A 288,358-nucleotide genomic window follows, 5' to 3' on the forward strand; every position below is an offset into this window, starting at 1 on the left:
AGTCCTGCAAAGATGTCATAAAAGCAGTATCATTTTCTCTGTCTCAGCCTATGAATTTAGGCATGGTCTTTATTGTCTTTAGCTGATAAATGACCTCTTCCATAAATATTGCTTTCATATACAACAAGAATCTAAGTCTTTCCTATAACATTGACATTGTCACAGAGAGGAGAGATATTTCACTTTTAGCAAGCAACAAAGTTAGTGATTTTGTTGGTGTGACTAATTAAATATTTGCCACATTTATGCTGCAACTGAAGTATCATGATTTGGAGATAATTGCTGGAGTCAGTAACTTTTATTTAATATTCTTCAAACACAGTCAAGGGCATCCAGAGTTTGAGACTGGCATTTCTTTTGTTTTGTGTAGGTAAAAATCTAGGCAAAGTAAATTCTCATATCAGTGTAAATCTGGAGGAATTCCACTGAAAGCAAAGTGAGTCAGATTTGTGCAACAATAGTAAAGATAAATTCAGACCTCCTGACTTCTTCACTGCTATACCCAATACCATGCTATGAACTTGAAAAAGATGGGTCTCTGTTTTTCTTAGCAGCAACTGACAACACTTTCAACAAACATGCACCTCCATAAATATTTTTATATTTCAGGTAAGAAGATGTCCATATTAGTACTGGAACCTGAAATTGCCAAAGTATACTGAGTTTTTGTTCTAAAAGATTTCACCATTGCAATAGCCACAGAGGGTTTGCAATTTTTTTTTTTTTATAGTTCCTCAAAAATTTTGCTAGTGTTTTTAAGCTTTTTTAATCTATATTTTGGCAGATACAAGGCCTTTTTTTCCAGGTAGAAATTTTGCTCAAGTAGAATTTAAGGACTGTGCATATGAACATATTAGAAATGAGATTTCCCATGATCATATTAGACCATATTAGATCATGTTAGATCATATCATGTGCACATTATCATATTAGAAATAAGATTTGCCCAACAATCAAATCAGAGCAGTACAGGAATCATGGCTATGTCCCCAGCATGGATGAGGATCAAGAGGAGAGCAAATGCTTAGAAATAATCCAGACAACACTGCACCTCTCACAAACATACTGAATGGTTGTGGGAGCACATGAGTGTAAACCACACAGATCATATACTGCCAGGACCTGCTGGGCTTGTGAACTTCATCCTGTCTGAGAAAACATAGAAAACAATAAGCCAGCGAGTTCTCACCTGCATTCCCCTCATTAATGAAGCAAAGCAATGGCCTCTCATTGGGAACTGATCCTGTTATCCTCTCTAATACAAAGCACAGGCAGTTCCCACCAGAATCTTTTGCATCAAAATTGTTAGAGACTGGAGCGTGTGATGTGGGAGACTTTGTTCAGTGTCTTTCTCAGATGGAGATTATCCAGACTCCTGTTTTGCACCTCCCAGACGAGTGTCCTAACCATAGAAATAGAAATGAGGAACCTCTGAGCTCCTTAATGCATCTCCCAGCTATGCTGGGCTGCATTAAAGCAAGCCCACATCTGTCTCCATGAACAGCAACCACTGCCATGAGACTATGCAGCACAGCTTGACAAGATGCCCAGATTTTAAGATTTAGATTTACAAATGCCTTCTCAGGTTTTCTATGCTTCCAAGGGACCTAGGGGACTGATTCCCACAGGTCCTTGGGTATCAATAAGTATCCAGTTCCCTGCTCCAGCTGATGTGGTGCTTATGTGCATGCGTCAGTCTTGTATGTCTGCACAACTTACCCTGTTCTGGAGAGTGAGATGGGGTCTGGTATTGAATATGCATCAGGGACACATGGATCTGAGCCCATGGCAACCTTCACAGGAGTCCTGTGGAGCAGACAGAAAGGCTGTCAGGCTGACACAGCCGAGTGCCTTGCATATTATTATCTGTTTCTTCCAGTCTCCAGCTGACTCTTACTGACTTTGCCACTGGGGTTTAAATTTGTGACCACCTTACACTTCAAATCTTATTTATGCAGTCAGTTTAGTAAAATGGTATTAAAACAGCACCATTGCACCTCACATTTTCACCATTTCTTTGTGTCTGTAGTAGTTTAACCAGGGTCAGTAGTATTTTTAAATGACTTGCAGCAAATGTACTCAAACAATAGGCTCCATCAGTTCCAGAAAAGCTGTTTTATTCTACTAAGTCAATTATCACTAGTTTCAAAAGTCCCTAAATAAGTAGTTGTCTGACAGATCGTAATAGCTCCTTCTGTTACTCTATGCCAATTCATATACTGCTGCAGAATAATTTGCCTTATTCTTTTGTTTTGGATTTGAAAAACAATCATGTTGAAAGGAAGCAGAAGAAATATTATAATAATGGAATAACAAAACAAAAGCAATTTGGGGAAAAATAAACTTCCCGCTCAAAATATTTCTGGGCTCTTTTAGCAATGCATTTAGCAATCCATGTGAGCAATGGATTTACTAAAAATCTCAGTTCTCTGGCAATAACATTAACATGCCATGGTTGCATTGGCTGAAATCATCTGCCCCTTATCCCCATCAGATTGGTATTCATCGCCAGCCCTTTTCACAACTGATGCTGAGCCTTGGGGAAACCACTTGGTTGCCTGTGCTGTAAGGGAAAACCTCACTTCTTGAATATCTTTTATGCCAAAAGCATCCAGGCTGGAGGTAACACTGCCAAAAAGAAGGAAAAAAGGAAAAAAAAAAGGCTGCAACCTTATTAATGGGCTCCCATCAGGTGTGCTGTATCCTTTTACTTTCCATAATTGCTTTGGAGACTGAGCTTTTCTGAGTGTTCACAGAGGCTGGTCTTCAACTGCAATGTGCAAATGGTCAGAGTGCTTGGTTGTGGCTTGGTTGCCCAGGATTAGCTTGTAGGCTCTCTACTCAAAGGGAGAAAGCAATACTACAAGACCACTTGTGATCTGCTGTGGCTCTCCAAACCAGTCAGCACACACATGAAGAAAACCCTTTGAGATCTCTTGCCAGACACACCTTGGATAATGTCTGCAAAGCTATAGGTTCCCCATGGATACCATGGGCAGGCAGACAGTCTGAGATAGCAGCAACTGGAGTTGGCAGCAGCTTCAGGACCAAGGCCAAGGGAGGGCAATGCTGAACAGTGCTGAGGCTGCAGCAATGTGCTCTTTGTAGCTTATAGCAGCAATAATCTGAATATAGCCTCTGAAGCATTTTCATGCAGTGTCCCAGACACAGGAAATTTCATCAATAATGAATGGAGGTACTCATTACATCCTTAGCCAAGGCCAAATTTTAGGTTGGGAAGAAGCCACTGATTCCTACCTATAGCAAGAAGGCACAGAAGAGTGGGATGGTTTGCCTTCCATTGAGCACATGGTACAAATGTGTAACAGGAACTCAGTCATTTAATGAACAGAGGTACATACTCTGGTTTGTCTCCTTATCCAAATCATCCATCCTTTTCAGCCAGCATTATTCTACTCTTGCATGTCTGCTATTGGAGCCACTGCACATACAGTTGGCATTGTGTGGAGACTCACACTATGAAAAGCTAAGGTCCATGAAGAAAACAAAGGAGTCCACAACTTTATTTAAATAATGGGAGAGTCTACTGGGCCATACCCCCGTGGGGTTTCTCTCTTGAGGTTTCAGAGGACATAGCCTACTTTAATCCTAAACTCTGGGTCACACATGGCCCTCTTCCTTTCCCCATTGGCTGAGGAATTAGGAAGGTACAGCCTTCCTGAACCTCCTACCACATATTTCCCCCTAGAATATACCATTTTACCCCAGTGTTCAGAAGTTCCAACTGTCTGGGCTCTGGAAATGCATGGAAGTTCAGGAGTTTAAACTGTGATCAAACTGTCTTGAGTTCTGTAACAAACTTGTGTGGCTTGAGGTTGGCAGAGACATTAAGACACCTTTCAAAGACATTAACACCCATTTGTCCTAAAGACCCTCACCCACTGAGTTGTTTGTAAAGACCTCAACACTCATTTTTCCTATCAGTATCTGCAGGCAGGGTGAAAATGTTGAGTTAGAGCAATATCCATTTGGACGTGGATCAGCATGCTTCCAAATCCTGTTTTTCTGAACTTCCACCACCCAGTTTTAGTCTACAAGCACCTGCTAACCTCATAAATTTAGAAGAGGTGTAGAAACTACTATAAAGGAAATTATAAAATAAACTGGCATGGACTTGTGGAAACCCCTTTCCCAAGCAGAAATCCATTTCCAGTGGAATAATAAAAGAAAATAAAACAAACCAGTAACCACAAATCTTCAAAGAATAGTTTAAGCTTTCTTTATCTGTGCTTGTTGCTGAGCAGAGAAAAGCAGCCAAAAATTTGACCTGGTGTCTTTTTTTAGCTTATGCTTCATACGCAGTTCACTATTGGCCTTCATTGCTTGCATTATCAGATGAGTCTTTCCCTCCCTGAGCATGACATGTGTTCCTACTGTCCAGTGTTTGGTTAAGATCTACATAAATCCAAACATCTGTAGCAACTCTTGGGTCAATTTCTGGAGACATTCTTGAAAATCTGTAAGTTGTTCTTACGGGTTTGCATTCTTTGCCCCTCTTTCTGTGTGTATTGTGATAGGGGAAAACTGAAGGAAATAATGTCTTCTTCAAAAACAAAGTTTCTTTGATGCTTTGTTCATTATTTTTATAAATAGCCATAAAATAGTGCATTCTTTATCCATAATTTAACAGATCATTATGTTTACTTCCCTGTACATTTTTCCCCCCTGCAAACTGCAGATAAGGAGTCACTCATATGTGGCACAAAGCTCTTTTTTAAAAAATTAGTCATGGTGACTAACAGTCGGAATCTTTCAAACTTCTGGCTATTTAGCTACTACATGATTGAGATGCAGAATCAAAATTCTTAAGAAATATCAAAAACCTTTTGTCAGACCCAGAAAACCAAAGGAGTATGAAGTTGTATTATGTCAGGGACAGTGAGATGAGAAACAGTGGCATACTCAAATGAGAAATTTTAAAAGGTTTAGCCAACAGTACTCAATTAACATTGCTTTTTCCTGAGGCAAAATTATCTGAAATATTTCAGAACATTTCCTAAGGTTACCTATCAGGGCAAAAAAAAGAGGATATTATATATTATTAGTGTTGTTTTTTTAAATACATTTTACCACAGGCCATTGAAGCAGAAGATAATGTGGTTTTTTAGCATGAACATGTTTTCCATGCATAATAAGCAATGATCAAAAATGCATAAAAAAGGAGTAGCCCAATGATAGGAGACTATTTGTGGGTTTTCTTACTGTAATGGAAAATGGACTTTTATTACTTCTCAGAATTTGTATCAAAGAAGACTATTTTTACCTACTGGCTGTTGTAGTCCAAGTAACCTCAATGTGAGAGTCTGTGCTAATGATCTCCACATACATCTCAAAGCATTGCTCTTTGGATGAACAAATAAAATTTGAAGATATCTGAGATATTTTTAATTTTTTTGTTTTGAGTGGACTTTCCAGCCACACATAATTGTATGCAGTCCATGAGAGCTGTTTCTCACTGGCAACGAAACAGGTGAACTAAATAGGTGATCAGGTTACATGCTCACTTATTTTTCAGACAAAACCGAAAGCATATCTTTTTTTTCTAAGAAAAAATATGCTCCCTGGAAGAATATTTGAACCACTAGCAGGACACCTGAAGACTTTCTACATTTTCTGAAAGCTTTACCTTTCAATCATTTGGATGCTTTTCACAGAAAGGTGTTGAAATTCTCAGTTATGTCTCATGAAACTACTCTTGTGTCAGAGGAAATAATAAAACAAAAAATCAAACACGCACACAAAAAGCACCAACAACATTAAACGAAATCACAGATTTATATCTTAGATGCCCTCCAGGAAGCCCATGATCCTTAGTGGTGACTCCTGGATTTCCCTGCCTGGAGCCTGTTTGTACTTCCCACAGCAGCTCCTCTCTGCCCTGTGCACAGCCCTTCTCGGTCCACATCACTTTTAAACTTTTGCTCACTGCTTCTCCTATTGGTCCCTCACTAACATCACTATTTCTAAATCTGCTCCCGGGATTTAATCTCTCCATCACATTTTACCAGCCACGCCCCCTCTTTCTTTTTTTCAGGGCACTTGTATGACTCCTATTTTCCAGGGCTCTCACCTTCCCAAATCTGCCCTACTGTTTGCATGGCCCTTCCTTCTTAGGCCTACAGACATCTTCCAGCTCCTCATTTGATCCACTGTTTTAAAAGCATAAACCCTCTACTCCCTGTATCATCATTTGCTTCTTGTACTTGTCTCTCCCTCCTCATGCTGCTCTGCATGTGTTGTCTGGGCAGCTGCAGAAAACGCAAAATGGCCATTCACTTCCTTGCCTAGGGGCAGGATTTATTAGAAGCTGAACCTTAGAAAGCTTGAGTCTCAAGATAGCTCAAGACACGGGGCAGATTCTCAAAAAATGGATTTTATGGGCCAGACTACAGGAGAGCAGTGCTCAGGCAGGCAGTGGGGGAGGAATGCAGGAGCAGCATCTCTCCCCTCCTGTGCTGGGGGCTGGCAGTGCCAAACAGGGATTGCCCTCTCCTGCTTCCCATCTCAATGGGCCTCAGAGCAGAGGTGGTGTAGATTTCTCTGCTTTAGTCATCAGCACAGTTTATGAAGCTGTATTGCAGCCCTCCAGAAAGTGTAACACCCTGGCTTTTTTTCCTAGGTCAGTACAACTTCCTGTTGTAAATACCCCTGACTGACCAAGCCAAAGCACGATATTTCTGTATGCAAACCAATGCTTTAGAGCTTCTGTGCAGGAAAGTCTCTTATCTGAAGTCTATTTTCTGCATGGCCATATCATCTGCATGCAAGTATACCGGGCAGGACAGAGAAAAATATGACCCTAAACTAATGTTCAAATTTAGATTAATACTTCCCCAAGCACTATTTCCATTAGTGCTAATACAGGAATGCATAGATCGTAAATTGTCCTTTCAGGCTCTGACAATTCTAAATTTAGTGCCAATGTTAATTAAGCAAAAGAAAATTAGGCAATGCAACAGATTTGGGGAGCAGGCAGTGGAAGGGGAGAGAGGTCAGCAGTTTGACAGCTTCGGGAGGTAATAATTTAGTGAAAAAACAATCATGAAGATAAACCTGAATATTTCAGTGCTTTTAATAATGTGTAGCATTTAAGGACAGCAGATTATTTTTTAATTATTTAGATTCCACATAACTAGAGAATAATCTTTATTTATCCTTCTCCTGGCCTTTTCTGTATTGACAGAAAGAGTTCATTTGTTACTCTGACATACGTGCTAATTACTGTGCCCATATGTACACCCAGCACATTTTACTGACTACTGTATGAGAGAAATTTTGAGGGGTTAATAAATGTCAAAAAATCTTATGTAAACATTTTCTTCTCTTTTCTTTCATACAATATAGGAGTCTGTTTAATAACCCCCAAATCAGTATAAGGTCACAATGTGTTTGGCTTTAAAAGTGAAGTTAGGGTAAGTAATTACAAAGGGTCCACTGTGTTCCTTATTTAGTTGCATATTACACAGAACTGAATGGGATGATTAATAATCATGTTCTACACTGAAAGAATGTAATTTATAAAAGTTTATGTAAATACAGCACCAGAATTAGTTGTTCATTTACCATTGCCCTGTTAGCACGTATGAAAATTCTAGCATTTTTAGAAAGCAACAAAGCCAAGATCCTCACAGGAGTTCTGTGCTTAAATACCTTGGAGACTGTGGGCCCAAGGTACTAAAATAGCTTAGCATTATTGAATGTTTAGTTAAAACTAGACAGAATACTGGCATGTGTAGTAATGTTTGCTAAGAAGTCTGGATTATACTGAGCTGTGTTGGCAGTGGAAGAAGACTGGAGAGAATGAAAAGCTTTTACAAGATCATTGAACTAAAAAAGAGCAAAATAAATAAAAATTAATCATCAGTATAGAGTAAATTGCATTTTTTAAATGAACATAACTTAGAATCCAGGACAGGATGTTCTTTTAATTAATTCATTAATGTCAAAATTTTGATTTAAATCATGTTGATTTTTTTTTTAATCAGCATGATGTGCGAGAAGCCTGGGGAAAAATGAGTTCTCTGCAGCATTGTCCATAGCCCATGGTGCACTGCCGTGACAATAGTGAGTTGGTATTTACCTGCAGTAAGCCCCAGGAGGCACGTACTAACCATCACCTCAATCAACAATAACTCTGCTCCATCATGTCACTAATAGTAATCTAGGTCATCAATTTAGAGCACAACAAATACATCTCTCTCACCTTCTGAATGGATGTTGTTATCACGCACAGATTTACTGAGGCTAGAAAGATTTTGGTTCCTAAATACCTCAGTGGATCCAGCAGTAAGCAGTATGGTAAGGTAGCTATTAGCTCTTGAGAGAGGAGTAAAACTTGTTTCACCCTGTCCTCATGAAGACTGAGTGCTAAGCAGAAAGTATTCTATAATTTTCACTTTGGAATACAGCATGGTTAGTCTTTTATGAAGATGACCAGATCCTGTGTTATATTACACTTTTAATTCATTATACTTTTTACTGCTATTCATAGAGATTAATGTTCAGGAAAAATACCAGGTTTATATCTATTTATACTTCAGATCATATTAAAGTCCCAAATGTGGTTCATAAATGGGGTAGTAAATTCGGTTGCTTTTTTGAATGAAAAGTCCTTGGTAACTTATGGACCAGGCAATAAATGGAAAGTGCTTGTATTATGTACTGAAAGGGCCGGATCATGCACTGCCATGGCCAGTGGGAGTTCTGCCTCTGACTTCACTAGGAGTGCATAGCCAGGCTGTTTTGTTCCTCATTCAGTTTGGTTAACAAGATTTGTGCTCCAGTCTCTTTTCACCAAAATGCTGGCAGGCTTCTTACAACATTACTGGAAACTAGACCCTATACAAATTACTAAGGCCTTTTGTATTTTAATGTCTTTTTTGTAATGATATTCAGTCCTTTGGGGCAGCTGCCTGAGAGAGACATTTGTCAACTTCACTTTGTTTTTAGGACAGATGAGCCAGAGCCAAAACCATAGACCTGAATAACTTGAAAATCCAGAGGAGTTTGGATCCAGATTTGAGCCCCACAATTTGAGGCCCTTGCTGATTAGTGGGCCAAAGTTTCAACCTCTCATCATGTGCCGTGCTTTAACAAGCTGTACCCATGCTTAGAGAGGGGCTCAATATTTGCTGCCAGCATCGTCAGAATCGAAACACAGGGCTCCCTAGCAGTGTCCTGGCTCTCACACTGTCCTACAGCCACTGCCTACAAAAGAATACAGAAACAGGGCAAACACAGCAATATTCCCCAGGCACAGCTCCCCATCTCCAGCAGCACACTGGGGTGGAGTCTTTGCATTGCCAGAGAATTTTCTTTGTTAACATCAGCCATTTCTTTCTGGATTACCTATTGCTGTTCCTGGTCCTCTTGCTCCCGAGGCAAACATTTGGAAGGGAGAGCTTGTAAAATCCCAGAGCTGCTGTAGATGTATGTGAGAGAGCTGTGAAGGGCAGGTCTGAAACAGGGATCATGAGAAAGAACAAAGAGAGAAAGAGGAATGGCTGCAGAAAGTCTGTGCTTGGAAAGATGAAAATCCCAGGCTCTAGGATGATAGATTTATACAAAAGTGTAACAATGGCCAGTTAGAAAATGGTTGGACTTAAATTAGTACTGCATTCTTGCTTAGATAAAGTTGTCACTTATAAATGCAGTTCTGCCTTTTTAGGATAAATTGCATGCACACAGACCAAGAAGCAGTGAAAGTAAGGGCAAAGTATTTGAAATTATGTTTCTAAAATGCATATGCAAAACAAATTAACTTATAGACAGTATTTGTCCATATCCCCCATGTGATAAGAAGAGAGAATCTCTCTGGTATTTTAGAATTCAAACCCTTTGAAAAGAAGTTGCCCGAGGGATTGAATGTCTTTCCTTTACATTGTTTTTAAAAGGAAGAGTTTCTCACACTGTGTTTATTTGCTGCTAAGATACTGTTACACTAGCACCATCACAGCCTGTTTCTCACTGCAGTATCCCATAAATTAGGTTGTTGCAGGGAGTATCAAGAATGTGCATACACTGCCTGACTAGAGCAATTTTATCTGAATAATGTTTTGTGACCTTTCTTGCAAAAAGGTCCTGACTAAAAAAGCATAGATTTACCAGGCATCCTGGCTGTACTGAAAGATTGCAATTACCATTCTATTTTATCAGTATTAGTAGAGAGAGTTCCTGCCCTGACATCTCCTCTCCAAACACAAATGAAAAGTTGGGAAGCTGTATGACTCAAGTAATGAAGTACATTAAATCCAGGTACCTGTTTCAAATTCAACAATTGTGGAAATGATGGAAGAGCCATCGCCATCAAGATGACTTTCCAACAGGCTCAATGAGATGGTTTTGTGGACTCAGGCCAATTCTTAATGGACATAAGTCCACATTACAAAAAGCAACACACAACTGGCAGTAATTGATACTCTTTTGGCACTCAGCAGAGAAGTGAAGTATTGAATGAGCATGAAGAATGGACTAACCTTTCACCTCGCCTGCTGCATTCCAGGTCAGGGATGAAACATCTGATAGAGCTACATAGGAAGCTTGGGCTGCTGCTCTCCGTGCCGCCCCGTGCTGTACCCAAACAAAGAACTTCCTTCTTAACAAGCACTGGGCTGACACTTTCCATGAACTTTAAATTCATGTTAAAAATTTGGAAGCCTTGGAAGTTAGTATGTAACCTCAGGATTCTGCCTGAGTATCAGGATTCTCAGAACACAAGCCACTGCTCAACATAAAGCTGTCTCTCCCTGACTGCCAGCTGCCTTAAGAACTATTACACTAATTCCCTGTTATACATATGCATATATAATGTATATGTACATGCATAGCAGGAATAAATGTATTAGTTATTCATGTATGTTTATACATAATAGGAGAAGTAATGCCTTTAGCTAAGATTGCCTAATGCTCATTTATAAGAACTTACTTTCAATTACTTATACAGTGTGCCAAAATTAAACTGTTACTGCTTGAATTTTCCATGGTGGGTATCTGTCTCTACTGAATTGGGTGTGGAAAGTCTTGAATAAAATAGTTCAGATAATTCCAAGAACACAGTTAGTAAAAATACATCCTTTTAGTCATGTTAAGAACTCTTGCAACCATCATATTTTGAGACTCTATCATGTCTAAGTTTTGGAGCTGAAGTTTGAAACTCGTAAGAAAATTACTTTGATGTTGAGACTTATTTTCTGTCACTCCTGTGGAAATCTGATCCATCTGTAATCTCCTAAAAAACTAAATTCTCACGCTCATATTCTGTTAAAATGTAAATTCTCCAAATACTCTCTTTGCAGTAAGCATGCTGTCTTTTCATACAGCTGTGACATCTGAAGCACAGTGTATATTTGCATTCTCTGTGGAGAATATCCACACATATATGTATATAAAAATATGTGCAAGGGCTCTCCCTGTCGTTTGTACACATTGCATATACCAGGAATGGTAGCCCTGTAGACCCATCTATCCACTGTGTTAGAGTTCAGCTCATCTCAGGGACTATGCAGATAATTTTAGTTACAGCCATGAGGACAGCAGCACTTACAACAAGGACCAGGGAACACCTGCATCATGAATCAGGATGCTTAAGCCTACTCTTAAGACTTCATCTCACAGTGAACATGCTAGGTGTCTAATGCCTGTGACTCAGAGCTATGCCCAAAAACACTGAGGGCTGCCCTGATCAGTCTCTGCGACCACAGCAGCCAACTGCTGTGACCTGAGCTTTGCTCAACCCTCTGAAGGGACTGGATATTGCTCACACGGTGCTTTACAAACAAGTTTAAGGAACCCGTAGGAAAAAGGGTGAGCAGTTAACATGCAGAAGGGTCATTAACTTCTGAAGGTTTCAGAAGTGACAAAGTGCTTGAATTAGCATTGTCTTTTCAAGAGCTCCATAGTTAGTAGGCGAGGTAGAAATCTACACTTCTGTGAGCACTGAAAATGAGGACTAGAGGCCAAAATACCCTAATGAGCTCCCATCCTCTGATCATGATACAACAAGAGGAAATATTAGGATTTTTGTTAGTGATGAAGGTTTAAATAGTGTATATTCAAAGCAAAGGCTTAGACACATCACAAAGTGAACGGAATCAGCCTAAAAAAATATTAGCATATAATTCCTCTTTTGAGACCTCTCTGAATCCTGTGCATTAAATAATATAAGGGCAAAATGGAAAAAATAAGCTTAACACACATAATCAAATTCTGTTTAAATGCATACTCAGGGGAAAGACAATTTAAGGTTATACAGACCAATTAACAACTAGTATTTCCTCACTTTTCAATTATTGTCTCTGTTAAGAGGGTTGGATAAAACAACCTACAGAAGTCCCTTCCAACCTCAACCATTCTGTAATCCTAACAATCTCTTAATATAGTATTTGGTATGATAGACATACACGTTTAATTTCTAGATTCCACCTCTCCACCTATAAAGATATTATATACCAAATCTAATGTTTTCTTCCTTTTCTGTAACCTATTTTGAATTTTGTTTGTTTTGCAGGCTAACCCTCGGGTTGCAAGCACTTTTCCACTTCCCCAGCCAAATGAATATGATGAAAGGACACCTGTAGGCATACACAGAAGCCAAGAACATTCTGTACATCCATTATTTATTTAGTTTTCTTCTTTAGGTCTTTTATATAAAGAAAAAAACACAGGTAGAAAGAGGAAAAAAGTTAATCTGCTATATAGTTGCAGTAAGAAAAAGCATAGAAAACTCTACTTTTGTTACCTTGGCAAATAAAATTAAAATGTTCTCCACTGTGCAGTCTGTGCAAAATAAGTCCCACAGGAATTATGCAAGCACATTCTCATTATAGTAGTTATGATTTAGATTGCATTTCAAAAGTAAAAACAATCATTCAAAGAGGCTTGGGTGCAGTGATCTGGAGTGAAGCTGCCACTCTGCCAAATAGAAAAAGAGCAGAAAGGAGTGGGGCAATGAAAGAAATAAATCCTGCCAAAATGAACTCATGCAAAGGTGAAGCCAAAATGCCAAGAGGTACAGATTAAATGCTCTTATGAATGTCCCAAATGTGTGTGTCAGCAAACTGCCCAAATAAGGTTTTAAACTGAAAGCTCAGGCTTCTGCTGGAAACACCCAGAAACACAGAGATTAGGTATTGTTTGGAAAAAGGGATTCTGGCTTGGTTGTCTAGAATGAGCATTGAAAATCACACATCTCACCAGAGCATATGTTAATGCAATACAAATGTTGTTTTTTTTTTAAACTGAAAAACTGCCCTTTAGTAATTTCATAACACAAGAAGTAAAGGACCACAGAAATTGCTTCATTTTAGTTCCAGTTGTTCTACATTTCTTTGGGTTATTTTTAGTTTAAAGTCTGTAATGGCCATTTAAAAGAAAACTTGAATCATTCAGATAATTCTTTATTTGCCCCTGACTTTAATAAAAAAATTCACAGGCAAAAAACTTCTTATCTTAAACATAGCTACTGACTTCCAATATCTCATTTTTCTCACACAATAATCCCAGTGTTCAAAGTAGGTATTGTATTTATCATCTCTGTATGGAGCAGAATTTCACTTCACTTTTCTTTATGGTCTTATCACATCGTTTACAAACACTTTATCTCTGTAACTGAAAATAAATGAAATCCTGGGCTTTCGATGAAATGCCATGATGAAATGAATGGTCCAAAAATCTATATTGAGATGACTGACTCCTGTTTGTAGAAGACATGATAAATGTTTCATGCATATAAACTGAAGGATGATGGATTTAATGATCATAGTTTAACAGGGAAATGTTATTTTGGAATAATTAAGTTCTGTTATTTGCAAGTCTAAATAGTCCATTGTTAGATGGTGCTTTTGTCTGTCAACAAGTCTTTCCATTTTGCGAGGGTTATTTATCACTAAAACAATTGATGCAATGGAAATACACTACCAGTATGTTTGGTTAACAACACGTTTTGTAAGACCTTGATTTGGTTCTATATTTCAGGGGTAGTTAACTGACGTATGTTTCTGTCTTACAGAAGAAATATATGACAAGAACCTTTGAAGGGTTGGAGGCATCTTTCTCACATGAAGTGTTGCACGTGAACTGTATTTATTATCCTTCCTATAAAGATTTTCAGAGTCAGAAATACCTGAGTTTTAAGGCACACATGTGAAAGGAGTTTACACTGGGGTGTACTACCCAGCTTCCAGTTGTCAATCCAAGAGGATGGAAGTATCTGCAGATTGTGGGTTGTGTCTGCTGGCTCTTACAACTGTCCTGGACACCTCAGATGGTGTCTCAAATGGATAACTTTGTTTAGACAGGTTAATCTCTCCATAAGGAGTACCTCAATGGGAAGTACACTGTGATTATGCTATTTTTTTTTTAATATCTGTATCAAAACAACTGCTGTCAAGACAGTTACAATATTCTGATTTCCCCTGTTGTGCATACACAATTTTTTATTGACTCTGTATGAAGAACTGAATGAGTGCTTTTTTTTTCCTGGCATTCAATAGCAAAGAAAATAATAAGAAACAAGCCCTGGAAAGTAATATTAAAAAGGTAATTATTTTGATAAAAAATAGTGGTTATACATTTGGTTGTGTGAGAATAGTGTATGATATTTAATATCTGAATGTTCCTCACAGCATAGGAAAGTATAAAGAAAATATTAATTTATATTTTAATCGCAAACACTATTTTCTGAGTTGCATGATATTTATAAATATTAGAATACTTCATATATCTTCTTCTCTCCTGATACATCTATTTTTTACCATTCAGTCCCAGACCAGGTTTAAAACTATTTTGTGTCTTTTCTTCCTTTCATAGTTTAAGGACTAAAAAATATGAAGCTGAAGATCAATGATAAAATTTAACCAAAGGCCTCAATCTCCTGACTCCCCACTCTGCTCTGGTGAGCAGTGACTCTGTGAAACGTCTTGTCACACCAGTTTCTATACTTTGCCAGATATAGAAGCCTTTTATCACAGCTCTGAGAAGCAGTAGTCTCCCTTTTACTGTCCAGTTCATTACCCTGCCATGAGTTTCTGCTCTCTGAATTAGTATAGCCACACACAAGGCTAGTGAGACCTACTAGTCAAAACAGAAATCCAAGCACACACAACTGTGGAAGCTGTGAAATGGATATATCTGATCATCAATGATTTTGCCCTGGGCTGTGGGCAGAAGTACTGTAAGTATTCCCACGTGCCTAGAGCTGGGATCCATGGTTCAGATCTTGACCAAACTGGCCGATACATTGTGACATGTATATTTAAGTCTCAAAACTCTTTAGAGATTCCTTTCACACTTTTTCCCATGAGAGAGTCTTCTGTGTCTCTGCTTTCCAGGTCATTTTCCTTATCCCTGGTGTAGACAGGAAGGAATGTCTTCAGCAGCCCCTTGAGAAGAGGAAAAGGAGCAGCAAGGGGAAAGCATGTCTGTTCCAAGAGAACTTTGAATAAGAGAGTATTGACAGGGTTGGGGGACTTTTTTCCTCTTTTAAGAGAAAATATTTTTGGAGTATTTGTACTGAAAGGCCTTTTCCTAGTCCTAAAGTATACTAAACTCTGATATTAATCAAAGGTCTTGATTTAATGAATGGATGGAATTTTCAGACCTAGGGTATATTGTTTTTCTTGAAAAACATTTTGTCCCAATTTTTTTTTCAATAGTTCCACAAACATATGTAAGGTTAGCAACTATTTAGATGCATTGTACTAATGAGACAAATACCCTGGAGCTTCAACACTGCTTTCAGCATGCAATTTTGCTACAATATATTTCTCCATTTATCTTTTTGCCATAATATCCGTTTCTTGTTAAAATCAATTCTTTATTTATGGGAATAATCTATTCAATTCTATGCTCCATAGTCTAATTACCTAACAAAGATAAACTTTGTTCCTTTTGGAGCAGACTTCCCTGAGGGCCTGGATTTCAAGTCCATAAAGCCAGATTTCTACAGAAATCAGACATGCTTTGGGGGACACTACCCTGAACTTGGAGTCATTGTCTTGAAACTGAAGCCAGTAAGGGAGGCTAATTCAGCTGGCCCCAAACACAGTTCCTTAATGACTGTAGGGTAGGACAGAGAACCAGTGGGGTAGTGTCTCATCCTGTTTATGATGAGGATGCACAGAGGCCTGAGCAGAAGCTGATTGCTGCCAGGGCGTTGCTCCATTCCTCAGTTGTCTCAGAAGAGAAGCCTTTGTGTGCATCTTCCAGTTAATGGCAGATATTGCCACTTGCAAGGGAAAAATAGTTTGTAGTCTCTCAAGCAAAAAGTAGTGAAATATTATTATTTCACTGATTGCTTACACTCAGATACAATTACAACTTAGTTAAAGCAGAAGAAGCCCAGAATAGTCCTGATGACCTTGATCTGAATAGACATAAGACCATAAACATCCAGCCAAACAAATAACCTTTGAGTTCCATTAGTCACAGAAATTAGGATGCTGAAATGCCCAAGCACTTGCAGAATCAGACATTTTGCTTGTAGTCACCTCTAAATATAGCATAAACAGTGGGTCTGAAAGAGTGATTTCAATATTAAGTCCATTTTTCATTCCTAAAACAGTGAAAGTCTTAATGGCAAACCCATTAAAATTATTTTCATGACACACAGTGAATATTTTGAATATATCAAGTCAAGGTTTCAGTTAAGTATGTTCATATCATGTCAAGCTTAGCAATTTATTGGAGAATCTTTACCTAATTTAGTGTAATTGATGTTAAAGCCTTTTTTCCTAATACGCTGTTTGTGCATTCCTTTCAAATGGGGATAAGAAGAAATGGATTTGTAGATGTTGTTTTTAATTGATTCCAAAGGGAATAGCTACAGTAGAATCTGCTGATGAGTTCTGTGGGGGTCTAGGCTCCAATCATTCCACATCTATATTTTTAATGACAAGATGCTGCAGTGTTTAAAAAATGAATTTGAATTATGAACACAGATAATTAATGTCTGCTCTCTCCTAACATCTTATCAATAACCACCAAGCCTCCAGTTAAGGCAAGGACCTCGGTGTTGGCTTAGAGACACAAATTGCATAAAAACCCAATGGCAGTAAAGCTGCACACAAGGTCTTTGAAAGCTTCAGTCAGACACTGCATGTTAAATCCCTGATTTTCAGTTACAGAGGAGAGATATCAGCACATAATATAGAAAATACTGTGTAATTTGCCACCACTGGTTATTTTGGCATTTTTTCTTCCTCAGTTTTTGGGTAGGTCAATATCTATTCAAAACTAAATAGTGTTAATCCTTTGGTCATCTCCATGGTAGTCATCCTCTCTGTGTGAAGAATCTCACTGACTGCAGAAGAACAAGCTGTACCACTGAAGGTTGCTCAGAATTAATAACGACCAGGCTTGTCGTTTGTAGTGTGATTTAAGTCTACCTTTGGGTAATAAGAAGCAAAACTCTTGGGATGCTGCTGGTATTGATTCACTGGGTAACAACTGGACAAGATATTTAACAACATAACTTGAAAACAAAAACCTCAGTGTTTTTATGTGTCACACAGCTGCAGCTTGATTTAGTGAATGCTCCACATTACATTCTGTAGAGTCATCTGTCCAAACTGTATGCATTTTGCTAGTATATGAATTTGTTAGCAGGAATGTGGCCTATAGGATAGACTAAGTAATCTGTCACTTCTCTTCAACAATGACAGGGACTTAGAAGAAATATTTCTATTAGTTTTGGCTACTACACACCAAAAACCAGATGTGGACTTTGTGTGGAAGCCCTGAGGAGAGGAACAAAAACAATCAGAGGAATAAAAAACATGAGCTATCAGGAAAGATTGACAGAAGAGGGAATGTACAGCCTAAAGCAGAGAAGTGGCGCCACATGACAACAACCTCCAGGTGAAAGAGAAAAGGAGACTGAAGCTAAATGTGCATAAACAATGTTCTAGTGATACACAAACAGGGAAATGCAACAGATTTCTTGAGGATAATGTTTTTCAGTGGAGTGTTTAAAGGATAAGACATCTGCCAAAAGTGGCAAGTGTAATCAATGTGGTCTTTGGACAGGGACAGAGTAAATGAAAACTTCACACTGCTTTGCTATGTTACAATTCTACAGCCCTGTGATTGAAAGACATTATATAAATGTAAGTGGCTTTTGCATTACTGCATTTTCACTGCCACTTACCAGATAGATAAAATTACTGGAGATACAGGCATCACCTGTACGTGGAATTTGTAAAAAAAGTCGTATGCACCAGGATCCCACCTATCACTATAAAGATTTACTGTAGCTAAAGAGTATCCAAAAAATCATTGCTTAGAAAGTAGGGCAAAAGAGTGTGCTACTTCCAGCTTGGCAAGGACAGATGGAGATGCACTCTATCCATGCAGGCATGAGCAAAATAAAAGTGACCTGAAGCAGAAGGCCTGTTCAGTCTGCGAGGTCCCAGTGAAAAAACAGTCCACTTCTTATTTAACTCCTTATCTCCAAAATGTTTCCAAAGCCTCAAGTATTTGTCAGGTAAAGATCAGACAGAGTATGCCTTTAAAGGTTGAACAGATGGACACATCTCTTTGTCTGACAGGAAAATGTATGTGTTGCTTGACCCAGCAAACACTTCTTGGTGCAGTGGGAGCATTGCACAAAATATCTCAGACAGTATCTGCAAAGGATCCCCCAGAAACAGATCAGTAATTGGGATATGATGGTACAAAGCCAACAACAAAATGAGTTTGATAGTTCAAGCTTAGTTAAAGAGACTTTGTTCAGTTTGATGACTCTGAAATTAGCTATGCTAAGCTGTGCTGTATGACTCTGTCTTGCTGTGTTACTCATGAGAGCTGTTCCTTTATTCTTTCTTTCCAGTGGAGCAAGTTGTACAAGGATACATTCATGACAAAAAAAAAAAAAAAAGCAAAACAGAGCTAGTATTTTCAGAAAGGTATTCTACCCACCAGGGATTTATTCCCTCCCTCTGTCTCTGATGATGATTTTAACAGATATTCAGGTACTCTTCTTGCACAGGTAATAGTGCAAAGTTAGTTCTTACTGACCCAGGCCTAGCAATATGCCTCCAGTCTCACCTTTCAGAATCACATAATGGAATTGGTTTCAATCTAATCCTATTTTTTTTAATTAAAAAAAGAGATTTCTGTCCCATGTTTAACACTTGCAGTGAGATCTGCTGATAGCCTCAATATCAGTAACATAATTGCTTAGCACCAGGTGTTGGCACAAACAAGAAAGATATCCCTGTATCCATCAGAAAATACTTTATCCTCTCTCACAAAGAGATCCTTGGGTTAGTACTGGCCAATCTGGTATAAACACAGCTCTGATTTCTGTTGGAAATATTAGCTCTAGTCCTAAAAGCTGCATAATTACATTAGTGCTGTTCCATGCCTGAGGGAACAAGCTCTGCTTCTCTGCTGTGTGACCAGCCGGAGCTCAGCACCGCCCCAAATGCACCCAAAGTGGGACCTGGCACTGGCTCAGCAATAACAGCCTCACCCAGAAGAATTTTTACTCTGGTAAAAATGCTGCCACATTTTGATCCACAGAAGAAGCAGACTGACTTTCTCAAAGTCCAGATTCTCCAGGTTTCCAAATCTCTCTGTAAATTCAGTAAAAACTTTAATACTGTTGAAAATCAGATGCAGTGCCCTATCATGAGGGCATCTGGAATGCTAGTCACACAAGTCTTACTCACAGCACTGTGTCCGGATATTTTTATAAAATCTACATTCTCAGCAATAAAATATGTGTTGCTATGGGGCATCTGTTTATGTTTTTATGTGAACTGATAATTACCCTGGAGTTCCTTCTGTCTACAAAAATGGTAGAGTTTTACAGTGAGCCTATAAACAATTATTAGTTAAATGTAAGGATAGTCCTGAATTTTTATGAGGAAAAACATACATGGGATAAATAAGTAGAAGCATTTATCCACGTAATTGGTATTGGTATGAATCATATGTTTTACACATGTGACAAAACACAGTTTAGTCCCTTTACAGTCTTGTAAAGAGCTTAGCTCTTCTCTGAGCTCAGGACACAGTGCATTCACCTGTCAGCTCCCAGACCTCACATCAAAGCATCTTAGGCTGGGTAGATCTCATTCTATATTTCTCTGAGCAACCAGTGCCAGGGAAGTTATAGAAACACATCATTCAAAATACATAGGTAGATAGAAAGATTTTATATGTTTGAGACAATTCTATTATGGCATTTACAATTCCCAGATATTGCAGAAATACAATATTTACTATGAGTAAGACAGGAAAAGGAAAAAATAAAATAAACTGTGGTTGTACCTAACTCACACAGTGCAAACATTAACCCTGTGAGGGAAAATCTGCAAGAACAGAGAGTCTCTTATGGTCCAGCTTCTTAATTTATGTTCGATCTTTTTGCCACAAAGACATCCCAGCACTACCATAACCACTGGTACGGATGCTATTGGTTAACTGCCCCCTCACATTCTTTTGGTAAGTCCAGTCATTCTGCCTCCATTATCTCACCCCTCAAATGCAGTTACATAAAAGGTCTCTGAAAATGCTACCAACAGTCTCACAGTTACATGGGGAATTTTTGATCCTGGATCAAAATTTTTGATCCTGGATTTTTTCTCCTGTGTCACAGGACTCTGAGTGAGGATAAAGCCTTTTTTTAGAGCTGGCTTCCACATCTGCATCAGGATTCTCCCTTTAAAAAAAATCAGAATTTACAGCCTACTTATTCTAATTAGAGGTTTCAGTCTCTGTCCAGTTTATTTTTCCTTTAAATAAGATAGGGTTCATGTTTTCTTACAGCTTCCCAACTTTGTTCTGTTCTGTGTCCGATGTAATTGATGACAGATTAATGCCCATCTGTCACAGTTCCACACTGTTCATTTTTAGTGTAAATATTCTGTGCTTACTCTTCTGGGTGTTACAACCTGAAAAGAACCAAATCCAAATCTGTAATAATAACATTACCAGAATTAGATATCAATGACAAGTCAAGGAAGCATTGCATATGCACATACATATGTGCTTTGCAACACCATGGTCAGACAGAGAAAAATACCAGTGGCTCTAGAATAAGGGTGTTTGCAACAGAAAGAACCACAAAGCTGAGGAACAAGGACATTGGAACTACAGGAAGAAAAACGGGCCAGAGATCAAGCAGACAGACACAGGGATGACGATTAAAACAGATGTGTAGATGCCCCTAAGGATAGCACAGGTAGAGTATCTTTATCTATACAACAGCAAGAAAAGCAATTTTTTGTGTTTATGCTGTACTCCAGAATCAGGTGTGCAGAACTTAAGGCTCAGATCCTATCCTGAACTCCTGTCTTAATGCTGTGGTAGTAACATGATAGTGTTTAGTACTAGGGTATTACTGTCTTACTACCATAAACAAAACTGTGTTTTGGTGCCTGATTATGCATGACCGATCTGTTCAACTCCTCTTGGGGCCTGACTTAACTCTGCTTGCAGCAACTGATGGAGGATGTAGACAATCTAGGAAACCAAGCAATACTGAACATATGACGTGAGGACGGAAACATCCTCTATCTTGCTTGCATGATCCAGCTGCAATTCAGTCCCACAGCCAAAGTGGGAAACAGTTGTCTTTTCACCTTCCCTATCAGGTACTAACAATTTTAGGGACCCAAATATCCTATGAAATCAGGAATCAGTACCAGATTCTGTAACATACCCATAACAGCAAAAATTGAAATGGATTGAAATGATTACAAGCTTTGTCTTGTCATCAGTAGGAATTCAGAAAATGAATTCTCATAGAATAGAGAATTTTCATAGAATTCCATAAAATCGTGAACCTCACAATGAGGTCCCAATACACCAACAGAGGAGGTTTTCCACGGGTCATTAGAAAATGCACAATGAGTTCTTGATGTCTAAGTGTTACTATGAAATGAGAAATTCAGTTACAATGTGTTCAAAAGAGAAGACATTTGGGTTATCACACTGTACAGGAAAAAGAACCCGAGGTAGAAGACGCTGAAAATAAAACCACGGGCAACAAGGCAAAAACAAAGAAGGATAAAAGAGCCCCAACAATGTAGAACAAAGAAGGCAAATATTAAACAAAGTAAGATTAAAAAATAATTAGAATCAAAGACCAGAAGATGAACTATGGGAATTGAAACAGAAGGTAGAAAAAGATGAATGCAGGCAACGTAGCAGAAAAGGACCCTGAGAAGCAGTAATGCTGAGGTTTCTAGAAAAAGGAGCATAACATCATAAAAATGAATAACCAACTCTTGTAGGAGGAAGCAAGAGCTAAAGTAAAACTAAGTGACTCCGAGGCACTTTCAAGTTGTGCTGGAAGATAAAAAGCAGAATCAGAGGAGAAATGTGATCACATGCTGTGTTACCAGGAAATATGACAGTCTGAAAACATTTTTTAAAATACCAACTTAAAAGAGTAAGCATAAAAAATAGATATTGCAACAGCTGTACAAGTGAGGAATAACAACTTGAATTCAGATATCTAGTATGACCCAAATTTCATAGAACTTAGGGTGAATCCACAAGAATATCATACACTCTATTCATTAACAAGAATATGCAAATTAGTAGCATTAAAATACAATAAAAAGAAATGGCAAAACTAGTGATCACCAAATTAATTTCCAACTCAAGGACAAATTAACAAGACACTATTGCAGCAGAATTGGATACTGATCATGTTAGAACAACCAAAAAAGACATAGGATTCTTAAACAGAAAAGCTGTACAAGTTGAGTAGTAGCACTGGAGGAGTATCCAGGGCTAAACAGTGAAGATCAATCTTGAATTGATCAACCAGTCCCAACAAATTTTAGCTGGGCTTTACTCACTCAAAAATGAAAAGTAACCCAAAAGGTAAAAGTGTCTTAAGGAAGGAAATTTGACAGGTTTGACAGTTTGTTTAAGGTGCTGGTAAATTGTTGGTACGTTTTTTCACCCTGCAGAATAAAGAGCAAATTAAAATCACCAATGGATACACATAAGAAAATAGTTTTTTGGGTACCAGAGCCAGGGTTTAGTTACTGAGGACATTGGTGAATATTTATAAAGAGGGTTTCACACTAGCCATACATGAAGCACTGAAGCAGGCTGAAGAGACAACTAAGCTCAGTAAATCCAGTGACCATGAAATTGGAGAATTCCATAGATATTATGTGAAGAGCTGAAGAAATTTTACAAGAACAATGTGAGAGTTAAAATCCTACCAAGTTAATAAGTGGGGGAGGGGTGCAAAATTATTCAAGTGGTAGCCTTCTCTACTAATGTCTAAAGGGGTCAAAAAGATTTCACAAGGTGAATAGACTCAAGGATAAGACTGTAATGGATGCAGCTGTGTATCCAGCAAACAGGTCCTGGTCCTAAAAGATACTGCAGACAAAAGCATGCAATGGCAAAAGAAATAGGAAGGGAATAAAGAGAGGAATTAAGTGGTTTTTTGTTATTCCTAGACATACGTGAAATCCATGGAGAGAAGCTTACATATTTGAAGGCACCATGGAAAACAAAGGTTTTTCAAATTTAAAAATTTGCATATTGCACGAATCAACTTAATATTCCTTTGAACAAAATTTTTTTGAGTTATCAGCTGAAACATATTTTTGGGTTAAGTACATGCAGACAATGGATTAAAAAATATATGAGTATGATGGAAATGTAGATATCTATGTACTTTATTGAGAAGTGTGTGGGTAGTGAGCGGGACATTAAATATTATAGGTTTCATATGCTTATCTAATGTATTTGCATTTATCTTTGATGGGCAATTTTGAAACATTACGAAAGCACCTACATAGGAAAACGGAAGTTTACACATTCTAGGACATTACAAAGTAGGCCCATATTCTTTCCTACATCTACTTTTCATTAGTTTCAAGTGTTATATACACAGCATGAGAATCTATCTGGATTGTTACCTGGACTGTGTGATGATCTGGTATGCAAGCCTTGTTACAAAAGAAAATTTTCCAAAACTTCAAAAGAGAAAAATGAAAATGTTGGCTTCAGTAAGTTCTATTTCAGAAGGTTACACACCATTACATGAAGCTTTACGTTATATTTGTGATTGAGGACAGTTTCTGTAGCGCTGAATATTTTTAAATATTTAAAAATACATTTTAAAATATTTTAGAAATATTTAGATTTAGAAGTTTAGAAACATTTCAGAATATTTTAAAATAGATATGTGTAAGTTAAAGGCCTTGCATTTGTCTTAAGAAATATTAAGAAATGGTAGAGGCCATACATTCTTTAACTGTGGAGATACACTGATAATGAAAATACTAAAAATGTATATGTGCAAGCATGCACTAATTTTGTAGAAAGATTCTTTCGTTTTCAAGGAACTAATCAAGTAGCTTTAGAAATGTCCAACAATTGTTCTCTTGCTTTGGGAGAATAACAGCAAATATCCATCACCATGAAGAATCACTCAATGCAAAAGTTATCTTTTTCAGTCTGGAAAAAACACTCACTTTATGTACTTTGTCATGTGGTATCTTGGCAGTTAGATCACACTTTGTAATTGAAAACCAAACTTTATCCAAAGATGTTTGGTGCTCTGTGCTCTCAGTCAGATGACTTCAAGTGCATAATAAAACTTACACATCTGACATTGTTGTAATTGAAAATAACACACTGGCTTTAAGCTCATTTAAAACTACTCCAACTAAGCCAATGGACAGAAGAAATTATGGAAAAAAACCTTATACCTACATCTATAATGAGTTATTCAGTAATAGAATTCCAGAAAAATTAAGGGAAGTTTCAATAAATCCAGGAAAATGTTAAAACACGGCATTACAATTTGAAACAATAGGGAAGTTTTCATAGGATTATACATTTTGCAGTTGCACAGCATCTAAACTACTATATGTCTTATTTCACCCACTTATTGCATTTTTAGTAATAGAGGTCGGGGATCTTCTAGGTATCATTATAATATTAAAATGTTTATCGAGAACTTTTGCATATTGCAGCAATGTTATTTGCAAATAATGATCAGAAGGTCAGTATCTGGTGAGGCAAGACCAAAGCATTCACAATGCTGTCCAAGCAGCAGGCACACAGCAATAACCAGCCAATGCAGGCTAGAGGGTGCATGGTTTAGACAACTGAACCAAAAAATCACAGTTACCTGAATACATCTCTGTAATGAAGAGGTGTTTGAAACATGAACAGGACCAATGCAGGAGAAATCAATCTAACAGTGCAGCAGGGACCCCCTCCAGAAAACCAGGTACAACAGACCCTGGAATGCAGGAATGCAGGAAGAGGAGGGGACCAGAGACCAGATAGACATTACAGCTACCCACTGACACAAACGTGTAACTGTGTCATGAAGCTGTATCGATAACAAGGACCACACATGGGCTGGTTTTAAGGTGTGTTTATTACAAGACTGCCACGAGAGCAACTGTTTGCCCTTACCCTGTATTTCAGAATCACATATGCCCACTACATGGTAAATACTGTCTGAGCCAAACCTTTAAAGGGATCTGTGTTTGGGTGTTTGGGTTAGCATTTTGTTAACTGAATTGGGCTGGTTTGGCTGGATGCTTTTGAGGAGTAACTGTTAAATTTAGATGCATGGGAGTTGGCTGGCTGGGAAAATAGATTAAAACTCTGCTTTTTTGTCCTTCGTCTTTGAAGTCTGCAGTTTTTGTGTCTGTGTAGGTCAAGAATTTCAGAGTCCTAAGTAAGAATGTTAACCTCAGAAGACTGGTTGCCTCAAGACAAGGACAGATTTGACAGGTTCAGAGGGCATTACAAATGAAAACAGTGATGGTGAGGCCATCAGCTTTGATACTATTCATTTAAGAGTAATTTGTCATCAGTGTTAGGAACTCTGTGTTGATGCTTGAGCATTTAATGTGATTGCAGAGATGTTTTAAAACAACTTCCAATACAAAATGAAATTGAAGCTTGTGGAGCTCTTCAGCAGAGAAAAATCCCTACTGAGCTGTATAGAAGTATGCTATAAATGAACATAGAGTGCTGGAGCTGAGACCAAGTGTCCATTGCTAGCCAACTTCATTTTGTGGTGGATTGATCTTTCTTCTTTCAAAGCTCAGCATTCATAAATTGTTCTGGAAAACCTCAAAGTTATTTGAAAAGGTCTATAGCAATATAAATTTCTCTATGCAAAATGGCTGTTTAACAAGATTGTCTCCTTGAACTTTTCACATGATTGTGGCAGCCACTTTCATTAACTAATGGAAGTTTTATAGCGGATTTTCCCACTACTCCCACATCACTGTTTACTATTATTTTATGGAGAATACTTTACCAATTGGGTCTTTGAAACAAAGGAAAAGACATTTGGTGACATTCCCAGACTGCTATGTGGCTTGTTAGCAGGACTGCCCAAGAGACAGCTTGCAGGAGAACCCCAGATCACATAGGCTGCAAAGTTGTGCTGCAACTAATTGGCCCGTGGGGATTAATTCAAGAGTCATTATGGTCACTGCTGAAAGACTCCTTTTGTGTTAGCAGATTAAAATTAGGAAGAACAGAAGCTTCATGAGGAATGGCTCCTCATTAGTCATGATGCAGACAGCAGAAGAATGGTGTATGTGTGTAGTCAGATTTTACAATAATAATATCACAGAATCACAAAATCACTGGGTTGGAAGAGACCTTCAAGATCATCGAGTCCAAGCCATGCCCTAACACCTCAACTAAACCATGGCACTGAGTGCTATATCCAGTTTAAACACATCCAAGGATGGTGACTCCACCACCTCCCCAGGCAGACCATTCCAGTACTTTATTATTCTTTCTGTGAAAAACTTTTTCCTAATATCCAACCTATATTTCCCTTGGCACAGCTTAGTGATCATTTAGGAGAAAAAGGAAGAGAGAAGTTTAAGGAGAAGTGGTTTGGAAGGCATCTGAGGCTTCATGAACCCAATATCCATCATATGTAGCTGGATGAGTTTTGGAACTGATCAGGAACTGACTCTTTTCTCAGCTCACCAGCAGAGAAAGTGTTCACTTGGTATTTTAGGAAATGTCCCTTGCATTCCATCTGGAGAATCCCTGGGTAATTTTATGTTAAATGGTTGCATTCCCTCAGGGCAACAAGTAAAAATGTTTTCAGTTGCCTGATGAGAAAGAAGAGACTAGAAAAGAAGAAAAAAATATCTGGAGAAAGAAGACAAATGTAGACTAGCATTTAGGGAAGCAGAAAAGTGTGAGCAACAGAAGTGAAGGGACTTTTTTATCTTTTATTGTTCCAAGTTATATGTCTTTGTGAAGTCTCTACTGCAAAAGACAAATCTCAACTTTTCCAGATTTGCCGTTTTTCATTTGTTGAAGGAAAGACAGTAACATTTCTCCTAGCAACTAAAGATTTTTTTTCTCCAAGTTACAAATGTGGAATAAAAATAAATAATAAATGTTCTGACTTTGAACTTCAGTGGAAAAATCTCATTTTTACGGTCAAGCTTCATCTTTCAGAGCAACAAAAAAAAAAAGAAAGATATTTACAAATGTCTTTTTTTAATCAAAAAAGTAGCTTTCAATTTCAGTGAAGTTTCAAAACTTCACAGAACCTTGAATATTTTTTCTCAGTCCAAAATAATATTTTGTACATTCCTAAATGTGACACAATGAACACTTTTCAGCTTTTGAAGATGGGCCATCCTTCTGAACCAGGGTCATCCAAGGTCAATGCACTATCCTCAGCACTAACCGTGTGAAGCCTATGATTAATCATTTCCATACATGGGATAAAGGCATGAGACTGCATTTTTCTTCCAGATACATTCATTACATTGCACAAAAATTGGTGGGAAAAAATTAGCCTTGAGACAGGCAGAATGTCATTTCTCTAATTGAGATGGCTTGTGCTTATTTCAAGATTAAATTTGATACAGTGGTTGTACATTGTTGACCAAGTACTGTTTTGATTCTGGCTGTGTGGTTTCATAGCAGCAACATTCACTTTAATGCATACTGGCATCACTGTAATTAAATTGAATTCATAAAAGAAAGCTAATTTAAAAAAAAACTTTTAATTTACTTTTATTTCTATATAAATGTTAAAATTGAAAAATTTAAGCACACAGAGTCACAGCAGGATCCAAGGAACTAAATATGCAGTCCTACCTCCAGACCCCTTAAATTGGCTACTGTTGAGGCACATCATTTACATCAAAAGGACAGAATTCCAGCAGAGTATGTCCTCATTCATTACTGTGGCAAGTGAGGAGATGCACAATCAGATTACCATTACACTATGTAGATGCAAAGGATCAGAATAGGACCTCAAAGACATATACTCTGGGCTTCTCAAGTAAAAGATTTCCTAAATGTTATGCAAAATATTATGTGGCATTTAATCTTCTAAGAGATTTAAAGAGAATGTCTTCTACTTTATACATTTAAGGGAGAAAGTCTTTTGTTCATCACATTGGACAGAACTTTTATCCTTAAACTGTCAAGATGATAAAGGCATCAGCATACATTTAAATTTCTTACCTTGAAAGATGGTAAATGATGTATGCAAAAGAAAACCAGATTGCACAAGAAATTTCTTTACACAGGGATTGTACCATGGAATGAAGTCTATGTAAAAAACACGTAGGTGTGGGTTTTTTAAGTTAATGTTAATGCATGATGAGGTCAAGTGCCAAACAAATCCAGCCAACTAGAAGCTCTTTTTTTAATAAGAAAAAGGCACACTTTTTTGCAGATAGAATACTTTTTTTGCTTTGCTTTTGCTTATATTGATGAACTGTGAAGGTCAAGAAGAGATTGATCCACAGAGGCCAGTAAAAGTTAGAAGTAATTTAATTAGAGTTGTCCAAATCTGAAATATCTTCTAATCCGATTATATACTTATTTCTTGAGGGACAGTGTGTGGGCATCTATATTTGCTATAAAAGATCCTTTTTTGTAATCTAAAAGGATTCAGTTATCAACTCCTTTTTAAGAAGCAGAATGAGTCAAGAAAATAAAAACCTGAAGAATTTTTCCATAGTTAAAAAATAGAGTGTGCTTATATTAGTTTGTATTTCAAATTAACTGCATGTATGTGTACATGTATTTTGTACATTATATCCATATAACGTATATAATTAAATAGTTTTTTGGATTCCAAGTAAGTGGAGGCACAGTTGCCTAGATGTGTTGTGAGGATCTGTTTTCGTGCTGTGCTGCCTGCCTTATGTAGCTGGTGTGATTCATGGTAACAAAGGGCATAGTCTGGGACATTTAGAGAGGTAATTTTGTCTAACTCTCTTAATATAAAATAGACAAAACGCTTTCTGTGAAGAGGAAGGGTGTCATCCATCAAACATTTTTAATCCCTGCTTTGCCATGGTCATCCTTTGAGGTTTTTAAGGGTACAAAATGTACAGGAACTGTGCGTACGAAACCTGAGGTGACTCTTAACAACTGTGAAAGCAAATGAGTCATCATGTGAAGGTGAATATGCTGTAAATGAGAGCAGAGAGGCTGGGAAGCAAACTGGAGTATCGACTAAGGGCAGTGCAGTCTGCATCACAGAGCCCTGAGCTGTGGAGAAAGGTCTTCTTCCACTGCCCCAAAACAGTAGTGCTACAGAGAGTTTCTAAGAATGCATCCCACCCTTAGATAAGCAGGAACTGCAGCGCAGGAGAAGAGATTTGCCTGAAAACTGTTCACTAGAAATCTTGAGGGTAAAGTAGGCATGGGTGTATAGAAAGCACAGGAGAGTGAGTACCTTCCCCCCCGTGCCTATTTGTAGACCAAACAGAAACAAAGGGGATGTTTTTAAGAGTGAATTACATTTTTAAAAATTCCCCTCCCTTTCTGTTCTTAAATCCAGAGCCAGAAATAGCAGTGCCAAATTCTGTGAGAAAGACCACTCTTGCTCTTCTGGGCAATACCATCGTTATCTGTATAAAGTCTGTTGCTACAAGATTTGGAGATGTTTTGCTGACTGCAGAGATCTGGATGTTCTTCAGATAAGGAATTGAAAGTTTGTCTCATTACCAGATGCAAATCTCCACTCTAAGGTCCATCCATTAACAGGTTAGACTGTTGAAGTACATTGAAGTATAACTATCGTACAAATCTGGTCGGATGTCCTTGACATGAGAGTTTGCAGCACTGCTTTCAAGAGATTTATAAATATGAATGGACTGGTGATGCCAGCCAACATGATTAAGATGCTCCCTAAATCAATGCTACTACTGAGTTGCCCAAAAATGGCACAGAAATAATTTTATTTTGATAAATAAAATGTCAGCAATAAAAAGGCCTGTGAACTGAGTGCTGTGCCTCCTGAGCTTTCACTTTTTTACCTTAGATGAGCAACTGATACAAATAGCAATTAAGGGCTTACTTTAAGCAAGGACTTAAGTTCCATATGCTCAAGTGTTTTGCCAAGAAGGAATAAGGTTACTCATATACTTAAATATTTGTCTTGCTATTAAACAAAGAATGCAAATTTCTATCCATGTAAATTTATCCACATATAACAGTTTTGCAAATCAAGGAATGTGTTGCATTTTTTTGAGCTCCCTGCATCCTGGGAAATGGAGAAATATTCTTCTGTCTCACTTTTTCTTCACTGCACAACTGAATTTCTTGAGGAGTATTGGGCAGACCATGAATTCCTAATGATAAATATGCCAGCATGATGACAACTGGTTTTACCTTGAACATTTCCCTGGATAGTGAATTTTTTCTAAGCTGATAATAATACAGCTCAGCCTCCCAGAGGGGAAAAAAATACTTTCCTAGGAGCCATGTTAGTTGTTAGTACATGTTGAATGAGGGCTCTAAAAGCAAGAAGTCACATGAATGGTTTCTTAGACAAAAAAAAAAAAAAAAAAAAAAAAAACAAAAACCAAGGGAAAAAAAAAAAAAAAAAGAAAAAAGAAAAAAGAAAAATGCTGGCCTAAAAGAGTTTACACAGCTGTGAGTGATAAAATATAGCAGCCATGGCAACCCACTCTCCAGTATTCTGATAATGCATCAGAAATGAGGCTATTAGAATTATTAATTCACATTAGCGGCTATTAAAATTACTACCTGCAGATTCACAGCCTGAAAATCCTTTTCTATTTCTAAGAGAAGGTTCAATTGCAGAAGGAACCTTTTTGCTAAATAGGTACACTGTATTGTATGCTAGACATTATGGGAAGTCCAACAGATAATAAAGCTCACATTGAGCTTTATGAAGCTGCTTTGTAATGCAAGCCTAGCAGATGTAATACTTCATTCTTTTAATGATGGCAAAGAACCAATACACCCCTAATAGCAGTAACAATAACTGGACTCTTACTGGTTCCCTGGAAGCTAATACTAGAAATCCAAGTTACTGCAGGGTATTTCATTAAATAGCAAGTGACATACAAAACGCTCTACACTGGTTGGTAATAAACAAAGCCAACAGAAACCAGCAGAAAAACTGAGCCAGGCCCATAGAAAGGTTTTGTAGAGATGCTGTGGTGAGGCTCAGGGAGTCCTGCAGAGATTTGGCTACATCCTTTCCATCCCCCATTAACTTAACTCAAAATGCAATTGCATGCTGTTTTAAGTAAAAGAAGAAACACTATTACACCAAGGCCACAGCAGGAAATAATCAGGGGGAACAGCAACATGGCAGAGAAAGAACATTTTATTTATGGAAATGAGCAGAAAAAGTAACACACCAGCTAGAAGCCAAATAGGTACCAGTAAAAATGAAAAACAAGCAAAGAACATGAACTTGGATCACAACCAGTTTTCAGGAGTTCACATCACAGTCTATCTCCTTTAAGATCCCATGTACCAAAAATGGTTATGACATCCAGTGTTCTTTTTTAAAATTATCATTCTCAGAAAGAGAAGTGGAAAACAAATGTGACTGTAAAATGAAATTTAGCACATCCCCACAGGCTAGATACAGCAAATGATGTAGGTGTACACAATGGGGCTTGAGTATCCTTAACACTAAATGCTATTCTAAATTCTTTTTCCCTGGTCTCTACCTAACTCAAGAGCAGCCAGAATTTCTTTGGGATTTATTTTTTACAAAGTTCCCTCTGTGCCTACAGACGTTTGTTTCTACATATTCAAATTTTACTTCCTGCAAAACTTTTTCAATATTATCTCTATATGTAGAAGTAGATATTTAGCCATTGAAGCTTCCTTTGGAGCATGGAATGAGGCTCTCAGCAAACAAAGACACTTATTTTCAGAAATAGTGGCAAATAATCTTCTAACAAATAAAAAGTGGTAATACTTAAGGTTAGTAATTAGATGACCTAGGGTTTATTTCTTGCTGGAGATATCCAGACTGACAAACACTGGATGCCTGTAACACAGTCTCCTAAATGCTCTTGGGGCTGCACCTAGAAAAGTTTAGTGTCACCAAAGAACAGCTACTCTGGGTGTACTTACAAATACTAAGAAAGTGGAAGTAGAAATTTGGCTTAGTCCAGTTTGGAATGCAAAGTCAAATAAATTAGGCATGCCAGAAAACGTTATTGATGGTCCTTACAAGAGATGACCAAGTAAAAAAATACCTGTCAATGACCTTAACTATAAAACTTCCAAGAACTACGATTCTGTGGTATCAGTACCCTGCCCTTTTCCCATTTCTCCTCAGGCATTCAGACAAACATTGCTGGATATGGTATTACTCACACAGATAACAGCATCCCTGCACAACCAAAGGGCTTCACGCATGAAAAAAGTATTTGCTATTTCTTTTCCCCTACTTGCTGCTCATCAGCTCAAATTCATGTCAGCAGGATGACTCATGTGCTTCTGTTCAGCACGTGCTTAATGCTCAGCTGAGTGGAGCACAGCCCACAGTGGCTGTAGATCCCAGTTTGCCAGTGGGATGGGAGAGCAGAGCAGAGCAGCTCGGCCCCAGGGACCAGAACACTCGTGCCACCACACCAGCAATTACTGAGCACTGCTTCATGCCATAGGGAGTGCTCACCCAGGACTCCACAGATACAGCCACCCTTCCTAAGGTCACTGAAGTGTCAGGGAAGTATTTTTGCCTAAGAACTTGCTGACTTGTATAAAACGAAAGTTTCAGCAGAAGCGGATTGGTTTTGACATCAAGTTTTGTTTTGTTTTCTAAATTAATGCTGGGGAAAAAAACTTAACTTATTAAAATCTTAAAATCTTCTAAAAGGTGAAATAACCTTTTTCTATACAGTTTCTGTACAAAGGACTTATGAGCAGTTACTTTTCTTCGGATCAAAAAGAGATTTTTAGGAAACATTTGAAGTGAGAGACAAACAAAACTGGAGGGAATAGCTGGAGAGATCACATGAATCAGAACAGACGCTAGAAAACAATACACTGGAGTAAGCAAAAATCACAAAATGTTTTCTCAGCTTTTCCACCTTTTTTCAGCTTTTCACCTCACAAGGTGGAGACTCAAAAAGTTGGCTGAAGGGGACAGAGGAACTAGTGAATGTAATAAAGTTCTTCCTTTTTTTCTTCTCACACACTGTGAGTACATTTGCAGAGATTTTCAGTATGACATGATAAGCCCCTAAAAATACACCAGACTACATACCCCAGAAAGCCCAGTACTGGAAGAAGAGGAAAAGTTGAAGTATCCAAGTACATTATTATTCCTTACAAAAGTGTCCACAGTTTAAAGAAAGAGTCAGGTTTATAATAAAATTTAGTTGGATGATTGCTGAAGGATGAAATTCTCTGGTGAGTCAAGGGAGATGGACTCCAGGAATGCACAGGTCATTGCAGGCATGACTCCTGGGAGGTGCTCCCCATGCCCCACACATCACTGCTTCAGAGTGGCTCTGCAGAGGGAGCAGACACTTGCACAGCAAAATGGGCTTTCCCCATTAAACTATTTCTGCTAATAAAATCATCTGACAAAAGCAGTTTAAAACCATTTGCTTCTTTCTACTTTAACATTTTCTGTGTGTTTTCCTTCAGATAATCATCTTTTACATCACCACAAAGCAGTAGCTTCCATACATTGCCCATTGACTAAATGGCTGCTGCTACTTTTAGTCAATTTGATTTTAAATTAATGTCACATTAAAATCTAAATAAGGGAAGATTTCTCTTTTTACTTCAAAGATGGAAGGAAGAGCAATGTGGGACTGTACCAGCTGCAGCTTTAGAGCTTTATTTGGAAGGCTACAAGGACATACTTTATTTCCTTAAGGATCTTAAAGGCCTGAACTAATTAGTACTTATTAGAAAACAAATTAGAAATGCATTTTATTTCTCCATATGGTGAAAGATGGAGCTACAGCAAAGGGGTGGGATATCATAAGAGCTGAGATGTTGATTTGCAATGCATAATTTATTTGACTAATTTTGCCTTTTCTTTTATGTCTATGCATTGTCTATGAAGAGGTAACAACTTCCTTCAATGTAACCATTGTTCTGAATTATTTGTCAAATAATTTTTGCTATGTAACTCAACTGTGAACAGTTCATTGCATATATTTAATCATTACAATACAAAATTATAGTGGCAAAAATAACTGAGATGCAGGTTACCTTAATTTTTTTTTATTTGATAACATGGGTGCCACTATGATTTATTTCATGTGAGTGTGCTTGATTCTACTTTTTCATTTTAATCATCATAAACTCTTCAAAATTAACTTAAAACTGCTTGAACTAGAATTGCTATGGAAGAGAAAACAGGCACTACCAGAATTAAGTAGAATTCACAGAAATTCAGGCCTTATTCTCAGTGATTTGTGAATGTTTCTCCCAAGATGTACTTCATGTATGTAGAAGATAATTTTTTTAAAAGTTAACAAATACTCAAAGTAGAACTGATCTCAGTAACTGCTGTCAGAGACACCCTGTCAGAGTCACCAGAGTCACCTTGTCATAACCTCATAACCAATTCATTATTTCTGTTTGTTAAAAGACAGGGTTTTCCAGTATTCTGAGGCTGGAAGGAAGAACTTGCTGTTTATTATGCCTTGAGTACATTAGAAATGGGAACCCTGATCACTTTGCTGATCACTTTATTGATCTCCTGACACTGTTCAGCACCAGGGGAGACCAGCACTAGCACCTGCAGAATGCCACCATGGAGATGGCTCCTATCCTGTGCTGCTGGAGGTCAGAGCATCTCAAATTCACAGCTCTTACCTCTCTTTCCTGAGCAGGACATCAACATAAAGCCACGGTTTTCAGCCCAAATCCTCACCTCTAGCTCTGGGACTAGTTTAAATATGGAAAGATGGTGTTTTCCCCATGCCCAGAGTTCAGGTCTTTAATTTCTGAGTAGACTGCTATTCAACAGGCTTTTATAGGAACTGTTTCTAGTAACCTCCCAACCACATTTGTTGTGAACATCATGTGGTATGGATGTCAGTATTGCCAGTGTGCTAGGTGTGCTTTCAACTCACCTACAAAACAGGGCTCTTTAGGGAAGAACGGGCAGAAATGCCAGATTTGTTCATCCCAACCAATTTCTCATATTTGTCTGCTCTAGGCAATTTCAAGAGAGAAAATTATGCACAAGATAGAAGTAATTATGTCTATATGCATGCTGACCATGTAATTGCAAGAACAACAATTCCAAATATTCCTTTTAATTCCCCCTACACCTGCCTCACTCTAAATTGTCTTCTCTAGATCCCAGTATATGGAGGGCACCTGCAGCCTAATCCCATCAGTAAGACATCTAAATCCTTTGGAAACAACCACATACCCTTCACACTACTAAATGTTCCAAGAAAAGGTATTTTATATACCTACTACTAGAAAGAAATATAAAAAGCATCTGTGTAAGCACAAAAATTTGGAGGAATTGATTTCATCCCTGGATTAAATGTTTTCGTTCACTATTTGTAGATTCCAGCCAGACATAATTTATTTTACTCCAGTGAGAGGAAAAGGATAGGAGATCTCTTATCTTCCTTAAAATGATTTTTGGCTAGAAAATGCTTCTAATTTGTATGATGTGTTTCTCCATCAATGTTATAGAACTACATGCTCAATTTATACAAACTTTAAGTATGGCTGGATCATACACAGTTGTTCAAATTATGAAAGACTTGGTTTTCTCTGTTTATTTCCTTTCTTGACAGGACTGAGCTCACCTTTCAACCACCTCCTTTAACAGCACTTTACTAATCCATATGTAGTTTATAAACTCTTTTCTCTCTTCAAAAATGTTTTCTTCATTATGTTCCACACTCAGAACTATATTTCAAAGTGCCACTTTAATCCTTTTTATCTTTCTGATAACTTAGGGGGTTGGTCATTACTTGGTTATTCTGGTCACATTTCACTGTTCTTCACTGAAATCTCAATAGAGAAAGAATGCTTTAGGCAAAATGAACTCTCAACTTTTGTGTCATCAAAATCTTAATGTAAGTATATTGAATACAGCCTGCACAGCTAAGCCTAAAATCATAAGAAACATATCACATTATAAAAATTGCACAAAAGTGGATGATTTTGTGAGAAACAAATCTCATTTCTTGGTGTTATTTCTTACAATTCCAGGTATTTACTGAATTAAAAAAAAAAAATAAAGAGTTTTGAAAATATTTGTATAAAATACAAGAATGGCAATGCAAGGAAGATAACACCCGGAACCTTCTGCTACTTCCTATAAAAAACATAATGCTTTTTACTCTCTACAAGCTATTAAATGATTTTGCTTTCTTGTACAATTTTTTTTACAATTTTTTACAGTTACAAAACTAGGATGTTTTCTTCATTTGAATACTTACAGGTCATGATGACACCATAAAAGCTAATATCCATATTCTTTTTTTAAAATACCATTACAGCTCCAAGGAAGTAGTGCTTATCATAAAATTGTGTTTAAATTAAAAAGATATATTAGTATGAATTGAAGTGTCCTTTTCTTTTAATTCTTTTAATACTTTATCTCTCAGAGATCAGAAGAAAACTAGTTGTTTTCTAAAACAGCCATTTCTGACATAGGTGTTTCAGTACATGCTTTTCATGTATGTCCCCACATCATTATTACATTAAATCACTTCTGAAGAGGATTTTGTCTTCTTCGCTTCATGTTCTGCATTAGTTATCAAACCTGCTGCTTCCTTCTTGGTACAGACCAATTTTTCACAGTTTAATACTCAAATTATTATCTTAAAATTCCTAAAATGCAGTTCCACTGTGGCTTAGCCACTTCTGCAGCTTTTAAAATCACTACTTATTAATGTTAATCATGTTAGAATGCTGGGTTTTCTTAACTAGTATAAGAGCTTAAGTTTTTAATCTGAGTCTTTTTTTCCCCTCACAAATTTCCAGAAAATTGCTAGGATTAAAATACCACAAAGATTTCCTTTCAACCCATGTGAGCCTGAAAGCCAGGTTGCTGAGAAGCAATCCTTTTATCCCATCCAAAGGACATACGTGCAGACTTGATGTAAAGCATGATCTGTAGTACATGTGTGTTCACTCCAGCAGGACATTTGCCCACCTTGCATGCTGTGGTTAACAAACATAATTGAGGAAATCTGGTTACAAGCAGCTCTTTCTTCCCTTCACCTTCATCCTGTGTGTATCTCTCACTCATTTTTTATACACATTTTGAGTGTCAGTCTAGGTTAAATACATAAGGCTTTTAAGCTGTGCAGACACTGAAGGATAGTGAAAGCTGGGTTTCCATTCAGAGGAATAAAGGTGACCCTACAGAGGAAGCCAAGCCAATCTACTTCATTGTAATTGATTGCCTGGGAGAAAGGAGATGGACAAATGAACCCTTCACCCTCAGTGCTCTCCACGACAGGCAGTGTATCCACCTGTGGTCACACTGGGACTGCAAGAGATAAATGTGACTTCTTCTCTGGCAATATGTCAGCAAGTGTAAGCAGCAGCTTGGAAGTTTGAGAAACGACTCAATTTTGCAACCTAGATTTTGGAACTGAGCTGAGCACAAATGCATTAGACCAGACATTTCTGATTCATCATAAGAACTAAAGATAGCATTTTTGCAAAACTATATTATCATTAGTTGTCTTAAACAATGCATGTCTCAGTCCTTGCAATTCTGTTGCTATTATATCCACAATCTCCTTTCTGAGGATCTTCAAGAAGGAAGATGAGGTTGGAACCTTACTGTGTCCTTCACCTTTTTTTTCAGGTCCATTTGTGTTAGGAGAATAGTACATAGACTGTTCTGGTCTCACTGATTGTTGGTTTCTCCTTAGCAGTGGACAAAATCTCAGATGTCTGTTGTAATTTCTTCAGTGGTGTTTGATACCCATGGTTCTTGGTTGTGATAAACAGCACAGCTTTTATGCTATCACTCACTCGAGTGATTTCGTTCTTTCCTCTCCAAATGTCAACTCCAGTTCCCACTGAACTCAACTGCAAAACTGCTTTAGGCTTCAACTAAAACAGGTTTGGGCCCCAGGAGATGAAAGAAAGTGATTTTGATCAATTGCTCATCTGCCCAAAAAACACTTTCACACAGGTTCTGCCAGGCTATATTTTAGTGCACCTCCTCTATGTGATGCTGAGAGAGATAATAACACAGTTTGGGCTGTTGTGCTTTCAAGATGCAGGTGACACGCTGCTCTATGCCTCATTTTCATCAAACCCAGATGGTGCGGCATCTTTGCTTTGCCTGTGCCTGGCAGAGATTAATACTTAGATAAGGGCAAGCCGACAGAAGCTTCATTTGGACAAGATGGAGGAGGGGCTATTGTACAAGGGAAAATAGGCGTGATCTTACTTCTTTTCCACTTCCCATTTGAGAGGATTTTGACCTGGAGCGCATTTGGATTCCAATCGCTATTTGAAATCACAGGTGGCTTTGAGGGCCCAAGACAGATTTTCATATCTGCTTCAGTTAGACATCTATCACATTTCTTCTTGGCTTTGGACGCTGCCACCTCTAATCCATGCCTTTTTAAATTCTAGACTTAATTATTGTGATGTGCTCTATATGGGGCTACAGATGAGGACCAACTGGAAACAATAGTGCGTGCTGAAACCAGCTGCTTGCCTGGCTGGCAACGGGAGCCACTGGGCACATACTAGATAGCTTCTCTGGCAAAAGTTCTGTTTTCCTCCCCATCAAAGGAATGGTTCCCTCCCTATTGAAACTGGCTTTTACACTGAATTAGTGTTAAATGACCTGGGTCCTATCTTCTTGAAAAAACATCTCCTGCCAAGTGAAGTCTCAAAGCAATTTCTGACAGTATAATGTTAGAGCTCTAGATTTAAACAAATAGGAGGCAGTAGCAAGGCTTTTAAAACAAACAGCTCTCAGCTTCAAAATTGGCTTTCCCAACTATTCCAACAGAGCCCAAATGTGTTAAGCTTGGCACAGTAAATGACCCTTCACTTCTCCCTAGCTTTGGATTATCACCACACTTATCACAGTGGACTGGTTTGAGAATCCCATAGTAATTGCCTCCGCATTCATGAGCTTTTTAACAACATCATTAATACTGCACCGGAGTTATGGGCTCCTCATGAAATTATACTGAACTGACACCAAGAGCTTGAACTTTGGATTCTTATTTTAGAGATTCCATCCGTGACCCATTGCCCCTCAAAATGTGTGGTTCAGATAAGCACTCTCAGGATTCAATATTTTTCTGACCTGCCTCTTGGGTCAGCAAAGTGGTTTGGAAAGCTCAAGAGAGTAGCCTTATTTATTACATTTCAACACTTATTTTTTCTAATTCTTGCTAAAACCAGGACCTACAGAAAAAATTCTTAGGACATTAAAAAAACTCCTCTCAAATTCCAGAAGGCCTTTTTGTTTAGTCTTAAGATAGGAAAATCCTGTCACTTCTTATTGCAGCCAAATCATCCATTACAGGAGACAGTTTAAGCAGAATACCCCTGTCAGAAGTTTTACTACAATGTGTCTAATGCAGAATACTGAAACATTTTCTATTAGACAAATATTGTTATCTGCATCCACGTCAGATAATGCTATTCTCCATCAGCAGTGAAACTGCCAGAATGGTGTAAGATACTCAGGACTGAGCTTTTACTTTATGAGAGTAACAGTGGCAGAATATGTTTTTTATGATAATAGTCCCAAGAATTTAATTCCTTCCTCCATTACTCCAGCTGACCAGTTCAGACGTTGTTATCTGAATACAACGTCGCTGTCTCAAATATTCTGAGTAAATGGGATTTAGATATAATTTATAATTCTTGGAAGGGAAAATATTTCATTACTTCCTATATAGACTACATATGCCAGTAATAATTTAAATTCCTAAAGATGTGCAGGTGCTTGGATGGAAAAAGTAGACATTTCGATTCCTTAGTCTCTGCTTTACTTAATTGGATTTTACTGAGCATTTTAAATCGGCTGAGACTTTTGATCAACTGCACATTTGCCATCACTTCCAAGAGCTTTCACAACACTACAGACCTGAATATCTATCTGACAGACATATTTTTGAATCTACTAACAGTTCCTTACTAAGATATTTTCATCAAAAATGTAAAACCTTATAAAAAATTCAAATGTTTTGGTTCAGTTGAGGCCCTCAGTTAGAATAATGTCATCTCATGTCTACATGGCATGGTGTTGTTTTTATTTGGGGGCTTTTAATGCTACAGTGATAGTGATTTCAAAGGTTCTAGCTCCTTTTTACGAGATAACTGCACTATTCTTGAATTTGATCTGTCACCACCTTGCCACAGTATGATATTCCAGGTTTCTTGTTTTGAGTAAATGTATTTTTTTTTATCATTGCAGCTTCATAAAACAGAAGCCCATTTTGAACAATAAAGCATAAGTAATGTATTTCTATTTTTATATGTTTTCTTGGACATGATTGCAATTTATGAGAAAAACCACTATAATTATGAATGCAAATGATTTCACAGTTACTGCAACAGATTTTGTTTATATATGTTAAACTATGCTGAGAAAGAGCCGGCTTTGATCTGGGAAACTCATTAATGTCTTTGCAAAACAGCAATCAGAACATGGTATACAGCAGCGATAGTGACTGTGGTTCACCAGGATGTGAGTCAAACAACGCCAGCTTTGAAATTCAGACACCCTCTTGTGTCAGTACACAGAGGTGGATCATAGGCAACATAGTAAGACTTTTTAAATTAAATTGTTTTAAGATTGTGTTTCTAGCCTGATAGAAATAATACTGTAATTTATTAAATCAATAGAATTATGCTTCCTACCACGGCAAGGGCAGAAGTTCCAGGGCGGACTGGCAGTACATATCCATATCCTGTGAAATCAAAGAGGCTGAGGGTGCAAGCTTGAGCATTCAGCCCTTGATGTCTGCTCTGCATCCTCTTTCATAGTGGTTTGGGCTATTCCTCTTACATCTCTTCAACATGAAGCTTGGGTTCATCCTGAGGTTAGCTTCCACCAAGGAGCAGCATGGATGAGGCCATACTGTGTTTAGCTGTCTCCATCTGTCACCATCCTCCAACATTAACCCAGAAGACCTCGTACTCTCACATGCAACCCAAAATATTCACACAACACTCCAGGGCATGTGTATACTCTCCACATCACACTTATTAAAATCCCACTCTTGAGGCTGTGAGGCGGTTTCCTCATTAGCAGCCTGGCCTGTGGACCCAGGCCTGACGACAAGTGCTGTTAACACCATGTCAACAGATGTCTGAGGAGCACTGTGGAGCCAGCCTGGGCCTCACAGAGACAGCAACCCTCCTTCCAGCGTGCAAAAGGGAAGCTCTGGAGGGGAGAGCCAGCCAGATCCCCCGAAGGAATCATCAGGGTATTGCACCATCCACAGGCTGTACTGGTAGCACCACAAGAGCTCAAAACACAGTAGTTATCTCAAGAGTATCCCAACAGCAATAGCTAAAAGTCACTCCTTGCCTTTTCCTCACACAGTTTTCTAATACCTGTTTGCACTTCAGTGCTTAACTCATTCACAGCTGGCCCAGGTGAGCTTAGAGGGATGTAGGTGGGCCTTACACAAATCATTGGGAATATCTGTGAATCATCCAGCAAATGGGCACAAGATGGGCACCGTGCTAGACAGGCTTGAGACCTGGAAGAGGTAGCCAGGAGGTGTGGCATGAGAAGGGTCATTTACCACTGACTTCAGTCTTTTCTCAGAACTCACCACCACACAGATGGCCTTCTACAGGGTGGTGGAAACATACGCAGGCTCCTCTTGTAGAAAATGTGAGATTCTCTCCTGGATGTGGTGGGGAGCAGATCAGCACAGCAATATGGGGTGGTGGCCCTCTGTCCATCTCAAAGACATCGTCCTCCCTCCAGTAGGGCATTTGTAGCAAACACTGAACCCACTCCCCCTTGCCAAAGAGTAAGATCTCACATTGTGGAATACTGAAATGCTTCCTAGACCTGTCAGCCAGAGCAGCTGGTTTTTACACAGAAATCTGAGCTATCACCTAATAGATGAGTCATAGGAACTTGGGAAGGGGAAGGAGGATGAATCTTTTGTATGTTGCCATGCTCAGAACCCTGCTAGAAACCCTGCCTGGAGGATGTGCAGGGCCTGATCCTGAGGTATCAGCAGAGGGGCTGCTCTCCACAGTGGGCAGCTCAGCAACAAGTGGTGGTATGTAGGGTCACCCTTCACTTTGATTCACCCTTCTCTATGGTTCCACTCCACACCAAAAACATGTTCATCAAAAGTAGCCCTTCATTTTGGTTAACTCTCACATGGATAGTTTTCTATTTGCTGGACAGTACCACTTTTTACAAAGATGTAGTAATTGTCTGTGCAGCTACTAAAGCTGTCTCTATACTTGTTGACCAAATGGGTTAGAGATTGTGCTCTGGCCTGATGGCAACTAACTCAGTCTCATTTATGATGTACAGCTTCATCCAGACTTCCTCTGGGGAATGGTTACTGACCCATGTTGATTCCCCTAGGTGCTGCCTGCATGTGCTAGCTCGCAGTGAATAAAACCACACTGAAATCATGATGGCAATTATCAGTAGTGCTCAGGTCCACACCACACCCTCATCAGTATATCAGTTTAACTATGACATGCTTAAATCACTGAAATTTGAAACTATTTCAAGTTGATATAAGTAGGGATTCAAATGAATGTAAGTTATAGAGCAACACTCTGTCCTTGATTTATCCTTTGGACAAAGAAACTTATCTTTGGACTGGAAAATAGGTTGGCAACTGAACAAAATTAACCTAATCTGTTTTAGTACATATGAAGTTGAGTTTGATGAAGATAATTTTCCATGGGGCATAGACAAGCAGCAGAGTCTCAGAAACCTTGACTTAGTTCTGTGAGTGTTTCTTAGGTAAATCTTCTGATTAGTTGCCACGGAATTGTTTCTTTTCAATGTTTGCAATACCCTACCCTTCAATGAGAGCCGACTGTGACTGGCAGCATTCTCATCCTGAGGCAGTGGGTCAATAAGTTAATGTCTTGGCTAAAGACCCTGAGTGTGTCTTGGCAGAGCTGCAGCATGGGCCAGAATGCAGCCACAGCCCATAATAGTGAGCTTCACTGCCCAACACTCCCCTTTCACCAAGGGAGACATTACACTCAATATCCCCCACCTCTCTCAATACCTGTTGCCTCTTTCTGCTGGGTTTCACCATCTACATGCAGTCTTGTCCCTGTGTCTAGGGATATTAAACTTTTAAGGTACCTTTTTTTTTTTTTTTTTAATGGTCAATGCAGGAAATCTAATTTCATCAGCAAAAGTTTGGGTCTTTGGAAAAATGAGCTACAGAACACCATGGTCTTCTTTAGCCATATGAAAGGTTACATTTAAAAGAAGAACTGTTTATTACCACTATCTCATCACAAACTTAATATTTTTTTTCTTCAGGTACCACATTCGCATAATTAAGAACTATTTATAAACTTTAGTTATAAATTTTAATTCTCCTTAAACTCTTCAAAATTGTGTGTCTATACTTCAATGGAGACTTGGAGAGATTCTGAATATACAAATGAATGCAAAATGTATTATTTATTTATATACTGACTGCAACAGGATCATATGTGTATGCCATAAAATTTAAATCAAGGACAGCAAATAAAAAAGAAGCCCTTTCAATAAATCCAGTAAGTGCTGGTCGTTCTCAAAAAATGTTATTTCAATTAGATTCAGGGACTGATACTGCACATGTCAAAAAATCAATTTCATTAATTTTCTCATGTTTCATCCAGATACTGTATCACAAAGGTCTGGAAGCCCTTTTTTAATTATGGGTAATTGGGTAAAAGAACATTTGAATTTATATTAACATGCGAATTTTCTGCATGAAGGATGCAGAGCTCCCCAGCAACGTGCTCGGTATTTTACTAAGAAGCTGAAAAAACATCAGCTCCTATTCAGTGCTGTATGGCAGCTCAGGTTACTCACTCTTTTATAAGATTGCTCAGTATCTTGCAGGATTAATTTGAAGTGGGGTTCTTGGCCATTGGTCACAGCATGTTATTTTCTGCCTAGCTGAAATCATCTTCATTCCAGTCAATAAAACCCAAGCACCTTTTGGATTCACTACATGCAATTGCCAAGCTGTTAAAGTGGGCTTTGACCTTTTTCTAGTCTATATGTGGTACCTGGTTTTTGTCTGTTTATTACTCATTAAGATCTTTGTGATGGAAGAATTTGCCCCAAAGGAGGAGAAAATAATTGAAGGTTTTATGATATGCTATGGCATGATGAACAAGCCATGAAGGAAATCTCAAAAACAACATAACATATAAATGTCAGAGAGTTTGCATCCAAACACAAATCTCACTAGAATAAATCAAGGACTGTTACTAATCAGTCTGAAATAATTTTAAAGAACAAAGGTGTGTGTAAGACTTTAACTACAGGGATGAAAAAAGAGACTGTGTCATGATTATAAATTCTGCAATGATGACAAAGAAGTTTCAACACGGTAAAACCAACAGAGCAGTTGAGAACAAAAAAAGCCATGTCTCTGGATAGATTTAGAATAACATTGAATTTAATTTTTTTTTTACAGCAAACAAGATGTTCTCTGGCAAATGATATGAATCCTTTGTCAAGGCTGTCCAGATGGCCTTTGTGAATAAAATACCGCACACAGCAGTGACATACTTGTTGGACAGATAACTTACGGATTTGGAAACAGCCTTTTGGAGAGCTTCTTCATTAAACTAATAATGTTTCTGGTGATTTGGTTACAAGAAGGCAAAGGCCTGGTGACAATCTCACAAAAAAGAAAGTTTTAGCTGCTATGACAGCCTGAACAACTGTGTTTCTCCTCATGACAACCTGTCTGAATTATATAAAGTCATGAACCCACGATGAAAAATAGATTGCAGAAAGGTCTGTAAGAAATGTTAAACTATAGCTGGGAAATGACAAAGAAAAACCTAATACAATGATTCTGTTACCCTTTTCATAAAATAAGATTGAGAAGATTATGAGAATGTTAAAAACTGCTTTGGTTATTGCTTTGATGCTTCTTTTACAAACTTTTTTCCCCCAGCAAAATAGTTCTTCGGCTGACTTTATTGGCAACAGTGGTCTCAACACAGTTAAAAATAAAGTAGAAAAGACAGGATGAAGACAAAAGATAACAAAATAAAATTTTAAGAAAAGCGAGGCTTGAAAAAAAAGCACAAACAAAAAAATCAAAACAAATTTCTATAATTGTGAGGCCTTTTAAAATATAATTTCCTATTCCTTGTTCAGACTTTCTTTTAATTTCTTTTTCTAGTTCTATACCAGGGAGTTTGCCAATCCAATTTTCTAACACTCCCATTGGGTTTCTCTGATATCTCTCTACTGCCCCCTGTAAATTCAGTTTTAAAAAATTTTCCATTTGTATTCCATACCAAAAATATCTTTCTGTTTTGATTGTGTCTTTCTGATAAAGTAACAAAACAAAATTCCACTCGGTGTTGGTGGTTTTTTTCAAATATATTTTATGAAACATGACATTTAAGAGCAATATTCCTATAAACATAGCAACAAGGAGAAAATACTGAAAGAAACCAACATTCTGGAAATGAACCCAGTAGATCAGACCAGTATATTTCTTGCTTTACACTTTCAGTCACTGATATGAAATAAGATTTACGACGCAGAGCCTAAGAGCTCTTCCCAGAACTCAATCCAAATTCTTGTGCTGCAAGAACTAGAGCAGCAGATGTATAAACTAATTATATTCTATTTGTTTGAATAATACTCCTATCATTATATGTAATCACCTGAATAAAGATCTGTTTGCTAGTGGTTACTTCCATCTCCTCCAATGAAGCTAACTGACTGGAGGTAATCCACTGCCTAAGAGTTAATCCCTCTGAATACGAGTCCCTGAATTTCTAGTTAATCCAGTATAGCCTACAAATGGGTTCTCCATTGCATGTTTAACATCAAAGTATGCCAATGTAAATGTTCCCTAGTTAATAAATAACCCAAACAAGCATTTAGCTGAAAAGCAATTTAACATCAGCTGTAATAAGTGACAAAGAAAATTATGATAGAGAACATCTCTTGAAGAAGATGAGAGAGGGCAGAGAAAGGGAATCTGATCTGTAATGAATGCAGTTCTACTGCTTATTTACTATGACTGCTGCACTGTAGCTAAAGGGGGTGCATGACAACCATGCAGTGTTGCTGTGACAGCTTCCATTTCCCTAATAACATTGCACCCTTCCTAGTATTATTCTATCAGATGTAGCATGTATAAAGTAGTGCACATAATTCCCAATAATATGATATAATCACACGGACGTTTATGGATGAATAGATTATATGAGCAGGGCACTAATTTTCCAGCCAAAAATGGAGCAAGACAAGAAATACAAAGGTACATCTAAGCCTGTTTTTTACCTACTTCTTAATGGTTATAGACCTTCAGTCTGGCAAAACCTTACTTTGAAAGAACTGCTATTTTTGTTTTTTTGCAGCAGTTATCTTAGTGTAAACACAGACACTGATATACCCATTATGCAAGCAAATGGAAACAACTGAAGCTGATAAAAACAAGTTTATAATCTAAGGGTCCATTATCATCATACAGGGTCTGCTTTTCTCCTTTGAAGTCAGTGGGATTTTGTCATTGCCACCAATGGAAATATAGTCAGATATTTAGTCCATATGGGAAATTTGCTATGTATTACTTCTTTAATCACAGAAACAGCTACTTCAGAACCCCTTGAGTTTATCAGGCATTATTATTGAAAACAGTGCTTTAAATCATATGTTGTATACGTTGTCTACTTCCTATTTCAGATAAAAGCAGATTACTCTGAGAATATACAAATATTACTGAAGAAAGAAAAAAAATAAAAGGGGAAAAAAAGTGGAGTGGGACAATTTGGAGGGAACATGGTGACCATGTTTAGATTTTGGCAGCTATAGCAATGCAGGCAATAGAGGAATTAGGCTGTAGAGAGACCTGATGAGCTTGTTGTCAAATTGAAAATGGGAATATAATGATATGTGAGATAATTTGCCTTTGACACAAATGAAAACATTGGACTTCTGATGATCAGATAATCAGCTAATAAAGCCTGGGGCTGTGCTAATTTTTTGGAGTGGAATGTGTTTAGACAGGATGATGGACATTGATAAGGCATTTATGTCATGGCACAGTTGTGATTCCAAAGAGTTTGGTAAGATATTTGTAGAATGAATCTGACCCTAACAATGTAGTCAGTGTAGAGATGATGTAAAAGCAAATGAATCTGATTGCTAACCAATGGAGTCTAGGATATGAATGTATATTGCAACACATGGCCATATGTAAATTAAAATAATGTATAAATCAGATGGCACGTTTTATGAAAATAAATGTATTTGCAGTGGTTCTTTGGAGAAGGGTAAGATGTGCAGTAAAAGAAGAAGGATCATTTAGATGTATGTGGCTGTGTGTGGAAAAGAGGTGTAACGTGAGAGGACAGGGTAAAAAAGCATTGGGTGTGAGAGACTGAGTAGGAGGATAAAAGATGTAGGAGATAAAAGGGTTGAGAGAGGAGAGATATAGACAAGGTAAAATGTATGTCTGATCTTAAAGATAAGGGTAAATAGCTTTGGTTCAGTACAGTAAGCAACGGGAAGCCAAGTAGTGATTCATATGGCCAAAACAACAGAAGAGGAGATGACACACAAGCCTAGTTTTGGAGAGATTATTGAGGAAGATAAGTGCAAAAAAAAAAAGGAAAACATTAGAGAAAAGGATATAAATGAGCACCAGACTGTATATAAAGATATTAGTAGACACTAGTCATAAAGCAAATATATTTATATTCTGCACTAAATACTCATAGGAAGTCTCCATTCTCAGGCTTTTAATATTATGGATGAGTTTAATTTGTTGTGTTTCTTTTTCAAAATAATACCAAATAAACGTGTCTTCAGCCATTGATTAATCATTTGCCAAACTTAGTTTTTAATTAAATGTGCTATGTGAGTACATAAAGGAATAAACATCAAAGTTGCTCTGTTCTGCTATTGTTAAAATGGGGAAAATGTTTTTTTCCTTTGGAATTTTAAATTTTATATTACATTATTTAGCCCAAGGCAAATATTTTTTATGGTTGAATTATAAACTTCTTGAGAAACAGGTTTATAACAGAAGTGCAGACAATCTTCAAAAAAGCATTATAAACACCAAGTCAAATTACGAAGCAAAGATGGGCCTGAACCCAAACCCCAAAGCTAGCCACTCCATTAACTTTTACATACACTGGATTCAGATTCAGTCTTTGTAACACTAACTCATCCTTGCCATAAAATCCCATTACTGATGTGAAAATGGAGAGCTGAACAAATGTGTAAGCAGTTGCAGGATCAGGACCTAAAATTCTGTGACTAAAATGTGAGAAGTGGATTATAAAAAGAGACTTCTGAATGTTTCATTTGATGCCAGTTTATATTCAAGATTATTATAGATTGAACATTTTCAGGTAAATACATGTAAACCAAGGATAGAATGTCTTCACTCATTCCAGGGCAATTCATATAGAAAAGAAAACTGTGTTTATATCCATGAACTAGAGGGAAAAATATGGGTGGAAAAATTAGACTAGTATATTCATATTATGATAGGAAAGGACATTAACATACCAGACTCTGGTATATTTGCTATAGGCCTTGAGACTTCAACAAGAAAAAAAAAATAAAGTCCCATTGTGGAATCCAAAATACCCACACAGTGTCAAGGAAGGGCAGAAATCCTCTTCCATGGGTCATGTTAGCCCCAACAGAGGCCATTCCTGTTCAGCTGTCTTTGCAGCCTCTCTCTCTGCAAGAAGAGGAAGCACTGATATTTGAGACATAAGCATGTTGAAATAAACCTTGGTATATGGATTAGGCTAGGCTCAGGTGATAAAAGCAACTTTCATCATGATTCTACAATTTATTGCATTGTACCATCTTCCCTACTGTACATGTTCTATCTGTATTTAAGTGTTTTCTTCCAGAGAAAGGAATTTCTTTAAAATACACTAGCTACTATGTCTCCATCTGCAAAAAGCAACTTATTAATCAGATAGAAAAAAATGGATGAGACCAGTTGGTTGGTTGGTTGGTTGGTTTGAAACATCTTTCCAGCATAGAGTTGGCAATGATTATTTCCTTCCTGCAGATTCCTAGAAATCACCTGACAGACAATGCTAATCCCAAAGCAAGAGGGCTATCACTGTCATGCACTAAGTGTATTTTTTTATGTACATGCTTTCTTTTATCTGTCACTTAGAGAATTCATCTTGGTTTCTGAAACAGGTTTTAAAACAAACACGTATGCATATATTTCTGCAACCCTTAGTAAGCAACCATCAACAGGTAATTTCTGTTTTCAAAAATAGATTTACTTTATTTTAAAAGCTATATTGTTGCTCAAACAAACTATGATCGGGTCAGAACCCATTTATCTCAAGGTCTGTCCAGCAGAATGACTTTTAATAATCAGAAAGCACTGTTAACTCTCCCCTTCCCCCATGTTCTGGGAATGTCTCTAAAAGAAAAAAAAATAAAGGGGGCTTAATGTGCTACCCATAAAATATACATCCCAATCAATCAAGAAAATGCATAAGTATTGCAAATGATGATCCAGAGACTGCCTAAAGACGGGGAAATGAGACTGAACCCAATAACTCAATCTGACTAGTTCCAGCCTGCCTAGTTTCTAGCCTGCCTGCAGACACAGGCATGGGCAGGAGCAGGGGCACGGGCAGGGGCAGAAGCAGAAGCTGACAAAGGAAAGAATTAAGTGTACAGAGAGTATAACAGGATCAAACTACATTTTAGTGCACAGTATTAGAGAATTGTAATCACAGAAGAGAAGGGGAATATCTGGAAAATACTCAGAAAGTAGTGGTGTGAGAGTGTGCAGTATGAAACCAGCAGACAGATTTCCTACAGACTTAATCTCCAGACTTCAGCTGACCTTAAACTCAGGGCTTCAAAAGGGCAGTGAGGGAGAGTGAGAGTAGAAATCTCAGACTCAGGGCTAGAGACAAAGGGATAGAGGAAGCTGGATTTGTGTATGGTTTCTGTGCACAGATGTAACACGTTTGTAGTTAATCTGTGTGGCTGCAGACTGACAACTATGTTTGAAAACTATTTCAAACATGGCTATATCTTCTGATTGGACAGGGGTTTACTGCCGTGGCTACACTTGGAGGATGATCCTATCCTCAGCAAAGCCCAACTCTTTTCCCACTGCATCCTTCAAAAAAACTCCTTATGGAGTAGGTCTTCTATCAGGCCTTTTTCCTGATGAAGCGTTAACAGAGTTTGCCTTGACTGTGCACCAGTAACAAATTGTTTTCAAACTACCCTGGGAGATGAGAGTGGCTGACATCCACCACTGGCTGCAGGTCATTTTCCTAGCACAGACCTGTCTTTGGGGACCATTTAACACTGTGTTTCAGCTTTCAGCCTTGGAGCTCTTCCTGTAACCCCTACCACCAGCAACTGGATTGCCTTCACATAGAGGATGTGCAAAGTACTCTGCATAAAAGAAGCAGTCGGGTTCAGCAAGGTGATCACTCTCCAGGTGCAGGGACAGCCTTTAAGGCAGGGCAATAGGGCAAGGAAGAGACAGGGCCCATAGCTGGTGAGCACCAGACCGTGCAGCCAAAGCAGCAGGATTCAGAGCACGATATGTCCCCACTTTGTTCCAGTCCTCTGGTGCCAGTGGTGGTGGTGGGCAGAATGCTCAGGAGGAGACACACACTCCCCAGTGGGGATTTCACGCTGCACAGCCTTCTTCGGGAGCAGAGCCGGCCCTGGGGGACCCCCAGCTCCTCAGCCCCTCAAGAGGCTTCATGAGAGACAGACTGAGGGGGGCAAAGCTGCAGCAGGAGCTGAGAGAGACGGGAATGACAGCAAGAGTGAGTGAGAAGGGAGGTGGGAAGAGGATGGGAAGAGGGGATACAGGGAAGCCTCCCCCCGAGATGCAAATATGCAGTGGCTAGATGAGCCTGACACCTGGGGATACTCTTATGGGGATCCTGGCAGCTCACCCCACATCAGCACAGCCAGCCTCCTCCGGAACAACGGTGTGTCCCGAAGGACCCGCACTCTCGCAGGAAAAAAAAGTGTTGGGAGGGGGGGAAGGTGGCGAAGGAGGGAAAGGCGGCAGAGGGGATGTCCCAGGAAGAGACGGGCAGGGTTCCCACGGGGTACCCGAGGCGGGCGAGCCGGGAGGTGGGCAAGGGTGCGTGTATGTGCGTGTCTGCGTGTGGGGCTGGGGCAACGGGGGAGGCCGGGCAGGGCACGGCAGGGCACGGCAGGACACGGCAGGGCAGGGCTGGCGGGGCCGCGCAGGAGCCCGCGGGGCGGCGGGCGCAGGTGCTGCCGCCCGCATCGGCTCTACCTGCCGGGGCGGGGACCGCCGCCTCTCGCCCCCCCCTATGCCCCTCGCGCTCCCACTCGCCAGTCCCCGCCTCGGCTGAGTGCCAGAGCTGAGGCTTGCCGTGTTTGTTTGTTCGTTCTTCCGCGCTGCCGATGTCTTGGGGGGCTGAGGAGTAGGAGGAGGAGGCGGAGGAGGAGGAGAAGGAGGAGGGCGGGGAGGGGGAGGGGACTGGGGCTTGGGAGACGGCGGCTCCTCGGCCTCTCTTATTGCCGCTGAGTTGCGCTCCTCTTCCTCAGGCTGCGAGCAGGAGCCGCCCGGGCGCTTCTCACTTCCCCGGCCGGCCGGGAGTCCCTGCGGCCGCAGCGCGCTCGCTCGCTCGCCTCCCGCCGGGGCAGGTGAGTGCGGGCACGGCCGGGCACCGCCGCCCCGAGGCTCCAGAGCTCTGGAGCTCCCGCGGAGCCGCGGCCGCTGGAGAGCGGGGCAGGCAGGGGGAACGCAGTTTGCCAAACTCCAGCGCCCGACTGGTCCCCGCTCACGGCCGCTTTCCCTTCCTTATCTCCCCTCCGCAGAGCACCCACGTCCAGCAGAGCGCTCCCGAGGTGCCGACAGCCGCCAGTATTTTTGTCTGTCTTGTCTGTGTGTTTGTTGGGTTTTGTTTTTGTTATTTTTTCCCCCTCGTTTTCATTTGGCTTTCTAGTCTCGCTGGGAATGGCAGGGGCAGCGGCGCCTGGAGAAGGAACAAGTGTGGGGAAAGCGAGAGGGAGCCGGAGCTAAATGACAGGATGCGGGCGGCTTGAGGCACAGAGAGAAGCCAGCCTCCTTCTGCCCCCGAGACTGCCCCTGCGGACCGTGCTTTCTGCTCCTCATTCCGGCTGGACAATTTAAAGAAGAGTTGTGCGTGGAGGGCATTTTTATTTTTTTCCTCCTTTCCCTGCTGTCGGAAGGGAAAATGGATTGGGGACTTCTCCTGCACTGTGCAGCCCTCACCTTCACCCTCGCCAGGGCTCTGCGGAGCGGTGAGTGTCACGGGGGACGCCGGGTCTCAGCTTGGGCAGCTGCGGGGCTGCCGGAGCGGGGGGCGGGCGGTGGGGCCCGGCGGGCCGTGGGACCGGCACCGACATCAACCCGGCTGGGCGAACTTTCTTCCGGAGGAGGGATGCGGTGCAGTCCTCGCCTGAGGATCGCCCGCCCTGACATTGCCTTCCGACTTTATTTTCTGCTCTTTTGGGTTATTGTATAAAGCAGGCTTCTCATTCTCACTAGATCAGGACAGCCAATTATCTTAATAATGCCCCGTCCCATAGGCAATTAAATGTCTCTCCTTCGATATCTGAAAGCTAATGAACACTTTAAAGGGAAGGCTCTCTTTCCTGCCCGCCCTTTTTGTTTTCCAAACCGTAAAATTTTAGATCATGCCTCCTACTAGCTGTGTGTGTACCTGCGAATAGTCTTCACACGGGGAACTCTCTGGAGTACCCCTTTTCCCAAGTCTGCAGTTTACGTGCAACTCACACTGTGCCAAGAGGGGAGCTGAGCTTCTCTATGAAGGCTCGAGACTGCCTTCCAAGAGGAGAAATCCCATAACAAATGAGTGGTGTGGCTAGTTTACTGTCAGGCAGCCCTTGAAAACACAACTAATTAAAAGCAGCGTGCTCCTCCTTCCCCGAACAATGCCAGGGCACTGTGAATATTTCACTGCACGATGCATTTTTAAAGATAGTCTAATTGTGGGACTGCTTGACGTTTAGCTCTTGCACATGAAACAGCTCTTGTGAGTCTTCCTTTCCTGACAAATCCTGAGCAATTATTATTAACTAATTATCAAATATTTACTTTTGCCTGACTGGGTTTTCAATCAAAGTAATTAAAAGAAGAGAGAACTCTCCACTTACACTGGTATATTGTTTTAATAAGGGACCACAAGTGGAGTGTCAAGCAAGAGTATTAAAATCGCATGTTTTATGATGGAAGTTAATCTCTTTCCCAGTATATTTTGAGGAGGCTGCTTAGTTTAATCAGGATGAGCTTCCTCCTTCAGTGCTATGGCACAGGAGCAAAGGTGTTCGAGGGGTGCACCAAGCTTGGTGTGAGGATGCTCTGAGAGGTGCACTTTGCTCATCCCCCCAGCCCAGCTCGGGGTGTGGGCAGCTGCCTCCCACACAGACCCATACTGCCACCCTGTACCTCTGAGAGACAGAGGGGGGCCGCCCCCATGCTCCTGTTGATCATTTCTCCCTGTGAAAAGAAGGGGAGGAGAGCGAGTTGCTGGGCAGAAGCCTCCACCACGAGTGGTTAATGTGGTGGTCCTGCTGGAGTCACCAAGGCCATTAACCTCCTCTATAACCTACCAGACCTACTAATGCCACCTTCACCTACATGCAGTATTAGCGTCCACTAAATTAATTCATTAACCTTATTTGGAACTAATGGTCCAAAGTCATTAGAAACTGCTCTTCTTAATCAAGTGTGCGAGAGATTGCACAGAGCCAAGGAGTCTAGCAGACTGCATTATCTTATTACACTGTCACTTTCCCAGAAGTCGCAGATTAAGGAGTGCTGGTGGTAGTGAGTCCACCTCAGCGTCCTCTGAAGTGACTCTGTCAAGTGACTAGAAGCAGCACTGCTTTATTTCAGGCATTTAACAGATGCCAGACCCTGCCATGTTGTTTGCTGGGCTGGAGTGGGCTTAATGAGACAAGATCACTTTCCGAGTATGCTTACACAGGGAGGAAAAGGCAAGATTCCCTGAGAGCCCCAGACAGCGGATTAGCAAGATCACCAGTGACAGCTTTTGAGCTTTGAGCAGCAATGCCTTTTGTTCTGGTCAGAGGAAAACAGCCTGTTTGCAAAGGCACAGTGGAAATACAATAAGACAGCCTTTCCCAGCAATGTGCTTGGCAGTATCTGGGTTTTGACCATACATCTGAGTACCTATCAACCCTTTCCCTGCTAATTTATGGCAAATAATTTCTATAAAGAGTGTTGCTTTATGCATTTTTGATGTATGCTTCCTCATTCGTTTCCATTTGACCTGTTTTTTCCTACAATAAAATCCTGTATATTTATAAATTCATCCTGAGAGCAAGGATTGCCATTTTGCTTTCACAGGGAATGTATTAGATAGAGCACTGCAGCCCGTATATACCATTATTGAGATGTAGTGATATATAGTCTTGCTTTAGTGGGGACATTCTTCCTGTCCATACTTTACTGTTATGTTTTATTGCTCAAAATGAAACAGCCAACACTTGGAGAAAGTTATTCCTACCTGAAGGTCCACAGAAGGAAATCCATAGTAATAAAAAACTGGTAACACAAACCTGCACTGGACAGTGAAGTGAGTGACTGTGTAGGTTGGATTTTTTTTTGTCCCTTATTATTTTTCCTATAAACCTTAAAATGCAACCCTGACATAGCTGACCAAAGGAGCAAGATGCAGCGTACCACATTTCACAGTCACACTTTGTGATTCTAGAAACTTTTGCAACTATTTTGCTCTTAGAAATGAATCTTTTTTGTTGTTCAGGGGAGGAAGGAATGAAGGGAAGAGGAAGGGAGGTTGTTCTGCTCCATTACTTTGATGCAGTCTCCAAGCATGAACAAACTTCCTTGAAAGAGTAAATAGCGGATGGTTTCTGCTTCACTAGAGCTACTTTGTTCTCTTCTGCCCTGGGTTTGAAGAGCACAGATAGTTTCAACCTGCCTAGATTTATGGACTGATAAAACAAAGGGAGAGTCTCCTGCAAATGAGCTTGGATCCACCAATACAATCCCAGTGGTCGGTGACACAGACCAGGCTTATCCCATAGCTGGGCAGGGGGTCAAATGGCATCCCTTAACATCTCCTCCCAGCTTTTCTTAAGACTTCATACTTAAGAGGATTATAGTTTTTTGAGTTAATTGTGTCCCAGGAACCCTTCTTAGCCAATATTGACGCTGTTTTGTGGATGCAACGTTTTGACACTGTAAGGGGCACTGTTGGAGTGGAGGGCTTTTTAAAAGGATACTGTTTAGAAATGGGGTGCCTTCTGCTACCTGCTGCCTATTCAGCCAGCGGATTTAAGGACTGGGGGATGGTCAGGGAGTCCTCTTCCCTCCTGTAGAAAGTAGCACAGATGCCTTTAAAAGCAGAAGGATGCTGATTTAGCCTGAAGACGACTGCGGTCCCGCAGCATTCCCACGGCAGTCTTCCGGCTCCGCTGCTGCGGGCTGCGCTCTAATTCTTGCCGGGGACACTGAGACCAGCCCTTGTGTTTGCTTGCCCCGCAGACAAGTGTGGCGACACGATCAAAATTTTAAGCCCCGGGTACCTGACGTCTCCCGGCTACCCGCAGTCCTACCACCCGAGCCAGAAGTGCGAGTGGCTGATCCAGGCGCCCGAGCCCTACCAGCGCATCATGATCAACTTCAACCCGCACTTCGACCTGGAGGACCGCGACTGCAAGTGAGTGCGGGCGAGCGGAGCGCTGCGGCGACACCTGCCGGCCGCCGCGGGCAGCGCCGCGGGCCGGGCCGAGCGGGGCGGGGAGGGACGGACGGACGGATGGACGGACGGACGGACGGAGGGGTGTGTGAGCGTGTTAAAAATGTCCTTACAGCCTTCTGAGGCTTGTAAGCCGCGCCTGAGCTGCGCCCGCCCGGCGCGCTGCGAGCGGCTGGCGGTGGCGATGCGCGGAGTGCGGGCGCGGTTGTGGTGCTGCGCCGTTTGCTCGCCCGCTTCCTTTTGTGAGCCTCTTGTTTGAGTTTGAAAAAGGAGCTCCCTTTGTACCTTTTGCTCCTTTTGTACCTCCACGACTACAAATAGTCCATGGCAGAGACAGGCCATTTATAAATTGCCAAGTCTTCCTAACGCAGATAGTCTGGCATTTACCCTCACCCTTCAAGGGGTGGTGGACTGCAGAACTAGTAGTTGTATCTCCTTCTTTCTCCCTTTGCTGCTGATTTATAGCCAGTAGCTTTTCTTTCCCCTCCTCCTAATCTCCTGTAGTGCCCTGAGAGGAGGAAGGAGGGAGCTGAGTCTCCCTTTGTCCCCTGTCCTCGCATTCCCTTTGACCACCCGTTCCAAAAGTGAGAAGGACAATCGGAACCTCCCAGAAGCTGTTCTCCACTTTTCCCCAAATCTGTAAACCTCACAGCTTGTGCAAGGCAACATATGGTCAGATCATTTCATCATTTCCCTCTTCAATATGCCCTCTGAATTCAGCTTGCTTGTTGCATGAAGAAAATATTTTAGTGATTCATTATTTAAATATTTCTGGAGTATCATAGTTACTTAAATATTTCTTGTGTATCATAAATTTTTATCCCCTGCTGATAACTGCAAGAGAGTTGCTGTTCATTAATGTTACCAGTCAAAATTTTCTCTGCGTGACAGAAAGATTAAACTCAATAGCCAGTGGTGTTTGGTTTTTCATGGGAATATACAGGATTTGGTCCCATAAAATGATGCTCAGTTCATCAGGAGTGGTTGTGATAGACGATGAGATGAGTGTTTGACTTCAGGAAAGAGAGCAACTGTATTCAAGGACTTAATTTTTATGATGCATGTCTTTGTCCTATTATTTAATAAATTGATTACTTAGATCAAAAATATTGTTTTATCTTAAAATGAAGTTTTTTATGGTGCATTGTGGTGCTTAGTTGCTTTTTTGTGGTAGTTTATTACCACTTATAGATCAGCATTTCAGTGCCATATTTGAGTGATAATGCAGGAAAACCCTGTGCTCATAAAACCAAACTTTGCGAAAATGAGTTTTTACTGTGGTGTTGGAGCTGCAGCTCATATTCACACCATATGTTCACACACTGACTTCCCATTCTTTAATTTTTAATGTCTTGTACTCAGGCAATGGTTCACTTCTGTGTCTTCTTGATCCAGGTTTTGCTTTCATTCTGTGGAACGCTGCTAATGCTTTAAAATATTTGTCAATCTTTGCCTCTTAGAGAGAAATTAGGAAATTAAATCAAGCACATTTCAGTGTCAAATCCTTTTTCTCCCTTGCTAGAATGCATGTTTTTCCAACTCTGTAAAACCAACATGGTCTTTGGCAGCAGTAAAATGGTGTACAGCATACAATTATTTGAAGAACAAGTAATCTTTGTGGCACAGTGTTGTGCTAAACAGTGCTAGACTGAGCTGAACTGGGTCCAGGGAAGGGATTGACTCCCTCCCTCTGTTGCTTCCTTCTCAGTGTTCATTGTCCACTCCCCCTGCTGCATTATTTCTGCCCCTGAAATGGAGCCCAAAGCAGTAATGAGATGGTAGTGGGTGGAAGGAAGTCTCTCAACAGGGTTGTTTGCATTGTCTTTGCAGTGTATGATGGTGATGACTTTACCATTATTTTGTCTGTGCTGAAACACTAATTTTCTAGGCTATGCTAAATTACTCAGCTGCTACTTCATTTGTATTGAAAATTGCTCTTTTTAACTTGAGCGGGATTGTATTTGAGGAAAAAAAAAAAAACAAAACAAAAGAAAAAAACCTTAGGACCAGAACAATTATTTCTGCAACAGGAATTTGTCAACAATCTCCATGATCTGAAATTTCAGCATCTACTTACAAAATTTGCATTCCTTGTACTGAATATTGACTACAACAGGAGATTAACGCAATAAATGTATCGCAAGATTTTTCTGTTTTCCAACTAAGTATATTTTTGTTTTTCTAATATGCTTAGCTTATTAGAAACTCAGTCTGCAATCTAGAAATGTGTAATTTAGGTTACACTCTAGTTTATTGAAAGGTTTAGCACTGGAAATTAATAACCACTTAAATACGAAATGCAGATAGAAAATGAGAGATAAGGGAATTCATGTCTGGGAACAAAAAATGTCCCATACAATTAGAGTAGACTAGAGAAGATTAGCTTGCTGGCCTAGCTCCCAAAATCCTCTTTATAATGCTGTTCATTGCAACTTGGACCTTAGTTAGCATTGAAAACAACTTTAATAACAGGGACCCCCAGAGCACAGGAAGGGAAACATTTTGGAAAGGTTACCTTCTTGTTCCATAGTGCCAACAAGAAAATCAAGAGGCTTTACCTAACTTTAAAAAATATTGCTCTATATAGAGGGCTAGATGTATTGAAATGTAAAACTGGTGAAAGGTTGATTCTCTGAGGAGAATCAAAAGCAGCATATTTAAGCATTGGCTGTTACTGAAGCTGTTCCCTGTTAGTTTCTTTATATGTTAGGGCTTGGAATTAATTTAAGGATATGCCCTTGATTTACCTACTTATTATGCTATGCTTTAATGAATAAGTATTTCTCAAATGACTGCTAATAAAATTCATATATGTATGTTTTTCTGACAATCAGAACCATTTGAGTTGTTTTAAATTTCAAGTAAACATGGTGAAAATTCCATATTCTCTGGAAGCATTCCAAAGGACTCAACTTTCACAGTTTTGAAGAATAAAGATACGCGAATAATTAAAAATGTGTTCACACAAGCTAGGTTCATCTAATAAACAGTCTTCTAGACAGGACTACTGCACCAGCATTACTTAAATTCTGAATTTCGACAGGAAGTACACAAACACGTCGACCACAGATCGTTATCAAATACACCTATAATGAAAAAACTCAGAGTCTCTTTTTAACATTTAATTGTGATGAGTGTTATGCCTCCTCTTCAGGAAGCCAAGAAAAAGAAATTTTTGTACTTTAGGAGAAAAGTAGTTTTTGTTTGCTATTTTGCCTTTTCTCAAGCAAGTCCCAATAATAAGCATGCATTCTTGGAGTCAGGAACACAGTTAAAATGAATAGAAGAGACAAAACATATGGCCACATATTAGTTAAAATGCTCCAGTGTTTGCTGCATGTGGTAAATGCTTTTCAGCACTTAGTGCAAGCTGTACAAATCTCGTGTTGCTGAAGTATCCTACTGTGTAAATGTAGCCATCTTGGATCTAGTAAAACTTTATACCTAGATAATAAACAAGAATGTCACTGATACAGTACTTTGAATTTATGGAACTTTTCCGGTTTCCCAGCAATGCACACTATCAGCATGATAATTTATAATGGTTTGTGACAAATGTTGCTGAGCAAAGAGGTGTGTGGTTACATTCAGATCAGATGTCATTATCTAGGGAGCAATAAAAATTTCACAGACACTAGGTTAAAAACATTAAGAAAATGAATGTGAAGCTTCAGAAGAAAAGGGCTTAAGAAAGGTGGAGGGTTGGGTAGAGAAAGCCCAACAGTGGTTTCCTTACTGACAAATTATTAACTTTGTTGCCAGACTTGACTGTATGATTTTACAAGGTTTTCATAGATATGCCACACAGCACTATTGTTTTAAAGGCCATCATTTATAGATGTAGAAAATAAATATCATTCTTGCTTAACGCTTGTGGATTATATACAACAGTTCTGTCAAATCTCTCCAAATGGAAAAATTGCCCATTTTGGAAACATTCAAGTTATAGGAGAGATGTCATAGATAATTACTCTTCATGTTGCATTTACTAGGGATTAGTTACATGGATGAGAGTAGAGCTGTATAGAAATTGTGGTCAGTTATAGAATACAGAGCAAAAAATATGTGTTTGTTTACATGGAAGAAAATGGCTCATCCAGATCCTTGGGTAAGGAAGAAAGCATAGGTATTCAGACCTACAGAGTCCAAGTATAGCTCCACATAACTCCCATAGACCTTAATGATGTTAGAAATTCATCCATCCATTTTATTTCTAAATAATGTCAATGGATTTATGCTACAAATCTGTAGGTATAACAAACTCAGGCTGGTAAAGTAAACAGGAGAAAGCGAAGGCATGGCTCAGCCTTTCTTTAGTTTCTGCATAGTTTAAGCTTTCATTTGCTTTTGTCTAAATCCTGGTTCCTGTTCGTCCATGCAGCGAGGTCTGCTTTGTGCTGGGCTCGTGCCTCGTGTCTGTTCCTTTTGTTCAAGGGCAGCTGAAGCCCTTTGGGTTAGGCTGATGGGAGTGCCCATGTTCTTGCTGCTTACTGCAGAACCACCCATGAACGATCCTGCTGGGCTGCCCACTGAGCCTGTCAGAAGGGTTCTGCCATCAGCTGCACAAAACAGCTGCTTCCTGACTGCCCCAGGTGCACCTGGAGCCTGGACAGCCCTGAGCTGCTCCCACAAACTGCCCCAAGGACATCACAGGGGTGAGGGTGTTCTGGTGCAGCCCCACTGCCCATGGAAATGGGGGAACTTTGCCCTCCACTCCCACAGAGCTGTCTCCCATCATTCTCGATGGCTGTGGAGAAGTGTTCAGCACTGGCCCTGTAGGATGGTAAATGACTGTATCAGTTGTTTGGATAGCAAATGTCAGCCAGAGCTTCCTAATTCCCTCTGCCCAGCCACCATGGGGCTCGGCAGGCAGAGAGTGCCTGGAGCTGACAAGGCAGGGTGAGCAGCAGAGCAGCACAGGAACAGAGTTGTTCAGGGCTGTGGAAGGCAGGGGCTGTGTTTGCACACTGCTGAGCAGAGAGGTCTGAAGGAGCCAAGGCCTCTGAGCTTTCCAACAGAAATATGGCTTGACAGGCTTGGCCCCATCAGCTAAGCATCAGCATCGGCCTTTTAGTGGATTTCAGCAGGACGAGGTATCCAGGAGACATGGGAATTCCTCCTCTTCACTGCTGAAGGCAGCTAGAAGGATGCCCACCCTCCCCTGCTTGCTCTGAACTGAATTCACTAATCCACACGTGTGGAGCCACCCCACGATGGGCTGCACTGCCCCAGGCAGTGACTTGGACCTCTCTCTGTCAAAGCCAGAGTGGGATGTGAGCACCAGCACACTGGGAAGGCCATACCTGGGCTGAAGAGGCAGCATCTGATCCTTTTTGTCTCCCTCAAAAATCCATCCCTCAAGAGCTGTTTGGGGTTACCATGAGATTAATTGGAAGTACTAAAGGGATGAAGGGGACCATCCTTCATTCTATTCCTAAAACAAAAAACAAGTGGTTTTGGCTTAGTTTGAGATGAGTTGTTGCAGTAGGTTTGGGGGTCGTGTGGTATCTCACGTTTCTGGGTGCACTTTGAGGGCATTTCTCTGCTCTATTTAAAGCACCTGAAAGGCTTTCTCAGGGAGCACTCAGCTAGACCCAGACAGCCCTTTGGGAGACCACTGCTGTTTGGTACCCTCCATAAGGCTGCAGGAAAGGTTTCTGTCAAGGAAAGGATTCAGCCCATTCCCTGTGCAGGATCAGGGAAGCAGAAAACACTTGTACCCCCAAAATTTTTCCTTAACTTAAACGTTTTGCATTATGAAAATGTGTATAATATTCTCTTTGCCACAAGATTCCTCATGTATTTGCACACACAGATGCAAATATCTAAAGATAAAAATCCTGTTATTTTATTGTAGGGACTAAATGAGAGTTAAAAGAAGTTGGAAATTATATGATTTTTCTGATTATACAGTGTAATGAAACAATTTCTTTGTTTTTTATGCAAGTAGTTAACTCTTGTGAAAGTCTCTATTGTCAAATTGTTTAACAATTTGTTCTTTTAGAGTAGTGGTTTGAGTTTGAGTTTTCTCCAGAAAAGGTATTAGGAAATCCATGACCAAACTGCCTGGTCACAGCTAGAGAGTCTGTGTTGGCCTGTGTTCAGGGCTGAGGGGTGGGATGCCGAGCCCAGTGTTGCACTCTGTATGGGTGCATCCCTGTCACAGGAAAGTCTTGACTTGGGTGTCTGTACAGTAGCACATTAAAACTAAAAAACCAGTCATATATGGATGTTTCTATTACTCTGAACACTTAACTGTGAGGAGAATTCTCTCTAGATGTGCTACAACCAGATGCCCTTCAGACAGGAAAAATTTGAGGGTCAAATATGGATTCCCTTAAGCCTAATCCTTCATCCTTTCTGCGGACAGAGATAAACAAAATCAGAACAAAGGTCTAAGTCCTTTCTAAATTGAAACCCAGAGTTGTTGGAATTAGCTCCATGAAACTCTCAATATGTTTTCAGTCAACCCCACACTGTCTTCCCTGCTCCCTCCTCTCCTGTGCTAATCTAATTGAAACAAAAACCTCTGTGTTTCTGTTAGTTTCTTAGTTTCTTAATTATAGTTTATTGCAAGGTATAATATTGGATTGTAATTTGATAATTACGATGTAGAGATCTTTTTACAGCTAATGCAAAACCAAATTAAATTATTTTCTTTAGTAGTATTTCCAAAGAATAAAATTGTGTCTGAAACCTGGATATACATGCACTCATATGTATATGTCTAGGCTTATATATCACCCAAACTGCTTGGATATAGGCATATGCTATGTGCACCTCTTTAGGGCTGTGTATATGTACATGTATTTATGTCTATGTTATAGATTTCTTAGTTTATGTAGAAGTTCCTAAACTAAATCTACTAATTAAAGTGCTAATACCCATCTTAAGGCTGATAATTAGGTATGAAGAGAAAAAGAGATGGGATTAGTTCAGATCATGTTCCAAATGCCTCTTAATTGGGTGTTTGTAATCAATCCTGATTGCAAGAGGCAGTGGTTTGGCAGAATAAAGAATGAAAAAGGCTTAGCCCTACTATTTCCCTGTTAGTTGACTTGGCTGTAGTATCTTAGGACAGGTTCCAGTGTCAAATAAGGTAATTTTGTCAGCCTAAGCAATCCTTATAAAACATTTAGAAAATCTTTTCTAATGATATTTTTTTCAAGCTAGTAACTCTCTCAAGCTGGAGAGCTATTTTTATCCATGATCTTAAAAATTGTTTTCAAGTGAACCACAGGAAAGACTTTTTGTTCTCCTGGCCTCTATCCACCACTGACTTCGGAAATCATGTCTGAGTTCACTGTGGGTTTTTCATTGCATTGACCTTGGTACTTTTCTCACCAAGCCACAGTTTTCCATCATAAAACCACACAGCTTGGTATAATGATTATTTCTTTATCCTGAGTAACCAAACAATTTTTTAAACAGGGTGACAGATTTCCCTCTTGCACTGTGGGAAGCAAGCACCTGGCCATTTCCAAATAGACTTTTAATGAACTTCCTGAAGGAGATTTGAGAGAAGTTTAATAAGTCACCTGCCAACTTTTTGGGAGCATAGGTCATTTGCTTTTCTGTAGGAATTCACAAAAATGTGAGAATAACCCCCTTCCCAAGTCCTAAACTTCCATGGAGGAAATTGATTTTCATGGGTAATATCAAAGGTTTTTTTAAAGTGTAACCTCAAAAATCAAATTTCTGATTGTTTCTCACACATAAGGTACTGTGAAACACTGTGATCCACAGAGCTGGTTATGAACTGTGTGAACTTTGTAATAATTTATTTAAACATGATCAGATTGTGCATATTTAGACTCATCTTGCAGGTTAATCTCATTACAAGTATTTTATGTAATGCTATAAAATGAAGAATTTAGATGCCTCAAAAGGTCCTTTGAGAAAATATCTCCATATTTGGAAGAGACACCCATTTAATGTGATGATTTCTTCCAGAAGAAACTATGCACATCCCAGAAGCACAACAACCAGCTGTTGTTCAGGAGAAACTGGGCAGTGGTGTGCTGCCTTCCACGCTGACGTGGAGTTGCATGTCCCATGCCTCCCTTAAATACAGAATTCTGAGCCTCACTCCGAGTGAGAGCCTGGGGTAATCCCTCCCCTACACTCTCAGCACTGGGGCCCTGTTGCACTTTTGTGCTCTGGGCTACTGTGTCCCCACCAGGAGACAGAGCCCATCAGAGCTGAGGTGTGGGAGTGGGATTGGAGCAGCCCACTGCAGGAGGGGCAGGACTGAGCTCACATCTCAGCCCTGTGCTGCAGCCATTTTTTGAAAAAAATTCACTGGTAGTCCTTTTTATCTTTTTTTTTTTTCTTACAACACTCCTTATTAAATTGAAAGTCGGTAACCTAAAGAAAACTAGAGGTCTGTTCACACCAGAGTGATTATTCTGCCTCAAGCTTTGAGAAATGCTCCCTCAAAGCCAAAGTTTTACTCATTCACATAAACAGTCACACTGAAGTCAATTAAAACAACAGACTCACTTGAGCAGGGCTAATGAGTAGGACATACATTTCTGGCACTATACAAATTAATAATTACTTTTTTATAACAGTGGTTTTCAGATGTTTGCAGAGTAATTTACAGTACAGTAGAAGATTCAGCCTCATACTTAATAGATCACCATAAATAGGTTATTAGTTCTTCTCCAGCTCTTAGCTCTTGCTAGTGAATATTTGGGACAAGTTACTAAGTGCATGAGTAAGAATCAAAGTTTGCCTTCTTGTGCCAGTCTGTCATTAAGGCAGACAACTTCTACTGACTTTCTTCTGATGTATTCATCTGTAACAAGGAAAGCAGATCAGCAGTCTAGAAAAGGTTTAGCTTGATCACTCTGTAAAAACACAGGCTACACTGCCTATTTCCATAGTGATCACACCGCTTTGCCAGATGCAAAATGAGAGGCTTACATCCCTCATGCTAAAAGCCCTTCTTAGAGGAAATCCTAGGCTGTTGCTTCATTTGAGTAGCTTTAGCTAAGTCTAGAAAAATATGCAAAGGTAGCTCTTAAATAAAAACTCTCTTTATTTTCATGTTTCAAAGTCATCTCCATAATCTGTTTTGGAGACAGAGGCATAAGATATATTAACATGGAAGGCATATGTTCTGATTGCTGAGTATTTTTTGACATTCCCAGAAAACCCCTGGGACTTTGTGTCACAGTTCTGTAAACTTTATCTATTTGTATATTCATATCTGGGCCTAAATCCAAAACTTCTTTACATGCATTACAGCAGACAGTTTAGGTTCATCTCCTTGTGTTCCAGATGGCAAGCAGTTAAATCAGGTACACATTTTAACCACTGCACATAGTCTAATGCTCTAATGCATTTCAAAAGTTTTCCAATGTGTTCTTATAGCACATAGACTATAAAATGTATGTATATAAAATAGATACAGGACTACATTGAACTGTGAAGCAAGTGAAGATAGCTCCACTGATGTCAGTAGAGCTGCACCTGCAATAGCTCAAACACAAAATACCAGAAGTATATCGTATTATGTTCCTTACTGGTTTCCATTTTCATTTATTCTCCACAGCTACACTAGATGATGGCCTTCCAACAGTATAATAGTCATCTTTATCTCATTTCTCTGACATAATTTTCAAGCTCCTTATTACTCTTGAACAGTGTAGCTAATAGTGCCCAAATTGCTTCTCATTCTTTTCATTATAGTAAGTCATTATTCAAGAAACTAGTGCTGTTCAGCCTTTCCCACACAAGTAACTCCCCCCCAAACTAAACTTAGAACTTACCTCCAAGCTCCACTCTGACATTTACTAATTAGACTCCTTCTACTGGCTATTACATTTATACTTTGCACATTTTTACACTCTATTTAATAACTGTACCTGTGTACTCCTTGGAATTTTAATCTTTGTCCTCTAAGTCAAGTCTGCATGTACTGATTTTTGCACCAATTAAATTATTTCAATTAAGGTTTTGTTTTTGTATAGTTAAAACAATTCAGCATGCACTAGGGAATACATATATTCTAGTATAAAGATGTCAGTACTTTTGCAGAATAAACCTTGCTAATGTCAGCAGTTTGCAGCAAAGACTGTACTGGTTTATCCATAAAGATTTCTAAACTAGTGAAGCTTAGTGCCTGTAAAAAACAATGTATAGACCTACTTCTGTGTGACATAACTAGTCACCAAGGCTAGTAGAGGATTTGGGATCCTGTATTAGCTAAATTTGTCAGCAAAAGTTAATTGGATTGCCTTTCTGTTTGCAAGCTGCAAATTGCAATATAGACAAAGATATGCATATTGGGGGCCTTCCTGACACATCCATTTTCTCACAGCTTTTAGTCCTCAAACAAAAGCTTAGCCAAAGTGTATAAGCTAAGCAGCTCCTCTGCCTGCTGTAACTTATGCTTTCCAGGAAGATTTTTTTTGAGCTTGTGTTACTAGGCAGCTACATAAATTACTCTGGAGTGACCTTCAAGCACCTCACTTACTCCATGGAAATTATCCATATGCACACTTTCACCCTGTGATCTTCTATATGACATGCAAGTTTCTTACTTATTCCTCCCCCATACCTGAAATTACAAAGTAAAAACATGCTCATAGGTGTAACCACAACTCATCTGATGCTCTGAAATCAAACTCTCAGTACTCTGAAAATAAATATCTGATTACCAGGTAACTTTTGCATGTCCCCATATACTCACATAGAAAAGAAAATAAATCCTTCCTTTCAACATCCCAGCTTCAGCTCTTTCTCGTCTGAGAGATACCAGATAATTTTGGTTTAAATATGTAAAGAAAGCAAGCTGTTTTTCAAGGACTATATTCCTAATTTATTTAAAGATCATTCTACTGAACTTAGTAGAACCCCAGTGATTTATATCAGCTGACTGAGGAGCTGACTCCACACTTCCACAGCTCCCTAGAAATTCTCAGAAGAAAGGTCAGTATTGTAGCTGAACAAATGTTAACTCAGAGTGAAGTCAGTTAAAGTTTTGCCATTCTTCAGGATTACACTTTAATACTTAGGCAGAATTGGTAGGAGCTTCTCAAAAGTAGATTAAATAAAGACCAAAGTAATTCTGTATGTGTACAAAACTCACTTTTCACTAACATCTTTAAAGAAATGCACAGGATCGGGTGCTGTGACTCTTTACAGTGTGAACTCTCTCCTATTGCTTGATCTTGGGACAGTCAATCATCATCTTTGTGCCTCTGTTTCCTTAGAGAGCATAATATTTCTCTGGTTTTCAAATATCTGAGGATGTGCTTATTAGTGTTTGCAAAACCCTTGAGACTGCTGGTGAAAATGTAGAGCAGTATAATAGTAATTTGCCATTGTTTTGTGCTGTTCATCTTCTAGCTGTTAATTTTTTTTTAACAATATACTGCTATGTAAAAATGCATGTGGCAATCTTCTGATGTTAGAGAGAAGTGTTATCCAAACAAAAATAAAGAATAGGGCTCATGCTCACAAGAGACACATTATCCGTGATGAGGAGAATCTGTAACAGACATGGCACTAAGTCAAAACTGTGCAGCAAACAGCATCCAAACGCAAGCAATTTCAGATGTGTGCATATTGCCAGTACAAAACCAGGCCATTCTGCAAATGCAGAGCCCCCCAAGGAGCAGTGAACCTCGCAGCAGCAGCACTAATGGCTGTCTTCTCATGTGCAGCGGGGAAAAGCAGCACTTTAGAGCTGCCTTGGGCAGCTGTTAAGTTATTCATTCTTAACTTACTTCTATAAAGCTGTTATTGGGTGGAAGCAGAGGACACAAAATATTTTGGACCTCTTCTGTCTACTATGGGGGGAGCATTCCCCATTCTTGCACATAAGGTGAAATTCTGACTTCCTCCAAGTCAATGACAAAATTTCTCCCCAGTCTTGCTTGGACTGAAAAAAATTATTTTAGGCCCCAGAAAACCCTTTTTCCTTTTTTGAAGAGCACTTTAGTGATGCCAGTGTCTCTGGTAGGATTTTTCTCTGTTTGGACTTTATTTTCCTTTCAATTAGCACTACTCAAAGGCATTTGTACTGCCAGAACAATAATGAAATAAAATAAAAAAATAACCAACAACAAACAAAGCCAAAAAACACCCCACAACCATTTTCTGTTGGTAGAGTACACATAATGCAGAGAGGTACTGTGCTGGGTCATCTGTCTTGTTTCTTAACCTCCTTTCAGAATATTTTAGGCTGGTTTATGGTTTGCTTGTTGCACCTGATGCCTTGTCTTTCCTGATCTCCTCTCTACAGGTGATGTGAAAACTCAGACTCTCCTCAGTAAAACACGGCAGTTTCCTTTATCAATTTTGTATGCTCCAAATTTTTAGACATCATAAGTCAGGCCCCAAAAATTGTGAAACTTTATAAAAATCCTCAAAATATCTCAAAAACTACTGCTGGTTTCTGTTTCATTTTTTATCAAGTATATTTTGGGTGCTTTCCTCTGCCATAAATGAGAAGTTTGGCAATACCATGATATCAATAGCTGATGCTTTAAAATATGCAACCAAATTTCATGCTACTCATGCTAAAAGTAATGAGAGTTGGTAATGTTAGATTCTTGCTAAAGTCACAACTTTCTGATGCTGTTTCTGTTCTCAGTCATAGCCCTGAAACTCCCACTGAAGGGAAGATTTATAGAAGAAAAATAGAACCAAAAGGAAATGGAAGTGTTAATTTATATTGATTTCACTGCATGACTATGTTTCTTCACCCCTCACAATATGATCAAAATTTGCAGAAATCAAAATTCATCCCAGAAAAAAATACATCTGAGTTGACCATCCTTTTCTCTGAGAACACATGAAATAGCATTAGAGGTTGAATCATTATGGTGGCTACATATTTGCTTGGCTTCGAAGTCAAGATTACACCAATGAGAAGAAATTTGATCGAAAGCCATTAAATACCATGACTTTTGGCTCAGGAGGAACCTGATCTGCAAATTGCTGGCATGGTTGGTACAAAGATCACGCTGGCTGCTTCAGGATCCTATCCCTGTGCCACAGCTGTCTTCTGCCAGTCCTGCTTTAGATAAATGAGGTGGACTGACACAGAAGAAACTTGCTTATGCCACGTTCTTTTATGTGTTGTGCACACTTATATTTGCAGGGGATTGTTCTCATTCAGATATTACACAAAAATATGGTGCAAAGTAGCTAACACACATTAAGGGGCCCATCCTGCACTTAACTATACCATTTTTTGTCAGCATGTTTCTAGTGAAGTAAATGAAGTTGTGGCCAACCACTTTGTATTTCCTTAATGGTTTGGATCCTCCCCTGCTGCAGTTACAATAACTGCAGTGGGTCTAATCTGATGTGCACATGCTGAGAAATGGATGCAGCTCTAAACTCAGGGGCTGTGCTGAAGACAAAACTAATTTTTGAAACGTTTTTATAAACTCAAGGAAATTTTAATGTCTTTATTCTGTTACTGCTTTACAATAATAATCCCAAACTGGCCTGGGAGCTATTACTCAGTGAGCACTGGCCCCTTGGAAGGCTTCAACTTGTCAAGTTTAGCCATTTTTTGAATGCACAGAGGAAGTCATTAAGGCACATCAGGCTGCTGATTGCTATTAAACTCTGCAGAGACTTCTGTGCAAAAATCAATGCCATAACAGGGCTACAAGAATCTAAGAGGTGGGAAAAGCACTTCTTTACCCGCTAGTAACTCAAAAAATGGATTAATAGACTTTGTGAAACCTCAAAAAAAATATCACCTATAAGCTAGGGGCCAAATGTAAACCTCTGTGACAAAATAATACAGCTCAGAAAGCTCCAAACATGTGAAAATGGGTTTTTAATGGAACTGTCACTGCTGTAACCTCAATTGTATGTTTCTGTGCTGGGGAAATCTCACACATCTGCACATCTACGTATACACGTGCTTATTTATTGCATCTCAAGGAACACCTTTTTTGCTGTATTGCCACTAAAGAACCTGGAGGGAAAATGCTTTTTTAGTAAGTTATTGTCTTTTGGCAGGAAAGTACTACAAGAATTTTCCAGATGAGCTCCATCTCAGCATCAGAAAAAGTGTTACATAGATAACTGGCTGGTCTTGACTGGGGCAGGGGGGGAACTGCACTGAAAAATGCAATACGATTGCAACAATTGCTAACAGTTAAAGACTTTTGTAGAAAATATCTTGATCATGGGAAAAAGCAGTTTAAATCCATTAGGAAGTTTTATTGTAAACATGTACTACTGTAAAAGCCTGGCAAAGTCCATTGTCTGACTCTGGAATGTCATAAATTCCAACTGTCCAATTCTCTTCCCCCACAAAGCAAAGGGAAAGCATTCAATTCAATTTTTGTCATGAATTTCATTTGAATTTTGATGCTAAAATTATGAAATGCCTTTTCAATTGGATTTTTTTTTTAATTCTTATATTAAAAAAAAAAATTCCTGAGTTGTATTACATTTATTTCACCCTATCCTAGGAACATTTGGATTGGAAGGGACTAGGAGGCCACCTCATACAACTTACTAATCAAAGAAATTGCATTTTATTTAATGCAAAAGATAAAATGAAGCAATCCACGTAAACCAAATATTTGTTTCCATAAAAACAAAGATCTAGTTACAGAATTTCAGGATCTTTATTTCACTGACTATCCCAGCCTTTCTGCTTAAGTCAATACTAGTTTGCCGCTAGCTCTGCTTATTAATTTTAAAATTGTACACCATATGTTTTTATTAAAAAGAAGGTTGCCTTCTGTTTTTCTTTTTTGAAATAACATGGAAGTATCACGTAGGGTTGGCCTTCCCCAGTGGGAGGGCTGAGGGGTAGGGCCACAAGCACGTCCCTACACAGCGGCTGCAGGGCCCTGCTGGGTCATGGTCTGTTCCCCCAGCTAAGCTCAGAAAAGACTTTTCTTAAGAAAGAGCATGAAGATGGGCTACCTCAGTGTTAAGGTTCAGGGCAGGCAGGACTTAAGACCAAAATAGCCAGCTTTGGTCCAGGTGGAAGCAAGTTTTTCCCAAAGCTCCTCAGGGATGTCTGACAATTTCCACCCTGTGCTGAGGAATCACTGCTGTACCTCCACCCATGGCAAGAGCATGAAGTCGTGGCTGCAGCCAGCATGGCAAACCCTCCCAAAGTATCTGGAACCAAGACTGAGATCTAGAGAAAAGGATCAAAAATAAGCTTTCTCTTAAGGACTGTATCAAGCACAGTAAATGGAAAAGCTTTTAGCAAATGAGTTGTTAAAGCCTGTTGCAGTGTGTATGGTCTGGACCAGCTGCAGTGAGGGGGCAGATTGTGGACCATTGCCCCAGCATGATGCTGAGGAAGGAGGCTCCTATATTCTCATTATAGCAGGGGAAAATCCACTTTTCTCGCATGGATAATTTAGAAGTTATGAATCAGCCTGTTGTTTTTATTTCAGCAGAGTACAGACAAGAGTTGTGCAAAATGAGGCTGCTGCCTGTCTGTCAGGCAGCTGTAGTTTTTTACCCTGCAGCTTCTTTTAATGTGCATTCTTGGCAAATTCTGAAGAGAAGCAGTCACAACTGTGCACTCAGACGTTAGAGCAGATCTCATTCCCTCGCCATTGAGCTGGGATTTCACTCATGCATCGTCCCTCTGACGCAGCCATTAAGCACCCTGACCCAATAACCAGAAAACAGAATTGGTGTCTAAGTTAAAAGGCACTCTAAAAATATGCTCTTGAATCATCTGTTTTTGAAAAGAGATTAATATTTTCTTGCAGTGTATCTGCTTTTCCCAGGTGTTGAATAGACCATTTGCTCTCTGCTGGTCTTTAGGATTTTTTAGAGTAGATGTTAAAGGCTATTCCAGACTAGCTCTACAGGGTTTTAAGGCATGAGAGACAGTTACCCGCAGAAAAATGCCCATCTCTCTCAAATAATTAGCAATTATCTGTCAAAAAAGCTTCTGGGCTGACTACAGTTAGAAAAATACTTTTCATCTTTGGCTTTTTTGACTCTCTCCTTCCCTCTCCTCTTCGCCCCCCCTTCCACCTTTCCCCTAGCATTTTTTTGAGCAGCCTTTTCGAAAGGAAACACTGATGAAAGTATCTTTCAGTACCTGAGCAGTTCCCTCGGACACCTCCTCCCTGTCCACCCCCGAGATTGCAAGAGACATCTGCCTTTGTACACACCATGTCAGCTTCCTGCAGAGACATTTTATGTTCATTGTTTCTCCAAAATAAATAAGAGCAGCACAGACGATGCAAACTGGCTGTAGACATCCCATTCTAATAACGCAGCTACGTTGGTAATTGCTAATAATGATGCAGTGTTTCAGCATGGGAACACTCTTCTAGTTGCAGTGTGGATAGGGCGACACAGATGGTAACATTATTGCATATTTCTTTGTAGAAGAAGTTGAAATTTTGCTGTGGGAAATAAAAAGGCAACATTCCTACATTTTGCCCCAATTATTTCTTTAATATTAGCAGCACTGGCATGCTTGATCTGTGAACTGTGTCAGTGCCACCTAAGGAAATACCAAGGAGAGTCTGCAAAGTAAAGAGAAGCGATTGTTTCCACTTAGCAAAGGAAGCACTTAGATGCTATTTGACAGAATTGCATTTGCCTTTTTTGGCAAGGATGACCCATTTTGATCACACGCAACAGCCAAACAACAGCCAATTCGCGGTAAATCAGACTTTAAACATTTCTGTAGCTCCTAGACTGATTCTGGAGTCTTGTCTCATGTACCAGAGTTCCCACATCTGTACCTCGGTTGTCCGGGAGTGCTTCACTGCATTTTGCAGGCCACAAAGAGCAGGAACACATGCCTTGTGAGCCAACTCCTGGGTTTCAGCTTCCTTTGATGCCTGCAAAGTACGTGCTCCTCTGGGAATGCCTGACATCCTCCCTGCTTACGTGCACAACCACTTCAGCACCCTAGTGAGTCCAAGCCAGTGGAAGCACACGGTGCTACTTTGGCCTGACTGCAGCACGTTTCCTTTGAAAGGTGTTTGGAGAGCCGTGGCAGCATGTCAAAGATAAGAGAGGCAGGAATTGGTTGTATTTGCCAAGCGCCTGCCTTTGTTGGCTCTGTCCACGAGAGCAGTTCCCCTCACTTTTGAACTCTCCGATCTTGCTGCACGTTCATCCACAAAAACTGCTAGCTCACCCAGACCTGGAGTGTCAGGATCAGAGTTGTCCTTCCTGCAAGATTAGGTCATATCATTAGATCAAAGCCCTATTATGCCATTTTGCACCACGTGGATGCAACACCAGCCAAGTTTCAAGTCCCAAGCACAGGTGTCTAGTAACTGTATGATGCACACATGAAAATTAGAGCCATAAGCCAAACTTAGAAGCTAAATTTCCTGTCTTCCCCAATGTTACACCTTTCTCATCCACACTTATAACTGTATTTCCAGTTTAAATTTCAGAAGAGCGCCAATAATGTCTGAAACTATCCTATCTGTTGTTCCTTTGCAACTCTTTCTCTTCATCTGGCAGTTCAAAACTGCTCTTAATGAGGCCCTTTTAAACAGCTGAGAAACAGTGATATGCCAAAGAGTCTTTTTCCTGGCAAAAGGAGTGCTGCCCACTATTAATTTCGTTGTAGAGGGAACATGTAGCAGAAAACAGTGTTGGCACATGGGTAGGAAATAAACACAGGGTCTTTTGCTGCAGAGTTGCAGGGTAGATGGAAGTGCAAGGCATAAGCAGGAATGATAAGCAAGTGTCATTTTAAAAAAATAATGAGAAAAATGGTGGAAAAGCATCATAAAACAAATTATTTCACCTAATTCATCTTCCAAAAAATGTGTGTGTCCTCTAATCTAGGTATGTGGTTTTTTTCTGTGGCTTACAGAACAAAAATAAATCCCACCTTAAGACTGATCACCAGGATAAATCATTCTTTCCAGGTGCCTTTATCTCTCTCCCCAGACTACCAAGGGATAACTAGCTCAGAGTATCTCCCTGGATTTTAGACAACTATTATAAGGTGAAATAAATTTCACCCAAAATCCTCAGAAATGGCTGCCCTAAGTGGACAGGAAAGCTGGCAGACTTAGATAGCTGCTGGAACTCATTTCTGTCATGGCAGACACAGAGCTGGTTGCCAAGGCTGATACAGTATTGCTCATGTCAATGAGGTAAAAAAATCTTGCTACTATTTTGAAATTTTTTGTTGAGTCACAGGCTTAATGCACAAAAAGTGGCATAATGGGTTTGCAAGTGAAAATTAAAGCAGAAAATGAGCACGAGACCTTTATGTTCTGCTCTTATAGGTAAACTTTTCTCCAAGAACCAGAGCAGTTGTGTTGCAGTGTATCACATGTTGATGTACTCGTAGTGTCAGGCTGTGTTTGCTCAGGCAGTGTTACCTGCAGCAGCCGTGGCTTGGCTCAGAGCCTGTGGCAGTCCGGGTGGGACAGACTGACAGACCTGTGCTCGCTGCTCTGTGGCATTCCAAGGCTCTCCTGCAGAGCACAGGCACTGCAGGAGCACAGCAGCTGGAGACCTTCTGGAGAAAAGACACTTGGTAGGACACAGTGATATGAGCAACATCCCTGAAGTGGAAGGGAATGGAAAGAAAAATACTGGAGTCTAAGTGCACACAGTACAGGCTGCCTAATTCAACAAATGTCATTAATTCACTTAGACTTCCTCATTCTTCTCTCAGCACACACTCAGTCCTGTTTAACATATGCTTGAATCCTGCTTAATATAACGTAGCCAACTTACAATTAAGCACATGCTTAGTAATGTTCCTGAATTAAGGCCCAAAATACTCCTGCTTTAACACATGAACAAGACTGCTTCCATTAAGATGGAGCACTGCACGCTAGGATTTGTAATCACTACAGACCCCACCACAGGGACGATGAAGCACTATGAAATGCTTCTGTTCAGAAGACTGTTCATGTGCATCCATTTGGGTCTGAGCTCAAAACTCTTTTTTAATCAGGGCCTAAGCAATGACTGTCTTAGACCAATTTATGAAGCCAAATCCTGAAGTTCCTGTTGCTTCAAAAATCCCACAGATTTGCAAACTAGATGCAGTTCATGGGATCCTGGCATATTGTCAGGGCAGAGTCCTTAAGTTTGTGATGTTTTGCTATATTGTAGTAAGTGGTTCTGTTTAAAATTCAGGAAAAATAGAGGACACTGCATTTTCACGTACGGTCTGATATGTTGTCTCTACCTTATGTAACTAAAATAGGGTGGACTTGAACACCAATAGGTTAAGCAGTAATGATGCCAGCAATTTCTTTTGCTGAGGCTTTAGTCTGGCTAGGGACACAATGTTAATCTGGGGTTGTTTCTCTTTTTCCTTAAATAATATTTTTATTGAGCAAGAAGCGGATGTCAGAATGGCCTTTTGATCAGCTAAAAACAACTGTGCCTCTAAGGGAATCTTTCCTGTTTATTGTATGCTGCTGCATTTGAAAAATGCTAGCCTATAGTAGAGCAAGACTCCTTAACATACAAGAAGCAGGGCAAAACAGGATGAGGCCAAAATGGGAACTGTATATCACAGGAACTTGGAAAGACAGGAAGTTACAAAATAAGTACAAATTCTTGATTAAAAGTATAATTGTACCAGCTTGTGCAAGAGGATAATGACTTTCAAATGTCAGCCTTTGTGCCTGTTCATAATGATAAAGCTATTAAACCATATGTACTGTTCTTAATTCCATTTCTCATGGCAAGTCATTTAGGATCTATAACTATTCTATGCACTAAAATCCAGAGTATTTCTTCATTCAAATAGTAGATTAAAAGGAGTGCTACCTAAAGCAGAGCCAGCCAGGACTGCTGTACAGTAGTTTAAACCACACTGGAGATTCTGTTATAAGACCCTACTTTCAAGGATTTAAGTATCAACCATACAAATTCACTCCGAGGATAAAAGTCAACCAATGAGTGAATATTTAAACTCAAATTATTAAAATAAAGAGGCAAAATTTTTGCACTTAAAAAGTTTCATGTGTAAAAAAGAATAAGCCCTTCAAACATTTTTCGTAGATCTGTGACTGAAAAGTAAATCTACTTCAAAAATTGCCTCAATAAGAAATTAGCTCTTAAAGCAGTCAGTGGTTTTAATATTTCAGAAAATCAGTCCTAGTAGAGATAGTCACAAAAGGTTGCACTATTGAGCTTGGTCCAGCTCTGGCTTGCAAATGGAAAAACGTCATTTGTTTCAGTGAGAATTAGATCAATGCTGACTTCCTCCTCAGGAAGTTGAAGTCTGAAAGAAAAACTAAGAGCTTAGTTTTACAATCATTTTGCTTGTTAAAATTGTCATCTATAATATCAGCAAAGTTACCTCCAAAGGGAGGAAGACAAACACTGCCTCAGCCTTACCAGCACTTCAGTGAAGTGTCAGTGCTCCTGATCCCAGGCTGTGGGATGGTGCTGCTTCCAGACCAAAGCTGCTAATAACATATTTTAATAATTATAGGCACATGAAAACAGGAAAGCTATAGAATAAATTGCCATAATGAGATGGTTCAGTGTTTTTGGTGAGGAGATATTATTGGCGAATTCTGCAGCAGCTTCTGCAAATCTTACCCAGCAGGTGATATTTATGGACTGTTTACAAGATTTTCACATATGGCATTTTAAAGAGGTTTGTAACTTTTATGCTCATCCATCCAGTTTATTTATTTTGCAAAAATCCCACTCCAAAGGTCAGCTATGTTCTGTCTGTCTCAGCAGCTCCAGGCCTAGGGAAAAATGCTGAATGTAATCTCAGCATGAAGTAGTTATCAAATGTGCTTTTAAACATGGTAGAGATGGTTTCGTGTCTTGTTCTCATATATCTTAGACTGTGTGTCTCTTGGCTTTACACATCATTTAAATGAGAACACTGTTTAGCACCTCTTTCACATTCAAATGATGTATTTGTGCTCTTTTGTGTGGAAATGTCTGTATATTTTCAACACTTCTCAGTTCATGTGAAAGCAGACAGGAATAAACCAAGGAGACAAAGATTATGTCGAAGTGGCTGAATAATACTGAAATTATCATGATGCATCTATTCTTCTTTTCAAAATCTTCAGAATAAACCCTTCTTTATATTTCCATCTTTCAAGCAGTGGAAGGAAATTTATTTCCAGCCCCTTCCAGCCTGACACTCTGCTCTTGATATTGGGTTCCCAGGTCTGACTCTTCTCCTCTGCTCCAGCTGATTCATGCTTAGAGGCCAAACCCTAATACTGCCTTTTCCTACTTACCTGAGAGCAGAACAGGATTCCTTCTCCTTTTTTTACTGCATCTTATCCATATAGCTGAATAGATGCCACACTTAGTAATAAATTGCAGGTGAAATTATGCAAACGCAGCTACTCTCATCTGATTAATTAATTTTGCAGGTAAAAAGCATGTTTGCACACAGGGAAGTCACAGATCAGCTTTTTCATGTTTATCCTAAAAGGCACTGTAGCTGGGAGGTATTAAGTACCTCAAAGTTATATTTCCTGTATGTCTTGGTTTAAGCTGGCAGGTAGCTAAACACCACACAGCTGCTCGTTTTGTCCTCCCCACACACACTGGTATGGGGAGGAGAATGTGGAACAAAAAAAATACAATTTATGAGTGGAGCTAAAGAGAGTTTAATAGGAAAGAAGTGAAAGGAAAATAATAACAATAACAGTAATAATAATATATAAAACAAGTTATGCACAATGCAGTTGCTCACCATCCACTGACCAGTGCCTAGCCAAATGCATGCATCCACTGGACAGCTTTCACTCTAGTTTATAAACTGAGATGACACTGTATGGTCTAGAATATCTTTTGGCCAGCTGGGATCAGCTGCCTCAGTTGTGTCTCTTCCCAGTTCTTGTACCCCAACCTACTCCCTTGTCAGATGATGTGTGAAGCTGTAAAGTCTTTGACTTACTGTAAACACTGCTCAGCAACAACTGAAAGATCACTATTATCAACATAATTTTAATCTAAAATTCAAAATATAGCACTGTACAACCCGCTAGGAAGAACATTAACTCCATTACAGTCAAAGCTAGGACACTGTAGAAGACCAGTTATAAAAATTCAGCCAATACTTGAATAGTTGAATCTCTCATTCACAAAAGCAATATGATTACAGAGAAACTATTGTTTGTATGTTTGATTTGTGATATATGTGTATAATCAATTGCAAATTATGTGCTTTTCAAACATCTGCTGTAGTTTATTGTGAGTCTATTAGAAGATATCAAATATCCAGTAAGAAATGATGTGTAAGAAATCCATTACCTCTTTTCTGTCAGGAGAGCCCTGTAATTCAAACAGAGGCTGTCTACCTTCTTTTTTATATCAACCTTCTGGATTTGAGGATTTGAGGCTTTCTGCTGAACTATCATGAAAATACATTCATGGTGTTTTCATGTCTGCCATAATAAGCCTGTTTTTTGACCAAGAGGGCAAAACAACTGTACAGCATGTGAAAACTGGCACAGCTTTAAGAAAGGCATTAGTTCAAAGTCGTGAAAGAATGTTCTTAGAAAAATAAAATCAGGGTCTTCAAGTCAAAATCACAAAATTCTTATTTTCATCAGCTACCTGGTAATATCACAAGCCTTATTTCTTTTAGGAATACAGCCCGGGAGTATAGGTTTTTTTGCTCTTAGGAGTCTGGCATTCCTGTTTCAGAAGCAAGATATCTGGTTGCTCATAGGATACACAGGGAGGTTTGCAGTCTCTGGTCTATTGTGAGTTTTGTCAAACCGCCACAGTTTATGAATTCCACATTCTTCAATCAAGGAATTCCACAATTCAGCTGCAAGGTATAAAAGCAGCTATTAAATATACCTACTGTTACATCTTTATAGGTGCACTAAGAGGACTTGCCTTGAGCTAGACCTGAGCGGGTTAAATTGCCTCCACTTAAACTAATGGAGCTGTGTCAGTTTCCAACTTTGGTGGAGCTGGAGTGGGGCAGGACGGGATGCACATCCTATAAGCAGGACCAGAAAAGCTCTGTGAGAAAGACTTAAACATATTTTCCAATTGTAGATTTCAAATTGCTCTTTAAGAGCTGAGATTCTCCACTCAGTAACATCTTTTCCCCTCCTGACAGCAACACCTTTGTGCTGCCATACCCTCTGCTATCACAGTCTGAAGAGTTTGGCTAGATGCCAGAGAGGAGAGTGTGGTTGCAGAGTGCAGATTTTTTGGGTTCCCTGTTGTCATGGTCTTCTGCCCCAGGACAGTTGTTGTATGTCTCCCTTGGGACTCCTGGTCTCAGACACAGGGCAGAGTGTCGGCAGAGTGTTTTTCCTTTTTATTTTCTCCTTAGCCTGGAAAAAGTTCTGTTCTCTCTGTGGGAATTTAACTTACATAGAGACTGTGGGATCAGGACTGCGCTTACTCTGTTATACCTAATTAACCCTGGGAATTCATTTCCACAACACAGAACTAGGCCAAGTATATAGGTAGCTTTACAAAAGAAAATTAGGGATTTGCAATGAAGACATGGAATATCCACAATTACATTTCATATGATACAAAATAATTAAGGGATATAAGCCATAATGGTTCATGGCACAATCCAAGTTCTAACAGATGGGGATACGATGAAATTTACCCATGGGAAAGTGATTTTGTAATTGTAGAGGTGGGTGTATTACATTTACTTCTGTATTTATTTTAGATGAATGTTTATATTTGTATAAACATTAAGGAAAAGCATCATTCTATAACCTCTGGGTATTTTTACCATTTCTTTAAAATACAGAAGTAATTGCTGCATACTTCTTAAAGAATAAAAGGAAAAAAATTAAAACTCTTGGTTTTCCCCACCCACACATTTCTCTTCACTTCATATATCCCAGCCCTCAGATTGCCCCTCCCTCTGCAAAAGCCTGGGAAAAGATTCACAAACACATGTGAAAAATGATAGTTTCACATGGCTGTAGTAGGTTCACATCCTCATTATGTAAATGAGTGGTTTTGGTTTGGGCGTCTCTTTTGTGGTTTTTGTGCAGATGGTTAAATGCTTAAAGACAGTGGGCCAAATTGTTCCTACTGGAATTTCACTGGCTTTGGCTAAACTACACCAGCAATCGAAATAGGCCATGGAACCAAAATCTATTTTTGCATATAATGAAATAGTCAAATGGGTAATGGGATTGCTGCACGGTAGCAGAAAGAAAGAAGCAGCCATGAGGAGATTTCCCTTTGTCTGTTCGGTAATTAAACAAGTACCTGGACAACAACACATCTGAGAAACTTCACTTTGCTCCTGTGATCTTCACTTCCTCCAGCCAGGTAAGCACAGAGCTGTGTGTGCTGGAGACGGATTAATTAGCACAAGCCAGTTGTAAAATCGTTAGGAAACAAGTGGTGTCTGTTTTCTTCTGCACAGGATGCCAAGAGATGTATTTAAAGTGTGAGAGTCAAAGGTCAGTTTGACATCATGTACTCTAAGAAAGAGCCCTTGCTTAGATCCCTGTTTCATGTTAGAAATGCTGTCTGCAAGCCGTGAAGTTATTGTACTTGATAAGAGAAGGAGTAGGATTAATCTGCAGCAAGGAAAATTTAGGTTAAATATTATGAAAAATGTTGTAACTGTGAGATCACTTAAATAAAGTAGCAGGCTGTCAGGGGAGACAGTCAAGGCTGGAAGTGACACTTTTCTATCAGTGCTGGTTGGGAGAATAATTAATAAGCATTTCCCTGTGAAGGGGGAGTGGCACCCGGCTCCCCCAGAGGCTTCTGCCAAACCAAAGGAGCCGACGGATCTCACAGACATGCTCGGAGCTAATGCTTATGTACAGATAAAATGGAGCTTTCTGAAAGGACTTTTATAACCTCTTCTCAGCTTGTTTTACATATTCTAAATGTAAATTGAATGCAAATGCTTTGAGCTGTTTGCCACAATGCAATTTACAATCTCCAACACTAAATCTGACCCACTGGAAATATAAGGGTCCATAGTAATTCTTCATATAATTCTTTAGAAACTAATTGGGTTACAACAGGAAAAAGGTCTGCTCCCAGTCTTTACGATTTTTCATGCCTATTTCTTTTTTTTTTTTTTTCACAAAATTCTCTTCATAATTTAGTATCTCTTAAGTTTCTAAGCAATGTCTTCCTCTATCAAACTTAATGATTGTGTTGACATTGCATTCAGTGAGAAAATGTGTAAGTTAGATGCGTGGCTCAAGTTCTAAACATTCTGCAAAGTTCTTTATCTTCAAATTGTTCAGGCTTATCTGCTCTCACTGAACCAGTGATAATAAGGTATCTTTCTTTCTGTCTTTGTTCTGGAAAGATAAAATTTGTCATTTCCTAGCATTATATCCAAGTGCAGCAAATTGCAAAAGAGATGCCTCTACATGATTTTGGGGGTCCAATGACTATTAAATTGATTTTCAAAATCAGATTAATCTCACTCCCTAATTCGTGCCAACAAAATTATCAAATCTTCTTTAAAAAGGGCCTAAGAATTATTGCCTTGATAATAACAGAAAATTTGAATTTGGCACTTTTATAGATTGGTCCGTGTCTAAAAACCTTTAGTAAAGGCTGTTCTCCACCATTTCCAGTGGAGTAGTGTTTCATAAAAGCAAACATTCATTTTGTCCACTAACAGGGGTTTTGGCAAAGTGAAGGGGGGCATAGGCAACATGGTGTTTAATCCATAGTTTTCTGTCTACTGCACCCTACAGAGCCACAACCCAGGGAACCAGAAGAAAGAGATCAAAAGGCTTTAAAAATGTCAGGCAACAGGATCTCATTTAAATTATTAGGTGAGATGCCCTCTTGGGCTTGACAATAGCAAAACATATCACATAGCCTGTTTTCTTCTCTCCCTTTATGCTGATTTTGACAGGCTGGTGCAATTGCATGTAGAAATTGTATTTCTGCTCTCCAGCATCACTTTGGACACAGTTTGAAAATGTATTTTTGTATAACAGTGTAATATTCAAAGGTATTTGAATCATGCAGAAACTGGAGGATTTGTAACAGGTTCTTAACCAGTATTGACGAAAAGAAAATTTATTTGATGAAAAATAACCCAGAAACCTGCCTTAGGTGAAGCTGATAAGCACTTGGGGAACACAGAAGGGCTTATCTCTAATTCTGTTAAGTGATTCAGCTTTAAGAATTATGCATTTCTAATTCACATACATATGCTAAAAGGCTTTTTTGAGTTTTCAACAATTGAAATGGTTAAAACCGTATAAGCAGGAGATTTTTTTTTCTTGTTATTTGGATTGGCTTTATTGCAGACAGATAGGTACACTGCCAACCTGATGTCATACTGCGGAACATTAAAACCTTTTTCCCAAACTCTGTGTGTAACCTCTATGCTGCTAAATCCTTGTGCATGAATAGTCTCACTGACGTCAGCAAAAGCAGGGCTGCACAGTCTAATTCTTAAAATAAGTCATGTTCATATAAATTCTTGCTGCTGTCATTTTTATCTCAGATTTTGTATGGTAGAGCATATGGCCTGAATATAAGACTGGCTGAATATAAAAATTCTCAAGCTTAGTGAGTAATTCATGTTTCTAAATTGTACAAGTGGTGGATAGTACTGATTTTTAAAAGTACCAATCAGTCAAGATGTATGTCCTTAAAATGAAATAAATACAAATAGAAGGTCATCAATATACACGATTAATGATCACACTTAAATGCAGTTTTAACCATGCTTCCTAATTATGGCTTTGCATATCTGTATGTCTGTCTGTATGAAGGATGGGTTGAAAGAAGAGGAAAAAAGATCTCAGAGCTGTTCTGTGTTCCGTACTTATGTTAATGCCTTTGGGATTCTTTACAGAATAACACAGATATTGCAGATTTAGGAAAACAGAACAGGCTATTTTTAGGATTCAATTCATATGAAACCATGTTCACTTACCTTACAGCAACTCCCTGATTTTCTTTTCACAATTACGTTGGCTAAAAGCAGATGGGCAGGAGACTGCAAAATTGAACTGAGCAGGACTTGCATCCCTAAGAATTAAAAGCATCAGGTGACAAAATGCAAAGAGGAGCAAGCTTCTGGATGTAAAGGGTGCAGGTCATACTGGGTGAAAGGCATTTCACATTCAGAATGCCTCACCATAGCAAAGTGCTTGCTAATGTGTTCTCATCCTCTCGTGTTGCCCCAGGTATCTAAGACAATTCCTACATGCCAAATGAAGGGAGAGTCATTTATAACGTGACAGACTCATGCTAAGGCTGGCAGGGAATATCGTTAACCTCATGAGTCTTCATGTGACTGAAGAGGCTCAAGATCTGTATGGGAGACAAGTCTGAAAATTAACAGCCTCATTAATCAAATCACAATGTTTTGACAACTTCATGGTGTGTATGCAATCTATCCTGTATACAATTTAGCTAAGGCTTTCACGCAACAAGGGTTTTTTTGCAATAACTTTATGTGAAAAGACCCCACCTCACAGAAAATTACTGGATTGTATGCTGATTATCAAAGAGTAAAAAAGCATAATAAGATGAGATTCAAATAGAAAATCCTCCCATGATTATGAAGGAGGTAGCACACCTCATTTTTTCCTACTGTATTTTACTGACAGCAGTATAATCACCATCATCACTTATTTAGATAGTCTGGGGGAAAGCTGGCCAACCTCTCACACCTGAGCTCAGGTACTGAAAATACTCCTCTTCAAAGGAGAAATCCTGTGAATCCCTTTGTCCAATGTGTTTAGTCAAGAGTGAAACAAGAGTGGGTAACCTGCTGGGGCACCATTCCATGACACGGCAGAGCATGTCCCTCAGATAACCAGTTCTCCAAAGCAACAGGTCACTCAAAGTAACTCTGGGTCCCTCATATGTCAAACAATCATTTTCTGCTTAAATACAGACTGTGCCCCAAATCCTTTGTTTTTCAGGCTCCTTGTAAGTACCTTCCTAAGGAGCTTAGGGATACACAGTTGCCTCTTCCACACTTAGGGATTTATGCAGAGGGCTTATTAATACTTGTGAGTATTAATTGTCTAAATCCCTGCACATCTAGGCAAGGCTACATCAGTGATTATTTCTGGGTTATAAAGAAATGTTGTTGTTTGTTATGATGCGCTTAATAGTAGAACGTTTGATGTAGTGGCAAGAGTAGCAAAATACTGTGCTTCACTATGAATGTTTTGGAATGGAGACTCACAAAAAATACACAGTATTTTAGGTCTTTTTGTTCTCTGTTGTCCATCTTCAAGGGTAAAGATTTGAAATCACAGCTAAAAAGGGTTGGAAGCAAGAATGAAGAGCTGTCAACTAAATATATCTATTTACAAGAGATGTATCAAATCACAAAATTAATGACAGTGTGACTAGTACTGTGGCCATTTCAGTTCATTCTGTGCCTTCAAACTCTTTCAGGGAAATATCAATATCTGATTTTCCAATCCAGAAAGCTGTGGCACAGGGAAGTTAGCTGACGCTTGGCTTCACTGAATAGCCATGGCACATGTAGAGCTTGCTTTCAGCCTTCCAGTCCAGTGTCTGCCCACTTTCTCCCATGGCTCCTATCTCCCTAAATGACCTGACTAAGCCCCATCATACTGAGGGTCATCTAGGCTCACATTTGCATCTTAAAATCTCAATTCTCTCTCTAATCTCACAGCTTTATGGCCCTGCTAACTACTGTGTGAGCATAACAGGGCTGTAACAAACCAGAAAGCATACAGCTGACTGAACAGGCAACCCCTGGGCAGCCCAATTCATTTCCAATGCTCCTGCCTTCCCAGACAGTGGCTCTGATGAAAGCAGAATGACTCCCAGCTTCCAACCTGCCGCAGGTTGGGTATTTGCATCTGCACTGCAGTCCAAGACGTGACTGCAGCATCCATAGCAGTGCCAGATTCTCACCCAGTTAGTGGCAAAGCTGTGGTGGCACAGGATTTATTGTTCCTGGTGGGAACATTCAGCACTGAGCAGAGTCTATGACATTATAAGTACCTCAGCCAGTTAAATAAAAACAGTTCAGACATGTGTTGTAATCACATCTCCAAATGCAAGGATTGCAATTTTTGGTAGAGTTTATCACTGCTCTGAGCAGCACCATTAACAAGCAATATTGTGATTTTCCCAGAGCACAGTGCTGTGTAGAAACCTTACTCAGGTTCTTTCCAGCTGATATATCCTTTTGTTGCTGGCATGAGACATGTTTCCATGATCCTTATCCCTGTGGGGAAAAAAGAAGTAATCCTTCATCAGTTCTTCTATTGTCCGTCTGCTAGTTCTGATTTTTGTGAATTCCCATGTGGAATTTTTACAGGGGGAAGGGACTAAGGTTTGAAATTGTTCTCAAAGTTGTCTGACTGGACTGGTTCCTATAGTAGCCATGCAGCAATCATGTAAGGACAGAGGACACTTTGTGATATCTGTTTGAGGAGAAATGTGCAGTAATTGAGGAAAAGCTGATAAACGGGAAGTTATATGCCAAATATGTGAAAATTCAATTCAGTGGAGCCGTTTCAGGAATCTGTTCATCATAACTTGTTGGTACTGTGAGTCAGGCAGGCTTGTGCCTCTCCAGCTCTGTAAGTCTCCTAACATCCCTTTGTTCAGAGAGGCTGGCTTTACAGAGCCCGCGAGACCAAATCCAGGTTAAAGCTAATGAGGAATGCATACGTCTAATTTGTTGAAGGGGTTTTCTGCATGTTTCAGGAAAGAGGGGGGGTATTACCGTTTCCCCCCCGTAATAAAAAACAGGATCCTGTATCTTGGAAATGTTTACAGTGTAACAAAACAAGGTTATGTTACACTGTAAAATTTTAAAGGGGGACTAGCATGGACACCTAGGCTCAGCATCATGAAACCCGTGAGCTATTTGAACAGGAAGGGTTTGTATTTAAAAATTATGAAAATAATGTCTCAGTCTGAGATAAAAATAAGTGATTTTGACACAAAGGTTGAGACTTTTCCAGCTACAGACCCTCCCCAGCCAGGTACAAACAGTTTTATTCAAGATGCATTTCCCACCTGGCTCAAAGCTGGGTGTGCTGTTGGTTATTTGGGTATTGAGAGAGCAAACCTACAGGTTTCTCTTTCATTGCTACACTGCAAGGTGACCGTGTCTGGCAGTACTGCTGGCCAGGGAGGACAGCTCCAGAGGGGCACCATGTGCCCTGCACCTCAGACACAGCACCCTGGGGTCTGCAGCACCTCAGACACAGCACCCTGGGTTCTGCAGCCCCTCAGACACAGCACCTTGGGTTCTGCACTACCTCAGACACAGCACCCTGGGGTCTGCAGCACCTCAGACACAGCACCCTGGGTTCTGCAGCCCCTCAGACACAGCACCCTGGGGTCTGCAGCACCTCAGACACAGCATGGGGAGCGTTTGCAACAGAAGGACGGAGGCTGTGCTGCCAAAAGGAGTCTCTGAGTCCCTCTGTGCAAGTCAAGACATCTCTGTGAGCCTGCTCAGGAGGCTCAAAGTGAGGAAAGGGAAGGTGTATTATCTCATTTCCTTCCCAGACTTCCTACTACTGTTTTAGGCAATTTATACCTTTAAGAATGCATAAGGCAAACAAACCTTGTTCTCCCTGGTGTGTGAAAGCCTGTCTTTTGCATTATTAAACCATAAAGGAAAGCCTGGCGTTATCTCGCACGGATTCTCTGCACGTACAGGAGGATCCGGCCCAAACACATTTCACGGCTTGTCTGTCTGAGTTAGTGTGCTGCTTGCCAGGAGTGAAGGAAAGAATCAATGCTTAATACCACAGAGTCTTACACAGGTTGCTCTTGGATGTGCTTATCACCACTAAGTAGACAAACAAAAGTAAAAGCATTTATAGATACCTACTGAAAGCGTAAACTAAACAAAAGCCATCAAATCAGGATTTTATCCATTTAATTGCAGAGTAAGTGTTTTCATCCGCTGTATAATGGTTAACTGCCTTTCAAGGCTTATTTATTGTAATTAATTAAAGAAGACTTAGAACACCACTCCCTTCTGGATTACAAAAGGAAAGAAGATGCAATGCCATTTTTGTTTGCAATTCCTCGAGTTATTTGCAGATCCCCTTGGTCTGCCAGGTAATATATTATTAAAGCTCCATGTCACACTGTCCATTTCTCTAAGTAGAAAGCAAGGGCAGAAGCCTGACCCATGAAATGCAGAAAACATATCAACATCATTATCCATACTTTCTTGGACCCAGTAACAGCTCTTTCCTGAAGAGTGTCTTTTTCTTGATTACAGCTGTCGAAGCAGCCTGTACAAGGATGGGAGAGTGGTTCTAGGAGAACATTACTTCTGACCTCAGAAGCAGCAATTTCTTTGTGAGTGTGCTACTCCTAACTTAGGTTTTCCACTGCCCTGATTTCAAAGGCAGGGGTCATCTCACAGCCATGCCACTCCAAAATAGATTTAGCGTCCACTGAGTATAGGTCCAAATGCTCAGCAGATTTAGGAGAGAGTATCTCTCAAGAAGTTGCACTGATGAGGAAGGAAAAGGAAGTAGAAAGAAGACAAACTTGGTCCCATTTAATGAATACTTCCTTGACATTTGTGCAGCTCCCGCTGGGGATTTGAGCTGGCACGCATGTATTCAGTATGGTCCCAATTACTGAAGCCCATGAGCTCTGTATGTGTTTGTGTTGTGTGTATGTCCATTACCCTGCTTGCTTTCCAAAGTATTGACTACCAGAAGAAAACTATGCAAAATATTTTAGCAAACACTTGTGAATTCTGGTAGGTTTTCCACTTCATTTTCCATTTTAAATTAGCGTAGGGCAATGCACGTCAGATGTAATGCCACTAAACTCTGTAAATCTGTACCAGAGATGATGCTGAACTCCTGTGCACATTTTCCTTCCTGTAAGTCATTATCACATGCCTCTCTTTCTAAGAAAGACATTTTTATGAGAGGTGGATCGCTGGGGTGGGTTTTTTTTGCATGGCTGGTTTGCCCCACATTCCAGCTATAACAATGCAGTTTCACTGGGCACTGGGTCATATGGCTGACCCCAGCTAACAAGCTGTTCCTGTTTTTAGGCTACTGGGAATGTTTATTGGCCACTGTTTTCCTCCTTTCTAAACACATAGTTATTTCTCAAGACCCATATAAATCATAAGGTCACAAAACACATAAAAAACTGTGACATTCTCTGTGATATAGGATACAAAAGAACTAAAATCGGGCTTAGCAGCTTTAAATATCTATGATACATTTTATCATAAGATAAATGCATTTATTTAAGTTGTATATACTTTTCAGTTGTAGGATACACACAATAAAATGGCAATAAAGTTGCCCAGTAGGACTAACTTTTATATACTGAAATTTCAAATTGGTACAGTTTAACTGTGAGCTCTATTACAGAAGCAAAGTACTGTAACTCTGAAACAGTTTAAATAGTAATCTGTTTGCAATAAACATTAAATAATCATGTACTTTATAAGAAAATTACAATTCTGAGGGTAATTTTGAATTTCCTAATGCAGATTTCAAGAGCAGAATCTCAGGGAGAGGTCTGCACTTGCGTTGGATTGGCGCACTGATGTGTGCAAAACCAAACTACACCTATAAGGACATGCATAAGTTATCAACAGGAGTTTTATTTATAATGTCTCTACTGGAATTAGACAACAAATTAATAGAAAAGCATTGGTAGCAATTACCATAGTTTAAATCTACATAGACACTCTGCTTCCCTGTTCTCATCTGCTTTAGTGGTTTTAAAATGAACTTCCAGGATGAGTTTCCTAGGCTGCTTCTCTGTCTGAGAATGAACTTTAGGAAGAAACATCTGAAATGATTCAGGTCTTTTCTTGTGTAAAGAATATAAAAATATGCACACAGAAACACACACACACACACACATACGTGCATACACATCCCAGTTGCAAAACAGAAGACAAGCCAGGGAATTTTTCGGGCAGCTCTTCAACCACACTTAGTCAGATCAGAAGTCTGGAATTTGAAAGCACCATCTTTGAGTTCCTTGCACTGCTCTTAGGAAAAATCATTCAGATTTCACAAAGCCAGGGCTCCTTTAAAGTTGCCAACCCTAGGTATTGCTCATGTGCTTAAGGGTTGTTTGTTAAAGTGGCAATGTACACAACCAAATGATTTTGTGCTGAGATAGCGGCTCGCCAGGAAACATGCAGACGTTGTAAGTGGGTTGATCTCTGAACTACAAATGTTTCTTATTCAGCTTTGTGTGCCTCCTGTGCCAGAGAGAACTCCTAGATGTTATAGCCAGGCACTCTGCCTTTCCAAGTTTGTATTATAGGAAAGAAATAAGGAGATGGTTTTCATCTAGATGTTACAATAGTCTGCCAAAGGTCTTCTCAGAATTATGAGAATATTTACCTAATAATGCCACGTATCTCACACACTTAAGGACTCTGTTTTCAATACAGAAAATACTTGAAAGTTTGGATCTCCTTTATATAGTTAAAGCTCTTTTTTCCTTAGTGATAGCTCAAGAGAGCTATCACCCTTTCCCCAATAAAAATTCATGGGTAAAGCTCTAATACATGCACATGATGAAACACTGACAAGCCAAAAGTTTCAAAAGCAAAGCTGGACATTTTCCAATAACTCCACTTGTTTGTACATATGCCTAATCGTGTGGCTATATACAGGTTTGAGATACAGTCTCAGCAAAAAATCAATCCAATCATTTACATGTGTCACACTTTCAGGCAAGGAAGACCCACAGCAGTCATTTTTATCACTACAGACTAAGTATGTGCAGACACTAATCCCACACTGGATTTTTCACTTGGCCCAAGGTCTGCCCACGGGGCATGTGATGCAAAAATCACAACAAAGGGAACAACACTGAGAAATATTGAGCTCCAAGTGCCTAACACTGCATCCTTAATATTCCCTTATATAGCTCCTAACTGGAAATAAGTGAAAATGCCCATCATTTTACTGTATTTACAGAGCTCCAGGACATGGTTGCTATGGAAAAAAATTGCCATAACTTCTGTTCTAAAGCTGATATGTATGTCTGTAATTTCCTTTCTCCTTTAGCCTCTTTTAGTTTCATTAATTATAGGTATTGGTCAGAAAGATTGTAGACAGCCCACAAGGGACAAATATCTGAGTTTCCAAAGTGTGGAACTTATTTTATGTTCTGAACTTTCACAGTTTCTGTGAAAAACTAACATCTACCTTATACTTTAAAAAGTTGAGTTCCTAAGGTTGTGATTAATATAATACGTAGATCCCCAAAGAATAATTACAAATTAATCAGCGGTTCAAAACTCCCAAATGGAGTGCTATAAGGTTGCCACAACTTTAAAGCATTTCTTTTCTCCTTTCATGGAAAGAAAAAGAAGTCACAATGATTCTGATCTCCATTTGATACAGTTCTGTCTCTGTTCTTTAGGCTTCTATAACTTACCAATTAGGCAGGCTTTTTAGTGAATTCAGCACTACATGCACAGAGCACTAATCCAGCCACAAATCATTAAACTTGTTGGGCACATGAAAACAATGTTTGATGGATATAGAGGTGTACAGTGAGTGTGAGTGTGTATATATGCATGAGTCTCTGTATGCAAGTTATTTAGTCTAGTTCTCCTGCAGAAATGTATTTGTGATTCTGTGTGAGACTTTGCAGCCCCTTCTTCCAGTCATTCTATAGCTTAGGAAAGCTTCCAAGTTTCAAGCCCCTGTTAAGAAGCTTTATTTGAAACCCATAGAAGCCACTAGGAATCTTTCCATTATTTCAGGAGAAGCTAGACTGGGCTCTTATGTTTAAAACACAGTATCTGGCTATCTCAGCTTTGTTCCTTGCTGTTTGCAAAATTTCTGCAAGACTGCTGGCACTCAGTCCCTCTCAGTCTCCACATATGTAAAATGAGAATGACAACTTTACCTCAGAGGAATGTCACAAGGCTTCACTTATAAACAGATTGGCATACTTGGATGAAGTTGCTCTACTAACAAGAAGTTTTCTGATTGATGGGCATCTCTTGGGAGGTCATAGAAACAAAAACAAAGCCATATAGTCGAGTTCTTTGATTTTTTTTTTTTTCTTAAAAGAGCCTATTCTTATGTATGATGGCTGTTTGTCTCATCTTTCTTATCTCTCTTATCACTAGGATATCTTTCCAAATCTAACCACATCAAATTAGTGACTTCATACTAAACTAATCCAAGGCATAACCCTCACACCTGAAACATTCACATGGAAAGCTTGAGGTACAGTGAGTAATAAGAAAGTTAGTTTTTAAAAAATGTAACTTTTTTTCCAGTTTCTAAAACCCTTAGCTGTTGCAACATAGATAAAGTAACTATTAAACAACCAGTAAAAATTAGACTGCATTTCATTTTGTGAAGAACACTGGAAAGTTGGCAAGAGGTAAGATTTTGCAGTGAAATAGGGAAGTGAACAAGTTGTAAATGACTCTAATATCTTCCAGATGGCATATTTTACTTGGGAACTGAGTTTAAAGTAATTAGAGGCATGTGAAATTCCTATAAATACTAAACTTCACCAGTTTGACACTAGAAAGCTCCTTCCTCTCTGAAGTCTTTAAACTGCTAAGTGTTTCTTTTTCCCCCACTTAAAGTGGAAGTCAAGCATTTGTAAATTTGTCTTATTTGACAGACAGAAACCTTTTCCATTAAAAGATAGCATTTTTCTATGCCAGAAAGTTATGAACTGAAGTTTCTCGCTGAAGAGGTTTAAAATTGAATGTTTCTTCCCAGAAGAGGTTTTCATTTTTATATACTGGGATCATTATACTATAATTTATTACAGTATGCAGCAAGCAGTGAAATCAGTGGAATTTACTGTAACTTCAAGATCAAATCTTTTCATTGGTGAAATGCTTTTTGCAGATAGATGTGCTGAAGACCTTAGCAGATGAATTTTGCTTTTTCTTCCCTTAAGACATTGTAATGTTAAAATGTCAAAACCCAGTCCATAACCTCTGGTTCTTCTTCATTTTCTGCATGACAATGTTACACGCATTCCGAAAGTGAATCCCGATGTTCTCATTTCTCTTGAACAATTTTCCAGATTTAATTTGGTATTAATACAATAGAACTAAGTAAACACAAGGTAAAATATTCTGTCACCACTTGCACCCTCTTTAGAAATATGTCAGTGTAAACCAACTTAGATCCGTTGGTATAAAGGGCCTAATCTCATTTGCAGCAGCTGAAGATCTGGCTATTGTTCTCAGTGGAGCTGTATAGATAAAAGTGGAGATATGATCTTGCTTATTTGGTTTAGATCTTCAGTTCTGCCAGTCCCAGGTACTCAAAAAACATGAGCCAAAATACAAGGAGCATGTAATAAAATGAAGGATACTCCAATTTTAAATTAGTAAAATTTTTTTGTTACTACTGGATTTTAAAATGTTATTGGTTAAGGTATGTTGCATTTCAGATTCCTTTGTTCAGCAGAGAATTAAGAGCTTAATTTTAAACTAAAGTGCAAATCCCAATGCATTCAATTATTCCAGAAACCAGTGGAATAACAAGACTGCTGCTAACATTAGTTGGAATTTTACTGTTGCAGTGGGTAACTGTAGATCTTCATTGATGTCTTTGTTACATCTTTTCTCTTTTTCACTACAGCATTGTCTTGTACTAAAATAGACCCTCAGTAGTTCATTCTTAATGGAGACCCACCGTCAGTTAATGGCATTAGTAAATTACTGAACAGTGGCCAAATCCCAATGGCCTTATTCCCAGAAACCTCTTAGGTTGACAGGACCTTTGTATGAATAACTCTAGTGAATTTTGGCCCTGGGTGAACACCATAAAAACACCAGCTCACAAAAGACCAATGGAAACAAAGGCCCCCCAAACTGACAGTAAATTGCAAATTGTTGATTGCAAATTGTGCATTTAAATATCCAGCACTTTAAAAGAACTCCGGGCTTTAGATGATATGTTGTCTCCCTCAGGGGGCTGCATCTGCACCATGAAAAACCAGTTTAAAAGCCTCCTGCCACGGGCACTGACTCCAACCTTCCTTTCTCACACAGTTTGCACTGCCTGGCTCATCCTAATTCAACTGTATGTGTGTCAATCCTTGGAGAAATGATCTGTGGGGCATTTTAATGGACTTGGAGAAAAAAGGGAGAAGGGGAGAATGGGGAGGAAGGAAGGAAGGAAGGAAGGAAGGAAGGAAGGAAGGAAGGAAGGAAGGAAGGAAGGAAGGAAGGAAGGAAGGAAGGAAGGAAGGAAGGAAGGAAGGAAGGAAGGAAGGAAGGAAGGAAGGAAGGAAGGAAGGAAGGAAGGAAGGAAGGAAGGAAGGAAGGAAGGAAGGAAGGAAGGAAGGAAGGAAGGAAGGAAGGAAGGAAGGAAGGAAGGTTGTCTTTGACACACCCACACCAAGAGGTGACTTGTAAAGATGGAGAAGGGCCTGTCCACTGAGGAGACTGCAGTGTGTGGTGGGAGCCAGCAGCCATTTAGGGACACACCATGCAGGATCCCATGCCACTAAGCACACTGGGAAGGGGCTTAAAAGAGGAAAAAACTCTGCAATTCCCATGCCACCCAGTGACCAGGGAGCACTTGTGCCCTGCTTAGACTTGTTGAGGACACAGCAGTCACCCAGGATCCCCTAAGGGCTGTGTGCTGCTTTCACCTCCATCAAGGTGTCCTGTGAGGCTCACCTGTGAGGAATTATATCCTCCAGGTGTAGATACCTGCACTGGCAGTCCCAGCTACAGGGAAGGCTGGTGTACCTTCACAGGATGGGTCAGTCCCCCATGCCCATGGGATGGGCCCTTACAGGAGGCCCTGGAGACTGCACAGAGGAGGCTCAGATGAAGAGAAATGCAGCAGATGCTGAGGTTACAGGCAGAAAATCAGCCTGTTCGGGGCTGTGCCTAATTTTTTATTTTTAATAGCATGTACTTCTTTTTCTTGCTGCTAATAAACTGGAATTAAGGTTGGTGTCCCTTGAGTGCCTGCAGCTTTTAAGCTTTTAGCTCTGGGATACAGACTGCCTTGTGCCACAAGCACTGCAGTAAATCCCACACCTCTAACCCTCAGTAACTAATGGGACACAAAGCCACAGTGCAGAACAACTTGAAGCTCTTTATTTAGATTTCTTCTTGCAATGCCTTCTGTTCGACTAAAGTGGAGACTTGTGAGGAATAAAACCAAAAATCTTTATAAAATAAAGGCAAAAGAAAGATACATACTAAGAAGAAAATTTTCAGAACCAAAGATAGTCTGACCAGGGCAGATAATTCATGTCAGGGAGAAACTTAGCAGCTTGGTTGGATGTGAAATCAGAGTGATAAAATAAAGAGAGACTTGGAAAATCTTTTCATCCTAACAGTTGAATAGCCAAAGTATTCATAATGACCATATAGATCAAAGTAGGCTGCAGAATAATATGGTATACTTGGATGTAAATTATAGTTGTATATACTTCACTGATTGTTTCATGAGATTAAATGGCAGATATTTAGATTTCAGTTGAGTTCTGCCTATCTCAGAATAGAAGGAATTTTTTAAGGAAAAGGCATAAGATCTCACTGCCCTGATAATAGGCAAATGTGTAGAAGCAGAGTGTAGCTTGGCAGAACGGCTGGCTTCAGCAGCAGGCAAGGCTTTCCAGCACTTGCACCTCATTTTCTGCAGTACAATGTGCAATGGTGTCTTTCAGGGGTCTCCAGTGTGTTCAGAACTGAACCCCAATGTAAGCACTGTTATCACTTACTAGAAACTGGTACTAGAAAATTCACCAAAATTTGAATTCTGCAGCTCTTTATGTTTTTCATTACCCAGGGCTCTTTTTATAGGTACTGCTTGGCCTTTTTCTCAAAACCATAACATACACTTTCCAAAATAAAGAACAAGTTTTTTGCTATTCCTTAAAGAATTAGAGGAATTCTAGATTCCCTTATCTTTCCACTGAGAATCTCTTTCCAGACGTGGCTTTACGAAACCATAAAATTAGGACCAACTAGTAATGCCCTGTTCAGCTACCAGCTGGGAGAAGCAGGAACTGTGTGTGAGGTCTTGCCCTGCTGTTCCTCTGTCTCCCACCCAAAAGCCAGGCACTGGCCTTGCACACTACAGAGGGTGCAAACAGAAATGGGATCTCTGGAAAGACCCAGGCAAACAAAAAGGGAATGCTTTTTGCATTGTGGCAAAGAGGCTCCACAAATGTATTCACTGACTGTCTTCTCTTCTGGGCAGGCATCTCCTACTTCCACATCTGACCTCATGCTCTAGTCTTTCACCCGAAACTACACTCAGTGGTTAGCACCATGTTTATATTTACATCTCTCTGCCATAAGCCCTAAAGGACTATAAAATTACAAGAAATATTTGCCACACCATTGACAGCAGTAACTGAGTGAAGAATTGCCAAATGGGAAATCCAAATTTGCAAACTCAGTATTCTGGGCTGTGTGCCAAGTCTGTCTGGGTGCTACGGAGGTGACACATTCAGTCTTCTCACAGGGATGCCAGTGTGCCAACTGTATCCCTGGCACAGCATCTTCTGACAAACTTATGGAAAAGAACTGCTACCAAGTCCAGAGGGACATGCAAGCTGCTTTCTGAGCTTCCTTGGCACCAACTCCATTTCCAAGTTGTGACTGTACTTTCTCCTATTTACAAGACCAGTTGTTTGTGATATGCTGTGGTCTCTGGTAGGATTTTGAAAAGTGCAAAAATGACAGCAGGATGTTGGTTTCCAAGTATAAACTAGTAAAATCCAGAGTAATTTTATTTCTCTAGAAAAAAATAATATAGGTACTCATTTACTGCAGCCCAGATATCATATGTTGCCACCAGTGGGGGAGAATCCAAATCCATTTGTTAGCTGCCAAATGAAAAACATAATCGTTAGAATATGAAGGTTGTGGGGCTGATCTCTAAAGCTTCCTCTTTTCAAATTATACTTATTACCCATTGTCTCACAGCTAAACTTCTTCTCTGTCTCTCAGTAATTTTTCAAAATGAAAGAAAAAAATTGAAAAATCCTCCAATCTTCCATGGGGTTGCATGACCTGTAACTTGCAAAAATCCATTAGAAGAAAGCCTTTTAGTAACCAAATTGTGTCATTTACAACTGCACAGCAGCCAGGAAGAGCACCATAAATTATGATTCTGTCACTACAAGGGACAATGGAAAGTGTGGGCAGGCTATTGCTATAAAGGAGAAAAACTAGGAGAGTGATAGAATTTAATTTGCTTGGGGTTTTTTTTTGCCTAATTTACTTCATATAGTAGCAAAATTGGTACTTACAGGTTAGTTATTTTTTGGCTGTATACAGGAGACTTAGCAAGACTATATCACATTGTTTATTTTTAAGGTGTAGCAGAATAAAAATACTGAATCCAAGCCTTTTGAATTTTTTATCTCCTTTGTATGTGAAGGAAAAAAAATGTAAAATTTGCTTAGCATTTTTAATTAATTTTTTTTTTCATACCATTTGAAAATTTGTTTACTGTTGAAAGTTGAGCAAAGAATGGTGCCTGGGAAACCGGTGAAATAATGTCACCAAGGGGTAAATGGAGCAAATACTGTCACTCAGATGCTGTGGCTTTATGTGGTTACTCTTTCTTTTTAACAAGCAGTTGATTATTTGGAGAAAGGTTGTCTTGTTAAAAATTCTCAATATACATTTTTTTCCTAAAATCATAAAACTAGTAGCATGTATCCCTGAGTACTTTCAATAGGTTTTGCAGGGAACTGAGAGCTGGCATTTTTAAGGATATTTCTGAGGAGGGAAAATAAAAAACAAACCAGACAAACCCCCAGCAGTTCTGAGATCTCTTTACAACTCTTCCCCTGACTTTCAAATCCTGTTATACACATATCATAAAGACATTATAGAAAGACCAGAAGTCTAATTTTAAAAACTACAGGCTACTTAAGTATCAGTAAAATTATCTCAGAAATGCATGTTTCCGCTTTGTATTTCCACCAATCTGCACTGGGACAGTGAAGCTAGTGAGCTGAGCAATTGCTAATAGAAAAAATCAAATACATAAGAAGAAATGTAGTTAACACAATATTTCACATATGTTAATGCTTACAGTTCCATCAGTGTCAGCTTTATTTTCTATTTGATGTACACCAAAGCTGGCACACAATTTTAACTGATGAGGTAATGTCATTTTTAATTTAAGGAGCCTTAAGCTGTCCACTTTAACTAGTGATATCATCTTTGCAGCTGTCTCACAGGACTTCATGTAAACATAAGTAATGTGCCCTGGATGGTTTGGAGCAGAGTTGTTAAAAATGACATTGGTCATCATGAAGACATTTTTTTCCTTTGATCTCTTTAAAAATGCCAGACACATTTTATTGTCCTGTCATTTTTAGCTCTTCCTTGTATATTAATATGCTTGGAACATTTCAGTGAACATAACAGTAGAATATAAAGGTCTAAACAAATTAATGGCAACATTTTAATGTCAGTCGTAGTAAGATAATGAAAAGTAAATGAGATTATCTCGCTAACAGCAACTTGTTAAATAAAAGGGCAGTGTGGCTGAGACACAGAGATGCAGGGGCAGGGAAAAGCCTTTTGCTGCTGTCTGAAAGAGTCACAGGACACAACCCAAGCTCCAAATGCCACCACCTTCTAGGAGAAGATTAAACTGATTCTGCAGATTGGGTCTGATCCTCCTTCCTGTCTGGGGTCAAGTGAAATCATCTGCTAATAAAATTTAAGAACAGACCTGTCTCTGCACCTGCAGCTTCTCCCTCCCGTGACTTTCATTCTCGTTTATGTTCCCTGGGCTGGTTCAGCACCACCAGCCTGCTGGGCTTGCTCTCCTCAGCCCTTGAACACCAAATTTGTCAGACCAGACACTACACATTGGCATTTCTGGTGACAGGGCTGAGGAGCCCTAACATGCCACTCACAGGCAAACTTTTACTACCAATTATTATTTGGCTATGACATGTTTTTCCTTACACAGTCTTAGGTTTGATGCAAATAATCACAGAGGTTTTAGCCCAGTCTGTCTGGTAAACATATGCTGTACTAATATGAATTTTGTAACTTGCACTTCTTGATTCAAATACCTAAGTGAAGGTGATTTGTATTGAATTAATTTTTGTCTGAGAAAAACCAAGTGCTGTGACTGACCTGTGGATTTTGCAATGTGCTCCAAACTATTTGTCCAGATAATAAGGAAAAATAACAGATTTTTCTACTACTGATCTACAATATGATGGAGCTTTGAACAAAATCTAATGTTTAGGGATTTATTTATTATTCTGTGGACATATGTTTGGAGGACAGCATATGGAAATCAAAGTATTGTTCATAAAGAGCTACAGCCAAAAAGACATTTTTGAATTCATAACAGAACTTCACAGTTTGAAAAGAATGCTATGCATTATGTATTGATAACAACACTACACAGACAAAGGAACACAATTTAATAATACGGAATTGTGCTCGTGAGATTTCCTTTTTTTTTTTTTTTGTTAATTGGTTACTTTAGCTGACATTGTCTGCAAGCATAATGGACACCATTCTTCCTAATAGTTCCATGTTGCCAGATGATGTCTACAGACATAATGTAGTCCATTTTAATTATTTCATTTTGCTTACATCTTTCAGCATAATGCATTTTCCAAGCAAGCTAGCATTTTTCTTGATTATCTATGTTGTGTTATGGTTTCTAAATTAATTAGGTCTCCTTCTTTCCTGGAAGTTAAAAGTTTCTTCCTTCCATTTATCTACCAGGTATGATTATGTTGAAGTGATTGATGGAGATAATGCCGAAGGACGCTTATGGGGAAAGTACTGTGGAAAAATTGCTCCCCCTCCTTTAGTGTCTTCAGGACCATATCTTTTTATTAAATTTGTTTCCGACTATGAGACACATGGAGCAGGATTTTCTATTCGTTATGAAGTTTTCAAAAGAGGTGAGAAACAATTCATTTTACATAGTTCATAACTTGTGATTTTTACTTGCATCAGAAAGTTGACCATAATTCTTTGGAATGGGGAAAATGCATGAAAATGCTTGAAAGAGAAAATCTTATTACCCTAGTCATTCCAAGGTGGGGTGTGTACTCAGTGGATGTAAATCATCATGAATCCAGTGGGTCAGCTGCATCTGAGGGTTGACTCCTCTGCATGAAATATGGTCGTTTTTGTCAGCTGTTTCAACCATCTTAAAACCATTAGCTTTATTGCTTTCCTTTTTTTCAAAATAATAATTGCTGTATGATTTACAATGTTACTGCCTCAACAGCACTGCAACCTTCTGAGTCTCTGTCTTAGTTTGGTTAGTGTTTTGCTCTGCACTCCCAAGAGATGGCTGTGGGCTCGGAAAGGACCCAAGTACACATGGGCAGCAGATGATGTTGCTGCTGCTTTCACAAATCGTGTTTGGGAGGTAAAGGAGAGAAGCAGCTCACACTGATCACAGGCATGACCTGCTGGATGCTCCTGCCAGGAGTTAGTGCCAGTGGGCACAATTAGGTTTATGGAGCACAGAGAAAGCCCAGAGAAACAGAGAGTGCGGGATTAACCAGACACAGAGACACTCCCTCTTTTATAACATTCTTCCTGAGTCAATAGCTAGAAGGGATGTAAGGTCATTTTTTTTTGGCATACATCTTCCCTATAGCTGGATGGAGATTAATAATTCATCTATTCCATTCCTGGAGAATACAGAACCAAAACTCATAATATATAAAAAGACAATAACATTAATTTTATAGGAAATAAATTGACTTCACCATCAGTGTTTAGCGTCATATTCACAAAAGCAGGTCAAAATTTCAAATTTCCAATGCACACCACTCCCAGTCAGTGCCCCATTTTCAGAACCAGTCCAAGTCCCTTTCATGCACCTAAACCAGAGCCAGATTTTCAGCTGTGTTCAGCACACACTCTTGGTGGCAGCTGTACTGCTAATGAGGAGAAGCACAGTAGTGAAGTCTCTTTTCTATTGCTATTGCTGCTCTGCACAGTGCTAATTGGGGCCACAGACCTCTTGTTCACCATCTTCCCTGTCTGTAAATCCACTCTTGACTCCCAGAAATTCTTTTGCTGACCTCCAGGGTCACATTTTTTGAAAGAATACAGCATCTAAATGACACCAAGCTTTCCTGAAAAAATATCTCTATTTATTTTGATGTCCTTAGGAGCCTAAACTCTTGAAAAAGTGTTCTGATGTTTCTCAGTGCTTATACATGCAGTACCATCTTTCATAAAGAAGAAGGCTGAAACACAAGAAGAAGTGAAAGAATGAGCTGTGAAACAGTCTATTTTAGTAACTAAACCCTTTCAAGAAAAAGGTTTTATTTATTTCCTAAGAGTGTAGTGACAACTCAGGACTCTGATAGGTACATTGTGTTTATTTCCTTGTGTGGTCATTTACATGTCTCAAAGATACACATTTACCATGTTGAGATGGCATTATGAATGTGATTTTCACACATGGAAGTCAGGAAATTCAAAATTATGGCTCCCAGAGTAACTTTAAATCCAGTTCATTCCACGTAAACTGTATATTAAGGCAGGACAGTTTTCACCATGCAGTGTTAGAAAATGCTATGTGTACACAAAGGATACAAATTATCATTGCTGTGGGAACACAGCCCTATTTAACTTCTGAAAAAATGCATATACACTATACCAGTTTTGCATTTTAATATCCGTGCCAAATAAAGTGGTTCACCCTTTTACATAGATGAAGCTCAGCTGCTCACACCAGACAATTATGTCTGCTTTAATTTTTTCACAACTTAGCTCATCATTTCCCAGGTATGGGAAGAATGATCCCAAGCCCAAGGTCCTGGTGCTGAGCTGAAGGCTTCATTCCAGCACACAGTATATTTTTGCCCATTACTCTCTACTTCTCATTCAGCTCTAAAGCCAGAATGACACTGAAGAAGTTGTAGTCAGGACAAAAACATGAAACACATTTTGCCCAACACTTAGCCCACGTGAAATGTTCGTCATTCTGGCTTGGGCAGACATCCTATTTTAGGGGGGATGAGTGACGTATTCACTAGAAAAGGATCTACACAGTTCACATTCAACATTCCTAACTTTAGTCAACTAAATTTATGGTGTAAACTGAAAGAAAAGAAAGTGTCAACCAAGAAGGCAAAATGATTTTTTGGTTCAGTGACACCCACGGATAGCAGATTAAATTATCCCCAATGTCATTTAAAAACATGCTCTCTCTGTTGCCTCCTCTCTGTCTTCCTTTCAGTTCATATCTCTTCCTTTGTTTCATACACATGTACACATTTCGTTTCTCCACTTCAGAAGTATCTACTTTTTGTATCTCAGCTGGAACCTTTCCTCCCAGTTTTCCATGTGCATTGCCCCATGGAGTTCCTCATAGCCTCACTATTGATATAATTCCTGCAGCTGCTTCACAGTGTCAATAAAGGGTCAAAATCTTTGGAGGGCATTTTAGTGAGACAGCTCCCCTGAAAGCAGTTTCTGTTTCTTGCACCAGATTGACTGGAACATGTTTAAGATAAAGCAAGCTGGCATCGAGATTCCATGTGTGAGTGTAAGGAGCCTGACGATTGCGCACACTCAGAGCCAGGATCTGGCTGTATTTAATAAAGCAATAATGATCCTGGCTTACATTTTATATTGCATCTTTTATTGGATTCCAACAGGAGTACAGAGCACTTTATACTATGAATGGCATAGCAAAGCTATTTTATCCTGGAACAGCAGCTACTGGTGGGAGTGAAGAGCAACAGCCAGAATAAAACCCTCCCCTACATGACAAGGAGACAAGGGAATGACAGGGAGAGAAGAGGAATATTCAACTAATGTGTAAGGGGGTGATTTAATTATAGGCAAAATGTAATTTCCCAAATTGGAATGGGTCAGGTTACATGACATCGATATCCACATCTTCCAAAATATGCCATGAAGTGTTCTGAATATTGATGTGATAGTTCAAAAATTTCCTCTCAGTGTCTGTTGAAGGGCAAGAATACCTGAACTGAGTAAATTCATTCAGACCTCTCTCTTGCGTGCTGAATTTAGCTGGGAGGTGGCCAGATCTGTGGGGGGTAATATGTTTGGCACATTCACAATGAAAACATTTTCTATAGTGAAATAAGAGTATTCATATATGCAACAAGCCAGACTGTTTTCCTTCAATGATCTGTGTTAGGCATTGGAAATCCTCTAAGGCTCCTGAGTACAGTCTCTAAGGATGCTGGGCATCCTCATCCAGACTGGGGCCTCACACACATCATCGTCCAGCACAGACCTACCTGCCTGTTGCAACCAAGCTGTGCTTTCCATTTCCTTCCTCTCCTCCACATCTGAGGACCTCCATTTGAGTCATCCTACTCGAACTCCCCAGGCCAGCTGATATTCACCAATGTCACTAGTCCTGTAAATCACTCTATTAAATTTGGAGTGTCAAAAGGCAGAGGGGGTTACCTGTGCCGACCTTGTGGGAGGATGTGTGGGCAGTGCCTGCAGCTGACTTCTGAGCACACCTGCAGGTGTGGGATCCACAGAGAGGATTCCTGAGGGACCTAAATAAAGGAGAAATGAGATCCATCAACAGGAGAGGGATTCCAGTTGTCCCCTGCATTCACAAAGGCAAATCCAGTGACCTGGCCTTTTATACCCTTACATCTTTATTGCCACTTTCCTGCTCCACCAAGAGCACTGTTTGGAGCATCCCATTATGCCATGGTGGGAACATCAGGGAAAGCTGGTGTGTCAACAATGACATTAGGTGACTTCTAGCAACACTGCCTGTAATCACACAGTTTATCATGCCCACACTAACAGCAACATTTTACTGGTGCACCTGTGTCAACACCACTCAGAATGAGTCACTCACCCTCAGTACATGTACGAATTACCTTTCACATTTAGTTTGTCAAGGAGGCATAGGTCACATCTGGCAGAGTTACTGAGTCAGTGCTCCAGGAATCTGAAACCACTACTCCCTCTACTGAATTCACTCACCCGCTTTTGTAAAAAAATTCTATTTCACCAATAAAAGCCTGTCAGCCATAAGATTTAAAGATTTGAGCTTGAAGGGGCTATAATTATTTCTCTAGGGCTCTGTCGAGATTTCTGCAGCTTACACTTTCATTGTTCCCACATGACTTTGTATTTGTCACAATTTTTTCAAGAGCTGGTACAAGTTTTCATATTGTTCCATACAAATTGAAAATTGAAGATCAGACAGTATATGTGAATTGGGCTTTAAATGACTGACTATCAATAATAGGAACAAGCTGGCTGAATGATTAATGCAGTGATTAAAATGAGGTGTTTCATTGAAAAGCCACCTTTGCTGCTTTGGAGAGACAATACAACCTAATTTGTTTTCCAGCTAACTGCTTTGCTTAGTAGCACAGTGTTAACCCAGTTGATTTTTCTCCTTTTCCTACAGGACCTGAGTGTTCCAGAAACTTTACTTCATCAAGTGGAGTGATAAAGTCCCCTGGCTTCCCTGAAAAATATCCCAATAGCCTTGAATGCACTTATATTATCTTTGCACCAAAGATGTCAGAGATTATACTGGAATTTGAAAGCTTTGAGTTAGAACCTGATTCAAATACTCCAGGGGGAGCATTCTGTCGCTATGACCGATTGGAAATCTGGGATGGATTCCCCGATGGTAAGAGAAAAATGGATTGTAATATGCATAACCATTACTATGTAGTGGCCTGCAGAAGGCATATTCTCATTTTTTAAACTGTCATGCTAGAGAGATCCTTGCTTGATTTATGTGAAGTGAGTTGAATTAAAAAGAAATGGAGAAAATGCTCTGTAAATTCATTCAGTAAAGCATATCATAATGTGAATGATTTTGTTTTTAATGAAATATGTTCAGTTTTAACAGTTGGCTTAGCAGAAACCTCTATGTTCAGTGGTAATATGTGATGAACTTCTACACTAAAATAAATCAAATGTGAAGCCTTATAATGAGTCCCCAAATTTTCACAGCTATACATGAGTATAGTTCAGACATTTCCAACAAATTGCAGAAACTGGACTTCAGGTACTGACCCTCTAATTTGCAGAGGAACTGCGTTACAGACCAGCTGTCAAAGCAGAGAATTTCTTTGCCAGAGAAAATGTGGTGTCCGTGCAGTTGAAATCATAGTGACTAAACAATTACTCAGGTCAGTAAACAGTCACAGAGTTATTCATTCAGGTGGCTTCAGTGACTGGGCACTGCAGGGTTCCTCCATTATAGTGCTCTCTCTTCCAGTGGTTTAAGCAAATCCGAAGGTTTTATCTTAATTTGTTAATTTATAATCTCTGATTAGATGGCCTCATGTGTCAGGGTGGGTGTGTTGGGTACCCTTCTGGAACGTCTCTGCCATCTCAGTAATTTTCCACTTAGTTGTTGACCACACTTGACCTTGTGCACATTCACTAAGTGCATAGCTAGATATTAGCTAACTCTAGAGAGTCAGCGAGCCCTCATTTCACCTTCTTCCCAACCCCATATCCCTGTTTTACACTGAGTCTGACAAATAAAATATCTGCATGATTTCTCTATGTTTTTCATGTACAATCTTGGGGGTCCAAGTTTCAAATCTCCCCTAGGCAGGGAAGCCATGTATCAATTCTCCAAGGACCCAGAGCCAAAGGCTCCAGCCTAAAAGGGATTGTTCAAGCTGAATGCCCAACATTTCGGGTGCCCAAATGCCTATATGTGCTATGGAAACATCTATGTAAAGCTGATTATTAATGATGCCTTTTTCACTGTTTCTGTGTTTGGCATAAGATGATAAAGAGAAGCATCTTGAAGCTGTCCTTTTTCTTCTTAATTTTTAATTTGTAGCAAAATTCAGTGACTGAAGATTTATGTTGTTTGTGTTGGGCACTAATTACAACTATTTCGGTTTTCCAGTCGTGTGGTAACCCATATTAATAGCTTTTTTATGTTTGTTTTATGAACAGCAGTGGCAGTTTTTACAAACCGCTAATCCTACATTAATATTTTATCTAAATGAAAATATATAACTTAAGGAATAGATTTTAATAACACATTAAAACTTGCCTGTTTTCCTAAATAAATCTTCAGTATAATTTTGCTTAAAACTTCCATTGATGCTGCAGGAATATATGTCTTTTAACATATATTTGCTTTTTTGTTGTTGTTGTTATTTTATGCCTAATGGGTTTATCATGGTTCTTCTCAATCCATTTCAATAGAGTGAAGAAAGACCCATAACAGTAGCTGAAAGACTATTTAGTATTTAATGCTTCAATTAGGAAAACAATATTTTAACAGTACAATAATGATGTCTGGAACATTTAATAATAGGTTTATTTGTATATAGGCCAAATCTGTCCTGTAGAGCTTGCATTTAAACTGATATTTGAAAAGATGATCCAGTAAATCAATTTATGTGTAATATAACCAAAAAGAAATGATTTATTGCCAGTGTAGAGGGTTTCAAAGCAGTAATTTCCTGGTTCAAAATGTGGCTGAGCCATGCTGAAGACCAATTATCAACAGGCATTATCAGCCTTCCACAAACTGTCTCACAAACTCTCTACACTCAAAATGATCCTGACATCCACTGAGGATACTTGCATGTTTACTTGTAAATATTCGACTGAATTTGTAGGCTGGAAAAATGTTTTCTTTGATACAAACTGTTGGAGGTTGCAGCAGTTGTAGGAAAAATGTTTGCTGCATCATTTCACTGTAGGACGATCCTCAGTCAGCAGTCAGTGTCTCTCGTTTAACTTAACACTACAAAGAAAGAGGGAATGTGATTGCTTTTCTGTAAATGCATCACAGGATGAATCCCTGGGAGGAGGAATTATTTCAACTGAAGAGCAAAGCTGGCACAGGAAACCCCTGGTACAACCTGGCCATGAACTGAAGATTGAGAATGCCTGAATACTGGAGAATATATAGAGAGTATCTGAGGGAAAAAAAATCTAATTTGCCTTCTCATGGAAATAGTAAATTTCTATACAGTGGTAAATCAGACAGTATGGTTCCCTTTGATGGAGGGAGACTCACCCAGGGTGTGTCTTTGAGCCATTTGTCCATTTCCCTTTAGTCTGTGCAAAAATATTCTGCACTATTAATTGAAATATGGGCATGCTTGAGTGCACTTCTAATTTGCTGCTGTACTCCCTTGCACGGTTTTAGCAGACTTTAATTTGCACTTTCCCAAGAAACTCCTAAACATGATTTGGAGGACATTGAAAGCCAGGGATCATTGTCAACAGGCAAGTTGGACATGGCCAGCCAGTTTCAGAGGGAAGAGCCCCATAGGGGCAAGCTGTGTCAGACTCTTAGTCTGGTCCCAGAAGCAGTCCCTGGCTACTGGCTGCAGGTCCAGAGGGTGTGCCCTGGCCTGCTCTGTTTAGTGACATACCCAGAGAAAAGAAAGTTATTTTGCTTTGTTGTAATGCACTTCTGCTCAGGTGCCCAGTTGTGTTAAAGCCGCTGTTGCATTGATATTAATGTGACAGAAGGATTTTTTAAATGTGTGGAAAAAATATGTATCCTTCAGTTCACATCCCCTCTTCCACAGCAACACAGCTGTGGTTTCCTGGGATGATGGCAGTATTGTAATAGGAGAGAGAGAACAGTTTTTTGGAAAATAGTTGTGGTCTCAACCAGGGCAGAATTAGATGGGCAGCCCCTGAACATGCATCTCTGGAAAACAGACATCAGCATTTGAGCCAGGCACAGTGAGTCCCTCTGTTCCCAGCAGGGAACAGCATCCCACTCTGACCTGCTCAACATCTACTTTAGGGCACAGTTAATGGACCTCTGGAGTTCCTTGTCTCCTTGGCTGAGCTGGAAGCTATGATTCCCTTAGTCAGATGTAAACTTTAGATGTCTAAGTTAGAGCAGATGAAACCAAACATAAGTAGAAAATGTTTTCACTATAGAATTTGATAAACTACAGTCACTAGACATCAGCAGGAAATAAATTTGCTGTTTTATACAGTTGCAATTATTTTTTTCTTCCTTCCCCCCCAAAAAAGCAAAAAATAAAGAAATGTTCTTTTAAACACATTTTCACAATGATGTTTAAAAGGATATGTCAAAGTCAGTAAGCTTCCATTTACATTTTACTTCTACGTAATTTCCATTTCACTGATGGAAAACAATTTTCTGTTAGAGAATTTGACAGCAACTGTAACAGTCATTCAAAAAGACGTTAATCCTGAAATGCTCTGTCACAATCCTGGAGTCCTCAGCCTACCTGGTTGTCCTTTCAGTGGATTGAAGCTGGAAAGTGCTGAGTATTTGCTACTTGATTCTATAAAATATGTGCTTATCTTTGAAGCATGTGAACAGTTAGATTGACTTCAAAAGGAATTCACCAAGGACACTTACAGGACTGAAGTTAAACAGTGGTGTAAGTGTTTTCCTGTTTCAAGAGGGGAATGATAGACATTCAGGTATGCCTCAAAGCTGGCATTTTGTTTCGTGAAAAAAACCCTAGTGAAGGATATCTGAGAACTACAGATTCTTGTTGCAAATATTGTACAGAAAAGGGACCATAGTTTGAAAGAGGTAACAGGTGGATTTAGAGAAGGAGAGTGAGTAGATCTCAGAATAGAAAGATATGATTTTGCATGAATAAACTAGATACCAAAAATATCTTTGCCCAAGGCACAGATATATCTCAGCCAGCGTCTGCTGAGAATACTCCATTGATGACTTTGAAGAAAAATAGCCCACTCAAAAGGAGAACTAGCTTTAGTGATGAATTGCACATATTCATCATGCAGCTCTCTTTGAAGCTCTATAGGCTGTCTACTAGGGCTCAAACGTAATTTAAAGAAGTTTACATATGGTTTGAGAACCACAGCCTAAGCATTGCTGCTTCAGTCAATACCACAAGAGCTTCCACTGAATTATAGAGCAAAGCAGAATGCTTTACTGCAGTCATTAACATCAGTGCAAATGAAGGTTGCTATTAATCTAAGTGTGCTTCTCCTGTTGTGGTTGCTTTCTACACTCTTGTGAGAAGCCATTAAGATCTAAGAGCATACACAAGCTCAGTGTAGTTGACTACTGGAATGTGAGGATGGAATTAATTTTTCAGTTGTTTCTTCTTCAGCATTCTAAATTGTGTGCAAATATTATTTTCAATTGAAATCATAGTGATATGAAAATACTGTCCACAACATAACTGCATACTTCTAAAAAACAGCTTTAAAACTAAATACATTGCAAATTAACATAACATTTGTTTTAATATTTTAGAAGTCCAATATTCCTTTTCTCCTTGCTTCTGGGTTTTTTTGGTTTTTTTGGAGGAGGGGTTCTTAACCTAATTCCAAAAGCTAACGTTTCAACTAGATGGGTAAAAGAGTATTTCAGTAAGTCTCAGAATTTCCTCATATCAATACTCTTTGTGCAGAAGGGCAAACAATAGTAAAGAAAAGAAGAGTCAGTAAGGATAAGGTTTCTGTTTAGACTTGAACTACCAGCCACTTTCTATATATTCTGCACTCTGATCTGTAAACCTTCAAAAATACATATTAAGAATAGACAAGAATTTATTCAAGCTGTAGAATTAGATTCTGCATTTTGGGAAATGCACACAATAGGCTTCTTAGTTGTCCCTCTATCTTTTAACCAGAAAGGTACTCAGTTTTCCACTATATAATACTTTGCCAGTGGAAAGTGGAGCCAAGGACTCAGGAATTGCTACAGCATGGGCAGTCAGATGAGCTAGCTGGCTCACTGAAATGCCTTTGTTCTGCAGGTAGTGTAGAAGCATCCTTGAGTGAGGACATATCCTAGTGATTCACATTTGGAGTAGCCCTTCCTGGGGAATGCTGACATAGCAACATGATGGTCCACAGTTAGAGGCTGGCCTAATGACTTTTCAGCACCTTCTGCCCTAAAATTCCCACTTGGAACTCTACACAGTCCATCTGTGTAAATGCCATCTCATTTCCTAAGGAATTGTCAGGAAGATGGTAAAAAATGAGCAGTGGCCATAGTCTACCTAAACAGACAGCAGTCTCACCCCCTGAATGACTCCTCAGATGGGTTTCCTGCACAGCATTTATTTGATGTGATGACACACGAAATATTTGATAATTTATTGTCATTCAAAAGTTTTCAAGACTTGAATGGAAAAAAACATAGAAGGGGGAACTTTATGGTAGTCATTTATGGAAGAAGGAGAATCTCTATTTCATCCAGTTGTGCTCAGATCAATATCATATTAGCTCAGCAGGCTACGGTTTACATGTTGCACAAAAAAATTCAATACCTCTTTGTGTCATATGCTGCACATTTTTGGCACTTGCATCCACACAGCTAGCAAAGGGAATAGTACTGTGATGGCAGGGCCAATCTGGTGAAGACTCAAATGCATAATCACTAAATATGTCTTAAAAATTATAAACCAGTGAGTCATGGGGAATCTTAAAGCCTGTCTGCTTTAAACAAAGTTCTCTTCTGTTTGTCATTTCAAAGAGGCTTCTCTACAGGAAATGGGAGGAGGGAGACTCAGAGTACCATAACATGGTAGCCTTATCCTCCTTATTTTCTTGCAGTTCAGAGCACATCAGCAGCTATAATCTTGAAGGCCATTCTGAGAAAGAGCAGGATCAGAGCTGTTTGCACACAAAAAATACAAAAGAAAACAAAAACAAATACAAAACCAAAAACCTGCAGCAACTGGAATGTGGGGGCATTGTTTTGTATTTTTAAAAAGTCGCTAAGGGTAACAGTCTAAAACAAATTTGTCTCTCTGAAAAATAAAACCATGAAGCTTTAATGATTTCTAGGATGAGGAAGAATTCAACTATAGGATGTTTCATTTTATCAGTGCTGCATTGAACAACCTTAGTGGAAAAAGTCTGAATTGGCAGGTATTTCAAATGCCATGGGATTGCCAAGGCAACTAAAGACTAACTGTGGCCAGAATATGGATAGAAAAGCACATGCTGGCAGGAAGAGCTGTAACATCTGAGCTTCCTCTTTCTGGCAACTCTAGGACCTTACAGAAATGTGTAGCTTACATAATAAAGTTATTCCAAGCTGGAACTGTTTTACTTGTTGGAAAATGCCAATAAATGACTAGAAAATTATGTTAGCTGTAGATTTTCTTTGAACTGTGAATAATTAGGATATCTAAACATTTTATGTTTTAAACTGAAAGTGTAATGGACTTCCTAGAGAAATGACAAGGTGTTAATTTAAGCCTGGAAAGCCAGTGGTGTAAGCATTAGAATGACACCTCATGATTATTTCCATGATTGACTCCATGGGTGGGTTTTAGCATTATCTTTTCTTATTGTTTGTAAGCACAGATGTACCACCACTCCACAGCCTAGGGACCTATCTGTAGGGAATGCTTAAGTGCTAGAAGGCCACATATGTTGGTTGTGAATTGAGTAGCTTAATTAAGGAGAAAGATTATCTCACTGCACAGGAAATGCTGAAAAGCACCAAAATTGGGTTTATACAGTATTAACATTAAGAGAGATCATGTAACTGTGGATGTGTGTGTATTCTGTGATATGGAGATATACTTAAGAAATTCTTGCTCTTTTGAAAGGATTAAGATTTCACTCTAAAATTCTTTTACAATATTCTTTAATATTGACCATATGGGCAAAAGACTATTGGGGTCTGAAGGCCTAAATAAAGGGAGATGGAGAGTTATTGGTCATAGTGTCAATAAGAGTCAAAAATGTTTTTCAAAGTTTGAGATTAAATTAACAGATCATCTGCAGTATAGAGCATAAAACCTGGAAGGCACTGTTTGAACTCCTCACAGCATCTTGTGTACTGGGTTGGCAAATCAAGCCATTCAGATGCTCTTGTCATAAATTGGTGCTTCAATCACACTTTGGAAATACTTGTGATGCTTTGTATGTGTAATTTTGTGCATCACTGCCCTCTCTGCACGTTTTGAAGGACACGTTTTAAAATCCTGATTTTGTACATTTTCAGAGGTTCGTGGAGTGCTATCTGGAGCATTTTAGAAGTACAATTGCTAGGGTAGGATAAACAATTTATTGTTCATCGCTAAATTATTGATGGCATTGTTATTTTGAACTGTTACAGAGGTTCACCATTTCCTGCTGAGGGACTATCTTTGGGAGGATATTGTAGTGGCACCTATTGTTACAGCAGCACTGGTGGTTTACTATTGTATCCTGTTTCTTTGCAGTTGGCCCACACATCGGGCGTTATTGTGGGCAAAACAACCCAGGACGTGTCCGGTCTTCAACAGGGATTCTTTCAATGGTATTTTACACTGACAGTGCAATAGCAAAGGAGGGCTTCTCAGCAAACTACAGTGTGTCACAGAGCAGTGTCTCAGAAGGTCAGTATTTATCTATCCCGCAGAGCTTCTTGGAAAATACTCTCTGTTATGTCTTCTTGCACACCAGGTGTTGCCTGAGGCTTTAAAGAAACCTTAAATAAATAAGATGGTGGAGAAGGATTGGTTCTGTTTTCCTTTTATTCTTCTTCTTCTTTTTTTTTTTTTTTTTTTTTTTTTTTAATATAAACAGCTGCCCTTTGAAAAGAAGTGCAAGAAGCAGAATTCTCTTAACAGTTTTATTCCACTGTATTGCCAGGAAGTTGGGATAATTATTGTGAAAAACTGTGCTGACCAAGGAAATGCAGGAATGCAGAGCAATTGAAACTTGCATTAAAACAATGAAACATGAACAATGAATGCACTATCCAAAGCCTTCTTTTATTAGATGGAATAAGCTTTGATGATCGATTTCTTGAATAAAAAGGACCCATTTAATATATGTGCTCTTGTTAAACCATTTCATAAGCTATCTAAGCTTTGTTCTCTGTCTCGTATTTTTTCTCAGTTGACTCATTTCATGCTTACCCTTTGGACAAAGAATGAAACAAAGTGGGGAAACAGGAAAATAACATGCTGTGTTGCACCATGTCCTTGCAGATTTCATTGTTTTCATCAATGATAAAACACACACTTTATTTCAAACTCCCTCTCCTTTCTGTGTCTTACTTAGTTTCAAGCAGAATCACACAGATTTGATGTACTTGTTTAATCAAAAAAGGGACAAAAGAAAAATTAGTAAACTGAAGATCTAACTGTAACTCCCCATCTCTCCTCCACTCCCTGCCTTTTTATCAGCTTTCTTACACACATGAAGGCAGGAAGAGGGAATAAGGGACACACAGCCTCTGGATGGGAAGCATTGTACCTTCAGCTAGTTTGGTTTCTCCTTGTGTAGGTGCTGCTCCTATCCCTTCATAACTAGCACAAGCAGCTTGTGTCCCCATGTCCCCCTCCTCCAGAGTCCCCTCCCTAGGCTGTAGATGCACAATCACACTGAACTCAGAATTAACAACATCTGCTATGCCAAGATGCCTTCAGCTCTTAAACACAGGACAACAGAACAGAAGCTAGTGTGAAAGAAAACCCTTTTGGATGACAAGAGGAAGCATTTTATATCCTGCAGACTTAGAGAAGTGAATTCTCTCATTTAATTTCAGCCACCTTTACTCTTTGTGTTGTCTGGTCATCTCCAGAGGACAGCCCAATCTACTTATCTCAGACATGTGAGATGTCCCCAGGAGTTACTTGTCTCTCTCAGTAGAGTACAGGGAAAGCCAGCATGTCTAGATCAAACTAGACACTTTCTAGATATTTTGATATTACCCCCACCTATTGTGTTTTGCAGTCTTTGTAGAGGCTTATGGCTTTCCTTCAGATTTCAAGCAGAAGTTCCTTTCCTTTGAGTCTTACCCTAATGTAGTTCAGCCTCAGTACTTCACCACGTACCTAATACATTGAAGCAGCACAGAACTGGGGGAGAGGGTCCTATTCCACAGGAAATGCTGTTGGTATGATTCAATTATGGGAAGCCTCAACTACAGTTCCTATAAAATACCCTGATAACATTTCTGAATTCAAATTTTTGGACCCCTGATAATTTTATTTTTTTTTTTTCACAATACTTTGTTTATTTAAAGCTCATTTTTCCAACTCATGGTTGTTCAAACTTTCAGCTCAGCACCTACCACTATTAGAGAAACATCAGCTCCAGTTAAGGTGCAATAAAAAGGAGCATATATCCAACTCCATTTCACACAGTTATTTTAGCTTAAATTCTAATAAAGGAATGAATTACATTTCTATAGTGTGAAGTCTTTGAACAGAAGCATAGGCACATGTTTTCCTGCCCTTGTACTGGGGCTGGCAAACTTCTGACATGAAGGCCCAGGATCACCTGGGTGCGAGGATCTGTCTGAAGCTGGTGGCTGCTCTTCCTTACTGGGAGTTGGAGCCTTTATTTTTAAAGACTGAGAGAAGAATTGAGTCACTCTGCCCTATCAACCTTTGAACTCTCTATAGTGATTAGGAAGTCAATTGATTCTAAATTAGCTAGGTAATTTTTGTGTCAACAAAAAGAGATTGAATGGAGATGATCAACTCATTTACAATACACCATGTTACAGAAGAGGTGGTAATTTCCTTTGGTCAATAATTTTGTGGCCTGAATTCCAATTTTGTTGATCTATTTCATTCCAGTGTCCAGAATCCAAAGAGAATGTCTGAAATTTTAATAATATTTTTAAGCATTTATATTTTTTGTACTGAAGTAAATAGTTTTAAAATCAAATTATTTCATAGTCATCTAATTTGTCTTTTCTGGGTTTGTGCATAATTTTGAGGTGAACATACATTGTTCTATATTATGAATCCACAGAAGTGTCTATGCTAGCCTAGGACAGACACTTCTATTTTTCCTATACTGAAATGGCCACAATACTGAGCTAAAAATATTTGTATAGCATTATTATTGCAGGAATTGCCATGGCAACTCGAATGGCAGTATTAAGAATGACACCATAAGCCCAACACTGCCTCACTTAAAGTTGCTAAAGTATTCAAAGTCACATAAAAAAAATTATTCTTTAGATATTCATATTCAAAGCAGGGAAATGTTCTTATTATTCACAGTCTAAATCAAAAAGCTGACCATAATAATGATGGTAATTTATTTTTCTTCAGATTTCCAGTGCATGGAACCACTAGGTATGGAGTCAGGAGAAATTCACTCTGATCAAATCACTGTCTCCTCCCAGTACAGTGCTATCTGGTCTGCAGAAAGGTCCCGGCTAAATTACCCTGAGAATGGATGGACCCCAGGGGAAGATTCTGTCAGAGAATGGATACAGGTAAAAAGATAACATTTTAAAGATGTTATTAATAATACTCCGTGGAGTTTATTGAATGTGGAGAATGCAAAAGAAAGAAAAAAAAATAACACAGTAAAGTACCTCTACATAATTTTAGAATCATTGCGAGTGAATAGCTCATATTCCCCATTAGAGAGACAAAAAAAGACTTACTCCCAAAGGCATAGAAAAAGAAAAGGTCAGGAAGATTAATTCTTCTACTTCCCACATCTATTGTTTTTGCAGTCTTCTGGGCACAAATAACAGAGATTTTGGTTTAGTGGAAAAGTCAATATTAGTTTAACATGCACTTAAAGTGGAATGTCCCAGAAAACTGAGCATGTGCTACGTCTCTAGCTGATTACAGTTAAGCATTAATACAATGTGGTGTTTTCATGCACTCAGATTTCACCTCAGAAGACCTATGTCCCTTCTAGAATGTGTTACTCAGAATGAGTTCAATGGTCTCTGTCTGGTGGCTATTCTTCCACATCCTTAAACACAACATTCATTACCAAGATGGGCTGGTTCAGCTTTGCTCTCTTAACACAGGAGAAATCCTGCAAACATTTGTTACTATGAAGAGGCTCCTTGAGTTCACTCAGTCTCTTTGGGCTTGTTTTTGTTATGTATTATCAGGTCCACAGTTGAATGGTGCATAACTCCTGAACAGGTTCAGATTATTCATATCAATTACTGTGTACAAAAAAAACTATACTAGCAGGCAAAGTATTAATATCATTATACTAAAAACCACTGGTTTTCCTCAATTTTAAGTTGACTTACACTACTTACCTGAAACCTAGATTCTATTTCTGTTGGCAAAAGCTAAGAGAAATGCTTAAGCATATTATATCTATATTACTGATATTGAAAACTTGTATATTTGAAACAGTTCTCCTACATCCATTATTTTCTATAGGAAATTACTAACTGACATATGAAAACAATGCCTTATTAGCCTTTCATACAAATGTTCACACTGATGTTTCCTGTGAGGTTTGATGTCTGCAAGAAAGCTCAAAAACACTTTGAGTAGTAGTTAGTAAAGGCAAGAAAGAGGGGGAAATCTTTCCTTTCTGATCCCTGGCACACAACGGGACTCTCAGGTGTCCTGCTTGGGGGCCTCTGTGCATCCTGAGCTCTTCAGAGCAGCAAAAAAAAAAATAAAAATCTGTTGATCCTTTTTCATTACTTAGGAATAAACATTAAAATCTCCTCAACCTTATCTAAGTGCAAGGCTTGTTATTAATCATTGCCACTTGCAATCCATGGAATGCACAGGGAAAAAGGGTGGAATGCATCAGAATCAAATCCCATGTGTTTCATCTGGTCAGAGGGCCACCACTTTTCCTTTGTTCCCTTCTTTTCTGCTGTCACTTGCACATTTATGGCCAGATAATCAAAACAAGAGAGTTTGTCAAATCTCATTCATGTGTTCAGTGTGCTTATTAACTTAATATTAAGTTATGATAATATATCCCCATATATTACCTATATATATATATATATATGTATATATCTTAATCCTTTCATTTAGAACTAGATCTTTCTGAGAAAAAGTTTCAAAGGACTTATTTTGACCATAAACTTCTTTAATAACAGGCACATAACAGAATTCAAACTACTCCAAGTTTTATGTTTAAAACAATTCAGGGTACCTCAGGCCTCCTTCTCCTCCTGCCATAAACCAGGGTGCTCAGTGAAACAGCCACTGAGCATAATTTTTAGCAGCTTTTTGCTGCCTCCAGCTACCACATCCACCCAGAAGTTGCTGGTTATTTGCATGCTGTGCTGCTCATGCCACAGCTGTCACCTACTTCACCCAGCTCCTGGCCTGGACACAGCAGCACAAACCATTTTTTGTTTCTGAGAAATCCCTTGGACATCTCCTTCACTGTCCAGGGCCCATGTGGAGGGACCAGAATCCCCAAGGCAGAGTTCATCACAGAGCAATTAGGCTGTAGCTGTGTCCTATGGGCAGGACTGAGCCTATAAACTCTTGCTTGAAGATTCATTTTGTTGGGTAGAGATGCTTTACACATGCTGCAGAAGAACTGCTAAGTAGTTTCTATCAAGGAACTGATCTAGTCCAGAGATTCAGTATATCATCCCCTTTTGCAAGTTACAGCACCTTAACTCATCTTTGGCTCAGATAATTCTTATGCTTATTTTATTGTGGTTAAATTCCATACTGACATTGATAATTCAAACTCCCAACTATGTTCTAAATTATTTCCTGTTAATTGACAATCTTGAGATGGGTGCTAAGGGCTTCAGACCATCAGAAACTTCAATAAGAGGGTCCTTGTGCAAATGAACCACCATCTTCTACAAAGTGTTGATGCCACTGGCAGTAAGTGCATGTTGTGAATCTGTGTCTGGATAAAATATTGAAGTCTCGTGTTTCCTCTGTACAAATATCCCTGGGAACAGATGTTCATCTCCATAAGAGCTTACAGACAAACAACCAAGGACATGTAACTGATAAAGTACTCTGAAATTACCCATAGAAAAAAAAATTGTAATATTTTATAAAAAGGAGGAAGGCGCTTGTATGTGAAGGACTGAGGTCACTTTGTTCTGCTTTGTTGTGCATGCTATTGTAAACTAGTCATTTATGTGAAGTATTTGCTTTTGTGCAGTGCAGCATAAATTGGTTTTTGCTGCACAGTGCAGAACTCTAGAAGATATTCAACAGCAAAAAAACAAAGCTGAAGGATACAGCAGTGCTGAACTTAGAACTTTCAAAGTGAAAATTTCTGCCTATAGAAAATTTCTGAGACACAGAAGTTTGTGCATATCAGTTAATCATTTATTTTTTCATAATTGCAGGTTTCCATACCTGCACAAACACTGCAACTGGTCCAACAGTGATATCTGCCTTTGAGCTGCTGATGTGCATATGCAACTAGGGCATATATATGAGCTATGTACAGTCATACATGGGCAGAACAGCTTGAAAACTCAGCTCCAAATATTAATTTCCGCAGTGTGTTGGGGTTTTTTTGTATAGGGGAGATATTACAGTTCTCCTTTCCCTTCATTTTGCCTCTCCCTTCAAGGTTAATGCTTTTGTTAAGACAAAAGAAACAGAAAACCTCGTTGAGTATCAGCCAAAGGAGATTGGTATCTACAGAGGACGTCTAGAGGGCGTGAGATATTATTGTCTCCTTTGAGCTGTTGAAGTCTTCTGGACCATTTTGATGAAAATAATTAGGAAAAAATGTTGGCTTGTTATTAGTAATGGATTTGCATGAGTTCCATCTGTGGACCCAAAACCCATTAATTTGCAGAAAAACTAGATTGCTCCTTTGTGGCTGGCAGGTATGAACTCCTGAGTCCATCTGAGTGCCACCTGCTTACAGGGCTTTGTTAAGTGAAAGTTGCCTTTCCCTTCCTTTCCTTAGGAAAATCAATGTCAAAGCTCATATTCAAAATAACCGTAGTGCAGTCACACTGTAAGTCTGCACATTACTTTCTCCTTTGTTTTTTTTTCCCTCAACACACTTTGAAAATTGCTCAGCTAACATGAGCTTTGGAGTGATTCCTTAACCAGAAACAGAGTCACTCTAGATTGAATTTCTTCTTTAAAAACACATTAATAAGTCTGTGAATTTTCCAATATGAATGGAATAAAGATATCCATGAGGGAACAAGGGCCAAAAATATGCGTGAAGGTAGTTTATTGTTATATGGGATGTTATTAGCATCTCAACCTTAAGCTCAGCCTACTTGTTTATTGCACTTATGTTTCACACACTTGACTGCCCTTCAGTTTGAAACAGCATAATTTAAAACAAAAAATAAAACCAGCCCTTTAATTTAATCAAGAGCAGGGAACTGCCATTGCAATGTAAGTCGTTGTCCCTCATTAACGTATCCTTTGACAGGAAAAATAGTATAGTGTTTCCATTTCTGTAATCTGAACAACAAACATGTTAATAGGTATCAATTACCAGCCAGTTTCAGTACTTAGAACCAGTAAGAAGGCCCATGCAAGGGTTTCACATCTGGTTTTAGTGAAATTGTTCCTGTCTGTGGTATTTAAAATTTAAAGAACTCCTGTTATTGTGCAGTTGGGAATCCTAGGGGAGTACAATGTTAATGAAATCCATAATGCACAGGGATTTTATGATTGCATTTTCAAGGCATTCCTTCAAAAGGGACAACTGATGCCTGCCATGGCAGCAGTAATTGTGTTTTTACAGAGTAGATTTAATGTTCGCATTTAAGAAAGCAGTTACGTTTACACATATCTGAAACAATAACATGCAAAATCTTTATACTTAGAGGTCTTTTTGCATCTTATTTCTCAGTCCTTTGAGAAGGAGCCACGGGCCATCGTGCATGGCAAGACTGTGTGGCTCAGGGCTGCCCTGATGGGTTGTGGCCAGCAGCCCCAGGGCAGGAGCAGGGGAGCTCAGAGGAGCACCCACAGGGAGAGGTGTCAGCAGAGACACTCGAAACCCTCGTGTGTGGTTTCGAGGGGAGACTGATTGCCTATTACCAGGGTCACTGGGAACCTCTGCTGCCATCAATCCTCATCATGGGGTGGGTTTTCAAACCCACGAGGAGCAGCACCTTCTGGCTGCTTTTACTGCAGGATCCGTGTGTTTTCTATCAAAATGTTTCTTCTAATGCATATAACACAAATCTTTGCACCCCCACCAAGCTGGATGACAGTTTCTGGGTGGCACAATTTTTCTCTCATCCTGTAACCGTGAGTGAGACCTCCAGTTTGCTCAGAGACCAAAAAGTGTTTGTTAATAACACAAGATGTTCAGTTCACATTATGTCTGGGGTAGGACAAAACCATAAATCTAGCTTTAAGAATCCTAGTATCAGATCAAAATTTGCAGCTATAAACCAGAAAGCACTAGTCTGGTATAAACACACTCTGCCAGTTCAGGTTTGTTCAAAAAGGTTAGCAGGGGGTTAACATAAGTAGACATTATGCTCTGGATTGAGCATTATCTGTCATTCTGCAGATGTCATAGGGCCATATTCTAAGATGAAGTCCTTATTGTGTGTTCTGGCTAATATGACATAAATCCAGCTAATCCAGCCCAAATTTTTTCAGCAGGACACAGACCTGATACGACGTGTAAACTTCCAGACTCAGGGGTTGGCCCAGGGAGCACAGAGGCTTGGTCTGCTCCCTCTGGCCTCTGCCTGCCAGTCTCTGTCTCACTGCCTGCCCATCCCTTTGGCACCTACAACCCCTGCAGTAATTCCAGACCTCTAGACCAGTCAGCCCTAGGAATGTCAACTGATCTGGTTGCAAAATTCTCCCTCTGTATCTTGCAGCATTCAGGAGTCTGGAGAAAGGCCACAGAGGTAACAATAGGTCTCCTCAAAAAACAGCCTGGGAGTTCCCCCTTGCCTTCACTGATTGAAATATCAGTTGTTTATTTAACACTAACTCTGCTGTGCAAGGAAAATATACTCCCATTGATTTAAAGCATTTCTCTGTATACACTACTTCACCAGAACTGAGAGGGAACTCTGAAATGGAATTTGCCTTCCACATTTGTCTTCATTCCTTTAGCTTTTAACCTACATTCTTCATTATTTGCTCCTTTGTAAGCGAAACCCAGGAGCATGCATCACTGATGTGAGCTGTTATATAGATTAATACTGATTTATTTCCATATCACTTCTGAAAATAATTGCAGTTCATCATTTGGTATCTCGACCTTTCATCTGTGTCATAGCTGATTTCCTTATCAGGTATTCACTTAAAAACATAGTATTTATATTTGCTGCTGCACAGCACATTTGTTTCATTAACAGGTTTATTCTTACTTTGGGCAGCTGTTTCGGCTGACTTTACCCAGCAAGCTCATCTAAATATTTCACATACAAACTCGTGGATGTTCTAGTCAACAATGCCTGTTATTTTTATTATTATTTCTGTTTCTTTTGGAGCTTGGTACAGAAGTAAAGTGCAGCATATTACAGCATAGAATAACACGAAAACCAGGAAATCTCAGCCTCCCAGTTCTCCTGGCCTTTGAAGGACTGCCTGAGAGCTGGAGTTCAAGGCTTTGTGGTGGGGCTTGCCCATCATTAGGGAGCACACTGACATTAAAGCACAAAAACTGTCAGTCCTTTGTCTTCTCTACCACTTTAGATTACAAGTCATGAATTTGGTTCATGTCATTTTACAGTTCATAACTGCACTCCAGAAATCACAAAAAGCAGAGTTGGCTTTGTGTGGAAAAGTGTTACAGTTATCTTAGCAGTCTTAACATGCTTTGCACATGGGCAAAGAATGACAAAAGAATATTCCTTTCTGGAAATCACAGCCAGCACAGACTGTGACACAGCGCAGAACCGGGGTTAATTGACCCAGCAGGATACATTCATACCTTTATTTACTGTGACATGGGAATAAATGGTAGAGTTTCACAAAGGCAAGTACTGAAATTAGACTAGAGGGAGAGGGAAAAATAAAAGGGCCCTACAAAGTATGAAGCTTTTTTGATTATTCAAAGTGCTTTAAGAGCTATTTTAGTACCAGAAAGTTCCCAGCCATAGATTTATCACTCTAGGGAGGCTGAAGAGATGCGCAGAGAACTGTGCAAAACCACTGGCAGCCTTATTGCTCCAGAAGTGCAGGTGCAAAATGCAGTTTAGAAGAAAACCCTCTCTACCTCCCTCTGACATGTTTCAACATCAGGCCTAATACAGAGGGGAGTCCTGTGTGGCTTCAAGCAATCCTGAGTACAACATATGGAGGAGCAGCAGAAGCAGAGCCCCTCCGAGCTCCACTGCCAGCCTAATCATTATAACAATTTCAGTTTTTTCAGGGGATCCATTATGCAGAGATCTGAGTAGTTTGTATGTAGCTCTGTAATTACCTACACATCCTCTTCCCAGTCCAGCCCTACATCCCCTCGATGGCTGCAAGACAGATGGCCTTTTGGAGCTGAGATAGTGAATTAAAAATGGATCCACCAAAAGTACTGATTCAGCAACTACTAAAATAATTTTATAAATTTGTCTCACTTTCACTAGTTGGTTCCAGGAGACAAAGAAATTAAAATCTTTAAATCAAGTCTAAAACTAGTTTTAAACTAACCACCACAGGCTTGTTTCGTTTTGTTTTTGTTGTTTTGTTTTTTTTTAAATCACATCTTGTTCTTCTTTATTTCACAGAAATTAAATCCACTTACTCTGTACAAAGCAGTTCTTCTCACTCTTTTGTTTTTATTTTTTTCTTTTCAATGGTTCACATGTTTGGCTTGACTCAAAATATTTGTTATTATTTGCTGGGTTTTAAGCTGCCACGCAAAGAAATCAGTTGTTTGTGCCATTCTGCTGGGTAGGGGAGCTCCCTCCCAGATGGTTTGCAGACCCTGTGGGGGCTGAGGCAGCCTCGCCCACCCAGTACCAAGCAACACATCTGAAGCAAGAGCAGAGGCAGGACCTTCTGCAGATGTAAAGGAAGCTATCTCAGAGGGAGGCTTTTCTGAGTCTGGCAGAAATAAATTAATCTAGGAGACTAGGCAGGTGTCAGACTGAAGGTGAGGTAAAGCTCAAGGCTAGAAGTTAAGTGACTAAGGGCAGTGGCTAGAAACAGAGCCTGGGGTAGGAGCACACAGCTGAGGTGTGTTATAATAAGCAGAGTTATTACTGAGCTAAAGGTCTCTGTTCTCACGGGGCTGACCCTGGGCTGGAGATGAGAGGTGTGCTGCTGAGTGCTTTGCAGAGACGATTATGCATTTTTATTCGTTCTTTCCACACCTGCACAGTAGTATGAAGCTGTAGAGTTCATGAGTCCTATGGGCCCTTCCCCATCCCAGCATCCATGCTCTAGATTTTCTGTTGCTGAGCTATTATTTACCTCCCCTGTCCTTGTGTCATCCTGCTTTTCTGTCCCAGTTCAATTCTGTTCTGCCCATTAGGTGACATTTTCACAGCAGTAGCAAAATAGGTAGAGTGGAAGGATAAATGAGATTTCTTCCAAGTGGTAAATACCTGCCCTTCAGAAAGCAATTTGTCTTCTTGCCCCCACAGGAAAAAGAAAAAAGAAAAAGTATCTTTCAGAAAGGAAACCCTTAATTTCATTTTGTCTTCGCCTCTAATGTTTTCATTTAATGTTTCAAAAAGTCTTTAAAAAGACATCAGAATAACCTCCAAAGCTGACTGGTAAACAAAAGCTGCTAGCAGAGAAAATATAGTTGACCAAACATTAAGCTGAGATTCGGTTCCTCTGTTTTCAGGCATAACTGGCTTCTCATCAGGGAAGTACTGTTTACACATAACTTCACCAACCAGCTGTACCTGTGTCGTCTGGTCTTTCTCTTCATTGCAGCACTCTGTGTTGAGCACTTCAGGCTAAACTCATTTCTGGTGTTGATCCTCTTGAAGATGATGAAAGGATCAATCTGTCCTATCACATATCAAACCAGGGTATATTTTAACTGGTTGTATTTAGGTAACAGATTATTGTACTAAAGACTAAAGTGTCTTTCAGCTGTAACAGACACAGGAGCAGGTTCTTCTCCAATGCAAATGCTATTAACTTTCAGCTGTGGACTGAAGGGTTAACATAACACAGAATAATTATTAAATATTCTTATCAGGCCTTGAAAATTAGCTGCCCATAGAAGGGTTCTCCCCTTTCATGATATGCTTAACTAAGAAAATACATGCTATGTTTATTTTTAAAGGCCACAGCACTTAAAAATCAATAGCTTTTCTCTTTACATAACTGCAGATAGAGTAACTTTTAGATAGGTAGAATGGGGGTACAAAAAGCAGGCACCATTATCTGGCCAAAGAAACCCTGGAAATAAAATCCTCCCACCTGAATTTTGAGCATGCTTTGCTGAGGGAAGGACAGAGTTAGGGGCAGCCAGTCTCCTTGGTTTGCTTTAGCACTTGGGGGGAGTTGTCTTGGTAGTTAGTAACCTGTACCATTCCTTCTGCTGTCCCACTTCCTCCTCCAGCACAGGACTAGAGCACTGCTCTCAGCAGTGGGTCTTCCAAATCACAGCCTCAGAAGTATTTAATATATTTATGTGTTCATTTCTTCAGAGCTACGAGGGACATACCAAAAAATGTGAAATAATCTTTGCATGTGCAGTCTGTCTCTCATTTTTCACCAGACATTTACAGCACCCCCACCACACTGCCTAACTGTAGCTACCTGACATTTTTCTAGAAGGTAGCAGAAATTCATGTTTTAAAAAAGCAGTGACTTGCTTGGTGACCCAGCAGTAAATTAAAATCATCATATACAATGTGTATTAAATAGAAAATCGAATTTTGATGCAACAAAACTGACAGTTCCATTTAACAGAGAATAAATGAATGCAGACTCCTGTGGATGAATGACTGATTTAAAGAGACTGTGCCGATTTTCCAAGATGAGAAAGCTGATCAAAAGAAAATACCATGTGACACAGGTTGCACACCTATTCCAGTGAAATTAGGCTTAAAAAGTATTATATCACAGACACTGGCACTTTTTTCTTCATTTTGCCGTGATTTTTTATAGACAGCCCGAAGTCTGAACTCTCAAAAATATCTGAGTGTAGTAAATTCCAGTTATTTCAGTGGAACTGACACTGAACACGGTGATTGCACAGTCAGATCTATCTATGCCATCAAAGTGTGCTGTCTGAGACAGGAGAGGTTTCATTCTGCACAGTGTATCATCCCTTGCTTAGCAGCTTCCTACCATTAGCATAGGTATGCTGTGAAACAGGAAGGAGAAGTTATTACTGTGTGTTTACACATGTAGTAGTGTACTTATACACAAAATACCACAGTTATAAATCAAGCCCTTCTGCCTGTCCCCCCTGATTTTGACAGGACAGCAGCTGGCATAAAAAAAACGGAAAGAACTTAATAGGCAAAATTCTTTTTTTTCCACCCAAAGTCTGGTTATTCGCATGTGAAGAAGTCTGAGAGAGAAGCTTTGGATTACTTGTTTCCCATTTGTGCATTAGTTGCTCAGTACACTTAGGGAAAAGAAAGTCCTACAATTATGTCCTTCTCTCAGAAAAGAGTGGTTCTGCAAGTATTGCTATAGAGTTTCCCTTTTCTATAGTTTCTAACACAAACCAGGGAAGGTCACATTCAAACTGCACTAAATAGTTGTCTTCATTCCAGATCAGAGGATTAAGCTCAGGTTTAAAATTAAATGTAAATTACAAATAAGTATTCAGAAAACGTTAATTAAAAGTATTACGTTCCTGACTCATTTATTGCTCAGCAAGGGTTCCTAAGTATCTTAGCTGGAGAAAGGGGCCATTCACATTCCTCCTTTTTTTTTGACCAAGTCATTGTACATGTCTTAGGTTATCCATTTGCAAGTTAATGTAGTGCTGAAGCAAAGGTTTTCATTTTAAAGAAGTAATATTTCACAGCAAGATATGTTCCTGCAAGATGTAAAACAATCTTTTTCTAAAGCACTGGGAGTTAATCAGCCTTTCTCTCCATTGCTACAGAGAGGATTTGAATGGCATAAGATGCTGATTGCTTAGATCCCAGAGTCTATAGAAAACCCAATACGATTACATTTTCCTCCCTTTGTTATCAGAGTTTATTGTATCTTGGCGTTCAGATTTTAAATAGTGTTCAAGTAAGAAAAATAAATTAGGAAAAAGGTATTTTCTGAGTCTTCTGAATAACCATGGCGTCACATCAAAGCCCTGCATGAATGCGTGAGATGGAGCTTGCAAATGAGTAGCAGGGGGATCATTCCCTGTCCCTGCGTGTGCCTGGATGCATTTCACTTTCCTGGGGAGCAGAGCACTGCCCTTGTTGAGCCAGGCTCCTACAAGGACACACACCCCAAGAGTTTTGGGGAGCAGAGCACTGCCCTTATTGAGCCAGGCTCCTGTCAGGACTCACCCCCTGGGAGTTTTGGGGAGCAGAGCACTGCCCTTGTTGAGCCAGGCTCCTGTCGGGACTCAGACCCCCGGAGTCAGACCGAGCTCGTGTGCCGGTGGCAGTGCCACTCCCGGCCCCCTCTCAGCATTTCTCTTTCACATCTGATCTTTATAGTTTCCATACTGGAGCGATTTGGTTTGCTGAATTCTGGAAATGTCTCCAGTTAAAATGCTAGTGTATTAACCTGCTGTACTGAGTCTCTTTTGTTTCTCTTTACCAGAGTGCTGCTTGCCAATTTTTATGACTACAGCAGATTTTACTATTCAAACAGAACCAGATGGAACACCAGTTCAAAGAACATGTCAGAATTAAATATTTCTTTTTTAATTAGTTGCTTCTGATTTATGCAAAAAAAAATTAACATAAGAGTGGGAGAATGTGCCATGAATCCAGATGCAACACAGCCCACACAAGCATTATCTTTTCTCTGTCAGACACACAGAAGCTTTTTCTTTTATTCTTTTCTTGTATTTTCTTTTTTCCTTTATGTTTCTGGATTTCATTTTTCTTATGCTTTCTGCATCTTTTCCTTCTTGAACCAGCCTCATGATGATGACTGAGGTTCTCTTATGTTTATCAGTCATACTTTTTCACCATTATCCTAAATTTTTTTCCCTATAGATACTGTCTGATCTGCTTCTGAGAAAAGTTACTGTACTCAATCCTGTGACCCCAGCATCAGTAGCTCAACTTAATAGCATCTTTTGACTCTATTCTTTGTTTTCAGTTGGGGGAGTCTTTGCACTTCTGGGTTTTTTTCTTCTACGGAAAGGGATTTGAGCAGAAGGTGAAAATTGTGAGGAATATATATTTCAACTGCTAAAGAAAGGTTAATTTTCGTTTTGCTGCCAAGAATTCCTATGTCTTTGGCTTAAATGTTTGCTCATCTCTTCTTCCATGCTTCCCCATTTTTGCCAAGTCACATAAGCACCAGTTTAGTAAAACATGCTGACTGGGGACAGTCGTTAGGCACAGACTACAAGTTGGCCATGTGATTAACTGCTTTCCCTTTTGAGGCTTTCAGGATGTTGCTGTCAAGGTCAATGAGAAAGACTTCGGTGACTCAGGAGAGATCTTAATAAGAGCAATATTTTCTCCCCACTTTCTTTATGAAGCTGCTGCAAGTATCACTGAGAGTTTTACACAAAGATTTGAGGTAGTTTACAGGCTTAACTATTTTCACTTAAATCCAGGATGAATATTTACAACCTGTCATTAATCAAGGAGTTGTGTTCTTGTAATGAATTCTTGACTCATTTCAAGAATTAAGACTTTTGGAAGTAATTTCCCAACCAAATTAATTAGACTATTTTCAGAATTTCTACTGGAGCCTGTCCCATTTTTACATAGCATTACAATCTAAGAAATTAAGGAATTTAAGTCATAGTTGTATATACCTCAGGAGAAAGCATGATTGGCCAAATCAACAGCAGTGTTAAGAAAATAGATCAACTCTTGCTTAATTAAATATTTGACAGAACAGTGAAGCGTCACAACAGTTAATCTGACTCAGAGCACTGTATGCTATCTAGGGAAATGACACGGTTCTCTAAAAATATTTTCTTTGGTATGTTGTGTCAAGTGATGGATTGTACAGCTTTTCAAGCCACAAGAGATGCCCACAACAAAAAGCTTCCTGTTGTTAATCAAACTCCAGCACTCAGTACTTTATTTTCTCAGGCTGTTGAACAGACCTACAGTAGGAGTGTTAAAAGCTGGCAAAACTGCTCCCTTGCTACAGCTCCCTCAATGACTGTATTTTATTTAACAAAGCAGATTTTCATTCTGAAGATAAGGTCTTCCATACTACAGCCTAGTTATGTATGACGACAGGAAGCAGCAATATTAATTTCAAGCCGTGTATGTTGTGTGTCATTCTTTATCCAGCAGTTTGCTTGGATTTGCTACGTGATGCATTGTGCACGGCTAAATGTTATTTTTTTTTCCTTCTCCTTAACTGGTCTCAAATAAAATGTGTATGCCGCCGCTTGCATATCTCTGTCTTAAAAATGTGTCATCCACCTGCATTTTTTGGAGACAGTAATACAGCAATAAGAATATTTCTCCTGGATGCTAGGAGATACTGCAGAATAAATAGAGAGGAAGTAAGTAGCTCATATGTAGAAGCAGCTAGTGCCTTGCAATATGCTTCTGTAGAAAATAAATTTATTTTAGAAATAGGAACAAGTGAGACTTTTTTGGAAAAAACCATGAACATTTCTCTCCTGGAAAAAAAAATACAGACTCAAATGCTCCTCATTTTTTGTAAGTTAGGGGTCCATTCCTATAGGCAAGTCTGCTCCCAGACTTGCACTTTCAAATAAGGATGTTCACCTTGCAGCACAGGCAACTATCAAAGGCTGTGTTTTTGGATAAGGCCCTTAAGCATAATTTTCCAAGAGAGATATGCTTCTTAATCTGAATGAAAGTGAAAATTTGAAAAAAAAAAAAGAACTTGAAACATGCTGCCGTTAGTCAAAGCAGAATCTCTGGTCATGAAAATGAAATGTGAAGATTTCAGGTTTGGAGACAGCTGCCTATCTCAGATCATAGCCATAAGGCTTGCAATAACTTACAAAATCGCTTGCATTTTCTAAAATAAATACCAGATGTTTGTTTATCATATGTGCAGAACGTTAAATGTCAAATAATTGCAGGGAAATGCATTTGATGTTCATCTTCAAAAGTACCATATTTCAACACTACATCTCTTCACAGTCACTCTAACGTGAAACACAAGTTCTTGAAACAAAAAGGACTAAGAAGGCCAAAACAAAAAGCTAGTTATTAAAGACTTATATTACAATCATAGCTGGAGTAGCCTGCATCTGAGAAAAATGGGTTACCTCTGGTCATGTTAACACTTGGACACTTCTTTGGAGAGGACATACTGTGTTGACTGGAACTTATACAGAGAGGTGGACTCTATAGATATAAACCTTCAAGATGCAAAAGAATTCCTATCTGGTGACACAGCTGTTCCAGAGCTATTACCCTCTGCACTGATTCCCCTGGGTAAAATAGAGAAGAGCTGTGTCTTATCACAGCTACACTTTGGTGCCTTCAGGTTCCAGTCACTACTAGCAATTGATACGGTTGAACTTCAATTCTGAACAGTCCCAGTGACATTTAGAATCTGTGTTTTATGGGCAACTTTTTGCATTTTATGGAAAGCAAAGTTTCAACAAACATTGGAACAAAAACAAAATGCATCACAAAGTGATTAATGAGGGGGAGCTTAACAGCCCATTAAAATGTGTCATGCAGTTTCCAAGGTAGTCTTCTACATAATTCATTTCTATCGTCTTACTTAGAGAAGATTGCTACGTTTAGGGCTTAATTTGCAAAAATACTTAGGCACCACAAAGGGGTGCACAGTGTTGCAATTCTGTTTGCATGCACCTGGGAAGGAGCAGTTCCCCTCCAGAGGCCACTGCACAGAACTGTCAAAGGGAAGTACATGCCTTGAGCCATAGCTCTCTCCTGGACCTTTTCACTGACACAGAGCTAGTGCTAAAAATTCCAAGAGATCTTTCTGCTTCTCTGCTGTTTAATTTCACCTTTCTTGTTTGCACTGCTTCTTTCTCACAAAACACCAATGGAGAAATGTTATTCTTCTTTCCTCTATCAGCTTGTGAGCAAACAGCCCCTGGCATGCAGGAGGTCTGGGGTCACAGCTTGCTTTTGCAAGGAGTTTAAAGCTGTCCTGAACACTTGAGCTGCCAGACTCCAGACACTCCAGGAGAGGACTACTGTTGACATAGTTCCAGTTTTCAAGAGCACATCAAGATTTGCTGACCTGAAGAGAAAGCACACCTATATGAAGAGATGTGCTCCCTAACAAAGAGAGCCCTTCCTCCAGTAATGTCTTTCTCAGTTACTGGAACCAGGAGTGCTAATGAGGTTGCCTTTCCTTCCTTGCTTATAGGCAATAAATCAGAAGTCCTCTCAGTCTCCCTCTCTCCCAGTGAGAGAGCTCTGCCAGGTTTAAGGCATGAAAGTGTATGTCTGTATCTGTTGTGTGTTTGGGACTTAACCCTGGGCAGTAAGGTGAATGCTGTAGGAGTGCCCTGGAGTTAAGAAGGTGTATTGAATCCCAGAATTTGGGACCAAGCAAAATTTGGGGCCTGAAGTTTTCTGACAGGACAAGCCTGAGGCCTGAATAGTCAGTGACTGGTAACAATTGTTAAGTCAGGCATCAAATAATCGAATCTCCCTAAGCCACCAATGTTAAATTTTAACTTGGCTTCAAATACCTAGAACTCTTGTAGTAGGCCATTGCTTGACTTTATTCACAATGAAGTACTTACTGTATATTAAAAAGCCTCTACTAGAATAATTTCAAATCAGTTGGAATGGTACAGGCTTGGGACCCTAATCATTTCAAAACTGAAGAGCTGTTTCAAATTGTAAGAGAAGCAGATCATTTAAATAACTTAGCTCTGCGCTCCCTCAGACTTCCAGATTTTCAAGTGCACTTCAGCCTGGAAGTGAATGTGGTATTGGACATAACTCAGTGCAGCACACTTTACAATCAGCAGAGTACAGCTTGGAGAGCATTTGAAGTTAAACTGAGATTGCTCAGAGCAATGATGCCCAGATTCCCCCATTAACTTTCAGATTGCAACAATCTAACATCTGAGACTCTCCAGTTACTTTAAATCACTTGATTGTTTTTGTGAGGTGGTGCTGGGATTTTTTTTTTTTTTTTAAAGACTGAAATTTCTTTATCACACAAAAACAAAATGTTGCAGTATTTCACCCCTGAAGACAAGGGCTAAAATGTTACATATAGACTTTATGAGCCTTCCAAACTGGGGCAGGGGCTTTGCCCTGAAAGACAGTTCTATCTGTCACACACAAGGCTGCTATTCTTGTGTTGGAGAGCTCCAAAATGCCTTGCATATGACATGGGCACTGAGGGAGCACACACTGTCCTCAATAGCACTTCCTTCAGCCTTTTGGGAGAGACTGCAGAGCTGTTGATTTAACTGCTCCAGTGCCTTTGGATATATGACATACATCCAGGAAAAAGGATGCCTGTGGGACACAGGACACATATATTCTGCATCCTACGTACTTTGGAAATAATGAAAAAGCCTCGGACATTCACGGGGCCATTCACTTGAGAAGAGTTAATTCAGCCTATTATTATCCTGCTAAACTCTGGACAGCTGAAGTTAGGGGAATAAATTATACCGATTAATATTTTGTGAATAGTGTCATTTTATACTGAAATTAAATTACCTGCTTTAGGAAACAAAGAGAAGGTTCTAGCTGCACAGAAAGAGAGTGAAGAATTTGATTTTAATTGGTTTGTTGTTATGGCTAAAAATGGGCTGTAAGGAAACAGCAGAGGTTTCAAAACTGTGGTCACCAACCTGACTGTGAGAAAATTTTGTGCCCAGTTTCACCTATTTGGCAGCTGGACTTGTGCACTGGGATAAGAGTTTCTTTTGCCAGCAGAACTGAGTAGCCAGCTACTTGAGTAGCTGTATTCCTGCACCCCACATCATTCTCCCAAATATGTTGACACTTCTTTGATGCCACATGATGAACTAGATAAGGAAAAGACCGGGATGAAAAATAAATAATGGGGGAGAGCAAGGTTACCCTAAATCACTTGTCCATTTGTAATGGACAAAATACTTCCACAGGAGAAGGAGAAAGAGAGAGGAGAGAGAAGAGAGATGACCTCTAACTCACATTCACATGCATTTCTCCAGCAAGTTCAAAAGGACATTGTTTTCTAATGATAGAAGTTCATGGCATTTTTTAGTTGGAACAGAATTACTGCACTTGTGCTAATGCTTCTTTCTGTTTTCCTCAAATACATCATACAGTACTAGCAACTAATTTACCTTTTCCTGAAAAAATCATACAGTGGTTTGTAATTATCTTGTGACCCACTAATATACATTGGAATTCTTTTCTTCTCTTCCATTTGCAAGTGATGATCTTCTGGGTTTTAGCAGAACTCTTGTTATCATTCCCAAAGTGCACAACTTTGACATTATCCTAGTAAATTCCATCCAATTTCTACTGTCACAGTCCTCAGGGTCACTCAGTTCTCACTGCATGAGTCTCCTTTGTGTTGGTTCAGTGTCCTTAGGGAATTTCATTAGCATCTATGCAAGTGCTTAATGAAAGTACTAAGTAGGGTTCTTCAGCAGACTGGTCCTTGAGGAATTTCTCCAGTAACTCCTCTGCAGTCTGGTGGTTCCCACTCGCACTGATGGTGTCTCTGATTCCTCCCTCACAGAGGAAAGAGAATTCTCTGGTGTGTGAATAACATTCCTGGCTAATTAGGCAAATTTTCCCATCTTCTGTGATGACACTGTTTACAAAAGAGGAGATTATGTCTATGTTATTGTCAACAATATTTTGCAGCTTGCTTTGTATAAAATCCTTATTATTTTTGGAAAATAAGATGAGGTAGAGAGGGTGCCACTGCTGGAATGTTGTTATGCTCTGAACTGGTTATCCTCACATTCCAAATTATTCTCTACCACAGGTAGACCTGGGCCTTCTACGCTTTGTTTCTGGAATTGGGACCCAAGGAGCCATCTCAAAAGAAACAAAGAAAGAATATTATCTGAAAACATATCGTGTAGATGTCAGCTCCAATGGAGAGGACTGGATTACGCTGAAGGAGGGAAACAAGCCTGTTGTAAGTTGTTTTTTTTCCCTTTTTTATTCCTCTTCAGCTGAGAAATAGTCTGTTGAACTTTTTAGTTGCTATCATCTATTTTAAAAAGAGGAATAAGCTTTAGTCACGTTGATCAGCACTATTTCCCAAAGCCAAAAGCCAGCTTATGTCTCAGTAGTAATGGGCCACAGAAATAGTTTATGCAAAGCCTAGAGAAGCTGAAAATGGTGTAAGGTGATGCCCTATCTATTGAACTTACCATAATTAGAGTAATTTTGTGTCTTTTTCCTGGACTGTTCTGCTGCTTCCCTGTTTCTCGGAGATTTTCTATGTGACCTTGAGAAAAACATTATGCAGAACTTTTCAAAAAATATGTCTGTCCATTATCTGCAGTGAAGCTCTGGGTATGCAATGTGTCAGTGCCTCAGCTCCCTGTGCATGGCCACGCAGGACTGCCAGCAAGTGATTAGTGGTTTGTTAGACTTCCAAGTATCTCAGTGATGGGGGTCATGCAGACAGATGATTAGACTCATCTTTCCATCCTTATAGATTTTTATCACTTTTCCATTTATCAGCAGATTTGCTCTCTCTGACCTCTCAATGAAACAGCTTCAGACACTCATAAGAAAAATTGTCATTATCCGCTACCGTGAGCATAAAGCTCATTACTGAGAAGTCAGTTCTGCTCCAGCTCTCACATGAATAGCCCCAGTGAGTCTGTGCCTCCCTTCCCACCTCACTCAGGATGTGCCTGAGAGCAGCATCCCCAGAGGCTGTCAGGGGCTGATGCAATTGGAAAAGTTTTGTGGCACCTCCCTTCAAAACAGCTTTTTTGTGACCCTTCTGTAAAGACACAGAAGAGCTGGGCAATATCAAACTCTATCAGTGTAACCCTATCTAGCTCTAAATATTTGGTTACTGGTTTGTCCCTGACTCATCAGTAAGTGCTATGCCAAGTCCACTGCATTTATCTAATCAATGTGGTAGCAGTGTTTAACAAATACATCTTGCTTTTTTGAAGCACTTTGGAAAACAATTAAAAATGAATACTGAAAGCTTCTCTCTGACAGGTATTATCCTTCTGGTTTTACTGAAAGTTCTGAAAGTCAAATGACACAATGTGGGCACTGTACAGTGATGTATATAAAGATAGAATAATTTACTTGCCCAAAATCACAAGAGGGGCCAGCACAGTGGCTGGTATGAGACACGGGGTTTCCTGGCTCTGGATTCTGTAATCTGAACAAATGCTTCTTTCAAAATCAGACCATGCCTGATTTTCATTACCAGCTTCAATTTGTAAACTCTCCAAGAGTGTATTTTACATGAGTTTCTCTTGCACATGCTGTCCTTAATTAGTGAGAACATTTCCTAAACCTGTGTCTCTTGTACAAAAAGTTCATTTAAAAAAATCGGTTTTCTAAAATGGCAGTATTTTGCTGCTGATCAAGATAAGAAAAATGTATGTACTAGTCTATCTCCCAGATATTTTAATTCAAATTAAAAGTTTGCAGCTAGAGGTCCCAAGGCAGCCATACACCGATGTTGCACTAACTACACATAAGAATCTGTGTACTTTTGAGAAAATACTCCTTTTCTCTGCCAGGTGCAAACTTTGAGAAAGCTACAGCAGGTCCTCACAGAAAAAAAAAAAATAAGTTTCTGGAAAGAAATGCAGTTCCATTAAAAAACTATTACTAGATATAAATCTCTTATCTTAAATTACTTGAGATGTAACTGAGGTTTATGAATTGACAGCTATTACTGTTGGCCTCTGCTCCAAATTAATGCAGCTACTGTAAGGAACAAACAGGAAAGTAGGACAGTGTGTGTAAGAAATGGGAGAATCTCCCATAAAAGGAGAGGGGTCTGCATCCATGAAAAACAACAGGAAATTGGTCCCCTCTACGTGAGGAAGAAGCAGGAAGCTGAATCACCTTCTTTGGACTGGAACATTGCAAGGTTTCAGCTGGGCTAGGAAGGAGTGTGTCTGCAGGATCCTCAACATGAAAGCACAGCACAATCATGTGCTTCTGGTGGAAGTCTCATTGTTCATCTAATTTGACTGCCAGCCTCGGGGGATGCAGGGAAAATCTTGGAGCCTGCTATACAGATTTTAAATAGACTTCAATCTCAATATGCAAGGAGAAAGAAATTCTGAGAACTTGTCAGAAAGGATTTGAAAACAGGAGATTAACAAAGCAAGGTTTGCACAATACACCTTAAAAAATCTTAAGCCCAAGGTCAGCAAAGTAATACATGTTTTTATCATAACTCCATATAGGATTTTTATGTGGTCTAATGGAAACCCAAATCTTTAATTTGAGCCTGAGATTCTGTAGCTTTCTGCATCCTTCTATGAATGTACAAAAAATAAAACTGCTCTAGTAGGCTTTGGGGGATTCTTCCAGGACACAGAAGTCGTTGTGTGATAAAGACCAGTGTTTGTCATTCCTACATATAGATCTGGCATTACAAACAACTTTTTTAATATCATTGAACACCATACATCCTCATTTTCCCTCCCCAAGGAAAGCAAACCTGTCTGCAAAAACTGTGTTAGGAGCTTAATGAAATAGTTTCCCATGCAAGTCTTTTGTCTCAGCCCCCACAACCAACCCTGGTTATCATAAATATTGTAACTATCTGTAAAAAGCCGAACTGTAAACACCATTTAAGAGAAATCCTAACAAATATATTCTTTTTTCTTTCCACACAAAGGTGTTTCAAGGGAATAGCAATCCCACTGATGTTGTTTACAGACCTTTTGCCAAACCAGTTTTAACACGGTTTGTGAGAATTAGACCTGTGTCTTGGGAAAATGGAGTTTCACTGAGATTTGAAGTGTATGGCTGCAAGATAACAGGTAGGTCTTGGGAAAGATTATAAAATCAGGGGAATTTATTGTGCCTATGCTGTGGGATTTATTTTATGAGTAAAATTCATGATCATGATTTCCACCATGATCTGAATGTAGAAATGTTAAAAAAAAGACAATAAAACACCACAACCCAAATTTTCAGTGTTATCTGAATGTTTTTCCAACACTATGTTTTAGTTTTAATTACTTTTATTGCAATCCCTTTACAACAAAATACATGCAAAATTCCTGAGATACACAGATATTTCGCAAATTCCCATCTTATTTTCCCTTCTAACCCTCCAGCCCCTTATGTCTGCTATTCATAGGCATTTCTCAGCAGGTTTCTCAAGGAACAAACATACATGACTAGGTTTAAAAGGATTGCAAGGTACAAACACTTAGATCTGAAGCCTGTGCAGGTAATGGTATTTGAAGTCAAGTTCCCAGTCGTGATCAGTATTGTAATGCAATTCCTTTATATCACACAGTTACCTGTCAGAAATTTTTTAGTAATATCTTTTTTACAGTTTTAGGTTTTCAATACTTTCTACACAGTGGAAGTGTCTTTATCTGTAAAGTAAAAATACAACTTACAGTTGAAAGAAAATGTTCATGATTTATTAGACTTTAGAAAGCCAATTTTTCTAGCACATTTTTTAGCACTTAATACAGTTCAATGTACAGTTCAAGGCACTAATTTTTAATAGTTCTGGGGATATTTTTTTTCTCTTAAGGTATTTCTTTAGTCTTGAAAATGTCTCTTAGAACTGGTTTCTATACAGCAGGAAAATAAGATTACTGATTACTTTGTAAGAGAATTCCAAGTCATTCTATGAAATCTTTTCAGATTAGATATAGGTAATCAGAACTACTGTTACATTCTATGTTAGAATTCTTCATTCTTTGTAAGCAGATACTTCTAATTTATTTTTATCTAGGATCAGAAAAGAAGCAACTATTTAGCTTTTGTGTCACCTTAAAAAGTCTGAGAGACAAAAGAAATGCATTAGGAAAATTTCACATGCAACAATAAATTATATTTTAATATATGAAGATTTCTAGTGTCACCAAAATTAGGTAATATGCAACCAGATTTTGGCTGGTTTTGGAAGTTTTCTCTGAGGAAATATTCACAAATTCAGAGGGCCCTGCACTCTTTGCCTTGGCAAGAAGAATAGAAAACAAGAATAGAATAGGATTTTCTGATCCTTTTGGTTCCCACCAAGCCAAAAATACTTGTGGTATTTTGGTACTTCCTGCTAAAAGTAGGATGTGCAAGTTTGAACAAATGAAAATTATATACAAATCCAATGGATTATATAAGTAATTAGTTATGATAGTTGAATTGACTGACGTGTCCTGTTTCTGTTTTGGCACTTGTTCAGAATAACTATTTAATTTATTTGGAATTATTTTTTTCTCTGTAGATTATCCTTGTTCTGGGATGCTGGGTATGGTGTCTGGCCTTATTCCTGACTCTCAGATTACTGCATCTACTCAAGTGGACCGAAACTGGATTCCAGAAAATGCTCGCCTCATAACGAGCCGTTCAGGTTGGGCACTGCCACCAACTACTCACCCATATACGAATGAATGGCTTCAAATAGACCTCGGGGAGGAAAAAATAGTGAGGGGCATCATTGTCCAAGGAGGCAAGCACCGAGAAAACAAAGTGTTCATGAAAAAATTCAAAATTGGCTACAGCAACAATGGATCAGATTGGAAAATGATCATGGATTCCAGCAAGAAAAAGATAAAGGTAAGGGAAAAACTCTGCACTAACGAAAAGTTGAGTTTAAAAAAAAAAGTTTGCGTTACATTTCTACACATCTCTATGTGACCTTAGCAAAGGCACACAGCTGGGGTGAAGCCAAGTAGGAGGACTCCAAGGGCAGCAGCCCTGAAGGAATGCTGTGGGAGCTGTCCCATGCCTGAGGGCGAGAACTGGCCTTAGGACATTTGCCTCTCTGGCAGCAAGTTTTGCTTATTCAACAGATAGCTCAGGCTTGGCTCCTGGCAACGTTGGTGCCTCTGTGGCCCACAATTTACTGCAAAATCCCATGCCATGGGATTTTAAAATCTACTCTAAAAAGCCAAACTAAAACTAACAGTGAACAAATTTATTTCAGACAAATCTATTTGAATTGCTTTTATTTTGCTTCTTTTCTGTCAGAGCTATAGAATGAGAGTGGTGTTGCTCAGCTCAATGGGGTACCTGTTGTATTTCTCAATTGCCTGTAGATTGCTTTGAGAGTTTCACAGGCTTTCTGTAATGATCTGATCCAAGTCCCTCCAAAAGAATGTGATGAAGTTTTTGCCATGTTATCCCATCCCAAGTGAGAAGTACTATTGTACTGTCACAAGAGAAGCATCTTAGAAGTTGCTTGGAAAGACATTTCCAGAGGAGGGACAAATTAATTTCTGGGTTAGATTCCAAGGAAAAGAAAATTATTGTGGCCCTGAAGAGTTTCTGGGAATGTATCTGTTTTGATTTATCTTTGGATGCATGCATTTCAGGACCTAAATTGCACTGGGGGTTTAGCTTATTTACACCAAATCCCATTGAAGTCTTCCATTCCATCTTGGTATCACTGCTCACAAAGTGCAGTTTTGCCTCAAAGGGCACAACTCTTTCTTAGTCCTCCTACCCAGCACCTTGAGGAAATGAGTAGGCATGCAGCCCTGCTCACAAATCGGTGCTGTAGTACTGAGATGACCAGGGAATCATATACCAAAATGTGCCCTCAAAAGGCAAATCATTGTGCTGCTCAGCAGATGGGAATCCTGGAAATTGCTCCATATCTCATCTGTGTTAGTTTGAAAATTAGATGTAAAAGCTGTTTTGCTGTATAGACTCATCCATTGGAGGAACCTGTGTTTCCTTAAAGGAAATGCTGAGTGGGCCCATGGATGTAGCTTTTCCAGGCACATTTGGTAAATATTGGACTTCATTCTCTCCTGTTTTAATCTCACTGAATATGTCTGCATTTTCTCACTTTTCATCATTTGTTTGGGGGATTAAAACTAAACGGATTCAGCCTTTGCAGTCATCTCCTTTCTCTTGTTACCATGAGTTTTGACTTCATCATAAAGTGTGAAGGGAGTGTAAATCAACAATGGGATCTTACCATTTTCCTTCTAAAATAGATGTTGTTTTGACATGTACTTCTACACTGTGGCTCAACGAGGGAAAAAAATAATGCCATATGCTTTCGAAGCAGCGCGCCGTCTGCTGCATGGCTTTCTGTTTTCTAATACAGGCACTTGCCATCATTGTCAGAAGTTAGCAGTTTGACAAGAAAACCAGTGTGCTAACTAATGCACTGAGCCCATCCTCAGCTTTCATCACCACCAGAAATTAACTTTCAAGATTAATGGAACGGAGAGGGCTGGAATTCAAGTCTCTTGTGGCATAATTATAATCCTTCCTGAAAATTCAATATATTTAATAAACTTTATTCCAAAGCACAAGTCTTCTTTAAAGAGAATAGGATAAATCCCATGATTTTGGAGCCTGAGGAATTTAAAATGTTAGTACTGGAATGTAGTGTTTTTAACTGTAAGTAGAGCTGGATGGGACAGGATGCTATAATGAGTCACAGCAGGAACGTGGATTAGAAACAGCCCTGTTATATGAAATGAAACACATCGTTTCACTTGGTTTAAGTCGTGACTTTCAATAAACAAACAACTGCATTTCAGAGAAGAAAGAGCAGTGACAGGCTAAACATAACAACAGAATGTATCCAAAGGGTGAAACATCACCTTGTTTCTTAACATGATCTTGTCATTCATGCCTGCAGCTGCTTTCACAAAGACTACCATAACTCTTTCCTCTTTGGCTGACCCAATTTCAGCTGGTTTTGAGTGTGCAAAATGTTTCCCCCTGTAATTTAGCTCAAGCACTCAAAGGAGTGAAAATCACAAATCATCAAATAACCATGCAGAACTCCATTTCAAGATCCAATTTGTATTTCTTGTCCACGGGCTTGCTTACTCAAGCTTTCTCCATAAAGTCATCTTTCTCTTTCATACTTCTTTCCTCCTTCCACTTTTTATGGGAGTGGGATGAATTGTTGTGCAGGAGGTTTTTGCTGTTATTTTTACAGTTCCTCTCATCATTTCTGGTACAAGAAACTTCAGAACATCCTGCCATTTGGAACATCCTTTTAAAAATTTTCTTAAGTATTTATTTTGATTTTAAAATATGTTAGGTAGATTTTTTTCCACTCACCATCTTAGCTCCTCTTTTGTTTAACTATTATTTATTATACCTTATCTTTGTAGTGGAGTAAAGCAATTTGTGACATAGCTTGTATAAAGGACACTCACAAAGTGAAGTTTTGCTGTACACTCCTCTCTCCTCTCCCACAAAGAGTATCAGTATGTGTTTTAAATGAACAGTCAAAATTGAATCACAGGCAGCTCTGCTGTACAAAGGACAATGATTCAATGTAATTCTAGATGCCTATTGAATCCTAATGTCTATGTGTCAGTACTCCATAGTGATGTCTTTTATAAATCAGTTTTCATTATTATATGTTGCTATTAAGACTACTATTAAAAAAGGGAGCAAGGATTCCTCGGATACATGTGTCTGTCTACTTTTTACACATAAAATGGCATTTATTCTTTTGCATATAGTAGGTAGCTTTTCTGATCATTTGCACTATATTGTTATTCAAATGTAATAATATGTAATTCCATGTCAATTAGATCTGACAGGCCCTCTACACATGAATTTGTGACAACTGTCTCCCAAGCTCTGGCAGCACATTGGGTCAGCCAGTGCCCCTTGAAGCCACCTTGGAGGTGCAATTCCCCTAGGAAGTAGGAGAGGCAGCATTGATGTTGAAATTATGTTTTTAGCTTAGTTGTTCACAGTCTCCCATCACCACTGGCTTTTGCAAATGGCACTCTGTAACCAGTGGCCAGAAGGATTGTGATCATAATGCAGTACAGTAAACACAAGGAAGGCTTTCAGAACTGCACTGAAAATACAAGAGGCAATCAGGTTTACCTGTGCTGGTTTTCTGCCTTAGGAATTCAATCAGCTTTTCCCATAGCCTCAGTTTTCTCTGCCCCAGATGAGCAGAAGGAGTTCACTGCAGGTTGGGTTTTGTTCTCATCCAAAGTGAAGGGCATCTGATGCTTTCTTCCTGAAGAATGCTTCTGGTTTCACAGCTGTATCTTAGAAGTATCTTATGGTAGCACTTCTAATCTTAAATTTGAACTGCAGTTCAAAGATGGTTTTTAGAGTTTTGCCATTTCACTACTTCATGGAAAATGTGAAAATACTTTTACTTCATTGTTATATACATTTTCATATTTTGTACTTTAGAGGCTTCTGTAAGTGATATTCTGAAGACATTTTTTGCTATAAAATAGGGTAAAAATAATTGCTTTTTCTTATCTTGGGCTATAAAGCTTTCATGCCAAGGACTGTTTCTTTGTTCTGTTGATTCCTTCTAAAGACTGATCATCTACATCGAGGCACTTGAGGTGTTGCTATGAGTACAAATTATAATGTGTTCTATATGCAAAAGATTACTGAAAAGGAGAAACTGAAGGTATCAAACAAATGCCATTGAGAGTTGTATTATGTCTGAAGAGCCCAAAGTGCAATTCAGAGAAGAGATTTTTTTGTCTGAAATGTACACTTGCTGACCTGCCTTGCCTGTTGGATTATATTGCAGTTTTGTCAGGAAGCAGCTTTCTTCTCTTTCTTCTAATTCTTCTTCAATAGCAGGCTCACTGGAAGAACTCTTGCAGCTACTGCTCCTGAAGTTTAATTTATGCCTTTTGAAATAGCTACAACTTGTGAAGCTCTGTCACTGGGGGAAATCAGATTGAAATTTTCTCTTGAATAGTTGGATTATTATTGTAACCACTTAAAAGGTGACAGGATCTTCACCTTAGCCATTTTTTTTCCCTGAGAAGTGTTGGAAATGTCACCCAGTTAAACCTCAGATCAGAGCGTCATTTAAAAACATGTCTCATTAAACACTCAGCTCTTGTTATGACCCTGATGGATTGGTTGCTACTGAGTTATGAAAAATGAAATGCATTACTTTTCCGAGAAGCTTTAACAATGTATTTTCCATTCTCATTTAGGATAGGAATGCCTGACACTTATTAAGCCGTTAGAATATGGCCTACTGCTCACCTAATTCAAAGGCTGGAGAATGAAGGGAAAAAGATGAGTGTGGAAAATAGACTTTTCTTTTTTTTTTAACAAGTATCATTTGTCATGCTTTGCAGACTTTTGAAGGCAACACCAACTATGACACGCCTGAACTGCGGACTTTTGAACCGGTGTCGACACGATTCATCCGTGTCTACCCTGAGAGAGCCACCCACGGGGGGCTGGGGCTGCGAATGGAGCTGCTGGGCTGTGAACTTGAAGGTAATTGCTCTGCTAGAAATGAATGCACTTTATTATTTTCATAAATACATTCTCTGCTTGGCCTGCTGCTGAAGACTGCTGTGTGTGCACAGGCAGCACATCGGACTGTGGCTTCCATGACTGCCATTAGTGCTGTTTCTTGGCCTATTCAGCTCCTCTCTGCAACATCTGAGTGTGCCCAAGGCACAATTATTATTATTTTTCCCGTTCCTTTGTTGAATCACAGTGATATTCTCCACATGGTTTTCCATTCCCTTAAGCAGCCTTACGATTATACTTTTGAGAATCATAGAGCTATTAGGAGAGAATAAAGACAGGAACTTAAATTTTATGTTGCCATGATTCAACCCTGGAGGAGATGTTTTCCGAGAATCCAGAGCTTTGCACTAAATATAGTAATTATGTCCCTGTATCCTTCAAAGGACCTGAAAGTCACACCACAAGCTATGCTGGGCAAAGATCGCTTGACTGGACAGTGTCTGTGGTGTTACTTCTGGGGGGCAAAGGGGGCCTCTTTGTTCTTTACTAAGCTTTAATTTTGCAAGAGTATGTAGGAGATGAAAGACCAGGAAAAGCAAAGTTTAGACATTTGTCCTTGGACTGTGACATGCAGTCTGCTTTGATTTTTGTTATATAAACATAATTATTTAACTTCATAGATAACTACAGATAACACTATGTGAATTTAACAATTTTATCTGGTGGATAGTGGTACAGTGGTGAGGCTTATAAACCACACAGCTTAAAAATACACAGAATAACAAACCACATTATTTGGGGTTTCATGTGACACCTCTTATAGAAGCAGCTGAACAGGCTCCCAAGATGAATGGAAACAAACTCTACCTCCATTTCTTTCTCACCATTTCTCCCCCAAGAAGGAAGTGTGGGAGGCACTTGCTGTGAGAACTGATGAGTTCTGTGTTGTTTTTTTTTAGTTTAGTGATTGAATATGTAGGATTTTACTTGGCCCGGAAAGTGGGGAGGTTGGAAATACTTCTTAGTTCCCGCAGGAAGTCCTCATTTCCTGTGGGAATACTTAGTTCCTGCAGACTATTGTGCTACTTGCTCAGAAAAAAAGAAACCCCAGCACCTGCCTTATGTAAACTCACAACCTGTGGGCAAAGCCCTTCAGCCACAGGGCTCCTGCAGCCACCCAGCCATCCAGGAGTGAGTCTGTGGACCACCCTACAAGAATACATTGCTCAGTCAGATGGAGGAGCCTTTGCTTTTAGGCAAACTTCCTTTTTCCACTGGGACACATCTTTTCACATTTTTCTTTCTGCTATGGTATACTTTTGATGTATGCTCACCTGTAGGTCACCCACGGACAGGTGAGGTCAGTTCCCGTTTTCCTCTCCAAGAAGCACTATAATGCTTGATGTTGTATAATTGCATCTTAAGGAGGGAGTTGAATGAAGTCACTTGAGATTTACTGAGCAAGAAAAGAGCTGAGATGAGAAAAGAAGCATGGAGGTTGGCACAGAGAGGAGTAGAAATCAGCTCTCCAGCAGTAATGAGCAAGGGCAAGTTTTGTGTGCTTGAAGCATCCCAGGGGGACATATATGAAATGACGGCAGAGATGTAGGCAAGCTTGAGGCTATACAGGGACACAAAGATCAAGATAAGAAACTTGACTGGATGTAGAAAGCTAGAAGGATCCCCCAGAGGGGTTTTTATAGCAATGTGGATAGCAAATGTTCTGCATAATTCATAATAGGTACAGAACTGTTTCTTTAACTAGGGATAAATTGAACCTGTAAAGCATAGATCAGGGTCCTAATGAGGAATGTTTTATCCCATAATATAGCTACTTCAAAAACTACCACCTGTCCTGACATTTTCAAGCCAAGAAATCAGTGTATGTGATCTTCTGTGGCCACCAGACGCTGAGGGCAGTAGAAGGGAATAGAAGAATCTGCAAAAGACATACATTATTGCATAGCCTATAATGAGTGAAAAAGACTGCTAATGAAAATAACAGTAAGTGAGAAGAGACAAAAGCCTGGATCACATTCCAGGAGTGCTTATCTTAAGCCAGGGAACTATACGTGCAGCATGAAACATAAACTTAAACATAGCACCAAGTCTCTGTGTTCTGCTTTTCCAGGTGTGATGTGCTTTGCAGATACTGGGCTATGTATTTTCTGGCCTCTTACACAAATCTGAAGCTTTTAACTGTAATAACAAAGTTCAGACTTTACTGGTTAGGCAGCAGCTACCGGAAAGTCATCACCAGCGAGAAGCAGGCAGGTGGCCGGGAGGGATGACTGACATCACTGATGTCTTATTTATTTATAACTTCAGCAGAAAACAAAAGAAACACCTTCCATGTGTCCTCATTAAGCACAAAGTGATTTCACATCACTCTGCCTTCCTGCTGCTGTTACCAAAACCGTGCTCAGACATTTCCTCTCTTACATGTGCTCTGCAGAGAGGTTTCTTCAGCAACGCCTTGGGTGCTAGAGAATTACCACCTTGAGCATGTAGCCCTCCTGCTCCTCTGCACAGGCCCACTCACTGGGACTTCAGAGAACAATAAAATTATGGGGTCTCTACCCCATACACTACCCTCCAGGACTCTTATTCTGCCTTGCCAGGCTTCCATTCTTTCTTGATTGGTACAACAAACACCCATCAGCCAGTGAATAGACAGTCTGGGGCTTTGCTGCCCAGCTCTGCTCAGCCCCTGAGCTCAGATATGCCTCAGTGCAGGAGGCAGAACAGGTACCCCCATTCCAAAGAAGTGCTAAGCATCCTGCAAAGTAGAGTTGCTTCAATCCTTAGACACAAGACATGGAGCTCATCAGGATGTTACTTCCAACTGCATGCTGGGTCCCCAGCACGTGTTCTAACTGAACAACTGGGTTTTGTTTCAGCTCCGACTGCTGTCCCTACTGTTTCCGAAGGCAAGCCCGTGGATGAGTGTGATGACGACCAGGCAAACTGTCACAGTGGCACAGGTGATGACTACCAACTGACAGGTGCAGAAACCATCCTCATTCCATTGCAGCTTCATTGTAGCTCATATCCATCACCAGCTTAATGTTTGCACTGATTTAACCACTCAGTATCAATGGACATTAGTATGCAGTTTATATCGTTAGTGCTGTCAAAACATGGGCATCTGCCTTTTACATATGGCAATACTTTTGATTGTTTTCTCAGCTATGTAATTTTTGAAGAAAATAATAGTGACTGGATGGAAGAGAGGGCAATTTTTTGAGCGGCAATTGAGTGTCTAATCAAATATTCTAATCAAACTTTCTCTTACTAACAAGAAAAGCTGGATAATACTCTTGAGATTTATTGCCTGAGATTGAAGAACTTGAAATATTGCTTGGTTTACATATAGGCTTCATGCCTAAAACTTAGTATGGGACTCAAATCTCATCCCCAAACCTTCCCAGACCAAAACAAAAGAGATTTGTTTCGTCAAAGTGTACTGCCACATACTCACACTGCCAGAAATATTTCCATGAGCTTCCCTGTCTACACTGCATTACAGCCACAGAGGGGCTGATGTTCTCCAAGCTGCCATCACCAGCAGAAAAATAGGAGGGGGAGGTGTAACATAGACTGTAACTGGAACAGAGGAAGCTTGCTAGGTTTCATATCCTCGCACTTCTGCACAGAATCATGAGTCCTTCTAAGACAGCTGACACTGCACCTTTATGTTTTTGATCTCTTCTTGGAGGTCACTTGTTCCACAAATCTCTGTGTCTGTTTGATTAGATCTATGCATCTGCAGTAATTGAGCTTGTTTTTAGATGCAGCGACACAAATTATTTCATCACTGCTCCCTGATATGCTCATCTAATAAATGTTTATTGCTTCTTATATCCATAACATAAAGTAGCATTAAAATCTGGCAATAGCTGTCCAAGAGGTCATTGGGTGAGCTTAGGTAAGAGATTGGCTTTTTGGAATGAGCCAAGTAGAACATCAGGCAGCAGATACAAATGAAAGTGAAATTTCAATATCAAACCGTTTCTGAGCTTTGCCAATGTCTCCTGTAATTGGATGTTGCAAATCATAAATTGGAAAATTCTTGAGTGGAAAAGACAGTGCATGGTCGCTGTCACTGCTTTTCAAATCAGTGTCCCAGATGAACCTTATTCTTTTTGAAAACAGCCATGAAGGGAGTATGATAAAACAGTCTGTATTGTGTTAAGGTAGCTCAGAAAGCTTTCAGTGTTACAAAACAATGTAATTTCTTTATTTATTATTCAGAAAAGAAAGAGGCAGGTCAGGAAACACTAGGGCTTCCTGCAGAGCCCTACATTGTCTTGCAAAGCCCAATAGGTAGAGACATATTGCACATAGAGGAGGCTCTGCCAGGGAAAGCAGACAGATCTATGCAAGCACCTTCCATGTTCAAAGTCTCTGCACTACAAGGAGCTCAGGACTTCATCCCACATGTCCCTTAGGGAATGATTATTGAGCAGAAGAAAAACCTTCTGGCAGTTTCTGCAGGTTGTGCTTAGAGGGCAATTTATAATCTCTAAGACAAGAATAGCCAATAGCCTTCCTGAGCAGATCATCTTCCTGAGCATCCCTCTTCTAGGGAACTGAATGTTTTTTAGTATTAATGAAAATTAAGTATTATTGAAAATTACTGCATTGCCCTCCTACAAAAGTGCAGACTCTTACATATAATTTATTATTACAACACCTAGAAACCCTAGGCAGCATATGCCCAGTTGTTCTGGACATTGGAGAAGTGTTGCATTGTAGGTATGGTTTTACTTACAACAGTAAAACAAAAAACAAAAACAAAACCAAAAAATTTTACAACAGTAAAAAGCACAGAGGTGATTTTACCAATAAATTAATTAGAAACATCCTTTTCTTCCTCCAAAATGCATAGAAGGCAAGTGTGTAATTCTTGTGGCCCATTCAGGATAGCAGGGCAGTGCAGAGGGGATTTCATGAGTGCCTTGCCCTCTCTTACCCGTTCCCAGTGCGAGCGTGGCGTGCGCGCTCTCGTGGGCACAATGGTGGAGTCGCTTCCCTGACAGCACTTGCACATATGTGAGAACCACAGTGAAGCCTCCCTTGCAATTAACTGTAATTGTGCTGCAGGCCAAATTCCTTCCTGCTCTATTTGGACCCCATACAGAGCTACTCTATTTGCGTGGTTTATAGCGTTTCCCATCAGATCATTCTCACAAACATAAAGCTGATACAGCTTGGGCATTCACTCTCATTGGAAGTCATCATAGTCATCCTTTCTATAATGCTTTAAGCACTTGCTTGCTGGAGAAAAGAAAAGAGGAGCCATTGACTGGTAATCAGCACCCCACCGTGCATTTATAATTGTGCTAATTTCCTTTTTGTTTCCTTATGAATATGAGGCTTGCTTTAAAAAGTCAAGTATTTTAAAAATATTAATTAGTAAGCATAGGAGAGGGCCATGACCCCACTCACCTCTTGTTTATCTGCATGAAGAAAAGGACAAAAGGGAAGTCCTTAATTCTTCCTTCACTTTGAGACAGAAGTGAAACCAACCTTAGACTAGACCCTAAAGTCTGGCAATTCCCATGCACCTCTCCTGTGAGCTGGTCTCACAACACAGCTATGAAATAACATACAGGGAAGCCCCAGTTTTACCTCATATCCCTGACACGAGAAACAACACGTCATGGCTAAATGAACAAAGTAGTGACTCTTAGGAGGTGCCATAAAGACCAGTTGCTCACTTCCCATGTGATTTGGAGCAAATCAGTGTCTATAAACCAAGGACAGTCACTGGGACATGTTGAGGATGATTTAGTGGGTATTTGCAAGGACTCCAAAGACACACAGCTTTATTTAATGAAGAGTTCTTGTATTCTTTTTTGATAAAGGAAACCAGACTTTTACTGTCATATTTTCATGCTTAAGCTTGCATATTCAGTTACCTACATGTCTAATAAAGACAGTAATATTTCAGGTTTATATATAGGTTATTTCTAATGACTGCTGTGTCCTTTGTTGTGTCACATGTATCATGATACGCATAATTTCTTTTCCAGGTGGGACTACAGTGCTGAATACAGAAAAGCCAACAGTAATTGACAATACATTACAACCAGGTAAAAAAAATTCTTATTAAAACCACAATAAATTCCATACCCAAATTTCATGCCAGAGACAAAATAATGAATTGCAGCACTTCCTGACTTACCATTCCTTAAAGTCTCTGAAGTAAAGAAGCATCTGGTCTCTTAGCTCTGTACAGTAAATATTTTATTCCTTTCATCCACATGTAGATACAGCAGAGAACAAGATTTCCTTCTGCATCAGCAAATGCCAAGTGCTGACAAAATTAAACTAACTTAATCACACAGTGCACTGTTTAAATGTGGCATGTCAATGACACAAAGTGTGTTTGCAAACTCCAGGAAAACAAAAACAGCCACACAGGCCCACTCACTATTTATATCCATGGTTTTTCAAAACTAAGACAAGTAAAATTTGCCAGTTTTTTCCACCAGGGAGCTGGCAGTTTTACAATATTGTTTTCTAGCAAGTTTTCTTGAAATGGGGTTACATAAACTGCTACCATGAACTTGAAAAGAGAAAACCAAGTTGTCACTGGCAGCAGGTCCTTGTTACTTAATACAATAGCTAGCAGCTTTTAAATTCCTTAGTTTGCTGCTTCCTTTGCTTTCATACCATTTTTTTAATATCCTGTACAGTTTACTGGGAGTGGGGGAGAGGATGGATTTGGGCAGAAAACCCAAACTCCAAAAACTATAAGCAACAGTTAAAAATCCTTTGCATCAATAATTGTGGAGCGGTAGAGAGGTCAGTTTTCAGTTACTCCCATTTCCTCCATTAAAGCACAGTCAGGCACAGTCTTGCAAGTGATTTATGAACAGGGTGGGTGTTTATCATTGTTTCCTCAACCATGTGACACAATTCACTCTTGCTTCAAGTGAAAGAAAGGGACTAATAATGCAAAAAAATTTCCTAAAAGATACTGATGGTGTTGATCTGATTAAGAGATAGAGCTGACTTAGCTCAGATGTTGTTCCCACTCTCAGCCTCTGCATTCAGATATTGCAGAGGCCAGTGCTTTTACTCTCCTCAAAATTTGTCTCCAGGGTCACTCAGTTGGCTAAGTCAGCATACACTATTTTTACCTCTGCCCTGCTTTATGAGCAGAGGCAGATCATGGAGCACCAGTGCAATGGGAAACACAAAATGAGTCAGTCACAGCCAGTCCCCCCGTTGGGACACCTCTGCACCCTCCTCTTCACAGTCAGCACTGCTGAAGGGCTGGACTGCTGCTGGTCTCACAGTTCTGCATAGGGGTTGGGGATGCAGAGGAAGAAAAGATTCTGTGCAGTGGATTTAGAGCAGAGCATGTTAAATTTTGTGTCTGAAATTATCTGTTAGGTTTCTGTTTTGATGAGATAAAGGATTTTTTTACAGTTTTTTGAACTATCTTCTTGCATTTAAACAAGTCGAAAATTTGGAAAGTGCCTCTGTGCAGTGCAGTTTCAGTCCCCCCCGAGCAGTGCCAGCTGCTTTGCAGGTTGTGTTTAATCCCCTTGGCTTGGGTGGGGCTCTCCAGTAACAGATTGACTGTTACTACCAGATATTAAGATATCCTCATTTTCTCTCCTTACTTCCCTCCTGCACCACCTTTGCTTACTCCGTGATGTGCCAAGTTTTTCTCTATTAAAAGAGTTTCTGAGTGTCTGCTCAGAGCATGCCAGTGTTACTTCCCTGCATTGTGCTGGTAGGAACCGTTTCCTTCCGGGGAATAAGGGACGAGTTCACATCCCAAACTCCAGGCTCCCACATGGCAGCACATTACAAAGATCATAGATAGAGATCAGCCAGACGCTAATAAATAAGAATAAGGTTTCCAGAATTTCCAGTTTAAGGCATAAAGTTTTCCAGCTGCTTCATAATCCCTCACTGAAAACCAGCCAAAACTCCCAAAAAGGGGCAGACGGAATTTTCCCTCAGCATGGGGAAACTCCTCCTGGCATGGAGGTGGTATAAACATTTTCTTCTGCTGGAGGGACATGGCTGGACCCGAGTGAAGCACAACGGAGCAGGGCTGTGCAGCCAGGACTGAGTCTGCTCCCTCAGCCACGAATAACGTGGCTTAAACTGCCCTTGAAGTTCCAGGGCTGCCTGGGGCCCCTGGCCCTCTGCTGCCTCAGGATAAGTGCACTCCTTCTGCTCTTCTTGAGCTGAACAAGGTAGGAATTTAACACATCAAAGACTGAGCCTTCATCTTGGCCTTAATTCCCTTTAAGGCCTGGTTTACCTTAAGATGTTAATGCACCATGAGGTAAATGATGAGCTCCAAGCCAAAGAGCTCTTCCAGATCAGTTGAAGTTTGCAGGCTGCAGGGGTGACCCTGCATGGTGGCAGTGGTGGCCACAGCAGAGACTGGCCAGCCCTCCCAGCAGCAGCACCTGCCATGGCACAGGTGCTCTGCAATGGGTACCAGCACCACGTACTGCTGTCCTGCCTGCATTCCAGCCTGCAAATATCCCTAATCTTGTTATCCCAGACTAACATGCTTGTGTGTGTGAAAGCCTGAGATTATCCTATTCCAACCAGCTTTCATACACTATGGAAACAGTTAAGAGCAAATAGCTGGAAAGCCTCCATGTATAAACAAGCTGTTCCATCAAGGAGTCTTTTACAGTTCGTTTCAAGGGGACTGAATTGAAAGAAAATAAAAAAAGAATTATGATTTCAAACTGCTGAAAATGTTTAGAGGTTTGGGTTTATTTTTTTTTAAGAGAGGCTTTACTTTCCTCCTCAAAAAAATGCCTTTTACAAATCTGCCTGTCAAGTTAAATACCTCAGTCCTCAGTCCTAAGACTTTCTAACATCTAGTCTTTTTGAGCACATCGTTTTCAATTCTAAAGGACTATTTGAGATGCTTGTCTCTTAGCTATTTACATACAGAGCAAGCTGTTCATTTACATTACGTGCTCTCGGTGTGTAATCTGAGTCTTTCGTAAAGCAGACTGTTCTGAGAAGTACCTTGTTTTTCATACATGTAATAGCTATTTCAGAAAAATATAACTAAAAATACCTGAAGCTAAAATCTCTGCCAAGAAATAATTTAAAGGTAGAATAGATCTGATTCTCATACATGCTGGAGCAACTTCATATCAGTAAAGGGATATTAAGGCTGTTAAATTATCATTTACTATCATTTAAGGTTATCCTGTGATGCCACCATAAATAGTATAAAAAGGTGAAATGCAAATATGAATCAGACCAAATATACTACTTTGAAGTGGTCCAGATCATGTTTGTAATTTCCTTTTTAATGTTGATCTACCCTTTGGCAAGAGCATCTTAGAGAGCACTTTCATGTCATCTTTAATGCCATCATGCTTCTTCTTACCTCTTGTTGGAGGAGTTATAAAAATATGTCAAAGTCTTTGGGCCACAAAAGATTAATGGACTCTCAAGAAACTCACACAACTAGATTTTCAAATTACTTTCTTGTTCATGTGCAGTAATGGTCCCAGCTGTGAGCAAGATGTGGTCAAAAAGTACAGCTGTTGGTTATTCTTTGAGAGGATAAATCTGTTTTAATTCAGTATCACGTACCCTACGTTTTGAAAAAGGCATATGGGATTTCGTCACACCTCCCTCTCAGATTCTCATCTGAGCTGCTGCTATTTGATTACATAATAGCTGGTTTTCTTTGTCCTCTCAATACACACAAACCCAGAGATCAGTCACCTATTGGCAGGAGAATTATCCTAGCATGGGAATGGGCCAGCACTGCAGAGGGAGCCCAACAATTGCTACTCGTCCCTAGTTTCCTTCCTTCCACCAGAGCTGCCAAGCTATAGTTCAAGGACAAAGAAGAGGACAGATTGCCTGTAGCTTGCTGTGAGCTACTGTATCAGCCAGCCCCCTGGGACCTTTAATAGAAGGGCTGAACTAGTCTGTCTTTTCTGGGGCAGATCCATTGTCCATACTGAACCATAATGAACCTATCCTGATGCTACAAGTGTCCATTATTAATTGGCTAGCAGGCCTATTTTTCCTTTTTTATGGGTCCCTGGGAGAAGCACTGGAAGAGACATAAGAATAGGCAATAAGAAATGGCATGTTTAAGAAGCTCATAAAATAAGAGCACTCTGAAATGCCTTGCCTTTGACCTTCAATCCCATTGCTGTGATTGTCTAAGGAATATAGTAACACAATAACTTTTGAGAAAACAATAGGAACCTAGCAAGAAACAGCTAACTGTGTGCAGGTTACTAGTCAAATTCTCCTCAGTTTCAGTGGATTCTACTTCTGGGTGGAAAACAAGTTCATTTTTATGCTACACCATGCTGTCTCTGAGTCTGAAGCCAAGGAACACAGGCATGGCCAAAGCATATCAGACTTAGGCTCTTTGCCAATTTCCTGGACTATATATTTCAAATGAAAGTGTAAGAAAGTATTTATTAGATAGAGCTGTGAAATTTAGCTCTGTTTTGAAGCTCTCCTTCTGATCCCAGTGTTCAGAACTGTCATCAGAGCATGAAGTTAAAGGCTTTTGTCACTTCCTTGCACTTTAGAATTAACAATTAAATTCTGGATGTTTTTCTTGTCAGTGTCCAGTTCTCTTTGAATTGTGTTCAATCTTAGCAGCATTCAAGGGAGCAAGTACCACTCATATCATATGAAAATTGTATTCCTTTGATCCACACTGAGCTTCACTAGATATCTCATGTTACTTAGCCTGTGAAATGGAGAAACTAAAATATTGTTCTGTTCTGAGTCTCTGGATTTATCATTCATTTACATTCTTCTATGTATTCTGGTATTTATTTTTATTCAGAGTTGAACAATACCAGTCCTGTCAATGTCTTGTGCTACGTGCTCATTTATGCTGTGTGGTATCTTCAGATGGATGTGATCTATCTACCACTGTTCTCCTTTTTGTGGTTTGAATACCACACAGGCTATCACTACTTTGCGTGATATAGTCCTTTGGGATTAATAAGATTAATTTTGTTCCACGTTTTCTAAAACCTTTTCTAAAGTTCTGTCTCATGGCTCTGATGTCAAAGCCATGCAATATAGCTCTCCCTAGGCCTCCTTTACAATGGAAAGCTATTTTTCACAATCTTAAACTCTTTAATTCATTGCAGTGTCACTCTGTTTCTTTTAAAACCCCCCTTGATTTTTAGATGTCCCCTTTTGGGCAAGATGTCTTTGATCATGGCCCCATTGTCTAGAAAAAAATACCTCATATACTGAAGAAAGAGACATAATGGATTGCCTTTCTACACTCATGTGTGCATAAACTGAGTTCTGCTTCTTCAACATTTTGAGCACACAGAGAGATTATTCACTATCATGTGCTTTTTTCCTAGAAAGGACTAGGGTGCTCCAGGAAACATCTTTCCTCCACATTGGATTCCTGTGCCAGATATTATCTGTTGAATTCATTTGTTCCCAAGTAGGATGCTGCATTCGTGACAATGTGGAGTAGACCCCTCTGGAGGCCAGCAGGAGAGAGGGGAGGAGGCAGACAGGATGGGGAGGATGAAAGAAAGAAGTGAAGAATGAGGACTCAGTGCAGAGAGGCACCACAGCACAGCTAAGGCACTGACAGGCACAGCAGAGGGGCAGGAGCTGCCATGGGCTCAGATGTCTCTGCTGACAGAATGAAATTTTCTCGGGGCCAGCAGGGAGAGGGCACGGTGGCCACAATGCAGGAATGCAGTGAGTTGAGGAAAAAACTGTCTGGGATCAAGGGCTTGCCAAACAAGGACACAGCAGGCAAGGAGAGAATGATAAATGAACCCTTTTTATATCCATTCTGTCTCAACCTACTCACCTGAGGTTTTGTGTTGTTAAAATTATTATTCTAGTTTACCTTCCATTAAAATCTGGGTTGTGAGTTCAAAAGCCTTACCAGTCTTCCCTGGCAGGTCAGTACATGGAGGAGGTCTTTGCCTCTTCAGACTGGAAGAACTCCACTTCAAAGGTCTGGCCAGCTGCAGGTCTCAACACAACTTCCCATATTTCTCATTTTTTTCCCACAATAAACAAGCACATTCTAAGGGTTGCATTATCTTTCCTGGCTTTTTTTATTAATAATGGGCAAGGAACACATTTTTTTCCCCAGAGTTGATATTGATGGAAGCACAGACTCCTTTGTTCTTAGTTCATACTTGCACAAAGCATCTCATTAAAGTACACCTAAGTTATTCCTTTAATAAGGCGTGAGTCATGCCTGAGAAAATACTCCAAGATTTGGTCACATTGCTGTTGGGAGGGTATTGCTCTGCTGGGAGTTGTCGCTGCTCAAGGTGAGATAAAAGTTCATACCAATGGGGTAGGAACCAAATGCTCAAAAGATTTCAAACTGCTTGTGAAAATAAGAAATGCAAAGGATTTATATGCTATCTTTGTATAATCTTTCCATTGAAATTCTGAGTTCTATTGAAGAAAATAAGTTACTATGTATTAAACCTTTGGGCAGAATTGAAAAGAAGCTGAAAACAAGATATGATCTCATCCTGACCATAATACCAGACTTCCCTTACTTTACGCAGAGCTTGTTTTGAAGCTTATTTTGAGTTCATTTGGCAATCAGCCACATTTGTCCCTTTTCCTTCTCAATTTGTCCATTTCAATGCTGCCATCTTGTGGGCCTACTTAACTGTCTGGAAGATGCTGGAAAAAGTTCCTTATTGAAGCCAAGGACTGCAGACTTCACCAGAAATCCTTTCCTGCCAAGGACATTCCATTAATGTTTCTGGTTGATCTTATTTTTGTCCAAATCTCATTGTGAGTTGCAAATTCTGGCACCATTGTGGTGCAGAGATACTGACAGCGATAAAATACATCTGATAAGTAAGCCAGAGTTTTCTTTATGAGTCTTACACGCTGCAACGCAGTTATCAGAAAATGAGAGCAAATCAGAAGAATTAATCTAACCACAGGAAAAAAAGATCCCATAATATGGGTCATAAAGAGACAAGAAGCAACCACATCTTTTACAAAAATTATTGATTTTTCATCTGTTACCCAGGAGGGCTTTCTTGCTATGGCTTTTCAGAGTTTCGGGAAGGAATGGTTCTGTCGATGGTCAAATGTATGCATTTGTTTTGAAGTACAAAATCCCAATTATGCAATTAAAATCACATTTCATCCCCCATTTTCCATCTTTCCTTGCAGAGCTGCTACTATACAACTGTGCCTTTGGCTGGGGATCCCAAAAGACTTTGTGCCACTGGGAGCATGACAACCAGGTGGATTTAAGGTGGGCAATCCTGACGAGCAAAACTGGGCCGATTCAAGACCACACAGGTAATCATGAGTTCATGATGTAACTGTTTTACAGGGGATGAGATTGTTCTGTTTAATACCAACGTCTTCCAAAATCACAGGAGAGTGAATTATACCTCAAATAGATAAAGTAACAAAGATGGTTCTCTAGTAAACCTAATCCATTATAAGTAATCACAATTGACTGTAATTGTCCTTTCTGTTGGGGAATAAAGATTGTTTCTTGTCAGGAACTGAAGATATTTCCTTCCCCTGAATTGCCTTTGGTAATCATCACCTGGGGTAGAAAAATATCTGAATGACCAAGTATTTTGCAAATATCACTGACCAACCAATACAGTCAGTCAGTTAATGACCTCACATTATTCCTGTTTGTAGTTACAGGGACTGCCCACCACAGAAAAGTATTGTATGTAAGTGAAATTTCCCAGATGGGTGTGTTGTCAGGCCCCTCTCTGTTCCAGCAGGAGCTGGAGATTATAGTCATCTTCTGCTCACAAACAGTTTTTCAAGAAATATCACCCTGGGGAATTGATTGGTTTGTTTTGTAGTAACTAACTCATAGCTCAGCATAATTAGGCAATAAATTTGCTGCAGGCTAGTGGGGAAGGGAGGGCACTGTGTGACCTGCACAGCCTCTCCCTTCAGTGTTCTCGCTTGCATACGTGCAGATTAATCAAATGGGTTGAGATGAATCCCCCTTCCCACTTCTGCTACCCTTTGCTTAATGAGAATGACAAGGAAATTAGACAAAATTGGACTTTTTAAATTCTGAGACACTTTCAATTGAATCTTAAGACAAGTACAGTAGTTTCAGGGGGAAAAAAAACTTGTAATACTTTGACTATAAATGGCATTGTACAAATAAATGGCATCAAATTAACTAAATGCAGTTAGCTGAAGTGAAGGCTGTAATGGTGGAAAAATTGATGTAGAGTAAAGTGAAATGGCTCAGTAGGATCTGACATTGAAAGGAGGTTAAAAGCTATGTTAGCCAGAGACTGACAAAATCTAAAAGGCATGCATAAGTAAAGCTCTAATTAAGACAATGAAGACAGAGTTCCTGACCTGGCACTGCAATAATATTCTGAAAATGAGAGCTATCTGCACTTTGCCATCAAGGATTATAGAGAGAGAACCTGTCTTCAATCAGGAGATGAAGAAATTATATTCTTCAAATGAGATTTTGTTGTTTCCACTGGGCCCTGCTAGTACAGAAATCTTATTTGTTCCATGAGCTGCAGCTTTAGTAAATCTTACAGGCAGCCCCTTTTTCTTCTACTGCACTTTCAATATTTTCCAAATTTTTCCTTGAACTCTAAGAGCACCTTCACCTGCCAGGCTTGTGATTCACCTGTCAGCAGGCACAGAGTGAATGAGGTGGGTGTGAACACAGACCAAGAGCAGTCTGAATACCTGGTGTCCCAAACAAACCCTCAGGTGCACAGCAAGGCCACCCTATGTACTGGGAGAACCACAGTGAGCAAGTCCCAGGCATATCTTTCTCTCAGACACATGTGTAAAGCTGAAAAAATATACGAAGGTAATCTTCAACAGCAATTACTTGAAAATGGCAGGATACACTGAATGTCACTTCAAATTAGATATCTTGTGATGAAATCTGGCCAGTGTTAGGTCCTCCAGCTCAGACAGCCATCCTAATGCTGAGATTATTTTCCTTTTTTCCTCCCTCTGGATTTGCCTATTACCATTCTTTGAGATTTGCACGTTGTGCTGCTCTGCACAGAAGCAAAGATGGAAAGAACATATAGATATAAGCATTTCTGCTTAAGAAGCTGGACAAGATGTAACTGAAGAAAGACAGAAAAAAAAATAGCCTGAATTTTTTTTTTAAATTTAACATCATCTTCTCCTATGAAATTCTTCAACATGCATATTGAGCAGGATACCCCTACTGCTCACAAAAAGATCCAGTGCTCATCTTCCTGTCTTCATTGGTGCAGGATTGTACCACTGCAATCCAGGAAGTCTCAATTATACACTATTTCACATGAAATTCAAGGATATTATATATAGGCAAAGACTAATGCTGATAAAACACCACCCTTCCAAAACATCTTCTTTTGTCTCTTTTAAGTGTTGGTATAAACAGTGAAATGTATACTTGTTTCAGCAATGCTTGAGAAATAGTATTTCCTATTATTACTTTTATCCTTCCTACTCTCAATAGGATGATGTCAATAAATGCTGACTCCATCCTTCTGTGTGAGTGCATTGCACATGCAATCTATTCCTACACACACCAGGATGAACTTTGTGTTTTTCCACCATGACTCTCTGCAAAGACACTGTTCAAAAGCTGACTGGGATGGATGTGTGGCTGGTGTAATTTAGAAGCACTTCTGTATAGTCAGTGTCTTACTTTGCAATTTTCTGTTACCAAACTAATCACACTCCCACATGCTTCTCTCTCAGCATGATTAAGAAAGTAAGTTTCCACGTTAAGGGTATTAGGTGTTCAGATTTCAATGTCTATAAATCCATTATGTCCTTGAGAAAGTACCAGCTATAATCTTACTCTTTCAGGAAAGAGGTCACAAATATATAGAATCCAACATATTATTACAAAAATCAAGAGCATTACTCTGACACCATCTGTGACAATGCTCAGCCTCTATTTGGGAAAATTCTTTAAATCTCAGTTCCTGATCTCTGACCATGGCTGTTCAAAGCCATTTCACCCTCCAGCGTTCTTCCATTCTAATCTTTCCCCTTGAGCACAGATTACTTCAAACAGATTTTTTTAATAGCACTTTGCACAATTAACACAGAGTAGGCCCCAGGGATTTATCTTTAGCCTGCTGAACCAGGGCTGGCTGTTTTCAGGAGGAGCACACTGACTAATGGAGCATGTAATGCTGTCTCCCCAAACATGCTTTGCCTCCTTCCCTTAGCAAAAGCAAGTGCCTTGTGTGTTTCATGTGGTGAGCACGTTGCTAGGGTTCACTCTTGGCATAAAACATCCCAGTGAACAGCAGAGGGGATGGCCAGAAGAAAGTGTGGAATAACAGAATTGCCTGGGTTGGACAGGACCTCTAAAGGTCATCTAGTCCAACCTCCCTGCAAGTGACCAGGGACATCTTCAAACCTGACCTTCAATGTTTCTGGAGATGGGGTGCCTACTTCCTCTCTGGAGAACCTGTGTCAATGATTCACCACCCACTAAATTTATTCCTTATATCTAGTCTGAATCTACCCTCTTTCAGTTTAAAACAAATACCCTTTAGGCTGTCACTATAGGCACTATTAAAAAGTTTCCTCATCTTTGTTATAAGTCCCCTTTAGCGGCTGAAAAGCTGCAATAAGGTTTCCCCAGAGCCTTCTCTTGTTCCAGGCTCTTCTCCCAACTCTCAGCCTGTCCTCATAGGAGAGGTACTCCAGGCTCTGATCAGCTTTGTGCCCTCTTCCTAAAACATGTCAGCTTTCCTAGAGCTCCCAAACCAACGCCCTCTGACTCTCTTGTTTGTGATGTTTGACCCATCAGCATGGAAAGAAAGCAAAAGATCAGGGGTGGTCGGGGATTCTTATGTTAACAAAGAAAATTAAAGCTGGTGGCTATTCCTAACACAGTCCTTCTGTCACAGTAGGAGATGGCAATTTCATTTACTCGCAAGCTGATGAAAGCCAGAAAGGCAAAGTGGCCCGGCTGCTGAGCCCCGTGATTTACTCCCAGAACTCTGCCCACTGCATGACGTTCTGGTACCACATGGCCGGCGCCCACGTGGGCACGCTGAAGATCAAACTGCGCTACCAAAAACCCGACGAGTATGACCAGGTGCTGTGGACCCTGAGCGGGCACCAGGCGAACCACTGGAAGGAAGGACGTGTTCTGCTGCACAAGTCAGTGAAGCACTACCAGGTGAGCTTGGCTGTTCCTCGCTGGACTGCCACGGCCAAGGCCAGCAGCACCTTGCTGGCCGCGTTTTATGCACTGCAGTAAAAGATGTCACTGAAGGATTTATGTCAACTGTATTACACCTACAGATGTGGCACACTTACTGCGACTAATAATAATGAAATATTTCATGGTCTCTCACACTACTGTGATGCAAACACTTTATTATCAGAGGCCATACAAATACTTGACAAATCATTTATCACCAGTCACAAAACTGCCTCTTTGCCACAGTTTTGGTGATGTAAAAGGCTTTCATAAAGTCGTGACAGTACATTATTTACATTTGCCTGTATAAGTTCATAAAGACGGGCAATGCAGATTTTCAGGCCACAATCAAAGCACAAGTGTGACATCATGGCGAGTGAAGATGTGTGTTAACAACTAATTAAGAAATCCTGACTGCTACAGTTGTGTGCTAACCTGAAAACAATGTGAACACTATATTGTTTTTCCAGGTTGTTATTGAGGGAGAAATTGGAAAAGGAACTGGAGGAATTGCTGTGGATGATATTAAAATTGACAATCATGTAGCACAAGAGGATTGCCGAAGTAAGTGTGACAAGCAAGAGCATAGAGAATTCTCAAAACATTGTTTATTTTGTTTGGGTAGCTGGTCTTATTTGTGAGAAAGGGATAGATAATTATTAGCTATGTTTCCACTGAAAATATCCTGATTCAGCCTGTAACTTTATTCATAGAAAGTGCCACTGGTGTCACCTTAGCATGGCAACAGTTGGATCAGAATTGGCGTCCCACTGACATAGGTCACAGCATATTCACATTCTCATGTCTCTCCCTTTATTTCATATTGCTGCCCTCTAAATTTCTCTGCTTTTCCTATTGCAGAGAAATAGGAAACTGTTTTAACTAATGCACAAAATCCAATTTTACTTCTTCACTCTTTTTAGATCACTTACTATGAAGCCTTCTTAAATTTTTTAAAGGACCATATCAAATGCTTGCAGGATAAGCAGATAGGGTGAAAAGGCCCCTGCTCTGTCTCTGCTGTCCTGTCATTCTGAGTTTGCTGTGGCTCATTTGCTGCAGTTGTCAGCTCCTAGACATGTGGGACACAAAGCAACTTTAGGACATGGCCTTTCCCATATCTAAGCCAGGCTATTCCTGAGATGCTCTTTGAGCCTTTTTATTCCTGGCCTGTCTTGAGTTATTCCAGTCACTGCTGATCATGTGCACATTGCATTCTGCACGTAATTTGGCAGCAGCAGCCCCAGATAAACACAAGCAGCAGAACACTGTCCTTCATAGTGGAGATGAAGCAATTATTTTTATATTAAAGAGGGAATAGAAATGAGAATTCTTAGCATTAAGAAGATAAATTTATTCTGTGTGAGTTAACAATACAACTAAGAGCAATAATAGAGGGTGTTCCTCACCTTTTGTAGCTAACATCCTTTTGAGGGTAACATGACAGTCTTCAGCTACATGACAATTTCACTGCAGGATGAGGAAACTGCACAATCTCTTTTTACCATGTGGTCCAACCTCTGGGGTTCATCAAATGCCACCAGAGTGGTAGCTGGCAGGAAAGGGAGGCAGGACACACTGCTTAGTCCTCCTGCAGTGTCCCCAGTGCCAAGAGAGGTGTTGAGACCACAGTGACTGTATTTAATTGACTCCAGCATGACAAAGGAAAATAACTTCTTTCCTACCTCCGTGTTTTGGTTGTTCAAACCAAATGTAGAGCAAAGATTTCTGCCTGAGGGAGCTAAACCCAAAAGCTCAGTCTGAAATCCAAACACAAGTGGTCTCACTGCAGTCAGTGAAACTATTCTTGTGATTAACTATGCCTATGCTGATGAAGTGTTATGGAATTGGGCTCCAAAATTGTAAATACAGTGAATGAGATGCTAATTCATCACACTGATTTCTCTTTCCCAGGCAGGGAAAACCCCTGCTGATAAGTAAAACTGTGCCAAGACTGGGCGGAGAGGGTTTTTTAATCTTTCTTTTTTTCTCCATTAATTTTCAGAGCCCATTATAATGAACAGCTCTGTCAAGCCACCATAATGATGCTCTGACACAGGAAAATCTGCTATACCATTATTGCCAGCATGATAGTCAATCAGTGTTTGTAACCCTAATAATCAATGTCAATTCTTTTGCTTCATTAGAATCAACTGATGTCGAGAACGAAATAGATGAAGAAGAAGACCCAGAAAGTAATCAAACAGGTAAAAATTGTGTTATTTTTTAAAAGGGAATGAATTTTAATGTGTATTTTAATGTGAATTTTTGCATTCTATTTATTTATTTATAGATTTGTTCTCTAACTGCATATTGTATTAAGGTGTTTTGATTTTTCTAGAGGAGATGATAAGAAGACTTACATTTATTTGAAGGTTGTGATAGTTTTATTCTTCTGTTTCATATGGACTTATGTACTTTTTATTATTTGTACCTATCTCAAACATTTCAAATTTCGTATGCTTAATTTGTTACACTATACTCATATACATGCAAGCACATTATAGCCCCTCCATATTTTGGTACCTAGAGGGCTTGTCCACTGCTGAAGAAAGCACTATCATTATATCTTACAGTTTATGACTCGCACTGTGCCTCAGTAATTAGGCCCAAAACTCTTCAGGTTAAATGTTTCACAGACCTGGCTGAAAATGCCATTTTATGACCAGTCTAGCAAAGCATTATCATTTCCAATGATGATAACAGTAAATGGATCATTAAATGGATCATAATTGTCATATTGTTCCAATAATAAAATATACTTGCATTTTTCAGGCAATGAGCTTAATTTCTTTCTGTTACAGTCAACGGGATTGCTATAATTGATTTCAGTGAAAGAGAGTGAATTTGTCCAAAAAAACCTTTTGGCTTTGCCACCAACAATTACAGGGTTTGCTGCTTTTGAATTATTTTCATAAACTAAAAAAGTTGAGGGAAAACATCATGATACCCAGTGAATATTTTACACAAGAGGGCAGAGTGCTCTTCTGTGTCAGTTCTGCCACTATTTGCACTTCAAGATCCAATCCTAAAGTCGTTGAAGTAGAAATAAAATGACTGGATATTCCCAACCAATATCAAAGGCTCTAGCCTCTCACATTGAGCTGAGTAGGATTTGATTAACATTTTTGAGCTAAATACTGTACCATGGCAAAATATAATCAAAAGGCCTCATTATTCACTCCCGAGACTCCCACTTAGTCCAAAGAGAACCAGAGCCCTAATAACAGGCAGCAGATTGGAGAACAGTCTGGAAAAAATCCACAGCTATTTGGGCCACATTACAGTTTCCAGCTATTTATGACCACCTTGAAGAAGTTATGTCTTAAAATGATGTAAAAAACATACGTTAAAAAAATTGATGGTCTTCTTAAAATTTCCAATTCATTAAGCAAAGTTCTAACTAGGATCAGTTCTGAAAATTTTGCAATTCTTTATTCAATTTCAGGGTTTACACCTCCATATCGTACAGGTGACGACTATGATGACATCTCCAGGAAGCCAGGCAATGTCCTGAAGACCCTAGATCCAATCCTCATTACCATCATAGCCATGAGTGCACTCGGGGTGCTTTTAGGAGCCATCTGTGGAGTTGTTCTGTACTGTGCCTGTTGGCACAATGGGATGTCAGAGAGGAACTTGTCTGCACTGGAGAATTATAACTTTGAACTGGTCGATGGTGTAAAACTGAAAAAAGACAAACTAAACACACAGAATTCGTACTCGGAAGCATGAAGGCGTAAAGCAACTGGAGAAGTCAGAGAATCGGGATGGAAGGACATAGCTCGGTCGTGCTGGGGAACTGTTGATCTTTTACTGTACAGGCTGAAAAGTGCATTGATGACACTGAGCCAAGCTTTTCTCAGGAGCTTCAATGAGTGTGTAACCGATGAACATGGACAACAATCTGTGTTAACAACCTGAATCATGTACAGTCTGCTTTTTCTGTTGGTTTTATTTGAAATAATCGAATGCTGGTGTTGAGACCAAGTATGATTGACTTATAGTTCATTTTGTCTTTCTTTCTCTCCCTCTCTTTTGTTTTCCGTTAATGGATAATTTTGTTTTTATTGTGCAAAATCCAAGATGCTGTCACAAAATGTATTCAGTGGGGTCCTTTGGATGGACATGCTGTCTGTAGCTCAGTGCCCAGAAAATATTGGAGTAACAGCAATTTAGTGGACTTCTGCACCTGTATTTGTGTATAATTGCTCGTGTTGTGCATAGGCAAAGAAGGGTTAGGATGTTTTTGAAAGTACTGCTGCATCAGTACCGATATAGCGTGTCAGCTCTGTTTACGAAGCAATACAGTCAAATTTTATTGATGTTTTTCAGTGTTGTACTAAATTTTGTGCTTGTGAACTCCATAAAAGAGTATGTGCCATCATCAGACACAACTGGTAACCAAGTGTACTGCCTAAAAACGAAACAAAAAAGTCCTTGGCACTGGCTAGTGTATGTCCTCTCAAGTGCCTTTTTGTTTGTACTGCTTCTCATTGTGTTAACATTAACTACAGCTTCTCTGCAGTTATGCCCTTGTCTTTAATCATATTCTGATGGCTCACTGACTAAAAGAAAAGTATATTTTAGTGTAAGAAAACAGCCTCAGCCAAGGCAAGGGCTAATCAGATTTGACAACCTGGCTTGATTGTTCTGCTTTCTGTATTTCAACTTCATGTCTCTTGACCCTTTTGTATAAAGCTGCAATATCCCCTTTTATTGTTCTTTCATATAGAATGTATTTTCAAATGTAAAATCTCTCTCCCTTTCTCTTCTCTTTCTCTCTCTCTTTGTCTCTCTGAGTAGGTTGCATAAGCATTTGCCATTGCCAAGGAAAGAAAACTTCAGCTTTAACTTGCTGGTAATGGCAAAGGATTTTATTAGAGTTTGTGTTAAAAAATAAGGGAAAATTCTTAACTTTATCCTCCAAAGTCGAACTTTGGGTTTCTTCTTAACAGCATAAAGTGACAGTATCTTTTTTCCTGATGTCATGGAACATGTCTTTTATCCTGAACAGCTTGCCTGTTAATTACACTGGGGAAAATTCTTCCCTTACAGAAAAGATTGCCTTTAAAAGGAGAAACTTTCCTCTTCTTGCCCCTACCTGAACTCGAGTGCTGTTCTCTCAGTAACCATGTATTTTCATGCTAATCAATGCTAATTGGGCTTACCAGTGGGTACTGAGGGCAGAATGAAATCCCACAATGTATGTAGGGTATGTTCTTACCATCATGTTATATCCAATTGGCATTTCATACCAGGAGGTTTCTGTTTGACCACAAGTGCAGGCAGTGACCAATGCAGTGAACTGAGTACTCTAAGCTGTCAGAAAAACGTGATTGGCAATGATGTGGCAATTTTTGTAACATTTTAGGGCAAATACTCTTGGTCAAATAATATTCAACAGCCTATGCAGCTGGTCCAACAGGGTAAAAAGAAACAAGAGCATGTTTCCCACAGGAGCCATACAAGGCAGTGAGGGAGCAGAGGGGTCACTCCCCTCCTGCAGGGGCAAGGGGAGCCCCTGGGTTTCTGCAGTGACCTGCACACAGCACAGCCATAACTGGGGGGCAGCTTCAACCTTCCCCTGGGAATTCACCAACCAGCAGAGAAAACCAGTGCAAGCGTGGGGAAAGGAGCATCCTGCCAAGTGCTGAACTCATGTTTTTCCTCATTGAATTTCCTGAGTAGAGTCAGGGAAGTGATTGGGACTTTCTGAGTTAGTCTTTTCCAAAATTGCTTTTGTAGAAGAGCAATGAAATATCCTGTCCAGGATTAGGATTAAAGAAGGGCTAATTCAGCCTTGAATTACTTGGAGCAAAAGAATCCACCCCTATTTATACACCAAATATTTTGAAGTGTGTCATTTCACCAGTATGAACTATAAAATAGAAAAATATGTAGAATATCCACTAGTAACCCAGAAACTGAAGAAAAGGAGGGAGAGTGTAGGTGAAGACGAAAATATTTTAAAGGAAGACCCAACAGAAAAATAAATGGATAGTTGCTACTTCAGAGGCAATGACTATAAGGAAAACTCAAACATCCACTTCAGGTCATCAAAGGATTGATGGAAGAACTACTTCCCCAGCCTCTCAACTTTGGGTCTTCCAAAAGGTGAGACAGTGCACCTAAGGCCTGGAAGTTTTGCCTAAATGTTAGTCCATGAGATGTCCCAAGCAACAGACTCACTTTGTCAGAGGTAGAATTTTCATTGGTTTGTAACACAGTAATTTGACCATGATAGCATTGCTGCAGCTAGTTAATTAACCCAAAGAAGAAAAGGATTTTTCAAAACTATTTTCAGCACACCACCACTGTATGAGTCAGGAATTAAGGGTCTATTCTCCTTAGCTGAAAAAACTTTTAGTCCACTAACTTGACTAAGAGTGACAGGCTTATATTGCCTTGAAGAGAAAATCCCATTGGGGAGCCCAAGCCCAAAACCTTTTGAAATATTCCCACTGATTTCAATAGATTCTGGACCAGCTCTGGGTCTTGATCTATTTGAACAGAAAAGCTGGTAGTTGGTGGGTTTTTCCTTTTTTTAACATACTGAGAATAGTGAACATTAAAAATAAAAATCTCCTTTGTGGTCTTCAGACATTACTATGATAATGAGGATCAAGCACTGAAGATTTGATTTCTCTGAAGGTAATAGAATTAAAGTTGCCCTTCAATAAAGGAAAAATGATACTGCAACTTTACATTGAAAAGTATCTTGCACTGATAAATATATTTAAAAGAATTATATGTTTATAAAGTTATTAATTTGTAAAGGCAGTGTTACAAAATGTTCAGTTTATATTGTTTTAGATTGTTTCATAATTTTTAAAGTGTAAAATAACATATTTTTTTCTTTATTGAAAAACTATAAAAATCTTCTGTAGTAAAATGATTTCATTTTACTGGTATATTATTGCTTCATGTTTTGTACCATCATAAAACTTTGTGCAAATTTTTTTTACAGAAATTTTTATTTTCTATGACAATATGACACTTGTAAATTGTTGTTTCAAAATGAACAGCGAAGCCTTAACTTTAAATGACATTTGTATTCTCAGACACTGAGTAGCATTAAAAAACCACATAGAACTGAACTGTAACTTAAATTTCCAAACTATGACTACTACATTCCAAAGAAACAGTTGAATTAAACATTTTCATAAAATATCCCATAATTGATGTATTTTATTATACTAAAATGGATTGGTATTATTAAATGGATGGTTTTATTTAGCATCTTGCAACAAGCACAGTGTTTCAATCACAATTATATTTATTAGTAGGCAGCCCCAACAGACACCTTGGTGGGTTTTTTCATTGTTTAGGATAGAGGCATTCACCTTTGCCTGACCTGTTCTCTTTCTTTGCTCGAATACACTCCCACAACCTGCTTTTTAGCCAACCAGCCGGGTTTAAGAGGACAAATTTGCCACCACTGCCCCTTGCCATGGGCTGCCCAATGTAACAGCATGTGCAGGTGTTACATCCCTCTTGGGCAGGGGTGAGATTTACTGCCAAGTACTGCCCATTTTTGATGTGTTACTCCACTAAGACTCTGCTCCTGTGGTCAGGTTTGCACTGATAACTACCTGAAAATTTCCAGGGGAGTCATCAGGGCTTATCCAACTGTGGCCAAATTTCCCAAGGCAGAGCACAAGCTGATGATGGGAGCAAATGTGGCCAAGATAGGCTACTGGACCTGATTTGGCATCAGTTGGGTGCCAAACTCACCTGTGGAACACATGGTCATGTGCAGAGAGACCTTGATGAAGCTTGCATCCAGATCAGAACTTTCGATTTAACATTTCCTGCTTTATGCAGTACTTACCTATTTTGTTTCCTTTTAATGCTCAGCACTCTGCACATTAAAGTTTGACAAATCTTTTCTTTACGTTGCATGCATGAACAAAGCACAGACTGTCAGTATGTCATTAGCTGGAGTATAAACATTTTACTTCAGCTACTTTATTACTCATGGGAAAAATACTGTGCTTATTACCATATATTTGATCACTGTTAACACTTGAAAAGAATGTATTGAACCTTGTCTCCTCAAGAGAGCAGCGCTCTGTGTACCTGTTTAAAATATGAGATGGAACTCCAGCAAGCACCTGAGCAAAATCCCTACTCAGAGTAGGGATTGCTCCCAAAAGGTGGTTGTGAAGGCTGCTGTCCATAGAACCACTATACCCAAATTCCTCAGAGGTGTACTTCATTGCACTCTGTTTGCTTCTGTGATAACCAGCCACGGGGCTCTTTGAGGGAAAATAAATGGCAATGGAATTGATCAGTGTGAAAGGGAAATCTATAAAGTGAATCTGTGAGGATGAAGATCAGGAAAGAGAGACAAGTATTTAAAGTTAAGAAAATTCTCTTTCTTTCATTCAGGAAAAATTAGTTTGCCTAGTAGCTAACAAGTGCTTGGCACTAAACTTTCAGTTTTCCACACAAAATAGGCTGCATAAAGCAAGAATAAAAATGGTGTAATGGGATCTGAATTACTTTTCAGAACATAACTTGTAAACTTGAAGAAAAAGAAGAGCAGATGGAAATAACAGATGGGTCAGCTACAGACAAACAGTGCCAGAAGTGCACAGCTATGAGTGTCATGGTGTGTAGGAGGGGTCTTTGGCAGGTAGTGAAAGCAAACCCCTTTATTATTTCACCAATCAAATGTACCATTCCAGCCATGTAGCCAGTCAAATGTCCTTTCCTTTTGGCAGAACATGAAATTGCACAGCAAAAGGCAGATGCAGAGGAGAGAGTGGGGGCAGCACTGCTGACATAAGGTTGGGTGAGGCCCATGAGCAGCATGGAAATGACAGCAGTGCCCACCTGTGCCTACCTGCCCTCTGGAGCCAAGCTGCCAATCCCAGTGGAGATGGAGCTCCTCCAGCCTCAGAACCTACCTTTTATGAGGCAAATGAAGACCTGACAGGTGCAAGCTAATACAGCCAGAATTTTGACCCTCACAAGTCTTTTCAGATGTACAATTAGTCCATTCTCAAGTCAATACTTCTAAGCTATTTTGCCAAAGTCAAATGTCAAAGTTGGGTTGGATTTTCAGATCTGGACATTACATCCCAGAATTAATTCCCTTCCCATTCCTTAATTGTCCTGTCCTTTGCAATACATTATGCCTAACAGCATATTGGTTCAAGCAACATTAATTTATTAGAGCTTTAATTTCCTATTTTATATCATTTTATGCCTCAAGTCACCCATAACCACAATTTTATCTACAAGTGTCTGTTAAATTATAACAGACTATGTCTGATTTTTTTTTTTGCCACGGGATATGTTGTATAGCTGTTTTATTTGCTGATTAGTCCCTCTGTAGTCCCTAATTGCTTTTCCACAGTAGGTCAGTTCTCTATATACATTTCCATTTCATAGCTACACACAATCAAGCTCTAATCTTATCACCTCAGGACTGATGGTGTCTCAATGTTTATAACAGAAAATCTCATTAAAAAAATCTTCTGGCATTTTTCACAGATGGATGGAGTCTTATCATGTGTCCAAACCTAATTCCATCTTCAATAATCACATTCTCCTATTTAAATTTACATTGTTTTTACTCATCTCTCAGATATTTGATTCATGTCCCTGCCATTGTACTGCATCACTGTGCACCATGCACTGTATTTTATTACGGACAGTTGTGTTTCCATAATGGCTGAGGTGGGTCTGAATTGAAAAAGGAATTGCAGTCTTACTGGAGCACTGTTGGTACCAGAGAGAGGTCAGGTGTTTCTCTCAAAGGTTGAAGGTAAGGATGAGGCTTGGCAGGGTTTATCAGCTGCTGCCATGACAAAGACTGAGGAATTTGATGTTGAGAGTCTGGAGCATAAAGGGCTTGCCTGAGGAAACAAGAATTCTGGTGACAGGAGCTGCTAAGAGAATTACCAGGAAACTCCCTTCATTTCAATTACTTCATTTTTTCCTGACAGAATAAAAAAAAAAAAAAACAACCTCATAGTTCTGAAAAAATTATCTGAAATACAAAAATATATCTGACATCTGCCAGGCACTTTTTTAATCCACAAGCATGGAAGAAAGGAGTGGGGGTACCAACTCATCTGTTAGCTGAACCTAAATGGTGAATTACTAAACTCAGAGAGGCAATGGGTGTGGATGTGGCTTTGAAGAGTCAGGCAGCATCTCAGGGCTGTAAGATTGGAATTCTTCATGCATCTATTTCATCTTGAAATCTTTTCACCTTTATCCCTTTCCTCTGCAACATGTTGGTTTATGCCACTTGTTTCAAGCTAAATTGCTTGGGCTGAACTACAGGCTTTGTGGTTTTCTACTGTTTTCTACTACTAATATTTTCCTATGCATTACTAAAGAATGAATAGCTAGAATAGAATAGAATAGAATAGAATAGAATAGAATAGAATAGAATAGAATAGAATAGAATAGAATAGAATAGAATAGAATAGAATAGAATAGAATAGAATAAGCCACGCAATGCCACACATATCATGTCTCAGAAGAGAGAAGAGCCCACTCTGTCCCACACTCCCTCTTCCACACCCCTGCCAGGGATGTGTACTCCATGTCAGAGACCCAGACACTACATCTTTAATAAATAATCTACCTTTCAGGGAGCCTCAGTGCTTCCAACATCATGCCTGATATCTTTGCATTAATTAAATATTGATATCAATATTCTTACTAAATATTTACTGACTAGCTTTATAACTGTGAGCATACCAGAGTGGGTCAGTGGGTCACTCTCATTTTGCCCTTTTGAGACTAAGTAGACCACAGTGTTTTCATCTTTCGCTATTTTTAACCTGCTAATCTATGTTTCACATGGCTCTATCATCAAGAAAAACAAAACTAACAACACAAAAGATAGCTCTATCCAACTTCCATTTACATTACTGAAAGAATCCATTGAATATGTAAAGGAATATAAATTTCTTTTTATTTTAAAACGTGCTTTTGTGAAGAGGAAAGTCACCAGACTGGCTGAAGGTAGTATTTGAGATGTCTGTGAAGCAGTAAGGAGACAGCCACTGGAACCTTCTGAAAATTAACCTGTAACATCTGGAAAGGGTTAACAAGTCTGCAAAGTGATGAAAACACAGGAGTATCAAAGTAGGCAAGTATTGGTTTTACCCCAAGCACGGCTGACAAAATGGAAGAAAAGCAGGAAAATACTTAGTGTTAAGAGTGAATCAGAAATGACCTTCTTAATCTTGGTTTTATTAGTTTCTCTTGGTTCTGTTAGTTTCAGTCTTCCGACGATGGAAGACAAAAACAAAGAATTAACTGAACTACAACTCAGTCCCACCTACAGCTCACATGGAATAATCCATGCTCTAGAGTTACCACATATTGCATATAGGTAAAACCTTACAAAGAGAAGGTTATGAAATCATGGCTCAGGAAATCATGGCTATGGGAAAGGGACTCAGCTGAATTAGACGTAGAAAAAGTTATATAACCACCACATGTTCACATCGTGGTGTATGTGGTTGGGTGGATTATATTTGTTATGATTTAAAACTATGGGACCTGATAGCCAGCTAATTGCTTTAAAAAGGCCTCGTTTTTGGAATAAACTGGCTCTCCTTTGCACCTGCCTGGGGACCCTGCATCACTGCTCACAACCCTGGCGACCCTCTCCTCACAACCATGCATCTCTGAGACTGAGGCAAGGAGAAGTTGGTACCATGACTCTTCATGTGAAACATCATTGGTCCTCAACACCAAGCCCTTTGCATGTTCTCCAAACAGATGTATGCAGGAACGATAGCATTTTGTACTCATAACCTGCATTTCAAATGCATTTTTCATGCCCTACACCACATTATCTTCCTTTCACATTTCTTTGGCCTTTCTTCTTCCTAAGATGAAGGCTGTCAATTAAGCCACATTTGTTCAGGCTCTGTCTTGTATTGTGCAGGGCATCCCAGCTCCCATTTGCCAGCTTGGTCAGCCCAGTGTGGGACCAGATCTCCCGTTGTCTCAGCTGATGCTGCTGTGCTGACTGAGCCTCTCCTGGTTGTTTCACATCACTATCTTGTTTGCAAGAGGAGGTCACTGAAAGTTCACCTGAAATCTGGATTCTCATTTCACTGCCATAGTCTCTAGGTGACTAAGGATCATCTTTGCTACTTTTAACAAGTCTTTTCACAATCCATATCCTTTTCTTCATGCGTACTGAGGTCTTAAAGTGGTCAACTTAAAGCCATATATCTTGATAAAGTGGCTGAATTACTGCTGCTGAATGGGAGGCCATTATCTACAATTAGTTTATGGCTCTTAATAGCCATTATTGCAAAAGATGGATTTCTCGATAGGGTAAGTGTCTTACCAAAGATCCTGTTAGTAGTCCTGCTTATGAAAACTTAAATCGTAGCTGCTTTCTGGGAAAGATCAGGTTGCTCTCCAAGTGAAATAAACCATTACCAGCTTAGTACTATGGGTAATAGATAGGCTATATGCATTATAATAATCATTATAACTCAATATGAGGATTGTTCTTCTGTGCTGTGTACTGTATGCAAATGCGTGCAGCGCTACATAGACAGACTGAAAAAGATGCTGTGAGGATGTCACCATATGGTTTAAGAGAGAAATACCAAACATCTCACAACTAGATGTAGTAACTTGCCTCAGAGTAGCAGCTTTTCTTTCTCTGTTTACATAAGTATGGTGGTTAGAAGAGTTAGAATGTGTGTCTGCCAGTTCATTGGAGAAAACCAGGGATTTATGAATCTCCTTGAGGAAGTGCCTCCTGATGAAGGACACGAAGGAGCAGAGTAGAGACAGAGTAGATGGGGTCATGAACTTCATTTTGCTTCTCATCATGAGTAATAGTGCTAAACTGGTAGTCAGTCATATCTCTCATTTTCTTTAATTTAACGCTATACTTCTTGCTCCTTGCATTACTGACCCCACATTATAACTGAAGCATGAGTTTTATTACGATGCTAAGCACTGCTTTAAATGCACGAGAAGATTTCACTGCTTTTTATATGAACAGTTATATGTGGTGAGTTTTGTTCTTTTCACATGAAGAACCAATTCAGAGCTAACAACTTGTATAATTTTAATCAAGTCTCATTTCACACAGGCTGTGAACTTTAATATAGATTGCTGTTCCTTCTGAGTTTCAAATACAGTGTACAGCTCAACACAAGCCTGACCTTTGTGGTTTCATATGGGCACATACTCGCTAAAGGCACTTCATTAGACATCAGTGGCAATAGAGCTTTCAGCCTTGTTGCCAACTTTCTTCAGAGCTGCTGCTGATTAACATTATATACATTTTAACCAATGTCACATTGTTCATGTATTAAGTATAGAAGGCACATGTATGTACATATCTGCTGAGATGCAGCCCTGGTTCTACGTCAGAAAGTGAAGGAGCAGTAGAAGCACTAGAATGGCGTGTTTGCCTAAAAGTAAAGGTATGTGCAGTTAATTAATATCTGAAAGTTTTAGTCAGGCTTGTGGATTCCTTCGGATAGTGTAATGCATTTAGAAATGCAAAGAGCTTCTCTACAAGCAGAAGTGTTTTCAGGCTGTTCTCTCTGCTCTTTCAGTTCACTTCCCAATTCAGATTTGAGAAAGTCTTTAATGTTTGGCAAATATTTTGCTCTAATATTTTATGCATATAATTTTCTTTGAGATAAATGAATTTATATTTAATGTTTATATTGTGATAGTCCCTACAGGATTACAGTTCACGGTCTGGTAAAGCTAAGCAACATTAAAAGGTACAGAAAATGTACTTTCCAGCCTCCCAGACAGGAGCTTTATGGCTGCTGTGACCACAGATGGTTCTGAGCCCAGAGCCTTTGTCAAGTACCTTTACTGCCAGCTCTGTCTCTTGAATTTTCCAGAACAGTTTCTGGATTTTAGGAACAATATATCAAAAGTATGGGATGCTTAGAAAAACGAGGTCAATTAGTCTTCAAGAATAGCATCCAGCTTGTCTATCACTGGCTGTGTTGGGCACCATCTCCAAAGTGTGAGTTACATTCACTGTTTCAAACACCTACCTGATGGAGCGAATTTTCCTTTTACCGCCCCAATTTCTCTTGTCTGTGCAGTAACTTAAATTAATAATTTGGATTTAAGGGCCTATATTTTAGATAAATAAAATTAAATGAAAAAAAAACTCCTCATCATTTCTAATTATGTGCAAACTAGTTGTGGCTTTGTTTGGTTTTACCAAGGACAAGGATCTTAACCACTTTGACTGATTTTTACCGTAGTTTGTTTTGACTTCTGGAAGCATTGTCCACCTGCTAGTCAGTGAGCAGAAGCAAAACTCCACCATTTAGGCTATAGTAGGAGGCTCAAAAAGCACTGTCTCAGGTTTGATAGTGGATGCAAATATGTAGTTTGAAGGTAGGTAGGAGACCGGATCCTTCATCACTGCGTCAGCCACTGCTACCTCCAGATTTATGATATGCCTTGAAGAAGCTTTATCCTACCCTCATATTTAGGTAGCCTTGGGTATAGTTATGTCTTTATTCAAAGTCTAGAACTAAGAATTCAACCTGGTTTTTTATAGGCCTGCTAAATTTGCTTCTTAAATTGGTTTTGCTCTGGCTCTATGAGGTAATTATAGTGTTTCCTGCAGTGCTGCAGTTCAGACCTATAGTCACCTACCTCACAATCATCTATTCATTTTCTCACTTCTTTTTGTGTTTTGGTTTTGTTCTGATCTGTGTGTGTAACTTCACATAAAGCTGAGGGTTTTCTTCTCAGAGATTTGCTCTACCTACAGTTTTATTCTCTTGTGACTCTGTGAATAAAAAGCATCTATTTCAGAAGTGCAGCTCAATTCTCTCCAGGAAATCTCAAACTTCTGAAACTTACAGCTTTATTTTATAACTTTACATACATTTCTAACCATTACTTTGGATGGTTTGTTAAGTATTTTTTTCAGCAACAAGCATACTTATGTCCATGACAGGCAGCATGAAGGATGACCCAAAATCATAGTCTGCTTTTAATGCAGAAGGAGGCTTAGTGAGTATATTAATGAAACCTGGCAGAACCCTGAAATGAGCTGGAAGAAACTATCATCAGAAGTGTAAGTAAGAATTATTATAGTTATTATTATTGACACCACTGTGCTTGCAGCAAACCTCGAGTTCTTTTTGTATTATTTCTTATTTGGAAAAATCACGTTTCTTATCTGAATATACATTTTAACAAAAAGGCCATGACATGTCTTCTTTCTTTTTGCAATTATGTGAACAAACAAGACAGGTCCCACTAGATGTCATATAAATCACCATATTGAAGAAGCTTGTTCTGATGTTTTGGTGCTTGCTATACTAAAGAAACAAAGGCATTCATATTATTTTCATGTTACTATTCAATATACTTGCAAATCTCTATGGTTCATATTATAGTCACTTCCAAGCACAGATTCTGTTTCTCCATCCTCACTGTGCAGAATGAAGATAAACGTTTTCTGACTCTGTCTTCAATAATTTTAAAAAACCCACCTCTTTTCTTTAATGATTATTGTCTCAGGTCAGTGCATGTTCTAAAACAAATATAAGTGTGTACAGGAGACATTTGTGATCTCTTAGGTGCATTTGTTATCAAATGTCTGGAAGATATTGTGCAAACAAAATGAGCCGATGATAGAGAAATGGAAAATGGCTAGTCATTCCCAAGCCCTTTAAATCAGAGTATTCAGACATCCCCAAATGTGCTGAGCTATGCTGAAGATGGAGAAAGTACAGAGCAATCAAAATGTCTCTGCTCTTCCTGCTAATGGTGCTGCCAGATCCAGTTTGAGGAGTCTTACTCAAATAAAACAGCACAGAAAATCAAATGGAGCTTTTTTTGGAGAAATGTTCAGGGCTACTGTTCACTCTTGCCTGCTGAAAAACAATGTCAGTGTCTTAGAGGACGACTAGCAGAGAAGTAGGAAGTGCCATAGTAAAAAAGACTGTAGAAGAAATTGAAAATGTAAAGTTAATGTTAACTGATTGGAGAAGCAGAGAAGACTAGTCATTAGCAATTCACACAGGCTTTCAAATAAGAAATAATCATTATAACTGTTTGCACAGATCACAATTTCAGCCTTTTATTGTAACAGCTTAGCTATAACTCCTAGCTCTGAATCTATTTTTACATTCAATGCAGTATATTTGTTGACTTTACTGTATGAAAATTGTAAGTTTGCAATGTACATTCAGAATGTAAGAAGCCCCCAGATGGCAAGTTTCAAACAACTCCTGATGCCAACAAATATACAAAGCCACCTTTTACATCCTTCTTTAAGGTTAGTAGCTCCTCATTCCTCCCTAGACGTGCTGTTTGGTGCACGACTGCAGCAGATTTGGGTTCACTTCAGGCACGTAACTCACAGAACTCATTAAACATCCAATTTAGCTATTCTGAATTACAGTTTGTGAGAGCTTATTTCTCTCAATAGAAAAGAAATTTTAGAAGACAAGTCTCGTCTTCTCCTCTCCCCCGACTCAGTTCCAGTGCTGAGTTCCTGCTGTAAATTACTATTCAGTGCAAGCCAAAGTCTCAAGAACTTGCTGGCCTGTTTGCTATTGGCAAGCACATCACAATCATTCAGCAGTTCTTCGTATTTTTTTAAACTTTTCTGTTCTTTATTTCAGTGGAAAGGATAAAAACAGAGAAGGTTGATTAACATGGACATAGGATCTAGCCAAGACTTTTTGACCCAGGAATCTGGTGGCCAACATGTGCATCAGCAAGAATACTTTAAAATATATCTGTAAGGTTTGGCATCATCTCAATATTCCACACACAACAAAACTATATGAGTCTAATCTATTTGATGGCCATTGATGGTGACAGGATCTGTCTTTTTGAATTCCATCTCATCTCTAGAGTAGTTGAACTCTATTTGCACCATAGTTCAGATCTTAGAAGCTTGAGTTCCACCTTCCAATAAATCATAATCATTTGACTGCAAAGACTTCACTCTTCTCCAAACACTGAAGAGCAATGCAGGTCCAGCTCTGAGAACTAATATTCCAAAGACCATGGATATTTTTAGACCTTTAAAACAAACTACCCCCATGGAGTGAATAAAAACATACCTTGTCAGCCAATCAAGATTAAATGATCCCCTGAAGCAGGGATTTGGCACTGTGAGAATATTTTTTAAGCTTGCTTTGAAACCTGCTTGAACACAAGTTCGAGTATATTGGAAGAGTTACTGAGGAGTCGTTAAAATACTATATATTTTATGTATGACCCTAGATTCTACATAGATAGAATAATTAAATATAAGTGAAGAGAAATAGTTCATTAAGCAATGAGTGTAACTGCAGTTTCCTAACATATGTCTTCATCTCTGTACAGACAATGGCTTCTATTGTTTTCTTTAGCTTGTGAAATAGAACCAGCTGTCACCAACACTGTTGCCTTTTCAGAAAACAGAGCATTTGGCTGTGGCAAATTGTCCAGTTTTTCTAATTATTCAACATACAGGTTCATCTGTCTCTTTTCTAAAGATTTTGCTCTGGAAGGCTAACAAGAAGATACACAGCATAGCCATATTACTGCATTCAGCACTTAATTAAAGAGGGTGCTACTAGAAAAGTGGATTTAATCCCAGTGTTTTAATTGAGTTCTAGCTTGGCACAAGTCCACCTGTCTGGATTCAATTGGGTATAGTTCTTTCCTTCTTGCTTCAGACATTACCATTGCCTGCTCCCATTGAACTGCTGCAGTGATTCTCCCCTTGCATTTGAGCACATATAAAGGCAATTTTGGAATACAGAAAGTCGTCTGCATAAAAGAGATGTAACACAAAGCTACTATTTAAAACTAAAGCACTACACCCTTTACATGTTCAATTGTCTGAGGAAGGCAGTCGTGTTCACACTCTGATCCCATACTGAGTGTGGTGGTGGAGCCAAAACATGGAGCTCAGCACAGACAACTAAAATTAGGTCAGAAAGGCATCATCTGTTCTGCTAGTAAACCTCAAGTTGTCACTTCAAAATTATACTGGACAAGTTTATACAAGGTGCAGTGACTTCCTAATGTCACAAACAAAGGGGGCAGAGATTTGCCACCCAGAGTCACTGAGTGGGTGAAGTCAAAATCCCGAATGTATTGACTGTGGGAGTATTTTGCAGCTTCATTTTACTCATCTTTGAAAATTGCAACTAGTTAAACACAAGGCTTTCAGAAGAGGAGATTTCTTGAAGGCAGGATTGTAACAAGGAAGTTACAAAACCTGATATTGCAAACTTTCAACTCAGGATATTCTATGATCTTATTCCATTATTCTATTTGCTGTCTCTAGCCAAAGAGTTGTTCAGGCATATCATGAGGAAGAGGAAAAGACAAGGGTGGAATGAAGCAAAAAAGGGGACATGGAAGTATGAAACTTAAAAGGAGTGAGCTAACATCCTCTTGCAAAACACAAAAAAGAAGAGATCAAGCACTGAGTCACAGCAGTGGGATTCATCTTCATCCTCTCTAGTCATTCAAAATGAGGTCCAAACCAGCCACCTAATTTCCTTCTGTGAGTAGAGATGGGCACCTCCACATGGCAATTCAGCTCACAATCTATCTGGGTAAAAGACTAACCCCTCATGTTCCAGCAGCCATGTAGCTACATCCGCCTCTGAATCAAGGCTTCTTGGTTCATTGAGGGTTGAAATGTCAATATATGCATTGCTCACCACCCCCACAGCCTTGATTCTATCTCACATCTGACTTCTATAGCTCATACTTTTAGTCCCTCCTTCAGACATAGGAAGCAACTCTTGAAAGATACCTGAACTTTTAGAGTCAATACAGCACTGGGCATGAGATTCGTTATATTTTAGAACTCCTGAAAAACGAACTGATCTCAGCACAGACACCAGTACACCTTCTCTGTACCATTATGATGGCTTTGTTTGCCCTGAGGTGACATATGTGAAATACTGAGACTACACCCCCTCCCCACATGAAAGCAAATACTGAGAATTGCACATGTTTACCAGCCTGAAAGCCCTGCCACATAATACAATTACGATCTGTCAAGCACTTGCCAGTTTCACTCTCTGAAAAGAGCATTTTGCCACTCTCGGTTTGCCTATCCATTCTGCTGCTAAAAAGAAGACTTTTTGCCAAATTACATGAGATATTAAGAATGAGATATTAAGGTGGGGAGAGGAGAGCTACGTTTCTTACTGGAAGTAACTGCATCATTAAATATCACAGTGTGCATAGTTAGGCCTGTTGAACTTACTTGACTGCAACATATCAAGAAACTAAATTCATTCACTTACCTGGCAGGAGGCAAATGTCTAACTCAAAGTTACATATCCCCAGATTAATCTTTATAAAGAATTATAAGACAACCAGAGGCATGTTTTGTTCTGCTGTTTTAATTTAGGATAGATCCACAAGACTTCATACTGAGCAAATTCTGGAGATTAAAAAGTGCTTTCTAAACTCATATAAACCTCAAGTGCCCAGTATCTCCATGATTCTAACAATCATCCCAGCCTCAGCACTCAAACAGGTGGTCCAATGAGCAGCTCACTCTCTCCTCTCCTCTCCTCTCCTCTCCTCTCCTCTCCTCTCCTCTCCTCTCCTCTCCTCTCCTCTCCTCTCCTCTCCTCTCCTCTCCTCTCCACAGAGCTACTCCTTCACAAAGGTGAAACCATGATTCATATCTGCAGTTTTGCCAAACTTCTCTCTTTCATGACTTCTACTTTTAAGATGATGCCAATGCCACTGGCAGGGAATTTTCCTTCGTGAGGCTGTTCTCTCTGTCTAATGTTGTAGATGTCTTGATATTTTGTGAGGTACTTTATTGTTGTGATTAATCTTCAGTTTCTTCAAAGGCTGGAATAGAGGCTGACTGCCCTTAGAAATCAGTGATATAGAAGTGATTTTATTCTCTAAGCTTCCTTACATCCGTTAGCATATTACTTGGGCTGGTTTTTATCTTATACTGATGGAAGGAGGTATTACAGAAGAGGAAATGATAGCCCTATTCAAATGAGAACCTAAGTCTCACTGTTCTTTTACCAACTGAGACAAATTACAGGCACTAAACACAAATCCTATCAAAATTTCATCAGTCATCTTCCCCTTCCCCTTCCCCTTGGAATAACTGTGCAGTTTTTCTTCTCCCTCACCTACCAATCCTGTCTGCAGGAGGCTCAGTTTTGTCTCACACCTTCTGTGGCAGTACTAAGGCTGCAAGAGGATCTGGGAATAAGAGAAACTGCAGGCAGCCAAATTCCTTGCCTGTGCCTAACATGGGGATCATGTCAGCTGGGCATGAAGCTGAAAGCATTTCTCGAAGTGTAAATAGCTCCTCACTTTCAGAGATAACCTCCCTCAGTGGCATCTTCACTTTACAGTCCCAGCAGCCAGTGACCACACATAATTTGAATTACCACTACTCCCAGTATGCTCTCATTTTCTTACACCAGATGTACCAGACCTGGGGAGAACAACAGGTCAGACTAGAGGCTGGGAGATGTGTGTGGCAGGTAAGAAGGCCACTTTGTTCATGGAGGGCTGCTGGAGGCAGGAGGGATGATTCACACGTGCTGGTCTCTCTCCAGCTGGGGAAGCTCCATGATGTGCAAGGAGCCAGCAGATTGCAGAACATGCCTGTGCCATGTGGTGTGTGCTCAGAGGGAGCAGCTTGTGACATTGCAGGTGCTGGAGGAGCTGCTGCTGCCTGGTGCTGCTGCCTGGTACTGCCTGTGCCTGCTGCTGCTGCCTGGTATTACTGCCTGGTACTGCCTACCATCTGTTATTGCTGCTGCTGGACCAAGCTGGACCAGCAGGGACACACTGCAGAGATGGTGGGCTAGCAGCAGCAAGGTGTGATGGCCCAGGCTGTGTGGAGATGTGGGATTTTGGAGGAGGCAGTGAAGGATTCAGGTTGTTGAGGGGGTTGAGGGAAGCAGAGGGGGATTGTGTCACTGTCTCGGGGGACATCTGGGTTGGGGCAGTGGGAGTCACAGGATGGCTGTGAGAGTCACTGGGGAGGGAAAGGCTCTCAGCCAGATGCACATGTTGGATTGTTGCTTGCAGGACTTGGCAATCTGGGCACCCCTGTCATAAGCATTTAGAGGCACTTTGGGTTCTGTCTTTCCCAAATGAGTACTTGTAAGTCGCCTTGATGTTAATGAGAATTACATGCACGCATCAGGGAAAGAATAGTCCCTCTACAATGGGCATGTGACAGCTAAAGAGCATCAGTCAGGAGGGAAACAAAAGAGGTCATAATTTATGTAAAAGGTTCATTTTTAATGTAAATTCTGCCCCCAAATGTTCTGCTTACCAGCCTGAATATGTGGTATTTGGCAGCGGAAAATGAAAGGGGTGAAAAACTCACTGCTGGCAGGTAACTGCATAATGTGATAGATTGATTTAAAATCCTTGTCATCTTTCTTTTTCACCTGCATACATAACGATCCTCTGTTAGTCATTAGGGCTCCTTGTACCTTCAGCGCTCTAAAAAAATATTGGCTTTGAAATGATACTTCATTGTTAAGGAATTTTTGTCAGCTAGCTCCATTTATCGATGTATCAAAGCCATTTTACAAGAGATAGGCTCCACTTTGGCACGGATAGCGCATACATTACACGCCTTGCGAGGACTCATCTCATTCCAGCACTGAGTGGAAGTGCCAATTGCCACCGCGGTACATAATGAGCCCTGTCACCCGGCGCTGGGGACAGCAAGGGGACGTGCAGGAATCAGCCCCCAGTGTTTCCTCCCGGCCAGAGATGAGAGCAGCAGGGACACGAGGGTGACAGCAGACACATGCTTGGGGTACTCCTCTGCCCAGAGGAGCAGGGGACTCTGCTGTCAGGGCTCCCAGGTGAGAGGGAACATATGCCACCAAGCTGCAGTTTTCTGTTGTTCTATTTGCACCTCCTCCCCCGACAGCAAAAGCCAAGCCAGGAAACATTCTTTTCTGAAGCCATATGTGTGTCTGCAACAAGGATTTTTTTCAGCGTATTGGTGATAACTGAGGGTGTCACAATGCTTTGTGAGCAAAATTTTGTAACATAAGCCAAACAACAGAAAGACTACTACCAGCAGCTACCTCCAAAGCTGTTCAGGCTGTCTTGGGAATTAAATCATTTTTCTTTGTCCTTTTGTTTAGATCTTTACCTTGTGTTGCCAAGCAACTGCACATGGAAGGTTAATGGCAAAGCTCTCTTTTGGACCAGGCAGGTAGGAGGTCTTTGAACTGAGTCGATCTGGTATGGAAAAGACAATGGTTAACAGAGGAGAAAAAGCTCATGGCCGTTTGGATCTTCTTGTATTTTCCAAGCATCCTAGTAACAGACGATGCTGCAGCAGAGATGGCCAAAGACAGGGTTTTCCTGTGCAAATATTACTGGGCAGGTTCAAGGAAACTGAACCCAAGTGCAGGCTGTGTCAAAAAGAAAATATCGCACCAGTGATTTCCACTCTGAATTATCCTACCAACAGGCTTTCTCCCTCAAAAGGAAAATCTCAATTCACTGCCACTCAAGCACTCATAGTCTGAGCCTCTGCAGCCCAAGAAGAAATCTCTGTCTCCATTAAATCACAGTGAAGCTATAAATGATGCCACAGCTTCCTACCAGCTATACCTATTTCACCTTCCAGGTGAAAAATCCAAAGTCCACAGATTTCCTGTGAACTGGGACATGAATGCTTTTTAAGCTGAATGTTCATAGCTTAAAGGGTAAAAGAGAGGCCAAAGACTGTCTCATACTGTCTGCCACACTCAATTTGCACAACTCACTGAGCACAGTCACAGGAGTTGAGGAGTTCTGACCATTAAGCACTTCCACACCCAACCATCAGACTCCTGAGCCTGTTTTTTTCCATTCACTGCCTTGCTTTTTCTTTTAGGAATATTATTAATGATCCCAATCCTGTTTTCTAGTTACACCACATAACATCCATGTGTCTCAAGGCCAGAATTTCAAAGGACTCGCATTATTCCTAATTACATCCTTCATATTGTAAACTCCTGGGTCTAGAAGGTATTAATTAGATTGGCCTAGTTAGTACTGTTTTCAATTCATGATTTTTTTCCATGCCTCATATATTTGGCACTACTCCCAGGAGCTCTGCTGCTGGCCTCAGGACATTGCACAGGGACATTTCCAGCTCTTCGCAGAGAAGAAACCCAATGAAAGTCAAAGTTTTTGCACCTACAGGCTCAAAGGAGCACCAATAAAAGTGTTAGTTAAAAACAAGCCTCTTGAGTTTTTCAACCAATCAAGCCATACACTGACATTAGAGTTTCTGATTTTAATACCAGTACTAATAAGTTGAACTAGTGCAAGCTCAACTATTTAAACTTTGGTCCAGACATAACTGGAATAAAGGAATTCATCTCCAAAAGCTATATGTGCTATTTGTGCCTCATTTAATCTCTAAAGGCCAATAAATACATCAGCAGGATCGTGAAAGAGCTATGCATGGAAGCCAGAGACTCAGTAAAAAAGATGGTTTAGTTTCTGCTGGTTTTCTATGGGAACCAGAGGGAACATGAAAAAAGACATAAGAAAGGCAGAGAATTGCTGAGGGCACATGGGATGACTTCAGGGGAGCCAAATGGAGCACAACCTCCCTCTCTCTGTCTCTCTCACTGGACAAACCTACTTAGAAGTGAACATTATTCTATGTTCATCATTCACACTGGAAAAAAGTTGCTGTGGCAGATGAAAAACTACCATGATAAAAAGAAACTGCAATCAAGCCTAATTTTTGTCACACAGTAGCATAGGTGCAGCCATGAGAGCTGTGCTGAGGCTTGGTTAAAAATAGTCCTTTGATATTTTACAAAGTTTGCAGGCTGAACTGACCTGGTAGTTTCTGTGTTTCTATCGAGTCTAACATCCTGTCTGAGAGAAACACACCAGCAGCTCCAGACAAGAAATGAAACCTCTCATAGCAAATAATTGATTACTGAAGGCAAACTGGCTCAGCTTTGTAACAAATGCCCCATATGCAATAACAGCATAGTAGCTACATCTCATGTGTGCTAAAATCAAGAAGTCTTTGTTATATCACTAACAGCATCATGGACCTTTAGCAGTTGTAGAACTGTACCCAGAGACAACCATCTTATCCACAAGCTGTCAGCTCTCTCTGACTGTTTTCTGAACACAGTAAATGTTAGGTCATTTAACCTAGCAAGGTAAATTCAGCTGTGAGCTATAAGAAAGAATAAATACTCCTGTATGGTTAAAATTGAGGAGATACAAATTTAAGATATCAGCCAAAACTACAGAAATCCATCAATATGCCAACATCACAATGTAATTGTACACAGCCCAACTCACAGTACTAATATGGTTTAATATTTCCTTCAAATAGTGCCTGAAATTAAAAACCAATTTATTATAGTTTGATAATGTTTTATTTTTTGATGTTTTATTATCTAGTTTGATAATGTTTATTTATTTTAATTCAAAGTATTTGTGTTCATCTATACGACTGGTAACCTCTTAGCTCTCTTCTAAACAGGAAATTACACTGTAGAGCTCTCTTCTAAGATCTCTGGTAAAGTTCACACATATATGTTCATATGCATACCTACTTAGGGCTGGCATGGAGTTAATTTTCTTTTTAGTAGTTGGTACAGCGTTGTGTTTTGAATTTAGTAGAGAATAATGTCAATTGATGTCACTGATGGTTTAGTTGTTGCCTGTGGTGCTCACTCTAAATCCAGGACTTTTCAGTTTTTCATGCTCTGCCAGCAAGCAAATGTGCAAGAAGCCTGGAAAGAGCAGAGCCAGGACACCTGATCCAAGCTGGCCACAGAGATGTTTCATGCCACAGAACATCATGCTCAGTGTATAAACTTGAGGGAGTTGTCCAGGAACCACTGGTTGCTGCTCAGGGACAGGCTGGGCATTGGTCAGTGGGTGGTGAGGAATTTCACTATGCATCACGTGTTGTTTTCAAGTTTTATTCCTCTCTCTCCCTCTTTTCCATTACAATTGTTGTTGCTGTTGTTTTCATTTGTGTTATTAGTAGCATTATGTTTTACTTTGTTTCAATTATTAAACTGTTCTCATCTCAACCCATGAATTTTAATTTTTTTTCAATTCTCCCTACCCAGGGGCAGAGGTGTGTGAGTGAGTGGCTGTGTGGTGCTTAGTTGCTGGCTGGGGTTAAACCACAACACAATATTTGTTATTAACTTGTATTTCTGTGTGACAATATTTTTTCACACCTGAAAAATCACTTTATCAGGAAAGACAATAATAAATTTCTCTTTGCAAGTGTTCTGTGTCTCCAGAATTCCCTAAACACCATTAAAGCCTTTCTGGTTTTTTGCAACCCATGTTAATTAATATTAATTATACATTAATAAGAATACTCTGTGGCAGACAGCAATTCTAGACAAACAATAGACAGATCAAGTTGTACCTTTAATTGTGTTTTAAAACTTGCAAAGTATAAATTCTACATAATTCTTTTGAAGCTAAGAGGGCTAGGAGGATGTTGTGGTGGTCTCTGTCCTCCCTAAGAGATATGAGAGAATCCACTGAGAGGAAGCCACCAGGTAGATAAATACTCAGAGCTCAAGGAAAGTGTCTGATGATTCCATGTTAATTACCCTCCCTCCTCACACACACATTGCTTCTTAATGGACAAAGAGACCAGAGTGGCTGAGCACATTTCAGTACACACAGGTTGTTTGCCTAGAAGCACCAAAGCCTGGAGACATCAGACACAGCCTAAGAGAGGCATCTGCACCTGGGACTGCTGCCACAGAGTGAGAGAAGGCCACCTCCAAAGAGACATGAGGGATAGAACAGCAAGAAATCCTTGTAGAGGCTGGCAGGCAGAACTGGCAGCCTGTGATGCTGGAAGGCTGAGCTGCAGAGCCTTCTGGTGCCCAGGAGATAAGGACAGGGACTGAGCCTGCCAGGATGCAGGATCTAAGGGTTTGTACTGAGCAAGCACATGCACACATCAATAACTGAATTGCACTACCTGTGGCCAAGCAACTGCCAGACACTGCCTGGAACTCACAATCTCCTCTGATGAACAAGATACCTTCTTCAGATGGTCTTCAGAGACAAGGATTCAGGGTGTGAGGAGTTATTGGGAGCACAGGGATGAGCTATGGAAGAGTGACTGTAACTTTGTGGCTCTGCAAAGAAGGATTATCTCTCCCTTCAAGAAATGCCGTGCAAACAGCTGAGCACTCAGACCTTGCTGACATTTTTCCTACTGGCTTCTCATGCTAATAAATTTTAATTTAGCATAGTACACCGATTCTGCTATTTTAACCTTCCAGCTTTCTTTGTGTCATTTTTTTTTTCCCAAGAAAGATATAAGGTTAATGCAAAATGCTGTAGTCAGGAAATCAAGAGCTTTTTTTTTCTGTCCCCAGTTCTGGCACTGCCTCCCTCCATGCCATCAGTGTTGTCTCAGTGCTGTCACCCTCCTAGTGCCCACAAAAGATTGTAATGCTTCCACAGTCGGATGAACTTGCCAGTTACATTTGACCATCCCTATATAAATAGCAGGAATTTTAAGAGCAAGAAACTCTTTATAAGCCATATGGCATTGATATTAATATATCAATAAATTCCTCCCGAATTGCAACAGATGCTCAAGTCAGTAGTTTCACCATGCAATACAATGCACTGTTATGTCCTTTTCTGTGAGCAAGAATAAGTCAGATGCTTTTCCACAACATACTGGCAGAAATATGGTGCTATACAGCCAGAAAAAGCAAACTTTGCCTTAGCTACAGATGAACGTCTACAGAACAGCTTTTCAAATCTTGCTTCCTTAAAACTGATTAATTTCGACAGAGGATTTACCTACTGATGCCTATCCAATAGACATTGGATAGATGATCAAATACTGTTGGAGTTGAGATGGGTTCATCATCAAGGAATATGAAATTCCCCTAATGTCACAATTATATTTTTCTTATTTCTTTCTGTAGTGCCATTAGACAAAGGAAAAAATTTGTGATTTTCATTTTTTCTCCATTAACTACTTTTTTCTTATTTATCTTTTCTATTCACTCTCATTTATCTTCCTTCTCATTTCCTCAAAGAGCAAACAGTGTTAACCTGCTTTCCTACTTCTCTCATTAAATATGATTTTAATTATTCTTACTTCACCCATATCTGTTAGTTCTCTTCCAGCTGCATAAATTAACACCTCCCTATCTAATAATTCCATGTTGCAAATATCAACACCTAATTTTGGCATTTGGGTCTTTGCTCTTTGATCCTTTAATTGGCATCTACTGTTGAATTCCTGTGGGGCTACAGACCTCCCAGTAATTCACATTGCCAACTCCTAAGCCTCCCTACCTGACTACATATCACAGATCATTTAAGCCACCTGAAGACTGCATGGCCACCAACCAAGTGTTATCCAACCATCCCAGGATGCCATGGTGGGATGGATCCCACCCCGCTGCTGGCACTGGCATTGCCACTTGTGCAACCACACAGTCAGCCAGATCACAGCTGCTCTTTCAGTTCTTTGTGCTTTTTTTGGGAGCTAAATTTTCTGCAAGACTGTGCCCAAGGGAGCCAGCAAGAAGATGAGCTGAGAGGGAGAAAGGCAGGACTGCCTTTTTTGCCCACAGGGCACAGAGGATTCACGGCAAGTATGAAACTGCCATCTGCTAAGTGCAAAAACCACACAGTGACAGGAGGAAATGTACATTTAGATTCTTTCCAGCTACCACTTTTCTGTTTTAATCACAATCACAGTTTCATGTGGGCAGTGCATTGCCCTTGTGGGGAGGGGGTTGCTATTTGCTTCACTGAACTGTTGAACTTCACCAAGCCTTCAGATCAGCCAAGAGCAGAACACAGGACAAGAAACGGGCAGGGTTTGCAATCCTTAGTCATCAGCTTCAACAGAAGTTTGTCTGGAGGGGAGGAGAGAAAACCGTTAACGAATAGACCTAAAAATAAATGCAAGGGTTTCCTGGCATTGTTTTTGGTCCTCTGTATTCCCTCTATGAAGGATAAAGAACTGTGGGATTCAAACTGCATTTTAGTTTGTTGTTAGAATTCAGATCCCAAGAAAATATATAACAGGACTTGGAAACAAAAGCAGGTCTTGACAGTAGCCATGATGACCTTCACTTCTGTTGTCCCTGGGGTTTATGACAGAGAAAGGAAATCACCCATCATTATCAACATCCCTTCAAATTATTACTTACAAGCTTAGGTATCCAAATACTATACACTTAAGAGGACCTTCTTTCCTCCAAAAGCTAGACCACTTTTATAGAAGAAACCAGTACGTTGCATTTATAGGTAACATCTTAAACTTTTCCATGTCAGAGAATATAATAGAAGCTCTAATTGTTTCTTTCAGTATATTTAGGGAACCTGTCAGAAATTCTCCCACATCTGCAGCAGCAAAATATACAACTTTTCTAGCTATGTATCTATCTATGTCACAGGAGAGGCTTAAAAAAGAAGCAGCCATATTGATCTTTCAGAAATCTATACAAAAACTATTTAGGTTCATCTATCTTGGATACCATAATTATAGAGCACAGCTCTGGCTGGTTGTTAGGTTCCTCAAAACAAGCTGAAAAGTAGTAGTTTGAGTATTTATTTTCTCTTTTGGAGTGCCTCATTGCAATTGCCCTAAAGATAAAATATCCACAAGTTTTCCTAATGGTTTTCAAAAACAAAAAAGCCCACTCTTAGTGGGAGGGCTGTACAAGGTGTATATACCAGGCAAACTCCACTGGAGTCTGATGTATCTGGGGTGTGCTGTGCTGATGTAGCAGTTTTCTCACTGTTGTATGAGTTTTCTCACTGTTGCCCTTCTGGTGCCCTTGTCCAGCTGCTGTGGGGGAGTGAGCCAGGGCCTGTGTGAGGCTGAGCTACCTACCAAGGTTAACCTAAAACAACGTATTCCAAGCTTTTTTCTGTCCTAGTCAGTCTTGACTTCATGTTACAGAGCTTAAGAACTCAAATTATTATTGGTTGACCTAATAAGACCTCAGCACACAGAAATAAAGTAAACTCACTTACAAAGTTAGGTAAAAGATATTTGCTTGACTAAAGATTTCCAGAGCCAGTTTAACTGGTACAATATGCTGCAGGGAGGGCTCCTCTCTTGGCTTGATGCTTGCCAGGTGCTCATCCTGGTCCTCTGCTCCTGCAACACCAACAGCTGCTTCAGCTGTTTCCCCCAGTGCTCTAGGGCATTTTGCTACCCCTTGCACATCTGCTGACATCCTGAATCCCTTTGACCTGAGTAAGCAAGCCTCCATCACCACCCTGACTTCTGCTAGACAAGAATTACAGATGCCCAGAGCCACCTGCTACTCTTCCATCCTTTATTTCCTACCCATTGAGTCACACTGCTCTTGTTTGTTAGGGGCCAGAGTGCTTTGAACACAAGACAAAGATGTTATCAGCATTATTTCTGTGTACATATCCTGTTACAGTCCTTTTTTCTTTTAGGTCCTGCCCTCCTTGTGACTTCTCCATGACCTTACCACTTGCTCTGTGAGAGTGCCTCTGGTTATCGTGCTTCTAAGCTTAGATGCTTTCCTGTTATTGCTTTACCTTGATCTGCTGCGTGCACTCCCAGCACAGAAACAAGTGGAAAAAGGCTAAAGCTGTAGTCAAAATGCATTTATTTGGAAGTATAGCATATCTACCTGAGGGACAGGGGAATGAAAAGGATCTCAAAACCAAGGAAGTGGATTATATAATAGAAAGTATGTCCAGAGCTTCCCATTTTTCTTCTGATGCAGTTTAACATGACAGTTCAGCTTACAGACATGATATGGATGCTGTCCTTCACCACTTCGACCAGTGAGCACTTTCTCAGGAAAGTGGCTAAATATTACATCAACTATTACCAGAGACAGCTTTGTAAAATATACACCTACAGACCTAGGGCTGCCCCTGTTTGTTTGAATTTTCACTCTCCATCTGATGAATGCCTGTCAAAGCCTGTGCTCTGCTGAGGGCAGAGTATTCCTGGCTGGCTGGTGAAGCTGGAGCATCATCAGTGGAGGCAGAACACAGCGAGGAGCCAGCCAGGCCGGGAGGCAGCTGGCATCATCTGCATTGATGCAGACAGCAGCCACCAGCTCAAATCCCTTCTCCAGCTCCTGTTCATCTCCTGATAATATAATTACTTGATCATGCCCCAACTTCATCAAAGACAAACTTGATCTCTGAATCATTATGTGATCTTGGGACAATGAAATTTTTACAGTCAGGATGAAACGCTCAACAGGGGCTTTTACAGGAGCTGGGAACAGAACATTTCTGGATACTGAGAACTGACACTCTTCTTCCTGAAAAAGGACAAGCCTCAAGTCTGATTCATAGAATAAAAATAAACATTGTACATGAATCTAAAATTGGTGACCGTTTTTCTATAAAGCTATGAATATAATTTAAAACTAATGGACCACGATGATCATTTGATTTGATCTCCTACAAGGTATTAACTATGTGAATTCCTTGAATTCTTGATTTTAAAAATAGCTTGACAATATTTATTACAAGCCTGTTACTAATTATCCTCCTTACTAATAAATTGTAGTTTTATTGGTGAAAATTAAAATAAAATATTGTCATTCTACAGTGAATGTAGTGTGATTATACATTAGCTCCTTTTCTTATAAAATGTTGAATTTACAGGTTAAAATTCATATCAAAATGCAAATATGTAAATAGAGATTTTCACTTATTTTGACAGCCTTTAGAAATAATCAAATACACATAATGTTGGCATCATTGAAAACTTGTATAGAAACCTGGTTTGTATAGAAACCTGGTTTGTATCCAAAGGCAATTAATCTCTTTCCAAAATGCATTCTAAATAAGAATTGATTTGGTAACATTTTAAAATTGTATTATCAAGAAAGCCAGGTCTAAACGTACCATTTTAACTTGATTTGCCATTTCTCATTATCATTTTACTATTTATTTTGTCCCATTTTTCAATTGAATGACTTAAACATTGCCCTTGAGATGCTCCTATTTATAGCATATCTTAGAATTTATTAGGTTCACAAAAATTCAGTCAATGATGTTGACCTTTACAAGAAAGAATCACTCAGACTCCTTAATTCCATTTCACTGCATTGCAGTTGTGGCTATCTTTCTCCATTTTATCTAAATTTTACCTATTTATTTCTCTGTCCTGAAGTTCCCTCAAGCAGGAGGACATTTTCAAGCTTCAATTTTTCATAGCCTCTTTATTAAATGCAAATTTCCTCTTTTTGTAGTTTTCCTTTTCACTGAAAATGTAGCACAAAAGACAAAAAAATCCCTAAGATCTAAGAAAAAAATGTTGGTTAGTGAGGTATTGTAAGGTATGTTCTGCAAAGACAGAGAAGCCTTTCCTTCCACAAAAACAGGAGCAAGGCCAGACCAGGGCTAAGAATCAAACTGAGAGTGACCATCCAGAGAACCTTACAATAATGTGTTTTTTCTGCTTCAAAATTAATAGTAAGAACACTAAAACTAGGAATACCAGCACACAAGAGAATAAAAAAAAGCCAAAACAACTCATGCAAAACTGAATTAACTTAGTAGATTACCAAGAGGTTAAATAAAATGTCTGCAGAGGGAAGAACATACATCACTGAAAAGCTTCAGCACACCAAGTAGATAATGTGACTGTGGATTCACAGAAAAGAAGGTGATGGCAGGTTAATTAACCACATTTCATGTAGCCCTAGAAAGATGACAAATGGGGCAGAGTCTCAGAAATGGTAGTATAAAAACTATATTTTAACTTTCAAAGTTGGAATTGGCATGGATTTTGTAGCTGCTGTCATTAACTGCTGACTGTTTCATGCTAGGGTTCAGGAGTATGTGCCCAGTGAGAAACACTCAGCACAGAGATTCTTTTAGAAACTCAAGAGAAGCTAGAAGGATGGCAAACCCAGACAGAATCATGATATTTACTCAACCAGAGCCAAAAGCAAAAGCACCAGCTCCAGTGCAATGGCATAACACACAGAGGAGGCAGGTATTTATCAGGGCCATAAAGTGATTTCGTCACACCTAGGGGTCAGCAAAGTTCATACTTCCAATCTTCCTTCTCACTTTCTTATGATTATGGAAAAAAGTGGCAAAGTAGCTTCCTCTTTGCAAATATAAGACCCTTTCTACCTCACAAGCCATCTCTGCCACCCAGTCACCAAATGATCTTGGCTGCTGGGAGAGCCAGCAGAGCAGACAAGGATCCCAGCCCCTCTGAGGCATCACAAGGGAAATGAAGTGATGCCCAGATCAAGCCTCTGAAAAACTCTCCTCCTCTTAATTTTTACACGTTTACAGCCTGCATTTGCAGACAAATGGATGCTCCCTAACATGGAGGGACTTGTAACCATACAGTGTGTGGTGCTCAAGGAGAAACCACACAGCTCCAACTGCAACTACGGTATCCAGTGTCTGCCTGGTAATGGCTGCTCAGTTCTATCCCTACAAGTTGGGGATGAAAGATAAGGACCATTTCATTTTGTAAGACACAGATAAAAACAGAGATCTGCAATAACAAAATTGTGACAGAAAACTACAAGGCAGGTTTTTTTCAGTAAGTCCAGCACCTTCTCAGCTGGTCTGGTGAGACATGTCTGTCCCTGTCTATCACCTTTGCCATACTTGAAAAACCTCCTTCTTTTCTGTCAGGATTTTTCGGTGACAGTATTCTCTGTGACAAGTCACATGGCAATGTGAAAAACTAGATTATCCTTTCCATTCCTCCTTGATGTTTCCACGAATCACATATTCATTGGATCCCTCTGCTACTTTTCCCAGGAGGAGTATTTTAGTGTGAGGAGGGTGAAAATAAGAGAAGGGTGAGATTTGTCATCATGCAGACAAAAAACTCTGGAGTGTGCTATTTATGGCACACATCTACCTTCTCACTGACCTTACTTCCTTTGCACATTTATATATCCATTAGAATTTATTAACTATGAATACATTAGGCTCCAGGTGCATAACATAGTGTCTAGAAAATATATTTTAATAAAATATCCCAACAGCATGTCCAGATAATGCCTGCAATGTCCCCATATGTCTCACTACACAGATCACACAACTTAGTATGTCCTGGGAATATATGAGCTGCAATTGTATCATCAGCTACACTCATTACTATTTAAGATAGGACAAAAAGGCAAGCTCCTATTAAGTATTTTTGGGTTTCTAATTGTTCTATTTGATACTTAAGAGCACAATATTTTAATTAAGGGGGTTGTTTTCCCATTATGGAAATAATTTTGAAGCAACTTTCCTCCTGGTTGCTTAAGCAGGTTCATTACAATGCAAAGCAATTTACCCAGCTGGACAGGTCTGCAGGTGGCCAGAAACCCATTAGAGAGGTATCTACCTACTACAGGGGAAACTAATATTCAGGAGACAGGAAATCTCACAGGGACTTCGATTTTGCCAGGCATTAACACAGCTGACTGGGTAGCAGGTGGCTGGAAGCATAAATTTCCCTGTAACTTATTTATTAGGTCTCCCTTGCCTCCCTTCTTCTAGAATTATGATATGCTCTTGGCATTGATAAACCCCAGCAAGGGCACACTGTAAAGATACAAGTAGCAAAGTCTTGATAAATATTTTTTATCTATTTGACCTGAGCTATTTGAGCCTAACTAGAGTCTTTTTTCTTTTCTTTTCTGAGGAGAAAATAAAATATTCCTATGATGCAAACCTTCCCATTCAGAAATCATTTATAACTGCCTGTCTTCCTGAATAGAATAAGAGTCAAAGAGGAATTAGATTCTTCTGTCACTGCTCCAAACCTCCTTTCAGCCAGCTCTCTGCCTGGAAAGCTTTCCATCAGCTTTTTTTTCCCTACAGTATAATCTGGTTTTCCTTTCTGTTTTTTTCCCCTCTCCATATTTCCATGATGTTTTCTCTCCCACTAAAGTTTTAGTCCCTCTGCTCATTCCTGTGGAAATTATTTGAGCTACAAAATTTGGTTTGCACTTATCATATGCCTGTGTACTGTTCATGTTTCAGTTTCCTGGTGCCCCCAAGGAGCTCCTCTGAAGTTCATGCTTCTGTGGAAGGCTCATGGTCACACTCACCAGCTCCAAAGAGGTTTACTTCTGTGCAAACCAGAACACAAAAAAGAACATTTTCCATTCCTTCTGGCAGGAAAAGCATAGAAAAGTCTCTCATGAGTGCTCTGGGAGTAGTTACTGAAATTCCCTAGAATATTCTGAAAATTTCAGCATTGATCCACAAAAGCCAAGGTCTGTATGACTGCACTGCTTCGCTTACAGAGCAGCTTGTGAAGCAGCACTCACAGCACCTTCAGTTTCACAGCACACTCACCTGCTCTGCTACAGCAAAGCAGAAACTTGCATTGAGATATCTTTTCATGCTTCATTTAAGACAATCTCATATTCCCCCTCCAGCTCTATGACCACATGTGCCACTTGTGGATGGCTGTGGATTTGTGCAGATGTAATGCAGCTGCCTCCGTCCTCCTTGCTCCATGTGCCACACATGTCCCATGTCACAGTCTGACACACCACTAACCCTTGTACTGCAGGAAGAGGCCCTGGAGGGGCACAGGAGTATAGGGAGAGCCATGGTATCCACCTTTCAAGACCAAAAGTTTTTGGAAAAGCATTGCCTTATGCATACTGAAGAAATTATTCTCCCTGCTAACACCCACACAGGTTTTCCTGGAACTCACAGTCTCAGAGTGAGCAGCAGATCCAGAAAGTTGATATAGTTACTGTAAGTGGTTTGGAGAATGGAAGTAGGTCTCACATCTGCTTCTAAGAAATTTCATTAATAAGTAAACATATCCATAAATATTCTGAATAAAACAGTGGCAAGAAAGACATACATTTCATCCACTTAGCAGCAGGAAAGCAAGAAAGGATTTCTTTTCACAGGCTCCTCCTATAAATTATATGGGAGAGCTGCATAAATCTTCCTTGATCCAGTTTAGCCATACACTATGTTTTCCTGTTAAAATATTCACATGCAATTAAGTATCCACTAGGCAGACAGACAGGAGCAGAGACCACAGAGATGTAGGAGGAATCTGTCACAGAAACAGACTTCTCCTCACAATACAAATTACAAAAATCTCTAAAGTGGTCAATGTAAATTTAATCTCTTCAAAACTGGCTTTAACATATTGTCATTTCCTTTGTCCTTTCTCCCAAATCATTCCAGCTTTTCTCTGTTAAAGCTGGCACACAAAAAACAAATCATTATAGTACCACACAACGTTACTAGACAAATCCTGCTGGCTTCATTCACACACATCTCATCTTAATGACAGTCTAAGGCCTTTAAAATAAGGCTTTGAATAGTAAACTCAACCACAAATATACCACCATTGCAATAAATTCATATTAGACATTCAGACATTATGACAGTAAGAGGTTAGATGGCTAGAAAGATACACTCTTAAAGCCACTTGAAACACAAAGGAAAAGCTTTCAGCTGTGTTTCCCCTTATAAAAGAAAGCAATGCTTTGTTCCTTCAACACCTTCCGTTCTTACCTTCCCTCCAAGTGAAAGAGAGAAAGGCCACATTGTAATCTCTTGACCCCAAAGAAAGCATCTGCATCAACCTCAGGGATTCCTAGGTTTGGCCCCAAAACATTTCTTCATTGGTGTCCTGGACTTTTATGGTAAAACCACTAGCCTGCGGGGTGTAGAAGTTTCTTAGGAATTACCCTTCTACCCACATACCTGCCTATGAGCAGTCCTGATCAGCTCCAAGGTAAGCAAATGCCATCACATCCTCCACAGCAAGTGGGCACCTACCCTGAAAAAAAACAAATGCAGTTAATTCCAAATCATCAAGACACCAATTCCAAATGGAGCCAAGCGTCAGGCACATCAGATACATCCAAAGAAGTAGTGTTTGATGTTGGCTGGTCCCAGAGCACTTTGCTCCACATACATCAAACGACATAAGAGAGTAAGCTCCCTATTTAACAAAGGAAAAAGCACTTCATTCACATTCTTTACATAGGTCTGCAGAGGTACTCAGTCCCCACAGTGACTGCAGAATCCTGTGCACCTAATTTCAGCAGTGTGAATTCCCCCCACCAAGAATAAACATCATGGTTTTTCACTGCCTAAGTCATGATGGTAGGTGATCAGAATCTGGCTTAATACCACATAAAAGTCCTTGGAGGTGAATCATTCCCCAAAACGTAATCAGTTTAATTTCCTGGTAGGAAAAGTGACTGCTCATTATGACCCTTTGTGGAGTGAAGTGGTTGCAAGCTATACATTTTACTTTTTTCTTCTCTGGTGTTTGGTCTTAATTTTTCTACATCTTTCCATGCTTCCCCTTCCCCCTCTTCCTTTGTATTTAGGGACAGAATATTGTATTGTATTGTGTTTAGGCACAGAAATATTGTTTACTATCTCATTAAGCTCATCTGAGAACAATCACAAGCTCCATTAGACCACACTGGCAATATATGGCTTTAATTATTTTTTCATAGAAAATTCTCACACTGGAGTAGAGTAATGGAGTGGTTGTGACATCTTGCTACAAACTCTTACGTGGGAGTGTATGTGGTGGGAACAGGGCGTGGGGAGGGCTGATGGAGAGGCAGGAGAAGGCAGAACTCTTCTTTGGGGGTTCTCTAAGGAGAAGAATCTTGGTGAAATATTTCCATATGCTACACATTCCAAAAGTACTTCCATCTCTAATGTCATATGGTCAGAATTACAGATTCATCATGCACTAAAAACTAAATCAGGTCACTAGTCACTTGTTCAGACGATAGTCATACTTTTATTAAAATTTTTAAGCAATTTTGATCTGATAGATTTTTACAATACTTGATTTATAAGCCATATTTGCCGTTTAACCTACCTTACAGCACAGTAAAAAGTCCTGACATATGGCAGAACAATCAAAACCTTGGAAATTAGAACAGAATTCTAAGCTTTCTTGATATATCTTTTGGCAAAGCCTTTGTCCCAAAGTATGAATTCTCCTTACAACATAGAAAATATTTCCTATCCTAATAGAAGATATTTACAGCCAGAAAAACTTTGGTACAAAGTGTCTCTTTTTACCAACTCATGTTGCTCCTAAAAGCAGGGGAAAATAGGCCTCAACATCCTTAATGCTCTTGGCTTTCACTTCATCAAGGCTTTTCTGTTGAAACATTCAATACTGTCGATAGGAGAATACTTGTGCTGGCAAGATATTTTTCCTCTTTCAAGGGATCATAAAATAACATTATACATTTATTTAAATCCTACATAGTAGAGGTTATTCTACTGCCAAGGTTGTCAAGGTCTAAATCCTGGCCTTCCTTTTCCATCTCCAGGATATTTGCCATTACTTCATCCCCAAAGAACTATTTCTTTTTCTCCAATCTCCCCTAAACACACCTAAAGAAAAGCCTTGAATCCTCCAATAAGTCAGTTTAAGAGCATACAAGCAGCCTATGAATGCTCCCCGGAGAAGCCAGCAGGGTCTGTGTGAAGGCTCCAGCTGGGATGAGGACAGCCACAGCTGGTTTTGCTGCAGGCAAGAGGCTGCTGCCCATAGAGGGGTAGGGCAGCTTTGCAGGGGTCTGAGAAAAGCTGTGTGGAAAGCTCTTTAGTCCTTCAGCTTCTTCACAGTTTCATTTTTCAAACCACCTGGCTAGGGCCTGTGAACTGGCAGGCACTACTGACCTGCTGGCAATTTAACGAGACCCTTTGTTTCAGTTCCAGGCTCCACTTCTTTAAAACAAATAGCTGGTGCATAGTGAGTGTATAAATACACACAGAACTCCAGAAATTTCCAGCCTTGCAATTCCATTGTTCTGCTGTGATCTCTGGTTCTCAGGGGCCTTTAGCCCTTGTCAGTAAAATCCTGATGGTGAGGAGCAGATAACTTAATTACCTTGAAATTGAAGTTTCAGCCTCAGTGTTACCTAGCAATGCGTGCATCGAAAGCATTATGTTTTAAAAGCCATCTGAAAGCATGGGAAGGTTGCCAGCTATTCGAGTATTGTCATAGTTCTGATTTTCTCCAGCTCCCCTGATAGGCACTCAGAAATGAGACCAGCCTTCCAAGGAGGAAAGACAGCTGGAATAAAGACAATTCCATTTACGTATTCTGAAAACTTTCAAAGCAAAGAATTGTACTTGGCTTCAGTGTTGTCATGTGGGTGCCCTCACTTCTCACTGGGGAAGAAGTGCCTCTCCCCACTCTCTGCTGCCTGGAGGAGGCAGGTTCCTGTTGAATCAGCTTGTCAGGAGCCCTACAACCACAGCTTTTTAACAGGGTGTCTCTGACAGGCCCACAAAGATGGCCATAATGACTATACTGTGTTTACTGTGGATTTCTGCCTCCTGGTCTTCACTGTGAAAGCTTGATTTCAAGGTAAAGGGAAGCCCAGGAAGCCATGGTAGACCTTGAGAGATTCACTGATTCATCTTTTTCACCATCACTTCAGTCTGTCCAGGCCTGTTACCTCTCTTCAAATGAAGCCCTGATGATGGACAGAGGGCTGGCTGTCATCTTGGCTGAGCTGCTCCACTCACTGCATGGTCGTATATGCTTTTGCTCTGTCCCACCATAGCTTTTGCAGACTTTGGGGCAGGACCTGTCATTTCATGCTGGAGCTGCTCTGACAGGCACTGGTCCAAGATGAAGGCTGCTAAGCTCTACCGTGATAAAAATAAATAAATGAGACCCTGGGTAGTCGTTGTCCCACTTCACATTACAGAGCTCAGAAGATCTTCACCACTTTATTTCATCTGTGTATGTTTGTCCAACAGAGGGACCTATCACACAAATGTGACTGGAGACTATAACTCATTCTCTGAGATTTAGTGTTCTTTGCCTTGGAAAAGTTCTACATTTTAATATGATGCACTGTCTTCTCTGGAAGCATCTTCAGAGCTGGACAGAATAAAACAGGAAACGAAGGAACACTGAGATCAAACAATGTGGAAGGTCAGAAGAGAGTGTAAATAACCTCATAAACATTTACCTCTCCCGACCTATCCCAGGATGGAGCAGCTCAGCTCCCCTCTTCAAAGTGATGACAAAGCTCCTCTGCACAACCCTCTTGCCATTCTCCCTTCCTTCCAGTGCTGCTAACCATTCTATAGATGCTGCCTTAAATAATCTGCTCATTTGAGCTAAAGTCCTGTGTTTGTACTGAAACACAGAAGTAGCTCATTAAACTCCTCTTAGATAAATTGTTTAGACTAAGTAATTCTCTCCTTTCCTCCCCTTACGTGTCCAGCCTATTGTTTATAGCTAGCATTCCAGGCTGTGTGTGATGAAAATGCTGATGTGTTTCCTGAGTTACAGACTCAAGCTTTATCTCATCTTTCATTTAGGAAACTGGCTGCATTATCATTTTATACTGTTGTGTGCAATGTTTATTTTTCTCCCATTATTAACATTGTATAGCAGGAAGTGCCCAGCCCCATCAGCTGGTAGCTGTATTGTGCATACCATACACAAACACACACAAATAAAAGGGAATACATAGTGTAAAAGTTTGGAGAAATTTGTGAACACACACAGTTCACAAATTCTGTGATATTGGGGACAGCCTCTGGGTGACAGTGTCCATGTGTATTTATATCCTTCACACACTATCTTGATGCAGAGTTTGCTGGTATCCTCTGCAGTGTATAAGTTCCATTTTTCATTCAAAATCCACAGGATGTGACCAGAAAATACCTCATGCCCTTTGTACAGACCTAAAAATGATCACCTATTTCCTCCTAGAAATAACTCCTTCCCAGGTTTTCCTCTCTTTGAATTCCAGGGGAGGCATCACTAAGCAGTGACTCACTCAATGGATCATGAATGCAGCAAAGCAACCCTTTGCATGTGAATCTCTGACTAGATATTCTGGTCAATAACAAACTAATTGGAAAAGTCAGAAACAAGCCCATGATTTAGAGAAGCTATGTTTAAGAGAAAAAGAATCCTGAATTTCTGATAGGATTTTGACTTAAATCCAGAGAATGCACAAGTGGTTAGTGAAAACAGGCACATGCTTATTCATTCGTCTACAAGAGATATCTCTTGGGCTAGTTCAAGTGAATTGATTTTTTTAATCAATTTTTGCAAAGTTTGTTTAAGTTTTTGCTTTAACTACTTTAACTTTTTAACTACTGAAAGCAGTAAGTACTGGGAGAAAAAAAAAGTGTTTATTCTAATATTAAAAAAGAGGAAGAACAGAGGTTGTAGGGGCCAAAAGCAACTGAATGAAAAGATAACATCACTGTGAAGGTAGAAAATTGCCTATTTTGGACTTTGTACTGTGTATGAGGACAGCTTCCAAATCTGCAACATTCTCACATGTGGTCATCACCACAATTATTTTCAGTTACTGTTTTTATCAAGCAGGCTCATTGCATGCACACAGTGGATTGTCCTGGTTTTCTGAAGGATGCCAAAAATAAGATTATCATACTCTCTTAATGTCAGAGAGTTCAACTCTTCCTAGAGATTCTATCAAGTGCTCTTCTTGAACCAATTTTCTTTCATAATAGTAAGCATTCTAATAATAAGCATATTCCTTCTGAATTTCACCTACAGCCGTAGAATACCCAGAAAATTAGCCTTCTTTCAACATGGTTTATCTACAGTTGTTTATGTTTACCTTTGTTTGTAAACAATTATCTCTCCAAAATAACTTACATTTACCTAAACTGGAACAAAGGGCCCTGACAAAAATATGTCCTGTCAAAATCCAGTTTCAATCTAGACTTGCTGCTCAGGTCTGCTTCCTTCCCTCCCAACACCCAGTAGTATTTTTTCTCTAATTCAAATGGTTTCAATTCCATTTAATATTCTCTTTCTCAACACCTCACTTCCTCATTAATTCCCAGAGCAATGTGTGGTTTCAAATGTTGCCCTGTGGTCATCCACAAAACTCACATAAGCAGTGCCAGAGCTCCATAACAATCCCCGTGGATTAGTTGTCGGAGACTCGGGCCGGGTGGATTCAATTTTCTGAATTTTCACAGACTTTTCATAATAACCTTGGCAAGGTTCAAACCACCTTGGAGCTGTTGCTTTTCCAGCAAGTTTCTCAGCTCTCCAGATATACTTTTTTTACACCACTTAAAATTAGTCACTCACTAGAACACCCATCTCAAAGTATTCAGTGCAGTTATTTTGGGATCAACAAAAACAGACATACTGGAAGAGTGACAGACTAAACCAAAATAGTTTAGAGATGAAGTGTGTAAACTTCTCATTCTGAGCATGGTGTCTCCTGCAGGGGCCCTGGAGGAGAGGCCCATGCAGTACCAAAACAGGATCTGAGTCTGTATTAGACTTACACCATATCCACCTACAGCACAGGGACATTCGGGCCATTTGCTTTAAGCCAAATTTCTCTTTTTCCCGTCCAGGGACTGTCGCAGCATTGATGTGTTGTACTCCCCTGCATTGTGGTTGTGATGTGATCTAGTGGCTGTTATATCCTAGTGCAAGCCACAGGTGATGTTTAAACTGTGATATCTATCTGTAATCTGACAGAGCTCTTTCAGTGCTCTCCCCTCCCACGGTTCTCTTTCCTCCATCCCTTTTCCAGCCCCGGAGCCAGCAGCACGGAGGATGCACGGGAGGCAGGCAGGACTGCAATGGTCCTACAGGGGCAGGATGTGGGACATCCTTCCCCCTGCAACACAGGCGAACCTGCTCAGGAATCTGCTCCATCTGCGGAACACTAGATGGCACACAACAACCGCTATATTGCTGCTTTTTAGGTCCGGAAGCCAAAAATTTGTTTCAAAGCATCAGTCTGTAATTGGCTAAAAGGATGGCAAAACATGAGCCTAAGTACGCTATTAAATCCCACAGGGTAGATAACCTTTCCAATAAAATTTCACCCCTCTTACTCTGTCAGAGTTATTTTTCTATTTATAACTCTGCCTAACTTGGCAGCCTCGGAAAGTAAACAGATACTTTATTTAGTGGCTTCTTGACAGGCAAGGGGATGTTCATTTTGGTGCAATGTGAAATAACAGAGTGGCATGCAAAGTAAAGCCCACTTGGCCCAGCAACCTTCACAGTTCAAAATATAACTTCTGGGACAGGATTCAAGTGATATAATTACCTATCACAGCGATTCTGTTAAAGGATATGTGCTTCCCTTTGTAAGTAAAATCAAGTACTCACTTTCACTCTTTACATAGTTTTAAGTACTTTTTTTCCCTGTCTCAAGAGACCTAGAAGCCTGGAAACAGAAATTTTGCCATTACAACTTCATAGGCTTTATTGCATCTGTGCTTACAATGGGTCTTTTAATGGTAATGGGTAATGGGTGTTTTAATTCTGAGGTGGGGGGGGGAACCAAAGGAAAGCATTTACAGGAGGAATCTTCACACTTCATTTCTAAAATATTGAAGCAATCAGTTCCTTATGCTACTTCACAGATTCAACAAGCATAAAGTGATGAAGGGTCTGGAGCACATAGTATGAGGAGTGGCTGAGGGAGCCAGGGATGTTTAGCCTGGAGAAAAGGAGACTCATAGGGGACCTTACCAATCTCTGCAACTGCCTTAAAAGAGGGTGTAGCCAGGTTGGGGTTGGCCTCTTCTTCCAAGTAACAAGTGATAGGACAAGAGGAAATGGCCTCAATTTGCACCAATGACCTCAATTTGAGGTTCAAATTAGATAATAGGAAAAAATACTTTGAAAAGAATTGTCAAGCATTGAAACAGGCTGCTAAGGGAAGTGATTAAGTCACCATCCCTGGAGGTATTTACAAAATGCATAGATGTGGCACTCAGGGTCATGATTTTGGGGTGGACTTGGCAGTCCACCACAAACGGTTGGACCTGATGATCTTAGAGGTCTTTCCCCACCTAAATGATTCTATGATTCTATGACTAACTTCTGTGAATGTGTGACATTACTATTTAACTGAAAAAATGTGAACTTTCAATTTCCTGCCTACTGCTAGTAATTGGCACAGCTTCTTTGGAAAAGAGAACTATGTCCATGATTACACAATTGGAGTTCCATCCTAAACTCACCAGTTCACTGGCAGAAGGGTGTAAATCCTTCCTAGCCTGTATTAACTAGCTGACATGGGGGTGGGAGCCTTGACTCTGAAGGGGGGTAGGAAGACACCTAGGGGTGCCCTAGGAGGGGACTTTTCTGAGAAAGCAACCTCAAGCTGTAGAATCAAGACCAATGTTCTACACCCACCAGATTGAGAGATGACTCGTCTGGGGAGAAAGGACATTCAGTGCTAACCAGAGTCTCTGCCAGATATGAGTGTTGGGGGTTTTTTTCTACTTTCATTTCCGTTCATGTATTTTCGCATGTTCTGCATTTCATGGGGTTTTTTTTCCAGCTATGTAAATAAGTAGTTTTATTTGTTTTTAACTTGCTCCTGTTTGTATCAAGAATAACTTCTGAGTAACTGGCTGAACTTTATGGTATTTCAGTCCTTCATGATGGCCATCCTAAAAAAACAGCATTCTGGTACCTCTCCCCTGCTTCTCTTCCTTGCCACACAAAACAAGGTATGTTTCCACATAGTTTCAGGGACCAGTTTGAGGTGGAAAAATAAATGCTTTGGGAGAAGAATTTATGCCTGGAAGTATCATTAACCTAGAAAATTCTTCAGCATTAAGTAAAAAAAAAGGGGAGGAAGAACAGATAAATTCACGGGACATGTAATACTAACTACTAGTATCTTATTTTTCAGTTTCAAGTTAAATTCCTGTCCTACCAAACATTCCAGCCAGTTTGAGTTAAGTAATATCTATTTCAAGGATGCCATGGTAAGCAAACTGATGAAAAAATTTAGAACTACGTAAATCCACATTCTGGCTTACAGGAAATACACTTCGAAAAATACTGTTGCAAAGTTGTGAAAGTGTACAGTTTGCTGTAAGAGCTGCATATAATTAATGGAAGCATATCAACAATTCTCCCATTTTTTGTAAAAGCTCGTATTTTTTTATGTTACTCGGAACTGTAGTTGCTAATTTTGTAAATGTTGCTTGAAATTATTTTTTAATGTCATCACATCATTAATCACATCAAATTAATGAAGAGTGATTTCAAGCTTCCCAACAGCATGGGAATGCTTGAACACACCTGTCTCATACACAAGGACAGACAGGGAGAAGCAACCTCAGGCAGCAGAATCCTCGGCCTGGGACCAGCTGAATGCTGATCCAGCTCTACCATTTTCAGAGCAACACTGATACCTGCACTTGATGTTGACCTGTTCCAATTGTACTGGACCGATGGGAAGTGACTGAAACAGTACTTTTCAAAGGCATTCCTTTACAAAGGCATTGAAATCTCAGAGCCAAATTCCTCCCAGCCTGTCTGAAAATCCCCTTGGGGTTTACCTGCATCTGTAACACATATACACCTAAATATTTCTCACTGACATTGTATGGTAAATCTTGAAAATTTATAGTAGGAACTTAGTAGCACATATTTAAATAAAACTACAGAGAAATTGAATGTTAATATTTCTACTAACATTTTTTTTCTCTAAACATATGGTATTATTCTATTCTACATTTTGTTCTATCTACTGTGCAAGAAAAAGTAAAAAATGTGAGTTGGTCACAGTCCAGAGGAAAAAAGAGCAGATTGGAAACAGCAGCCGTGTGATCTAGGCTGCACACTGGCAACAGACTTCAGGCTGTAAATTGCAAACAGTAAAAGAACATGCAAGAGCTGGTTGTGGTAGATTCCTCATCAGTTGAGGCTTTCAAACAAAAAGTGAAAAGCTCTCTGAAAGATATGCTTTATTCAAATAGGCATTTATGCAAGGCTTGTGTTATGTAGGAGATCATCTAGCTTGATCTCAAGGATCCCTTATGGCTTTACAGTCTATGAATAAAGAGCCTCTTTCACTGTAAGAGACTCAGTATTTCAGCTACTTTGGACCAACGTAGTGTAAGCAGGACTGCTACAAAGCAGGAATTGTGTCAGATACTTCTAATGCTGTGAAGGCCCCTGCAGAACACAATGAGGGACAAGAGTGTGAAAGAAGTCCTTTCAGTGCCCCATCAGGTCAGTTGTTTGAGCACAAAGCTGGGCTGAGTAAAGAATTACAGTATCTTACTTCTCACATTATGAATCTCTTTCACTGACATACCCACGGACCCATTAAATTTGATATTATGGCCGCACAAACATGAAGTCTTTGGTGACTGGTAAGAGGTATGCAGGTCTTCTATGTTGCCATTTTATGTGATCATTATTGTTTGGAAGGAAAAAGAGCAATTCAGAACAGAATTAAAGATGGGTTATGAGAGAATCTTTCACACTCAAAAGCTGATCAGAAATACTGATAGGTTGTCCACTCTGAATTCCAAATTAGAGACAATTTGCTCCACTAATAGAAGCTATCAGTAATAGGGTCTAGACAATGGAAGAACTGGGTTATAAAAAGGGATTACATCTGACAAACAACGACACTTTGTTTCTTACTATAAAAAAGAAAACTATTTCATGGATATAATCTGCAACAACTTGATTTTAGGAAGCATTTGAAACAGTAACTATGATATCTTAAATGGTATTTGGCTTGAAGAAACCCCAGAAGCTTGACTGTATCTTCTGCAGTAATTTTGGCTGATGTGCAGAAATGCATAAACAAGCTCTTCCCCAGCTATTTCACATATTACAAGGAACATAACCATGACACCACAGAGCTCATCTCCAGTTAACCACAGGGCCTTCCCAGCCTTCCTGGACACCAACTGCTAACCTTTCCGTGTTTCATTTGGCCACTGCTATAGAGCCAGTAACTAAGCTAATTTCTACTGGAAGCCAGTTCAGATAATTTTTCATTTAACACTAGTTACAGCAGTAAGCAAAAGACAGACATACTCAGAGTAGCTGGTGATGAAAACCAAAATAATTCTGAATAAAATAATTGTGAGCTGAAAGAAAGAACAGTACGTGTCCAACAGGAAAATTGTTAGAAGTCTTATTTAAAATATTTGTTAAAGATCTAGAAGAGGGATAAACACTACATTTTGAAAGGAAAATTATGCTGATTTAGAACGGGTTGCATATCTACAGCTCATATAAAACACCAGCTATTTCTGGAATGTAAAAAATATTCCAAGCAGAAATATTTACTCTCACAATCCACTCTCAGAACTCAAGTTCTTGTCTTGTTTACTGGAGTAAACTTCAGTTCAAAGGTTACTTCTTGATGTCCCTCAAAAACAAGCATATTACACACATCCTTTTTGCTGTAGGCTACCTTCATGGAGGTTTGTGCTTCTCCTATTTATTAACTGTAGGGATAAAGGCCAAAGTCCTCAGCTCAGCAAGGCAGAAGCTAGGAAGAAGCAGAAGAGGAAAGGCCCCAGTTCAGGCTGGGTTTTAAGCATGTACATTCTTTCTCTCTTCACATTTTTCTCTCCTCTTGCCAAGAGTGCCACACCATTTCATGAGTAAGAGCTTGCTTTTTGTTTCTGCATCCTCATTTCCTGCTGCTTCCATTCTGTAATGCTCCTTCAGGATTTTCAGAATTTTTTCCACTCAGGCTGAGGGAATGCAGTGAACTGAGCAGATGATGGAGGAACTGATGTGCAAGAAAAATAGAAAAGGACGCAAGAGAGAAAGAGATGTGAAGACATGGAAAGAAGGAAGAAAACGTGTCCCTCTGCATGCAGAGGCTCTGAGATAGGTTTAATGAGTAACTAAGGAGTACGACTGTGAGTGCAGGTCTTGAGAAAGCTTCATTAGATACAATTTCATGTCTTAAAAATATATAATTTTATGGTGTGGCTACATTTCCAACACTGTGTGCATTTCTGATCCCTTAGTGAAAAAATTTGAATGCCTAATGTACTAAAACTTATGTAACACTGCTTCAGAAAGCAGCACAAAGATTGCTACTGATCTCATACCTTCATCTCAACAGTGCAGACTGCATATAATTTCATATATGTTCCCTAAGTTATAGGCTTGAGATATTCCAGTAACAATGTTTTAAAATAGAAAGCCAGTATTTTTTGTACATGAGAAAATAAATGTCCAAAACTTAAATAAAGTGCCCCCAAGCAGTTTTCAGTACAACTTCTGTACGTGAGTCCCATAACAAGACAACAAACATAGGTTTGGGCCTTGTTTTGCACTGTCCTGTAATCATCCGGTTTGCAAAAGCTTCTCATTTTCCTAGAAAGGGACTTAGAGGCCAAGCCACAAACACTTTCAAGAGCCAACCATTTTCAGACAAGTTACTTGAAAAAATTAAGGGAAAGGGCAGCTTCTTCTCTACTCAAAGATCAGATTAGTCAGGCAGACAAGTCTATTCTAGTACCATGTAAGGATGTCTGAACATGCACCAGCAACTTGTGTACTTGATCCTGGGCTGGGCAGCATTCTCTGAAACTGTAACCTCTCCTTTACAGCAAAGAGGCATCTCTGCCACTTTCAGAACAGGTCAAAGACATCAAATGAGAAAGGTGAAGCAGATGGGTGATTTTCATGAGCAATTAAGTCTCCCAGAGCTCCAGATCAAACACCTGAACACCCAGGATGGTGCTACCTGCACACTCAGTGGGTACAAGCTGAAGCGGAGTCTCTTGACACAGACCTTACTCTGCAGCCAGATACATGGCTCTGCAGAGCCCTCCAGGCCCTGGAATTCCACAGTCCTATGTCTCCAGGGTTCATCTCTACCCAACTACAGATCAGAGCTTTAATCTACAATTCTCTCAGTGCATGGGTGAGCCTTTCCCTTTAGTCTTAGTTTCTGCCTGTAGACTGCCATCATATGAGTGACACCAGTAACAAATTAGTTTCTTCCTAGAGAACTTCAATCATGACTCTTGGGTCACCTTTTCCATCCTTCTACTGCATGCTTCTATCCACAGAATTCCAGAGAACTTTATAAATGGTGAAACAAAAGGGTTTTATTTCTGGAGTCTCATCCACAAAGCAGTAAACCTTGGAGGTTTTTTCCTTGTACTTGTCCAAAAAGACATTTTTGCTCTGGTTTTAGTTATTCTTGAGTTTAGTATAAAGTCTTGGATACTCCTAACAAATTCCTCTTCTTCCTTGATGTCAATGTCCTTTGAATACTTGCAGAGGTTAATCCTCCTCCCTCCATTTGCCAAACAAATTCTGCATATTTAGATTGTTTAATTTTCTTATATAGATTGAAAAAAAAAAAAAACCTCAGCCAAAAGGCAGAAATTTATTCAGACAATTAAGTGCCTATAAAAATGTGCAAAGGGGAAAAATCTGTCAAATGCCCTCACAGACACAAAGACTCCAAAATCAGCTGATGTAGTGGTAAGCAGCAGAAAATGTGTCTGGGAGCAAGTCTACAGGAAGAGGGAATATTTTATTGCTCAATAGCAGAAGAGGCTTCAATAAGGCTGGAACACAAAAAAAGTAAGAATGATCATAGTACTTGATCTATTTTGTGTCTCCAGCAATGATGAATAGGTTGGGAAGAACCAGGCACTGTCAATTCCCTCAAAGCGTTGCTCTAGAGCCATCTGGCCCGGGGTCACAACTCCTGTTCCTACTCCTGCCAGGGAAAGGATGCTAGCAAGTTCCAGCAAGCTGATACCTGCATCCCAAATTTTATGAAGGGTCAGAAAAGTGAAACTCTGCTTACAATCTCCATTAAATTATTATTTAAGCTAAAACTAGTCCAAGGACACACTAAAAGATAGTATCTCCTATCTCCATGCTTGGTGCCGTAGCCAAAGATAAGACAGAGCTATTCATAAGATCACATCTGCAACCCAGCTTGGTCAAAAAAAAATCTGCATTGTTGAATGTGAAATGGTCTGTCTGGAATATCTCTTACTTGGCAGACCTTCAGCAGAATGGGAGTTTCTGAGGAAGTGCAGGGAGTGTGGGCCAGACAGCACCAGAGGCAGCAGAATTTTACAGCCCTGTGATCAGGTACAGCTCTGAGCTGGGAGACAGGCAGGTCCACCAGCTTCTAGCTCACAAAAATGTTTTCATATTAAGCTGGGGGGGGGGGGAAAGCTGCCTTTTTTCTAATTTTTTTTAATATAGATGCATTGCAAATGGAAATAAATAAATTAATTAATAAATTGCAGTAAACTCAGTTGATGCTCAGCCCTGAGGTATATCTCTCCATTGTCAGACTCAGTTTAATGCAGCAATGAAAAAGAATACTAGAGTTTCAGGTCTATTGGCACAATTTCAATTTTCTTTTGTAGTTTTATTAGAAAACTATGGAAGAAACATCTTTTCTTTGTTCTTGCTCAAGAAAACAAGAGACAGGAGGACAGTCCATGCCAGCCATGCCTTTTCCCTACTCTCCAATGGAAGATTAGCATCTTTGTATACTAAACTCAAGTATAATTCTCTTCAAAAAGTTGCTGCCTTTTTTCCTAATTATTTGTGTCTTACAAGTCTGACCTGTTTTAATGAAATCCCATTTAAAAAATATTTTGGCAATATTCAGTGGGAAAAGAAATCATAATGTAACCACTCTTTTAAGAGTCTTAAAATGAGACTATCCCACATGAAGCAACGCTGCCCTGCCTTGCAGAATCATTACCCAGAGGAAAAGCACACCACACCTATTGTACAGTTTCTATCTTCAGAAGCCTCTGCCAGGACCTTCAGGGTGTTATTTTCTCTCACTGTCTACAGAACTGAGAAACATAAAAAATAAGAAATTAGTTCTATGTTATGAAAATGGAAACTCAAAATAAAATTTAACAGAATAATATATTTAAGGTAGTAGAAAAAATCAGGCTTGTCATATGAAATAGAATTGTTCTAAAGTACTCATATTTCCCTTTTTTTTCTTTATATAGGTATTATATTAAAGACATACTCTGACTAAGATACCAAACCTCACACAGAACTCTAGATTTTGGAACTCAGAATAAAATGAGCCCATCATTTGCAAAAAGAGCTGCACAGGATATCTTGCAAAATTCAAAACCATGCTTGATTTTGACTAATTTCCCTTTTTAGTATTGCAATTTAAATGAAACTATGCAGCTAATGGACTCTAGATAAACAGGCTTACCAAACTATTAGAACCAAATTGGTAATTACTGATGGTCATCCCTTCTGCATAAAGTTCATGGACTTGTAAAAGACCTAACAAAAATTGTCCACACAGTAGAAAGGAGAAGGAAAAGACTTGGAAGTCTGTCAGGGAGGAAACCACAAGATTTACACTTTAATAGATCCACTGGTTACAATGGAGATGTGGATGAGGACAACAGCTGGAAACAGAGCTGACAACCCCACAGTTTCTATGGTGTTTCCACCACATTCTATTATTTATTCAGAAGCTATTTTCCAGGAAAACAGCCAGCCAGCTCGTGAAAGTGTTTTCAATAAAATAATTTTCAAAGGATAATGGAACAACAGAATAAGCAGGCCACAGAGAGCAGGTGGCCAGGCTTTTCTTTTGGGTTACCCAATTTGCATGTTTGAATAATAATTTCAAGTGGGTGGTAGTATATTAAAAAGTAGTATGTATGCAGTATTTCAATTTTGCACAGCCAAATTAAATTCTTATACTACTGGTTCATTTTTTAGCCCAGTTAACATGGAAACATGAAAGGTTTTTCGTCACATCACTAGAAGCAGGTGTATCTATGTGTGCCCCATAGTGTTTGTGCCCCATTAGTGGATCTCTAGCAAATGCAGAAAGAGATGAGACATTAATATTTTGGTTGCCTGAGGAATATTTTTAACAAAAGAATGTATTTAGAGCTGGAGTTGGCCAGCAGCACCAGTAGCCAAAAGTACTGCAGCAGCTGAGCATCTGGAAAAACACTCAAGGACAGACACAATGTTTAGAGCAGCACCAAGGCTGACAGCAGCAGCCTGGGATGAGGGTTTGTGGCCAGGCTGACCTGGGGTGGGGACTTGGGGCACCAGTAGAAAAAGGGCTGTGAAACAAAAAGCTTTGGCAGTCACCATGGGACATTTCCTCGCCAAGATAACTCAAACCAGGGGCTTAACATGAAGCAAATGCCATAAGCCCAGGGCTGCTGAGCCATGCCAGCAGCACAGCACCATCCTTCATGTGTCAGGAACAGGGTGCAGCACCATAAGCACTGCAGTCTGCATGCTGCTGCCCAAACACCCCACAGGGGAAGGGAAGAACAGTCCAGTCGCACAATAAATTTTGATATCGAATTGAAATATTACCATAGCTCATTTAAAAAGCAAGGAAACCATGAAGATACAAGCACTTAGCAGAAGAGGCTTCACTAGTTTCTCATGAACTCACGTGCTCACTAAGGTTCATGTTTTCCCTAGAGAAATCATGACCAGCAGTGGCATCTCGGGGTCATATAGCAGCATAAGTTAGAGCAATTATCTATCCAAAATAAAGAGCAACAAATTTTACTTATTTCTACAACAAATAGGTACACCAGTATGGATATGAAACATGGGAACTTAAATGCTAATATGAAATCTGTTGCTCTTCTCAGAAAATATTGTAATAACACTGTTAAAGAAATCAAAAGCAGAACTACTTTTGTCCTGAATTTAGCCCATACAATTTAGCCTATAAAGTTATAAGAAATCAGTAAATAGCTACTTCATCTAGATGAGTTATTTAAATGTTCTGAATTAGTATTAAAAGCAGACAGTAGAGAGAGTTACCACTATGATACAGTTTAGAAAAAGATTTTTTAGTGCAGAAGAGAAAAACCTTTATAAATCACATACATACACACATATGTATATGCAACTATGTGTATGCATATATATGAACAGGCATAAATAGATCAAGATTCAGATTCCACTTACACAATAATTAATCCACCTCTTTTTCCTCACTTCAAGAAATGTAATCACATAAATTTTTGTCTTTTATTTACCAGTACTGGAAAGAAAGGAAGATGACAGGGGGTGACATCTAAAATTTAAGGTGCCAGACACCAGAATTCACATTCCTTGCTCAGCCAGGAAAGCACTCTGTATCATTGAGGGGACACTATGACTGGATATAAGCTTAAGGATATGAAACCCTGAATACCACATGAGAGTGCCATGTGAGAAAACTATCAATGAACTCCTATATGAAATTATTTGCATATTGTGTAGTTGGTGGATGAGATTGCCTCTGTCATACAGCAACACATTTAATACAACCATCCTGAATTTTCTTTTAGACATAAATTATCTCATAACTGAGTATTTATTTTACTAGGTGATTCAATGACTGCTGTGAGAAGAAAAAATATTAAAATCACCTAGTGAAAAAAAAGGCATCTTTTAAATTAGCTCACTTTTCTGTATCCCAGGAAAAAAGCTTATTTCCAGAAATACCACAGTGCTCTTAAGACAGTAAGTCCAGTAAGATAAAGAGAGTAAGGTGATACAAGTACTTCAGTATATGGATTTATCAGTGCTGTGTCATTTGGTTTTACTTCAATAACTGAATAAGAGCAAAGGACAAACCTTCCACTGCAGGTGAAGTCTGCACCTTTTCCCACAAGTGACTCAAGTTCCTGTTTGCACTTAGAAGTCAAGGCTGAGAGTATGACTAAAGCAAAAATGTACAGCCAACAAGAATGACAACCTTCATTTTCACTTCAGTCCCATCCTTTCCCAACAGAAAATAAAAAAGCCTCCAAACAAAAATTACATCACTTGTATTCAGTTTACCTCCAGTAAAAGGATGACATGCAGCAGATAAAATTGTTACATAAATACCCAAGGCCTGTCTGGTATAAAATTAAATTTTAAATAAGGAAGAACGAACAAGTCAGTTGAAAGCCTTAAACATGTTGTATAAATAACCTGCGATGCTATCCAGAATCAGCTGAGCTGTAAGCATCATCTGCCCCAACCATGAGTCAGCTTGAGTCAGTTCACTGTACTTTTATGGTACTTTCAAAGACAGAAAATACATCTCCCAGCAGCAGGAAAAAAATCTCTGAAATGTGAAACAAGTATTTGGTGGGAAGGTATTCTCTCCTATAAGATGGCAGTGAAATTAGTGGAATAAATAAAATGCCAGTATACTCAACATTTCTGTCTCCTTATTTTTAGCCCAAATAGAGGACTGCAATCAAAGCAAGAAATGAAAAGCAAATCATATGCTCTTAAGGTCAAACAATTTTAAACTCTTCATGAACTGCTCCTTCTGCACAGCAACTCTCCAACTGTGCAAAGCAGCACTATAGCAATGTGGATTCAGTAAACAGGGAATGCTTCCAGCTGTTTGCATCCCTCCCACTCCCAGTATGCCTAACATCCTGGCTGGTAGAAGTTATATTTGTGTTTAAACATGATAAGGCTGATTTACATTAGAGGAATGTTTCTGATCAATCATCTGTGCTGAATACCCAGTGACTAAGTGGAAATGTTTCACAGAGAGTTCTGCCGTATTAGAACTGAGTAAGAAGTTTATAAAACTTCAGGACGTGGTTACAGTCTCTAATCTACTCAGCAGAGAGTTCACAACTTCCTGTGGCTGCTTGCACTGGCCACGCACACATTTCTCCCAGCACTCAGGTCCATTATCCACAACTGGGGAACATAAAAGGGAGGGAGGGCTCTCCACACTTCCCTTTGCCCATGGGGAGTTAAGTGCCAAGTACAAACTGGCTGTTGCAGTCAAGGAAGAGAGATGCAAGACTTTCCAGGCACTAATCTTCAGGCAGCATGAATCACTCTGTCCACTGGCAGATATCAGCCTAGAATCTAAGGAGCTGGCTCTGGCTGGGACAGATCCCAGGGAAGGTTTGGTGCTGGCTGCTTGCAGGATGGATCATGGGCTGGGGTTCTTTGTCAGGCTGTAAGCTAGAGATGGGGCCAGTGCAGCTGTGGAAATCAGCAGAGGTGAAGAGCTGCTCTTATCTTTACCAAGTGAGAATCCACTGGCCTGAGTACAGCAGATCTGTTCTTGAGGATGCCTTGCAGAACAGTTTTATAGTACTCAAATAGATATTTATACCAGTATAACATTTCTGCTTTGATATTTGAAAAATAATAAAAGAAAGTAAATTAATTTAAAATAAGGTGTTAGCCTTTTATGCCACAACTTTTTTTTTAAAGACTTATGCTGTCAAAAGATAAACTATCAAAATGGATATGTTTCAAAGCTAATTTAATAGATACTATTAATAATGGCTTTTAACCTTACTCTGTCAGATCTACTTAGACAATGAAATTGCACAGACCAATTTTAATTCAGGATTTATATGTCATCTCACAGCTATGTCACCTAAGAGAATTATTTAAATTGGACAGCATCTTCTTTTCATTTTATAGCTTTTCATAAATCTCAGTTCTAGGAACTTATTAATATGACTTCGGCAATGTTCCCATAAACCTACAAAACCAGTATGTAATTAATACTGCCTTCAGTCAAGGCCAAATTTCTGTTTGTAACCTCCTTTTACCTCTTATACAGCTTAGCTATATTCATGCATCAGGCTGAAGTCATCTAAGAAGTTCATTTTCCTAAAGCTGTGTGATTTCCTTTGAAACCTAAAAACAGATCTGCCATTTTCAGTAGTGTAAAACTAAGATAGAAAAAATGAAGTCAGAATAATTCCTGCAACATCCCGTTCTCAGGGCAAAGGCCTTAAAGCATCAGAGGCATCCCTGGCCTTTCTTATGACAGCTTTGTAAATCAGGCTTCTTTATGAGACTGGACACATATATTTGATGTATTTTCTAGAAACTGGAATTTGACATTTTCCAAAGCTTCTTTATAGCATGCAGACTCCAATCTGGAAAGAAGCTTGGCAGAGTTTTCTTGGAACTTGCAGGTTCATTTTCAGAGGACATTGTGTGTCTCAACAGATCTTGGCATTCATCTTTTCTGAATGGGAATCAGGGACAGACCAGTGCAGTAGGAACGTGTAAGCGTGAGGGTTTATGTGCCACTGGCAAAAGGAACAGCCCAGAGCCCACAGTGCAGACCAGAAAAAGAGGACTGCTCAAAGCAGGTGAGGAGATCTGAAGGATCACAGATGAAAATGGGGAGAATAAAAAGGAAGGACAGGGTAAGATGGAGGACAGATCATATATGGTACAAGATTTTTTGTGATACAGATACTAGACAAGCAAAGAGAATTAAGATTTATGTTTTCTAGTCTGAAGACAGTATAATTTTAGCTAAATCTCAGCTACAGCAGAAAGCCAATGCCACATACTCAAGTATGTGGTTACAGAAAATACCACAGATCCCAAGTAAGCTGTGAGGCAAAAGGCTGAAAGCCAAATGCCTTTCTACCACCTGAGCAATAGGACATCCAGGATGGCCTACATTAGAATCATAGTAACTCTAAAATACATTTTCAACCTGTACTAGAATGATCAATTCATGTCTTCCAATGTTCAACCTTGTTTATTTTGAGCTTTTCTCAAAATGGCTTATGAATCTCTCTGTTGTATATAAGTTCATCAACAACTATCTCCTCACTTTCATTCCTTGTTGGTTCATCACACCCAGCTAAAACCAGAACTTTGTGTTTTTAAATACATCGGCTGCGGTCAGAATATCCTACTGCCAAGGATACTAGCAAACTACAATACTCCCTAACTGATGATGAATTTCATTCAGGAGCCTAGACTGAGAAACTCAATTCTCTGCTTGATGAGTCCTGAGAGTTACACAGCTTACTGCTGCAAAATAACGGCAACTGCTGTCAGAATCATAAAGAAGGCAAGAAAAGCTGGGTGAATAGACAACAGAAAGTCAGAATTGCTTTGTATTAGACTCTGCTTAGATGACAAGGTAGTGGGATAAATCAATATTCAAGCAAAACTGCTTTTAACGTCCAGACCTCTTAAGAAAAAGAATATTGATGACACTTGTTCTAGAAAGATGACATCATATGGGGATCATTGAGTGCACAAGTGAGAGATTCTGGCTGTAAATCTCTGGCATCTTCATCCAAACATCATTACTGACAAAGCATTTTAGATATGAGCCTTAAAGTCAATTAAATTATTTGAAGAAACACAATTATGAAAATAACTTCGGGTGTGTAATAATGGGGAGGATAAATTGGGGGTTTCAAAACAATCTCAATATAGGATTCTTCTACTTAACAGAAATAGTATTAGAAAAATATTCTGCTCTGCCTTTTTTGCCATTGTTTTCTACTAGAACAGCCAATCACTTTATACAATAGTGATTCTATTTGCCCAAATCTCTTTTCCCAGTGGTACCATTACTATTTATTTCCTTCAGACTGTTTTTGTCTTTATTCTCAACTACTAGTCTTGCTTAAAATACTGTTTTCCACATAGCTCCTCTTTCCCCTATATATCAATGAACATGAAATCCGTCCTTACTTCTGCTCTCATTACAGACTCTCAGTTCTAGTAGATGCTACCATCTCCTACTTTTTCTGCAGCTGATGATACCAAAACCCTCCTTTCTCATTTCTATCCTTCTTCTCCTCTGCAAAAGTCTAAGTTTCAGTAATTTTATGCACTAATAACTACTGCATGGAGCTTAAAATGTTGCAGGATGTCCCTCTAGGCAAAACCGAAGCAGAAGAATTCCTCAAGGAAAGCTCTTGCAATTGTCCTTGCTCATTTCTTTGGGGACAGTGGAATTCATTTTTTCCCTGAATGAGCATGAGCTGCTTGTCTAAACAGTGGGAATCCCCTGAGAAGGAGGGAACAGAATATGTAGGCATGTGATTTCGGAGTCTCACAGAATAAAAGTAGCACATGGTAAGAATTAACTAACCGCTGAATCTCAGAAACTTATTGTGCATTCAGAATTATCATCCTTTGGGAATATTGTTAATCTCCCATAGGCATCTTTTCTTGGGTAATTAAACGTTAAAATATCTTCAAGCCTGAAGTATTTAAATCTAGTTCTCTAGAAAACATGCTTCATTTCAAGCAACATAAGGAGCTGGTGCAGAAGTTCTCTGCCCTGTGTTATCATGAGTGCTCGAACATAAATCTCAAAGACTTTAATCACTTCACTTAACTCCTGCTCACTTCTTTACTTTGGAACACAGGGGGCAACCTGTGGTTCATGCCGAAGGATGAAAAAGATTCCTGCCTTGCTTACTGAGGATCAAAATATCTTATAGAATTTCTACATAAAACAAAAGATCTTCACAGTGGCATAGGAGTCTCACAAAAGTGCTTTGAAAGATGTAAGTCCATATGACAAACAAAAAGGAACGTGTATGCTAATGGCAGCAGGGATTGTACCAGCAACAGCTCAGCCTACCCAAACATACACACAGAGGGGAGAGCAGCTCTTGAGCTGAAGGAAGTGCAGAATACAAGTCAGAGGAAGGATCAGAATGCACAGTGCAGCTCTAACAAAAGCTGTCCCCCAACCCCTCTACTCCAACAGCTTCTCTGTGCCAGCAAGGACACAGTCCCACCAGACGGGCCATGAGTTCTGGTGACCTCGCCTTTCTTCTTCCCTGACAGCCACCAGTTGCTTTTTAAACGCTGGCGAGCTGAAGGAAGGGCTTGGTGGACTCTGACCTTTTCAGGCTCATGTTAAACACAGGACTGTCGATTGAACAAAGCAGAGATCCAAGTGTTGATCATAAACCAGGTGTTAATATATCAGCTTTATTGCACCTAAGTGCCTCACATTGTTCCTGTGAACAGCAGGCAGACAATCTTCTGGAGCAAACCTTTGCCCGCAAGATATAATCTATGGCACTCTCCTGGCTGAACATTTGTGACTCACTTCACTCCTTGTGTGGGGCAGGAGAAGCTGGTTCCAATGTAAACACAGCGTTCTGTATCATGGGCAGGCTGTACATGGCTGACAGGCTCCCTGCCTGCCTCCAGAGAAGTGTTGCTCATTCCTCATGAGGAGCCAAATAGAAGCTGTTATCAAAGGCAACAACCACAACCATTTAGCACCATCATTTCCTGTACTAAGTGACCCTTCTAATAATACTTTCTCTGTGAGTCTTATGTCCAAGCCCTAACATCTCCTCCATCCTCCACTGTGGAAGCCAGAGCCCAGTGCTGACCAGCTGCCAGCGAGGTCTCAGAGCTCACTGTGCCCCTTTGGTGACTGCACAGCTGCTGCTGGAATAAAACAGCGGCTGCAGCTGCTGCTGCTCTGCTCCAAGGTCAGCCCACAAAACTGGGTGCTCACACAGCCAGCTCAGCCCAGGTGGCTGCAGTCTGGTGCATTCCCAGGAGACCTGCCTTCTTTTCCTGTCTCCATTGCTATCCTTGGGAAAATGACTTTGACTTTCTGTTTTCTCTCCCACCCTTTATCTATCTTTTGTGATTAGACCATGATTTTTTACCTCAGGTTTATAATTTGGCTTTCTTTAGTTTGGAAAGAAAAAAAAACCTTAAGTATGGTAGGAGCACTTTGAAGAGGCAGGGAAGGAAAAGAAGAGGGGTGGAAGGGGAAAGTATTCTGCTGTCAGTAACAAAGATTGTTGGGAAAGTAGAGCAGTACAGATAAATTATCACTCCCTGGGGCATAGGTGAGTGAGATATCTAGTACAGTATGAAGAAGTAAAGGTGGAAATGTTAGTGGCTGGTGAGAGTGTGAAGTTGCCTAATGGGTGCCATGATGGGAGGCATTTGCATTTGGGTATTAATGCGCAAACCATGGCACTCCTGTGTTTGTTATCACTGAGGCCCTAATTGAAAAATATCTCCCTCTAAACCTTTTGCAAGCTGTAGGAGTGGAGCAGATGCTGGAGAACAGGGTGACAGCTCCCTGGCTGTGCGGGCTTTAGTAAGTCAGAGTTCAGCAGCTTGGCAGCAACATGTGGCAAACGGGAAACTGCAGCCAAGGAAATACCCCGGGAACTGGTTAGGAGCTGCTGCAGCTTCTCCTACCAACCAATTCCTGCCTCTCTGGAGGCACCCAAGTGAAGTGAACCCTGACCCCAGAGGTTCCCAGCCAGGCACTGGGAGGGATTGCAGTAGAGCTGCCTGGCACAGGGATACTCGGCCCCAGGCACTGGGAGCTGCAGCTGGGCACCCCTGATTTACAGAGCTGGCTTCTTTACAAAGGCAACACGGGACAAACCAAAACCTGGGTCGGGATTTGTGTTTGTGTAAAAGTTATAATAAAATATGTATCTGCAAGATAAAGTTAACAGTGAAGCAAACACTTCCCAGCTTTCGACTCAATCCATGAAAACCCATCTTTTCTTGAGCTCTCCCATGCAAAACTGTTCACTCACTCTCCCAGATGTCATGTGCACTGCAGTATGGAGTCACTACATTAAACATTTTGACATCATCTACAGTTGCGTCTACTGGCTCAAATACCTCCAGCACTTTTTTTTTTCTGACATCTTTAGTACTTCAGAAGTGTTGGAAAATAACAAATGATTTTCATGCCCATCTGTGCTCTCGAAAGGAGTCCAGAAAGCAGCCAAATAATTCAGTGGGGGTTTTTTTTCAGCCATTTGTGAGACTTTTTCCTGTCAATTTCCTATTGCTCAGCACAGCCAGCCACTGGCTACTTGACACAATAAGATCCGAGCAGAGCATTGGGTAGCACTTGAAGCAGTCTGTTAAGCAGTTTTATTTACTCCTCAGAGCCCCACTGATCTCAGTAGCACATTTTTGCCACCACTTCTTTGCAGTACACTATTGTGGAAGGCTGCTTACTATTTGCATATTCTGGCAAAATCACAGAATATTCTGAGGTAGAAGAAATCTGCAAGAATCATCAAGTCCGTCTTTTAAGTGAATGGCCCATACAAGGATCAAAATCCACAACCTTGTCGTAATTAGCACCAGATGTGCTTTTTTTCGCCCTGCAATAAAGAAGCAGAGAATTTCTTGGATAAAAGTAATTTTTATCTTCCAATACTTTGGCAGATCACTATCCCTCTGGCATTTGCTTTTACTTTGCATGGCAATAATTTTTACCATTTTTAAAACTTTGGCTTTCTGGTGGCTTTCTTCTTTCCTGACAGTATTAACACTATATATTGATTTACCTGTTGAAACATATAGTCCTTGCTGTCCTTATCGCTGAATGTCAAAGTTACTTATCTACCATTTCATTTGTCCAGTACTTCCTTTTGACGGAGCTGCTTGGAGCAGCAGTCTGCCATTTCGATCTCATTTTCCAGCTCCACTAAAACAGTTTTGCAATTACAGCTGTACCAGCATTAAAATCTTCTGCTAAAACAGCTGTTACGAGACTGTGCCTTAAACCACTGCACTGCCCAAGTGGAACACGGGGTTGAATCACAGGCCACACTTGAGTAAAGTAGAAACATCATTCCTTTCTTATGTCAAAACGCAGCTAGAAAGCAAAGTACGGGGAAAAGTGAATAAAATTATAAACAAGTTGCGGCACTGCTGGTTAAATTAACCATACAAAACCAAGAACTGACACAAACTCCAGTAGCCACACATAAAGGGCATAGTGCTTACTTAGAGCTCTGAGCTGTGAGTTCATAGCTTGTGTTTCCCAACACCTTACTTTCAAAGAGGTGCCGAATTGCACTGTTTTTAATTTTTTTAATCGGTTATTTCCCAAGAACCTACTTTAAGAGGCACTTTAAAATACCAAGGGCATGCATGCTCCGAGCACCAGCAGGCTCCGGCCGAGGGACGTGGGGAAAGCCAAGTCGGAGAGCGTGTTAGCACCAGACAAGCCCACTCATCGTTTAGTGACTTCCACATCCATCAGTCACTTAGTGACTTCCACCACTTTTGGAAACAGCTGCCAGCCAGAGGGACGGGAGATCCCCCTTTGCCCAGATCCCCGCTGCCTCCGCGCGTGGAACCAGGCAGCGAGGGGAACAGAAGAGCTGTGGAAAAGGGCTGGGGTCGCATCCCGCCTTTGGAAACGGGCAGGAGCGAGGAGGCCACAGGGCAGCCCCAGCCCCACGCCCCAGCCCCACGCTCCGGCCCAGCCCGGGGGCTGCCGCTCTGGGGCCCGGCGGCCGCTCCGCCGCCAAACCCCGCCAAATAAGGCGCTGGCAGGCGGCACGGAGGGAAGCGGACACTCAGCCCCGCCTAAAGCACGGCTCTCCCGTCCCTGCCCGCCGCTCCACAGACACCTCCCCGGCCCGCTTGACGGCAGCGGGGAGGAATGTGTTTCCGGGGCGGGTAAAGCGGAGTGCGGACCTCCCCTCCCCCGCGGGCCGGGCTCCCGCAGCAGCTCGGAGCAGGCGGCGGCGGGCAGCCAGCGAGGAGCGAGCCCGGGCGTCCCGCCGCGCCCAGCCCTGCCCAGCCCAGGACGCCGGGGCAGAGGGAGCCGCAGTGAGCCGGGCGGGCCGGAGCGCGCCCGCTGCCCGGAGCCATGGCCGAGGTAACGGGAGGACGGGCGGGGGTCGCAGCCGGTCGGGATCGAGATGAGCGGTGCCTGTGGCTGCCCCGGGGCTCAGCGCCTCGGGCGGGCTCCGGAGGGCGGTGCGGGACTGCGAGCGCCGCTTCCCGCGCCCGGAGCCGCCGCCGCCGCCCCGTGTGCGGGTCCCTCGGCGCCGGTCCCGGGCGGAGGAGGGGACGCCGCCTCCCGCCGTGCCCGCCAGGCGCTGTGGGCGGGAAGGTGCCGGGCCCAGCCTGCGGCTTCCTGTGGCGGCGGGACGGCGGCCTCGGGCCTCCCGTGCCGCCGGGGCCGGCCGGGCCTTTGTCCGCACGGGGCCGGCCCTACCCCGGCAGCGCCCCGACCCCTCCTCTCCGAGAGGGACGGAGCCCGTGCCGCGGCCGTGCCCTGTGCCGGCCGCCGCCTCCCGCCCGTGGTGCCCGGGGAAGGGGCAGCACTCGGCTGGGAAAGTTTCGGGCGAGGGCGGGCGCCCGGAGGGGGAAGGTGCCTTCCGCGGGAAGCGGGCTCTGGAGTTACGGGAATGGGAACGAAAGGAGTGAGGCAGTGCAGGAACTGGAGCACCCAGGGTTTTGACCTGCACGTATCTGCAGGAAGCAAGCCCTGAGAGCAGGGTATGTGCGGTTTGAATGATGGGATGGTCGCAGTGCAGCGTTTGGCTGCTCGATCCGTCCAAACTGGCTCTGAGCCTCTATAGCTTGCTATGAACTTGTGTCGGGATGGAAGTGGGAATGTGAGGCCTCTATATCATGTCCCATATGGGGATTTCTTAAAAATCTTAGAGCAGTAGCGCAGTGCTTTGTCTCCTGTTACTGCCTTCGTTTAGTGGTGGTTGGAAGGAAACATGAAGCGATGGGAAATTCATTCTGACTCAGTGTTTAGGCCCGTGTTAGATGTCTTTATGTTATGGAGTAAGTATCTGACTGCCTGTTAAACTCATTAGGTAGTCTTTGTGACTGTATATGAAAAAAAGTTGATCAGCGTTCATGTTTGCTTCTTCATTTGTCCTTGATAGAATACAACGGTCCATTCCTGCCAGCACATGTGCACATAGCTGTTGGGTGAAAATGTTGATTTTTCTGGTAGATTTGCCATTGCTGCTACAGTCCTGTTCATGCCAAGATACACAAACCTTTAGGACTAAGGATTGTCTCCATTTAGATTAGTGGAACCACTCACGGCTAATGCTAAAGTGTTGGCATGAAGCAGGACTTTATGTATGTAGAAACAGATTTAAATAGGTTGTACTTCTAGCACACATACTATTGGGTGGGTGATGGTGGTAGCATGATAAAAATTAGTTTTGAGAAATGAGGCAGCTTGGTAGGGGGTTTTGTTGCTCTTGGTTGTTTGCATGGGAGTTTTCAAAGTAGTATTATAATACTAGAAAGATGTAAATTAGACTAAAATAAACAAGACTAAGAGTAGCAAAGACATTCATTGTCCACGTCCATCCCAGTGACAAAACAGATGATTCATTCTCCTGTCACAAAATATTACTTGCCTCTGGGAAATGATTAAGTAGCATTTTGCAAGCTTGCCTAAGGCTCTATTTATAAGGGTTGCAAAAACAGTGAGCCATTGGCAATAGGTTGGCAAGACAAGACAAGTTTAAGATGTGAACACCTTCAACTTTTGTCCTTTTCAAAGGTGTTTCAGCTGAAAGGTGAAAAGCTGACAGGTATGCATAATCGTACCTTAATCAAAGTTGGAGCTGGTGAGTGCTGTATGAACCATATTTATTTCAACATGAAACATCAGCAGTTGAAACCGGTGTTCTTTGTGGGTGCAGCCAGGGAGCTCATTCTGCTCTCTGTGTTCAGGCATCTGATCTGTGCCATGTCCCCAGTAATGCCCGCCCTTGTGAAGAACTGATTTGGAGGCATACTCGTTTCTCTAAGAATATGCCTGAATTCTTGATGGGAGTGCAGAATTTTAGTGTTTTAAATGACTCAAGTGGTTAGCCTTACACCACTTCCTTTGGGAAGTGATTCCCAAAGCTGAAAAAAAAAACCTGTCTGAAAACTTTTCCTTCTGTTCTTTCTTCCTGATTCATGATTTCATTCCTCTCTCTAAACCATCCTCTCTATACCTCTCATTGGGTAGCTCTGCCATAGTTCAGGTTTGAAGAAAGCTTGTTTGCTGTAGGAGCAGGAAGTAGATAAATTGGGTAGCAAAAAGGTGAACTTGGGGAGAGCCGTGCACACATGGGGTGGGTACATGCTGTGGTCTCCCTTGCCCTGAATATAATTCCCTAGCTGCTGCTGGTATGAGTGCCCGTCAGTTGTTTGTAAATAGTTGTCATGCCTACCTTTCCACTCAGTCTGGATTTAGTTGAGTGATGTGATGCACACTTAGCTTGTGGTTCTCCCAGCTTCTCGCCAGTCTGCTACAGGCTTCATGGTTGGCTGTGGCTCTTGGTACTGAAACTGCAGCTGTGATTGCTCAACAGGCTGTTAAGTGCCTTCTCTTGATGATACCCTTTTAGTAAGCAAAGGCTCTAGTTCTGCATCTGGCTTCCTTTCCTTCTAGTGGACAGCCATGCAGAATCCCTGTTGTTCCTCTCCTGCACTGGTTCAGGGGCCTGGGTTTCTTCGGTGTGGAGCTGCCCATGATGTCTGTGCAGCCTTTGCTTGTGTCACCTGTCACTGCGGCACAGGAGGCGGATGTGTGAGCTGTGCTTTCTCTGTGCTACGTTCTCACATGGCGTGGGGAGTGGGTTTCGTGAAGGAAAGCTGGATGCAGCTTGCTGGCCGTTAGTATACATGAACTCCTCTTCCTCCTCATTCCTTTCCAAATGTTGTTTTGTACCCCTTCCATGTAAGACAGACTGTTGTAATCAGTGAGACATTGCACAAATGAACTTAAATCAGTATTAATCACTAGCTTTAAGATTGCTCGTGCCACCTCACCTGGCACTTGGAAAAGACGTTGATTAGATACATCCAGAGAAGACAAAATCCATACTTTAAAATAGCAGAGCTTATTCTGCCTCCTTCGCCTTTCTAGAATATTAAGTGACTTATTTTTTCCAACTTTTTTTTTAGGATGTGGGCAGTCCCCTTGGCATCCTTTTAATTCTTAGGAGCTGCTGTCAGCCCTCTGAGAGGGAATCCTTGTTGGGAGTGCCTTTTCTTTTTTTTTTTTTTTTTTGCTTAGCTTTTTAAGCTGCTTCTATTGGTAGAGCTCATAAAGCAATTACATAAATTAAATTAATCTTAAAAATGTAATTAAAGCAATATGTAGTTAGATTTATTTTGGAAGTGTCATTAAAAAGTACTTGCCAGTATGTCTACTATTCCCCTGTGACTAGATTTTTTAAGTCAGCTGCTATATTCTGTGCCCGGTAGAAAATTTCTGATCTCCCAGCAGCAGAAAACTCAGAGTTCAGTCTACGTTTTACTGCTTCTCATCTCCCATCTGTCTTTATATTGCTGATTCTACAAATTGTTTCACTCACCCCACTCTCCTTGCTTTGAAGTCGCATTTTAATAGCAGCGTTCTCACTGCCAGTTGTAACACTGCTGGTTTGATACTCAGGTTTTTCCAGGCTTCTGCTTGGGTGCAGGTGTGCAGGGATGTTTTTTTGGATAAACACATCTCAAAGCTGTACATGATAATAAGTTTTTGTTGTAGGGGAGAGTTAGCTGTTTTTTTCTGAAGAGAATGTTTGCTTTTCAAGAGGGAGGGAGTATCACAGATTTGTGAACCAATAAATAGATGAACAAATTCTGTGTCTCTGTCTCCTGATATTGGCCATGTCTGTGTCTGATGTAATGCTCCTTTTGTGTCAGACAATTAAAGTCTCTTGGATAGTTCTAATGCTGCTGAATATTGTCATTTATGGTGGCAGATATGTTCTCCTTTTTTCTGTGTAGTTCCTCCTTGCTCTGCTCTGTGGTGTATTGTGTTGCCAACTTTCTAAAAAGGATGATGTTTCTTGTCATGTGGTAACCAGAGGGAACCACAATATTGACCAGTATCTGTCAGTTGTTGTGGTTATAGCGTTTCTGGGGTAGCCTACAAAGCCATTTTTGTGTTTACCCACAAATGGGAAGACAAATTCTATTTCTTTTTTTTTTCTTTTCTAATTTGTCCTTCATAGGTGTGGTCCAGTAACCTAAAATCCTAAAACTCAGAATAAGAGTAAGACTAAATTAGAGTAAGTCGCAATAAATTTATGGGAAGACTTTTTTCTGAACTTTTTTCTCTCCCCATGTGGATTATTAGTGTAAGTGCCAGTAAAACGTACATACAACTTCATTGTAAGAAATGGTATGCTTTAGCTGTGTGTGTTTCTAGCCCCATTTAAGACACATGTAAGCTTGCTGAACAGCTTCTGTTGGGATTGTTACACAGAAACTGAAAATTCTAACTTATTTGAATGAAAAATGAGGCACTAGGCACCTTGTTAAACATCACTAAATAATATGATTGCCTTTTTCAGTGCTAAAGGTGCGCTCTTTAGCAGAATGCTGTTATTAAACATCCTATATCTTTGTAATAACTACCTTCTCTTACATTTCTATTCATAAACTAATCAGAGTGGTTAGTGGACTTCTTGGGCTATTCTCTTGTATTCTCCCATTAGTGGATTGGAAATGTTGAGAGAGATGGTAACATCACTAATCTATAAAATATTTGCACATAACCAAGCACGTGGTAGGGGAAATAGCCTGATGAGAATATAATGTTAATGTTTTCTTTTGCAAAAGGTGATAGAATTCACACTTGTATTCATTTTGGGATGTCACTGAGCAAAGGCTCTTTAATGTATTAGTGATTTTTTTTTTTGCTAAATCTTTCTCATTTCTCTTTACAGTCAGCTGAAAAATGGGTTATGAAACATGCTTCCTGTCTTAAAAGCAGTTTCATGTACTTTTTTTCTTTTCCAGCAGCAGCAACAAAATACTATTATCATTCTTGTGGTTTTATTAGAGGGGAAAGTTTTGAGTAACAAAGCTGAGGCTGGAGTCTTAATTTTGTTACTGCTCATAAGAGCTAAGAAGATACTGATCTTTTTTCATCATCCCTTTAATTCCTTTCTATTACAGAAAAATGTTTTGCAAATCTTTGTTAAAGTAATGCAGTTCTCACATTTTGTCAGCAAATCATTAGACTATAAAAGTTGCTTTCTCAAAAATTTTAATCTGTAAGACCATGTTTAAGTGCAAATTCCTCTTTATAATGCTTGTAAACTGAAACATATACAATATCTAAAGCCAGTATTTCCTCCCCCAAATGGCTGGCATCATATTTGTATTTCTGTTATTTCTGCTTTGTGTTTTATATGAGATCACCTACTTAACTTAGTGCTAGTTTTGACTCACTTAGTTTTAACTTCTGCTCTTGTTACATTCTAGTGCAGGAAGCAGGAAGAAGGGCTGTTGTTTGTGTGAATTCTTGTTGTTTTAAACTATAAATTTCTCTGTAGTATTTATACTACAAAGAAGTACTTGCATGTAGTTAATTTTCTGTTATAGCTATCAACAATTTTTTATAACTTTATAGATGTACAAGTAAAAAGCTTCCATTTTTCATATGGAAGCTGAATGGAAAAAAAAAAATCTTCTTTTCTCATCCTTTGTGGTAGAATGAAAAACGATCATTATATATTGGGCCGAACTGAAACACTGAACTTTCCCTTGTTCAAAGATGACTGATTTGTGGTTATTTAAAAGAGAAGAAAAAATAGTTTTGTTAGATTAATTTAGAAGGAGTCAGTATTTCACTTATAAAATGGTGATGAGTCAAAGATGGTATCCTGGATATCAGTGCATAGTCTGGAAAACAAACCTGAGGCTGGGATGTGTAGTTTGGCATAATTTCGCCCTTAAAGTAAATATTGAGATAAGGATGTGTCCATTCTACACGGGGAAAGGGGGGATAAGCTGTCGTTCTGGTGTCTCTTTGGTAGAATTGCAGTTTAATGTGTCTTAATGTGTGCTAACCTTGGGCAGCGGCACAAGAGTCACATCTCCCCTTGTGCAGGGAGCTGCTCTACACGGCCATCTCATCTGTCCTCATCTGCTCTGATCCTTGTAGGCTGCCAAGACCGGCTAGGAGTGATCTTCCACAAAGCAGAGGATGCTCTCCCAGTGAGCAGTGGGGTAACCAGAGCATCCTGGACACCATAAGAGGTTATTTCAAGGACCTGGCATTCTAGTAGCTTGGCCAGCATCCTCCACAAATTCAGCTGCTTAAGTATTAAATTGGCAACATCCAGCTCTGCTGTCTGGTTTTCCAGATCTTGGTAAAGAGGTTTTGTATAAAGATGAGTACAACTAAAAGGAAGGTCTGTTTCTGATGTGGAGATAAATACAAAAGAACATAATCTTTTTGATATTAAATCAAAGCACTCTCCCAAGTGTCAAAAGATGACACATTTAAGTAGTTGGTTATCAATAAACTTGGAATAAATTTTGTATCGGGGTGACTTCTGATATTGCTAACACATCTTTGAGAGTGGAGTGGCCAAAGGCTTTGTGCTTGTCCAGTCAGCAAGTGAAATGCTCCCTCTTCTGTTAATGAAAAGGAGAAATGAGGAAATCTTTGCTATCATCATCTGCAGGGTTGGCTAGGGTAAGCATGGTTGATATGCTGCCAGTGATTTCTGGCTGAGCTTTTTTCTTATTACACTGATGTTTTATTTTCTTGTGTATTAGTAAATTAGTTTTAGTGGACTTAGAATAAAGTCAAGAATTACCTTCTCAGAGGTTCCTTTTGTGCTTTTACAAGGTTGTATTTAGTGTGTGTTTTTGTGCTGACTTTGTGATGCCAGATGGAGGTTGTCCCGAAGCTGAAAGGCATGCTGTAGCCCTTCTGAATAAAGTAGAAAGCTTGACAGTTTTTGAATTGTCTATTTGCTGATTTTGTGTCAGAATAGATTAAAAATCTGTCTTTCAGTTACACATGAATGTAACTTATGTGCATTTCCAAAACATCTGAAAGTGTAACATTTTAGAAGATAACATTTGTTCTGTCCTTTTACTGTGTAGTTTAAAAATGGGGAGTGACTTTTGGTGTTGTTTTTGTCACTTCTATGCAAATACAAATCAGTGTGAGAAATTAATGTACAAGAACTTCAGTGTAATTTTTCCTGGGTGTGGACTTCAGCATAAAAAAGGAAACAGCAAATTTCCTTTTTTGGAAGAACATGCTGTACATATCAGCTATATGTTAAAAACGCATAATAAAATCAATAAACAGCAATAAACATTTTTTTCTATGTGTTATCTCTCTCCCCTACACATATTGTTTACATAACTTTTCAAAGGCTAAACTAAAATGTTACACAGCCATGTTACAGATATCTCATTTCAGTGAAAAACTCAACTTCAGCTTTAAGGAGTAACTATACTGTGTACGATTGCTGCCAGCATTTTTACCATTGCCAGCTGGTTTGGAGAGTGTTTGGACAGTAATAAAAGACTTTGTATACTGCCTCTTTTTGGTCCATAATTCACAAAGCAGTTTCACTTTCTAAATGAATAATACCTGTATTTAATATGATTAACATTTACTTGTAGCTGGAAGCAATTTTAATGCTATGTCTCTGCAGAGTTTAAAAAGAAAAAAGTGATCACTCATTAGTGATAACTTAAAACTCTGCAGCAAATGATTTGTTTTCAAATTTACCTGAATTTCATATTTTTTAACATGTTCCAGTGGCTTTTGAACCGTGAATTCAACTAAAATTGTGTTTAATTGTCATAGGAATGTGGTTCTCCAGCAATTTGTACAAGCTGTAGGTCTCAACTGTCCCTCCTTGCCTGTAGCTGCACAGTTTTGCCATCCTGCTTGCATCAGCTGTGGAAGTTATAGGGCTGTATTGAGTTATTGAAATAACTGTTCTGGTTGAAAAATAGCTTGGTAAAATATTAATTTTTAGCTAGATTAGCTGCTGCAGCTGGGAGACCACATGCTTCAGAGCCAGGGGAGCAACGGGAAAACGTGCAACTCATAGTGAGAGCGTGTGCCACTGTGGCAGTCGAGAGATAAGTTGGCATAAACTGCTGTGGAACCTCACAGCATCTGCTCGTGCCTGCTTCAGTGCTCTTCTGACTTGAGTAATCCATCTTAACTTGCCAGATCAGGTGAGAAATCACTCAGCAAGGTGTTATTGCTCATCTTGTTCCACTGGCTCAGCTAAGAGGTGAAAGTATCGTCCGCAGTTGGCACCAGAGAGATGAAGGATGCAAAGTGGAGAATTTTAGGGTCTCGAGAAGTTGAGCTGTCTCCTGGGTTCACTAGTAGCAAACTGGTAGATATACTTTGCTACTATGAGAAATCTTTTCATATCTTTTGCAGTGCTCTTAGAAGCAGCTTGTGGACTCCAGGCTTAAAATCCTGCTCTGGAAAGCAGCAGAAGAGTATGAATAGGCAGATTGTTCAGGCCAGGACTGCTTTTTATGAAGTACTTTGTGATGAGTCTGGGTGGTTTTGATTTTTTAATTAAAAAGTCTTTTAAGGTTGAAGTTATTATTTTCCTGAGATTTGTAAGCTTTTTGCAAGTGCTCAAATTTGCGTCAAAATCTGGGTGAAGTCCACTGTTCGTTTCAGTTTGTGCTTCTGCCTAGCCAGCTATCACTGCCTTTGAATTAATGATCATCATTAGTTATGTACACAAAAATACATAACATACGTATGAAAAGTTAAATATATCTAGAATTAAGTTATATTCAAAATCTTGTAGGTACAGATTTATATGGCTGTATGTAGTTCTGTGGGATTACCAGTTTTTTATAATTTCTGCATAATCGTTTTTCTGGACACTTAGCTGGCATTTAAAGAATGTTGAGAATGAGAGTTGTTTCAATACAACTCAAAATTGTGTTTGAAAAGTGAATATATAGTGAATCTTTTTAGAAAATTGATGTTATTATAATAATATTTGAGTATTATCTGTGAATATTATTTTATGTGTCTGCTATTTAAATTCTGAACTAAAATATGAACAAACAACAAACCTAAAATCCTTTCGTATTTTGTTCTTTGCTTGTGTTAACTTTTTCAGCCAACTAATTTATTCTGATAACCTGTAAAAGTGAAATCAGAATAGATCCCCAAACTGGCTGGGTGTGTTACAGAGTAATTTTAAACAATTAATCCAAGATCAGCTTAGGATGGTTGGCCTGTGCCAGCCTGAATTTAGGCTGGTTTAGCAGCAGAAGGGCCAATGTAATTTTGAAGGGCAGTCAGTCTGATAGCCACCTGCCCCTTCTTAGAAGCTGTTTCCTCAGCACTCCTCTGTGTGAAGGTCTGGTTTTCACTGAGGCTTACAGAAAGTGGCTTTTGACATGGAGGGGAAAGGGATGGCTCAAGGTCCGAGTGGAGCTGGCTTGGGATAGAGGTGAGGGAGGTCCCTGGGTGCTTGTGCAGGGTCAGAGGTTGCTGTTTTGGAGATGCTGCAGCACTGCTGATTCTTTCAGCTGCAGTTAGCTTTCATCTGGGTTTTGGCTGCTGAAACCGTACTCTGAGTGTTAATGATAGCTCCTGGTGGGTGAACTCTGCCATGTAACAACAGACGAGTTTCCGCTGAGTTTGCTCTTTGTGGTGTGCCAGCTGCTGGCTTCCTGCAGTACCTCCAGCAACAGCCAGCAACACATTTGCAATTGTTTTTTCTTAAAGAAATAGATGAGTGAGACATTGCATTTATTGAAATTCTCTAGCTTTTTACTTAAGAACATACTTGTCTCTGTTCTGCTTTTCCTTTAACAGAAAAGCTTGGATCATAGTAAGTTTAGCCAGATGTTGTGACAGTCATGGGAGCAGTACAGCCTCGGAAGCATCAGTTACAGTCAGCTGTGTAAGAGCTATATTTATATGCTTAACTAAACTTTTTGTTTCCCCATGCGGATAAATGTGAGGTTTAAGTTGCACAAAATTAAATAGTGTCTTTATGGGAGTAGTAAGTGGTGCAGAGTGTGCAGGAATTTAATACTACCACACGGAACAGACCTCCATGTTTTCTACTAGAATGGCTTAAATAATTGTGGCATTCCTGATTGTAATCTGTCTGCGATGGAAATGCTAAACTTAGTCAAGAAGTCTTGTAGGCTGGAAAAAGCTATGTAAACAAGTTAAATATCCAGCTCACACTTTCTCCCACCAAAAGAAATGGTGTTATATTTAGACTAGAGAAGAAATTAAGTTATTAAGGCAAAAACAACTCATGGTTCTAAAAGCTTTTGAAAAGTACTGAAACAACAAATTTTAAAATTTTGTTTTCATCACAGTTGTGTGAAGAGATACTTGTAATAATGAAAATCCTGAAATATTTGTTGCGGAAAAATACCTACTGATAACAGATTGAGGATGGTGATAATTCTTACAAATTTCTGGAGATAACGTGCTTTGAGTCAGTAAGGTTGTGATGAGCTATTGGAAGCTTCTGTTTGAAAGAGTATGGAAAAGGGGTATTTTTGATAGTGACAATTTTAAGGGGAAGAAAATGACACATTTTTGTTATTGGCACATGTCCACATTGTATATTTATCCTTAGAGGAAGCTTTTCTAGATGTGGATATATAGAGGTGCTGAAGATGCAGCAAACACTTTCAACCACAATATCGGTCGCAGTGGGCTTGGTGTGTTTTAGTGGTTTAGGCTTGGAGAGGTGCTGCCTTTGCAGAGTGCTTGCATGCCAGCATAAGCAGCACAGGAACAGGTTCTATTGTTTTGTCTTTTCCTAAAATTCAAGGAATTTCATAGTATCCTTGTATGAATCCCCGGGTTCTGTGGAAAGGATGCACCAACATGGGATTTCATAAGCACAACAGTTTGAGAAGTGTAGAGTAAGATGTAGTTGCAAACTGGATTGTCAGAGATGTAAATGTTGTAGCTTAAACTAGGTATGAGCCATAGGTTATCAACACGTAAAAAGCACATTACTTATGTTTTAATGAGGTGTAGCTGCAAGTCTGAGTGCTCTGATGGAGAACATGCAGAGTTGTATTTCTCTCCTAATTTAGTGTTGAACATTAGGCACAATACACCTGTTTGTTAGCCTAGCTTTCCAAAATACAGCTGTCAGAGTTTACGCTGTAAATTGCAGTTTGTGGATAATTGCCTGGTAAAAATGTTTAAATAAAAAGGAACGTTTTCATGAGAAATAGTACCTGACTTGGCTCTTGAACAGTTTCTTATATGCGGTCATCATGCACAGGTTGCTCTTGAGCTGTGTCTAAGTACTACCTGTCTTTGAAGCATTGAGATGCTTTCCAAAGTAACTCCTGAACTGTGGAATCTTGGCTTCAAATTATGATTCAACAGGTCAGGAAAGTGTTATACAAATAGTCTCTTCATGTGCCTAAAAACCAAGCCAGGGACAAGGATGGTTAATGCAGCAAAGTAATGTTCTTAAATTAGTAATGATCTGTGGTGTGGTAGTACTGTGAAGATTTAGTCATGAATTACAAGCTGTCTGTGCATGGCAGTGTACACACTGAAAAAAGGTCCTTCCTTCAAAAGTGGTGCTGACTAACCAATGCACCACAGTGCTCTCCAAAAAGCCTGAGAACAAAGGGAAGAGATCAAGGTTGCACTTGGGGTTTGCTGGCTAGAAAGATGAAGGCTCTTTGTCAATAGCTGCATCTTCAAGTTGCCCCTGTGCATCTTTTTCCTATTCTTTTACCTTCTATCACCATCATCTGCATGAAATTTGGACATGTGTGGGTTCTGAAATAGAAATATTTCATGAAGAGATAAATCATGATGTGATTGTTGAGACTGTCCTGTGCAGGGCCAGGAGTTGGACTTCAGTGATCCTTGTGTGTCCCTTCCATCTCAGAATATTCTGTGATAAATTGAGTGGGCTTCAGTAGCAGTAGTTTTCTTTACAATTTGCTATGGCACTTTTTTTTCTTGTGATGAGTATTACTTAGGTGTGCAGCTGATTGCAGGAGTTTATCATTAGGAGAAATTATCAATAGATTTTGCTAGTGAAAACACAGAAATACAGTGAAATCAGGCATGGTAGGTAATTTACCCTGCCTTAATATGTTTGCTGTATTCCATAAAAGTCTATATTCTGTAGGTTTTTCTGGCTTTCCAGAAGCTCCCTGGCTGCCTTTGGTTCCTTTATTTAGCTCCTCATATTCACTTTTAAGTCCCTAGAGAAGTCCGCATAGTTTGGATTGATCAGGTCTGCAAGTAGAGAGGGATTTCAGCCCAGCATGCACTGGTCAGAGTCATCATCCACAACATCATCCAAACAGCAGGTTTGCAGTCGAGGCTCTCTTATGTGTCTGACTGTGAGCATACATCTGTTTCCCTTCAGTTTCCTTCAGGGTAGAGCATTTGGTGAGAAACAAATAAAGTTCATACTCCAAATTATGAACTCAACTCTCTTTTTTTTTTCTCATGGACAATATGCTGTAAATATGTAAATATTGCAAGGAACAGTAACTGGAACCCCACTTACACCTTTTTATCTATCTCCTGCTATATGAGCCTTCAGTATGTAAACTAGAGGTAAAGCTACCAGTTCATTTTCTGTCTCTAGGCCTTTTGTTCTGTGTAGCAGCTTTGATTTAATTAAAGCTCTTAGTCGTATATCCTGTAGGATGATAGAGCATTCCCAGGAAATGGCAATGCAAACCCTTTGGGGCTGAGGGGGGACTGGAGCCCAGTTACCTTACTTTGTCTGTATTCCACAGTACTGTAAAATATGTCCCAGCTGGATCTACTGCATTTTATCTTTCTCATTGTGGAGAGATGTCAGATACCAGAAAATTTTATCATTTGCAGTTGTTCCGAAACCGCTACCTGTATTTTTTCTGATTATAAACAGAATTTATGTCTTCCATCAAGAAAAATCTTCCCCACCACAATTCCCTGCAGCCAGGCACCTAACTTGGGCAGATTTGTTTCCATTCCATAATTCAAATCAAAACCAAAAAATACTTTGCATAAAAATACCCAGTTGCTTTTCATTCCATTTTTTAGAAAAAAGAAAGTTGAGAGCTCCTGTGAAACCTTGAAACAAGTACCAGCAAATTCTATGTGTAAGCAATAATATGGTCAAACCATGTGAGTGCTTGTGAAGTTAGTGGTTCAGTCTTGAAGCAGCTGTGTCCTGTATAAACTAGCAAACACCCCATACTCTGGGGACACAAGATGATACCATGAACAGCCTCCCAGCTCTGTTCTCATGAGCTGTGGCCTCCGCCTGCTCATACTTGTATATGAACATTTTCATTTATTCTGCTGAAGAGGCCATGTGATGTAGGTGCCCATGCTGGGATTTCGGCAAAAGACACAAGGTTATTTTAAAGCCTAACACCTACTGATTTTTCCCACTGCATTCAGTCTTTTTTGGTGACTTTTAAGCTACTTGATTTCGTGGGAAATTTTTTAGAGCTGAATGAATAAACTGGGGGTAATAATATAGCATAACTCAGAGTGTTAGTAGTTGCATTACTCTTCATGTTTGTTTTCCTTACTGGGCATGGGAGTGGGGCACAGTAGTTTCGATGTCAAACTTGTCAAATTGTGGTATCTTTTCTCATGGTTTGGGCATGCAGAAATGTGTATTCTCATCTCTTTTTGGACTCAAAACCCTGCAGGGGAATATTCTGAAATAACGGTGACATACATTAATTGTGGCAGGTGACCTTACAGAACTGTACTGGCTGGTCTCCCTAGCCTAAGCAGAAAATCAGTTTTCTGTAGATTTTAACTCTCTTGTAATTGAAACTTAAGTCTTAACTGGTTTATTATATATTTTAATATATGATGCCCTGCTTAAACAGTATTTATAGAAGCGATTCTGATGAGTATTTGGAGACTTGTTTTATTCCATTAACTTAGAAATAACTGACAGAAGTCCAATGTGAAATACTGTTGATTGTTTTATGCTGTAGCATCATTGTAGCTGGAGTGATTATGCCTTAAAGTTTTCTCAGGAAATGTTTCACATAAGCAGTGCTCAACTTTTTGTGTAGAAGTTATTTCAGCTCTGAAGAATTTTTTATTTTGCACTTCAGTCTGGAATAACATCCCATTCCTTCCATATTACTGCAAGCAGTTCAAAACCTGCTGCGTTCATGTCTGTGAAGTTACCAGGGCAGAAGGAACATTGTGGCCTTGATCCATTCTGTTAGATAGGCTGTTGAAGGAAGCATTCAACACTTAGCGTTCCCATTTGGGTGTGTTGCAAAGGCCTGCTCTTGGGACTGCACTTCTCTTGTCCATCTTGACTTTTCCTGTCAAATGCACTTTCCCTACATGGGGATGCTCTACTAGCTCATCCCTGATGATGCAAAGTCAGGAGCTGGGCCTCTGTGAAGGGCAGCCATCACAGGGCTGGTCTGCATCCAGGGAACAAATAGTTTTGCAGGCTGAGTTTAGGACTGGGTTCTTTGATTAAAATTGCTCACAGTTCAAGCACCAGTGTTTGTCCCAAATCTCTGCTTTTAATGGAGAATGCATCACATAATTTCTTAATGGTGATCCTGGAATTTACCATGCAGTGTATTCCAACTATACTTCAGTATCACAGTAACACTGATTAAGTAAATAAGGTAGCTTTTAAGGTCATAAATGAAGTATTACCAATTTAAGATTTGTAGGAAAATCTATACCACAAACTTGAAAGCTTTAATCAAAATTAAGTAGCTCCTTCGTGTAAACTTTTTTTTGTACCGCTACCTTACTCAGCAATATGCTTCTCTCAAAACAGAACAGTAAGATACCATTTTACTGCTTTCTTTTATAGTGAATTGCTTCTTTACAATGAATAATTGTACAAGTAGATACGTTTAGAGTAATTTAATGTGCAGGCAGCTTGGGGATTTTAATTAATGATATCTGTTGTGGGAGTTCTGCTGTCAAGAGTATTTGCAGGTCATTGCTAGAGGTTTGTAGTGTCTGTGCAATTACTGTCCCATGTCACTAAGGTTGTTTGGTTCTTCAGTCCATTTTTTCCCCCCACTTTTTTTTCAGAAATGTGAATGGGATTCATTCTGCTAGTCAGTAAAATTCACACTGAAAAGTATGGCTCTCAGCTAATGCCAGGAAACCTTCTGGAGAGAGGGAAGAAGGAACTGTTTTTTAGCAGGGTAGCCATCGAGTTCTGAAACAGACATCTCCAGAGACTATTTCGTTCTGCTTATTTTAGAAACGTGTCTCTTCCTGCTCCTTTTTTAACCAGAGTCTTCATGCCTGGGGGTGGGGGCTTGGCTGAGTGACCAGTGTAGTCCAGCACACAACCACTGCTGTGGCTCAGCAGCAGGAGCTTTTGCTTCCCACGCCCTCCAAGTTCTCTTTTTCTCCATCCTCATCTCACCACTTCTGCCACACCAGCATAAGTGATTTTGTACCCAGGTGGAAGAAACAAGACGCTTTCTTTGTTGGATTAGTTTCAGACAGATCTTTTCTTGCTCCAGCCCTCCTGGTGGCCACAGTAATGCTGACATTGATCAAAAAGGAAAGCAGTAAGAATAATCAGCCAGGAGGTTGATTAACAAGAGCGAATAATCAACAAGGAGGATGGGGCAGCTCTTTTAAGTGGCTTTCCATCCTTGCACTACACGAAAGTGGCTGTAAACCTGATAGCGCCTCTAGGAGGAATCAATTCCATGCAGCATTTCTGAGCCAAGATTTAAACCCATGAAAATACAGCTCATGCTAAGAGGTGTCGGGCTGCGGGAAGCACAAATGTGAGTCCAAAAGTGTGAGTTGTTTATTCATTTCTAGCTTTATAAGTGCAATTGGAGTGGTGTGTGGGGATATGAGTAAGTTGGCTGTCTGGATACTGCCTCAGAAAGGCGGCATCTCACAAAGAGCTCAGCTCTTACTGCACACGGAAATGTTTCCTGCCTGGTCTGGTTGTGTGTTTCAGTGGAAGGCTTTGCACTAAGGCACAGTTCAGAATGCAGTGGGGCACATGCCATGTAATGTTTGCCTGTGCTTGCCATCAGCTTGGTGGATACTGCATTACTGTGTGAGGGGATTAATACTGCAGGAACCTCACACGTTGTTGTTAATATTGGCCTAATATCTGTATAAACTGTGGCCTGTGGCAGTGCTGAGTGATGAGAGGAGAGCAGCATAGCAATCAGTATTTAATTTCAAAGGAATAAATGTGTCTATAACTAACCTTTCTTCCTTGATCTCATTTGCCCAGTTCATTTTCTGCAGGGATGCTATTGCCATTCTAAGAAATACATTTTAAAAGGCTTCAGTACTGTGGACTGGCTAATTTCGAAATATCCTGATGATTAACAGAATGTGAAGGTTCTAAATACTTAATTTACAAATTCAAAATTCTATGGAGAAATAATCCTTCCTTCTTTCTGTTGTCATTTAATGAGTCTCTCATTTCAAATTAAAAGCTCCAGAGATTTCCATCAAAGCTGACTTTATAAATAAAAAATTTTCTTCAATCGTTACTATTTGTTGAGACAGCAAAAGAAACAACTTGGAAAACATTGAATCTAAATATTTAAGGTTATGTCCATGTTTGTTTTTCTAAAATATTTAACAAAAATAGATTATGGTTCACAAATGTGCGGAAATAATTTTAAAATCAGTTTTTTAACAGCACACCATTTGCAGCCTTTTAGAAAGGATCCAAGTGGTGATACATTTATTAAAGAGATTTCAGTCTCTTGGCTTTGAGTTGCTTTTTTTTCAGGAAGAAAAAAGCCACTTTTTCAAGGATTCCGGAATATTTTTCAAGGATTTAGAAGGGGGAGAGCAAGTCTAATAGAAAGTAGTTAAATGTTGCATAAAAAATATTAATTTATTTCTTGTAAAATTGTTTGGTTTTCTTCTGTGCAGTCACCTGTAGTTGAACACTGACACGACATTTAGTTGTAGCTCCACGGAGGGTTTCCAAAGGCTTCCTTTGGCCATCCAGTGTACTCGGGAGTTATTTGTTTAGGTTTATTCCCTCAATGGAAAAATCTGCAGGAGGGGCAGTTCCCGGTGCTGACTGGGGACTGCAGGGGAATGCATTCCATCGGCAGGAGGGTCGGAGGATGAGGGTGTGCATGGCTTTGCTTGCATTGGGGCAGCACTCAGAGCTGAATCCAGACCAGCGGATCTCTGCTGTGTTTTCCCAGCGCTCGGCAGCTGGAAAAGCTGTTAGGCAGTGGAGGCAAAGGAAGCGAGCTGTGTGCTTGGCTCCGGGAGAGGCATTGGCGCGGCCATATATGGGAAAGGACATTTTCCTTGTTAACTTTACCGGCACTCTGTGCCCAGAACTGCGTTCATCATGCGGATGCATTTCCAGCGGAACGTTTCTCTTCCAAATGGTCTTAATCATAGCTTTAGCACTGTGTCACATCTTTGCTGACTTATTTATATAATCTGTGTGGACTTGCTGTGCATCCACTCTTAGTCTGCCCTAAAAAGGTGAACTGTTTATAATTCTGTCGTCTAGGCTGTCAGAAAAGATGGTACTCACCTGGTGTCAGCAGCTTGGCTTTTTTCTTATTGAAAAGCCCACCCCATTCTGGGCTGTACTAAAAGCAAAAATGCTTCTCGAGTAACAAAATATCCTTTCACTTGAGGGAAGCAAGATTTGCTGAACACAACACACCTACATAAAACCAGGAAAGAAGAACCTAAAAGTTGAGCAACCCGGTTAGGACTTGCTGTCCAGACTCCTGGCTCTGGTAGGTGAGCTCCTAACCATGTAACCACTGTCTTTCCAAGCCTTGGTTCAGTCCCTTCATCTGTCTTCCACCTGCTTGCATTCCTTGGGTCACCGTTCCCCTCTGATCAAGGTTTGTGGTTGAACAGGTGGAATTTAGGTGATCACTTATAAAGGGACTTAATAAAAGTGTTCATGGATGAGAGTTTTTTTTGAATGAAGGACTGGTCACTTGCAGCAGTGTGCAAAGTTGAGTTGTATATATGCAGTAACTAGTGTTCAAAAGTTAAGTAAGATATAATTCACAGTTCAATTTTCTCCTCTTTTTTTTAACTAGTAATTTCTTTCCTGTTTATGTATAACATCTATCAAAGTAGTTCAACAGCATATTCTCTTAATTCTCCTGTGTCTGAATTCCACTGTCTGTCCTCTCACCATAGCATCCACTAAAAAAGTGAGCCAAAATGATTTATCAGAAAAATATGAGCCATCTACTGTTGTTGGATACAATTTGTTAGCAAAGGGCTGGCTTCTGTTTGAAACTTTCCCCATCAGATTTTGGAGCAGCCATCCTTCTCTGATGGGTCTGGCTGAATGTGCAAAGTAACAACTGTGTTTCCCTGCAAAAACCAAAGCTCAACTGCTGTACTAATTTGAGCATTACTTACTTTGTTGCTAATTTATAGGAGAAAAAGTACATCTTGTAGAAAAATGACACCTTCAGTCGAGGGATTCTGCCAAATTCACTTTTCCTTGGCTATACTGCAAGATATTTTCCAGAACAAAAAGTTATTAAGAATACTTTTGTTTCCAGGATGACTGGAGAGGCTTTAATTAGCAACAACGTTTTAGGGTGTTCAAGGAAACTGGCTGTTATCATCTAAGTTCTCAGAATTCTTATAATGAATAAAAGAGAAATAGAATTTAAAATAGTCTCAGAATTTAAAACTGACCTTGGCTGACTACCTGCTATTAAGGTAGAAAAAAATTTAGCTTTTCATTAATACTTACAGCACTGAACAAAGTGTTTTTTTCTTTTATATGTGTGGTATCCATTAATTTTCTGTTGTTTAAAGAGAAAATAGGGCTAGACTTTATGGTGCATATTTTGAGAGGAAATTTCTAGTTTGCTGTATAAAGTGCAAAGTTAATCAGTAAAATGCCCTTTGAAGATTCCGAAGAAAATGTTTTGTAAAGGGCCTTGGTGTTTATCTTGAAACAGAGATGTGGGTATAGAAGCTCTGTTTCCGTCCTGTATTGCTGTGGTATCTTTATTTAGAAGCCTCTCTCATCACGTTCAGAGCATAAATACTTTTTTATAAGGTGTTAAAAGATTGGTCTGGGTTCTTCCCCCCAAGTGAACAATGTTTCCGAATTTCTCATACCTTGCTTGTTTACCTAGCAGAAGAGCATATCAAAATGATTTAAGAAGCTACCCTGTTTGGTGTCTTCCAAATACAGTGTAGCTCAAAAACATGGTTTGTATTAGGGCAAAGCAGCTGGTACAACTAAGATAATTGGATTTGCATTTATTCCATGTTCCTTGTCTCCTCTGAAACACAGTTATATGTCCGCAGCTTGGTGATTTTTTTTTATTTTTTTTTGCCTTTACTCATTAGAGTAAATCATCCAGTTTGGTTTCTGGTTTTGTCTTGCAGACTAATTTCAAATTGCTCACATGTGCTGGCATCCTCTGTTGCTTGATATGGACTGGATTTGCCCAGCAAGGTAAGGCACTTGATTGCACTGCAGTAGTTAATTGCTGCTTTAAAACTGTGTCTGTTTAGCAGTTATTTATGTGGATAAAAACATCCTCACTAGACAAATGCTAATGGCAGTAGGTCAGTCGTATCCCATGTTAATAACCTGTTTGTAGTTGGAACTTAGTTTACAAAACCAGAGTGAACCAAAGTGAAATGCTGTTGTTGTAAACACCTTTTTATAAATTAAGTGATGAATTTGCGTTCCTCGCTAGGTGGAAGCGACTGCATAAAAGCTAATGCAAAGTCATGTGGGGAATGTATACAAGCAGGACCAAACTGTGGCTGGTGTAAAAAAACAGTAAGTGTTGCAGAAATCTTTTTATGTTTTTTTTTTCCCCTTTGATTTCAAACTTTAGTGAATAGTTTACCCGTATTGAAAAGTCTGTTTTTATGAATAGTAGTTTCCTCAGTTCTACAATTCGATGCTTATCTGTATTTTAAAAATCAAATGCTATGATTTTCCTGATTTGAGTATAGATGTTTTTCACAATGTGTTTACTTCTCCTTTTCTAAATCCTAAGTGTATACAGACCCTATAGGCTGTCTCACAGTTATTTAAAATTACTCCAATGTGGAATCTAAGTATGCTTAATTATATTCTTCCAGTGACATTAAAGTAAGAGCTAATTTTTGACAGATGTAGGTGGGGTAGGGAAAGAGATTGAAAGGGAATTTTCTTCTAAAAGATAGATTTTCAAATTTTAGTTTTCTGTTGTTGGTAGACTTGAGGAGCAGGACATAGGTTTGTGTGGGTGGGTAGCTTGTTTCATTATGAAACAAAAAGGGTATGTTCTTAGGTTAAGAAAGATTAAGTTCAGGAAACTACAAAATATAAGATATAACCAGTGTATGCTGATATATCTTCTTCGGGTTAGAAACAGAAGAAAATATTTTCTATAGCTCTTCCTTGGTTTATTATTGGAAACGGAGAAATTTTCCTGTTTCTTCCTAGGAGGTGATAATTTATCTTTATTTCTATGTGTTGCCTACTTACTTACTGCCTCCCCAAACCAGCCCATAAACTTGGAACATTAAACTGACTGATTTTATAATTTGGCTTTAAGCTATCAGATTTCTTGTAGGTCTGTGTCACCAATAACTGACAAGCTTTTGTATACATTTATTTATATGCATATTTTGGGGACAGGGGCAGAATCAGAATTGCCAAGTTTCTCAATTAGAAGCCTTATTTAATTATATTTGAGGTTAGAGCTTTTTTAAGGTTCGAAGTAATGATAATTTGTTGTTCAGAACAAAGTTAAGGATTGGTTTTGCTTATGGGTGTTACTTTCAGATTAAGTTTCCCCAAAATAAGAGTTCTCTGTCTTTGCCCTGCTGTCATCAAATAGCTATTACTTTATTGTGGAGTATCACGGTACACTTATATAGTCTTAATTAGAAAGGAAAGAATGTTAAAAGCAGGCTGTATAATATATAGGTTCGCATTATTGATAACTATGTGAAAATGAAAGGTTTTTCTACTTGCAGTCACTTTTAGAGTCGGCAATTTAAACAGATGTCCTGCTTCTGATGGAGAGGGCATTGAGCTTAATTTTTTTTCCTCTTAATTGCATCTTATACACAGATAAGTATAAGTAGATGCAAACTCCTGGAGTAAATAGTAGTCACTGAATGTATGTAGTATCATTTAATGTATTTCAAGACCAGGTGTTTTATTACTGAGCTCTGGGGGGGAAAAAAAAATGTGATCATTATAGGAAGAGCAATTGTGAGTAAAATATAACAACTTGCACATAGGCAAAAGAGTATCAAGTTTACAGCTGTGTTTTCTAGGACTTTTTGCAAGAAGGAGAGCCAACATCTGCCCGGTGTGATGACTTGGCAGCACTGAAGAGTAAAGGCTGCCCTATGGAAGATATAGAAAATCCCAGAGGCAGCAAACAGCTGCTTGAAAATAGAGAAGTAACAAATCGTAAGAAAGGTGCTGCAGAGAAGCTGAAACCAGAAGCCATTACACAGATCCAGCCACAGAAATTATCACTGCATCTAAGAGTCGGTAAGGACAGTTTCGTTCCAGTTTTGGGATGATTTTTCTGTCGCCACCACATCTGCATTTTTTGATTTGCATGTGTAACCATTTTATACAGAAATTACTATTTTTCAGATAATGTGAATGATAGCGGAGCCATTAAATTCAGCTCCAGGTGTTTAGGTACTCTAAATACTGTTTGATTTTTAAGAAAGATTAAATATTATCACTTGTTCTATTTTCCCAATAGGACTTAGGAGAAAGCTGGTACAGCATGGATTATTAGATATATCAGAAAGGTACAATTGTTTTGTTTTCAGTATTTTGTAGTTGATTTTCTACACTGTGCCTGTAGGATGAAAGTCGAAGAGTCAGCAAAAACTTTAAGTTATGAGAGCATTTCCTTTTGCTTACTGCTGTTGCCTGAAGTCAGCATGTCTGAACAAAGTGGTTTTGTAGTTCTGCAGCACAATTTTTGGATTGCTACATAAAATACCTTCCAGAGGCTAAAGATGTGGACACAGAACCACATTAATGAAAAACAAAGTAGTTGTGCACCACTTCCAGCCCCTAAAGAGAACTTCATCTCATTCAAATAGGGGGGACAGGGAGGAATAGGGCTAGTGGCTCACTTGAGCACAATGGAGATTGTCCTCAAGAAGAGTTCTTAAGTACTGTAGACACATTGAACAGCTGCCTTGTATTTTCCTGGAAGAAGAGCTTGTACTTGAGGTCAGCTGCTTGGTGGTAGTTGCAGTAATAATTGGAAGGTGATGTGAAGCAATCTCAGCATGACGTAGAGAGGAAAGTAATGAAAATTATTTTGCAGTTTTGGTATGGCTCCTATTTATTTCTAATGTGAACTTTTTTGCTTCAAACCAAATTATTGTTCCTCTGTTGACACAGTAGTTTCTTCATCAGAACATAGCAGGGACCAGGGCAACCAGAATCTAATTACCCAAAAGATGTTTGTAAGCACTTCCATTGGTATATAAGCTCTCTGAGGGACTGTATACTTGCTTTCTGTGCAGGCTTTTGGAAATATTAGCTAAGGAAAATCCAAACAGATTTTTGTGCTGGATTTTTTGTGTTAAGGCTTTTTCCCCCTTTGTTTTGTTGTTTGGGATTTTTTTGTGAGAACCATGTTATATAGCTGTGTGCTCCGTATGCTATTCAACTTGCCTGTTTAATGTTTTTCTTGCTTTACTAATTTTGCTGATGTTTAGCAAATGTTTCCTAATGATTAAGCGAACTTAAGTAGCAGCAATACTACCATTTAAGCTCAATGACTGAGGGGAGCAGGAATTCCTATTGATTTAATTCCTTATTTCATATAAAATAGGCAAAAAAAATACTGTTCCAGTTTCTGGAAAGGAGGTGTGTGGTATGTGTGTGTAATCCTTCTCCACTGCCTTTCAGCATCAGAGTGAGACTACATTCTTCTGTAGGTAAAATGCAGGATCTGGGCTTCCAATCACAGCAAATACAAACTTGCTGTTCTCTCACTGCCATTTCTGTGCTCTAAGCTTGGTAGATTCAAAGTAACTCACAATATTCCATCGATAACTATTTTTTCAAAACAATGTGCTTTTTTAACTTTTGAGAATTATTGGAGTCATCTTGGATGAAAATAGATGTTGAAAATCTGTCCTTAGGTCTTAGGGGAACCTTGTTAGAATGATTGCAAGTATGAAGATTTGAAATTGCAGCAACTACAAGAAGCTTGGGTTTTGGCATGCTAGTTCTTCTGTGAGGAGATAAAGTACCTCAGAAATATTAAGTTGAACATTTAAAAGAAGTACTTGTTGACATTTATTTAATCATAATTTGATGTTACACGTTTCAGTCAACAGAAGAAAACATAACTCACCTGTAATTCAAAACCTTCATAAGGATTTACAAGCCTTTCCTTAGAAAGGCATTTTTCTTGCCAGTGCAGTTATGGAATTTTTAATGTTTTCTGCTTGTTGTTCAATGTCTGAAACAGGGGAACCCCAGACATTTTCATTAACATTCAAGAGAGCTGAAGACTACCCCATCGACCTTTATTATCTTATGGACCTCTCCTATTCTATGAAAGATGATTTAGAAAATGTGAAAAGTCTCGGAACAGCTCTGATGTTAGAGATGGAAAAAATAACTTCAGACTTTCGGATTGGTAAGAAAGATTTGCCTATTTAAAAAAAAAAAACAATAATGAAACCTCCCAAGTTTCCTTCCTGATGTTTTTCACATGATTGTATATGAAAAGTATTTTTTTTTCGATTTAGCAGTATTATGGCAGATGTTCTAATACACAGGACCTGTTGAACAGCATAAAAGTGTTTGGCATTGGTGGAGAAGGTGGGATATAAACAAGTATAAGACCTATTTCTGATGTCAGTTCAGCTGTAATGCATTTGAATTCTGTTGTATGATAATAGAAATGAGATTCCATTCTTCAACTTACAGGGATTTTATTGTTCTTTTCTTAGGCTTTGGCTCTTTTGTGGAGAAAACTGTCATGCCTTATATTAGTACAACACCAGCCAAACTGAGAAATCCTTGTACAGGGGACCAGAACTGTACAAGTCCATTTAGCTATAAAAATGTGCTCAGCCTTACCAGTGAAGGAAACAAATTCAATGAACTTGTAGGTAAACAGCACATTTCTGGGAACTTGGATTCTCCTGAAGGTGGATTCGATGCAATAATGCAGGTTGCTGTTTGTGGGGTGAGTATATATTTTTTGGGTTTTTTATTGTTCTATTAGATAAAATTGTGTGATTGCAGCCTTAGTGTTTTATGGCATTTGAATGCCACCCCCTGCGAGCAAGACAAGGTAGGTGAGGAAGAATTCAGTGAGAGAATGAAACTGGGAAATGTGAAGGTGGTGAACAGAGGTCGTGATCACAGCACATAGAGACAACACTTTTAAAGTTTGCTGTAGAGGAAGAGTCAGGTTCTGCTTAAAAGTGTATGAGATCCTGAGTAAGCAGTTTTTCTCAGATTATTTTAAAGGTCTTTAAGCTTCTTGTGGTTGTAGAAATTTGGTCTATTGTGACTTCTACTAGTTTCTCAGAAAGTAAGTGGAAAATTTGTTTTTTACTTATTTTGACTGCCTAAGGATTCTTTGTTTCCATCATTCTGATGGACTGTTCTATGCACCTGTACAAAATGGTCTCCCAAAACCCAATACCCAAGTTTATTGCTTTGTTACCATATAATTTTTGCTGTTCATCAAGGGATTCAAGATTTTCTGAAATTATCTGGAGTTTTGATTTAAAAGTGCAGTGTTTATCATAAGCCTTCTAGGGTTTTTTTGGTGGTAACTTAGTATATGACACTTTTACATGGTCTTCTTTCATTAAATTAGCTAGGGCTTCAGCTCCAAGGAAAAATTTTAAAAAATAGGAAAGGGCAGTTTACATAATTAGGCTCTGCAGTTGTGAGCCAGGATGCTCATGGGCCAGTCCTCTGGCAAGCACTGTGCTGGGTGCAAAGAGCAGACATTTAATGAAATACAAGTGTTCCCAAAGTTTGCATGAATTAATGTTTTCCAGGGCAACACTTTTGCAGTTTGGCTTCTCCTAAGTCTGTCTACTTTTACGTGCACTTCTCTATCAAGTGTTGGTTCTCGATGCTTTAAAATAAGTTGGTACAAAATACCGAAAATCTGTTTGTGTTTTTCCCAAGGAACAAATTGGCTGGAGGAATGTTACAAGACTATTAGTGTTTTCCACGGATGCTGGATTCCACTTTGCAGGAGATGGTAAACTTGGTGGAATTGTTCTGCCAAATGATGGGAAATGTCATCTGGAAAATAATGTGTACACAATGAGCCACTATTACGTAAGTCTTTATATCATCTTCTAGGGAACTCAATATTTTATGATGCTTAAGCTTAAAAGAACTCATTGGATCATCTGGTATAGTTTCAGACCACTATGTATTAGAAAATTTACCTGGTTTACATCAAGTGACTTTAGCTAAACTAAAGCAAATGTGCAAGAATTAATTCAGTCTCAACTGGAAAATTTCAAGAAATGGCAACTTTCATGCTATGATTATGTATTGCTGGATTTTAACCTTTTTGATGACTAATAATCCTGTATGCCACACTGAATCACAGAATATTCTGAGTTGGAAGGGATGCACAAGGGTCATAGAGTCCAACTTCTAAGTGATGGGCTTGCATGTCTACTGGAAAACTGTGATGGCTGTTTTATTATTTTATCATTTCACCAGTCTTCATTTTCTTTATTTTTAGTAATAGTTTGCTAGTGAAAAATACTGTAAAATATCAGCACGAATAGATTTTAAGACTGAAATCTTATGATGCAAAGTTTCTGGTAAGAGTATGGTTAACATTGCCTTCATGGTTTACTGGAAGGGAAATCAGACAAAAAAAATTCAAAGAGAAACATTTACCACATGAGATAACCACACTAAGCTTTACCAAGTTTATATGTTCATATATTCCTAACTTTTAGTGAAAATTGTTCAATAAAACCTAAAATTAATTCAGTTTTTTTATTTGTGAAACAGTGCAAAAAGTAGTGGTTTTGAGGAACTGAAGATAAATCCTTAATCTCAGTGTTCTCAGAAAATTAACCTTTTATATGGCATGGAATGTGATAATGTCCATGTGAATAAATAGTTACCTTCACAAGGCATCTATGAAATCTTACCAATGCCTGTTTGTTTTCAGAGGTTGTTTTGCTTTAGAACTGTGACATGAGCTGGCTAGTTACGAGTTGAATGTGTGTTTCTAAAGATGATTTGTATTTATGATGTTAGAGTCTTTATGATTATTTTCTAGCAACAAATTTGAGTTTAATTTTATGCTTTTTTTTTTAGGATTATCCCTCTATTGCTCATCTGGTACAGAAACTTAGTGAGAACAATATTCAGACAATCTTTGCTGTTACTGAAGAGTTTCAGGCAGTCTATAAGGTAAAGAAATTACTCTGAAGTCATTAAAATTTACTTATTTGAAATTAAAGTAACTGTGGAAGTAATATTTTGCTACCCACATACATACTTACTAAGCTTTTTTTATTTCTTTAAATCAAAACTGACACTGTAATTTACAGTGAGAAAGTGCCCCTTCTTACTACTCTTTGTAGGTATGAGTGAGTGGAGAACACATTTGCAGTTCTAATTTTTGTGAGCGTTTTTACAGCAAAATAGCTGAGGGGGGTGTGGACACTGAATCGGGGGACACACTTATGAAAGAACATATTATGTTTCTTGTGCTCTATTTATATACCCCATGTTTAAAATTAACTAATCTGCTGGATGTGATTGTGCAATAGGAAATGACTGTGTAAAGGACATGCATATTTTTCCTTCTTTTAACCTGTTTTTTTTTGGTTTGGGGGTTCTTTTTTAAACTGTATTCAAATTGGTTTTTTGGGGTTTTTTTGTTGGAAAATGATGCCTGCCTATTTTTAATGTATTCTAAGTGTGGTTGAAGAGAGATTGTGGTCAGCTTGTACAAGAGAAGGGCTTAGTATTCTGTTACCAAATGCAGAGTTAAAATGAAAAGGATAAGAAAAAGCTGAATATTTGTTTGTGCTAGTTGGGCTGTGTATAACCTCAAAAATTGTGTTCATCACTAGCAACACAGCCTTGTTTTCTGAAGTACTGGACTAGTTAATCCACTAACACATATAATCACTATTTATACTGCAAATTATACTTTGTTTGCTAATAAGACTGTACTTTTCCTTCTGTTTTTGTCAATATTGAAAGGAACTGAAAAATCTGATACCGAAATCAGCAGTGGGAACATTGTCTTCAAATTCCAGCAACGTGATTCAGCTGATCATTGATGCATACAATGTAAGTTCAGATTTTACATATTAATTTTTCTTGCTTTTAAGTTTTTCAAGTAGAGACTCCAAGGTGTATTAGTTAGTATTCTACACTATAAATATACTCCATTGCTGTGAAACCATACTAAATATTCAGGCTCTATGACAGTAAGAGGTTAGATGAGTAAAAAGGTGACATGCTCTTAAAGATATTTAAAATGGCATTACAAAGAGAAATTACCATCCACGTTTTCCCTTTCAAAAAATAAAATTCACAACCAAAACCCACACTGTTTCTTCAGCTTCTTCACTTTTACCTTTTTTCCAAGTGTTAGCAAAAAAGGCCATTTTGCTGGGTTTGGCCCCACAATATGTTCTTTGTTGCTGCATTGTGTGTAAATGAGCCTCATGTCTCCTTTGGAGTACATGGGGTAAACAAATGCCTTCAACATCTGTGGAAACCTGTCCTGACCTTGTAACAAGTTCAGACATAAGAAGGGGTCACCACACTTTGGGCAGCCCTGGGCTGGTGTTTCTCAGCACATTGGAACTTAAATAATTCCAGTGTGCCTGTGGGGTTGGTGCTTAGACTTGGCATAGTTGTACACTGTCTGTTCTTCGACAAAACACTTCTGCAACTCAGTTTGAAGTTAGGTAATAACTGCTGTTTCAGTCTCTTTCTTCAGAGGTTATCCTGGAAAATACTAAGCTACCAAAAGGAGTGACAATCAGTTACAAGTCTTTCTGCAAGAATGGAGTGAATGGCACACAAGAAGATGGAAGGAAGTGTTCTAACATTTCAATTGGAGATGAGGTAACTCAGGTTTTTGCTGCTGCTTAGATACAAAACGTACTTAGTGTCCAACACAGCATTTCTTTTTAATAGTACAGAAAAAACTCCTTGTTAGTAACACGACACTTTTTTCTTTTTTTTTTTTTCTGCAGGTTACATTTGAGATTAATATAACAGCTAATGAATGTCCAAAGAAGGAGCAAAATGAAACAATTAAAATTAAGCCACTGGGATTCACTGAAGAAGTGGAAATTAATCTCCAGTTCATCTGTGAGTGTCAGTGTCAAAGTGAAGGAGAACCTAATAGTCCAGCCTGCCACGCAGGAAATGGAACATTTGAATGTGGTGCGTGCAGGTAAATAAATAGGCATTTTCTTTATTTTTGCAAAAGGGAAATATGATCAAGATCTTTGTTTCCTCCATTAGGATTTACTTGGGTTTGCTAATTTTTTTTTCGTGAAAGAACAAGAATTGCTGTTACAGGCCTATTATTTTTAGGATACTCTGAAATACTGCCATATCTCTGCAAATAATCCCTATGCTTAAATATTGATCATTAGATCAGCATTATTGTATTAGTCAGAATTCAGATTTGACCTTGAGTCACTTGAAAGGATATAGATCAGTTTTTGGTATTCCTTTTCAAATAAAGAGAATAGATTTTCCCATTTATGTATAGAAGAACTTCTTATACTTGGTGTCACTGTCACTGGTGTTCTCTTGGTTTCATGTGGGCGAGAGCAGGCCGTGGGTAAGCACAGCCTTTTGTTTTTGTAAATGCAGCAGTTTCCCAATGATCTCTTGTCTCTGATGGACACCATGTAACAGTCTGTCAGTCACTGATGGGAACAAGACCAACTTCCATTTCCCCATCAATATCTTACCCTTGATAATGAGAAGTGATGATCCCTGAAGATCTCAGTTTGGCAGTTCTGAAGATCATCTACTCTCCTGCTTAATTGCTGTTCATAGGAAACCTTTTTATTGAAATACGACAGCAGCTACAGGAACAGTTGCTGTCACTTGAGAAATAATGATTGTTCTGTCACATGAGAGAGGGATTAATAATGATTATGTGACAGTTTAGTTAGAGGAGTGACACAGCCTCTCACCTGGAATATCAGGTAATATAATCAGCATAAAAGATACTTAGTCCAGTTTGCTCCAGTGCCTGGTACATGGATGTTATCTGGAAACCTCATTTGAAGTTTAAGTTGGAACGTCCCTTGAGAGGGTAGTCACTTTTACTCCTCCACTTTTTTTACTCCTCCACTTTTACTCTGTTCTTTGTGCTATTCTTGTGGCCTTTTTTTGTGTGACTTTCAATTAAGGTTACATTTTCAGTCATGTTTTTTACCTTGCAGATGTAATGAAGGACGTATTGGAAGACTATGTGAATGTAGCACAGATGAAGTAAATAGTGAGGATATGGATGCTTACTGCAGGAGGGAGAACAGCACAGAAATCTGCAGTAACAATGGAGAATGCATTTGTGGACAGTGTGTGTGCAAGAAAAGGGAAAACACCAATGAAGTGTATTCTGGCAAATACTGTGAATGTGACAACTTCAACTGTGATCGATCAAATGGTTTAATCTGTGGAGGTGAGAGGTGCTTCAGCTTTCTGCAGGCAAAGCTGGTCAGCAGTTTACAAGTCTGTCTTCTTTACCCAGCAGAGTAGGCATACTTAGGTAAAGATCAAAGCCACTTGATAACAGAGATGAGGATACTCACAGATTTAGTGATTGCAAACACTTGTCTATTAATAAAACAGCCCTGTGAAATGTAGTCTGTTAATGCACATTTCACCTTCCTTGAATCACAGCTCCAAGAAGGATGTAAAGTTTTCCTGGGGTGAACTTGACTTCTGCTGTTTATTGCAGAATTACCCTCAGGTATTACAGTAAAGAAGGCTGAGACATCTGTGCAGAGATTGTAATGTTATACTGGCTCAGTGTAACCACTGTGTCAATATAGAGAGACAATGCCCTCAGCTTACTTGTAATAGCGAGTGCTTTTCTCTGGTGCTTGACAGGACACCAGTGAAGTGCTTGACACTGTTCTGAAAGGTAAGTGAAGACTAGAATCCTCAAAATCCAGAGAATCACCTTAAGCACTTGAAGTAAAACTTCGATGATAGTTAATTCCTGAAATCAAAAGCAATTCAAAAAACCATTCAGCAGCCAGTGTCTAAATTATTTTGCTGCTTTGTGTGTGGAAGTATCCAGTAGGAGTATAACTACTATGTGTAGTGTTTTCTGTGATACAGAAATAAAACAGAGAAGCCATTAGCTCTAACTGAGTGATGAGAATACCTCATTTGTCTGATTTGGTCAGAATCCACTATTGCTCCACAAAGGATGGGAGCAATGGTGGTGATGTTCCAGAATACACAGTGGCAGGAAAGTGTTGGCTGAAACACTTGATTCTCATTGGAGGAGGAGGGTGTAGGAAAAGATCTTTCCTGGTCATCGAGATCAGTATAAAGGCATCTTGTTTCTTGTGCAGAGAGTGTAAGGAGCGTTAAGTTGGGGTGGGTCAGAAGTGTGAGGTCAGAAGTACAGCAGCTGAACATTGGTGTCCTGTGGAACCAAAGCTGTTCTGTTTTTCTGTGTTTTGAATACACAGTTAGTGCACGACTCATCTTTTTAAGTCTTGCTTTATACATTTGTATAGTGATAGATGTGAAGACAGGAGCGGTCAATTTGTCTGTATGCACACAAGATTATGAACTGAAGCAGTGCTGTAGTGCTCTCCATGCAGGGGATATGGTCATCACATTATACTATTTTTGATCTGATATTCCCGAGTCTTGTTATTTTGTTTATGAAAGGAAATGCAAATGTATAGGAGAATGGGAAAAGGGGACAAATGCCTGCAAGTAGTCTTTCAAGGAGCTAAAATTTAATTTGTACCTCTTATTTCATTAGAGTCTTCGTTATGTCAGCACCATGGTTTCTTTTTCTTTCATCTACCCTGAGGTGGTGAACATTTATTTCTCATTGTCACAGATTTTTTTCTGTTAGAGTTGATTTCATTGCAATACCTTTCCACTGCACAGGAAACGGAATCTGCAAGTGCAGAGTGTGCGAGTGTTTCCCCAACTTCACTGGCAGTGCCTGCGATTGTTCTTTGGATACTACACCGTGTATGGCATCTAATGGGCAGATTTGCAATGGAAGAGGAACCTGTGAATGTGGCACCTGTAACTGTACAGATCCCAAATTCCAAGGCCCCACGTGTGAAACGTGTCAGACTTGCCTCGGTGTCTGTACAGAGCACAAGTACGTACCCAGAAAACCAAGCCCCAGCTTCTGTGCGTTTTGAATTTGTGATACGTGAGGATTTTTAAAACAAAGCTTTTGATAGTTAAAACTTTAGCTAAGCTTTTTGCTTAAAAGAAATACTATTGTAACTACTAACTTGGCAGTCAAAATCTAAACCTATCCTTGTGTGGGCCAGTGTAATTTGCATCTTTCCCTTTGGAAATCCAGGTTTTTAGAAACCTAGCATTTTCTGCATGAAAACTTTGAAATAAGTTTAGGGTTAGTGGCTGAGCAGATTCTTGTGCAACTCACTGTGTGCTGAGAAAAGAACTTCATCTTTTTAGTATAAAAATCCTGTTCAGTCTGCTTTTTTTCAATGAATTATTCAGTGATACCCCACTGTAAAGCTTGTCATGAGTTTGTTCTTTTTAACCTGTGTGTGTTCCACTGTAAATACCCTGTTCTTACAGTGCCTTGTCTGAGAGTGTTCATTTCCCTGGCAGAGGTGTTGAAAAGGCTTTTTCTGTCCTTGAAGCCTGTGGGTCATTCAGGGAAAGAGGACTTTATGAAAAGAGCTTCTGTTAATCTCAAGGTGTATAAATGTTCTGACTGGTACAAAGCCATGTCTTGCTTTATTTTTTTCTCTAACTTTTATGGCAAAAGGGTTGGTTTTCTTGGACTTTTTTTCCCCTATGTTTTCTCCTTAAAATTTCTTTAGATTAAATGCTAGATATCTTCCACGAAGACATTGAAAAGCACTGTTTCTGTTTTGTGCTTGCCCAGGGATTGCATTCAGTGCAGAGCTTTCGACAAGGGAGAGAAGAAGGAGACGTGTTCCCAGGAGTGCATGTATTTCAACATGACACGTGTGGAGAGCCGGGAGAAGCTGCCACAGCCCAACCAGCCCGACCCCCTGTCTCACTGCAAAGAGAAGGATGTTGATGACTGCTGGTTCTACTTCACCTACTCTGTCAACTCAAATGGTGAAGCCCATGTCCACGTGGTGGAGACGCCAGGTAGGAACACGATGTTGCCTGTTCCTTCTTTGTTGTTAATTTGTGCAGTTGTTGGGTGCTACAAAGTGCCCCTGGTTGATTTGGGGGAGTTAAAATCATTCAGAAACAGGTGCCTGTTCCCCGAGTGACAGTTGTGCATGTCTGAGTGGCTTTAGAAAAATATGTTTCCCTAGATCTAGATTTTTCAAACCCATGGGCTGATAGAAACAGATTCTATTTTTAAAAAAACAAAAGGTAAATCAGATATGTATATTTGTTGAAACATTTCCTGTTTGCACTTGATGTACTCTAAGGCTTATTTTATCTCTCCTGTAGCAAGTCCTATTTAGATAAATTTTGATAATTTTTTTTACTAGGCTTCTGCAGCAGGTTATAAACAATGATGTCTGTAGTGTTTTGTTCCTTTTTCCTTTTCTTAATAATTTTGAATCAGTCTACATGAAATTGTGTACTATGCTGCAAACTGCTTGAATTATTTTATGCTCAGAACCTTTGCTTTTACTTGACTGTGGTACCTTCAGTAATAGATCCCAAAATCATTTTGTTTAGTTAATCCTTAATAGATCAATCTTCTGATAAAAAAAAAGTGAGAACAATTCTATAGCTCCATCATTAATTTACCATTTATTTACCCAAGAGTATTTTTAGTTTGAATCACTGGATATTGCATCTAACAGTGCAGAATTTATGGTCCTGTACATTAGCAGTTTGTGGTCTCCTGATTTTTAAGAACCTGATGGATAATGCATATCATAGAGATTTAGTGCTGTATTACATATTTGAGGAGTTTTCGGAATTGATCATTTTGATGATCATGACTTAACACAGTCCAGTGTCTAGTAGCTATTAGAAATAAATACTGCTTCAATTCGGAATGTTTTAAATTCTCTACAGAAGTAGTCCACAGTATAGAGGAGCTCTGTCTCCTAGGACAAGCCATGCATGCCCTATGGTTTTGGGGGCTGACATTTTCTTCATGTATAAACTTCTGCTGCCTTAGCTGAGAGGTGAATCAAGCCCATCGTGCACAAGGAGGCACCTTAAATTGTGCCATACAAATGCTGAAGGAACAAGCTCTGGCCAGTAGAGCTGTGTTCTGTGGAACACACACTTGTTCCTTACTGGCTCCCAAGGAATTCCTGTCATGTCCCTTCCCACCTCTCTCACTCTTGCAGAGGCAGCTCTGAAGACAGGGAATCTGCAGCGTGGGGGAAGCTGTGTTCTATCCACAGTTGTTCTATTGAACAGGACTTGCATTAATTTGCTTCTGACTCCTTCAGTTTGTGCACTGAGCTCTGCAAAAGCCTTTCTTCAATTTGTGATCATTGGGAATTTTATGTTAACAGTGGAGTTGGATATTAATTTGGGGAATTATGATTTCTGTGTCAGCCACTTTAAATCACCTTGCATCTCATCACAGTCTGTAGCTCCCTCGTGAGGGGAAGAGGAAGGGCAGGCACTGATCTCTGTGGTGACAGGACATGAGGGAATGGCCTGAAGTTGTGCCACGGGAGGTTTAGGTTGAATATTAGGAAAAGATTCTTCACCCAGAGGGTGGCGGGGCACTGGAACAGGCTCTCCAGGGAAGCTGTCACAGCACCGAGCCCGACCGAGTTCAAGGAGTGTTTGACAATGCTCTCAGGCACATGGTGTGACTCTTGAGGCTTCCCTGTGCAGGGACAGGAGTTGGGCTCAATGATCCTTGTGGGTCCCTTCCAACTCAGAATATTCTGTTTCTGTAGGTGAGGCCTGTTCTGCTGGTTGGCCTTTGTGCTCCAGTTCCCACAGCTTTGACTTGGAGCTCTCTCATGTTTAAATACAATTGCCAGTTATTTTACTCTTAATACTGTAAATAAGAAGCTTAAAGGGGTTAGCAGTGTATAGACTTTATCATCAGAACAGGTGGTTCAGTTGCTAAGATCAAACACAAATTAGAAAGATAAAAATAAGCTGGAATGTTACAGGATGTACATACTCCAAAAATTCTGTTATTTGAAAGAAAAGTACTGTTGGCATGTCTGATATTCAAAATACTGGCTTCAGTACAAAATCAGACATTAACAGCTTTCTGCATATGCATGACCTTTACCATTTTATAAAATCATGTTTCCCTTGCTTTGTTCCCCAGAGTGCCCCAGCGGTCCTGACATCATTCCCATTGTAGCTGGTGTGGTTGCTGGAATTGTTCTCATTGGACTTGCATTATTATTGATTTGGAAACTACTAATGATCATTCATGACAGAAGAGAATTTGCTAAATTTGAAAAGGAGAAGATGAATGCCAAGTGGGATACGGTGAGTCGAGAAGCTTTTCTATGTATAAAAGCTGCAGTAGTGGAGGAAAAATAGAAGCTTTTAGTTCATATGCTTTAAAATGTTTCAGATTATAACCAGTCCTCTTAGAGAAGTATTTCTTGAGGCAGGAAAGTGAGTAGTAACTCGGGTTTAAATAACATTTCAGAGAGGAAATGTGATGGTGACAGAACAGTTCAGCTTTGTAATTCCACCATGCTTTACAACATACAATTAAAACATTTGTTACAAAGATGAGTCACTTCTGTAGAAAGCAAAGAAGAAAATTCTGCATTTATTGAGGAAGTCTTGTGAGTACTCACACAGGGTTAATTGGGAAACTTCCATAAAGTCACAAAATCATGGCTGGTGCTGGTTTGTTGAAATCTTCCCAGCTCTTTGTCAACAGAGAAATGTGCAAGAAAAACAAGCCTATGGTCTAGGCTTTCATAGACTGTGGAGTCGCTGCCTCTGGGCAATGTCAGGAGTCTGCTAATCAAGAGCCCCTCACTACAGTTCTGTAGAAGTCCATGTCCCCATGTGCTTGATGAGAAATTTTTTTATTTTAATTGTCCTAGGAAGCCTTTTGGTTTTATTTAAGAAAATAGATTAATCTCGTACTGGGAAAAAAAATTACTAACACTTCATATATGGCATGATTTTTTTTCAGTGATAGTTGAGAATGTTGCTTTATTTTTCCTGTTGAATTATTCGATATTGACCATTTCTTTTACTTTAGCAAGAAAATCCAATATACAAGAGCCCTATTAATAATTTCAAGAATCCAAACTATGGACGTAAAGCTGGTCTCTAAGTCTCAGTTTGTATCTCCTTTCATTTTCTTTCCTTTTTTCCCCCCTTTGCATGTCACTTCAAACTCACTGTGTGTCACCATCAGTTAATCACAGTTTGAGTCTTGCTCAGTGTATCTACTGCTGCTTTGATTGTGGGGTTTTCAAGAATGCAGCTTGAAAATTTTTAACTGGTTTTGACAGCGAGATTGCTTACTTACTAATACTGTCAGTACTGATTTAAACTATTCTACAAGTGCTTTTAACATTTTTTTTGTAGATGTGTGGATACATAATAGAACAGCTCCTAGAACTAGAAGAATATTTTTGGACTGTAGAGAGACACACAAGGGATGCATTGTCTTCTATTTCTTCAAATCAGCAGTCAGTTTCCTTAAAATCAATATTTTTGTTAAGATAGATTAGATACTCCTAAAATATCCCAGCCTATAAATATCACTGTTTTTATTAGAATAGCTCTGTGAACATGCAGAGTAGCATTACTTTTTTTTGTAAACTGCTTTGACTTATTAACCTAGTATAGACTTAGTCTATAATTAAGGTATGAAATGCATATACCCTACTAATTTTATAATTAAATATGTACCTTATTTCTATTGAAACTGGCAGTATCATAGTCCTTGTAGCCTAGCCAGCTTTAGGGTGTCCATAGAAACGAAACATTAATAGGACATGAGGAAATATTCTTGTCCCCTTTAGATGCATTTTTCATTCCGTTTCTTATTCCCTCCTAAACTCAGCCTTAGCAGCTCATTTGATTGGAATTGCTGAGTTCAGTTCTCTTCACACCTAACACATCAGAAGTAACAGCAGTATCCAGGAGAGGAAGTCAGTGAAGCAGAAGTGATGAGTAGATACCTTCTGCAGACTCTGATTGCCCTTCCTTGAGTGTTTGAGGTGTTCTCTCTCCCTGGGACCCCCAGCTGCTGGGGAAGGCTTCAAAGGGAGGCTCACATGGGGAATGGATGCCAGAAGAGCACTAAGAGAAAGTAGTGCAGAGATGAGACTAGAGGGAGGGGAGTGAGGAAGCTGGGAATGCAGCACATCCATTAAACATCCTTTTCAGAAGCCAGTGGAAGGGAAGAATTTGTATCTCTAATTTTATACTGTCTCCCTTTTTCAGTGTTGCATTCAAAAGATTTTGTAAAGGAAAAATAAGGGGAGAAAGCAGAAACTGAGAGTATTTAAGTTCTTACTTGCTCTCACTGTGATAACAGTTCCAAATACTTTGTGTAGCATTCTGAGCTCTTCCTGATGAAATACACTTTCCTTTTCTCTTTCAATCTTTTCACTTTCCAGTGTGTCCAAAATTGATTGTAAAAAACATTCCTTTTGCCTGCAACACCAACCACATTCACCTTTTCGTTTTTCTTCCCAGAGCCAATTATTCTGGGGACAAAATTGAGGTTGTGGTCCTTTCTAACACTTCACATACTCCATCTGGTCAAGTCTCTGTTACCTGTTCTTCTGCCATTCACTTAATTGTGTACTTTCTGTTGCATGCAGGACAAGCACCTAACAAACCATACAGTGTGTAACTTCCGTTCTGTGCTCTTGTTCTCTACCCTGTGACTCTTCAGGATGTAATGTTCTTGATGCTGCCATTTCTCCTCTCAAAATGTATTTCCTGCAAAAAGCTTTCCTCTGGTGTAAATGGAGGGATTGACTGCCTTTTTGGTTCGCTCAGATGTGAAGGTTAAGAGTGTGAAAGGGTGTGGTTTGGGTTTTTTTTAAACATGACTTTATAATTTTTGGTATTCATAGAAATATTAGAAGTCTGGCAAGAGAGGGAGGTGGGTTTATTCTTACGGACCACCAGAAAGGAGGAGGTGAGAATTGTCAGAGTAGGTGAGCCATGAGATGTAAAACAAGGTCCTGCTTTTCCCTATAGATAAGATTTTCTTGTGGTTTTAGGCTATTGCCATAGCCTCTCATTTAGATGAAGAGTTGCCTTAAAATGTCAAGGCAGGAAAGTAATTTGACATCCCATTATATGAAAATTACACCATAGTGGATTTCCTCCAGGTGTGTGCATACACAGATTAACTTTGTGCAGTTTGTGTGGCCATTACCCTCTCCCACAGCCATCATCCACACACAGGGTGGGGCTCTGTGGTGAGGGAACTGCAGCACCATGGAATTTGTCATGGACTAGGTATTCAGATATTTCCCTGGTGCTGGTCCCAGGTGGTGAAGATGATGCCACAGCATCCTGGTAGTCAGTGCTTAAGGCAGCTGGGTGAAACAGAGTTCTGTTTGCCCAGGTTCTACCCCAGTCAGCCATAAAAGCTCTGGTGCAGTCATGCTTGTAACAAGTCTGAGGATTAATTTCTTCTGGACTGAAAAGCTGGATCACAAATTTAAAACACAAAGCTGCTATTTGTAGTGAATGCCATTACCACTCCTGCATGGGGATAGGTTGTGCCTTGCTAAGCATCTTCAAACAGACTCCAAATTAAGTCGTCTTGAATTTCACACATTAAACACATTTATATTAGGCACTAAGTCTGTAGTAATTTGGTTAACCTTATTAGCAGCTACTGGTTAAAATGAAAAGAAGCCACAAACAATTCAAAGTGCTCAAAATCGCAGGGACTTGTTCTTCTCCTGACTTGGATTTTATGCCTGTAAATTGCTTTGCTGAATGATGGACATGCTCTGGGTGTGGGAGCAGAGATGCCATATTTTCAATCTCTTTCATATCAATTCCTGTGTACAATGAATGCTGGTTTGTGGCTCCAGGGATGGATGGAAATGGGGTTGGCAATGCCTCTGGCCAAGCCTGACCATGGCCTCACTTTGTCCATCCCTGGAGCAGGGCTGGACACAGCCCTGTGTTCCTGAGAAATAGCACTGGACATCAGCAAAGGCTGGAAATAATCACAACCAGCTCCTGAACAATGTGTGCATGAGTTTTAATTCTGTGCCATACAGTGACTTAGGTCTTAAACCCACTGTGGAGGTAATTCCAGTGACTGTTGAAACAGTGAGCCCCTGGAGGAAAAGGAGTAAGAAGGTTAATCGAACATCCTGTGTAATAGTTTCATCTTTATGCAACACTGGACTGAACTGCTGTCCTCTGAGCAGCCCAGTCTAGTTGAAAGTGGATATCATTGCAAGAACATATTGCAATATAAAGAGCAATTTATTCTCTGCTGAAAGTACTTTTTAAAAGTACCTCCATCTTTATTTTACTCAGTATTTCACTGAGTCTTGTATATAGTTACTGTTTGTTAATTTTAATTTTGGTTTAAGTGTGCATGGAGTTTTCAGTTGTAGGGGCATGTGGCAAATGTGTTTTCCCTAACTCTGCATGCTTAAACCAGTGTATTCTCTCTAGTGCCATAAAGAAAACGGAGTGTTTAAAACCATTCTGTTTGTCCAAGACAGCAAGTTTGGAATCCCATGTTTTAGTGGCCAATTTAAAAACTGGAATGCTTCTAATGTCTGAAAATGTGTACCCTCTGCCAGCTGTGAGGGGCCCTGAGTGAGGGGAGCATCATGTTGGATTAGTGGATATTTATTTTAATGAAGAGCTGTCTGCAGAAGACCCTGCCAAGCCAGGCCCAAGACAGGATGGTTGGGATGTGGCTGGAGCAGCCAGGGCTTCACCAGAAGAGAGCTGGGAAGGAGCCTGCAGATCCATCAGGTGCCTGTGTTGCAGTTATTGGCAGTGGAGCCTCAGGAGCTATTTAGATGATCAAATGTCAGGTTGGGTTAAGCTGAAGAGTTGTGAATATTGACTAAAGCTCTATTATTTGTAATGGGTACCGAGAAACTGACCTGACATGGGGACACAGCTAGTCAAGTGCTTTATCCAGTGACCTAAATCCCACTGCGTGCTTCTGAGAAGTGCAAGTACAAGGGAAGACAGGACAGTTTCAATATTCTTTATAGGGCTTATGCTAACTCAAGAGCATGAAAACTCCAATTCTGACTTCTCGTCAAAAAGCTGTGTAGTAGAAAATTTGCAACCTTATTATGCAGATTATATTTTAAGCCTGAGTCCAGGTTCAAATTGGTTGTATGAGTAGCACCTAGCAAATTTCCAGGTTTTAGTCCTTACCTTTAGACCCATTCCTAGACTTATCTGGTAGAAGTTCTCTCTTTTACAGCTAGAAGATGTGAGTGTATACCCCCTGTATGTGCTGGGGGGAGTCTGTTCTGTAACATGTTGGAGGCTAACAGCACACTGTAACAAGTATTACATAATGCCTTGCCAAGGAAGAGCTGTGCAATAACTTCTGCTCTGAATATGATGCAGCCTCTTACGCTTTCAGACTTCTTCTGCATCATAAACTTTATTGGTTTATGTTTTTAAGAATTCTCCATTAAAACTTCTCAAGGAAATAAGCAATGTACATTGCCAAGAACTTTGAGACATAAAGAGTTGCTTCAGTACCAGATTTAAATCCCTCATCCCTGGATGTTTTTCTCGTTTCATTTGCATGTTACTATTGCAAACCTTTTGCTAAAAATACTGGGGAAGGTCATAATTTTGCATTGATTAATTAGTCTGTCTGAGAACTAGCCACATCACATGATTTTCCATGATTTAAAATCTAAAAAACGCAATGAAATGTTACTCCTCATCCCTTCCCAGAGCAGTAGGTGATACACTTTTAATCAAGCATTTGCCTGGGAGCTGATAGAAGGGGGAAGGGACTTGTGCTGTTATGCTGTGTTTGTGAAATACAGCCAGCACTGAGCACCCAGCTCCTCCTTCACCTCTGTCCAGGTGACACTGACTCAGATCTTGAGAAGACTGAGCAGAAAACATTGACTTCCATTGTCTGGCAATCCAGGTGCTGGCTGAACAAGTCTCTTGGATCTAGGCAAGATTGGATGTGCCTCCTTGTTCTTTGCATGTTAGAGAAGCTGGCTCTGAGGAGAAATCCCCTTTTCCTGCAGTGTCTCCCTCAGCAGCAGCCACTGTTGTTGGAGTAGACCAGTTGCTGGTCCTATGCTGGGCCTTGCAAACAGAAAGCAGCAAACTTCCCAGGATGAGAAAACTCCACACCAGGTTCTTGCTTGCCTTTGGCACATTCTGTGATATTCCTTGCTGATTTTCCAGGTTTATTACCCTGAAGAGTAGATGTACCTGATGTTTGTGCATCCTTTAATTGAGTGTAGGAAAAATTGGTTTCACCTGAAATATTGTAAATAGAGTTGAATTAATATGGTTGTATAGCCCGTCTCCGGTTAGGGGGGGAACTTTGAAGGGACAGAGATTCCCTTACTGCTGCTGAAGGCCGGATACAGCCCTGGCCAGAGCAGCACTCTGCTGACATCTGCACTGAGCTGAGTTTTCTCAGGAATCAGTTGTGTGTGCACAGAAGACCTTCATGCTGGCAGACAATATTCATTTAGGCTGAGGTTCAGGCTGTGCTAAGAGCTCAGAGCTGCAGCTCCAGGCTGTTCTAGCAGTGGTCCTTTCTCCTGTGAAGATTTATCTGTTAATTTTGAGCTCAAGCTGTTCATCTGAGGTGAGCAAGGATGTCATAAATGGAGTAAGATTTACTGAGATAGAAGGTAACCTGGGAAAAAAGGAAGCTTAAAATAAGCTTAATTTAGGAATTTAAATCTCAGCAAGAGAGATGTAAGCAATTCTTCTGTAGGCTTGTCTTGTATCAGTAGAAATAACTTTTTTATTACAGCATCTGTACCAGTACAGAAGTTTCTTTGTTTTATCTCTACATTTTGCCCTTACGAGGGGTGGGGAAACCTGCAGGAATAAAATGAGAATGACAAGCACTGAATGTTTACTGTAAATATTGACTGTGATTAGCAAAATACTAGACGTCTTTCCAGGTTGTTTCTAGAATTCAGTTACAATGTAAGATAACCTATTTAAATGTTTATTATAGCAGAATGTGGTCTGTGGTCAGTCCTGGTGTCAAACAATGTTTAAATTCTGTTCTTCCTTATAAAATGCCCTGTGCTGCAGAGCCCTGGGTGATGGCTCAGCCCCGAGATGAGCCAGGGAGGTTCAGCTGCCTCCAAGGAATTCTGTGCTGCAAATGCAACAGGGTCCTGCTAACCCTTTGCTTTATTTATTAGCTCTGCATGCCTTTGTTCAAGCTGCTAGAAGGAAAACTAGTTTGACTTAAGCCGTTTGTGTGTACAAACAAAGCATTAATGGGTAATTTCTTACGCTAATTTTTATGCTTCTTGCAAATGTATCTTTTTTCGTATCTTTAAATGTTAATATAATTTTTTTTCTTCTTCTTCTAGGGTGAAAATCCTATTTACAAGAGTGCAGTGACGACTGTGGTTAATCCTAAATATGAGGGAAAATGAACACTGCTTGTATAACTTCACAACACTGTATGCAGTATAGCAACTTTTGTAGTCACAATAAGATAGATTTAGGGCAAACTGCAGTGATTTTACTAATTCATTACATATAGGTTTGTTTTCCTGTGTGAAAATGTACCATATGTAATTTTTTATTTTTCTTTTTTTTCAAAATTTTTTAAATTTTTTTTTTTTTTTTTTTTTTTTTTTTTTTTTTTTTTGCAAATAAGAGTAATTGGTGCCAGAGGTTGGACAAAAAAAAAAAACTTGAGACTGTGTAGCCTAGTCAGCCCAGGTCACATGGTGCCTTTCTGACCTTTCCCTTTCCCATGCTGTGAATCCAGGTCTTGTGCAGGGTGTGATGCTGCATGGCATGACTGGGAGGGAAGGGGTTAAAGCAATCAGCATGAGGGCTCTGCCTAGCCATTTAGTATTAAACTTTTTAGCTTTACAGGGAAATCAGGGCTTGAGTTTGCAGATGTAATTAAATTCATGTAGCATGGAGCTGGTGGGTAATTGGTCTTTGACTTGCTAGGGGTATGATTAAGTATTTGGTAAGTTGTGTGAGCTGGAAGGGAGCAGTGTAAAAGACTGAAAAGTGTGTGCATACTTACCTTTGATTTTCAAGTTGCATATTGCCAGGTTATGGTTAAAATGAAAGGTCTTGAGAAGAATGTTAAGAAGGAAAAAATAGCTTTAAAACATGTGCCATTACTGAAGAAGTTGCTGATTGGTAACTTGCTTAGTTTTTCTTTGTAAATTCAAGCCCTGGGTGGCAGTATCATGAAGTACCTTACCAAGACAGCCTCAGATCACCTAAGGGCCTTACATGATGCTGTGTCTTTATTCTGTAATGTTTCTTTGCTTTCCAGCCTGGTGCTTTGTCACCCTCTAATCTTTTTAACGTATTTGGTTGCGATTCTTTTTGTAATATTTTTGTATCAACACAAGCTTTTTTTCCCTCTTGTTTTTTGGTTTGTTTTTTTTTTTTATTTTGGAGCAGTCTTAGCTGTAAATTTGCCTTTACCCTGTAGCTAAGATTGCATAGTTTGTCATGTGAACGAGTCACCCATCATTCTTGACATGTGCCATGTATATTTGCCTCTGACCATTCAAACTGCATCATAGTCATATTCTTGTTTTAAGTGCCTTTTTATTTTAACAGATGTTCACTTTTTACAGTGCTATTACTGAAGTTATTTATTAAATAAAAGTACCTTAAAATACTTGATCTTGTCTCTTTATCTTGTCGAAGTTGATACTATTCAAAAAACTCTGCAAGGTAATAATTGTAACTATATTAAATCTGTCCTGAAAAGAGTTAAGTTGATCTTGGTTAATAAACAGGAGCTGTTGTAAAATGCCCAGGGGTTGGGCAAGCACCCTGCTCTGTGCAGGGGCTGGTGGTGTGAAGCACACATTTGCTTGTGTGCTAAAGGACTGTTAGAGCAACTGGGCTCTTTCACGACACACAGCAAATGAGAAAAATTGCTGTATTTTGTGGGAAAATCTTCTGAATTCTTTTTAAGAGTATAATGTCATTAGATAGATTATCAAATACATTTGTAACTAAATATTGAGTATATTCATGGAATCTGTAGGATTTGCTCTTGGTATTTCAGTTGTGCTGAGGCATTGTGGGGATGTGTTCTGAACATCTCTTTTAGCACCCAGCTGAGGGTAGGAGCCTGGTTTCCATGCAGTGGGAGTGAGAGGAGGATGGGAGCTGTCTGTCTGTCTGTCTCCTGTCTCTGGGAGGGAAGCTGAGATCCAGGAGCAGCCCCTGCCCAAGGCTGAGTGTGCCAGCCCAGCAAGGAGAGGGATGGGCACTGGAGCTGTGGCTGCACTTCCCACCCATGGGCCTTCCTTCTGGTCAGCAGGGAAGGGGCAGGGAGGAGGCTGTTGTCCCTGTTGGTGTGTCCACAGCTGTTCTGTGTGTGTGCACTGCCTGCACAGCCTTGCTGGGAATGCACACTCCAGCTCACCTCCTGCTGGACCTGGGGATGCAGAGCTGCTGCAGTCTGGCTGCTTGTGAGCCCCTGGATTTGGCACCAGGAGCATTTTCAGAGAGTTGGTGACAATGAGAGGAAACTGACAGATGGGAAGAAGGTGTGCAGTAATTTTGGCATGAAGCAGCACAGGCTGAATCCCACCTCAGGGACCCAAAACAGCCTGAGGACCATCTAACCTAGCCACACGATTGGATACAAAGGGCAGCTGCACCTGTATGTGCAGCTCATGCTGCTCTTGATACTGACTTTATAGAATCACCTCCATAATGAATGAGATTTTATTGGGGAATTTGAGAATTTGCCTCCCTTCCTCATGCTTTGGTCACTTTCCCAACAACATTGAGGATTTTCAATATCTACATAAGAAAAAAATGCAGAAATTTCATCTAAACACATTCTGTATTACTTGTCCACAGCAATAGAGACAAAGCAGTTTGAACAGAAAGGATAGTTTCTGGCATTTTTGGCTGTTGGTTTGTCGGCCTTGCAGACTATATTAATCACAAATTTCTGGTTTGGACTGTATCAAAGTCCCCTTCAGATCTGTCTTTTTACCTTCCTCTTGCCCAGACTGCAGAGCTATTCTGAACTATGCAGAATTAATGTCACTGTAGGAACACCAACACCTATATAGCATCACCAGTGCTCTCAAATTAGACAAATATTTAATTACATGTGTATTAACCTGGTTGTGTCCACTCATGTTACATGTACTGCAGTTTTCGTAAGTCTGGTTGCAAAATGCTTTTGTGGCTTGATAGGCTGCTTTTTTCAGAGAAGCTGAAGGCTTTGAATTTAAATGGCCCATTAAGAGAGCTTTTCTAAACTATTGTCTGAACTGGGTTTCCAGTAGACAGTTCCAGGCAGATGGAAGCTGCTTAATATCTCCAAGTGAACAGTTGTTTAAATGAGAGAGAACAGCTGCCATCCTACAGGAGCAGATTCAAGATAAGCATCACAGATTGTGGGATTTGCTTTAAAGCAAGATTGGATGATCCAGCTGAGAGAGAAGATGCAGTTCAATAAGATATAATTTAGATGCTGAGAACCAGAAGTAGTTATGAATCCTTCTTGGTTTCTAAATAGTGTCCTCAGGTACTTGCCTGAATTCTGCCAGTTGACAAAGCAATGAACTCTCAGGGTCAGTAGCAGTGCATCAACTCAGAAGATTGTGATCCCACACAAGCCCCGCAGTTTCTCTATTTTAAAATAATTACAGTTAATATACCCATAGTCCCACTATCCTTAATCCATCTATTTCCTCAACTGTCTAGTAACTAAAGGGCTAAGCCACAGCTGTTTCATGGCAGTTATAATAATGAGGGTTTCTTACCCTGGATAGAAACTAATGACAAAAATACAAGTCAGCTAAACAAAATAATTCTCTGTAATCCTGTGGTTTATTAATTAACTAATTTTGCCATAGTATGTGGAGCCTCCTGCCTTAAAACTGCCTCTAAAGGCTGCTTGGAAAGTAGTCTTAACACAGTCTTGTGCACCTACACGAGGAATCCAGACAAAAAATTAGCATCCCAAGAGCATCAATTCATCATTTTCCTTGTCTGCAAAATCTACAATATGTCTTCCATATCAAGTAAAAATTCATTCTCAGAGGAACATAGAATGCAAGTAGGATAAAAAGAAGCTTTTAGTTAAGTGAAATACTGATGAATTAGAGATGGTGAATATGTTCCAGCTACACAGTTCTACTATTTAGAGGATGTTTTTCAAGCACTTCTGGTTTTCTTTTTGAAAAATCAGTTGCTGCCAAAGCATTTATCTAGCAGAAAGAAAATATTTATTAGCAACTATGAGTACAACTACCCGAACACAGATTGCTGCAACGTAATTCCAGTGAATGTTCATTAATGATAATAAGTACATTAATCCCATCTCAATAAAATGGATAAATCGCAGATAGAAAAATAAGCACTGTAGGACATAAATTTAAAGTCTTGAGGATGTTTTTAATGAGGGTGCTGACATACCATAGTATCAGAATCGTAATACAATCAGAATAATATCAGAAATTCTAAAAATATGACAATTGTTAGGATATTATCTTTGCAAGACTGATAAAACTATCTACTACAGTAATGCCTAATTGCTAAATGGAAAAATAAAATTAATTCAAGGAGGTAACTATTAAGTATGTTTGAGTGGAGCCACCAAATTTTTCTTGGGCACCAGAGAACCTGTTCAAAAAAGATTATAGAAACATCACACAAACAGAAGGCTGGATTAAACAGGCAGTAAAAGCAGCTGATCAACATAAGATGTCCTTGAAAAAGCTGAAAACATAAAAGAATAGAAATTTAAACATTAGAAGTATGGTAAAGAGGATTTAGTTCCTCATGGAAGGCACAAGATATAGTAAATACACTGTAAAAAGTCTGACACCAAGATTAAGGAGGACAGTTGGAATAAAGAAATGACAGAATATTTAAACTCATTCTTTGCTTATATATTTCTTATGGAAGTTTCATGAGATAGCAAACCTAACATTCCCCACCTGAGGGCAAATACCAGAGAAATTATTCAAAATGAAGTGTCAACAAAATACTCTAGAGAGGAATAGCAGCAAACTGCCAAAAGCCAATGCTAATCATTTGAGAAGGCTTAAGGAACTGAAGGATGAGTGCCAGGTCTCATTGCCATTGACTGGGAGATGGCTAACATACATAGTCTCAATTTTTAAGAGGCTGTATTGGGACATAAAATAAAAAAGAGTTACCCAGATATTTCTACCACTGTCTGGTAGAAATAAGTGGACACAGGGATAAGTGTGAGACACTGTGGAAGAATCAGCATGGGCAGAGGGATGTCATATCTCACAAATGTGAACTTTGAGGGAAGCAGGGGCATGCAAGGTGTTCATTTCATACAACTGGACTTCCACAGCCTTTTAACAACACTTTGCATCAAGGACCATTGCAGAAACTTCCAGGGGATGTGAAGAAAATCTTCAAAAGAATAAACAGCTAATAAAGACAGAGGGTTAAAAAACACAGCCTAGGAAATCAGTTACCAATCCTCTAATCTGAGAGGTGCCATGGATGAGTCTTTGACCTGCTGGCAGCTCCCAGTGCAGTCCAGGACACCCCTGGCCACCTGTGCCATGAGGGCACCAAGTCACTGCTCTGTTCTTGTGTTGTCACCAGGACCAGCAAGGTCCTTCTGCAGGGCTGCTTTCCACACACTGGACCCCAGTGTGTGCTGGTGCTTGGGTTATTCCTCCCCAGGGGCCAGTCTTGGCACTTCCCTTTACTGAGTATCACAAGGGTTCTTCCATTCCCAGCCTGCCCAGGTGCCCCTGCAGCACCAACCCTGCAGTGAACCAGCCACTCCTCCCAGTTTTGGTCATCTGTGGGTGAGCCTCATGGTTCAGGTCATTCTAAGGGATGTTAAACTGGGAGGGGCCCAAAGTCAAGCCCCTGGATCACCACTGGCGAGTGGCCTCCAAATTTGTGCCACCAATCATGGCCCCCTCAGCCCTGGAATTTCAGCCAGTTTCCAACCTGCCTCACTGTCCTCTTATCTGACAAACTCCATCAGCCTGTCTGCAACGATGCTGTGCCAGTGTTCAAAGCTTTACTGAAGGGGAGATAACACTCACTGCTGTCTCCTTAGAAAACCATATCCATACATTTAAACCAAGCTCAAGGGTACAAATCAGTCTTTACCTGTATGTACTCAGTGACAGTCTCTGAACTACCTGGTGCCTATTCAGGAAATAAGATACAGACCACCAGTATAATGCTCAGTAACAGTCAATAAAACATACAGCATAAGTAGGGGTTACTAGAAAAAGAGTAAAAAGCTAAACAGAAAACAGGATTTTTTTTTAAAGAAAAAAAGGACTGGTGTGACTAAATCTTGAGTATCACTTCAGTTTCAGCCTTCTCAGCAAAGATAAAGTAAAATGAGAAAAGACACAGAGGAGGTTGACATAACAAAAGTTGCATACCAGTTTCTGTACAGAGAATTACTAAATAAAAAGGGATTTTCAGCCTGGAAAAGACAGCAAGGACACCATAGTGACTTACTGTGACAGGCAGTGGAGAAGGTGAATAGAGGAAGATCAAAGAATTGTCAGACAAAGCCCCAAGAAACAAAATGTAAGGTACATCTTCCCATAACTCATAAGTTGTAAAAGATTCTGACATACTGTGGGTATTATGTATTTAAAATGAGCAGCTAAATTCACAAAAGATGAATTAATCATGGGATATTAGCTATAGAACCTAGCAAGTATTGCTAGCCTTGAAATTGGAGATTATGCTGGGAAGAATCATATTTTGTTCTCTACACGTTTGCTTGTGAACACAGATGGAGAGAGGGCACTGGATTATATGAACTCTTAAACTAACCCAGGAAGGTCAAAAACCTTTATGTTCTTTGGCATTTACCATTCATGTCCCAACACTGGTCAGCTGTAAGAGCCCTAGCTTTGAGCAGAACTTTCCAGCTGGATTCCAATCTTGTAAGCAAAAGCTTTCAGTTACCTCCTGCATTTTCTCTTCTATCACAAGAGAAATACTTTGCAGCAATCATTAGAAGTAAATAACATTTACTGTTTTAAAATATGAATCAAAAGAAATAATGGACTTATTTCAGTAAGGCAGTCTGCCCTGCTCCTTTGTGTCACACTAATGGGCTCAAACATCCCTCCCAGAATAGAAAACAACAAATTCTTCTGATTTCCAGACTTTCCACTGATGTACAATTAGAGCTGTTTCCCATAAATCTCTCAAACAGCAATAGGATGGATGTAGTGTGTATTAAGAGATCTGGAGCTGTTGCAGAAAAAGTTCCCAGCAGTAAGAGACACTTCACTTTAGCCTGATACATCAGAAAAAATATCCAGGCTGTTACCGGTACCTGATTAAGGAGACACCCCCAGCCCCCACAGTTTCTCGTTCAATTTTTTCACATAATGCAGGAATTCTACTACCAGAACAGAAAGTGCAGCCATTTCAAGGTAGTTTGCAGACCCTGGAGTTATCAAAGCCACCTCTAACTTGGAAGCATCCGAATACATCTACATTTCTGTAAGAACTGGTGTTTCAGTGAAATGATCCAAGTGCCAATTCATTTAAACTCCAAACTGAAATACGATTATTCTCTGCTTCTGTTTGAAATATCTGCAGTGAGCAAAGAGAAAATATTAAAAATTAAATTTTATGTCAGTTATTTCCTTTCACTGGCACCTTTATACAGGATCCAGAGTCCTGAGCCCTCCCTGGGTGTGGGCAAGTATGATTCAGTTCAGTGGTTGGAGAACACCACAGAGTAAAAGTTTTGTTGGATTCCATTCCTTGTTGAAACTGGATCACTGTGCAGTCAGAAACCTGGAAATCTTTTGGACAGTTGAAAAAGAGAGACATGTTATTCTATAAATAGGTAATTATTTAACACAGTTCAGCTTTTGCTGGACTGCTCTCTTTGACTTGGGCACCTCAATTTTCTACAGAACATTCTGCCTTAAGTGCCAAAGCAGGTAAGGTGTGACCTTTGCCATCAGCTTTTCCTCAATTAATTCCTTTTGAGACACAAAATTTAAATGAAAATAAACTATTTTAATTTTACCTTGGTAAGGAACATACCACAAAACTGACAAATATTCAGCTGGAATTACTTGGCAGAACAGTTAATTCCATATTTATCTAATTTTGTAGTAAAAATATCTTTCTGCAAAACTCTACTAACTTGCAGATCTCAGCTCTGCCAGCATTATAACTGCTATTAATAAATAGGGTAACTTCAACACTGCTCAAAAAAAAAAAAAAAATAGGTTGGTTTTCATCCTGTCTTCCATAAAACAGGATGAAAGAATCCATAAAAAGAATGAGTGATATCAGCTATATTTCCTTCCCTTAGAATCATTTAGCAGGCCAATATTAAAAGACAGCTATCTGATATCAAACTGATACTGTCCCCTATATTCTTTTAAAACACTTGCACAACAGTGGTTTTAAAACACTTGCACAACAGCAGCTCCATTACAGCTTTCTGGAAACCTTTCACAGTTTCAAGAACAGCAATAAATTATCTATCCAAGCTGCTCCTTGATCAATTCATTTGTTCAAGACCTTCCTGAGACAGCCTTCAGCTCACAAATAAGCACTCTGCTCATGCCCATGCAGACTGGGGCACTACCTGAGCCCTTGTAGTACATTTTCAGTGTAACAAGATTAATATTGCTTTCCTGTTATCTGACACATCCCATCAGTTTCATTAGAGTCCAATAAAACCAGAAAATCGGACAAAAAACAGTATAAAAAATTTTTCTGAATCAAGCTTTTCCTGCTCTTGGAAAATCTTTCAAAGATTTATTATTTCAGTAACTTCCAAATAGATATTACCAGAATTTATAGCCTATCAACAGTTTTATACCACAATGGTTTCTTATAACTACAATATTTTATAATCAAATTTTCATATTAAGTTCATATACTAAAATGTCACTAGCCACATTACAATTGCAGAGAGTAATTAAGAGTTATATTTAGATATAAAACATGTCCTAGACAACACCTAAATCATAGCACAGTTTCTCAGAGGCTTGCAGAAGCAAGGCAGCTGAGCAGAGAAGATGAATACAGCCCAAAAGATTTCTGCATCTTCAGTAGATCTGCAAGGACACAAAACAGCCACGACTGCAGTGAAGGGAACACAAAGTCTACATAAATTAGCTCTGCCTCCTGTGCATTAGAACACTGCTCTTCAAAGAGCTTGGCTTCAACCTCTCAAAATCATATTTCAAAACTCACTGGGAACATTCAGGTAAATTTGATTAATGCTAACAATACTTCAGTACACATTTGGATCATTAACTTTATTTTTTCTGTTCTATTAATTAAGTTCTGAATTAGGAAGAAAGACTGAGGCATCTATCAAAAAAAGGAATTTAGAATCCTCTGACTTGTCTTCCCATCTTGATAAGGCAAAAGACTCTTAAGGCTGATTATCTTTTATAGATAATTATCTGCATAGATGAGTTTAGAATATTCACATTTCATCTGTCATATTCCAAATCACACACGAATGTTAATAATATGTATTTTCAGTTAAAATAAAATTTAAAAATACTTTAATGATCCATCCTAGGACTGTCTACCAAGGCCATCATTTTTACTGACTGTACATGCAGATGAATGCCCATGGAGGGTCTCACCTTCTGAGCCATGTGCACTTGGCTGATCTGTTACAGAATTCCTCACTTGCTGCAGTTCTTTCAATTTTTCTTTCAGACCTGCAGCTGAAGTTCTTTTCAGCTCATATCCTTTCTTCCCTATAGGAAATTAGAGATATATTACTCAATTTAAAGTTTTACAAGCTTTTGTAATGTAAGATTTTAAGCTAGAGTGCTTACTGTTGAAAAGTTGCCTTTGCATTCTCATAATAAATACAGTATAGAGAAAAGAAACAAAAAATATTAATATTAAAAATATTTAAAGTGAAGGTTAAAACAAGTCTGTAAGCCAAAATGTAGTATGACAAAGATATAATGCAAGTATGTAACACCCTCTCTGTACAGCTTAGAGAATAAAAGGAATTCCTGCCTGCTGAAATTTATACCTTTGCTAACATTTTCCATTTACAGTGACAATCTAGTATTGTAGATTTTTATGTATATTATATATATAATATATATTATTGTATATTTTTTATGCATCTCCAACCAACATGCTCCTATGTTATCAGTCCTTAAATATTTTTATTTTAAAATGCTTAAGTAGCCCTCAAACAATCTAAAATATTATTCTCCCATGTCAGAAGTTCAGTCAATGACCATTTTCAACTATGTCAAAATAGATATTCCCTTCAACTTCCTTTCCTTCACATCTCAAAGGAAAGAATTCCAAACACTAAAAAAAAATTGCTAAAAATAATTTCCATGTTTATAGAAAGCCAGTGCTGCACTCTTACTCCTGAGAGATATGAACGTCTCCATGATTCTACTCCACGGATAGCCATGAATAAATAATACAGCCTCAGACTGCAGCTGTGTGTTACCATTTGTGCTGCCTGCTTGGCTGCCTGCCAGAGCCAGGCTCTCCTGCAGGTCTTTCAGATTTCATTCCAAAGCTGCAAGAAGCCTTCACGGGTCTGATAGCTCCTTTAGGTGGAAAACTACATTCATATTTTTCTTTAAAAATTGAATCCTAACAGATAGATCTTGAGCTTAAAAATATTTTGGAAATAAGATGCATGATAAATTATTAGCCTACACTGTGAGTGATGCTTAAAAAGAAATTTCTAAGTCTTGAAAAGAAAGCTTACATTTAAACAATACCAGAATTAAAAAGCGCACAGGGAATGGAAACAATAGCATTTCTAGATAATTCTTGTTAACTCTTCCCTCCTGAATATGTTGTACTTTATATTTAAGCCCTTCAAAACACGGATTATCTTCTGGTTTTTATCACAATGCAGCTGCAATTCTCATTCCAGCCTTTAGATAGTAATAAAAAAATATTTTCCTACCTTACACATTGCAATAGCAAGAAGGAATTAAGACATCAGCCTGGGGATGAGTTTATGACTCTAAATAAACCAATCAGAAAATTCCCATTAACTGTACTGGAGTCCACCACAAGTCATTAAATACAGTGAATTACCTGGGCACAGCCTGGTCACTCTGCCAGGGGCTGGCTCTGCAATGGTGCAGCTGGAGAGAAAGCTGAGGAAAGAGCTGTGCCAGAGCCAGGGTGACAGGACAGTCCCTTGTCCCCAGCCCTGCCTGGCCATGGGCTCAGTAACCTCATGGCCCCACTGAGCTGCTTCCCTGCCGTGATTTTGGGTCTGCCTTGTCACTAAACTTCTGCCTGGCAGTCACTGGGCTCTTTGCTGAACCTCTCTGCTGTCCCCAGCTCTGATCCTGACTTACCTCAGATTATGTCTCATCATTTTGGACTTGTAGTCTGCACTGTGGTGACACCAACAACTAGAGCATGACCTGTAGTAATTAGGTCAAGATGGACACAACTGGCACCTACACCAGTCATTTATTAAAAGCTTTTTATGCTCCCCTTCAGGGGACTTCTTTCAGGCAACTCCACACAGCCCTGACTCCTCTCTGCAAATTCCCTTCTCCATAACTGGCTAACCCCAAGCTATCCCTTACCCAGCTGCCTATTCCTGCCTGTCCCTCACACAGCACCTCCTTACCTTGGCTGTTCCCTGCACAACCACACCTCCCTTCCTCCTCACAGCACAGCCAGCACACTCCATCCCAAACGGCAGCACACTCTCAGTCTCAAGCTGCAACTCAGCTAGAACTGTGACTAGTGGCCAGCTAGCCCACACTTTTGTAACACCCAGCCTCATTGGGCAGGCAAGGCTGTTTCCACTCCTGGTAATCAGTACAGCTGTAATTCATTGGGAAATATTGCCTTTTGCACTAACCTTACAAACTATCTTCCCACAGTTCCCAAGGCTCAGCTCCCCTTGCCCAGCTGCTGTGGGATTGTGCCCCTGTCAGCACCCCTGGCCATCTTGCTGTCATTGTCATCTCCCAGAGGGCCTCCCCATGTGGAAAACCTGCTCGTGCTGCTCCTTGACATGCATAATCTCCCTGCCTTCCAGCCCCATACTTTCTTCCTTTTACCTTCTAATATTTGATGCCATTGATCATTCTTGCCTTCTTGGTGTTTTACACCCACTAGACTTGAAGATTGGGTTTATTCGCTCCAGTTCTTTTCAAGATTGTTCTTGTAGTTGATCTTTTGATGAGTATTTTTGCTCTTTCCCCACTCTCTTTATTCCCCAGGGCAGTATCTATTGCCTTTTGCTCATTTTACATTGTGCTCTCTCTCCAAGCAATTTCAACATCTGACACATCCTCAGTCATCATCTCCATGCTTATGACTAACAAATCAAGCTCAGCATCATTAATTGTTCTTCTAGCAATATTCTCCATCTGTCCTTCTCTCAAATTGTCATTTCAAAGTTTTATCAGCTGTAACCAAAGTTGAGAAAAAGAACTAGTATCTTACTTCCCCAAAACTCGCCATACTGTTACTTTCTGCACATTCAGGTACATGTTCTCAGGATACTTTCAAAGCTTTTTCCTTACGTTGCTCTTAAAAAAGAAAATCCACATGCCGTTTTGGGATCTTCATCTACTCAACAGCCTCCTTCCCTCTTTGTCCAAACAGAAGGGGCTTCCTTTGATTCCTAATAAAATGTTATAAAATACCCTTTCAATCTGTCCATGCACCACCCTTGTCTCAAAACTGTACCATCTGAATTCTTCCACCAGGGCCCAGTTCCCTTTGATATCAAACTTACATATTTCAGTATTGCTTTTAAATGTCCATGTGACATAAATCTTAAAAAACTCTTTAAAAATAATAAATTGGACACTATACAAGATAAGCGACATCTAACTGCCAAGCAGAATAAATACCTGAGCTAGTTTTAATTAGAACGAGTGAAGTATCCCCAGTAACAGTGGTACTGAGTACAGTGGTACTGAGCTCCTTGGCTCAGGAGGTATTAGTTCATGCACAGCCCTATGCATTCATAGGTATTTTTCCTCTTCATCTGTATAGCTCTACAGTTCCCTCATAACATATTGTCTCATTAAGCTTGATGCTTATTTATATTTTGTACATTCTGCCAGTATTCCCAGTCTTGTGCAATTTGTTTGACAGTCTGTCATCTATGTATCAAATAAAGTGTTTTACCCTATTTAAGTCCCTCCTGAAATAATTCTACTTTTCATGGCATCTCTAGTAATTCACTAGTGTCTGTTTCTTCATCCTGAGACTGGGAGTGGCCAGAGCAGTAACGTTTCTTAAATAAGTGTATGTGAGGTGGTAGAGTAAATTAAACAGGGACCTGAATAATAGAATACAGACCTCTGTATCTCTGCTGAATTTAGCAGTGTTTCTGTCTATTTAACTGTCTTCAAAAGCTCCTTTGTCTTTCAGATCTTCTGTACCTGATGACAGCTTAGCAAGTTTTGCTGTGCCAAAGCTCCACTGTTTCCTTCACAAAGATAAAAGCTACTCAGAAAGATGTTCAATAGAGAAAGCCTCCAAACAGTGTCTGCTTTTCCTCTAGAAACTGGCACACAGTGTTTTCTGAAAAGAGAAGAAAACTTTTTATAACTCCTAAGAATTGGCCTTTCTGGCATTTCTTGCAGCTCCTGCATTTTCACTTTCTGATGAAGGCAGTCCAGACACAGGAATTTGGACTCATTTTGGAAAGCACTTGCATAGCACAGAGGTTGGCGGTTTCATCGCCAGATGAGAATTTTACATTTCACTCTATCATATCTTTACCTCATCCTTTAGTAGCCATTTCATACAGAGAGATGAGGAACTGGAACAAAATTAAGATTTTATGCAATTGGTCAGGTTTCAGTAATAGCTGGGGAAAAAATGACCCACAAGAAGATAAATAGCACTTCACTAAGGGCAAACTGTCAACATCCTCATGACAAATTTATTGTTCTCTAATCAGGACCCTACACGTGCAGCTTTCCATTCACCAGTTTCCAGCCAGCTTCTGCTGCTGTGCTTGTTGGATTTTACTCACTTGATTTATTAATGGCAGGCCTTTGCCATTTAGTAGAAGTTCTAGTTCCTTAGGAATGGTGAAAAAAGCAAAGGTTACTTTAGAAAAACACATAAGCTTTAATCTAGGACATACAGTAACATATTTTATTCTAAATCTATATTCTATATCTAATTCTATTACGTTTTTGGACTATAGGATTTTATATGTAAGTACATAATACCTTGGAGCCTTGATAATCGTTTATATTAAAGCTACTACATAATTTCCTGCTAATATAATGAAGCTTTAAGATAGCTGAAGCTATTTAGCACAAAACAAGATCAAAAAAGGATTAATAAATATCATGTTTCTGTTGTTATGTATTTACCTAAAACCAAGACTTTGTCAAGTTTTTACAAACTTATTTGCAAGATGAGAATACATCCCCAAGCAGACAAAACTATCTGCAGACATAAGAGTCATTGTTTCTTTTTACAGAAGCAAAACCTCAAGGTTCAGGGGACAGGGATGCAAAAGGTTAAGAAATAAATTAATTGCCCATGTGAAAATATCAGTGTAACATCCAAACAGTACCTTTTTTTATAGTCTGAAAAGACTTAGAACACAGATTCTAGTTTCCTTTGCTAACTATTGAACAAAACTATTTCACTAACTTTTAGAATTTTAAAAAGTGCTTATGTTGCCATATTTTTACCCCACAAACATGGGCTAAACGTCAAACGAAATGTCAGCATGTAAGGCTGACAGTCATTTCAGGAATTGCACCAGAAACTTTAAATGACCAGGTGTGTCTGGTTTCTCCTGATCACCCTGCAGGTTCAAAGCTTTTAGCAATTAAGGTGACATAATGTAGTCATTCAAGGAAAACTGACTGCCACGGAAAATAGACAAATTATTTATGGAGTCACTTTGAAAGTAATCATTGTCATTGCAGGGACCCTACATTATTGTTTGTCTGGACCTAATTTGATTATGGGTATTTTCTGCTCCTCATTTGACAGCTATTACAAAAGTATAAGCTTTACTTATATTACTATTCCCCATACAGCAAAAATATTTTAATGGCAAAACACATTAATGCACATAAATTTTCATACAATTTTCATCACATAATATGTTTTACAATTATTTAGCATTCATATTTTCTGTATGTCAGCATGACTGAATATCTTTTATATATAATCAGCTCAGTCAGAAACATGTTCATTGGTGTAACAAATTCCCAGTGCATCAGGGAGAAATGTTGTTAAAACCACTGGTTTAGGAAGCATATCCCAAGGTCTCTGGTCTCATTTTTGGCATGATGGCAATAGTTACAATCAGATAGTCTTCTTTCTAAAGAAAAGAGATTTATCTTTAACATCTACTACTTCCTTTTCAAATAGTCTGTGAAAAATTTTCTTCTTCAGGTAAGATGGTTTCCAAAGTTACATTTTATAATTAAAAATTATAACATCATATTGTATTGTATACTTTTATTACAACATTGGTCAGGTGACAAATGTTTTTATTTTAACATACCCAAGTCCTGAGTAAACTCATTCAAACTACAAATTAATGAGTACCTTTAAGAACTCCAAAGTTAATTAATTTAATAAAACTAACTTCAAAACTGATAAATTGAATAATTTTTCCCTTCCCTCCCCCCAGTTTTATTTATACAAATTCACAGAACCTTATTTAGAAATTGAGTTCCTTCTTCATTCTTCCATCAACTTTTTCAAGATTGAGAAGTCTGATAAGAAACCAATGAAATGCTGGCAGTTGATAACTTGAAAGAAATTCTTTAATATTTGGAAAACTACAGAACATATATTATTGTGGAGGTATTGGTATGTATTTTGTACTGCTGAATATGGGAACAAATATGACAAAGAAGAGAGCTCTCACACAGTAGTGCTGGATGGGCTGTGTCACCATCCAGTGCTCAAAGGAAAAGAGAGATAACAAAGGTTACCCCTGCTGCTGTAAACCCCTTTGGAATCACATTCACTGTTTCACATGGCTAGCAACCATGGAAATATTTTGCTCCAAAACATGTTACTGATTGTATTTTAATGCTTTGAAGGATAATCCTATAAATTTCAATTTCTGTGTTAGGGTTTTACTCCGTCCGTCATGAGACTCTTGTGGATGGCTCTGAAATCAAATACTGGAGTATAAATGTCTTGTAACAGTCCAGTACATTCCACCACAGCCTCTGTTACTGTCATGGAGAGGAACTTATCAAGCCCAAGAGAAAAAATACTTTCATGCAAAACCCCCAAAGCCAAACATGCTGTGTTCAACTGCTGAAAATTAATATATGGGAAGGTTATGTGGTTCACTAGAGTTTAAGGAAACAAAACTCTATACGTTCAAACACAGGAACTAAAAATACCCAAGAGCCAACAGATTGTTTTGGAAATAGAGGAAATATTTTGTTTCATCTTATAATCTAGATTCAGTTCCTTTATGTTTGCGTTTTTCTCTCACGAAACAGTGAGAAAAAAATGAAGTGAAACATCTTCATTCCTGGGAATTACACAAAACTGAAAAATTAATAGGACAGGTAGGAAAACAGAATTCCTTCTCCTGCAATCAATTTCTTCAAGTTTAAACAGCTGCAGTTCAGGTTATGAACAAGATAGTTAATTCATTTTCTCACTGAATTAAGCTAAGTGTCAATTGGTAACAGGCATTGAGCACTGACACAGTAATACTGTAGTAATAAAAAATTATTAAATTCACCTGTCCAGTCTCTGAGAAAATTTAATGACGACCTCTGTCCTCATTTACTTCTGTTTCTTCTGGAATATTTTACTACTGTACTAAGTTCACAAAATACACTTCAAGATTGGAACAGGCAAAATTCAATGCAAATTTGCAGCAACATCTTGGAAAATAAGACTCTACCATCTCTTGTCATCTAGTTCCTTTAGACTAAAACCACCAGTAAAATGTATCTTACTGTAGCTGGACTGAACTCTGTAATTTGATCAGGTTTTCCTGCATTGGGTTTCTGCCTATTTACAGCAAAAAAAAAGGGAGAGTTATCATGGCTGATTCTTGATACTGTATTAGCCAGAAGGGGGGAAAAAATAAGAAATTTATGACTTCTTTGGAAAATGACAAGCACAAATGTCACATCCTGTCCCATCTCATCATCCTTCAAAAACACTCTTTTTTTCCAAGAATATGAAGGAAACCTGCCTGAAGGCTGGATGAATTTGGAGTTTACATGAGAGAAATACAAGGTTTTCTATTCAGATGGAAAGAAATAAAACAGCCACTGAGCACAGACATAACTGAGCACTGTCATTAGAGGTGCTGTAAATTATAATGACAGAAGGCACTTTCATGGCAGAAAATAAAATATTACCTATGGGAGCCCGGCAGAATTCTTACCTCTCTGTATCACAGGTTTCACCTGCAGCAAGTGGATAAGAATGCTTATCTGTTTTTATAAATATTTTTCATCATTTCAGGTTAAAATTGTTGTATTAATCAGCCCTGTGAATGCCAAAGACCTGGAATGCAGAAGCAGCAGTTTTCTCTTGGCTGTCTGAGATTGATTGGGGTCAATCTAATTCCTTAGGTTTATCCAGCTCACCTTAATTCTGAATATGATCTTTTTTCTTAATTTGCCTGCTGAACCCATGATTGCTACAATTCCTTCTCTCTACTAATCGTTGTTTTCATAATTTAGCATCTTTTTTTGAGATGGTGCCCCATCTCCAAATGGTGTTCACTTTTTGAGATGGTGCTCACTTCTTCAGTTTCTTCCATTCATGCAGGACTTTTCCTTTTTTTATTAGCTTGTTTTCCTTAATTTACTACTGCAAATTTCTCTACTAATTCATCAGTTTCAGTAACAAACTGTACTGTTGCCTTCACTTTTAAGTCACTTTCTTATCTTTTCTCAGATAAACCTTCAGCATTTTTTTCATAGTAATGTCAAAAACACCAATGTGTCCCTCTTCTATGTTTTTGTAACTAATTTTTCTTGAAAAACTTGTGTCTCGAATACAAATAGATTTTGCTAAGTTGCTTGTAAGCCTTTGAAGCTTCCTATTAAAGTATATATTATAAACATATTTGTATTGAAATTCTGTTGCTCAGGTTCACTTCAATGCATATAAGCACTTCCTAAATCCCTTTTCAGCTGAAGAATTCTTTAAATTTTAATATTGTTTAAGCTTCAAGTCAAATATACGCTTAGTATCTGTAGCTCAGCTACAGCAAAGCACATTTAAATATAAAAGTAAACATATAAAAATTGGTTAAAACATTATTTAAAGCTTTTCAAATAGCATGAGTTGAAAATAGAAAACATGAATTAAGCTTTTATGAGAAATTACTGAAATTTTTCCCTAATTTTAGTGTTTAAAGTTGATCAATTTTTAAGTTAAAACTTGTTTAATACTTTGAAATAGAACACCTTCCATAAAAATAATTATACAAGTTACAAAATGGAAGCTTAAAATAAAAGCTCATAAAGACAAATGAATATTCCAGTATATATAAAAATTTGCAATACTTTTAAAATTATACATTGTTACATTTACAGAAGTTAGTACAGAGGACACGATGGACCAAATATCCATTTCTTGCCCTTTTTTTTAAGCTGCTGTATTTTAGTATTCCATCAATGCTTTTGGTGCAAGGGAGATCTTTTTCAGTGTTCCAGTTAAAAGTATGGGCAAGCTGTAACCTTGTGTAAGATTCCAGAGAATTGGTAATTTGTCTCATCCAGTTTACATGTCTACATTTGAATTAGTCTCTAATTAAATTTGTTTGACTTTCTGGCAAGTGGACAGAAATGGATGTTTCTAGAATGCAATTAATCTTGCCCCAAAATAGATTCTTAAAACAGTTCAGATAAATTGGTCATTAGAAATGCCTGATTATCTCTGTTAAGTATAAAAGAGTTTGGTAGACCAGCTTAAACACAAATGTCTGTGTGAGAGACCTCCAACATTATGAGAAATTAATCTTATGTTACATTTCCCATTTCTTTGAAAAAGGAGTAAGAGCCCACTAAGGTGATTTTACCACCCTCTAGGAATTTATCAGTTTGCTTTTCCAAATTTACAAAATTATTGCTCCTTTTTAAAAAGATATTGAAACGATAACAACAACAAAAATAATAAGAAAGCAAAAGCAATATATTGATATTATGATATATAAAAACATACATTGATATGAATACTTTTCAAAATTCAGTACTTGTAATGCTTCTTCAACTTTTCCCCAATGAATTTTTTCCTCTGATTCGATCATCCTTTCATGAGTGAAAATTGTGCTGCTGATACACCAGTTACAGCAATGCCTTGGCAAACCAATTTATTTTGAAACATCTAGATTAAGTTTTACCACAATACAAGGAACAGACAGCTTTACCTGAAGTAGAAACATGTTTTAATTTGGCCTGAAATAGTTTTGTTGGTAAATGGATCAGTAGGGATTAATATCTGACCATACACTGACACTAATCTATAGCTGTCTTCATGTAGAAATAACAGCCATGCTGCTGCAGAGATTAAAGGTGATCCTGTATTAAAGGCCTGCAATGTCTCAGATCTGCTAAGTGATTTTAGGTCATTCAATAAGCTCTTCATGCCTCAGTTTCCCCATCTGTCAAATGAACACGCCTGCTGCTTCAGAGATGAGGAAATGTTAATTAATATTTGTAAGGTACTCAGATACTATATAAGCCATAAATAAAATACACTTTATTCTAGTTGTACGTTGTGATGTTCATAAACTGGTAATGAAAAATGCATTCACAGGAAAAAGAGCCAGCACCAGTGAATGATGTCTTTACAGGCTCACTGTGACAAAACCTTTGTGCTATTATACAAAAATAACACAAGCACACTGCTATGCACATAAGTCATGACTATAAACATAAAGAATATTAATCCAAAGCATATTTAACATATAGAGAACATTAAAGGAATGAGACATGATCCACTACCTGTGTGAAAATGTTTTTGTAATGGAAGGGAAGTGATTCTGGAAAGAACAGTAAGTGGAGCATCCTCACATTGTGCTGCTTATTTCATCAATGAAACAGTGAATGCCTCAGTAAAAAAATTACACTCAGTCCAACCACAGCAAGATTCAGATTATATCCACTTTTTCCTCTTTCTGTGTACGATATCTATAATATAACCTATTTTGAACTGATGGGGCAGGTTGTGGGTATGTGATGGTCACAGGAGCAGCCCCCAGCCTTTCAGCAATTTCCTTCCCCCATCTCCTGGTCAGAAACCCCCAGGTCTATTTGTGTAGTTTGCTGGGAGTAACCACATTGTCCCAGTGTCTGTGCAGCCCCAAGAACCACAAAGCTTTCCATGATGAGTGTGGAGGAGTCCAATTATTGTATTATCTGCATGATATCTAATGATTAGTGACCAGCAACAGGACAAGCTTAAGATACAACACTATAGTGGAGTAAACTCATTAACTGAAAATTTAAGTAACACTTCTTGACAGGTACATGTCTTTTCTATTCCAAGAGCTCAGCTCCAGTGAGAGAGAAATCACCCCTGAATAAACAGAAACCCCATTCCTCTCATAGTGTCCACAATAAAGCAGAGTAACATTTGGACAATAAATTGAGTAAAGCAAAAGCAAGCAGTCTTAGCTAATGATTTTAAAATGCAAAAATATGTTATCTTTGCAACTGCATGTTTATTTTATCCATTCACTCTTCGTTATAGTGTATCTTTACTAAGATGTAAATCATGCAACCAGTCAAAGAGATGAATGTGATGACTCTCTTTAAAAAGGTGGATGCTGAGCAGCCTGTAAAAAAAATGGGGACTAGGTATTCAAATTTCATATTTAATACAACAAGGAGCATCATCCTGGACAGATTACTACAATGGATTATAAGCATTGAACTGGGGCATTTGATTAAATACTTACTGTTGTGTGATCAAGCACTTGCGGGTTAGGAAATGCCACAACTAAATTTCACTTATAACGTCAATTCCTGCTTCTTTGTACTTGATATGTCATAACATCTCATGGGAAAATTCATATGTCCTCAGGTACCTGAAACATCTTGACTTTACACAGTGGGAATCCCTAAACTAATTGTTATTGATAACTTCATTCAAATTGTCGATGTGCATTACATAACTTGCAAACAATGCTTTGGAAATGAATTATCACTTTCTGATGGCATTTTCCTCTTTCTTTACAGGGCAGGTCACCTCTGTGAGTATTTAAAAAACATTAATTCATGCATTTTCAGAGGCACTTTGTATGATGGATGAGGTGATGGTGTAATTTTATACAGGAGTGTAAAGAGAGCAAAGTCAATAATGTCAACCTATTCTGAAAATCCAAGGTGAGCTTTGACTTTTTTTTCCAGTGTTAACATTTTGTGTGCTCTGGGTTTCCACTGACTTCACTTTTGACATTTCCAAACTGTACCTTCCACTACTTTTCCAGTTTTTACTAGTGTAACTGGGCCAGGATCATTCAGGAAGACAGAATTTCAGTCCTACTGGGGGGCTCTGCAGCTGCCTGAACCCTTTCTTTTTCTGAGGCACATTTCTGCCTCACTTACTGTACATTCAGTTTGCATATTCTGAAAAGAAATTATCTGGGAATATCAGAGACAAATTCATTCCACTAGGATCAAGTTTCATGCACTGTAGGAAGCAGGGATCTTGTGGGAAAAGTACAAAGTAACCTCCTATTTGCAGAAGTTCTCCAAATGAAATTTACACACACAACACTTTCTCGAACAAGAAACTTGCAACTTTAACATGTCCCAAAAACTGGGCTTTGAGTGTTGGTTTTTATTTTGCTTTAATATGAATATAGCTTCTCAAACATCTAAAGAAAAAAAAAAAAGAGAGAGAAAAATAAACATGTACTACTTTCTCTGCCCTTCTCTCCAGAAATCTCATCATGTGTAAATACAGTTATACCCACATAGGATCTGAACAATACTGGACCCTTCAGATTGACAACACGAGGAAACTGCCCAGCAACTTGTTTCTGTCTTCTACATAGAGAAATCAGGAGAGGTCACAGACCATTTCATTGATTTCAAAGCTATTTGATGATAGCAGATACACACATTGACTCCAAGAATTATGGATTAATTCTAAGATCTCAGAGGAGTTTCTTCTTCTTCTTCCTTTGCCTTTGCTTTTGGTTTTTCCTGCCAACCACATTCTCTTTGTCTTCTTTAACATGCAGCTGCCCAGCAGACCCGTGCACCGGTCAGTCTGCATCTGCAAGCTCTCCATTTGATAGTGTTAGAGCAAGGAAAGCCTGAGACATTACCCACAGCCTCAGTTTCAGCACCACAGAAACTTTCAGTACCCAGACAGAAATGCTGGACATTCTGCTGAGCTCTGGAGTCCTCAGACTAAGCCACCTCTTTGCTAAGCCAGCAGGGAGGCAAGGATAGAGAAACAGCTCCAGGGATCCAATGACCCCACTTCCCACCAGGCACAGCAGAGTAAGAGGCTAATGAATGTATGGAGAATGCTACATGTAGATGCAATATTTCTAAAAATTATAGGCCGTACATAACTGCCATAAAGAAGTCAAAACAATAAAATTGGATGCCCTATAATTCAGAAAAATCTATTAGCATTTACTGAACACATAGGAACTGTTTTCCCAGATTTACTTGGCTAAAATTTGACAGCGGTCCTAAAAACAGCAAATTCACATCATTAATATCAGAGAGGTTCTGCTGCCAAATTCCAAGTCTTTGCTCCAAAATGTGACAATACTAGACCTGATCATCCTAAAATCTCAGTACCAGTGAAACTGAATGTGAGAAACATAATCCCTTCACAAGGTGTCCCTATATGATCCTGGAAACTCTAAGCTCCTAAATGTTACCTCTATCTTGGGAAAGTTATTAGCAGAAACTATTAAAGATGTAATGTTGCAAATGGATATATAGTATACCTGGAGAGAAGTCGCCATCACTTCTGTAAGTGCACACTGGGAAAATAAAGTAGAATTGCATGTATATAAAAATGGGTTCTAAGTTACCATAATTCCTCTTCCTTCTCCTGAAACAAAAATTGATGTTAGTGTAATTAGTTCTACAAAGATAAATCATTCTTAGTATTAAGTGAATGTTAAAATCTATTGGATTATTGAAATAAAAATCAGCAGAGGATAATAAGCAAAGAAAACTAAAATTCAGAAGAAAACATCATTGTCCTGCTGTATACATAGATGGTATTTCCACGTCTTGGTTGCTACATCTACCTCTGGCATCCTACCTCAGAAAGAATAAAAATGTAGAAAAGGAGCAGAGAAAGGTGACAAAGATAGCAAGAAGCATTGAATTGCTTCACTTGAGTCAAGAAATTGATTGTAGTTTTCTCCAAAATACAACAGAATCCTTCTTATCTGACAGATACAGTAAAGCCATAGAATTAGGGATAATGGCAGAATGTGAGCTAAAAATTATCACTGCTTCTAAAACCAGGGCAGATTAGAAAATCAATCAGCCATTTACAAATTTAAGTCCAGCCAAAAATAATTTCTATTATAGAAACTAAAAATATAAATGGCTTTTAAACATGCTTCACGAATTCATGGAGGGTATGTCTGCTGGTAAATACTGAGCATTGGGAACCAGGTGCAGAAAGAGCTTCCCTCCCTCCCCACCTGTGGGCAGCTCAGGATGTGTCCAGAGTGCTCCCCATGTCACTGCCCAGGTGTCTGCTGTCCTTAGGAGCTGCCTTGGGTCATGACAGGCTCCCCTATATCTGCCTGGCATTTCACTTCCCTCCCTGGCTGTTCTCACTTTCTCACCTTAGTGACCAAACACGAGCCCATGACCCAGAAACAAGTGAGAGCATTCCCAGACCTGCCCGTGGCTGAGATTCCTGTGCTCTCCTCTGGGTCTGGTTGTGTATCAGCTATGTTTGTACCCCACAGAAAACATTTCACTGGTACCATGAAAACTCTCCTGTTCCCAGCAAGCCAGAACTACTGACTCAAGGAGATGCTTTACTCTCCAATGTGTTTAAATTCTAATTTATTATGCTATGTCATTTAAAATCATATTTAATTGAACATGTTATACTACCTTTGTCAGAAAACACATTTTACTTCTCAAGTAATGCAACCAGACGTCTCCCTGCTTTCACCAATTCCACAAATGGGGTGAAGTGCATATGAGAAAGTATTTTATTCAAACCCTTTGGTAGCTCGGGATGTGATCTTAACTAGGCAAACAAACTGTTAATGTGGTGATGGAGCTAGAAGAATATATATACCACAAAACTGATGGCACTGTGTTATAAAACCATTGTAAGTAATAAAATCTTAGATTTATTTTTAAAAGTAGAAGGACAGAAGCCAAGTCTCCATTGTAGAACTTCTCTGTGCATTTATTTTCTGTAAGAATTTCTTCAGAGAGGATATTAATATAGTATCTCTCTGTTTTAATGGAATTAGTAGGAGCTGAATGCATTTACATACATGAATATCACTAGGAGTTCATAAAACTCTGATTGTGGTTAGATATTTGAATTATGAACACAAAAAGCAGACTGACATAAACAGTTTCTTCCTTTGTCAGATATGATTGAAACTGGCTAGCAGGTTCACAAATATATTAGAGATGGACTACAATACATGACAGTAAAAACTGAATTTCCCCATGAAACCTTCTACAAAGCCCTGTTGAAAATTTAAGGGAAAATCTGTAGAGATGGAAAGGAATTCTGGGCCCTACAATAATGCAGATGAGTGGAAGTCAAGGCAAAAAACAAAACAAGCAAACAAAAAAAACCCCAAACAACTTTAATTGAGTAAAAAGAAAGGCCATAGAAATATTTAAAGCAACTATTCACTCTAAGGAACATCTCAGAGTGGCCTTACTCTGAATGCAAAGGAAGTTTGGCTAAAATAAGACATTTCTGAAATTAAGAAGTATCAAATGTCACTGCTCATTTCGCAAACCAGATGTAAAATGATGAATTGATGATTTGAAATATTTGTCAGATGCTGTCCAAATATCAGCCAACTTCAAGAAGGCTTCTGCAAGCACAGACATAAAAGAAAGTTTAGAAAAGAATAATCTTGCATTTACCTGTAGCCATCTAGTAATGATACTTCAATACACTTGTATACTGCATTAAACTACTGATTTGACTTTGATCTTCTTGACAAGTTTATCTGAAATTAATGAGATCTTTCATGTTGGTACTGGTCTGAGTGGCTGCAAAGGAACTGACAAATTGGTCTTTATTTCTGAATTTTATTAAGGAATCTTCCTTTTAAATTGTATCGTTAGAGAAAAAAGTATGTTCTTAGCAATTTTACATCCAGGTTTACATCCAATAAAATCAGTACATCAATGAGAAAATAAGCATAAATTTTGTATTTTAATGTAAGATTGTGCCAATTTGATGTGCAGGCTCTCGATTTTCTTATTCATTGAACTTGTGCAAAGTTCAGCTTGAGCTGAAAAATGTATTGACTTAATACATGGAAATTGTAAACAATTATCATGCTATATAAAATTCATGAAGTACTTTTAATTTAAACATAATTACTCTTTCATTAATTACATAAATATGAAAATTATGTATTTCTAGGCTCTAACACTATACTTATGCAAAGTCTAGTATTACGTACTACCTAAAATCTTCAAATGTAGCTATACAGAATAAAAGTGTTAATCAACCATCAAGCATTACTAATCTGAAGTGTTAGAAAAGTGGAACAAAATAGTTTATAAGCAAAGTCACAAGTCAAAAAAGCCCCAATAATTAAACTAAAATATTCATGTTTTTTATAATACTTATTCTGACCTGAAATTTCCCTTAGGATTAGCACTTTTAATATCAATTTTATGGCTCGTGTAAAAGAACATTTCTAACATTTCCAGCCCTTTGACTAGTAATACTTCACTACAGAAACAAACTCCTTACTCACATGCTTTTTAAAGCATTAGATTCTCATTCAATTTCATATTTTACTCCAGGAGAATTCTTGCTATGTAACTTACATGTGTTCAGTCTTGTCTTCCTCCCTTTCCAAGATGTTAAGCTTATTAATACTGTGGTTATAAAGTCCATTTGATTTTATGCTGGCTCAATAGCCTCCCAACTCCATTTGGTGTGTTGTGTGATAAATGAGGAAACTCGATGAAGTGTGAGTAGGTTAACTGGTGATTGAGCAAACGATATCCAGTAAGGAAAAAGAAAAATGTGTTAACGGTGGGGAGAAGGACTTTGGGCTCAGAAAAGAAAATGAGACTGAAACCAAGTAAACCCATCTAAGCTGCTTTTTTTTCATAGTGACAGAAGCATTTATAACTATCCTCTCTGACAAATGTCTTAAGTCTACCTGAAATAAAGGTCTAAAGCTTTTTTATAAAAAGCAGCTAAGAAGACCATGTGGGAGCTCAGCTCTCTCTTGTGTGAAATAATTGAGTTCAGCTCAGTGGCGAGTTCATAGTGCTTGTGAAGTACTTTGCATGAAAGTATTTCCAGTCTTACAAAGTACTTCCAAGCAATATGAGCTTAGGTCCTAGTTCACTTTAATTCTTTACAAGAATGAAGAGATGTGTTGGTGAAACTACCTGATATTTTTGAGCCCAGCTTCATCATCATCACTACTTCTTCATATCTGAACAAAAACTGCTGCATCTCACTTTGCATCAATTCATGCAACCTGTTGGCCAACAGTAGATGCTGGAGCCTTTCTGCTGATTCTCACAGCACGCCTCTCTAGCACACAGAAGGTACCAGTCTGCACGTGGATGTTCTGGCATTAGCCCAGAGACCCCTTGTGACAAACACACAGAAGGTATTTTGCTGTTTTTAACGTTTTGTTTTCAAGTAACTGCAGAATGCACCCGATGCCTTCATCTGCTTCCACATAACTGCACAGCTCTAATTATAAAAGTTTTCTTTGTCATTCACATTTGAAATAATGCTACTATGTGCTGCTAAGTACAGGAGGATGGACATCAGGGCTCACTTTACAATTTGAGAGATTAAGAAAGCTCCAGTCCAGTTACAACTCAGTGGTCAATATTTCGGTGCAGGGATTGATTAATGCAACCACTGGAAACAAGGAAAGGAAAGGAAGCCTCAGAGCTGTTAGCCATGATCAATACATGTGGTTCTTACACATTGCACCAGGCAATATCTGCACAGGACATGGGCTGCAGCAGTCCTAACATCTTCAGTAAATCAACAGTTATGATGATGTGTGTCAAAAGAATACATAAATTAACTCAGAAGAGAATATTTCACCAGTCAATCATGGAATGAAAAGATGTGGTGTATGATTTCATTGCAAGCTGAGTCAGAAATAATTTTTTGGGGACTGAAGGGCTGCCAGCTCCTTATGAAATAAGACCATGCTCTCCTGCTCCAGCAATTTTCTCTCACTACACATCCCAGGCATCAAATTGTTCTTCAGCAGCTGTAGTTGGTATTGATGGCAAGCCAGTACTGAAATGTGACAAAATGTGGGACATAACCCAAAGCCAGAGTTCTTATTCTTGAGCCACAAGGTCCTTTTGATATATTTGGCTGCCAAAGAAGACTGGAAAATTAAGATATTTTGAACAGTTTTATCAAGGAAGTTTTCCCATGTGAAACCTATTCATTACACCAGCATAAATTGGGGTCAGAAAATACTGTGTTACAGGTTAGAAAACATACTCAGCAATGACAGGTTTCTTTGGTTTTTTTGGGTTAAGGCAGCATGACATATTCACAGTAAAGTAGATATTATTTACAACATTTTTTACCAGATAGAAATGCAAAAGATTTTGTACCAGATACTACTCTACTATCTAGAGCCAGTCACTGGCAATGTGAAACC

The 288,358-nt window shown here is 39.5% G+C and overlaps 2 protein-coding genes across 5 annotated transcripts; both read left to right on the plus strand.

Moving 5' to 3' along the window:
• Nucleotides 1-51,914: 51,914 nt before the first annotated feature.
• On the plus strand, nucleotides 51,915-162,932 carry NRP1 (neuropilin 1). Of its 4 annotated transcripts, none has more exons than XM_014880357.2 (18): nucleotides 51,915-52,084; nucleotides 52,259-52,705; nucleotides 55,959-56,133; nucleotides 98,762-98,943; nucleotides 103,428-103,655; nucleotides 111,172-111,327; nucleotides 114,007-114,173; nucleotides 131,599-131,754; nucleotides 134,455-134,599; nucleotides 136,024-136,355; nucleotides 140,858-141,002; nucleotides 143,882-143,965; nucleotides 147,020-147,079; nucleotides 154,164-154,295; nucleotides 157,880-158,154; nucleotides 158,649-158,742; nucleotides 160,326-160,385; nucleotides 161,627-162,932. In XM_014880357.2, the coding sequence occupies exons 2-18, from the start codon at nucleotides 52,639-52,641 to the stop codon at nucleotides 161,911-161,913; spliced, it is 2,745 nt and encodes a 914-aa protein (XP_014735843.2). In that variant the 5' UTR covers nucleotides 51,915-52,084; nucleotides 52,259-52,638; the 3' UTR covers nucleotides 161,914-162,932. The 4 variants fall into 4 exon arrangements, with proteins under 4 accessions (XP_014735843.2, XP_014735840.2, XP_014735841.2 ...); XM_014880354.2 differs by having other exon boundaries at nucleotides 143,882-143,986; nucleotides 161,627-162,057; XM_014880355.2 differs by having other exon boundaries at nucleotides 143,882-143,986; nucleotides 157,883-158,154; nucleotides 161,627-162,057.
• Nucleotides 162,933-219,186: 56,254 nt separating this feature from the next.
• On the plus strand, nucleotides 219,187-262,215 carry ITGB1 (integrin subunit beta 1). The gene is made up of 16 exons (XM_014880390.2): nucleotides 219,187-219,344; nucleotides 238,617-238,686; nucleotides 238,934-239,019; nucleotides 240,516-240,738; nucleotides 242,699-242,869; nucleotides 243,186-243,424; nucleotides 244,387-244,542; nucleotides 245,551-245,646; nucleotides 246,448-246,537; nucleotides 247,183-247,323; nucleotides 247,455-247,657; nucleotides 248,667-248,905; nucleotides 250,363-250,585; nucleotides 251,351-251,583; nucleotides 253,712-253,878; nucleotides 260,922-262,215. The coding sequence occupies exons 1-16, from the start codon at nucleotides 219,336-219,338 to the stop codon at nucleotides 260,985-260,987; spliced, it is 2,412 nt and encodes an 803-aa protein (XP_014735876.1). The 5' UTR covers nucleotides 219,187-219,335; the 3' UTR covers nucleotides 260,988-262,215.
• Nucleotides 262,216-288,358: the final 26,143 nt, after the last annotated feature.

This window comes from Sturnus vulgaris, chromosome 1 (genome assembly GCF_052056855.1).
Source record: "Sturnus vulgaris isolate bStuVul1 chromosome 1, bStuVul1.hap1, whole genome shotgun sequence".
Taxonomy (NCBI): domain Eukaryota; kingdom Metazoa; phylum Chordata; class Aves; order Passeriformes; family Sturnidae; genus Sturnus; species Sturnus vulgaris.

What these genes read in the sequence shown, in the direction of transcription:
- NRP1 (XM_014880354.2), top strand. Translation starts at nt 52,639, where the DNA reads ATGGATTGGGGACTTCTCCTGCACTGTGCAGCCCTCACCTTCACCCTC. An exon ending in GCCGATTCAAGACCACACAG is followed by an intron (nt 154,296 to 157,879) that starts GTAATCATGAGT and finishes CTTCTGTCACAG; the next exon opens with TAGGAGATGGCAATTTCATT. An exon ending in AGCACAAGAGGATTGCCGAA is followed by an intron (nt 158,743 to 160,325) that starts GTAAGTGTGACA and finishes TTGCTTCATTAG; the next exon opens with AATCAACTGATGTCGAGAAC.
- ITGB1 (XM_014880390.2), top strand. An exon ending in TGATCATTGATGCATACAAT is followed by an intron (nt 246,538 to 247,182) that starts GTAAGTTCAGAT and finishes CTGCTGTTTCAG; the next exon opens with TCTCTTTCTTCAGAGGTTAT. An exon ending in AAATGGTTTAATCTGTGGAG is followed by an intron (nt 248,906 to 250,362) that starts GTGAGAGGTGCT and finishes TCCACTGCACAG; the next exon opens with GAAACGGAATCTGCAAGTGC.